This window comes from Pimephales promelas, chromosome 17 (genome assembly GCF_988280905.1).
Source record: "Pimephales promelas chromosome 17, fPimPro1.hap1.1, whole genome shotgun sequence".
In the NCBI taxonomy this organism is placed as follows: domain Eukaryota; kingdom Metazoa; phylum Chordata; class Actinopteri; order Cypriniformes; family Leuciscidae; genus Pimephales; species Pimephales promelas.
This window is the reverse complement of record NC_142785.1, coordinates 24044046-24332403: the sequence shown is the minus strand read 5'-3', so window position 1 is coordinate 24332403 and position 288358 is coordinate 24044046. Positions and strand designations below refer to the sequence as shown.

The 288358-nt window shown below is 37.4% G+C and overlaps 19 protein-coding genes across 36 annotated transcripts in view; 10 read left to right on the top strand and 9 right to left on the bottom strand.

The window, feature by feature from the left end:
* Positions 1-6519, bottom strand: part of slc35f3a (solute carrier family 35 member F3a) — a 9220-nt gene extending 2701 nt beyond the window's left edge. The window contains exons 1-4 of one of the 2 annotated variants that reach the window (XM_039665031.2): positions 6337-6519; positions 5751-5965; positions 2767-3112; positions 1-128 (exon numbers count right to left, since the gene is read on the bottom strand). The exon at positions 1-128 is cut by the window's left edge and continues 86 nt beyond it. In XM_039665031.2, coding sequence (XP_039520965.1) covers positions 1-128; positions 2767-3112; positions 5751-5961 — 685 coding nt within the window. In that variant the 5' untranslated portion in view covers positions 5962-5965; positions 6337-6519. The remainder of the gene's footprint in view (positions 129-2766; positions 3113-5750; positions 5966-6336) is intronic. The other variant, XM_039665030.2, reaches the window with a different exon arrangement.
* A 4806-nt stretch (positions 6520-11325) lies between these two features.
* Positions 11326-15858, bottom strand: kcnk1a (potassium channel, subfamily K, member 1a). Its single transcript, XM_039665028.2, has 3 exons — positions 15243-15858; positions 13675-14070; positions 11326-13052 (listed from the first exon to the last, which is right to left on the bottom strand). Exons 1-3 carry the CDS (start codon positions 15595-15597, stop codon positions 12787-12789), a joined length of 1017 nt encoding a protein of 338 aa, XP_039520962.1. The 5' UTR covers positions 15598-15858; the 3' UTR covers positions 11326-12786.
* Positions 15859-26452: 10594 nt separating this feature from the next.
* Positions 26453-49795, bottom strand: thbs2b (thrombospondin 2b). Of its 5 annotated transcripts, XM_089122228.1 has the most exons (23): positions 49652-49795; positions 49150-49255; positions 48282-48378; positions 48089-48168; positions 43583-43745; positions 42429-42985; positions 42046-42130; positions 37934-38145; positions 36502-36736; positions 35817-35987; positions 35555-35731; positions 33681-33854; positions 33431-33558; positions 32540-32692; positions 32188-32406; positions 31003-31110; positions 30748-30907; positions 30538-30656; positions 30220-30454; positions 28651-28878; positions 28284-28555; positions 28036-28133; positions 27706-27859 (listed from the first exon to the last, which is right to left on the bottom strand). In XM_089122228.1, exons 5-23 carry the CDS (start codon positions 43647-43649, stop codon positions 27706-27708), a joined length of 3552 nt encoding a protein of 1183 aa, XP_088978354.1. In that variant the 5' UTR covers positions 43650-43745; positions 48089-48168; positions 48282-48378; positions 49150-49255; positions 49652-49795. The 5 variants fall into 5 exon arrangements, with proteins under 5 accessions (XP_088978356.1, XP_088978354.1, XP_088978352.1 ...); XM_089122230.1 differs by lacking the exons at positions 49150-49255; positions 49652-49795 and adding an exon at positions 26453-27624 and having other exon boundaries at positions 27720-27859; positions 48282-48601; XM_089122226.1 differs by lacking the exons at positions 49150-49255; positions 49652-49795 and having other exon boundaries at positions 48282-48602.
* A 19360-nt stretch (positions 49796-69155) lies between these two features.
* Positions 69156-86579, bottom strand: nrap (nebulin-related anchoring protein). Of its 2 annotated transcripts, XM_039665024.2 has the most exons (43): positions 84633-86579; positions 84320-84414; positions 84082-84169; positions 82830-82931; positions 82614-82718; positions 82374-82478; positions 82169-82276; positions 81961-82065; positions 81003-81110; positions 80823-80930; positions 80629-80736; positions 80275-80391; positions 79656-79760; positions 79422-79529; positions 79208-79321; positions 78921-79019; positions 78721-78825; positions 78498-78605; positions 78308-78415; positions 77979-78176; positions 77769-77873; positions 77536-77634; positions 77337-77441; positions 77142-77249; positions 76717-77028; positions 76524-76628; positions 75511-75609; positions 75312-75416; positions 75056-75163; positions 74862-74975; positions 74568-74765; positions 74368-74472; positions 74136-74234; positions 73945-74049; positions 73654-73761; positions 73198-73509; positions 72974-73078; positions 72603-72701; positions 72407-72511; positions 71300-71407; positions 70883-71194; positions 70509-70661; positions 69156-69987 (listed from the first exon to the last, which is right to left on the bottom strand). In XM_039665024.2, the coding sequence occupies exons 1-43, from the start codon at positions 84702-84704 to the stop codon at positions 69640-69642; spliced, it is 5583 nt and encodes a 1860-aa protein (XP_039520958.2). In that variant the 5' UTR covers positions 84705-86579; the 3' UTR covers positions 69156-69639. The 2 variants fall into 2 exon arrangements, with proteins under 2 accessions (XP_039520958.2, XP_088978345.1); XM_089122219.1 differs by having other exon boundaries at positions 84320-86579.
* casp7 (caspase 7, apoptosis-related cysteine peptidase) lies at positions 86559-95628 on the top strand. Its single transcript, XM_039665023.2, has 7 exons — positions 86559-86709; positions 87685-87804; positions 89722-89864; positions 90466-90594; positions 91625-91800; positions 92002-92140; positions 93866-95628. The coding sequence occupies exons 1-7, from the start codon at positions 86678-86680 to the stop codon at positions 94090-94092; spliced, it is 966 nt and encodes a 321-aa protein (XP_039520957.2). The 5' UTR covers positions 86559-86677; the 3' UTR covers positions 94093-95628.
* On the bottom strand, positions 94304-106955 carry LOC120474597 (putative E3 ubiquitin-protein ligase TRIML1). The gene is made up of 7 exons (XM_039665017.2): positions 106844-106955; positions 99799-99992; positions 99625-99720; positions 99285-99518; positions 98355-98374; positions 97943-98085; positions 94304-97767 (listed from the first exon to the last, which is right to left on the bottom strand). Exons 2-7 carry the CDS (start codon positions 99817-99819, stop codon positions 97190-97192), a joined length of 1092 nt encoding a protein of 363 aa, XP_039520951.2. The 5' UTR covers positions 99820-99992; positions 106844-106955; the 3' UTR covers positions 94304-97189.
* plekhs1.4 (pleckstrin homology domain containing S1, tandem duplicate 4) lies at positions 101531-105925 on the top strand. Its single transcript, XM_039665022.2, has 9 exons — positions 101531-101601; positions 102209-102242; positions 102323-102417; positions 102508-102623; positions 102990-103124; positions 103848-103923; positions 104038-104094; positions 104537-104636; positions 104725-105925. Exons 2-9 carry the CDS (start codon positions 102236-102238, stop codon positions 104778-104780), a joined length of 642 nt encoding a protein of 213 aa, XP_039520956.2. The 5' UTR covers positions 101531-101601; positions 102209-102235; the 3' UTR covers positions 104781-105925.
* Positions 106034-109273, top strand: LOC120474596 (pleckstrin homology domain-containing family S member 1). Its single transcript, XM_089122223.1, has 12 exons — positions 106034-106239; positions 106656-106753; positions 106862-106980; positions 107060-107212; positions 107442-107520; positions 107759-107878; positions 107955-108043; positions 108169-108225; positions 108357-108452; positions 108662-108754; positions 108864-108996; positions 109077-109273. The coding sequence occupies exons 2-12, from the start codon at positions 106685-106687 to the stop codon at positions 109143-109145; spliced, it is 1077 nt and encodes a 358-aa protein (XP_088978349.1). The 5' UTR covers positions 106034-106239; positions 106656-106684; the 3' UTR covers positions 109146-109273.
* A 2146-nt stretch (positions 109274-111419) lies between these two features.
* Positions 111420-115936, top strand: LOC120474598 (uncharacterized). 3 transcript variants are annotated; one of them, XM_039665020.2, is made up of 13 exons: positions 111420-111546; positions 111802-111838; positions 111945-112042; positions 112151-112269; positions 112349-112501; positions 112729-112807; positions 112981-113154; positions 113231-113319; positions 113425-113481; positions 113898-113972; positions 114090-114185; positions 114723-114813; positions 114951-115936. In XM_039665020.2, exons 2-13 carry the CDS (start codon positions 111817-111819, stop codon positions 114957-114959), a joined length of 1062 nt encoding a protein of 353 aa, XP_039520954.2. In that variant the 5' UTR covers positions 111420-111546; positions 111802-111816; the 3' UTR covers positions 114960-115936. The 3 variants fall into 3 exon arrangements, with proteins under 3 accessions (XP_039520954.2, XP_039520953.2, XP_088978351.1); XM_039665019.2 differs by having other exon boundaries at positions 111942-112042; XM_089122225.1 differs by lacking the exon at positions 111802-111838 and having other exon boundaries at positions 111942-112042.
* Positions 115937-121049: 5113 nt separating this feature from the next.
* On the top strand, positions 121050-125707 carry plekhs1.1 (pleckstrin homology domain containing S1, tandem duplicate 1). Of its 3 annotated transcripts, none has more exons than XM_089122221.1 (14): positions 121050-121122; positions 121697-121732; positions 121842-121945; positions 122023-122138; positions 122223-122375; positions 122466-122511; positions 122713-122790; positions 122894-123007; positions 123109-123146; positions 123502-123588; positions 123696-123779; positions 123967-124056; positions 124947-125079; positions 125189-125707. In XM_089122221.1, exons 2-14 carry the CDS (start codon positions 121714-121716, stop codon positions 125243-125245), a joined length of 1119 nt encoding a protein of 372 aa, XP_088978347.1. In that variant the 5' UTR covers positions 121050-121122; positions 121697-121713; the 3' UTR covers positions 125246-125707. The 3 variants fall into 3 exon arrangements, with proteins under 3 accessions (XP_088978347.1, XP_039520946.2, XP_088978348.1); XM_089122222.1 differs by having other exon boundaries at positions 121070-121122; positions 121700-121732; XM_039665012.2 differs by lacking the exon at positions 123696-123779.
* A 618-nt stretch (positions 125708-126325) lies between these two features.
* Positions 126326-133723, bottom strand: dclre1a (DNA cross-link repair 1A (PSO2 homolog, S. cerevisiae)). Its single transcript, XM_039665009.2, is given in 11 exon segments — positions 126326-126687; positions 126689-126837; positions 127884-128022; positions 128940-129094; positions 129519-129664; positions 129784-129876; positions 129878-129919; positions 130062-130180; positions 131054-131187; positions 131366-132775; positions 133068-133723. Coding segments are annotated over 11 exon segments (2844 nt in total). The 5' UTR covers positions 133462-133723; the 3' UTR covers positions 126326-126624.
* A 171-nt stretch (positions 133724-133894) lies between these two features.
* Positions 133895-150614, top strand: nhlrc2 (NHL repeat containing 2). The gene is made up of 11 exons (XM_039665010.2): positions 133895-134086; positions 134565-134717; positions 138076-138531; positions 139130-139251; positions 139398-139527; positions 142155-142239; positions 142706-142937; positions 145333-145455; positions 146344-146553; positions 146637-146865; positions 149157-150614. Exons 1-11 carry the CDS (start codon positions 133924-133926, stop codon positions 149411-149413), a joined length of 2160 nt encoding a protein of 719 aa, XP_039520944.2. The 5' UTR covers positions 133895-133923; the 3' UTR covers positions 149414-150614.
* Positions 150615-159335: 8721 nt separating this feature from the next.
* adrb1 (adrenoceptor beta 1) lies at positions 159336-163603 on the top strand. Its single transcript, XM_089122220.1, has one exon. The coding sequence runs from the start codon at positions 159377-159379 to the stop codon at positions 160598-160600; it is 1224 nt and encodes a 407-aa protein (XP_088978346.1). The 5' UTR covers positions 159336-159376; the 3' UTR covers positions 160601-163603.
* A 7146-nt stretch (positions 163604-170749) lies between these two features.
* On the bottom strand, positions 170750-197876 carry ccdc186 (coiled-coil domain containing 186). 3 transcript variants are annotated; one of them, XM_089122218.1, is made up of 17 exons: positions 197724-197876; positions 194925-195784; positions 193135-193261; positions 191057-191185; positions 189407-189619; positions 189173-189292; positions 188772-188876; positions 188388-188486; positions 187717-187803; positions 187484-187626; positions 185580-185835; positions 184400-184589; positions 182666-182746; positions 180066-180128; positions 179327-179546; positions 174372-174591; positions 170750-172827 (listed from the first exon to the last, which is right to left on the bottom strand). In XM_089122218.1, the coding sequence occupies exons 2-17, from the start codon at positions 195761-195763 to the stop codon at positions 172744-172746; spliced, it is 2976 nt and encodes a 991-aa protein (XP_088978344.1). In that variant the 5' UTR covers positions 195764-195784; positions 197724-197876; the 3' UTR covers positions 170750-172743. The 3 variants fall into 3 exon arrangements, with proteins under 3 accessions (XP_088978344.1, XP_039520937.2, XP_039520938.2); XM_039665003.2 differs by lacking the exon at positions 180066-180128; XM_039665004.2 differs by lacking the exons at positions 170750-172827; positions 174372-174591 and having other exon boundaries at positions 179373-179546; positions 180066-180138.
* A 723-nt stretch (positions 197877-198599) lies between these two features.
* On the bottom strand, positions 198600-203661 carry LOC120474590 (endoplasmic reticulum-Golgi intermediate compartment protein 2). Of its 3 annotated transcripts, XM_039665006.2 has the most exons (14): positions 203227-203658; positions 202118-202242; positions 201916-202024; positions 201748-201794; positions 201558-201625; positions 201440-201480; positions 201242-201343; positions 200294-200389; positions 200150-200205; positions 199816-199917; positions 199613-199710; positions 199373-199535; positions 199048-199133; positions 198600-198948 (listed from the first exon to the last, which is right to left on the bottom strand). In XM_039665006.2, exons 2-14 carry the CDS (start codon positions 202221-202223, stop codon positions 198934-198936), a joined length of 1089 nt encoding a protein of 362 aa, XP_039520940.1. In that variant the 5' UTR covers positions 202224-202242; positions 203227-203658; the 3' UTR covers positions 198600-198933. The 3 variants fall into 3 exon arrangements, with proteins under 3 accessions (XP_039520940.1, XP_039520941.2, XP_088978342.1); XM_039665007.2 differs by lacking the exon at positions 198600-198948 and having other exon boundaries at positions 199030-199133; positions 202118-202247; positions 203227-203661; XM_089122216.1 differs by lacking the exon at positions 198600-198948 and having other exon boundaries at positions 199030-199133; positions 203227-203660.
* A 2934-nt stretch (positions 203662-206595) lies between these two features.
* Positions 206596-220108, top strand: tdrd1 (tudor domain containing 1). Of its 2 annotated transcripts, none has more exons than XM_039665002.2 (26): positions 206596-206716; positions 208532-208698; positions 208797-208849; positions 209070-209154; positions 210380-210494; positions 210599-210662; positions 210745-210828; positions 210902-211087; positions 211269-211412; positions 211923-212091; positions 212227-212313; positions 212438-212614; positions 213642-213749; positions 213899-214069; positions 214182-214433; positions 214521-214649; positions 214728-214835; positions 215774-215944; positions 216030-216377; positions 216499-216615; positions 216744-216860; positions 217425-217592; positions 218558-218932; positions 219155-219229; positions 219632-219669; positions 219773-220108. In XM_039665002.2, exons 2-26 carry the CDS (start codon positions 208548-208550, stop codon positions 219830-219832), a joined length of 3552 nt encoding a protein of 1183 aa, XP_039520936.2. In that variant the 5' UTR covers positions 206596-206716; positions 208532-208547; the 3' UTR covers positions 219833-220108. The 2 variants fall into 2 exon arrangements, with proteins under 2 accessions (XP_039520936.2, XP_039520935.2); XM_039665001.2 differs by lacking the exon at positions 206596-206716 and adding an exon at positions 207385-207486.
* A 412-nt stretch (positions 220109-220520) lies between these two features.
* On the top strand, positions 220521-239763 carry vwa2 (von Willebrand factor A domain containing 2). The gene is made up of 15 exons (XM_039664999.2): positions 220521-220644; positions 221509-221602; positions 224401-224465; positions 227634-227708; positions 228456-228589; positions 229488-229597; positions 230683-230877; positions 232466-232599; positions 232681-232810; positions 233489-233544; positions 233637-233744; positions 235773-236351; positions 237067-237618; positions 237702-237824; positions 238480-239763. The coding sequence occupies exons 3-15, from the start codon at positions 224414-224416 to the stop codon at positions 238617-238619; spliced, it is 2388 nt and encodes a 795-aa protein (XP_039520933.2). The 5' UTR covers positions 220521-220644; positions 221509-221602; positions 224401-224413; the 3' UTR covers positions 238620-239763.
* afap1l2 (actin filament associated protein 1 like 2) lies at positions 239324-284226 on the bottom strand. 3 transcript variants are annotated; one of them, XM_089122215.1, is made up of 20 exons: positions 284018-284226; positions 264326-264454; positions 261077-261148; positions 260027-260097; positions 253333-253444; positions 252395-252478; positions 250191-250399; positions 249286-249465; positions 249125-249199; positions 248957-249041; positions 247945-248040; positions 247647-247858; positions 245253-245398; positions 244889-245003; positions 244448-244654; positions 243772-244039; positions 242280-242453; positions 241854-242041; positions 240592-240741; positions 239324-240040 (listed from the first exon to the last, which is right to left on the bottom strand). In XM_089122215.1, the coding sequence occupies exons 1-20, from the start codon at positions 284031-284033 to the stop codon at positions 240014-240016; spliced, it is 2616 nt and encodes an 871-aa protein (XP_088978341.1). In that variant the 5' UTR covers positions 284034-284226; the 3' UTR covers positions 239324-240013. The 3 variants fall into 3 exon arrangements, with proteins under 3 accessions (XP_088978341.1, XP_039520932.2, XP_039520931.2); XM_039664998.2 differs by lacking the exon at positions 252395-252478 and having other exon boundaries at positions 242280-242450; positions 284018-284225; XM_039664997.2 differs by lacking the exon at positions 252395-252478 and having other exon boundaries at positions 284018-284224.
* Positions 255785-257501, top strand: LOC120474587 (kelch repeat and BTB domain-containing protein 13). The gene has a single exon (XM_039665000.2). The coding sequence runs from the start codon at positions 255929-255931 to the stop codon at positions 257459-257461; it is 1533 nt and encodes a 510-aa protein (XP_039520934.2). The 5' UTR covers positions 255785-255928; the 3' UTR covers positions 257462-257501.
* Positions 284227-288358: the final 4132 nt, after the last annotated feature.

The following is a 288358-nucleotide window of genomic DNA, read 5'->3' as shown; positions in this document are numbered from 1 at the left end:
CGGGGATTCTGCGAAGGCCTTGCAGGTACAGGTAGCTGGTGAGAGTCCACAGCACTCCAAAAGGAGCCACGCGAGAGAGCAGCATCCTCAGTGACAGCCCGTCATCTCCCAAGAACTGACAACACTCTCTATTGTGAATCCACACACATGTAAATAATCTATCATACCATCATGTATCATTTTACCATTTACAATATAGCATTTTTGTAGCATAGATTGCCAACTGTTTGGGCACACCTGACTGTTCTTGATTGTAAAATTCTAATCACAGCTTTTATCACAGCTAAATTGTAATAATGTAATACTATATTACTGTTTTTACTGTATTTTTCATAAATTAATTCAACACTGGTAAGTATAACTTCTTTCAAAAACATAAAAGAGGGGGGGGGGGTGGCGACTTACTTACAATAGCAAAGAAAATCAAAAAAAAGCCTTTGGATAATGTGTAATATTAATCAAAATAAAGGCAAGGAAAGTAATTTCAGAGATGGAGAAAGTAATTACATTTTTAAGATTACAAAGACTAAAATTTTTTCTCGCACTGAACTACACAATAAGATGTGCACATTCAAAAAGTTTTAATAAATAGATTCTGATTTCATGATGACTTAAAGAAGGACTAGTGGTAAAAACATATCCAATTTAGATTCAAACGAGGGAAACCCTGTTTGTGTTAAAAGTACAATATGTAAGAATTTTGTAATAAAATATCCAAAAATCACTTCAATTATTTCAGAGAAATTACAATTTTAACTAAAGCCTAGTTCACACTACGTGATTTTAAGCCCGATTTAAGCCCGATTTGCAAATCGTTGAGTCGCCGACAAGTCAGGGTGTTATCGCGTGCAAATCGCGGGCGATTAGCGGACGATTAACGCTCGCCAATCCGTTAGTGTGAAAGAGCCAACAACGCATTAAAGACAGCTCGCAGACACCTCGCAGACAGGTCACCGAGCTCAGAAAAATATCTAGCATGCTAGATATCTCGAGCAGTCGCGCGACTCAATCTCAGTGATGTCATGAGTACAGCCAATCATAGCAACGCATGGGTTGAGGACACCAGGTAAATCTTACTTTTGCTTTTTTGCTTTTTTTTTCTCAGAGCAGATCGTCGAGCAAACAGTGTGCAGCACTAGTTTCTGTCTGACGTCCATATTCGCGTGTTGTGTTCTTCTCTGCAGTTTCGCGTCATTTCTGGTTCGTTTTATTGCGTGGTTTTTCGTTACAAAACATGGTTTCTAGACCAGATAGAATTGTGTTGTTGTCAACTCGTTATTTGTTTGATTATTTTCAGGATTTAGACCGTACTATAGTACTGAAACAGCTCTCATTGAGTCACAAATGATATGCTCTTATCATCCGATCGTGGTTGTATCTCTATGTAGTGCGTTGTTAACTCGTGTAGTGAGTTACCTCCTGTTGTGGATCAATCACGTTGTGTTGTGTGGTGTGAACAGCTAAACAACTTGAACACTCATGATTTCACTGAGAGCAAGTCATGTAATGTGAACTGCACAGTTCAGCCCGACATTTTAAAATCATGTAGTGTGAACTAGGCATTAGTGGCCATCCCGGGAAAAAAATCTCGTCTGTCAATGACGCAATATCCGCGCTATCCTCGGTTTCCGTTCATACTGCCATAGTCGTGACGTAACCATGGCAACAGACGTGGACAACTGCATAGTTCGTAACGTTTAGCGGCACGCGGTTCTTGTTTCTTTGAAACATCGACTATGACAAACAGACTTTGGGACAAACAAGGACAACTAAAATGAAGATCAATATCAGCGTGCCGTTTTTGAGATGCCGAGAGCTCCACATGCACGACTAACTTGGACTTGACAGAGCTTCACGAGTCACTTGGCAGCTTTATTAGACAGGTGAGCAAATGTACATAAAACAACTCAATGTTATATAATGTTAGCTCAACATGATGAAAGGTTACAATATGGTCAGTATGTTATTCTAATGTTGATCTAGCTTACTGCTAGTTTCGTATAGCAAACGAACTAACACGTAGAATAACATTATAACTTTCAACACACATTTAAATGCTGTTTAGTGTGATAGTGTAACTTTAGACCAAGTGAGGGAGCGCTGCGTTACCTCACAAGTTTAATTCGTCTAATAAATTGGCCTGTGCACTTGCGGGTGGTTCAGTGGAATTAAATGTCACTATTCCTTTATATCCGCGGGACTTGCGTGTGATATCTTTAGCGTGTCTCTTTAGCAATCGCGACCTGCTTCATACCACTGTAATGTTAAAAAACATGAATGTTTGCACTCATACATTAACATTACTAGATCCATCAGCTTGCCAGCAAGTCCCATCATTCAGCTCATCACTGCGTCATCAACCTACGCCTTTGTTATTGTTGGAAACTGCGCCCTCTTGTAGTGAAAAAAATCTTACATATTGTGCCTTTAAATTACACCTACTTCCAAAAGTGCTGCTTAGTACAAAAGACTTAAACCTTTAGAAAAATCTACTGTGCTGAACTCATAAAAAAAGGACAAAAATGCCATGGGACATTGTTAAGAAAATGAGGTTAAGGTCAAATCTATCTGAGCAGCCTAGCCCAACAGAACTGCAAAGTCAACAGTCACTCTGGTTCTGCAAGCCAAATTGAAGTGTCTGCATAAATCCAAAATATTACACAGCGCAGCACTTTTGCAAAGAGTTCTCATTTTGAAACTCAGTGAAGTTTCGTAGGCCACAGAATCACAAAGATCTACTCACATATGAAACACAACCCGTCTCACCTGAAGCGCTGTTTGGGGCTCTGTCTGTCCTTGCTACAGCACAGGTGACCCAGGTAGTAAAGAGGGAAGATGGCACAGTTCCAAGAGGTAGAGAACCAAGTGAGGGTGAACGGGACATTCAAGCGTCTGATGGTTACTTTGGCCAACTGAGTGCAGCCTGTCCAAGACGCGCAGATGCAGATGACCATTGCGACACCCCACAGTGCTTTGCGCAGGAGGACTGCAGTCGTACACAAACAGCAGCGGAGCCTCTGCAGCCTGTTCACACAACCTGATTTGACTGTTTCTGTAGCCGAATGGCCATCTATCTTCACTTCCGCCTTCTCGCCGCCAGACTGGTCCTCCTCTGCAGACACAGACAGCATAATTGCATAATACAAAGTCATAAGAATAGCCACAGGCATTTAACTGTACTGCCAACTCTGATCTTTCAGCAGTAAACTTTCATGAAGTACTATAGGAGAAATTTGCATGACAAAGCTGATGCTTACAAAGCTTAAACGCAGCAAATAAATGATATATAATAATTTAATTTCTGAACTGTAGTAAGACAACTAGAATTAAGTAATAATTCAACATAAACCTGGAATTTGACAACAGGAATCAAGCAAAGTTTGACGTCGGTAAGAATGGAAGCCTCTAATACTGTTTACTGTAATAAGTAATACTGTGCAATATTTTTACAATTTAAAAACAACTGTTTCCTGTTTTAATCCATTTTAAAATGTATTTTATTTCTGTGATGGCAAAGCTGAATTTTCAGCATCATTACTCCAGTCTTCAGTCCTTTAGAAATCATTCTATGTTGATCTGCTGCTCAAGAAACATTTCTTATTATCAATGTTGAAAACAGTTGAGCTGCTTAAGGATTCTTTGATCAATAAAAAGTTCAAAAGAAAAGCAATGTAATGCATTTGCTGTCAATTTTGATCAATTGAATGCATCTTTGTGGAATATAGTGTGTATATATATATACATATATATATGCAGATTCTGATATATATATATATATATTAAAAAACACATCATACTTAGCACAAACTTTTAAATGGTACAGTATAAGGTTAATAATTGTGAGATATAGAATTGCAGTTGTAAAGTCACTGTGAGATGTGAGATTTGATAAAATTTGTGAGATAAAAATTGTAATTGTAAGAAATAAAGTAAATTTCTTTTTACTCTGGGATTGAAACAGTCCTCTATTTTTGTGTCATAATGTAATTTAACACATAAATTATTATTGACCTGTCCTTGAGCTTTTTTTTTATAAAGACCTGATTAAAACAGATTAAAAAAGATACAAGAACAGATGGCAAGAAGCCATACACAAGATCGTCAAATATTGCTGTCCATTGCACTGAAGATGTAACATTGTTTTTCCTGCTATGCAGAAAACCATGAATTATTTTACAAGGCATATTATTTCTCCTTTGTACCATACTTGTGTCCTCATGGCATGTCAGAAGACATTTAGTATGTACTGTCCAGAACCAGCCAGGTCTAAAGGACAGAACTGTCAGTGCAAGAGGATGAGGAGGCAGACAGACTGTCCCCAAGTAGCAGTCAGTCAACACAACGAATGTGACCCACACCATAGCCACCCCACGGACCAAAGTCTGGGATTGATAATGTGATACGAGTGCCAGCTTGGTTCTGCGCAAGTGCGCATATTGACCCAGGTATTACGAAGTGATATTAAAGTGGTTAAAGATTAAGCTTCTAAATCCAATAATTTAAAAACTCAGTATATCGACTATCTGAACATCAAAATATGCTGAACTGCCGGCTATAGTTTTTTAAAGATAGTCTCAGTTTATGCTCTCAGGGGGGTTTAGATGTCTCAACTGCTTAAGGGTACATTAAGGAGCTACTGTGGTAAGTTTCAATATGTACATGCAGGAGAGGCTTGAGTTAAGTAACTGCACAACAAAGACATGACAGTGTATAGGTTGTAACTAAAACTACTAAAGACATAATTTCAGTTAATTTGCCATGGCAACATTTTTAATTTCATTTAGTTTAACTTAAATAACTAAAAATTCATAAAAAACTATATAGACATACAGTAAATATATATAAAAAAGACAAAAACACACAAAGTTTTTTTTTTTTTTTTTCCCCAAATCTAAATAAAATTGCTATGTCAGTGGAGGAATTTAAATGAGAATTGAGAGAGACCTCGACTGGCCCTGATGACTCAGCAAATCTGGGCTCTGACTCTGGGTTCCCATCTAGAATCAGTGCCAGAGCTCTGCACATCATAACTCCAGCTACAGTGTATATCTACATCATAACTCCAGCTATATATATATATAATATTGACATTTAGAAAGTAATAGAAAAAAGTTGTCTACAGATGATTCAGCTGTTTTTCAAATGGGTCATAGATTTTGTTGCTTGTGCGTGGGGTTGCAGAGGAGCTCAGAAAGATGCAGGGGTGTGAAGTTGGACTCTGATTGATGTGTTTGTTTACAGCTCACCTCTCGTGAAAAAAAAATCATCTATCAAACTATTAGACTGAACAAACAGCTGAAAAGCAAAAAGAAACAGTCCTCGCTTGAACCTTTAATAAGCCACCTTTAAACTTTTAAGTATTACTACACACTACTTTTAAGCTACTATAATGCATGTAAAAATCAAATAATGCAATACAATGAAATACATCACGTGTAATATGATTTTTTAGTTTATGAATTATATAGTACACTCAGAGTTCTACAAAACTCCCTATTGTATATGCCGAGTGAAACAGCCTATCCAACAAGTAAAATGTAGGGAAGGACTTGATTTTTGGGCAGGACTTGAAGTTATGTCAGTGAATTACATAATAATGAAGTGCACAAACAAATCAAAATATTGGAATATTCTGTAAAAAAGAATAGTCTATTTTGAGTTCATGGAGAATCTAACGTATATAATATTTATTTCATTGTTTACCTTTACCATAAACACAAGTAGGCTATACATCAAGTGTAGGCTACTACCTCTGAGAGATGCGTTCCAGGGCACATAGCCATAGTAACCAGTGATCCTCAGAATCCGCTCTTCAATGGATGCGTTGTTGATGTACTCGACCGATCTCGATGACTTCAATTCTTCATTTAGTTCTTCATCAATGACGAGTGATTTCAGCTGTCTGATCTCAGGACTGATATCTGACAATCGGCGCGGACTCATGTCTGAAGGCTTTATCATTCCCCTGAAGTTAAAGAAGAGACATCAGAAGAACACGGTGGATCTCAGCGGAAATATAGAGCTTAGAAGAAACAACCTGCATGTACACAACGCCAACACTGCGAATTAGAGGCACGACACAAACGCAATACGACAAAATGCTGTCAATCGATGAAACTACAAAACTGCCAGAGTCAGAACTTGCAGTTGCGCTGAACCACTGTCTTAAACAGACAATAGTGTAAACTTGTTTATGGTAGCCTATAGTTATCGCTGCAAGCTAGACGAATGCATTTAAAGGACTAACGTTATGCATTTAAATTCAATAAGCAGTTCGTGCGCACGCGTTCATTTTGAAGCCTCTCATATTTATTAGCCAAGAAATGTTCAACTCACTCTGACACTGAGAAGTTCTGTTTCTTTCGGCACTCTGGTTATCCCATTTTAAGAAGTATTTAATGAATCAAGCCTTTAGTAATCGTGACTGTTCAAAATGAAATGCGTTGGGCTGGAGCTTCTCTGCCGTGTGAAGACACGACCACCTGTGAACGCAGTGCGCCTGCGCGGACACAAATTCTGATACCCAGTAAATGATGAGCTTCCAATCCAAGCAATGGATGCTTCATCTTCTATGGACGATTTTACCCATGCGAACCACCAATACAACATCTTAAAACACACTTTTCAGACTATAAAATGTAATTGTAGGCTACTATAATTTATTTAATTTGGTCACAAACAATGTCTAATAGTGTATGTGCACAAATCATAGGAAAATTGTGTCATTTTTATTTTATTTTATTTTATTTAAATCACAAGCATTCGGTGGTGGAAATTTATTTTATAATAAAATGTAATATTTCATAATAAAAATAAAGGCTACTTTCATAGAACTTAGAAGTATGCATAGTATTATTTACACACAAATAGCCTATATAGGCTGCATTATTTGCAAAACCCTTATAACTGCTGTCTGTCTGTCTCTATAGGTCTGAGACCAGAGGTGGACAAAGTACTTCCTTACTTGAGTGAAAGTACAGAAGTACTTGCTTTTAAAAGTACTTATATCAAAAGTAAAAAGTAAATGTTTGCATTGTTTTATTATTGTGGCATTGTTGTAATACAGTATACCGTATGCCTCTGAAGCAACCTGAATGTTAGAATATTTTAAAACCTAGAAATTAAACGACTGAACAACAGCCATAATCATCTTTTTTTATTATTATTTAACACTCTTACCACCCCAACAAAAGAAGTAGTGGAGTAAAAAGGACAATATTTGTCTTTCAAAAAATAAATGATTTCCAGGAAAAAATATACAAATAAAGAACAGATACTGTAGTGTACGTACTCAAAGTAAAGTGTATACTCAAAGTAAATGTAAATGTACTTTGTTACTGTCCACCGCTGCTTTGTACACAATAATTTCCACATCCTTGTTGTGTTGCACATGTGATGCACGTTAAATTTAGCTGAAGCAGTGTATTTTCTAATAGGTGAACAGCTACATTGCAGCAAACACAGCAGCCCAGCGCAGCCCATCTGCCTGGCACAGCAGAGAAGCTGTGCATGGCAGGGGGAAAGAAGGAAACTGGCCGAGATGAGGAAGGAAGAGGATCTTGGAGGTTGGTAAGCTACCCATGAAGACAACATTGCAGACAAAGCCTGTTTTTTTTGTTGTCGGTTTTTTTTCCCCCAGATAAAGTTTTAGACTGATCCCACGCACATAACATACATGCTCAAATATGCATTTTACATTCCAGAAGATATGTAAGTGTCCTGACCATGCAAAACTCAATAACACCAGGGTGTAATGCATTCTGACTGGTTATTTCAGCCCGTTCTCATCCCAAAGCGCCATATAAGACGCTTTTGCAAAAGCGTAAATATCCAACGCACATGGCACCCTTTAACGTGAAATGAGACGTAGATATATTTGGGCAGAAGGCGCCCCCTAGTGGTCTAACCCTTACCCTACACCATACCTAAACTTAACCATTAACCGAAGCGTCTCATTAGACGTTAAAGGGTGCCATGTGCGTTGGATATTTACGCTTTTGCAAAAGCGTCCTATATGGCGCTTTGGGATGGTTATTTTGTTTTGTGCGTTACAAACACATTCAGAGTAAATCTATGAGATTTTTTTGACCTGCATTTTATTGTCCTCCAAATAAAAATCTTAAACTTAAAGAAATGTGCATATAACAGCAATATCTCATTATCAAGCCACACAATTTAAGAACTCAGTCATTGTGGAATGGAGTTGCATGGTAAAGTTTGATGCAAAGTTCAATCTTTCACATCTATAAAAAAATAAAATAAATGAGCAATTATAACCTGATGCAGACCGTAGGAAACATGTTAGTTTTCACATATACATTATATGTTAGTTCATTATCAAAGTTCCACATTTACTTTTTCACTAATTTATGGCATAGGCTAATTATTGCTGTTGTTGTAGCACTTTACAATAAAGTCTCATCTGCTAAAGTTAATACATTATCTAACTAACCATAATGCTTAAAATAACTATGAGTATATCATTTTTAAATAATTCATCTTTGTAAACAGTTCAAATCTAATTGTTTATAGTTCAGAGTGCCATAACAACTTTTGATTTTAAAAACACATTAGTAAATGTTGAAACCATAATATCATTGACTAAGATTAATAAATGCTGTAGAAGTATTGTTCACTGCTCATGTTAAAAAATATAATTAATGTTAACCATTGACAACTTATTGTAAAGTGTTACCAGTTATTTCTGCAAGTTTAACAAAGACAAATAACCAATTTTATATTTCACATGAACAAAATTGCAACAAAAACCTGTGAATTTGTTTTAAAATGTTAAAGCCAGATTTCTAAATTAAATAGCAGAGGAAAGAAAAGCAAGACTTTAAGACAGTAGTTTGAGGATTACAAGATCTATGCTGGTTATCAAAGCAGTCTTAAAAAACACCTTAAAATCATCATAATGCCATTTGGTCATTAAAACTCAGATTAGCTTTCCAGCACTTAATCAAATGTAAAAGTTTTACCTGCCTTTTTGAGAACATAATTGCACACAGGTTGCTGAAGTCTGCTCCACTTTCTGCATTGTGCTGGCACATCATGTGTGGGGATCTTTTCCCTGCAGTGTGGCAGCTTCACAGTCCACAGCCAGGTTTTGAAAGATGGCTAGCAGTGGGGGTGTGAGCCACGGTGTGTTTGTGTGTGTGTGTGTGAAGGGGAGTTAATTGTTGGCACCTATCGATCGGAAGATCCGTCTCCACCTCCTCAGTCAGACCTGTGCTTAGCTAAGCAAAAACTTCTGACAGCGCCATCGATACCCTCCAGACACCTTCCGTTGGAGAACGCCGTGGAGAGAAGCCACTGCATATGCTTAACTACAGATTAAACTTGGCACACACTGTAGCGAGACCACATCTAATGAAGTAGAATGGCTTGAGTAAACACAAGCCATGGGAGAGAACTATCAAAGCGCTGGTGGAGATCATTCACATTTATCAAGGACAAACCAAAGGCAAAGTTGAAAGGAGACATTTATAAATAAATAACAACTGCAGTATCCAATAGGTTGTCCTCTTCAAGGAGAACAGAAGGGATGCCACCTGAGGCGAGATGTTTTTTTTTCCGAAGTGAAGATAAAATTAAACTCTTGGGGTAAGATGGTTCCCCCATGATTTGGTGCAGAAGGCCCGGAGAGTTGCATGTTGTTACTAGTGTTATTATTTTTAATTTAATATTTATTGTAATTCATGGGGTTATATTCAGCAATTCCATAAGTTAAATGTACATTTTATTTAATTATTTTCCATAATAAATTATTCACATTAATATTGAGATACTTTTACTGTTTGTCAACAAATGACTATTGTGCCTATTTTTTCTCCTTAAGAATTTTAGAAGAAATAATACATATTAAAGGTGCTATATGTATTTTTTAGCGGCCTCTATCGGTGATGTTTCAGATTGCAACCAATTTTTTTTTTGAACACAAGAGCGAGCACTCATGGTACACGGCCACACTGAGACTTTTAAAACACCGGAGAAAGCATCACACAACATGTTGGAAACTCATGTAAACTCCCACTGCAATGGTACAATAATACACTACTATCAGCTTGACGTTGAACTAATGCTCCATGCTCGTACCATGAAAACGTTATGCTCGTACCATGAGAACATTTGTGGTGTTATCTAACATAAGGCATTTCACTAACTATTCTTCTATCTGATCCGATGGATTTCGCAGGAAAATACGACTCAAAGACATAGAAATTGGCCAGCCTTCAGAAATTGGCCAGGTTTAACATAGAAATTGGCCAGCCTTCAGAGGTAATAGCAAAACCCGACAAGTGGATCATTGTAATGTGTGATTACAACCCCTTCACACACAGGCAATAAAAAAGGATTCATTTTAGAAGAAAAGTTGCGTATAGCGCCTTTAAGTCAGTATAGTAAATGAAGCATTACTGAGCTCTGAGGTATGGGGGAAAAATAATATTGTCATTTGAATGGTAATAGTGAATAAACAAAAACAAAACAACAGATACTAACAAGAAATCATTCTGAATACCATATATACATACACTATAAAAAAAAAAGTTATAAAAAGAAAGCTTGTTTAAGGCAACCAGCTGCAGGACATTTTTGAGTAACTTAGGGTGATTAGTTGTACAAACTTTTTCATGTTAAATAGTTGAATAAACTTTAAAAACAGAATTTGTTAAACAAAATTTAAGTTGGATTTTTTACAGTATATATATATATATAAATATATATATATACACACACACACACAGTTTTCCCATGATAAGAAGTCCCATGATATTTACCTTTGGGGAACCCCCTGAAATATAAACTCCTATATCACCTATACAAGCAAAATACATAGTCAAACTCACCATTCTCAACAATATCTTATGCTGTGATGATAATGAGTGCAACATTCAGGTGAATGTCTATGGGAACTCAAGAAGGGCACTAGTTTCACATGCTTTAAGCAGAAGACAACTTATTGAAATATGTCCTTGTTAAGTTTAACAAGGTGAGCGCAGCTGCGGGGCCTTGTTAACATGACCTCGGCTCAATTTCAGCACCGCAATTACAGGATGGCATCAAATTCACTTTCAAACAGCAGAGTAAATATCTCTTTTAACAGCATGGGGCAGGCATCCTGATAGACTGTTAACAGACCTTACAGCTGCTCGGGTCCACAAAGCACCCCCACTCAGCAAGGTTTTAACACACAAAATGATAGTTATAGTAAACTCCGAGAGGTGCAGGAGATTATTTTTAATATGTGTCCTGCAAGTTCTGTTGTGTATGTACTGTACAGCATCTTGCTATTTGCTGAAGAATGGACACAATACAATCACATGATCTGTTACCAGTTTATTCTGTTTTGATAAAGTGCGACTTGAAGCATACATTAAATGCACAACTTTTTAAGGCATGTGAAATAAAATAAAAAAAACTGAAAACTGTCAATTAATAATAAAATTAGATTTATTTGTTTCAGCATTATACCCAGTCACTCAGAAGAGCATTTTGATGCACTGATGTGACTTCTGTTTTTTGCTTAAAATACAACACCAATGGCACTACAGCACCCTTAGGAGGTGGACAATGCCTACTGCAACAAACAGAACTGCTTCAGAGGAGCCAACATCACTTAAGGCAAAAAACACAATAATCCCTTCAGTAGATAAATTAATTATACAGCTTTTTGATTGTCTTGTGCCTCTACTAAAATATATATTTGAAATTCCCTTTAAGCATTATGGAATGTCTAAAAAAAAAAAAAAGTCACCAGGGACCTGCCCCTGTCTAAAAATCTTTTGAGAAAAAAACAAAACACTAGGCATACACTTGCAGACTCTGAATAGGCTTCAGGCAGGAATACACTACACAACCTTTACACTAAATGACTGAGGATCAAACACTACCAGACTTTCAAGTTATGAACACAACAAAATTAGTGCACATTATTGCTGCCAAATGAAAACAATGGTTTGATAACATGTTTGACGGAATGCTTGAATGGAATCATAAGTTAAAAAAAAAAAAAAAATCGGAGTCTGTGACTGTATTACACTACGTGATTTTCTGCTAAATCTGTCCTGAAAACCGCCTGAAAATGGTATGAAAAAAAATGTTAATGCATTTATGGTTCCCTAAAGAACCTTTTAATGGTCATTTCATAAAAGAACCATTTTTCTTAGTGGCATTTTAAAAATCTAGAGAACCTTTTCCCACCAAATAAACTTTTGTGCAATGTTAAAGGTTCTTCGTGGAACTATCAATGCCAATAGAAAACCTTTATTTTTAAGAGTGTGGCACTGACTTGTTCAGACTGCAATCAGGGCAAGAATGTGTACAAAAGATGTGTGCTATATTCCAGTCTAAAGCAATTCTTCAAATTAGAATAGCCAGAAAACATGATTACATCTGTAAACCTATAATACAAGATATGGACTATATCCCTTTTCAGTTACCTAACAAGAACCGGAATACGTACAGCTAGTCTATGACCACTTACCAGTTAACTATTTATTTTCAGATGTAATGAACTGAGTTATCTGTCACACACACACACATGCGCGTGCGCACCTTGGTCACACACATTTTTCAGTTCAGTAGCTGCATGAAGAATATCTGATATTATGATATTATGAACTATTCTACAATCCTTTTCCACAGCACTGTAACTTACCTTTAGTCGGTGTTTCAAGTATTCATATCTATGGTACGTTTTAGCCAACTTAACAGCAGAGAACACTAACAATACATTTATGCTCTTAATGGAGGTGCTTCAGAAACATTGACGTGTCGGATGCCTCATTGGTCCATTGGTCCATTAGAAGTAGGAGTAGGAGAGGTGGAGACAATGTCATCAGGAAACAGATCAGTCTTATCCTCTCTAAATGAGGATGCCGGGTCAGACACAGAAGCAAAGGAGAGGTGATCGTGATCCACGATGTTAAGCTGGTCCTCTGTTTTTTGTTTCTTTAGGTAGAAGACCTTCCTGAGCTTCTTCAGCTGCGGAAGTTCACAGAAGGTTTCCAGAACCACCAACATCGCGATCAAGCCCAATATCAGATAGACTGTATAGGAGAAAGACAGATTGTGTTAAAGAGAGATGTATAATGACCCTTGATATATCTCTTTAGCAAATAAGATAAAGTCCAAAGTTAAAGTTCTGATAAATGTTTCATTGTCCCTAGCACATGCACTTCCATTCAAATGTTACAGGTAAGTATGATATTGTTTATGGAAAGAAATTAATACTTTTATTCAGCAAGAAAACATTAAATTGATCTAAAGTGACCGTAAATACTTCTACATTGCTACAAAAATATTCTATTGCTTTCAACATTGATAATAAAAAAAAACATTTCACAATGATTTCTGAAGGATCGTGTGACACTAAATACTGGAGTAATGATTCTAAAAATTCAGCTTAGCCATCCCAGGAATAAATTGCATTTTGAAATATATTAAAAGAATCATTTTAAATGTAATAATTTTTCCCAATATTACTGTTTTACTGTATTTTTGATCAAATAAATGCAGCCTTGGTGAACATAAGAGACTTTTAAGAAAACATTCCTGATCCCAATCTTTTGAACGGTAGTGCATGTGTCAATGTAAGAAAGTAAAATCCAAATGAAATGCACAATATATGTCTCTGTACATCAATAAGGATTCAAAAGACTATGCACTTACAGGTAATGCCCAATTTATAGAGTTCTCTGAACCTCTGGTGGTAGCCCTCTCCTGGCACATAATCACCCAAGCCAATAGTACTAAGAGAGATGAAGCAGAAATAGAAGGACTCTAGGAAATTCCACTCCTCTTCCAGTACTGAGAAGATGATGGCAGGTATAAGGAAGAAGCAGGAGACTGTAATAATGGCCAGTAGGGCAGCGTGCAGGCTGGCCAGCAGAGATTTGGACATGCCCCATCGCCGGTGCAGGTGCTCCACAGGCCTGCGGGTACTGAACTCCATGATCCTCTGGACCACCGCAGTCAGGAACAGTAGGGTAAATGGGATTCCCACCACTGAGTAAATGATGCAGAAGGCCTTACCCCCATCCGACAGAGGAACGGTGTGGCCATATCCTGGAAAGAAAACATGAAGCTCTTTGAAAAGATATGTTGTACATTAAGACAATTTAGCATTTTACACAATTGAACCAATTAATTTGTGTATTAAACATCATCTTAATGACATAAAGAAAAGTCACCAGGAATGTCAAGGCTGTTTCCTTTTGTAGTACTTAAATACTGCAGGATTAACTTACATAATCCTTGGAAACACTACACACACTGCATGCTTATCCTTCAGACAACCTTCAAATTCAAATTGCCCACAGATCATCCACATTAAATTACAAAACCACTAGGGCTCCACAGGGACTGCAAATATACGAGTTTTCACTTGCTGTATGTAAGAGTATCCTAGTAATAAATACAATAAAATCTCTACAAATTGACCTGTGAGGATGGTCATTTACAACAGAAGGGTTCAAAAGTGGTCCCAAATAAAGTATTAGTTTTTCTATTTATTGCTACTTTTATACTAATGTTTAATAAAGCATCTTGAGCAGCCCTGATGTTTAAGGTACTGTTTAGTAACTCAATCAATTGCCAATTGCATGACACTTCAGGTCATTTGAAATGATAAAGCCCATTAGAAACAGTGAAATAACAACCATGTTTTTTTTTTCTACAACAATTATGTTTTTATCTCATGTTATTAATTGAACTTAATTATCTTTTGCAACGTGTTTATTTCTGTGTAAAACTTTTGCCAACTAGTTTAGTAAGCAAAAAAAAAAAAAAAAAAAAGTGAGAGATAATTGTCTTATTATGCGTTGGGAACTACCAAATTAATATAGCAAATGTTAACAATCATGGCCAGGCCCATAAAGCTTTGTTGACTTTTGACTATTTATGGAGGGAGGGAACCCATACCGGGATATCTCTTTTCTAGATACATGCAATCAATGCATGCATATTTTAGTATTTATAAAAAATATTATTGTAAATGTTGGGCTGTTTAACAAGACCATACACTCTTGTCAGACAACACAGGCGTAAGTTATAATGCTTTTATCGCAGATCAGAGAGGACTGGTCGACCTTATGAAATGACATCACTGGCCTCTTTTCTGTCAATGTGAATAATAGTAAAGAATGAACTCAGATTATCAGAAGTCTCTCATGTAAATCAACTGTGTTAAGATACACAAACACACAAATCCTATGTTGTCAAGAGAATGTCTAGCTCACCTGTCGTGGAAAGCACAGTGCTGGCAAAGAAGAGTGCAGATGTGAAATCCCAGTTCCAGCTAATGGAGGCATTATTGAGAACCGACACACCGTAATTACTCGCCTCCAACGCTTTAGCCAGAAACTCCTCAAGTCTTTCATCGGACAGACATTCATTGTCATCTAGAAACTGCTGCTTCACGGCCCGAAGCTCCTGTCGAAGCTTTTCTTCATACGGCAGTTCAACCGCGGAAAACACTAAAGCCCCCAATATCAGATACACCACATATGCCAGCACCAACACCACAAAATACCACGTAGACTTGTAACCTTCTATGACACGCACACACGAACCTCCCGATAAACACTGAAGCATTGTCCCCGCGGCAAAATAGATGAGATAATTAAAACAGGTAACGTTAACTTAGTCCAGTCCAACAACAGAAATAGGCCTACACTAGTTTCATACAAAGAAATAAACTCTTACAGCTGTCTTTGAGTTATAATTTCCTGTTTGTATCTTGCCGGTGTCGCGGAGCTGATGTGACTGACGATCAGTAGCCGCGTTTACTAATCGTACTATGGCGAAGGGTTTTTGTTAATATTCATGAATCTAAAATTCGCCCGTAGAAGGTAACTGTCCATGAAGGTAACAACGCAACGTCAGCATCACTTAATTAATATTTATAGATAAGTCTTCGCCATTAGACGGTTGCAACGGGCGTCAGCGTTACCTAGTTAATATTCATAAGATGGCCTTTGCCGTAGTAGATTTACGTCAGGCTCATGACGTCTTGTTCATCCGCGTGTCACCTTGCGCATTATTCATCACATTTATCAAGGCTGGGCGCACCCAGTAAGGTAAACCTGAGGAATTTGCCTTTGTATTACATAAGTAATTTACAACACAGACAACATAAGACAAAACAAGACTACAAAAAAAAAAAAAAAAAAAAAAAAAAAAAAAAACCTCAACCTGCTTCTCACACTCTTGTGGGCTTCTACCAACATAGTTTCAGTAGTTAGTAGTTTCATTACAGAATCTCATCATCATAAATCATCAACATAGAGCCACGTAACAGCAAAATGTCCTTAAGTGAATCTCAACCAAGGAAAAATAAATAAAAAAAATCAAAAACAAACAGGTTATTTTAAGATAAGAGAATAGGCATAACCTAAAACGATTGAAAGAAGTAATAGATCTCAAAGAAACAGGAAGATTATTCCAGTCAGAAGGGGCTTTATACAGAAATGACCTACGTCCAGCTACACTAACAGTTTTTGGAATTTATAAGAGTGAGAGTTAAGCTGTTTAATTATAGATAATTGAAAGTCCGGTTTGAGTCCGCATCTGCTCAAAGACATGCTAATAGGGGCATCATTTAGCCTACAGTTTCTGTAAGGCAGGCCTACCTGCTAGAACAGGTTTGGCCAGGTGGTGATTGGATGAACCTTGACCAAAGTTTTGAAAAGTGACTTCAAACAAAGGTGTTGCTGGACCTTCGTATGTCTCCACGTGTTTCTATAGCCCATTGAAAGGCTTTTGTAGGCTACCAATGGTTCTGTAAAGCCAACATTCTTGTCTGGTTTCTGTGAAGGGCAGTTATGAGGTGGAGTGTCTGTTAAGTTCAGTGACCTTTCCAGTCTATCATCTGATCAATGAATGTAAATTAAGCCGGACTATGAAAGCGTTATGATAGTAAAAGTGGCCCGCCCATCAACTGAACTTTTTCATGTCTCTTGAATATCTCACACAAAAGAACAATTCAATCACAAACATGACCAGAGGATGAATGTCTGTCATTGAATAATGACTTATTTTAGGTGTTTTCATCACAAAAAGCTATTTTAGTTCTTTTTAGCACTTAAGCACATAGAATGTATAGCACAGAAGCTGTATGAACCTTCTTTACAAACATTTTATATTGCTTTTTTCCGTGGAGTTCGACAGCCTCTGTCCTCATTCACGTCAAAAACTCCACTTCTTTGTTCCAGAAGAAGTTATGCAAGGTTGGAATGACATGATGATAGAATTTTCTTTTCTTTTTTTGTGCACTCTTTGAAACATTTCTTCATTTCAAAACAGGACTCCACCTTGCGTGGCAGCATTACACATCAGGAGATTCATATCTCAATAAACCGGTCTGTGCACATTCAACTAAAAGGCCTACATCTGAAATCATCAGACTGCTCACGTTGACAAGTTTATCATATGACACTGTAAAACAATAAGGGAAAAGTAGGCTACAATGAGAAGAATTAAGCCAATCACAAACTCTCTCAAACAATGCTCTTGTGATGATTTTAGTGCCTGTTTTCGTGAGTGGCTGGACAGCTTGACGTGGCAGCAGTATTCCTACGCTTGCCATTCTGCAGTATTGCTACATCATTGGATGACTACACTTCATTCTTGGTATTGAACAGAAGTCAAACTGAGAGCTTCCTTTTTATATTCTGTTCTGCTCCTTTGGGTTATTTCTGGATGATCGAGTGAAATGTGAGACCTCAGGCCAGACCAGAGAGCCAGTAGTCAAGGTTGTTGCTTTCACACAGGCACTGTGATCAATGTCATTTTCTGTGATATGTTAAAACTAATCTACTACAATTATTGACAATAACTGACAATTAATATAAAACTATGTTATTCTTGTGAAAATAATCACCAGATATTCATTCATAAAATAACATTCCCAGAATGTTGCAGGAAGGTAATTTTTAAATAACCAAAAAATAACTTGAAGGCCTAGAACGTTCGATTATGGCTATTTTTAGGCTATTATTTTGCAACCATTTGCAACCAACGTTCCCAGAACGTTGCAGGGTAGTTGTTTTTAAACAATGGAACACATTCCACCATAAAACCACCATATAAAATAAAATAAAATAAAACAAAACCACCATAAATCTAGCAGCATTACCTAGCTACTTCCTATGACAAGACCCCTGTTCCAAGATGGCGGCGGTTTTGACGCATGCTTAGGACCCCAACGTGACGTCTAGTGTATATGATCCTCATACACCTTCAGAAGGCCATATTCAGATTATTGGATGACCAACTGTGGGTCTTTCCCACAATGTTCTTGCTCCTTTTAATGGCCACTAGAGGGTGCTGTGACTCCAAAAATGTCTAAAAAGTGTTTAAATCCTGATCTGGTTATTCTCCCTACCATGTTTTTGAAAGCATAACAAACTCTGTCCCTCACCTTAGCACGTATATTTGCGTTCCTCTACTGTGAGTGAAAAAAATATATGTTTACAATGCCACATCTGTAGAGTTATAGTTTTTCAAAGTGTGTCTAGAACACTGTCAACTTTACACCTGGGTATAATTTATCGTTCCTGTTTCATGGCCCACAGACCTTTGATGTTCCTCTGTCTACTGTACTCCTCCGCCTGCTGTGGTAAGTGTTACTTTAAACGCTTGTGATTTCCATGTTTAGCTAGGCTACTTTAAATGCAGAGGAAGTTGTTTTTTATGCGTTTTGAATTGTTTTATGAGGCTACCATTAGGTTATCACCTACTGTTTAAAGCCATTTTCACCATGTTATCCAGGTTATTTCCATTACTCACTTGTGCCTTAATCATATTTTTCAGACCTCGTAAAAACCAGTGACATTTCTTACGTCAAAAGGAGGACACAGAATGAAGATTAATCGGTGGCTTTCTCGACACTTCTGTTGATCTACACCTGTGCGCATAAAGGAACAGCAGAAAAGCATAAATGCTTCAAAGCATTCCAACTTGGTTTTAGTGCTTCACAGAAAGGCCCTTTTCTTCCAGTTGCTGGCTGAAAAGAAAGACAGATGAAATGTCAGTGCGCACATAGGGATTAAATGTCCTATTTGTTGAAAACAAGAACTTTCTGAAAATCCAGCATTAGGTTACTTCATAAATCAAACGAGATCACCTAACCTTGTCTTTAGTCTATCATTTGTCTCTTACGTGGCATAGACTGCTCATATAATTCGCTGGTATAGCCTCTGAGACAGGAAGTGAACACATGCAGAGCTCTCCATCCAAAGTCAACATTCTGTCTCAATGGTTGGCATTTGTGTTTGTGCCTTCTGTTATGTTTTTTTCCATCCCTGGGCTGTTGACCAGTTCCCAGGCTTATGTTGCAATAGTGCTGGAATTAAGATCTAGACCAATCTGACAGCTGATCTTGGTTTGTGACGCACAAGCACTCTGACGCCATGTGCCCCGCAGGCAGGATGCTAGCTAGCGGGTGATTTAGCCGCTATGTTTTCAGTTGTACTTTTTGGGGCACTTCATTGATTGGGGCCACATGCTGCATATACGTGCATATGTTTCAGGTTGAGTGCAGGGGAAGCTTCCTGGCTCAACAACTTCTGCGGTTCACTTTGGACATGTAGGCTGTAGTCGGGACACAGAAAATGCATCTGGAAAAGACATCCCACCCGGTCCACTCCACAGGGGCTCTTACACCAGGTCTAGTTCATGAAGAGCTGGGGTGAGCACGCCGCATTCTGTTCACTCCTTTGAGAATAAAGCCTGCATTACCTCCTCTGATTTATATCGCCCTTTTTTATGGCCACTGGCAGAAAACTCACTGGCATTCTTGGATGCACTTCTGCAGTTAATGTTAGAAAAATGAGAAAGAATGAGAAAGTATAATTTATAACCGCTTTATACCTCAGACGACTAAGATAAGTCCTTCAAATCTATCCATCCATCCACCCATTATGTCTATATGAAAACGTTTTCATGGATTGGCTCATTTGAATGTGAATCGCCTTCACTGGTTTATTCACTAAACGGAATAAGTTCATTCGAGTCATTGTTCATTGACTGGTCTTCATAGGTCATAAAGTAGAAATAGAATAGAAATAAGTGTTTTCTTGCCATTAATCTTACATTAATTCAGACAGCAAATTTGTGGAAATTACAACTTATTTCTATTGAGTAGGTCAAAAGTGTTGGTGTAGATTTTGCACTGGAAATTTCATACTGGAAATGACTATTATTACTAGTGTCTGACTACTGGGTTTTAAAAATGTCAGAGGAACATAAAAAATGTAAGAAAAAATAAATAAGGCTGGAGTTTCTTTTTTTAAACGACAGCACCCCACAGAGATTTTTGCCCGTGAAGTTAATAACTCTTAACATTTTGAGAGTCTGCTTGTAAAGCATTTCTAATTTAATCTGCCACCTTCCTTCATGACCTCAACACCATTTTTGGTGTTTTGAGTGCAGAGTTAATCAGCTTCACTTCACAGACAGATGACTGGCTTGGTACGCAGAAATGTGAAAGTGGCTGGTGTTTGAAATGTGCTGAACTTCCTCCATGAGCTCATTTTATGGCCAGAATGTGGAAAAGTTAATGTCCTCTTAATCTACCCTGAACCATACATCATCAATTTGCCATGCCTCTGTACGACAACTGAAAAGATGCGTCTGTAATATGCTCTGAAATGAATACTTTGTCTTGTGGTCCCTCTATTTTCGAAACACTGAAACTGGCACCTTTGCCGCATTAATTCATCTTTATTTGCCTGCCAATAGTGAAGTCAGACCGGTGTCTTTGATTAACTTGTTTGCACTGACATGAAACGCATTTAAAATGAGCGTTACCTTTGTAGATGACTTATACCTTTATGTGAATGAATGAAACAGACGGGTTTTTCCATGTGGTTCCCTAATGAGCTGAGAAGTTCTTTGGAACAAGCTGTTTTAAACTCCCTTGGTCCTAAAAAAAAAAAAAAAGAAAAAAGATGAAAAAGGGAACGGATTGTATTTTGACAGAATCTTGATGAAGGATAGTGTTGTTTAGATGTAAGCATAAGAAAGCAATTTTGCCGACCTTTGGATTAAAGTAAAACGACAACTTGAACTTCTTGAACCCGCTTCTAGTTCTATATCTTGCTGAAAGAATGAGTCTGTCAGTAAAGTATGATTAAGGTTATTAATGATGGCCGGTTTCTCATGCTTTTTGTGAAGATGTTTAGATAAAATGATTTAGTTTAGACGTTTCTGGGCCAGGAGATTTGTTTAACCGGCAAAGCTGTTGTGATATGTCCAAACGTTTGAAATGACCCCGGACCTATTGCACTAATATGAGTAAGCCAATGTAATTAAGCATGTATATAACCATAGAGTTTGATTAGTGAGAGCTCAGTTACTGTTGTGAGATCAGTTCCTCTTGCTGTCTACAAAACAAGGTGTTGTTTTTGGCCACAACATGAGTATTTATTAGATGAATCGATACATTCACATAGCAGAACATGTGTGAAATCTCTAATATCTGCCAATTTTATGACAACCTATTATTATTTTAATAAATGATCTCCATAGCTGAGCTTATGGGATAGTTCACCCAAAAAATGTTGTGAAAAATGTCTCTACACTTTTTTGTCTATACAATTAAAGGAGAAATCTGGTGCAAAATGAACCTTTGGTCTAATAAAACATTGGTACCTACTAGTCAACCCTTTCCTGAGATTTGTTTTCATGATCGATGTTTTATCTCTAAAAACTGTTTAGCATTAATGCTAGTACTGAAGGCATTTACTAGTAAAAAGAAATCGCTAGTTTATACCACTAACAAGGCTCAAAATAGCCCCACACTACCACAGTAACATAATGAGGGTCCCTGCATGCAAAACGAAGCATTGAGAACTTTGTAGCTTAAGTGTACAGACCGTTTAATAAGAAGATATTTTATAGGCCTAAAGACAGTTCACTTAAGGTATACAGGCGGCGCCATCTTTGGAAAAAAGTCTCGACAAGTCAAATCACGAACGACGTGCTGAGTGAGCTGAACTGTATGAAGTTCAGTGAACGGCTTTCGGGGATCGACTTATCGAGACTATTTTCTAAGATGGCTCCTGTCTGTATACACGAAGTGAACTGGGGTCCAAAACACAACAAAGTAAAAACACTATTGAAAATATGCTTCTATTATGTTCCACAGAAGAAAGTCATACAGTTTGAAACTATACATGAGGGTGAACAAATGAGGGAACAAACAAATGAAGGAATTGTGAGCCTCTGTTGTGTTCTTTTGAGGAAAACTTGTTAACATTTTAGCATTTTGTGTTCATTAGTTTGTTCATTGCCCAAATACTGAGGTCACTAAAAACAGCTGGGTGGTCCACATTACATCACTGTATTGTCTTTTGCCTTATGTAATCACTGCATCTTTAATGTGGTCACTGCAGATTATAGAAGTTTGTACACCCTAAACTTTGCCCCCAATTTCAATAAAATATATTTTCCCCATCTTGCCGCATATGGCAGGCTTGTGTTTCTGAAAGAGGAATTATAAAAAACATGAAATGGAAAATGTTTTCTTATCTGCTTGATTATATGCGATATTCTCCCAAAACAGGATGCAAGAATAATATTCTAAAAGGTGAACTTTCCAAGTCATTTTGGGTCTTGAGAGGAAATGCACTACTCAGATGACTGTAATGTTCAAAAACAGCACTGGACCGCTCTATTCACCATGACCCATTAGTCTTCCGCACTTTACTCCTGCTGGAACAAGAACGACAACAGTAGAGAAAATAATTTCAAAAGCATACTGATGTGATGAAAGAGCTCTCATTGTTCTTTCTGCGCGCTTATGATCTGAAACTATATTTTTCTGTCAGTATGACTATATGGATTTTAGGAAATTGTTGTGCTGCAGTTGACCTTCTCATTTGCATTTGACTCATCCTAGTATACTGAACATTTGAACTAAACTCTTACTGACTTTAAACTTTTGAACAGTAGACTGTTTGTGTGCGTTTATGTAAAGTATACCGTACAATTTTCATTATTATCCCTGTATATGAATACATATTTAAGTCACATTTAATAGAGATTTTCCCTACTGTGCTATTTTGTCTAAAAAGAGGAAACTATTTCTGGCCAGCCTTGTTTAATAAATCTCATTTACTTTATAAGAGAATAGTTAATGGACCTTGACACAGTGTTGTTGTTCAAATCAGTAAAGAACACTGTGGTCCTGCAATACCTCAAGTGTTTTATTTTATTACCTACATTTTTCAATCATGCAAAATATCACAAAAGCTTTCATTTTTAATGGTGCTTTCCAGAAACAGAGACTAAATAACTTCTTAGAAGCTTCCTCTGAGATCTCTCTCTTCCTCTCTCTCAGTTTTGTGTCTGTCCCTGGAACAAGAACTACATCTGATATCTTCTCAGGAGACACACTGCTCTGCTTCTTCCACATGAAAATTACAGCAGAAGCATAAGCTTCATAATGCTGCTTGTGTGATTGGGTTTGCAGTGTACCGTGAGCACAGCTGGATTTGTTTATAGACCTACTAAATAACGGTAACACAACATCCAAGCATTAGAGAGCATCTAGGATGTACAAGGATGCCACATTTCATGATGTTCTCTATGTCTAAAATCATCTGCTTTCAAGAACAACAGACTCCCGCACATGAAAGATATCAGAATCCGCTTCAAATCCTCCACATGCGTTTATGTCGGTTAGCAAAAATGTGTTTTCCTGTTGCTATGTGGCCGGATCATTAGATTTAACACAGAACTTCCCCTTAATTATGCCCTAATTGCACAGTTGTGTCAGCTTGCATGCACACAAAAACAGCATCTGAAAGCAGTGAAATATGGGCACTATTTCAGAGACAAGAATTACAAGAGGACAGCATGCCGCCTTAATTCTACCAAGTACTATTTTCCCCTAAATTCTCCAAAGAGAGCCTAGAGGATCACCAGATGGAAGAACATATTACCAAAAATGGACATGCTAGAACATTTGGAATGATTTCTAGCAGTCCATGCCTTTATTTACAAGAATGAATTAAACCACAAATAATTATTTATTAATTGTTAAGAATTCAAGATATTTTTTATGTTGCAGTGGCAACTTCTTAACAGCATGGATGTTTATATATAGAATCATGCAAAAATATTGTTTTTGGTGCCTAATGCCATTGCAGAAATTAACTACACATTCAGCTGATTCATTTATTCTGTGAGCAAAACTGTCTGATGAAATGGAATTGCTGAGAAAATGCAATTGGCCTTGTGTAAGATTTATGTATTTGAATTGCATAACATTTCGATCCATAAACTAATATGGATCTGACAACCACATAAACTAATACAGGGTTAGTTCACCCAAAAATGAAAATTCTGTCAGTAATTACTCACCCTCATGTCAGTAATTACTTACCCTCATGTTGTTCCAACCCCGTAACACTTTCGTTCATCTTCGGAACACAAATGATGATATTTTTGATTAAATCTGATGAATCACTCCTGCATAGGCTTCTAAAGGGATAGAAATTGGCCAAAAGTAATAAAAGACATTGTTAAAATAGTCCGAGTGATACAGTGGCTCAATATTAAGTTTATCAAGCGACGAGAATACTTTTTGTACACAAAAATACAAACAGAAATAACGACCGAAGTGACGTACAACCCGGAAGCTTTGCGTAGTTTCACTACGTGAAATCTCACGGCCCACAGAGAAGGAAATGAATAGTTGAACAAAGTCGTTATTTTTGTTTATTTTTTGCGCACAAAAAGTATTCTCGTCGCTTGATTAACTTAAAGGGATAGTTCACCCAAAAATCCCTCACCCTCATGTTGTTCCAACCCCGTAAGACCTTCGTTCATCTTCAAAACACAAATTAAGATATTTTTGATTAAATCTGAGAGCTGGATCACTCCTGCATTCTAGTCCATAGGCTTCTTGAGGAATTGAAATTTGCTGGCCTCGAAAAGTTATTAAAGACATCTACAGTGGCACAATCTTAACTTTATCAAATGACAAGAACACTTTTTGTGCGCAAAAAACAACAAAAATAACGACTTTATTTCAACTATTCATTTACTTTTCTCTCTGCCTCGAGTCAGGTTACTAGTTTTAGTGTAAGCTTCTGTTATTGTACATCACACGTATCACACACATGACCAGCGTCAGACAATAGTGAGCCTACGCGTGACGTAGCTCTACGCTATCACACTACGTTAACTGACTAGAGGCCCAAAGAGAAGGAAGTGAATAGTTGAAAAAAAGTTGTTATTTTTGTTTGTTTTGCGCACAAAAACTGTTCTCGTCGCTTTATTTTAACGATGTCTTCAATAACTTTTCGTGGCCGGCAAGTTTCAATTCCTCAATAAGCCTATGTAATAGTATGCAGGAGTGATCCAGCTCTCAGATTTTTTCTAAAATATCTTAATTTGTGTTCTGAAGATGAACGAAGGTCTTACGGGGTTGGAACAACATGAGGGTGAGTAAATACTGACAGAATTTTCATTTTTGGGTGAACTATCCCTTTAATGAGATGCATATTTGTCATCATCAGTCAATCCAAGTTTGTTTTTATATATGAAGAGTTCAGATGCAAAAGCCTCTAAGTGCCATTTGAAATTTTCTTCTAGAATGATCATTTTTATCAAGCTTGTATATTTAAGTTCAGTGATTTCACTTAAATGGCAATGGTAATTACCTATTAATTGTTATTTAAGTGAAATTACTGAACTTAAATATACAAGTTTGATAAAAATCATAATTAAAGAAGAAATTTTCAAATGGCATTTAGAGGCTTTTGCATCTGAACTCTTCATATCATAAATAATAATTGAATATTGCTTGTACCAAAGCTAACCAAATTTTCATGCCTTTTAACTGAATAAATGTTTTTTTCACTGATTTATGCTGATTCAAAGCAATTTGAATATTTTTATTTAAAAAATATGATTATTTTGCAAACTTTGAGCATATGCAAACTATGCAAATCTTACCCATTTCATTTATGTATGACAGACAAAAATGCATCATGTTTATTACTTTCTTTTAGGGCTGTCAAACGATTAATCGCGATTAATCGCATCCAAAATAAAAGTTTGTGTTTACATAATATATGTGTGTGTACTGTGTATAATTACACACGTACATATTTAAGAAAAAAATATAGTTAAATATAATATCAATTATATATAAATATAAATACACAGTATATACATGCAAATATTTCTTAAATATATACATGCATGTGTGTGTATTTGTATATAAAATAATTATACTCAGTACACACACATATATTATGTAAACACAAACTTTTATTTTGGATGCGATTAATTGTTTCACAGCCCTACTTTCTTTATGTAATCCAATTGGATGGAGATGCTATGTGCAATTCAAATACATAAATCATAATTTAAGGCCTAAATATTTTGTATGCACTCCATGTAGTATAAAACAGAATTTATTAGACTATAATGATGGTTTGTGTATATAATTTTATTGACAAAATGTGATTTCATCAAATATTTGCATGAAAATGCATATGAGTGAGAAAATATTAAAAACAACTGTTTGTTAGTTAATACAAACACGATAAACACGTGATTAGCAGCAAGCCTGTAGTCGAATCTTGAATCTAGCATCTGATGAAGTGCTTCTTGTTGCGCAGTGAATGAAACGACGGTAAATGAAACAAGTTAATTGATTTAAAGCATGTACTTGAGAGGCATAACATATTCCCTTATCAGCTCATTTTAAAAAAGAAAAACGTTTATATCAAATCTCTCATTGGCATTTCCTGAATGGCGCTTATCATTATTTAACTGGAGAGTTACTGAGATCACAATCCTGGTTTGTCACCATTATGAGAGCAAAGAAAGTCTCTGCTGCTGGGGTCACTGAAGACACGTTTTAAGCGATGGTTATTTTCACGCAGCCTCTGTAGTTTAATAAAAAGAAATGTGAAACCACCCGATACTTCTGAAATGTTCAGGAATATTACATTGCTGTTCCTCTTGTCACATTCACTTCATGTAGATACAGTAATGGCAAATGACGGAGCCTTACTGACATGAATGCAATTCGATAACATATGCAAAACATCTTTTTAAACCTCATTTGTAAAAAGTTGTCAATGTAAACAAATAAATAAGTATTTACAATTTGTCAGCAAGGGATACAACACAAAAGGAATGTTAAGTAATAACCAGGAAAAAAGACAAATAAGTTACAGTAGATAATAGAAAATGTCTGAATATAATACATCTCCCCTAAACGGTTGCAACAAACACAAAAAGCACAAAAATCTCCATAAGAATGACTAGAAAGACATATAAAAGAATAAATGATATGAAATGAAAAACTATAAACCCTAAAACACTCAGAGCCTTGGGTTTATATTCAAGATGGCAGGACTCATTGTAGCATTACAAATATTATTTGTGCAACAATTAACTGAGGATTCTAAAGCAATGCTGACCAAATATTTGTCTCCTTTCATACTTGTCCAGCGGAAGTTATATTCACCTCTTGAAGGAACCTCGATTGCATGTATGTCTCAATTTCTCGATTACATCGATCCGGTTTTGCTTTGACAAAAAAAAAAGTCCATGACAGGAGACAGAATATGTATTCCAGTCACAATCAATTATCTGCAAAAAGAAAGAAAATTCTGATGAGTAAAGAACGATCACAGGATATTGGAAAGTTTTTTTTTTCATCTGTAAAAGAAGTTATATTTGTTCACCTCTGCATTCATATTTGAGGTCAGAGAAGAAGACGGCCTCCTGGGAGAAAACGAATAACCCGAGTCTTCCTCCTGCAAACGTCTTGTCATAAATGGGACCTGAGTCTGCCATGATCTGCTTGCCTTCATACACAACAACCCTGGAGAAAATGTATTTTATAAACATTATAAAATAATAACTTATAAATATATTTTTTATACATTATATACAGTAGATAATTGGATTGAAATAAGTGTATACATTATATTATATTATAATGTGCGTAGGAATACTTGAGTGCAGCTGACTAAAACAAGATACAGTGTAAGTCTCTACCTAATGAAGCCAGTCTTCGGTCTGTGGATGAGATGCCAGCGGTACGCATTATAGTCTTTCCAACCGATATTCTTCGGGTCATGCCACAGAGTGCGCACCTAAATAATGGATTGTAAAGCCATTCATCATTTTAAGCACCAAGACCGACAGCACTACTTTGAAATGGGGATTTATTGGACAGTTTATTGTTAGTAATGGCACAAAAAGAGAAATCTGTCAGGTCTAATAAAAGTGTAGAGAGCGTTCACCTGTTGCTTGGTGTTGCCTGTGTGCCATAATGCATTGCGTAGATTTTCCCCAGTGCCTGTGGTGGAGTTGACCACCTTAAGAGAGACACCAGAGATGCCAAACGCCTTTGACGGCTTTTCTTCCCAATACGTCTGCGTGATCTGTTTCCACATTACCACGTAAAAACGTCGACTAGACTGGTATCCAAACACAAAACCCGCATAGTCATCATCCCTGTCTGTATTCACATAGAAGGTCCCGCTGAAATCCACAGCGCTGAACTCATCAAAGCCTGCCGTTATTGTGCAGAAAGATCAGGATCCAAGATCAATATTGGAACGTTTGACCTTTTTATGAATGTAAATGTTTGCATTACAGCTCACTTACCCACTGCAATGCCAGGGTCGGAGTTGGCAGTCTGCACAAGCTCTTTGCCCTGGTTTCTGACCACCCAGTTGGGATCAATCTGCGTGGTTCCCTTGGGGTCGAGGTGAACCATTTGAAACTTCCGGAAGTCTGTGATACTGATGGCGCTGTTTTCCGGGCACGCGTCGAAGATATCCGGGACATTGTCGTTATCAAAGTCATTCTCGCAGGTGTCACCACGACCATCACCTGGGAGAGAATATAAGAACCACTAAACTGAAATGCTTGCCCTGCACATGGGGATTTAAAGTAGGTTAAAACAGACAAATAATGGTGACACTTTAGTTTAGGGTCCAATTTTCATTAACCGGTTACTTAATAGCATGAATATTGACTGTTCATTAATACTTATAAAGCATTAATGCCTTATTCTGCATTCTACATCCCTAATTCTAAACTCCAATTAATTGGAGTTTATTGTGGCAAAAGTAATAGTTAATAGGTAATTAATAGGTAATGAGAATTGGACCCTAATCTAAAGTGTGACCCAAATAATTAATTACAAACAAATCATTATGAGCTTATGAGACCATTTGAGGCCATATAAACTCCTTGTGCTAAGAATATCAATATAAGCACTTCATTAAAAGCCACTGACCTAGAAAATTCAAATCTAAGCTTCAAAACATTCAATCATTTGATCTGCAAACTACTGGCATCACAGTGCAATCCTAGCCAAGAGGTACTTTTCCTTTTGGAAAACTTGAACAATGGCTTTTCCCAAAGCTTTTGGATTGTCTCTGTAAGCCAACAAAACCTCAAAGATCTCCAATCTCCCCGTAGACCGTGACAGCTTCAAGCTAGCACTTGGAGTTCAGAGAGCCGCTGAAATGAACACCGTTTGGAATGCCAAGGCAAATTTCACCCCACTTAAAGTTCAAATCCACTTTATAAAAGAAAACCCAAGCAGTAAGCATGGCTTGACAACAGAGAACTTATTCCACCATTATACCATTTAGGCTTAACGTCAAGCTGCGTGTATGTGTGTCTAAAATACCTCATAAAACACAAAGAGACGCGGACTACTGCAACTCTTCGGCATGTCTGATGCCAGCGAGAAATTTACGCATTTCTTATCTCCCTGCTTTTCATGGCTTGTCTTTGATTTTCTTTTTATGGGACAGATTCTTGGACGACCCTCATAGGAAATATGAACAACGTCCAAAACAACAGACGCTCGCATGACACGAAAATTTAATGCAGGATTGTGTTTTGAGACAAACAGGTGCAAGAAGCCCGGAGGAAAATTCTGGATGTTGTTTATCGGTTATCTCCATTCTCTGATAATCTGCAGAACAAATGTTCACATGATGCTTCAGAGCCAAAGCCATATATCAATAATTAGACACATTATTTCCATACATTCCTTACTCAGGAGTGAAATGGTTAGAGATTAAAAAAACAATACTTTTTATTGGCCAATAACTGACATGGTGTTCATTTATCATGCTGATAAATAATTGATCAGTATTTCAGTGGTTCAAAATAAGGTGTGTCTATTTTAATGTAGCATGTTCAATAGTGTTTTACCATCAGAGTCCAGTTGGTCCTTGTTGGGAACTAGTCTGCAGTTATCACGGTCATCAGGAATGCCATCGTTATCGTCGTCAAAATCACAAGCATCTCCTTTCCCATCTCCGTCGTGGTCGGCTTGGTTAGCATTGGCTATGTAGGGGCAGTTATCCATGTTATTCTGATGGCCATCTTCATCTATGTCTTGATTGTTATCACACTGGTCTCCAATTAGATCATTATCTACATCCGTCTGCAAACACAAAATTGTAACATTATTTTATAAAATGAATAAAGATTTTTGAAAGCAGTCAGTCTCCATTTTTTTCTCCAGACCTGTTGTGGGTTGTGGACTAAGGGGCAGTTGTCACACTGGTCTCCGACACCATCGATATCTGTGTCTTTCTGGTCTGTGTTGTAAATGAGAGGGCAGTTGTCTCGCTCGTTTAGAATCTCTATGTGCAGAAATAAGAAAAGGATATGTGATTCACACATTTGTGGCAATCTGAAAAGAGTCTATAAAAGGCAGATCAAAGCTTTTTGTACCATCTCCATCCATATCAATAGAACAGGCATCTCCTTCCCCATTGTTGTCAGTGTCGGTCTGAGCTGGGTTGTGTTCATACGGGCAGTTATCACAACGGTCTCCAACGTCATCCTTATCGTAATCATACTGCCTGGGATTATACATCAGGGGGCAGTTGTCCTAGAAGAAGTATATCATATAGGCCTACATGTGTCAATATGAATAGTCCAGATATGAGAAGTTCATAAGCATCACAAGTACTAAATCCGCCTCACCCTTTCATCTACAATTTCATCGTTATCATCATCTTTATCACAAGCATCTCCTTGCCCATCATTGTCAAAGTCCTCCTGACCAGAGTTGGGTAGAGTCGGGCAGTTGTCCTGCAGAGAATAAAGCTTAAAGTTAATTGCAGAAACATATCAGTGAAAGCAAAAGTAATGGATATTGATCTGGAAGAACATAATGACTCAATTCAAGAAAAGACTGCTAAACTCTGACACATCGCCAAATGAGCATAAGAGACTTATCAAAAATCTAACCGAACCCAAAATTTTGAATGGTGTGTGTATATATATATATATATATATATATATATATATTAGCTTATTATAAATAATATATATGTATAATGATAATATTAACCAGTATTCATTTAAGTTACTTTTGAGTCTTAGCTGTCACACTACTGCTTCGCTTACTGAATGTGTGCGATGTGAACAGGTCTTACACCCGAAACCATCTGACACTAATAGTTACTCATATCAAATAAGCCACATCAATCACCCACATACAGTACTAAGAATTTCAAGCTTCTTCCGCTATGAGGTCTCAATTTTTTATTCTGTGGATTACCAATATTTTCCTTTATTTGTTATGTGTGGACATATTTTATCCTTTATTGCTTTCTCGCTTGGCTCCCTTTGCTTCCCAGGCTTCAGATCTATGATGTCTTGCAGATTCTGGTCCTGGTTTTTCTCTACGGTGTATCATGACATAATCAAGCAATTATCCATCACAGGAGAAGAATGATGTAATTATTACTTTTGCTCTCACTCCCTTTGGCAAAACATTTCACCACAAAGACATTTAAGGGATATAAAATATTCGATTCCAAAAGGCACAATAGACAGTAAACACTGGGCCAAATCAAACCATTCCTCTAGTCTAGTTCATGGTCACTGGCCCCCTGCCTGACTTGATGCCATTGTCCTGTGGGATTTATTAAGGTGAAACGATATTTCTTTCCATTTTATATTCCTTAGAAGCGATTTCATAGCAGTCAACAACTAAACCTTAGGGTCTGGCTTGCATTAAATTAAACAAAAAACATTGAATCTGCTTTATTATAAGCATTCTTCATAAGTCTTCAATGTATTATACAAATATTTGCTTTAATTGACGTCTGGTCCAAAATGGAGGACAAGCCACTGGTAAATCATTTTTTAGTTATTTAGTACCTTTTTGCAATGGTAGGTGGCATTTGCTCCACACGCAAGATCCTGGTTGGGCCATCCATCCAGATCAAAGTCCTCTCCACAGATGATTCCGTCTCCAGCATAACCAATACGGCACTCACATTTATACATCGGGTTGTTAACGTGGCTAAGGAAGATGCATTCAGAATACTTGTGGCAACTGTGGCTGTTGTCCTTACAGGGGTTGTAGGGTTCACACACCTATTTATGAGGGTGGAAGACATACTGAAGACTTAATGATTGTGATATTATCCAGAGACGGGGTATCGGCTATGAGGATGGACATAAATTAGCCACCTGGTAAATGGTATGTGAGGTGATGTCTATGGCTGACCTGTTTGTTGATTTTAGCTGACTCCACTCCCATGCCGTAGGGCTGAGTCCCTTTGTAACGTAGGGGGCAGGGGAGGCAGTGGAATCCAGGGTCTGTATTCACACATTGCTGTTGGCCACCCACCTTATGACATAGATCTGAAACCATATCACACTGCGCACCACAGAACGCAAAGGAAGTGAAAAGAGAGAGAGAGAGAAGGATCAGTATTGTCAGATTATACTAACACACTACAGGTTCTTGCCCGTGCAAAACTCATTGCTATGCTCCACGGCATTGCTAAACTGTTGTGAGTGATTTTTAATGCATTGCTTTGGACATATCATTTCACATCACTTAAGTTGGCTGTTGTCACATTGACCAACAGAAACCTTTTTGGTTTGAAAGGAACTTCTATGTTACCTGAACTTCATATATTGATTTTTTTTACCCCCTGCAAAATTCAACCAAAATTTAGCTTCTTGGTTGCTAGAAAATTGGTAGGCATTTTTCATGTTAAAAATACTGAGCCCCTAGTCTCTGTGATGTTCTGGTCTCTAGGTATGGCTTTGGTTCCTTCCTCCATGTAAAATATGTGTAATGTTTCTACAGTTTCCAGTAATTCTTCTCACATGTTGCTGGTACTCAAACCGGTACTCAATGTTCTTTCACTATTCCTGGCATTCATTTAAAAATTGTGTGAGCTTATTTTGTCCATTAAATCGAAATATCTGAAAAACCCTATAAAATTTACCATAGACCCTCCCCTCAAAGAAATCAGGACAGAAGTGGTTGAAAGTGGACAGATGGGTTAAAATACCAGGTGTAAAGGGGTGTGTGTCTCCCTCGTTTACTTGTGATCCGATCTTCCAAAACGCATCTTAATACCAGGTGTAAGTTGGCTTTGTTTACCTCATTGACATCTTCACAAGACGTTCCATTGCCACGGTAGCCATTTGGGCAGGGCCCACACTCCCAAGACCCATCAGAAGCTGTGCTACACTCAACCCCAGAGAAGCAAGGGTTCGAAAGACAGCCATCTGTGAAATCAACACAGTTACTGTACTTCATGTCTGTCTCTAATGCTAAGGAAAGCGATTTTAGGAGTCTGAAAAGTACAGGCACTTTAAAGGCAATATTTTCCAACATTTGTTTTTCTTACCAATTGGACACTCCTGTCGGTTGCATACTTCATTTTCAATGGAGTCTCCAAGACACTTCCTTCCCCCATGCTGCTGTTCGGGGCTGTTACACTCTCTAACACGACTCTTCAGACCCCCTCCACATGTAGCAGAACACAATGCCCAGGGAGACCATGGACCCCAGCCACCATCAACTAAATGGAGAAACAGGCCCAACATGGAGTGACATTTCCATCTATAAGGCTACATTCATACTGCAGGTAAATGTGGCCCAATTTTTGTTTGCTCACTTTGCTCACTTTTTTTCTCATGACAGTTATACACAAACCATATCTTCATTTGTGCCACTTCCATATGTGGTCCTAAATCCAATACAGGTTAGATTGCAACGCGAATTCATGCGACTTTTACGTCACTCTAGAGCAACATTCGACACATTTTTGCGATCATGGGAATGACTTAAAAGATTGAACATACCCGAAGTAGTTGCGAAAGGTAGTCAGTGGAAGGACAGTGATGTGTCAGAGCCAAAGTATTACAGCGACAGCTCATATAAGCAAACACGAGCGCTTATATCAAAAACTCTGCTCTTTTTTTCGCATCCTCCTCTTTGTTTTTACATTTACAGGCTCGCAGATATCCCAACCCAAAAGTTTGATTCAAAAATCTGTCTGTAGTCATTCAGTGACATCTATAGCATCTGTTTTGTGACCTCAAATGGTTTCTTTACACTGGTTGCCTGTAAAATTCTGAATTGAGTTTGAGGTTCTGTAGATGGTTTTTAAATCATTGCATGGTACTGCTCCAAAATATTTTATCATATCAAAGTACAAGAAATATGAGATCTTCCAGTCAGATGATTTTTCATGTTCCTAAAACTAGATTAAAATCAAAGTTTGATAGGGTCTTCTCTGTGGCCGCTACACACTTATGGACCAATGCACATTGAATCTTCCCCATATGTGGATGCTTTTAAGTGTAGTTTGAAGTCTTATATTTTTAGTTTGGCTTTTAAATCTGATTAGAGTGAACAGGATATCATTTTTTTTCAGGAAACCACTTTGGTCAACGGCAGTTGTTTACAATTTGCATTGCATAGTAAATGTTTATGTTATTGCATATTGTAAAGCAGGCTGTTTTTAATGTGACAAAAGTCCATCTGCTTGTTATTCAGTTTTGTTTTGTATTAAACTGGCTGTTATTTAGTTTTATTGTGCCATTGATCAGCTCATGTAATTTTAAGATATTGTAGTGCAGACTTCAAAGTACTGATATTGGATGTGATGTAATGAAACTAATAAATAAATACAATTTTACATATGAATTCACTTGGATTTTATTTTGGACCCCATGTTATGTTATGTAACACCTCCAAAATAACATAATCTGTGTCCCATTCCCTGCTAATGTGGAAATAACACATAAATGCCCAGAACAAGCAGGGACAATGCATAATAGCTCTCCCTCCTCTGTTACTGCTGTTCACTGAAAATAAAAGTTAGCCCAGATCCAGCTCCTATGCATTCAATAGCTCTGATCTCAGGGTGTTCCCAGGCATCTGCTGTGTCTCTGAGGTGAATCTCATTCATTGGTCATGTCATAAGCATCTTTTCCATAATCCACTGATGAACAAATTGTCCTAATCTGTGTAGCGTCCCTGCTCTAATGATAATATAAGCCATGGAAAGACTGACATCATCCTCTCTATGTTTTCCAGTTAAGATCTGAACAGCAGGGTGGATGAGATGGTTTCTATATGATCTCAATTTGGGGGTTGAGCTTTAAATTTTGTAGGGTTGTTTAACAGCGTTACATTTTTGAAATGCTGCTAACACATTTGACATGTAATTTAATGATGGTTCATTAAATATGTGAACTCTATTTGTTTACTCACTTGGACAGGGGTCTGCGTGGCAGCTCTGTGTCTCTCGCCCGTCACCTTCACAGTCTTTGCCACCTCTTTGTGGAACAGGAGCATTGCAGTGACGGATACGTGTGATCAGTCCCTCCCCACATGTCACTGAGCAGGACGACCAGGGAGACCATAAGCTCCAGCCACCATCCTGACGAACTGCGAGTTCAAAACAATGTTACTATTAGCGTGGTACAATGACCCAGTACAAGCTATCACACATACACAGTGCTTTAATTCGTACCTCTGCGGTCACATTTTCCCAAACTGCACTTGCGTGTCTGAATCGAGGGTCCAGAACATGTATTGCTTGTGTCATCACAAGAGCGCCCCCTCTGTTGAGTGCCGCTCCCACACGTGACTGTGCACTGAGTCCACTCTGACCACGGAGACCAGCCGTCCTCACTGTCCATTGCTAGATAAAGATTTATACAATCATAAGAAAATGTAAAAATGCAATCTACATGTTTTATGTGTAACGGACGTAGGCCAGTAAGAGCAGTGTTTGTAAACCTCACTCCCCTAGCCTCAAGAGGCACGTCTTTAGCGCCTCCCACGCCAGAGACCCTGGTTCGAGCGAGTAAAATAGGACCGGTTACAAATGATTTATGAGTCTATAAAAACTACCATTTAAATGTTTGTGGTCAGAAGTCTCTTATGCACACCAAGACTATATTTATTTGAGCACAAATACAGTAAAACAGTAATATTGTGAATTATTATTACAATTTATTACAATTGTTTCTATTTGATTACTTTTTCTGGACTTTATTCATGTGATGGCAAAGATGAATTTTTTTGAAAAATAATATGAAAACATATTATTTATATATGTTTATATTATTTTATTTTAGTTGAAATTATTTTCATTTAATCATTGTTAGTAGTACTGGTTGTACTGTATGTCTTGTGTTTGTGTGTGCACTTACGAAGGCACACTGGACAGCATTCGCCATCGATGAAGGATGGATTGGCACATGCCACAGGAGGACATGTGATCTGACGACAAACAACTTTTCCTTCTTGGCAGGTACATTTAGTGCAACTATCCACAATCCAGTCCTCTTTGTCCTCAAACATACGGCCATCTTGCCAACACATACTCTGCTCCGAGGGATTCTGCATCTTACTCAGTGCTTCCTTCATTGCTGTGTTTTCTTCTGTCTAATAAAAAAAAAATCTGTTTGAAATGAACTGAATCACACAACTGTCCATCTCCATACTGCAATGAGACGTAATTCAGGCTTTTCACACATTCAAACACAAAAAGCAGTCACTATAACTATACATTTTAATGCATTGAAAATTTGAGATGTTTTCCAATAGAAACCGACTAACACACAGTGATTTACAGAGCTCACATTCCTCCCACAGTTATGCGAGTATACCAAGTTATGCTCCAACTATTGCATTCATGTGCCCACAAACATAACTGCCCTCGCTGCAGTGAGCTCAGGTTTTTATAAACGTCTGACTAAATCAGTTAACATCAACAATATGATATGCTATATCAGCATGTTAGATCATAGAGGCAAGGGAAAATTCGGAAACACTTTACTTGAAGGGGTGTGCATAAGACTAACATGAAACCTTCATATAATCATGACATGGCATATGTTATGAATATGAAGGAGGTTTTATGTATGTTTATGACAACTGTCAATGTGTCATTTATGACATTTTTAATGCAAATATGACATTGTTTGAGATGTCTTTGTTATGACATCTCAGTGTATTTGTCTTGACAACTTGACATTAGTAAGAAAACACAACCTGACATAAACATGACAGATTAATTATCAAACTTAAGAAACCACCTAGCTTTATGGGCTAACATTACATTAAACTGTCAGGTGGATGGTTTTGACATTGGCTGTCATGAAGCCATTATAACTTTCAAAAAAAAAAATTCAATTAGTACCACTGTAGTTGAGGTCACGAAAAATATTCATGACACAGTTATAATGGCCTCATGACAGCCAATGTCAAAACCAACCACATGACAGTTTAACTAACAGTAAGTCAAGTTGTCATGACAAAGACACTGACAGGTTATGATGTATTGGTTTATGTCAAGGTGTCATAACAAATACATCTCAAACAATGTCATATTTGCATTCAAAATGTAATTATTGAGCGAAAGACACTTAATGGCGGTTGTCATAAACATGCATAAACCCTACTTCATATTCAAGGCATATGTCATTTCAAGGTTATGAAGGTCTCATGTCAGTCTTATGCACACCCCTTCAAGTAAAGTGTTACTGAAACTTCTCTTTTCTAAATGACAGCAGTTATAGGTGCCTAATTTTTTGGGCCTGATAAGGTGTAGCATAAGATTTGCACTCGGTTCTGTCTCACCACTTTCTGCAGACCATCTATGAGGTTGCTAACGACAACTCTGAGACCCTTGAGCTCCTGGAAGAGGTTGGCCAGTTCTTCACAGGAACGTTCACACATCATTTCTGAAGAGCTGGTTGCTGGAACATCTGCATTCTGGCCAATCACGTTGGAGGCAATTGAAGATGGAACCTCCACCTCCTCTGTGCTCTCACTGACTACATTCGCCTCCACTGGGAAAAGACAGAAGAAATGCTAATTAGATTAACATAAATTCTGATGTGCTGGTTCAAAAGACATGGGACAACTATTAGATAGAGACCACATGCTGTTCATACACACATTAAAAACACTAATATCACATTGCACTATATTCAAAGTCTGACAAATCGGTATTTTATGTCATTATACATTCTCAAATAATTTTTCAGTGGTTTATCTTCTCTTTACAAAAGACAGCTGTGCGAAGAAGGTAATGTTGTATATTACATATTGTAGTTACACTATACCATTCAAAGGTTTTGGTTAAGATTTGTTTTTGTTTTTTCTGACAGTAAATTGACAAAAAAAACATTGACAAAAAAACAAAATTTCTTGAGCACTAAATCCGAATATTAGATTGATTCCTGAGGCATCGTTTGACACTGAAAACTGGAGTAATGGCTGCTTTAATATCACAGGTAAATTACATTAAAAATAAAACAGTTATTTTAAATTGTTAAATAATAATTGATCATATTTCAAAACATTAGTCTTTTTACTGTATTTTTGGTCACATAAATGCAGTCTTGGAGAGTACAAGAGACTTCATACAAACTCTAAACTTTTTATACACTGAAAGAAAATTGCATTTGTTTTTGGTCAGCCAAAACTTCCAAACTGGTAGCTCTACCCTTAAATCACAAAACTGGTTGTTGTTTCGGGTTGGTTGAAAATGCTCAAACAAACACAGCTATGTTTTGATTGAGCCACAGAGCCACAGTGTTTACACTTTCCAAAGTAATCATGGCTTACTTATACTTGTCTTAGTATTATAATGTTGAAAATTTTCACACTTCACTTTTAAGGCAAGTACAAGGACAGAGAATGCAGACATTTGGTATCTCACAGCGTGACGACTAAACCTGTTTGCAATAAAGCCTCTTTATACACGACACTCAGGCGCTTGCAGATTGTAATAGGAAGCCAAATTAAACCATTTCATGGGCTCCTGTGATGTTACACACATGTAACCGCAAGCAAACTATTTCTAGGCACACAGACCTATCTCAGCAATTCTAGATTGCCATTTATAGAAGCACAATTTTTGAAGTTATTTTTATACAATATTAAAGTATGGGTGGGGCAGCAGTGTGCGTTACCCCAATAAACTATTATTTTTAAAAAAAGGTCTAACATGAAACAGAACTTACTTTCTAGATCACACGCTTGTAAATATCTTCAGTTGATCCCTTTGATATTGCCAGATAACAAAGAAATGAAGATTAATACAGCAGAATTAAAGATAGCTGCATAATTTTTTACATATATGACACATACACTCAAGGATTATTAGGAACACCACACTAATACTGTGTTTGACCCCCTTTTGCCTTCAGAACTGCCTTAATTCTACGTGGCATTGATTCAACAAGGTGCTGAAAGCGTTCTTTAGAGATGTTGGCCCATATTGATAGGATAGCATCTTGCAGTTGATGGAGATTTGTGGGATGCACATCCAGGGCACAAAGCTCCCATTCCACCACATCCCAAAGATGCTCTATTGGGTTGAGATCTGGTGACTGTGGGGGCCATTTTAGGACAGTGAACTCATTGCCATCTTCAAGAAACCAATTTGAAATGGTTCAAGCTTTGTAACATGGTGCATTATCCTGCTGGAAGTAGCCATCAGAGGATGGGTACATGGTGGCCATAAAGGGATGAACATGGTCAGAAACAATGCTCAGGTAGGCTGTGACATTTAAACGATGCCCAATTGGCACTAAAAGTGTGCCAAGAAAACATCCCCTACACCATTACACCATCACCACCAGCCTACACAGTGGTAACAAGGCATGATGGATCCATGTTCTCATTCTGTTTACGCCAATTCTGACTCTACCATCTGAATGTCTCAACAGAAATCGAGAACTCTTGCAAATTGTAGCCTCTTTTTCCTATTTTTAGTGGAGATGAGTGGTACCCGGTGGGGTCTTCTGCTGTTGTAGCCCATCCATCTCAAGGTGGTGCATGTTGTGGCTTCACAAATGCTTTGCTGCATACCTCGGTTGTAACGAGTGTTTATTTCAGTCAAAGTTGCTCTTCTAGCTTAAATCAGTCGGCCCATTCTCCTCTGACCTCTAGCATCAACAAGGCATTTTCGCCCACAGGACTGCCGCATACTGGATGTTTTTCCCTTTTTACACCATTCTTTGTAAACCATAGAAATGGTTGTGTGTGAAAATCTCAGTAACTGAGCAGATTGTGAAATACTCAGACCGGCCCGTCTGGCACCAACAACCATGCCACGCTCAAAATTGCTTAAATCACCTTTCTTTCCCATTCTGACTTCACTTTGGAGCTCAGGAGATTGTCTTGACCAGGACCACACTCCTAAATAGATTGAAGCAACTGCCATGCGATTGGTTGATTAGATAATTGCATTAATGCGAAATTGAACAGGTGTTCTAATAATCCTTTAGGTGAGTGTAGATGATCAGACTGTGTATTTGTTAAAAATTCTCCAGAACTTCCTTATGTGAATATACACTCTTATAAAGCAGGTTTATAAGTTTTTGCACTCTTTTAGGGGTGAAGAGACACTAGGTGTTGCTTCTAATCACAAACCGAAAACTAGGGATGCCCTGGTGGGAAAGCTTTAGAGCATTGGAGAGTGGTGGCTTTGCACTAAGACGGGAGTGAAGAGACACCAGGCCTCTAAGTCATGGATGGTGTAATTATACACTTGTGTAAAGCAGGTGTATAAGTGTATAAGAGTTGCACTCCATTGAAGGGGTGAAAAAAGCTGAAGCCGTCAAAGGTGTATAAGTCGCTCTTCATTAGCGGTGAAGAGACGTTGAAGTCGTCAAAGTCGTTTACACACTCCCTTAGGAGTGAAGAGACACTAAAGCCGTGTTGCTACTAGTGTAAAATCACAAAAGGACTCAGACTCTTCCATTTAGATAGGGATGCCCCGAGTTTAGTCATTTGTATTCTCTGCTTATTATTTTTATTTCTTATGCATTTTTTATTTATTTATTTAATATTTAATTATTTTATGCATTTTAATTGTAACTGTTGTGATTATTTTAAAAAAAAATTTATGTAAAGCACTTTGAATAACCATTGTGTATGGTATGCTATATAAATAAACTTGCCTTGCCTTGCCTTGAAGCCAGGACTGTTTTTCTGTATCTGTAGAACCCATTTAATCCTCAAGTGGCTAAAAGTGTGTTTCTCTCTCTCTCTCTCTCTCTCTCTCTCTCTCTCCATCTTTCTTTTTGTGTGTTTGTGTCTGTGTGACAGTGTGAACTTTAACTGTTCTTCTTTCATGGTCTTATGACCTACTGACCCATCTATCTGACCCAACACATGGTCCCATGCTTCTAACGAGGCAAATTCATTTAAATACAAGCTAAAGGTGAGATATATGCAATACTAGTACATTTAAAAAAAAAAAAAGTTGATGTGCTCTGATACATAAAGTCAGACCCAATTGATTGATGGCCGATTTTGACAAAAACAAGCGTGTAATGCATGCATATTATGGCAATTCCAAGCTAATAATTCCTTCAATCAGGCTGGTTGGTCCTAGTTAGTTTGAGTGTGCACATGCAGGTCTTCACAGACGTTAACCCCTCCAAGTATGTTTATTTATAAAGCTAACTGTCTGGAGCCCAAAACCTTCCCCTGAGCGACGGATGTCAAAAGCCTAGAACCCATTCTTTCCAAAGCCACCATTCGGCTGAAACAAAAATTAAAACAAAATATTCCATCAAAAACAGACATCATTACTGAGCAAATCCCATCCTGTCTGTGAGTTATGTATTCAGTACAGCAGTTCCCATTAAACAGGAACTTCATCTTGATCCCACAAATCTTTTTTGGCTGGCTAAAAGTGTTAAAAAATGTTAAGACTCACAAGCCCCTCCTACCTGGGTTTCCAAGATCACATCCCCTGCTCTCCAGAATGTCCTCAAGTGGGGTGTCAAAGATAAAACGTACATTCTGCAGCAAACCCTGAAAGAAACAACAGCTGCTGTCAGGCTTGCTTTGCCAATTTCCAACCGTTCACATATATCTCCCAGGACTGGGAAGTTGGGTTGGATTTACAGAACACAGGAGGATCAGCTGTAATTTATTACTCACTTTCCAGCCACTTGCTTGGCTTGCTCTGCAACTACTAAATCTGACTAAATTGCATTACAATAAGCAAAAATGTATTAGTTAAATATTCTTGTTCTCCTGTAGATTATGTCCTATATGTATTCTACTTGCATGCACTTTACATTTCTCAATAATGTGACATCAAACATACCCTAAAATGGCTTTCTCGGGTGGACCCTTTGGCCACAAACATGTGGCCACCTGTGGCGCTCAGATGTTCATAGAAAGGTTCATCGAGAATGAAGCTATCAATGAGTCCACAACCAATGTACAACGTTGCCATCTCTCCATGCACATAGAGTGTTACGTTCTTCCATTGTGAATCCGAGAGGTCTACATCCTCAAAAGAGATTACGTTGCGTGAGCCATCAGCCCACCAGTACACCAAATCTAGAGTGTTGGTTCGGCCATCCGAAACGACCTCAAACTGCCTGCGCTCGCCAGGGCCTTCCAGTGCAAGAATGGTGCCACGGGATGTGCGGTCCTGGCGCAGAGTGGCTGTCAGAATAAAGCCTTCATTGTTTTGTATTTGCAAAAGAAGTTTTTGTAGCGATGAGGAGCTGACAGAAGGGAGCTGGTCGAAACGGATGAAGCGGTATGCTGGAGCATCGCTGTCCAGACCCTTGAAAAGCTTCACACCAATAGTCTTGCGTGTGATCCCACTGGTTTCAAACAAGTCAAAAACTGTCTCATCTTCAAGTTGCTCATCTAAAAAGGGGTACATGTTTTGCTATTACTGTTAAACATAACAGGGTCTATGGACATAACATTAAAATGATGCAAAAAGGTGTTTAAACATGGTGTAAGAATTGAAATGATGACTGGTTACAAGGGAATAAACAAACAAATCCCCTCTTGTTGGTAAATTTGAACCTAATATGTCCAAAAGTTCATAGACAAGTTATCGGTCAACACCTTGATCCAGACACGCCATCATTTTAAATCTTACAGAGGACATCCTTGGCCATTTGTTGTGTAGATAATAATGAAATAATTGTTACACTAACATGAAAGTACACTCTAAAAAATGCTGGGTTATTTTAACCCAATTTTGGGTAAAATATGGACAAACCCAGCCATTGGGTTACATTTTTAAATGACATTTTTTACCCAATGGCTGGGTTTGTCCATATTTTACCCAAAATTGGGTTAAAACAACCCAGCATTTTTTAGAGTGTAAAAAAAGACAATGCAACAACAACAATGCAAAGATTTAAAGATATATATTGGGGTCTAACAATACACAAATTCATTACATTAAAAGATAATATTCAGACAGAATATAGAAAAATCCCACAGAATTACCTTGAGATTTTACAAAGGTGAACAGAAGCAAAAGGGCCAAAATTCGGAGACATCTTCGGAGAATCATTCTTCTAGGATCACAATCCTTACCGAATATTGTTCACGTTAATTAAATGACCTGCCCCACAGTGGTTCTACTCGGCTGAAAATCGGGATACCTCACCTAGAATTAAAAGCACATTATTAGACATATACCCAAATATCCAGTAAATTTCAAGCCGCACAACTTTATTTTCTTTATTTTATTTCTTTAGGGGACAGAGACAATGTACAAAATACATTAATCTTACGAAAAGATTTTTTGTACCAGTAGCAAATGCTACTGCAACTGAAACGAGCGTCTCTCTCTCTCTCTCTCTCTCTCTCTCTCTCTCTCTATATATATATATATATGAGAGCAAATATATATATGAGAGCAAAAAAGAGCACATACTTTTAAGAACCCCCATAAACTTCCCGTAAAGCAGTAATAATAGAATTGACAGACTTACCGGAACCAAAGAAGAATGTAAAATTTTTGTAAAAAACTGTCTAAACTAACCAAAAAAAAAAAGAAAAAAAAGTTTAAGTTCTATGCACAAGACGAAAATAACTATCCGTCCTAATCCTCTGTCAGTTCCACAATGGTAAACCCACGATATGATCAAAAATTCATTGCGTAAACACCTGGAGATGCCACGGGTCCCCAAGCGCAAAGTTTAAAATTCGCGCACGAACCGTGTTACACGGTTCACAGAGAAATGCAGTCAATCATGAGGTGTTACTGAATGTCTCTATGTTCCAAAGCTGATGCGTGATAAATCCAGATGATAACGAACTCACGGGCTCCCCTCCTCATAACTGATCTCTCTTGAATTTTATCATGAGGGGCTCGCATATTTGGTTTCAAAGGGGAGGGTTTGGGCTGGCTGGAGGCGGGTTGCACTGGGCTGGAGAGGTTTGGGTTGTTGCTGTGACAGCACGTCATGACAGTTTTCATTAGCTAATGCAGTTGTGAATCGTGCCTGCGGCTGTTGGGGTTGGGGTGAAGACCTAAAATTGTGTGCATTGGTATGTGAGAAGGCTAAGAATATTTTTTTTATGTGAATATAAATTGTAATTTATTTATGTCGTGGCAAAGATGAATTTTCAGCATTATTACTCCAGTGTTCAGTGTCACATGATCCTAATTTGCTGCTCAAGAAACATTTCTTATTATCATCAATGTTGAACACATTTGTGCTGCTTTGTATTTTTGTGGAAACCGTGATACAATTTTTTACATATAAAGAGTAAAAAAAACCACATAAAATCTGTAAATCTTTTGTAACATTATAAATTTCTTTACTATAACGCATCCTTGTTGAAAAGTATTAATTTATCCTTTTTTTTAAAGAATGTTTTGGACTCCAAACATTTCGGACAGTAGTGTGTGTGTATACTTATATATACATTCTGTAACTCTAGCTCAATATTAAAAGACAGACAGACAGATAGATGGATATATGAGCTGACAGCACATTACAACGTGGCATTTACCTTTTAAGATGTATGACTTTAATTTGACCTCTTCTGAGTGGGAACATTTTACAAAAGCACATGAGGTGGACATACAGCAGATAAGTTTACAATATGCCCTAGGTGAGAAAAAAAAATAGTGTTCTGGTAAAATCTGGCCTCAGCAGGGGCCTAAAAGAATGACATCATTATACATTTCACTACTATATGCTGGAAATAACAATGTATCCTTTTTATTTCGAAATAAGAAACTATCCCCATGAGTTCTGCCCTCTTTAAAGTTTGTGATTAGAGTGAGATGAATAATAATTCTTCCTTCCTAGTGTCCATGGAATCTAAATTACAGTTCCAGATTTGTCAAACTGTTTCTAATGCTGTTTTGCCAAGATGTGAGTCTTGAGAAAGGTTCCACATTAATTACATAATGCACACAGAACAAGGACGCCTGCCAAACCACATGCATCATCTGATCATGAGATTACCTTTTTATGTGTATAAGTCAGTTTTGCTCTTAAAAGGCAACTTAAAAGGCAACATTCAAATAATTTTATAATGGCCTCTTTAAATGAATTATAGAACTATCACTTTGATGTAGACGAAAGGGCATGTCTTTTCAAATACATTTCTGTTTAATAATCAAATCCTGATGACCCTGGGAGAGACTTCATACCTAACAATCATACATTGGACAGAAAGGACATTCAGACCACTTGACTGTTCCAATGGGGAACTAATTAACATGTTTCCATGTTCAAAGAAATCTTCAAGAGAATCATCAATCATTTCCATCAATAAACATTGTTTTTTGTTGCCTTTGACCAACTTGTACAGATAATAAATGATGGTATTGTTAGAAACATAAACACTGTCTGGGAAACTGTGTACTTTTAAACCGATGAGTGGAATAAAGAAAGCATTAAACTGATGGACATAACATACTGCAAATACTAAAAAACATATCTCATGGTTTCTGTATTGATGTATCATTTAAAATAAATATTAACAGTATAATGGTTCAATATTCCCAAATAAACAATGCCTTAAACCATTACACTTTATCTATTCAAAGTTATCAAACACACTTAAGTAACTCCAGTTTCAGTCAAAATGTACAGCAAAGCCTCTGATCCTTCTTACGTCACAGATAACACAAAGCATTCATATATCTGTCATTAAAATGGAACATTTAGCTAATGACTTCCAGACCGACATTGCACTCTATGAGCTAACAATGAGAGAATGCTAGACGAAGTCTGCCGAATTCCTATTTTATTTCAACCATTTTACATCTTAGACCCTGGGGAAATCGTTTTTATTGTTATAATATATTATTTTCTGTTTCTCTCACATTGTTACCAATTTATTTTTATGTTTCTTTCCGCTTGGGCAATTTACACCGTTTCCAATCTTGTAAAAGTCCGAAATTGGTATGTGTAATTCAATTTTGTTTCAGTAATGCAATGTGAAAGAAGCACCAAATATCATGGGTTATGTGAGATCAGTTCTTCAGAGTAAATTCTTCTGAAACGTTAGTTTCTGAATGATTAAACTTAATGTTTTTGTTTCCTCTGAAGAAAGAAAACGTAGACTCAAGGCATCATCCATCCATTACTGCACTACAGACTAATAAGTATTTCATTATTTTTAGTCTCCAGTTTCACAGTCTGATTCCCTTGTTCAAACTCTGTGACAGGCAACATAAATCAGGTTTGGGGAATATTTCTTTGTTAGGAAAAGAGAGGTGATGTCATTGGATCAGTCATTAAAATAAATCTGATTTCTCCTGTGAAGCAGAAAAGCGTGGCCTGTGGTGGTTCATTTAGATTTAGACTTTTCTAAATTCTGCAGATTTGATGCTTAAAAACACTGCAATTCAAATATAATTGTGCATTCATTAGCTACAGAGGGACATATCTAACCTATAACCCTTAAACATAACTTAACTAAAATTAGCTTTTTAACTAACTGAATTTGCTCATACAATTATCCAAACTTCTCATTCATTTTGTCATGTTTCTAAATGTTCAATTTTAGCTTTCAAATATTTATTTCAAGGTTTAAATAGGTTTTGAAACATTTTATGTGGTCTGAGACTTTTGGACCCCATTGCATAACCACTGAGACAGCAGAGGAAATGGATGAACAGTGGCAGGGGCATTAATTTCATTTTTCAAAGGTGATTGACCGACTGCATTGTATCATTTTTTTGTTTTACTTACTGTGTGTATGCATTCCTGCCCTTGCCCTTGGGCTCTTAAAATAGTTTCATAAAAGTGGTTCACTGGTTCAAGGTTCAGTTGGTTTATAACACTTGCCTCTGGCTGCTTACTTGGCTTGTGTCTCAATTTTGAGGCTTCAGTAATGGGTAACTGTATGTATTGGTTTCATTTAAAGATATCGAAACAACCCAGCATTTTTTTTAGAGCGTCACTTCAAATCACATCTAAAAACCTTCAATGAGGTCATGTTTGTTTATGCAAGTAATGTAGCCAGACATTGTTTCATGATGATAAGATCACATTTCTGATAGCAAATGGGGTAACTAAAAGTCATTCTGTTATCAGGGGCTTCATTTGTCAAAGATCTCACAGAGGAACTTTAACCTGAAAACCCCAGCCAAACATTTAATCTCTCCAGACAAACTTGATTTTACTTGAGATGACTGATTTAATTTAGATGAAATAAAAGCTAGGTTTTGCCCATGAATTACACAACGTTCCTTCCATCGGCAGCCTCAGATCCAAGAATAAACCCATGGAGCAAGACACAGTTTAGAGTTTATTCTGCACTGTGGCCGTACTGAGGCTTTATTCCTCTTCTCAGAGATGAAATAGATCCCCATAACTTCCCTCAGAGTGTGTTCGGGATCCTTCACAAAACAATAACACAAGTTCACAAGAGAATTTCACCAGGAATTGTTCCCTCCCCTCTGCGGGGACTGTCTGATTTTAGTTAATTGGAACTAACCAAACCCAGATGCTACTTTTTCAAATTGGTAGTGGAACTCACACATGAACCTGACAGAAGACTCTCACGGACCCTTGTCTTCAAGACCCAACACTGGTTTCTCTGTGGAGAATGTGGGCAACCTGAGGAATATAGAGCTGAGCTGCTCACGTGTACAACTTGCTCCTTTCACATGCATTTCAACTTAACCATAAAAGAGATAGTTCACCCTAAAATTCTGTCTTCGTTTACTCACTCTCACATTGGCGTTTTCATAAGCTCTTCGGTTTGTTCTTCTGGCCCCTCTCTGCAAAACATATTGAGTCAGGCACATAGGAGGCTTCCATGTGTGACTGTGATGAGAAAAAAAACACAAATATCCACTTAATCATGGCTGTAGCACATTATCACTCCATTTCTTGAGGTCTTTGAAACCGATAAAAGAGGAAAACCAGTGAGAGGTTGGTTTGCCAGGCTTTAACAGCTGATTTGTCACACAGAAAAGGGTTCCAGTGCTGAGAATCAAGGAATTGAGCTCCATATCCAGATGTGAATTCAGCCTCACACAGAGGTAGAGGAACATTCCTGTGGAGAGGCACTGGAGATGGTGAGTCATGGCTCTTACACCCTGACGCACCCAAATGACTATCCGCGATATAGGCACGTTCAAAGAGTGGAAAACGGCAGCACAGTTTTTGATCCTCCTGTCAGAGGTTATTGGTACAACAGGTCATACATTTAAACTTACGTCAGGTGATTGAACGCATCTAGCCTGAACATATAAGGGTAGATAAATAGACAAGCTTTAATATTCCATTCATGTCTTAACTGTCTGTTGCTTTGCCGTCTAGAGTACATGTCTGCTCAGGCCAAACATGAGATCAGTCTCCATTTCCGATAATCAGCACCAGCTTCCTATGGTGATACGCAAGTCTCTGCAGACCAGCATATTTTGAGTGACAGCTCTCTCTCCCTCTAGGGGTCCACCACAAATAAATGAGATCAGAGGCCCTGCTCCACGGTTTATTCCACAAATGGGCCCCAGTGAAACTCTTTAACAGTTACCCAGCAAGCTGTGAAGGTTTGCATGAACACAATGGTGAGAGACATGTCTATATCCTTACCAGGATTCTTCTAATGGCATATCACACTGTTATGTATTCTCCAGCCATTCTCTTTCATCCAGACAAAAGGCTCTGTGGCAGAAAAGCTTCTAGGCTCTGCTGAATTCTGTGGAATAGATTTTCAACGTGACAATGTGTTAAATGAGGCTGAAAAGCAAAATTAAATTAGGCTTAGTTATGTTGTACATTTTCTTTTGATGAAACAATTCCTATAACCCAAACCAGTGTCCAAATTGTAATACTTGCTGAACTCAGGCTAAACCTTTCCCCAGTATCTCCAATATTTTTCCTCCCCAATAAGAAAAAAAAAAGTGGAAAAACTCTCCCAAACACGGGGGACGGGGGGGTTAAGAGGGAAGGCATGTCAAAAATGTATTTAAAGGCACTATATGTAGGGTTTTTGTATTAAAATATCAAAAAAAAAAAAACACTTGCACAGTATCATATATTTCGTTCAATTGTGTACTTTCTTCAAAGAATTTGTAAAATCAGAGAAATATACCATTTTACTAGCCCCCGTCTTGTCGCCTGTCAATGATGTAATATTTGCAGTATCCTTGGTTTCCGCTTGTACTGACATAGTAACCATGGCAACAGACCTTGACAACTGCGCAACATCTTGCAGCATGCTGTTGTTTCTTCAAACATTATGGACCATGGCAAGCAGACTTTGGGACAAAAGGAGAAATAAATTGAGGATCAGTATCAGCGTAGCGTTTTCAAGATGCTGAGAGCTTCGCCACAAACTTCAACTTCACAGCTCTTACACAATGTTATATAGCTCAACATGATGAAATGTTAGTATATCATCAGTATGATCATCAGTATGATATTCTAATGTAGATCTAGCTTACTGCTAGTCTCATACAGCCAACAAACTAACACATAGAATAACATTATAATATTCAATAACAGTTTAATATGATAGTGTAGACTACTGTGAGTAAAACAGCGCTGCATTACCTTATAATTTGAATTTGTCAAATAAACTGACCTGTGTGAGTAGTAATTCAGCACAAGCAGGTAGTTCGGTAGAATGAAATATCCTCATTCCTCTATATCCCCCGGGACACGCCTGTGGTGCTGATATCAGATATTGATATATGATATTTTCTCATTAGCAATCGCGCCCTGCTTTATACAATTAAAAAACATAAATGCTTTCTCTCATCCACAAACATTGTTAGATCCAACGGCATGATGACAAGTACTATATTTCCCTCCGCTCATTCACTGCGTCATCAATCAACGTCTTTGTTATTGTTAGAGGTTAGAGCTTTGTTTGCAGAGGTTGGCGACCCCTAGCGGTGAAAAAATACACATTGTGCCTTTAATATTAGTAAATAAAGTATGAAAAATAATTAGAATATATTAATAATATGATTTTTTTAAAGATCCAATATTGGAAAAGTCCAATAGATCAATTAATATGAATGAAGATAAATTATGTATCAGTGATCCAATGCGCTTTTTTTAATTTATCTTTTAGGAAATATGACATACTTAAGTGCTTTGGCAAACCCTGCATTGTCCAAAATATCTAATAAATGAAGCTCAAGGGCCAGCGTAGAACTTTGTGAGCTTCACACATTCCAACACCTCAGAAATTCGCATAGCATAGTAAGACGATGCAGCTCAGGGGATGCGTTTGTGAAGGTTTTCTCTCTTCTCCTGGATGTTGTGTCTAGACCGTCTCCTTTGCATTCCTAATTGGAACATGGCCGGGACCTGCTTTTCTGCCTTGTGGACTGTTTAATAGCCATCATAAAACCATCAGCACTCTGTATGCAAGTTCTGTATTCTAGTCTAAACCATCGAAGGCAGCCGAAAAAGAATTTGTTTTTTATTTCTCTTTCTCATACTTTTTGAAAATCATAAAAAAAGCACCTAAATCTATGAAGTGATTGTTGTAAAACATTCTGCCAAACTTTTCAAATTGTTCAGCCACCGAGAGTTCTTTTGGGTATTGTTAGCTTGCACAAACTGTTACAAACAGATTTACAAGCCCAGAAATACTCTAAGCTCATATATTCACAAATAATCAGGGCCCTGCAGGTCCAAATATCAAACAGTTTTTGCCAATATTTGATGCCATTTACTACCTGCATGAAGAGTTCAGTCTTTGGGTCAAGCTGTACTGGTTAAAACTAGCTCATGGAGCACATCATAAATCTGGGATGGTGAGAATCTCCTTTTATGAGAGGCAGACAGAGAGTTTGTACGTAAGAGCGGGAAGCCAAGTTTCACTCTTCAATTCCAGTTATATAATCACGATATTCGCAGGTCTGAGCCATGAAGTATGAAAGATGTACGACCTACAGGCTTTTCCTTTTATCTCTTAAGCTGTAAATGTCCAAGGAGAATCCTGGAAGAAGCATGGGTGTTTATTAGGTCATAGGTCATTGTCTTCATTGTCAATACTTTTTAACTATCCGTTACTTCTACATCTTGTTAACATCATCTTGACTGGTCTATCAGTTTTGTTTCTCTAAAAAACTAAATTAAGGGCTATGACCGACACATTTCTCACAATTTTTACATAATCCATTTATAACAATGTCTTCCATGTTTCATTTATCTAAATAAAACACTAAGCAATCCAAACCAACCCTAAATGCTACAGTACAAATGAATTTAGGCATCACATTTGAATGTACAGTATGATAATGGATATTTTTTTAAAATTTGAGCATCAGATGAGCATTAGACGACCTCAAAAATAATCAAAATGGGGAAAAAAAATGGAAATAAACATTATATTTAAAAGAAGAAAAAAAGCATGGCATTTAGCGCAAAGTAATCCATGGTCCATACAGGCAGCTTCCACTGACATCTGTTTGGATTCTAGGAAGAGTTTATACTGGATAAACATTTATTTAGCTTGGCTTGCTTTTAAATTGAGCTTCAGTCCCAAGGGGGGCGGCAGCCGTGTCGGCACGTTCACCACTGTCCCCTTATGATTAGAATGTCTCATGCTCTGTGGGACGAAATCAACAACCCAATTTCAGCGTAAAAAAAAAAAAAAAAAAAAAAAAAAAAACTTCTTTGAAATTCCCCCTGTCATGATCCCCTGGTTTTCATGAATGTGCCCTCAAATCAAAAATAGCTTAATTCGTTCAAAAACTGATGTAAGTTTTGTGTGGTTAGAGGAGGAAGATTCAAGTCTGTAATCATGCTTAAGTCCAGAATACTCTACAGCAGGACACAAAGATGGATTTTTCCAGCTGTCTGACAGGCGGACAGGTTTAAGAGGCAAGATGGAGATACACGCCTGCTACTTTGCCCCAGATCCAGTGACTCAGGGAAAGCCCTGGAGAGAACTCCCAAGGCTGTGGTGAGGTCCACCAGTAGAATATGATTACTTTAACATGCTGGGAGTCCCTACCCCCTCTTGAAAAGCACTTTGTCCAGTACAGGAGAGGAAACAAGACAGCAAAACCCTGTCAGGCATTGGTGACTCAGGAGAAACTAACAACTTTTTCTTCTGCCTTGCTCAATATTGTTTTATGTTTTCTAAAGCTCTACTTTATTAAATAAAACAGTTCAATACTTAAGAGATATCCATCTCTTACTGTTTATTTTAGGCTACGTTTACACGGAAACGATTCTGAAGAGAAAACGCAAAAGTGGCGTTGCGTTATCACTTGTTATTCTGCGTTTAGACGAGCGTTTTGGGTGGGAAATCCCTGTGCATATGGTGACGCAAAAGTGTGTGAAATGCAATGTAGTATGCACTCCAGCCGGCTAGGTGGCAATGTGGAACACTGTCTGCGCGCCTGCGTACAACCTTCACTGTCAAGCAGACTTTTTGCGTTTTTACCCTTTACCCAGGAACGCGATGGTGGAGCATTTTTAAGATTTCCACTCTGGAGGGTGGTTTCACTTTTTTGCATTTTTAAGCCCCAAAAACGCCGTTGCCATGTAGACGAAAAGCACATCCGATAAAATATTTTTATTTGTGTTGACAAAGCATATAAATTAAGGATCATTTTTGGCTTTAATATCTTGAGAAAAGATGACTTTACCTCTAGTGGACAACATAACTACACAAGCTATAAAAAAAATAAAAAAAATCAGTCAAAGATGCTCAATATTTATTCTTGGAAGTTTTGAACCTGATGCAGCAAAAAAGTAGCAAAAAAGTCAGGGCACAAGCACCAGCTTTCTGCTACAAATGCACGAATGAATCGTGTACACATCTGTAAGACGTTACTGTCTGCGGATATAAACAACAGGAAATATTATCTTTATAGGGACGGCCTTTGAGTATGGGAGCTTAAGACAACAAATAAAAAAACATTAGAGGTCCTTCCGTTCTCCAGGACCTTTGGGTCAGATCACCACGCAGGATTGCTACTTATTCTGATCCTGTGAGGTCATCATACAGGACTTTGTTCATCATGCCAAACTCCATCCAAACAGTACAGGAGACAGGCCTTGAGATAAAATATAAGCCCGCTGTGGAATCCGAGAGTTCCAAAAGCAGCCTTGGAAAGTTCCAGCTTTCCCTTTAAAGGGGGGGTTGACTGCTTTTTTTCTTTGCATGATTGTGTTTATGGGGTGCAATATAACATGTATTCGTGGTTTTTCGTTTTTAAAAAGTCTTATTTTTCATAAAACTGATGAAGAGAGTCAAACAGAAACTCACCACACACGGCTCTTAAAGGAGCATTTCACCCATTGCAACATTAATCTTTATTGAAAGTGGATCATATATGTAGTCGAAATGTAAAAGAATTTTTTAATTTGGTGCCCTCTTGACCGAGAAAAGACAGAAAATAACCAAAGGGCGCATATGTATAGACTACGGGTCCCAGAATGCCCCGCGTTGTACAGCTCCACAAGCCACACCCTCTGATCCGGAACCGCGCAAACAGAGAATTCTCGGATGTTTTAAGCAAGGTACGAAGAACGAGCCCCAGGTCATTCACTCCAAACTACCTAGATGTAAACAAACCAGCATGGTGGACCTTATGGGGCTCACGCACATTTGTAATAAGTTCTAACACCAAAGGTGCTTACTCCTTGTTTATTTGTGGGAAACTGAGGAGGAAAAATAGCGCATGAGGCAAGATACGGTGTTAAACCTTTTATTTTACTTCATTTGTATATTTGGAAATGTATGGTGTTAATTTATCCTTGCACTCAATGGACTGAAAACTAGTTAACGTTATATTGTCCTAAAGTGTATTCTCACCGAGTACCGCCTGCAGAAACACTGCATCCGTAGGGGCTGTCATTGTAGTTTTGTATATGTTCGTGGGCTATGTGACGTCAGAACTCGTAACTGGGAGTACATTGGTCTAGTACGAGTTCACGGGTGGAAAGTCACGGGTTTGACTGCCGTTCCAGTGCACTTTCACAAGTATAAGGTTGGAAAAACACGAGTTACAGGTTGCCTGGAACGCGGCATTAGTGACGTACAATAATCTAGCTGTAGTCTCAATTGAGTCGTTTTTGTAGGCAATATAGACAAATCCGGCGAAACTACCGGAAGTAAGTGGGGCGCCATTACTGAGCTGTTGCTGGGTAGCGTTGCGCCATTGCCTCCTATTGTTTTAGTTGCAACTTGCGTCCACTGGAATAAACAGCCCGCGATTTACGACTGTCACTAACGTTACAACGTTATCCCTTGTATAATATCGAGTGGGTAAACAGTTTCCGTTATAAATTGTTTCAATGGTGGCAGTAAAATTTCAATTTTGAAGAGAAAACACTGTGAATACCCCGGGTCGACTGCCCCTGTCTGGTGCCGAACGGTTTACAGATTTCCTGGGCGAGTACAAGACGCGGACATTCGCGTATAATAACAATTATTTAATGACATAAGTAAAAAATATATAATAAATATGTGATATAGTGATCAGCAAAATCTCCTCTCTTGCTATTTTTTCTATTCAATTAACATGCTATGGTCATTAAATGGCTTTCCTGAGCTAAATGTAACGTTATGTGACATAATTGTTTTCCTGCTGTTATATTGACCTCTTTCCATGGTTTAAAAACACTAATTGGTCGATATTGTGTATACTTTCTAGCTGTAACGTTACCTTACCCTTGCCTGTTGCAATGTGAAAATTAGATAAATATTGGACACAAATGAAAAACATGAATTTGTTTATTTGATTTCATTCATTTATTTATTTATTGTTGCCAAATGGACAGATCTTTTTATAGTTTCCTCGTTAGCAAACGTTAGCTTGCTTGCCAAGCTATTTTCATAAATAACGTTAATCTGTAAGATCGTTTGTACCTTCATCTGTGACTGGAGGCCACTGCAGTCACAGATCAAACCAACAAGTCATTCTGCCTGGCTGTAGCTGTCATCGAGGGTGAGTTCGCGTTATCACCGAGGTTTGTTTACATACCGGTGCATATGTCTATATGCCTGTGTAACAGCTCAGTAATGGCGTCGCCACAAGATGGCAGCCTACACAGAACGCTCGTCGGATTCGTCTATCCACAAGTTCCGAGGGGCGCTCATGTAAAAAATAAAGTGGGCGAAACTTCCGGTGAGGCGGCGGAAGTAGCATTCCAATGGTATTTTGTGTGTTTTGCGAAGAGGCTAGCTGTTTTTCGGAGAATTATTTTACTATTTAAAGTCGCCAATCTTTATGAGAGATGTCGTTACGGAGCTCAGGGACAACATGCGCTGTTCGCGGTTGTATGTATAACCGGACTAAACTAATTCAGTGGCTTAAACGTGATTGTTTTGAACGTAAGCTGAAAACGAAATCACAGTGATCCTACCAACGACTGAAGTTTCCATCAACCTCCCAAAAGACAACGAATCATCCTGTGTACATTTGTTTAAAATCTTAATATTCTATAAACTCTATCAGCATGTGTTTGGCTGTTCACTACTGATGTTACACCTAAACTCAGGATCAAAGCCTGTGTTGACAGAATACCAAATGTGCCAGTTAATGTATTCAAGTAGCACATTCATTTATAATTTTGAATAAACTCCAAAGCACAATGACTAGTGTGTATTTTTTATTTTAATTGTTTGTCAGCTCGCACAACTGTCTGTCAACATGCCTTGATCAGTATTAATTATTAATAATGTTATTATAATACTCCCAATCAACTACTGCGGAGGGTAAAGGCACTGTTATTTCACCCATTTTAATTTCGTTGAGGTTGTGTTCCCACATCGTTAGCTAGTTTGGATCGCTATAACTTGAATGACTATCAACTGTTGAATGAACGAGTGTCAAGCATGTCAAGTAGCGCTTTGTTTACTTCAAACCGGAAGTCGCGCCCACTTTTGACGCAAGGCCTCACGGGGCGTAGGAAACTTGTGGATACTTCCTGATTTTTAAAAGGCGATAGCTCTGCTTACACTGAACTTTCAGCGCTGTAACTTTGCAGATACATGCATCATGCATCAACAGCAACATTACACACTATTTAAAATGAAAAAAGTGAAATCGCAGTCAACCCCCCCCCCCCCCCTACCCCACCCCCTCTCCCTCTCCCTCGTCCGCCATTTCACAACATAACACTCTTAATCACGGTTAAAACTTCACTTTTCTTAACGTCTCAGGCACGAACTACGGCTCTATGAGAATACAATACTGTTATGTATTTACCAGTAGATAAGGTTATTGTCAGCTTACCTGTATAAACCACAATAAAATGCAATGTTCAAACAAGGAGCACATTTCTCTGCACTTTCGCGCTTCATCTCGTGCTGGACTTCTACGCTGCTAGCTAGTCAGACAGCCACTCATACGCTGTGCAACTCCCGGGTGCCCCCTGCTGGCGACTCCGAGTCTCACCAAATTGAACACAATGCAATAAAGTAATACAAGTAACTAACAATAACATTAACAGTTCGAAATTTAAAGGGGGGGGGGGGGGTGCATTGATATCTGTCCCGTTTTGTCTGTCCCGTTTTATATTTGATATCTGTCCCGTTTTATATTCTACACTGCATCATATTTTGGTGAAATGGAAGAAATGTGGACAGACAACCTAAAGCTCCTTAGACGTTCGTTGTGTCTCAACTGTGTTCTCTCAAGGGAAGGATAAATCTCGACGACTGGATGATTTGATTTTCGAGAAGCTGGAAGAAAAATACTAGATGTCCCGATACTGTTTTGCACCTGTGGAAGTCAAAACTGTGCGTCATGTTTTCCAGACAGAAATAAATTCATTTCTCTTTAGCCGACTTCAGATGCTTATTGCCAGAGAAACACACATGCACATAATCACTCACACACTGTTCTGAAACATTTAGATGGTACAAACCAAATAAACTCCATGGCATGTTTAGACTAGACAGTCACTTGAAGGAATCTCAAGACAAAATAAATAAATAATTAAAACACTGTTATGATGACCCAAGCATATGTTTAAATAAACTATATCAATATGTATGCATTTTGGAATTCCAAACTGAAAGGTAACTGGCTGTTACTTAAGGAGAAATCAATCTGTTATGGGAGATGAATGAAATCACCTTTTACTGGTGAGTCTGGGCCCCTGAAATCATCCAAAGCTGCAATTAACGTTGTTGCTGCCATAAAGTTTTCACTCCGCCCACCCCCGCCTTCTCTCGGGCCACTGTCTCCCTGTTTGCACACGGGAAGATTTATATCTATTTGTTTTGTCCAACATTTTAAGATGAAAACAGTTACGTCTCTATCAATCACCACTGCTGCTGTTGAAGAATCCAGATGAGTATTTTTTTCTGGCCTTACTTTGGGGAGAAGAGAAATTTTCCATATGATATTGAATTAAAAAAAAAAGAAGGGGGGATGCTGGAGTGTGAGAGAAAGGGACGAGGAATCATCCGCAGTCTTCAGAGAGTTCAGACGAAACCAGATGTTGAGACATTTTTCTACCAGACAGAGCATCACCAGGATCACCACAGGTGTTTTCCATTTTGGCTCCCTTGAATACAGCATCATCCTGGAGTTGACACTAGGATAACATATCACAAACAGGGACATCCATCTGTCATTGCAAGCTCTGAAACCACAGAAGAAGTGAATGCTGCTAACAAGGCTAATAGGTTAGTAAGGGAGAAATATTGAGGGGATTATTTGTAATGGCTGTAAATACAACAGAGCAGACTCCTTCCTTACTCTTTCCATCAGTTCTGTCAACATGGTTTGCTTTTGTCTTGTCAAATAGAGTCCAAAAGCCATCTCAGACATTCTTCGAAATAACCATTCAGGGTAGCAGTAGCTGCGAACATCTGTGGTCAGGAAACCAGCATCTCCACAACTGCTATTTTAAAAGCCCTGATATGGAAACAGTGAGCAATAATGATTTTCCTCTAGAGCAATTGTGTTGTGAAATATGAAGACAACTAAAAAGGAATTGGGCCAATACGAGCTCCCTTTATAACTTCGAATTAGCCTGTCAGTGTCTTGTGGAACTCATGGAGATCGTCTTTCTTGGTTTGGCAGCTCACATAGTGAGATCAAGCCATACGCATATATAATTGTCAAAGTTCGCAAAAAAAAAAAAAAAAAAAAAATTGGGTGAAAGATTAAATAGTGAGAGAACAGTGGATCTCATTAACTAATAATAACTGCATACAAATTGTGTGGGGGAAAAATTTGAAAAAAGAAAACACAATGGTTTGGATACTCATTATAAATCCAACTATCCCAAAACCACTCATCACATTTTTTCAATTCAAATCATGTTTGTTATACTTAAATCCCAGTATAAAACAGCAAACTTTTGCATAGTAATTTGATTTAATAGGGTTCGGGCATCTGTTCCGGATGCCTCCTGGACGCCTCCCCGGGGAGGTGTTCCGGGCACGTCCCACTGGGCGGAGGCCCCGGGGAAGACCTAGGACACGCTGTAGAGACTATGTCTCCCGGCTGGCCTAGAGCCACCGCGACCCGGCCCCGGATGAAGCGGAAGAAGATGGATGGATGGATGGATGGATGGATGGATGGATAGGGTATTTAGGTTGGGGTAGTCGCATAACTGTCATGGCGCTGCTCTGAATAAGGTCTATAAGGTCTGTGAGGGTACTGTGTTTTCAATGGCATCCGCTGTAAAAGCAGCATAAAGCTCCGAGATCACGTGTAATTTTCCGTAGCTCATATTGTCTGGGGGGTTTTGTCTACTGAAATTTCTCAGAAAGATATTTTTGCAGTTTCATCAGTTTTCAATCCACATCACAGCATCACTTTCATTCCTGTTAAAAAGAAAGATGGTGCAGCTGTGAACAAGCTCTATACTGGACATTCACCGTTTCTTTGACAGTTTTGCTTATTTTTCGTCTCATGCACGAGTGCCGCGTTTTTAAGAAGCGCACATCAGTTTTGGTGAACGGAAGCTCAAGCATATTTGCTTGACTTGTGACTGCGAGAACCAATGAGTGTGTTACTCAGCACGTTTGAGCTTCAGTCAAGCATGTTCGTTAGAGCTTTTATGTTCGCTAATCAATGTTTACATTTGATAACAATCTTATATTCAATCTGTTTATAACTTAGTGATTGTGTCTCTTTGAAAAATTTGGACTAAACCGCTCAATTCATATATGGATTAGTTTAACAATCTCTTATTCACGTTTTAATCAAAGTGGTAGTTGTGTAGCTGTCAACGGAAGGACAGAAATCGCTCAGATTTTATTAGAAATATCTTCCTTTATTTTTTGAAGATAAATGAAAATCTGGTTTGAAATAAACGATTACAGAATTTTCATTTTTGGGTGAACTTACCTTTTAAGTGAGCACTTGCTTCCATAGTCAAGAATTTATTACCAGGGCAAATGAAAATGACCTACATATGCATCAGGACTTTAAAACCTGTATATCAAAGAGTTTGATTTGGCTTGGCTCACCCAGACTCTGAAGGGGATCACATCACTCAAGAATCTGGCTTTGTAATTATTGTCATAGCATGCATGGCTAAGGTGCTGGCATTCCAGCCCTGGCTGAGGACAAACTCTCTCGGTATCATTAATGAATAAAACATACACCACATTTCATTGAGGGGAATGAAGAATCATTACAGCTGAACAGAGTTGAATTCACCGCAATACGAATCCCCTGGAAACCAAACGCAAGCATGACATATGCCTTAACACATGCTAAACAGATAACTTTGTCAAATTGTCACACTGGATATTTTTACAAATTAGTTTAAGTGAAGCACTGTAAAACATGTCTTGCACAACTGCATTAAAGAACCACTGCTTCGGGATATTTTTGCATTTTCTATTCCATGGTTCTCTGTCAGTCTTTCATATCTCACTCAGTTAGTCTACATTAAAATTGCCTGATCTATCCACAGTCACACTGGTTATCTGGAAATAATCAGACAGACAGAGGAAAACACTCTCATTTAGAACATCAAACCATCTTTGAATGGCTACAGGCAAACAGGACAAGAAAGGAAATATTATGATTTGAGACTTTTCAGTTCATATTTCTTGTTTGAGTAATGCAACGTGGGTAGTCTTGCAGTAACATAGCTGCCTCATGGTGCCAATTTATGATGTGCAGTCTTTGGGGAAAAAATGAGGGGCTGTCAAAACATTTGAAAACTTGTATGGGGTCAAAGGCCATTAGTGCTTTCATCCAATCAGAAGAACCTTCAGATTTAAACAAACAGTTAAGGCTATAAAAGTAACAAATTATCTGTAATCATTTACATTGTTGTTTTTGCTGTTGTTTTACTTTTAACTCACCAGACCACGTGTTCTACTCAAAAGCATCATGAGGAAAGTTAAGTTGATTGTAGAGACCATTGGTGGAAATGGTGACTATGATCCACTTGGGAAATGCAGCCCTGGTCCTACCATTGAAAACGTGCTTTCTAAATATAAGCTTTGGAGATAAACATAGGCCTATGTCTGTGTTTAAAGAAGAACTCTTCAGAATAACCCCTTATTGAAAGCGAGGGTGAGCTGGCTAATTGGCATTTTGCAGATGCGTGTAATAGCAGGGTGAGTTTGGGGCACTGACCACAGCTCTGTTTCAGAGGTACTAATCATAAACTAAGACTGAAAGGAAAAAGTAAGGAACTTTTATTAGCTGTAATAAAATATTTTTCAAACAAATAGCCAAGAGCCACTTTTGTGCCAGAGGTGTATCAATTTCATGAGCAAATACGTCAAAATCAATTTTGTCCTTTTATATTAACAGATAATGGAAGGAAATCATTGTCAAGATACTGCAAACACATGCAGGGCATACACGTTGTTAGCATGACATGGGTGATATCTTAGCTAGCAAAAAATATGTTCCAAGAATGCTTTGCTAATGTTCCTATTAAGTTATGAAAATGTTATTTTCGAATGTTCTCTGAATAAATGTGTTGTGGTGTTCTCTCAAATCTTTCAGCTGTATTAACAATTTAACATTGGGAAATGAGTGAATGCAACCAGAGAAAGATAACTGTAGAAATGAAGGAAATGAGTGAAAGTCTATTAAGAAGTAGGCCTATACCCCACCTCTTTATTATTGTATGTTTTTGACAAAATGGCACTCAAACATATAAATAAATTTTAACTTGGGTTTTATGAGTAAACAAGGCATATGTGATTGTGAATAGTACAGATAACTGGATTTTTACAATTAAGACAATAAGTAAAGTTAACTAAAAAGTATTAGGTAGAACAACTGTTCAGTGGAGCGCAACTACCTGTATAGTGCTGTGCTCTTCCGTTAAAAATAACACTTTATATATTTTGAAATGAAATCTTCTTGTTGCAAAAATGTTGTCCTAATATGAGCATGTTGTGGAGCCTCTTTAAAAAGCACTTGAATTTATCAAAGACGTATGGGGAACACTGTGAGGTATAAAAGGATATGAGGTTATACCGAATTGATGCATGGTATTAAGGTTCTGCTATCAGGCAATGTGAGTTCAGCTAAGGACACTGTGTCAGGCTAATGAATATAATTTAGTCATCTGACAGAGACTACAGTCCAAGGTGATTCTGCCGAGGAAACATGGAAGGTTTCATGATGTTTCAAACATACTGCCAGTTGCTAAAGAATGTGCTGATGCTGCAGTCCAAACCTAAAATCATTTTCCAGTACCATCTGTTGACAGAGACCGTCTTCTCTCTGAATGTTTTCCTTTTCATCTGTTCCAGTTTGAATAATTCGTAATGTTTTATTTAACGTGCATTTTAAATTCTTTTGTTTTGTTCACCACAATTAAGGTAAATATGGAAACATCATTCTATCTTCCACTGGGAAAACATTTTCCAGTTTAGATACATTTGTCCAGGAAAATAGATTACTTCTACAGATGGAATTCTGAATTGCTCCCAAAATAAACCTTAAAGGGGTCATATAATGGTACATGCACTTTTACAAGTTGATTGTACTGAAATGTGTGTTGGCTTGGCCGTGGCTACACAACCATCATATGATAAAAATCCATCCAGTGTTTTTGTTTTAATCTTCTTATATATTCGCCGTTCGATTTTGTGACGTCACGCGGTCGGACGCCCCTCCAACGATTGTTGATTGACAGTAGCGTTTCGACACATCCCCGCCCTGAGCGAGCTGTCATCATCATAGTCCGCCATTGTTGATACGCTGGAGCAGAATGCCGTCTAAGCGATTGTGGTGTTCTGTTCTTGGGTGTAATAACGAACAGTCATTTTGATGTTCCTATATCCAAACCACTGAAGACACAGTGGCTAAGTTTTGTTTTCGAAGGAAATATTCCCCACGAGCAATGCCAATGCGTTCATGTTTGCGCAAATCATTTCTTAACAGACTGCTTTATAAACAAGGGTCAAAATGACATCATGACTTTTGCGTAAACATACACGCCACTTTCGAGTCAAGTGGCGTGTTATCTCTACGCATTTTGAGCTATCCGCGTGTATCTGCGTGTATGTCTACGCCATTAACGTCCAAGTGATTCTGCGTGTCTGTACACGCGTCCAACATGACATCATGACTTTTGCATAAACATACACACCACTTTCGAGTCAAGTGGCGTGTTATCTTTACCTATTTTGAGCTATCCGCGTGTATCCGCGTGCATGCGTGCATGTCTACGCCATTAACGTCCGAGTGATTCCACGTGTCTGTACACGCCGTCAAATGTCCACGCAAAACGAAGAAAAATGTAGATCTACATCTGGGGAGCCAACATGACATCATGACTTTGACATGACAACCACAGTTAGCAAACCACCAAAAAGTTTTTCATGACAATGACTGTAACATCAATCTGTCAACGAACTTACGTATACATCAGTAAACACATAACGTTAGCGTTCTTATCTCACTACTCTACCCTGCCAGTACATACAAAAATAGATCAAAGTGACATTACGTTAACCAACCAGTCCGAAATGCCCTTCAAATTGATATGGTTGCACAGATGTGTCCTCAGAGACTCCCGCTGCCATTCTTTCTCCAAAATATACCCTCAACTGTTGTCAAGGGCAAGGCAACACTCCTCTTGCATTGTGTTCTTTCTCTTCTTCTTCTGTGATTTTTATTGGCAGTTTGCAAGCTATGTGCATTACCACCATCTACTGGAATAGGTGTGATACGTGCATTGTGTCAAAACCACTGATCTATATAATCATGATTATGATTATTGGGGTAGGGTGAGCGAGGCTCATTATCATTTAAAGGCATATGCACTGAAATGGCGTGCTGAGCTTTTGACCATGCAGTAAAATTTCTTACAATACAAATGGTGTACTTCAGGAGTCAGGTGTTTTACTAATGAGAATTTTTTATAAAAGTATATTACAAAGTTTTCATTTAGACCCTAAAGATTACTAACTTGTACAAAAATGGCATATGACCCCTTTAAACTTTGTGCTAGAACTAAAGTAAACCGTTCTGCAAAACAAATCGTCTGGTTAGATGAGGTCATATTTGTGAGCTAATAATTGGCATATCATTTTAATAAGGATACAAATTATGGCCAAATTTCACCCTCAAACTCTGAATCAAATCTATGAATATACAGCAGAGGTCTGTTTTACTAGACTGTGAGGAGGTCGTAAAAGCATAGCCATTTAACAAAAGATGTGTCAAAAGCTCAACTAGTGTGGCAAAAAAAATATTCTGGTTTTGAAATTGCCTAGTTAATTATCTGATCATAAAGCTCTTTTGAATTACATCAATTGGAAACATTCCTCAAAATTCACAAAATGTGATTTTTGGACTCATTTTAGTCAAAATAACTCATAAGCCAAGATCACATTAGCTTAAGCTTGGGTAAATTGCAGTCATTCCTTCTGAATGTTAATTACATGGCTCTCTGGAATACTTGATTAGGTAAGTCACACCATCCAGCAGTCTGATATTTCCTATTAAGATGGAGTCTCATTAGTGAAATGTAGGCAAATTCTCAATAACAGCTCACATAGAAGTCACTTTCTAGCCAAGCAGGTTTCTCAAGCCCATTGCGAAATTGGAAATCTTTCACCCTTCACTCCTTTTGTCTAATTAGACTGATTGTTCTGTACATTGTAGTGGACTACTTTTTTTCTTAGATGAGGCTTTATAGTGTGTTCTATTTGTCTCTGGAAGTGTGTTCCCAGTTGGAACTTTTTACTGGAATCAAGTCGGAGCTGTGACTGGGAAACTCGGGGGAAGTGCAAAACCCTGACTTCAGAATACAATATGGCTGTTCAGCAAATAAACCGTAGTGAACCTTCTTAGTCTTTCAACCTGTGTAATGGAACATGGTGGACATTGTTCTCAGCTACATCCCTCTTCTGAGGTAAATGGAACGCAGCTTTAGTGTACAGTAGGCTACACTTGTAAAATAATTTCAACTCAAATAAAAATTTAATGTCCACATATTAGATTTATTATGGTGCGTAGTCATGTAATAAACAGGAAAATGTTCAGTCAGCATGTCATTATTGCAGAATAAACCCCTTCAATTCATTATTCCTTACTTAATTAATGATTGCTGCTCAAGGTTACGTGACTTTATGTAAACCCTTGTACATAGCATTGAACACAGTATGGAAAAACTTACCAGTTTGGGATATCTTTTTTCCACAGCGTTCTCTGCCAAGCCTAATGCTTCTTATTACCTCATGAGAGAATGCAATTCACCAAACCAAGCTATAACTGGACCCCAGGGGGACTCGCAAATTTATTGAAGAAAGAAGTGGTTTCTGAGCCAAAAGAAATAACTCAGCAATTAGGTCCTATTTTTTGTTTATTTTGGGAAGTGACCCCAGCAAGCAATGTGAATGAGTGGGATTACCTTGGATTTGCACCATCTCCTGCTTTGAAAAAAGTCCATTTAATACAGCAACTTTAAACAAAGATGAAGTTTATCAGCAAATTCACAGTGAAAAATGGAAATAATACTTTGGTTTGGTTTTATGGCTCCAGTACGCCTGTTTCCCTCTCTGCAGGATTCCACAGTGGTTCTGTGAACCTGCACGTCACAAACGGAGAGCTTGGGCATTGCGGTAAGGCAGGAGCGAAAACAGGCAGCCATCAAATTAGCTTTAAATGTCATGTCATGGAACCATGATACAAAAGTGAAGTATGTTACACGTTTTATTTGTGCACATGATTAACAGCCAATACAACGGTTGGTTTTCCAATGGAACCGTGTCCAGTAAAAACTCATAAGAAAACCTCACTCTGCTGGGAATCCCAGAGGTCTGTCATAGCAACCGTTCTCGTGCATCCTGTTCTCATTTTCACACTTAGGTCACCCTGCCCTGGCACCTCGAGGCAAATCCTTGGCTCTTCCATGCTTTTATTTATTCTGTCCCTCTTGCCAAAGACCATAGAGGAAACGTGAGAGAAAGAGAGATAGAATGGGAGATCTTTAATGCATTACATATGGGACATAAGGAAGAGCCATCCACGTATCCACACAAAAGGGATGGTGGATCAATTACTGTTTGTAAGTTTAGCTACATCACTTTATGGTCCTTGATGTCTCACGTGACAGTAAATGAGTGGCGCTCAGCTGCTTTTGACCAAGGTTTGCCTAACACATTGGCAAAATTGATTATTATAAAAAAAAATCCTTAAAGGTACGATAGGCAATGTTTTTAATTAACACTTTTTGTTATAGACCATTTCACAAGATGTAAACAACACTGGTCCAGAAGCACTTCCTGTTTCAGTTTTTTAACACTACATAAAAGCTGGGATAAAATACAACCAACAGAACATTTAAAACTGAATCAAAAAGTTAAACAAACATCTTTAAGATGTTTTCTTTACATGTGAAATAAAGAAAACAGTTACAAACTGAAACAGGAAGTGCTTCTGGACCAGTGTTGTTTACATCTTGTGAAATGGTCTATAGGCCTGCAGGTTGAAACTCTTCACATCCTGATAGCAATCAGAAGTGGTCTAAATATTAAAATTTTGACATATATCTTCTGTGGAAGTCTCAGGACCAAAAAAAAAATGTTCGTCCAATCATTGCATTCGGTCCAAATTATAGGATGCCCTATCTGCCTGTCAACGTATTTATTTCCATACCTCCGCGCATCCTGCTAATAGTTTCATGAGCCCCTTTCACACAGCGCGTTGATCCCGGGAAATTGCCAGAACGCCTTCTGTGTGAACGCAAACACGACCCAGGATTGATACCGGCATCGATGCCGGGTTGGGGACCTAGTAACATTGCCGGAATCAGTCGGAACGCTCGCTGTGTGAACAAAAACCAGTACCAATGCCGTAAGTGGTGTGTCATAGTGATGATGCTCGTGCCATTGTGACTCTGTTGCTTTTTGAAGAAAGTTTGTGTTCGTCATCAACAAAGAAATGACGAACAAATGTTTGCAAACTGGAACGATGCAGAGACCAGTCGCTCCTCACTATCCGTGCTGAAGTTGAGATCGTTCTCCAGATTTGTGAAACGGTATACGCATGTACGTGTACATGTTTTTGACGCGTACGTTACACGTCTCATCCTGACGTCATGTGTCTTTCTGGGATCTTTACGGGTTGTGTGTGAACGCACTCACAGATCTCACTGATCTCACTCACAAATCACTGGCAGTGTGAATGAACTGAAATCAAACAATCCCGGGACAAATGCCGGGTCACATTATCCGTGTATTGTCACGGATAAAGTGTGAAAGGGGCTATGGTTACTGCAATTTACCGCAAGTTAAGAAACCTGCTAACATGTTAGCATTAGCCTCATTTGGCTTTGGTAAAAACCAAGTGACAGATGAATGTACAGAAAAATATTGTAGAATATATCAACAAAAAATGGGTTGCGTTTTCTCCATACATTTTGCTATCCTAACTATTTTTCCCCACGAGTCAAGACCCTAGATCAGACCAGTGGCCCATTTTTGGGTCACAACCCACCAGTTGAGAACCCCTTCTGTAAATATCCCTGGTGTTGCATTACAGTTACTCAGACAGAGAGCATGTGTTCATTTTTCCATCTACGGATCTAATTCTGACAGTTTGCGTTGCAGCACAGAAGACTCAGGAATGTCCTTATTTTCCATGTGGAAAGGCCGACTCATGAAAGCCAATACTCCAGTGGAATACAACTCATTAAGTCCGGCTTTTTTATACAAGCCATGTGGCACTATTTAAACGGACAGGGTTCACTTAAAACTGGACAGAACTGACTGGCCACCATGTCACGTTCATGTTCATGTGTGTCCACTGGTCCCCCCTCACTAGCTGTAGAAAGTACACAGTGCACAGTATTTTCTTTTCAAAATTAACTTGAAGGTACACTTGAAATTTACAACATGTGTAAACTATACCCAAAGGGTTAGGCAGTGTTTCCTAAGATCTTTGGAACATTCATGTTCTTTGCAAAAGCAAACTAAAGACAGAGCCAAGTGGCTTATGCTCTTGGGTTGCCCTGGTTATGTTATGAATTTAGCATTGATCTCCATCACGAAAGATCATAAAACTTCTGTTTCAACTAGCTGCAGATCAAGGCCTTAATGTCAGAGAAATGCCAGAAACGTCAGTGCACATCTGCCTTTGTGAGCCAAGAGTGAGTCAAGATAATGCCAACCTTTTTCAATCAGGTTTGCATTAGCGAAATACCAACAGTGAAATCACACTTTCACTGTTGGCAATACAAAAGCAATACAAATTCACTCTTAAAGGTCCATTGAGACACGTAAAGAAACTTGGGTGACAAGGGGTTTGCTGGACACCAAATTAAACGGGGTGGAATGATGACTGCACACATTCAGTAGATGATTTTACTACCACTTTGACCACAAACCCACTGACTCACTGGCAGTTCTTGTCTCTATAGGAAAAGTGGTCACATTACTCAAAGCTTTCTTTGGAGATGTCAGGCTCTCCTCTTACCTCAACAGTGAACTTTGTCTGAGGGGATGCTGCTTTTTCTTTTCTTTTTGCTTTTTTATGACATTTCTGCTTTTATATACATGCAAAATATACACTAATTTTCATAATTAGTTATCCTTTGTGTCTATCCTATTACCACTTTTAGAAAGATGTATTTAGAAAACCCAGCTGTTCTAATCCTATATTGTATGACTAATCTCTATTGCTTGAAGTTAAAGTAAACATGCATCATGGATTTACCAGAAATCTGTTTTTATTCCATATGCTGTAATGCAGCATTTGAAGCGAATAGACCTATTTTTTTTCTTTTGTGTTTTTGTACCGATTCCCATTACCAATTCCTATAGTCCAATGCCCAGAACTCATGTGTTCTCATGGACTAACCATCACCAGTTCCTTCACAACAGTTGTTCAGCATCTCTGCTTTAGGCATTATGGGTCAACACTTGCATGGGAAAAGCAAGAAAATAAAGATGATTTATTTGCTTAAACTGATTTTCATTATGTCCCAGCAATATCAGCGAGGCCCCGCTGAGCAGTTCCTCCAAACTACCAGGAGGAATACTGCTATTTTACAGCTTTTACAGTGATCCATCCATCCATCCATCCATCTATCAATCTATCATTAAACAGAGAAGTATTTCTGAAACAAAAGTTTATAGCAAGACTATCAACTATCAACACTATAAAACTGTCTATGACTGCCCTCTAGTGCTCATGATTGTTAAAAAGGTGAGATGTTTTATAAAGGACATTTGAAACAAAACCGTTTATTATTTTCATCATCATGTGTCATAATTCACACTTAAAATGTTTTCTTTCTCATAAAGCGCAACTTGATAGACCCACAATATATCCAACATCTCAAACATAACGTATTACTTGCTATCAAATCCACCAGAGGAACATGGATCTTACTCTTAAACAGTGTGAGGGCACTTCTCCAAAATCACGCTCACCCTTATTCTATACATACATTGTCCAATGTCCATGTCCATACATGCAGTTTTGTTTGATATATTTTCATAACAATAACTACAATCACCTTCATTAAACCATAGTTAAAACCACGTTAAAACTTCAACCACCTTCAAGTTCACTTTTCACGTATAGCTTTCATCTAAATATCCCTCATTCAAGGATCAATTAAAAATACAATCAGAGAACACCAGGATCTACATGATGCTCATAAATTAGATTAAAAAAAAAAAGTAGGGAAGACAAAAATGACAGATTACATTGTTACTGACTTTGCAGCAGCCTGATCTGTGATGGCCCGGTTTTCACTCGTCTGTCTAGCGGTGGACTCATCAGCATGAGACTGGCTCATAATGGATTGTTTCTTGGAGGACTGGTTGGTGATAGACTGACTTGAGGTTGAATGGGAAGCAACAGACTGTGACGTGATGGATTTTGTGGTTTTGGCTTGCTTGAATGTGGTGTGAATGGTTTTTTTCCTCTTGACGTGGAGGATCTCCATAGCATCAGGATTGACTCCTGGCTGCTGGAACTCTTTTGTGGTCTCCGTCTGCTCCGTGGTGGATTGCTGCTGCTCCTGGAACTCCTGCTGTCTCTGGAGCATCTGAGACAGAAGAAAATGATAAAATGCATAATGGAGAGAGGAAATAGAGTCGGTAATGTGGTAAAAATTTTAAAAGCATGACAATTGCTCTGCTCCAAAACCTAGTGTGTTGCCATTTGAAGGCGCACTCCTGATTTGATATGATTTAATATATCTCCAAAGATACCTTGTTTTAGCCAAATTCTAAAGTTGCACTACAACTTTAAATTGAATAAAATACTAAATGTGTCAAAAAATATATATTATGTACAATATTTGTGTTTTTAATCTTAAAGTACTATTAGGTTAGCAACATGCTAGCATCCTAACTCTATTGAAATCAATTCACACAGTCACATCATCAGTGCTATTTGTTTAGCTTGTGGAGCTGCTCCCTAAGTAGTGTTCCAAAACAATCACTTATGAGGTTTCATGATGCTTAGGATGCTAACAATGCAGCTCACCAGGGTTTGAAACAGAGCAAATGATCCTATTCAGATATCTTCAGATAAGTAAAATTGTGGTGTAGAGTTCTGTCTCACCATTAAATGCTGATACTGGGCGATAGCCTCATCGGTGGTCACTCCTTCAGCAAGGCCCAGTTCTGCAGCACGGCGGGCCATTTCTACTTTATGCGAGCCTGGTGGGGTCCAGCCCACACCTTTAATCCAGTTCAGATCTGATTTGTAGTTGACCTGCAACCACAGAGTCAGGACCATTAAGGATAAAAGAACAATTCATTTGTCAAAATAATGTCTTCTGAGAAACTTTTGGCAAATATTGCTACCAAGTCACTGCAAGGTCATATTTTCAAATGCATAGTGTCTCATGTCAACCACAAGTCATCAGAGAGAGGCATTAGCACACAATGGCATCAATACAGTTCTTCACAACATTTAATAATCCCAAAACTCACATCGCTCTGCAGTTGATAGGCTTGTTTAGCATGTTTGACGTTGAGCTGATTAGAATCACAGGTGTAGTCATGGAGATGCTGGCGATAGTTGACATTGCTGAGCTGAGCCTGGCTCTTCTTAGCATGCTGGAAATCAGGCTGGTCGACATGGATCTTAAACTGAGAGCGTGTCTCCTGGGACTGCTTCTTGTACGCGTTGTTGCTTTGGAGTTTCCCTACAGCCAATGAGTGTTTCATCTTGGGGTCATCTTCAACGCTGAGGAGGCCCACCTGATGGCCCTTCTCTTTGACAAATGCCTCCTTATAGCGGAACTGAGAAGCAATGGTACAATTATGTCAAATTTAAATTCTTAAGTTGGGTTTTACTTAATGAAATAGTACACTATTTGGCAGATAAACATTTTGATTATAACTTACATCACTAGCAATTTCTCTAGATGCCTTGGCTGTTTGAAAAGGAATGGCGTCCAACCTCAAGTCATAACCTGCAGACCTCACCTGCTCACCTGATGTTTTATACACTTTCTGTAAAGTGAAAGAGAAAAAAAGATTATTGTAATCTCATGCTCACACGGCTGCATTTATTTTATCAAAAGTACAGTAAAAAGGTGATTTTGTGAAATTAAATTACAATTTAAAACTGTTTTCTATTTTAATATATTTTAAAATGTAAATTATTCCTGTGGTGACGAAAAGCTGAATTTTCAGCATCAACTCGAGTATTCAGTGTCACATGATTCTTCAGAAATCAGTCTAATAAGCTGATTTGCTGCTCAAGAAAAAGTTATTATTATTATTTTTATTATTATCTATGTTGAAAACAGTCACAAAATAATTATTTTTAAAAAATAAAAGGGTTACAATAAGGTTTATTAGTTAACATTAGTTAATGTATTTACTAACATGCACTAACCATGAGCAATACATTTGTTAATGCATTTGTTCATCTTTGTTAATGTTAGTTCATGAAAATACAGCTGTTCATTGTTTGTTCATGTTAGTTCACGGTGCATTAACTAATGTTAACAAGATTTTAATCAATTATTAGTAATTTTTTAAAATAACATTAACAAAGATTAACAAATGCTGTATATGTGCTATTCATTATTAGTTCATATTAACTAATGTAGTTAACTAATGTTAAGTAACGAACCTTACTGTAAAGTGTTACCAATAAAAGCTGTTATTTTGAACTTTCTATTCATAAAAAATAATCTTGGTTTCCACAAAAATATTATGCAGCAAAAACAGTTTTTAACATTGATAATAATAATAATAATAATAATAAACGTTTCTTGAGCACCAAATCAGCATATTAGAATGATTTCTGATGGACTGTGTGACACTGAAGACTGGAGTAATGATGCTGAAAATTCAGCATTGCCATCATGAGAATAAATTATATTTAAAAATATATTAAAACAGAAAAAATATTCAAATATTTCACAATAATACTGTTTTGATCAAATAAATGCAGCCTTGGTGAGCCTTAGAGACCTCTCGTAAGTGACCCGAAACACTTACATCGCTAATTTGCTGAGCGTTGATCTTTGCTCTGATGAAGTCGGGATGATCAGAGTGTAATGTGTATTTGTGCATAGAATCAGAGTCTCCAGACTTGTACATCCTCTGAAACAGTATAAAAGTCATATTATTCACTTCACCTAAAACAATCACTGCCTATACACACACTGAAATAAGCATGCTGGATGAAGCTTACCTCACTACACTGCATGTAGCTGTTCTTTGCATGGATGATATCTGGTGAATCAGCAATTTGAGTGAACTTCAGACTGTCAGGATGTTGACGGTACTTCTTCTACAGAGGGTAACGATGAAGAAAAGCATTTATTATTAATCGTGATTTTATCAAAGCATGCTGGTAAAATTAAGAATATAAACATGAAACTCCACTCGCAACCTATTTTATTTCGGTTTTCATTTCTATACTATGTGTGAAGCAGGGTATTCAAAAGAAAAAATAATTGAAAAGTGGGTGTTCCATACCAGAATTCACCATAAGACCAGGGAATTGCTTTAAGAACGTAAATAAGGTCATTTGATTTCATGTTGAATTGAAGTGCAACTTACATCACTAATGAGCTCTCCGGCTTTCTTTGCAGACTCCATCTGAGGTGCGCCTACTGAATCCCAGGCCACTCCCTTCATGAAGTTCAGATCTGATTTGTATACATTCTTTGAAAAAGACAAAGCAGATGAAATTTGAATGATTGTATTGAGATGCTTTGCCCTGTCACTCTTTTATGGTATGAATCCAAAACTCCAAAATCTTTATTTGCCTTACTCATTCTCACCTGGCTCTGCAGGTCATATGCCTTTTTGGCCCACTGCACCTTTATATCATCAGGTAGAACTGTGTAAGAGTGGATGTGAGTCTTGTAATCCTGGTCGCTGGCTAAGGCCTGGGCTTTCTTGGCTTGAACCAAGTTCACCATGTCCAGAGGCAGCTGATACTGGCCGCTGGTGGACAAGGCATCTTTGCGATAATGCTGGTCACTGTGCAAACGACCCATCTCCATGCAGTGCATGAGGTTCGAGTCCTCCATAAGGCTCCGAGCTCCGATGTGCTTGCCCTTCTCCAATAAATGGCTGTGCTTGTATTGAACCTATTGAGGAGGTGAATATGTTCAACTGGATGTCGGTGTACATTTTGAATATGCTGTTTAACACAAACTTGGCAGCATGATTGCTCGTTTATCAGAGCTGTTTTTGCCCATAAATGTGTGTAAATTTAGAGAGGGTAATCTTACATCACTAGCAATGCTGGTGGAGGCTTTTGCAGCCTGGAAGGGGATATCCTTCATGGTGAGTTTATAACCCTGAGCTCTTAGCACATTCCATGACTCCTTGTATTTAACCTGAAATAAAACAGAAAATGTTCAAACTTTTGTCTTTTTTTTATCTTAAACACAAGTTCGTTTGAATAAATTCCTCTTTAGAATATCTTTAAAATGAGCTATCAACTTCGGTTAAGAATAGTGGATTTTTATGATGTAGCATTATCCATAAACACAAAAATAGACTTGGAAGGCTCATCTTACATCACTGAAGTTAGCAGCGTTAATCTTGGCCTGGGTGATTTCAGGTCGCTCAGCAGTAATGGTGTAGTTGTGCTTGAAGTTCTCTCCCTTTTCTTTGTACAAGCGCTAAATAATATCAGACCACAAGACATTATAATCCCTCTATCACTGCAAATCACAAAACACAGAGACAATATTGCATGACCTCCTACCTCATTATTGATCTTGCTACTGGTCTTAGCGTGCACAATATCCGGAGAATCCGTGACAGATGTGTGTTTAAAAGAGTAGGGTTGCTGGCGATACTTTTTCTGTTAGGCAACAAAAATAAATAGATTTATTATAAGAAATCATTAAAAAAATCTTAATGAGCCCAAACTTTTGAACAGCAGTGCAGATGACCATGTTGGATCAAAGTGTTGAATTTTAAATAGCCATTCATACCTCACTGATTAGATCTGTGGCCCGTTTGGATCCTTCAATCTGTAAGGCACCGGTGCCAATCCAGGCCGCACCACGAAGGTAGTTCAGATCAGAGCGGTAGAGTTTCTGTTGTATAAACACAGTATGTTCAAGAGCGCTCTACTTTCAGAGGCATTCTTTGGAGCAATGAGTATTGGTAACCATACTGATTAAGACGTTACCTCACTCTGCAGTTCATATGCTCTCTTGGCAGCCTGCACTTTAAGGTCATCGGGCAGTGTTGTGTACTTGTGTAATGTAAGTCTGTAGTCCTGATCACTGATCAGAGACTGAGCATTCTTAGCATGGAGCACGTCTAACATATCCATTGGTAGATGGAACTGAGAATGCAACTTGGAAGAGTCTTTTTTGTATTTGAGCTAAGGATAGAGAAAGTTGATCAATTGCTTGAGCATGACCTCTCAAACTCACAATTATGCTACTTCATTCAGTTGTATCCTTGCTGGAATACTCACATCACTTTGTATATTTGTGGCATGCACAGAGTGAGCAATGTTTATGTCATCCTGTAGTCCCTTTAGCCCAATCATCTTCCCTTTTGTCTTCTCAAACTGTGCCTTGTACTTTTGCTGGAGGTAAACATTTTATAAAGTTAGATAAACGGACAACAGAAACTGTAGTTCATCCCTATTGTGTACAAAATACTCACATCACTGAGGATTTCTGCAGACGATTTGGCTGATTGGAATGGAATAGCATCCAAGCGCAACTTGTAGCCACCATCTCTAATCTTTGTCCAGGACTCTTTGTAACGTGACTATGTAAAAAAAAAGAATTCTGTATTTTACACTTAAAGCCCTGTTTTAAGATTGTTTCTGAAATTTGGACACATTGCAGCTTCAATTGTTCATGATTTTTTAACAGCAACTGAAACAGAAACAGCAGTGTGTGTAATTGATTCTCACCTCACTGATGTTCATGGCATTGATCTTAGCCTGCACATGCTCTGGAATATCTCCAATCAATGTGTACTTGTGCATCTCATTCTCTCCTTTCTTTCTGTATAATCTCTGTTGACATGAAGATCACATACATGATCTCTTTTAACAATTGTCACAGTATCCAATTCATAAATTCAAATACTGATTCATAGAAAAGACGTACATCAAGAACCAGTTTGCTGCTGATTTTGGCCTGGACCATCTCTGGTGTATCCTCCACGCTGGTGTACTTCAGAGCACTCACATTCTGTCTGTATTTTTTCTGGAACAAAACACAGGTCATGGCAAAGATTTATATTGACTTTCAGTGCTAGGAGATAAATGTGTTTTAAATTTACTGTCAGAAATGTCTCTTGGGTGTACAGCCCTCAAGGTCTTTCATTTCAAGGACGTTTTGCTTCAGTCATTTCATAATAACACATTTAAGTGTTAACCCATAAGCATCTGCTTTTTTGTCTTAGCTTGAGTTCCACATCTATACTCAAAGTAAGTGCATCTTATAATATTCATGGAGGAGCCGAACAGCATCACTTAAAATTACGTTTCACTGCTGGACATTTTTCAGTCTTAAAACCTTCAGGTTATTCCAAGTTTAAAATTTAACAAAAAATATTCTTTAGTAAATTAGTATATAAAACAACTCTTCTTTAGCAAAATACTCAACTGTATTAGTTGAATCCTTATATTTAATATAGTTCTCAGCCATGTTCAAGATATATTCTTTGCTAAATATAACCATCCATTAACCTATTGCTTAAGCTATTTGCTATGCAAGCATTACATAACTATTCTCCATGTGGTACTCTACTTTCCATTTTTAGGAGAGTCCTGCAGATGACCTAAGAATCTAGTGACTCTCTTAAGTTATATGAATTTAAGATCTGAAAGAAGAAAAACTGAAGAGTTCAGATGCAAAAGCCTCTAAGTGCCATTTGAAATTTTCTTCTAGAATGATCATTTTTATCAAGCTTGTAAATTTAAGTTCAGTAATTTCACTTAAATTGCAATGATAATTACCTATTAATTGTTATTTAAGTGAAATAACTGAACTTAAATATACAAGTTTGATAAAAATCATCAGTAAAGAAGAAAATTTCAAATGGCATTTAGAAGCTTTTGCATCTGAACTCTTCAACTATTACATTTTTGTTCATGCGAGGCTGATCTGTATAGTACCTCGCTGGCTAAATCTGTAGCTTTTCTGGCCTGTTGTATATCAAGTGATCCAGTGGTCTCCCATCCTACCCCTTTCATCCAGTTCAGGTCCGAGCGATACTTTTTCTGTGAAGAAAACAAAGTTTTGTTGCATTTAGCTTTACAAGTCATTGGTTTTACAAGCCATTCAATTGAGGCTCAACTGGGCTCTTACATCACTCTGTTGGCCATATGCTTTCTTGGCCCATTCTAGTTTCATATCATTGGGCAGGAGGGTGTATTTGTGTAAGAAGGTTTTGTAGTTTTGTTCAGTGGCCAGTTCCTGGGCTTTCTTGGCATGGGTGAGGGTCATCATATCGAGTAAGGAACTGTATTTTGTCTTGGTGTCTTCATACTCTTTCTTGTAGTTGAGGTCACTTTGGAGTTTGGTGGCCTGGGCTGAATGGGCCATCTGAGAATCACCTGACACAGTCTTCACACCAATCATCTTCCCTTTTGTCATCTCATATTCTTGCTTGTACTTCACCTACATAAATGGAATATGGGGAGATTAGATTATAAGTCACGATACTTAAGATTCCAGTGTCTAGTTAAGTGCCAAGTGAGCCATGTGTATCAATAGAGTGTTTGGTCACTCACATCACTGGCGAGATCTCTTGTTGTTTTGGCTGCGAGAATGGAAAGTGTGTCCAGGCCAAGCTCAAAACCCTTCTCTCTCTGCTCTTCCCAAATACTCTTGTATGTTTTCTGAAAATTACCAACGTAACATTGATTAAAAGCAGACGGTGGGTTGTTAGCCAACCTAAGTACAGGTTCAAGTGATTAATTTCATACCCCACTGAGAAGCTTTGCATTAGCTTTGGCTTGCTTGAAGAGAGGCTCATCTTTGCTTATAGTGTACTGGTGCATTGTTTGCTCAGTTCCCGCCTTGTATGTCAGCTGAGGATGAGAAAACATCAACCAATCTCAGATAGGACTCCAGTTAAATGTCCACTGAGGAGATAAATATACAATCAGATTGATCTTATCTTACGCCACTCTGTAGTTCCTGGCTCTTCTTGGCATGTATGATGGAAGGAGTGTCTGCCACTTGTGTGAACTTCACACCATCCACCTTCTGGCGATAATTTTTCTGTATAGAGGTGAAAAAATGCAGCAGAATAAATTTAACAAGATGGCTTTTTACTGTTAAAAAGCCTAGGGAAATACTTGTGACTGGCTATGCGAGTCTAATCGGTATGGAATACACATTTTGTAATCACCAACCTCACTGAGTAGTTCTCCTGCCTTCTTGGCTTGTTCCACATCCAGGCAGCCATCAGCTTCCCATCCGACTCCTTTCATCCAGGTCAGGTCTGATCGGTACTGGTTCTAAAAGAGCCAAAACAAATATCCATTTAGTACGCATAAATGAATGCCCATTACCTGTATCATTCTACTCTGGTCTTGCATATAGACATCCTTTCGTCTTCTTACATCACTCTGCAGTTGGTAAGCTTTCTTTGCCTGCTGCACTTTCATGTCATCAGGCAGGACGGTGTAATCGTGTAACTTCGTCCTGTAGTCCAAATCACTCGCCAGGGCCTGAGCCTTTTTAGCATGACTCAGATTCACCATGTCCAAAGGAAGGTGGAACTTGGATTGAGTCTCCTTAGAATCCTTTTTATAAGCGACCTATAGCACAGACATTTGATTGTTTTTTTTTTTTTGTTTTGTTTAGGCTATATTATTTGAAAAATCTTACATTGAGCATTCATGTTAATGGGAAAAATACAGTTTTGTTTAACTTGGCTACTCAGACTTACGTGACTGCTAAGCTTGGCCACCTGAAGGGAGTGCAGTGTTTTAGAGTCACTCACATCCATTCCAATGGCTTTGTCTTTGTTCTTCATATATGACTCCTTATACTTGATCTGTACGGCCCACGAAATCAAATAAATCCAAGAAAACAAATTTGAATGTTTTACATTTAAACATTGAACATTTGATTCTTACATCACTAGCCAGGTCTCGAGAGGCTTTGGCAGCTTTGAGTGTCAGAGTATCCAGCCCGATATCACACGCTTTGGATTTGTTCTTCTCCCAGTTTTCTTTGTATTTGATCTGTGAACGTGCAGATAGAAAGTGCTTAGAAATGCAGTCAACACTGGTAAACTATTTATATATGGATGACAAACAATGTGCCAAAGCTCTGGAATGTGTGTAGGCATAGCCTTACATCACTGACAAGTTCTGCATTGGCTTTTGCCTTCTTAAGTTCTGGTGTATCTTGAGATGATGTATACTGTGTCTTCGTCTTCTCATAGTTGGCTTTGTAGTTCAGCTTTAATGAGAGAGAGATTATATGTGAGGCTTACTGTAGATATGTTATATTAAACTTAACTTAAACACTCAATGAAAAGGACAATTGGTGCTTACATTGCTAAGCTGATGAGCATTGATTCTGGCTTGCACAATTTCAGGAGTGTCCGCAACCTGGCTGAATTTCAGCTTGTCGATATGTTGTCTGTAGTTTTTCTGAGTGGGAGAAAAAGGACATCCATTTAGATTAGCTTGCATGTTTACGAGCGTAAAGAAGATCATTTGTACGGCTAACACAGCACTGTTCAAGCAATTAAGGTTGGCATTGTTACTGAATGACAAATTCTATACACTCTAATACAAGAGGTTTAAGTTTATGGCAGCAACAACAATGACAGACTTACATCTTTGAGCGGCTCCAGTTTTTTCTGGGACTGATAGGATGGGGTGATGGTGGCTGGATAGTTGTACTCACCCTGTACATTCTTCTCCTGCTCATATTCTGATTTGTAGGAAATCTGAAATCAAATGGTATTAGAGAATGTAAGCACACTGCTCTATGCCTGGTAATTTCTTAAAAAACTGGAGAGATATTATGTTCAGAAAAAAAATTCTTACATCACTGGCAAGCTTTCTGACGTTCATGGCATGCATGGTCTGTTTGTCAATGCCACCCCCCTCATAGTGCCCCTTCATGTGATTGGTGTAATTCTCTTTGTATTTATTCTGCAAACACAGAGTGAATGAGCTTGCATATGACTGCACAAAAGTGCCCAGCACAGCAACACCTTAAATATAGAATAAGCAGTCATTCTTTGGGTATAGCAGTCACATCATTGATGAGGCACTCACATCACTGGTATACTTGGCGATCTTTGACACATTCTTGAACTGTGGCGTCTCACAGTAGTTGATGCTGTGGCCTTTTGTGTTCTCAAGGTCCTTCTTATATTCAACCTGTATAATGGGAGGATGTCTGGGTCACACGGGCAATTTTAAGTCTCTATCACAGAAAACCATGTGCCCTTTTGACATTTGCTTGTAAATCAAGATAGGATGGTATCATCAGGCATACACTGTGGCATGCAGAAAAATCTACTGGTCGAGTGAGAGGGTCAAAATAGAATGATGATGTGGCCCCTGGGCTTGCGTGTTCTCTTTGTTTATATCTGTGGGTGGCTGGGCTCAGTAGGAGGGCTCATGGGATGTGGGGAATGCAGGTGTGGAGACGCTATGTCTGGCTAAGCCGATGACAGATGAGTTCACTGATCCTCTCTTTCTCTTTTAGCACTTGTGCATCGTAAAGTGCCCCAGGAGGCCATGTTACAATTCTACATCTAACTAATCAAGACTGTTTCTAAACATTTAACTGGAGATAGTAAATGTCTATTCAAATTAGAATGCCCTCTATCTATTCTCCTGTTCCTCTTCTCAACATTAGGCAATGGACCAAGGGCATAAGTCGCCTCACCTCGCTCATTAGCTTGTTGATCTTGCGTGCACTCATCAGAGTCAGGTTGTCCTCAGTGTTTAAAGTGTGGTATGCAGAAGATCCCTTCATCTTCTTCAAATCCTTCTTGTATTTCAGCTGCAGGTTAAAAATGGAGAGAGAGGGGTAAGGAGGGTGTTGAACACAACAATACCAGAAAGAGCTCAATCTACTCTACAGGAAGCCTGTATTCATCTGTCAGAATGTATTCCTGTGACATGGGAGAACATACAGTACACAATCAGTCATTTAGACAGGCAGAAAGTCTAAATATGTTATTTTGATGCCTCAATAGTGACATACATGACAGACCACTTCAGGGGTGGTGATACTCACATCACTGGCCATGTCATGGGCTCTCTTGGCCATCTGGTATCCAGGGGTAATCATAGCGGGGAAGCTGCCCTTGCCCTTTTGCTGTTCATAATCCTCAGTATAGGCATGCTAAAGGAATTAAAGACGTTTAGTATAACCATGTGCAATGATGTAACCACATAGGATACTGTATGTGCAAAAGAGCATTGAATCACCTGACTGAAGTGTTCTGCGTTCTCTCTCGCCAAAGCAAACTCCGCAGCCCCGGCTTCAGTGCTGGCCTTGCCCTTAATCTCCTGCTCATATTTCTGTTGATATTTCACCTGCACGAAAACAACACTGATTTTACATCTATCACGCACATGCAGCATGTAATCGCACATTTGGAAACTTACTTTGCTGGCCATCTCGCCTGCTTTTTTGGCCACCTGGTATCCAGGAGTGAAGTGGGCAGGAAAACTGCCTTTGCCCCTCTGCTGTTCATAGTCTTCAGTGTAGACATACTGTTTTCATGGAAGGAGATGCAAAATGAGGATATATGAAGAGTATAGCGTATGAAGAGTATAGACACAACTCGGAAGTTAGCGGCGCATGGGTTCCCTCGATCGAAAAGCTATGCATTTTCCCCATAGACTTTTGGAAAATCGCAAAAAACAAGATCTGTGTTTAACTTTTTTTGGAAATAGGCTCATTTTACAACTCCCCCAAAGTTAAACAGTTGAGTTTTATTTTACCGTTTTCGAATCCATTCAGCCGATTTTCTGATATTTAAGAGAATATCAGTGACCAGACAGTTTCTGGTCTCATTGACTTCCATAGTAGGAAAAAAATATACTATGGAAGTCAATGAGACCAGAAACTATCTGGTTACTGATATTCTTCTAAACATCAAAAAACCGGCTGAATGGATTCGAAAACGGTAAAACTCAACTGTTTAACTCTGGGGGAGTTGTAAAATGAGCCAATTTCCAAAAAAAGTGTAGTATCCCTTAAACAAAGAGTTGTGACCCTTACACGTTTTGTCTATCATGATAATCTTTACAAGTTAATCCACAATTTATCAATTTGAATCCTATATAAAGTTTTTTAAAAACACGAGCAGACACAATGAAGTTAAAAAAAACACAAAGCAGGTTATAACTGTGTGTTCTATACTATGTTATAGATAAAAATGTGAAAATATTTAGAGGCTTTGTTCACCACAGACCTTATTTCAGGCGATGTAGGAAAAACCCATTCAAAAATCCCATAGACTTTAGAGCGAGAAAACCAGGAGTGCTAAAATGCTAACTCACTTCTGTGATGTCGTAACTCTATTCAGCCACAAATATTTTCAAGATTCTATTCACTTACATCACTGACGATCTTCCCTTGATTTTTAGCTAAAAGTACGTCAGGAGTATCCGTCACAGCGGTGTACTTTGATACTCGTTCTTCATGGCCTTTCTTATACTCCAACTAAATAAATAAAAACAAGGAATAATAAACTCATACTGGACCTGGTTGGAAAGAAACAGCAGTTGTTGTTTTTTTTTTTTTGCAACAGACTCGTTTTGCTTACATTGCTTGCCAGTGTATTGGCTTTCTTTGCCATTTCATATCCTGGAGTGATCATGGCTGGAAAACTGCCCTTTCCTTTAGATTGTTCATATTCTTCTGTGTATTTCACCTGTAAACCAACAAAACACATCACAGGCAAGACACAATTTGTGTAATACCTAATTATCACATAAACAGGGCTAAGATTTGAAACAATTTGTCCTTACATCACTAGCCAATGAGACTCCAGTCTTGGCATGTATCATCTCAGGTGTGTCTGCTACAGAGGTAAACTGCGTCACACGCGCTTCATGGCCTCGTTTGTATTCCACCTGCAGCCCAAATTACCATGTCAGGTCATTTTTCTTTTTAATACATCATCATTATTTATCCATTTATTGAAGCAGGATGATAACAAGAACATTTTTAAAAGCATTTGCCCTTTATGCCTGAATCAGATCACTCACGTCACTAATGGTCTTCTGAGCCTGGGTCACACGTACAATTTCCTGGCTGGTAACGCTGCCTGAGTAAAATGACTGTTGGCCCACAAATTCAGTTTGGTAACCTTGCTGCTTTTAAGAAAGATTAGAAATCAGTCATATGTTGAAGTCCATGTCTAAACTTAAACTTAATGGATTTCTGTTCCTACAGTCTATATTTTTTATCAGGGAGTTACTCACCTGACTGGCAAGCTGGGCCACACGAGCTTGCTCGATTTCTTTGGATCTCATGTCATAGTGAAAAGTGGACATAAAACGTTCCCCTTCTTCTCTATATCTATTCTAAAAAAACAGAGGGACATAATCATGAAGCTGTCAGTGAGCTTCCTATAAGCACAAGCAAAGTCATGTTCAAAGATATGCAATGTCAGTGGGTCTAGTTGTCTTTTGATCATTTGCCACCACAATATACATGTGAAATGGAAGTATGGTGGTTTGCAATTTGTCCCTCTGAATACCACCATCGCAGAGTTCAGTGACAGACAGGGGCAGCTGGGGATCTCACAGAGAGAGATATAGAAAAAGAGAGGGAGGGAAAGGACGCCAGATAGGAAGAGAGGTGGGCTATGTTCATGTGGTACAAATTTAAACACCAAATACATAAAGAAGGCCAGAGAAGAGTATCATGTCACACTACAGAAATAACTGGAGAGATGCAGTTCTCATTCCAATCCTGTAGAGTCACCAGGGCCTTTGAGCTCTCCTAAAAACAACACTTTAACCCAACTTATATAGGGGGTATTACGAGCAAAATGACCCATATTCAAATCTTTAAATACATTTTGCTTGCAAATCAATGTAAGACAGTATACACTGACCGCCACTAGTTCTAATTAAGGAAGCTGAACCACTAAAATTCAGTCTAAAAAGCTGAATTGTAAAGTTTCTCTGAATCTGTATGATTGTTTAAAATAACATTTTCATTTATTGATCATTTATTTTATTTAAAAACTTTGCACATACTCGTGTTGCAAAGCCAAAGTCAAGTATTTTTAAAGTCTCCATAAGTAAACTAATAAAATAATTTCAATTTAAATCATATTACAATATTTAAATGCATTATAATGTAGCCAACTGGTCATTATCGCAAAATAAATAACCATTATTTTTTGATAAAGATCAACTGACTGTACATTATGCCTTACTTAATATTTAATATGTTCTTTATGGAAATACACCTCAATGCCAATAAGGCATTGCCTTATTTTTTTCACACTTGTGAATTTTACGCTTATACTCCCTCAAATAATGTTACAGAAAAACAAAATATGACTTTAATTTTTACATAATTCCTAATTTTTATAACCTTAGCTTTTCTCTGTAAGGTGTAATTTGTTTCTTTACAATAGAAATGTGTCAGATGTACAGTATTTGCGATTTAAATCAAGTTTGGTTGTGTTTTGTGTTGTCTGTGATGTAAACAAAGCCTCACCTCACTGGCTGCCACAGACTGCTTCTTGGCATTGATGTTGACTGGGGTCTCATAAACACTTGTAAAAGTGTTGTTCTTTGGATTATGCCTATTATATATGAGAGACAATTAATTATATATTCAACACATGAAAGGAACAAATTTAGCAAATGATGCCTTCAGCCATGACACAAAGAAAAATAATGCAGACTTATTGAAACACTGAATAAATGAGATTCGAGCAAAAAATTACACTTACACTTTGCAGTATGGCCTTTTCTGATGGCTCACAAAATTATTGGCAGTCAGAACCATTTTACAGTCCTCACAGTGAAAACATGACTTGTGCCAATTCTGAAAGAGAAAAGAGGGACATTTCATGCAGAGCGTGAGAAAATGAAAAGAACTGAATACAATTCCTCCTTCTGAAAATCTGTCCAATTTTAATTGGTCCAACGTAGTCTTGCTCACACCATAGAAAACATGGATAGACTTAACTTTAAAATACATTATCTCATTATAATGATCTATGGACTATCGTTTTAATTGAGACACACGTGGTAAAGCCTTACCTGACCGATAAGATTGATCTTCTCCGCTGGGTACACCACAAACCCGCACCTGGCACACTTTTGAACATTCATAATTGTATCCAATTAAGATGGCAACTCCAGAGAAATATAAAAACAACTTGTACAAACAGTCAGTACAGGAAAGCAAGGCTTCCCAGACAGTCCCTTGTTCCCACTTGAGTCTCAGTCTCTGTCCTGTGTTAAACTTAGATGTGCTCTCTGACAGAGACCCTGTCTACATGTCAGTGGGTGCAGACTGAGTTCCGCCCCTCTTTAGCTGTTGCCAGTCAGCTGACTGGTTGACCAGCTGTCAGTTACATTGAGAGATGTCACTGAATTGTGATCACGGTGTTGTTCTCTTTGAGTACATTAGTCAGAGCCTTCAGACATGCTCTAAATAGGTGAATGAAGTCACGGCTAGATTGGCCATTGCACATGATATGAATGCCTTATAGTTTCTAGAAGCATATCATGGCTTTCCGTCATTTTCTCAAATAAGATTTAATTGTTCATGCTGTTATATACAACATAACTTTAAGATATCGTGATTAAGTCATTCTCAAAATATGGTGACATGATGTCCACTGACAGTCATTACAAATATTTAAAATATAACAGAAATCCTGTATAAAAAGCATCCTTCTATAATTTTATGAAATAATATAAAATGTTTGACTCTAGAGTACATCATTTTGCATATTTCTACTCCCCTGAGATTTACAGTTTTACATTTTTTACTAATTTTGTTTTTCTTATAGGTTAATTACTGCAAATCCGAACAAAATTAACAATATAAGTAACTCTTAAAAGTTATAATATAAATTAGAATGTCTGTTCTTATCTCATGTCATTGGTGTTATAAATGTTAAAAAAGTATTCTGTAAATACAAAAAGTTATTTCCAAAATCAAATGTCAGAAGATGAAACCGTGCACATTTATTAATCATTATGGGATAAACAGCTATTTATTTACTTTAAATTGAATTTAATGGGGATACTTATTGAATTTGTATTTCTAAATAAAATAAACAAATAAGTCAAGTTGTCCCTAATGAATAGAAGGTCAATAGTGTCATAGCCCTGTTAGTAAATAACTTTTATGTTAAATTATTAAATGTAAATTAGCCATTAAATTAACTATGCAACTGTAACCTTTGTAGCACATTTGCATATTAAATGTGAGAATATTATTTATTTATTTTTTTTAAATAAAAAGGAAAACATACTTCAATGCCATGTTCAGACCTATTGGCCTAGACCAGTTGGCATTTAATGAAAAAGCTATGGGAGGGAATGCCATAACAAGACACAGCCCTGGGCGCATATATATTTCTTTATGAATTCATCGCCATATAAACGTAAGCGCATTTGTATATTTCTTTATGAGTTCATCGACATAAACGTAAGCCTAAATGTAGCCTATTCAAAAGTTTCCCCTTGTTTAGTCTTTTGACATTGTGGGCCCTTTGTTGGACGAAATGCATGATGGGATACGCGAAGCCTCGAATACCGCTTCGGGGTCATGTTCGGGGTGTGGGTTTAGTCTACACTGCACTTTGGCATTTTTAAGACATTTGACAGGCTTGCGCAATTAATTACTTACTGTAGTAGCGTGCACGCGCTCTCAAGTGTAGGATAGGGCAGCAGTTCAAGGAGGTGTACGTGGAAGTTCATCGCCATGGTTCCCTCGTCAGCTTCGATCTCCCTATAAACATTGGGTTTTGACAAAAACATAAATAACACCTGCTCACACGTTGTTATTATTATAATTATTGGAATGTATAAAATACATTTAAATCCATAAATAAATACTGTTTATGTCTGACTATCATGTTTCAGTTGTTTGAATTATATTCTATTGAATTATATTCTACAGGAAGTAATGAGCACAATAGTTGTCACTTCATCTGGGACTGTTTCTTTAAATACATCAGACACACTCAAGAGTCTCAGACTGGAAGTGGAAGCTCGGTATGCATTTGGAAGTACCCTAGTTTCATTTTCTCAGTGTAACGTTTGTGTCTTTGGACTTATTTGGGAGAACAATGAGCAAAACAGAGGCTGGTCCGACAGAAATGTAAGTTTCGAGAGTAACGATAGAAACGTTAGTAATGTTATGAAAACATTAAGCTGCTGAAACATATTGTTTATGGACTTAGCTACTGTTACTGTAAGTCAAATTCTGCATTTAATTAATATTAAGCACTGCAGTATTACGAAATAAAAATGTATAGGCTATTTATAGGTTTGTAAACTAATTAGGTTTGTTCTGCTATTTAAATGTTAAACATTCGAATCACTTTAGAAAGACGTCAAGTCAACTTGTCTCGACGTAAACGCGACAAGTTTGTCATCGGAAAGTTTAAGTGAGAACTTTATAGCTAGTAAAAGTGTTAGCTGTAGAAGAACAGGTTAAATATATCACGTAAATGACTAAAACTATATTAGCATCGATAATTGCTGAAGTAATTGTATTACAGTAGCCTAGTATATGCCCGGCCTGTGGTTGTTAACGCGGTGAACCTGTGACTACACGTCATAGCTCATCCGCTCCAACAATAACTCATACATACATAATGGTTTTATTTATCCTCTGAGCCATAAATAAAAGATTTTTAAAGATTTTTTTTTAAATTAGACATCCAGTTGAGATAACACCACAAAGTGAAAGTGAAAGTGAATTTACTGAGTATTAGAAAAATAATATTAGCTATAGCTACTGTTTGAAAGGGACTAAATAAATTTACTATATAAACAGTTGTACAGTTATCTACTTGTTAAATCTTGGTGAATAATAGATCTTCAAACAGATTAAGAACTTTTATTTTAATGTCCATGGTAGACAATATCGAGTAGGCTACCCTGATATATTTTTTGTTGTTGCTGGAAATTACAGTGGAAAATCATTGTAGGGAAAAGGTGACAACATGTCAAAATAATTATCAGTATAACTTGTTGATAACCACAGTTTCAGCCTGTCAGGAATTCCACATGGTTAGCCTACTTTATTTCCCCAAAGTTACTGATCAGTAAGCTTTCATTCTTGCTCCAGAATGGATAAAGAAACCCCTGCTGCTGAGAGTAAGGTGACGGAGGAGGACCAAGAGAAGAATGGAGGAGGAGATGTGGCAGATGCGAAACCTGACCGCAGAGGGAGATTTATCCTTTTTGGGTGAGATTGTGTTTTCTGTAATCAATCCAATCATCCATCCATCTGTCCATTTGTCTGTCTGTCTGTCCATCCATCATCCATTAATTTATGAAATGTGCAGATACTAACTATGACTATTGACCAAACTATTGACCAAACCTGGCTGTTTTTTATTTGAGAAAAACATTTGTGATCACTGATGACCAATATTAAAAAAGTTGAAAGCAGTGTTCTGGTGTTAAAGGTCATGTCATACACTAGGTGGCGCCACAGTCCTCTTTGTAAATGACATGGCTACTGTAACTCTTGCATCATATTGGCAATATTTGAATGTGGGTTGAGATGTTCATAATAATGTTTCATTGCTTTTCAATATGAAAGAACCTGCATATTAGAATTATACCAGTCTACTTTCTTTGTGAATAAACATATTCATTTATGTAAAGAGACTGTACATTTGATGGCACTTTCGAGTTTTCTTGCTCTGAGTAACAGCCCTAATATGTAAGTGTGATAGTATGTTTGTCAGTAGAGGTGTGCTGATGTCCTGCATGACCTTGGTCGATGGGTTTGAATAGCCCTTTCGAAAGCTCTGGGGATTGGCGTGTGTGCTGACTCAGGTAGCGTGCGCCGTCCCTGCCCAGCGGAGCCACCACTCCACTCTTTATAGAGTATAGAGCATGCCAGGACCCTAGCACAGACCACACCGCACAACAAGGAAAAAATCCACCCAAAAGTTTGGGCCAAATTCAGTAGATCTAGAAGGAAGAGAAGAACTTTTCAATGCAGAGTGGCGTACCATTTAATGAAGAGCCCAGGTAGGAGAACCGTCAAATGGTATATGAGGTAGGGTTTAGTTGGAGTGGGGTGGGGGGTGTCCCACATCACATGGGAGACCTGTGATTCACTCCACTGTTCTTGTGTGCTAGAGAGTGTGTATAGGCATGAACCCATTGTTGTGGTTGGGTAACATGATGACTTCTGGAATACTGGCACATATTGTACATCCAGTGGCCACTGTGGCCTTCTAATCTGGACGGATTCTTTGGAAATTTGACAAGGGAGAAATGAGATGTTTGTGACAATTTTGCTTCAGGCATGTGGAATATTATTTCTTTGGGACACCATGCAGCTAATATTATGATCGATAAAGGGATTTAATTGTCTTCATGATATCCTGGTTAGCTGCCAAATCCTATTCTCTGATGGGCGTGGGTTGTATTTTCCTTGAGGTTGGATTGAGCTTTTTTTAAAATTATTTTGATGTGTACCTACTAATGTCTCTTATATTACACTTTATTTTAAGGTGTCTTTGTTACACTGTGATTTTACAGAGTAGTGAGTAATATTAAGTAACTATATGTACTTACTATAGGGTAAGGGTTTGGTTTAGGGTTAGTTGCATGTAATTATACATAATTTATAGTTATTAATATAGTTACTATATGTAACAATGACACCGTAAATAAAGTGTAACCATATGTGTGTATCTGTATATATGTAAGCAATAAGGTACGAGAGGCTGTGCAACCCCTTCAGCCGTTACTTATTCACGATACAGCACTTGCCTTTTATAAAACGGTTGCCACACAATATTGAATTGAAAAAAACCCAATGTATTAGTTCAACTTTCTTGAAGTAAAATCACTAAAAGCCGTTCTTCCGCTAGAAAAAATAGTCCCTGAACGTGAACAGCAACAATGCATGAAAGCTCAAATAAAAACAACATTGCGCAGCGAACCGATCAATAGAACCGTTGGGTGAAGCGGTCATAGCCGTGTTTTATCGTGAATAAAGCATAGCTCTTGTCTTGACCAATCAGAATCAAGGATTCGAACTAACCGTTTTATAAAAAAGCAATAAGGTAAGTTTTATAAATAAATATATAGAATGATGGTCCTGTAATAGATTGGTTAACTGTCCATCTCTGTCTCTCAGTAAGAAGAAGGATGGGAAGTTGCAATCTACTGAAAGCCATTTCAGGATTGTTTCACCAACATTCCAGTATAAGATGAGCCACCAGAGCCGGAGCATTGGCAAGTGCATCATCATCAACAACAAGAACTTTGATGATAAGACAGGTGAGTCTTCATCTGCATGACTTTTTGTGTTGAACAATCAATATTAAATTGCTTATTGCTTTAATTGGCACATCCAGCAAAAAAACACCTGAATATATTGCTTATAATACATACTGAACTGTTTTAATTATTATGAGCCTCTACCTAAAAGTTAATATCCTGTTCATTATTGGTAAACAAAAATAAAACAAAAATGAATGCCATCATTCTGCATTGATTTTTGTCAATTATATCAATGATATGAAGTTTTTTATTTTTCTGAAAACATTTAACAACAAATGATTTGTTAAAAAATGAGATGTAAAATTAAAAAAAATCAGATTTGCTCCCCTTATATTGTTGCAAAAGTAAACAAACAAATTACTTTTATTATAAAGTAAAAAATATTAGGATACTAAAGAACGACAATGAGTCAAAAAAGAAAATCTACTTAGTACACAATTAAACTTGTTAATAATAACTATAGTTTCTGTACAAACACTACAGGCATTAGTGACTGTCTTTAAAAGATTTACAAGAAAATAAAACTGTTGAATGTAGGTAGTTACTAGATCGATGCTCAGTTACATTAATGGCGCTAACTTTATGCTCTGTGTTTAAGGGATGAATGTACGCAATGGCACAGATCGGGATGCTGGAGAGCTGTTCAAGTGCTTTAGAAGCTTGGGTTTTGAAGTTTGCATCTACAATGACCAGACCTGTAAGAATATGGAGCGTCTACTTAAAGAAGGTGAGTGGCCAAAATATTCATCTTTACCCCTGACCATTAAAATGTCACATCCGGTTTACAAATTAGGCTTACATAATTCTACTGGGATTATATTACAAACATGAAATATAAGAACACATGTATGTGAGTATTATATGTCAGTAAGATCCAGAAAAGTATTTAAAACTGGTTGGGCTGCCTGATTGCTGGAAAATTGCATAATGGCATATGTTATTTTGATTGTTGTTTGTGTAAAGTTTTGTTCCAAAACCCATTGAGCTGCCTCACAGTCACCTGACTGATTACAAAAGCACCTGCTTTCTAATGCACTATAACCATCATGAAACCACATAAATGACCGTTTTGGGTTGGTCTACATATGTTGTTAAGTGTTAGTGTGTCTCTTAGCTAATTACATCAGAGGTATACATTATAATATATATATACAATTATTAGCTAATATAATCAGTTTTAATGACACCAATGGAACAATTCAGTATTGAATCAGCTGCCCTCTAATGTGTAGTGGCCCAAATTACCCCCTGCTGTTGGCAAACTCACAGTTTGTCTACATTAAGATAAATTAAAGCGTAGCGTCAGTTCTGGCAGGTCACATTAGTCAAGCTTGCATCAGTGACTCTCAGCTGATACACGTTTACCTATGGGAATTTGATGCCTATCACAGTATTATCAGCACCTATCGCGTTTCTCAGAAGCTAATTTCTCCTCTATCTCCAGCTCCTCCTCTCGTCCAGTCAGTATGGCATTCTGATTCCCCTTGAATCAGTATAAAATCTCGAATTATGTTGTACTTCAAAATCTTGAATTAATGATATCTGCAAAACATTCATGTTGGTGCTGTTCTGTTTACCCTATTGCTGCTCTCCTTGCTTTTATCCATGCTCTTATCTTATCCATCCAACCATACCGCCAAACCTAACTGTATCCTGATTGTCAATCGTATTTGACGATAGTGGTCCTGACAGAACTAAAGTTTAACAAAACAGTTTTTTTTTTCTTCTCTCACATATTTTGTCTGTATGTATTTCAGTCTCAGAAGAGGACCACAGCGACAGGTCCTGCTTCGCCTGCATCTTGCTGAGCCACGGCGAGGAGGGCATGATTTACGGCACGGATGGAGCCATTCCCATCAAGAGCATGACCTCGCTCTTCAAAGGAGACATGTGCAAGAGCCTCGTGGGCAAGCCAAAGCTCTTTTTCATCCAGGTAAGAGGAGCAGGGCTACAGGAGGATTTGGGGAAGAGAAAGGATGATGAGGAAGAAGTGAAGGAGGAGAAATTGGAGCAACTCCAGACAACGGTGTCTATTGTTTTAATGCTATTTCAGTCCCACCATACCCGGAGTGAACCTGTTTTTTGAAGTGCACTCTAGGCAGATATTGACATGGCCGTGTGTTTTCACCGGCAGGCTTGTCGGGGTTCAGAATTTGATGATGGCATACAGACTGACTCAGGGCCGTCCAATGACACGATAGAGACAGATGCCAATCCAAGACACAAGATTCCGGTAGAGGCAGACTTCCTGTTCGCATATTCAACTGTGCCAGGTAATTTTTCTTCTCTTTGTCATGGAATGCAGGATGTTTTGTCTCAGAGGGTACCATGAAAAAAATGGCAAGAAAATTTCTTCTTTTTAGTGACTCAAAAATATATAGTATGAGCAAAGATTACTTTTATGATTCAATCAAAAAGAATCACAAACGAAGGAGTTGATAAATATATAAACATATAATGTTACAAACGATTCCTGATCTTTTTAACTGTCTCTGTTTCCACAAAAGTAATAATCGGCACAACCGTTTTTAACTTTGATAATAGTAAAAAAAAAATGTTTCTTGAGTGCCAAATCAGCATCAGAATGATTTCTGAAGGATCATGGGACGCTGAATCCTGGGGAAGTGGTTGCTTGAAATTCAAGTACATAAAAATATGACTTTTTTTTTTTTTTCAAATAAATGCATCCATAATGAGCATAAGAGGCTTCTTTCATAAAAAAACAACAACTTTTGAACAGAAGTGTATATTTGTACAAGTGTGTTTCATATTTAAAGGTGCAGTGTGGGATTTTTAGCGACATCTAGCGGTTCGGTTGCGAGTTTGCACCAGGTTTGCAATAAGGGCTCAGCCCACTGCTCACCCCTCCCTTTCGAAGAAGCTACAGTTGCTAAAACGGCTGAGAAAGGAGTGTGTAAGACAAGAGTGTGTAACATTGTCATTGTTTCTGTACCACAGTCTATTATAAACCACATCATGGATAAAGTTTTACCAAGCCATAGTCAGGTGAGGATCAAGGGTCTTAATATATAATATAATATAATAAAATAAAATATAATATAATATAATAATAGTAATCAGCTGATTGCCTCAAAACGTAACCAGCAGCACATTTCTCCCAACATAGCAAACAAACCCATAATACGGCGAAGGAGGAGAACCACATGAAACTATCCAGCTATATATGTTTTCTAACGGGGTAGTAAAAGTTTAGCTGGCTAATATGAGGTGTTACTGTGGACAGTACTGAACTGGGTAAAGCGTAGCCTTGTTTATACTCGACACGTCCGCATGAGCCCAAATATGCAAGCGGCAAAAATGACATGATTGTAACAGCCCGCGCCTCCGCATCCCATAGACACCATTTACTACACACAATAGGCTTTTTTCTCTGATTTTGAAAACTCTTCGCGATCGTCTTAGATCTCTTACAAGATCGACGGGTTAGTGATTCCCGTAACATATTGTTTTGAGGTCAATGACATGAGTACTAATAAGCTGTCTCACGAACGCAACAGCACATTTATCCCCACATAACAAACCCATAACACAGCGAGGGAGAACTAAGTTGCATGAAACAATCCCAACTACATATTTTACACCACTCACAAGGGAAAAGTCACTACTCACGGTGTTTATGGCTAGCTTCCAGTTTTCTGCTGCTTCTCTTCCAAGGTAGTGATGAAACATGATTCCTGCGGTTATGGAGATAGAAATGTCTCATTCTAAGATAATAAAAACATTACGGTTCATTAAGTTCTTTATACACCACTGAAAACATAGTTATGGATGTCATATTGCAATTCTGTTAATAGATACTCAACTTTTTTACACATTGCACCTTTAAGCGAAATTGATATTAAAACAGAAATATATGACAATTGAATCAATTTGAATCAAGTCAAGAGGTTGTGAATCTAAAAATCTCAATCTGATTAGATACCCATCCCTGGGTACATCCTGTTGGTTTTAACATTCTTCCACATTTGTTCTCACAGGTTACTACTCCTGGAGGAATCCAGGGCGAGGGTCCTGGTTTGTCCAGGCCCTCTGTAACGTTCTTGATGAGTTTGGCAAGCAACTTGAGATCATGCAGATCCTCACACGGGTCAACTACAAGGTGGCCACCAGCTTCGAGTCCTGGTCAGAGGACCCTCGTTTTAGCGAGAAGAAACAGATACCTTGTGTGGTGTCCATGTTGACTAAAGAGCTCTACTTCAACTGATCGGAGTCGACCATCTTCACATGCTGTGCTCCGTCTGCCTTTTCTCAGCACACAAGGACATTATAGTAGAACACTTTTAATTTGTTATCTTTTAGCAGTAAATATTAACAGAATTGTTATCCTTTTTTGTCATTGATCCGCCATAAGGAGGGAAACCTCAGTCTAATACTTGAGCAAAATATTTTTACGGTGCACATTTTTGGATGGCAGGCAGCAAAGACACATCAGGTGTACAAAGACTGACCACTGACTGAATTCACTCGACCAAGTGGTCACAACATTCAAGGATAATCCCAGATGGAAGTTTGTGTGTGAAAGCAATTTTTACCTGTTATGCTGTGCATCCAGACACGGAAAAGGTCTTCCTCTGTGCTACTTCCTGTTCCAGTTCACTGCCTTCTCAGTGCATGTTCTATTTCAACTTCCTCAGAGTATTCCAGAAAACAGTGATGTCATGTATGATCTTTGTCAACTGGCAGTGTAAAATATCCATGTTGCTTTGCCAACTTTGAAAGTTTGCTGCCCTTTTTAACCTACAAGATACAACTCTTTTTGGATATGAATGAAAAAATCTTTGTTAAAAATGTATATATGGTGCTTGAAAAAGACACGCCATATCACAAACAAAAAAAAATTGCTGTTGTTCTGTTTTATATTTATAAGTAGAAAAACTATAACTCTATTTATAAATGACCATTTGTAGCATTTCAGTTTGGTTTGGTTTGGTTTGGTTATTCCAGAATGCTCTTCAAAGGGGGTCAGAGAAAGAGCATGTATGGAAATGGAGTGACAAATAGTGAAGTAATGCTGACACCTGACTGGTTTTAGAAGCTATTCATTTATCCCTCGCTGGTTAGTTTGCATTCACTGTAAAAAACTAAATCAGATCTTCATGCATCCCATGTATTTTGAGCACACTGTAGCTTTAAAGTCTTCATGCAGTATTTACTGATGTTTTGTACCGAATCCGTCGATAATCTACAGAGGCAGCTATTGAATTACTGGTGACCATTTTAACCATTTATCATCCATCTGACCTAACGTGCTGTTTGAACCTGGATGGAAGGTTCTGATGTGTTCAGAGCTTGTCTTTGATTTCGTCCTACATTTTTTTTTTCTTCCTTTTGGTTCTTCCTGTATTCTCATTCTCAGTTATTGATTGTTCATTCAGATCACACACTAAATCTGCCAGCCTGTGCAAGCAACCAGAAAGGCCTTCTTTTCTTTATGCATGGATTATTAGTGAAGTGCTCAAACTATATTAAAGGAAATGTCAGCTCCACGTTTTGAAATGGAAAACGATTTTTATTTAGAAATTTATACCACATCGATTTTAAATTTAAATGCTTTACTGTGGTAATAGGAATGTTTATAAAAAATACTTGATATTTTTGGCACAAGTGCTCTGATTTTTATTTAATGTTTTTACATTGTGTCAACATTACATTGTATAAAGTGGGGTTGATTTTTGTTTAAATTACTTCAAATGAATGCCTTTGTAAGCCTAATTTTATTGTATTAAAAAACTTTATTGAACTCTTGTCATTTTTTTTATTAATACTTCTAGGCTATGCACTACTCTTAAATTCCCCCTGTGATGAAAATCAAGTATTTTGTCCAGTGATTTTTTAAGACAGTCTAAAAAAAAAATGCAGTTTGAAATCGCTTGTGTTACTTACGTCACAAACTACCTTGTAACCAATCACGTCATCATGTGATGTGACCACATTTACTAAATGAGACAAGGATGTAGAGTTACATTAAGTTATTTTAAGGTGTGACTGATTCTTTTATCAAATATCTCCTTTTGGTGAGTTAAGGTATAAAATGATTGACAGGGGGACGTTTAGAAGTTTTGGGTAAGATGTTTTTGAAACATGTCTTATGTTCACCAAGGATGCATTTATTTGGGAAAAAATACAATACTAAAAACAGTTATACAGGAAAATATCATTACAATTTAAAATAACTTTTTTCTACTTATATATATTATCCTCTCTGCCAATCTGCCTCTACAGCACGATTTCACTATCCAGCTAGATTCTTCCTCAATCACCCCATCAAGGTCAGTTATCGCAAGGTCAGTCTACTCCAAGATTTCTCACTCAGAAATCTTGGAGTAATCTTTGACGATCAGCTGACCTTCACAGACCACATTACAAAGACAGTTAGATCATGCAGGTTTGCTATGCACAACATCAGGACAATCAGGCCTTTCCTAACTGAGCAGGCGACACAGCTTCTTGTCCAGGCCCTGGTCATTTCTAGGCTTGATTACTGCAATGCTCTTCTGGCTGGACTTCCATCATGTGCAACTAAACCTCTACAAATGATCCAGAATGCTCGTCTGGTCTTCTATGAGCCCAAAAGGGCCTACGTCACTCCTCTGTTCATCCCTGTACTGGCTACCACTCACATCAAGTTCAAGGTATTGACACTTGCCTACATATTGACCACAGGATCAGCTCCCTCCTACTTCCACTCATTACTACAAGTCTACATCCCAACCAGAAGCCTACGATCAGTCGCAAGTAGGTTTAGGTGTGGGGTAGGGTAGGGTAGTCTCATATTAACGCTAAAGGATTTATGATGCCTTGGGTTCGCGTGTTATATTAACGATAAAGTGTGCCATGTGCGTAGTATTTCACCGTTTTGTCATATAGCGTCACGTATATGACGCTAAAGGATGAGAATGGGCTGAAATGTAAATGTATTTGCGCTGCAAAACACTTTATATTATTTTCGGGACGAAAGAACAGCATTTATTTGATCTTGTGAAAAATTATGTCTTTACCTTTGGTAAATGTAATGTCTCCTTGCTGAATCAATATATATATATATATATATATATATGACCCCAAATGTTTGAATGGTAATTTAACTTGGGGAAAACATAGTGACATGTAAACTCATATTTTCCCATTTATACTGTACGGTAAAATAATACAAAAAAAGGGCGCCGATGATTTTATACGTTCTAGCAATAATCAAATGAGGAACAAGACAAAGCTAAGGAACATTTTCCGACTGAATCTACACTTAAAAACAACCTCTTTCACATAAATGAACTCAGTCCCAAACCTTCATTGGTTGTCTATCACAAGGTGGGGGAGGATTTCGAGGCATCGCAAATCAGCAGCGGTTTACTATTTGTCCCCTGGTTCTCATGGCCAGGACATACAGCCTGGTAGAGTGTGTCTGTGAAGGTTCCTGCACAAAAACTGTACAAGGGCGTCATGGTGTCTGCCCCCAAGAAACAAATCAAACCTCCCTCTGAGCTGGAGAAGATGCCAATGCTCTGGAAGGTTCTCCCACTTACATGGGTTAGCTCATGGGAAACGCCATTGTGCCAGGCTGTGTAGTCGCCATTGAAATACTCAACACACCATGACGTTGGGCCCCGTCCCAACCAGCAGTCCTCCTCTCGGCCCTTCCTGGGGATTTTAGAGTAAGTGAGGCCTAGTTCCCAGTATGTCTTTCCAGCAACCTGCACTTCCCAGTAGTTGCGAACATCCGTGAAGCTCTTTCGGCTAATCACATTCAGGGTGGTGTCAAATCGAGAGGGATTTTCAGATACTTCCTGCCAGGTATCAGTGTAAGAGACTGAGTCACCCTCAGGGGAAACAATCAGTTTTGGGTGAGCAGAGTCAGGATCCAGAACAACATCTTGGGCATCTGAAAAATGGAAAAATAAGACTCTATAAATAGAAACAAATTCTCTGAGGTGCTAGGTACAGGTTTAGCAGGGGTTAGAAAGATTTAAAAAAAAAACTTTGAAGGAATGTTTGCTTTAGCTGTACATACTAAAGGCACTAGAGTAATTCCCATGTGAAAATGTTAAGATCCTCACAGCTTTGGAAGAGTTTCTTGGTGACAGGAACCTGGGAACGTATGAACAGTAGCAGGTTGATGGTTAAGCAGAGCAGCTGTTCACTCTTAAATTCATCCATCTGTATTAACTCTGGATCGGTCAGCTTCAGAGTCTCCATTATTCTATAAACAAGGAAGAATATGTGCAGAAAAATGAACATGCCAGACAAGAAGGAAGTGTTGTGCAGAAAATTCAGATTGCATGCTTGATTTAATGCTTGGCCCATTTCCGTCCGACAGATTTCTCAAAACAAGAAAAAGTAAAAAAATTCCAGTAACTTTAGAGTGTTGCATACTTATTGCTTATACTAGCTTAAATTTACTTATACTAGCTTAAATTTCCACAATGTGCAAGCTAGAAACCAAATTCCCAAAACTGCAACATTACTTACCTTTCTTCCACCTCTGACATCTGTAAGTAAGAAAGAGGTGGAGATATGAGGGTTGAAAAGGTAAGCTATTTGTAGAACATTCACACTGCAGATGCCTTCATTTATCAATGGAGCAGCACTTTAATCCAAAGCAATTGGCAAAGCAATTGTGCTACAACTTTTTTTTATAAAAAAGTAAAAATATAAATAACAATCTTTCATTCTAAAGACTGATCAGAAATCATGAAATCAATTAATTGATTTTAATTTAATTAAAGTAATTATTGAATTCTACTGATGGCACTACAGTTCTTAATGAGTATGAAAATAATCTATAATTTTGTGGAAAATTCAATTAATCTCTAAAATAGTTTCATAATAGTAAAATAAGTACCTTTTAGTTTTATAATACTCCTTAAGTATAAACATTTTTAATTCTCCAAACTTGACATATTGTTCCCTTATACTTACAGTCGTACGCTGTAAAAAAAATGTTCATGATTTGTAACCACAACATTTTTTCTTTTGTCAAATCAACTTAAATAATTAATGTGGTTCAGATAACATAATATTTTGAGTTTCTGATGATAAAATCAATCTCCTTCATTGTATTAACTAAATTTTTCCATTTGAATGAACTTAAAATTAAGGCAACCAGGTTACTTCATTTTTTTAAGTTAAACCAACAATATTTTTTTCACAGAGTACATGCAAGTATTTTATAGGTAAACTATAATTACAGAATGTTACACTGTAAATTCCTTTTAATTACAATACTTTCCGGGCTGTAATCTAAAGCGTTACCGGAAAAAATACATACTTTCAACGCTGCCTTTATATTTGATGAATTGCATTTGGTGGTCCTATATATAAAATATTTTTGAAATATTTGGTTACTACCTCAGCTATATAGTATTTCCACCAAAAAATGTGCTACAACAGAAAACGCACCTTCTCTTGAGCCAGATGTTGATCTTTCTCCATCTGTGCAGATAGTTCAGCGAGCTGCTGATCGATTTCCAGCGTGAGGCGGTAGCACTTCTCAATGCTGTCCTCAACAGTTCTCTCCATGCCCTCCGTCTCAAGATCCAACTGACTTAGTGTAATTCTAAGATCCTCATCCAAAACCCTCTTCATGTCATCATATTTTTGCTTAATCTTCTTTTTTAGAGTTGCAGTCTTGCTCTGTGGAATAATAAAAGATACTCAAGATACAACAAACCCGACTGCCATATCCAAAGCTTTGCATTTATCGTACTTACAGACGTTAATGGAAGTATCAGCAACTTACATTGAAGTCAGATTGTTTTGACGACAGCTTCTTCATTCGGAAAGCCAGAATGTCTCTTTGTCTCTTCAGGAGCCCCTGATGTTTTATTGGGGTGTCCTTGAATGTGACATTTCAAAAGTCAAAATCAAGTTGAAAATATCCATCATAATGAATAGAAATGAGCTGAAGATTTACCTGGGTTTGTGTCTTCATCATTGACTTCTCAACTCCAATCAACCAGTTCTTCACTTAATAGGTTTGGTTTTCTTTCCAGTCTTGTTGTCCACTGGCAAACGACTAGCCTAAGCCCCAAACTTTGAGCTTTATACTGTACGGTTAGGATGCCAAGAATAGGGGAGGGGTGATGGTCCATCTGTTGTTCCTGTGCCCTGGGAAGTATTCGCATTGTACAACTGTGGTCTGTAAATCTGGCTAAAGGACTGAAGGAGCTGTACTAGGCCTACTGTAGTCTGAATACATTGTGCCCAAAAGAGAAGGGAAGCAGCACTTCTAGCCAAACAAAACATCTATTTATATCACCGTTTCAACAAGTGTTGATGCATGTGTCGCAACAACTAATATTTAGATGTTTAAATCAGGGTGTCCAGTTTAAGGGAAAACTTAACAAGGTTGCTCTTACTGAATCTACAGATACGTTGTAGTTGTAAGTTATAAGTTTTGCATGTTTTACGTTTGCGTGTCGCAACTGGGTCAAATTCTAAATAGTTCAGAAGCACTTATGGAGCAGGTAGCACTAAGTATAGGCTTCAGCCATGACCCTGTTAGCATTTGTAATGACTGATGAATTGCGTATGAGCAGGAATGTTTGGATCGAGGCCTGTGCCAAGCCACCTGCAGCTGCCAATTTCCAGTCACAACTGGCCAATTTCCAGTCACAGTCCCATCAAATGACTATTCAGCCACACACCATTGGATGAGTAGGCGTGCATGGGAACTGACGTGGGTTGGCGATGACTCTTTGATTGAGAACCTTTTAAGTATGGCTGGAAATTAGGGCAGGGGTTTTTACACAGTGTAAGGTAAGGTGTCAGGTTATCATCACCAAGTTTTTTGAAGTTGACTTCTGGAATGTAGAAGAACAATGTTTGTCTGGATTTCACCTTTGCATAAATCATAGAAATATGCTGAAACTGATAGATGTGTTAAACGACACTGTGACCGCACAACAGTACAAGTGTACTTTTCCATCTGCGCTCCGTCTGAGATGAAATGGAAAAACAACAACCTACAGTTATCGCTTACATAAAAAAATACCACATTTTGTATTTTTATGTGAAATCATTTGAGGTAATTTCCTTGGTATTTTATTTCAGAGTAAAAATACTGTCAAAAGTATTTACCAAACACGACAAAATACGTGTTTGGTAATTACTAATTTTCTTCAATACAATGTAATAGTGTTAAAGACCAGAGATTAAGAGCAAATTCATATGCATATGCACATTGTGAGTTAGGTGGAGATTTTTTGTGAGTTCACCTGTGCGTACAAATACAAAATAATCCACACAATTATTAATGAATGAGATCCTAAGGCTCTGTTTGTTTGAAAATCCAGACTATCTCCAGACATCAACTTTATGTAAGTTCAGGGCGGGGCTATCTGTTTTTTTGACCAATGGCAGACGGGAGGTGTTCGGGAAATATATAAGTGGTGGGAGAAGTGACTTCACCTTCAATGTCAGACTGTAAGTCTGGTAATAACATGCAATCTGCACCAATAATGTATATTGCAGAGATAACACATAGTCACACTATTTGAATAGTGAGTACATAAAGTGAGTTTAAACATGACAATAGTGGTTTCTTGTAGACAACTTCTTGCTGCTTTCTATTTGTTGTCCAAGCACAAAACTAAATATGTTTAAATCACCGCCTTCCTTGTGACATCACTTCTAAGGATTCACACCTTGGCATAAACTTCCTCATATTATTTTAATCACATGTTGTGTTCTCACAGACAGGGAGCGTCTATCTCAGGTACAGAAATTGTTTCGTTTTTCTGTCATATAAAATATTACAATCATAATTTTGATTGCTACAGCAGAAGAGGTCAAGCTAAGAAATTGTGTTGTCTGATTTACATAATTTAAGGTAGCATCAATGATAGTGAGCTAAATCAAAATTATTTATTAATATACTACCTGAACAAATATTTCAAACAAAACTATATTTAGGTCAGGAATAGTGTGTGTCCTGGTAAACTCTACTTTATGGGGATAAAAATGTCCCCACAAAGAGGGCAATATTGAAAATCCAAAAACAGCTTATAAATCATACAAAGTGATGTTTTTTTTTTTTTGAAAATGTAAAAATGCAGAAAGTTTTCTTTGCTGGTTTGGGGATTGGGTTAGCGTACGGGGATAGAGTATACAGTTTGTACAGTATACAAATCATTATGTCTAAGGAAAGTCCCCACACAAAACACTTGTGGATGTGGCTTTGGAGGCCAGGTCCTACTGTAACAGTTTAAATGTCCCATTAAAGAACATCTAGAATTTCAAACATTTGGCAGTTGAAATCATTCATCATGCTGAATATGCTAAAGTAACAACAGCTTGTTCTCTTCCTATGCTTATACTCACAGCATTCTATTACTCACCACAACGGTACAATGGCAGGTATGTCCTTTTAAATGTCTCTGATGGACATTATTGTCATAACATAAGGCATATTTTTGATACATGATTCGTCTCTGCAGATAAAACCTATGCATTTTACATACATGGTGCAGAGGAGCAAATTTGTTCTGGATATCTTTACAAATCTCCCCCAGAGAATCTGTTCAAGTCTCAGGTATGTTTCTCTAAAGGAGCAGAACAGGTTCTGTTGAGCATTAATGGGAGACTCCCTTTGTCAATTTCTCTCATGCTGTATTTTTTACAGAAATCGTGGAAACGGAGGTTTTTTGTTCTTCTAAAGTACAGTAACAACATATTCCAGCTTAAGTACTATAAAAATGAAGAAAAGAACAAACCACTTGGAGACATTGACTTGTCTAAGTACGTTCAATAATTGTATGTCACCCCCCCCCCCCAAACACACAAACAACCTGTCTGTCAACCATCCAGAGTACCTTAGCAACATTGTATCTTATCTAACATCATACACTGTAAAAAAAAATGATGTTTAAAAAAGTTATGACGACATATGATTTTACGTTGCTTCATCTCACCAAAAAATGTTAAGCAATTTTCAACTTTCAATTTAAATTTTAAGATGAGTTTAATGTAATTTAAGTTGAAATGACAGAACCATCCAAGTTGATTGTACTTAATATAGTTTGTCTTGACAAACGTTCTTTAAACAATCACTATTGGACAGTAAGGCTGCAGAAGAGAACATCTGTTTTTCTGCCTTTCCTGCAGGATCACATTCATGTTCTTAAAGCCCGAGATGGATAATAAGTGGAACTGGATTCAAAACCATTTCAGATGTTCTCCTTCGTGTGTATTGTTTATTAGAGTACCGGAAAGAGACTTCTTCCTTATCGGAGAAAACAGGTTTGTCCTGAATGTTTTTGCTTTGTTCAATGGCAGTGATTTATTGTTGTTTTTTGTCATAAATTGAGTGAAAATATCTATTGTAATACTTTAGTTTACAGTCCAATTCTAACTATGAACTAGTTGTTTATAAGCATGCATATTAGGATTATTGGCTGTTTATTAGCACGTAAAAAGCACATATTAATGTCTGAATCTGCGTGACTAAATTCTACAACCCTAACCCAATTTCTAAACTTAACAACTACCCAGCCCAAGGCGTCACCTAACTGACGCCTTGGGAAGCATTTTGACCATGCTTCAATATCTGACGCTTTAGGTAACCCTACCCCCAGGGTTTGGGTAACCCTACCCCCACCCCAGACCTAAACCTACCCGCGTCATCTAACTGACGCTAAAGGGCGCCTAAAGCGTCAAATATTGAAGCATGGTCAAAAGGTGACGCCTTGGGGTGAGAATGCGTTGAACTACCTTACTAACTACTATTAATAAGCAGTAATTGGGAGTTTATTGAGGCAAATGTCGTAGTTAATAGATAGTTAATAGTGAGAATCGGACCCTAACCTAAAGCGTGACCATATAACGTGCCTGATACTTTATGATAAATATAGAGATGACTTTTACAGAAACATATTACTTTTTGTCATTTCTATACATAATCATGATATGATCCGACTATTTTAAAATAGTCTCTGAATGATGCAATATAACATATTTGTGCAGTTGGGAGATGGAAAAATGGTTCACTGCTTTATTTGACATCTTAAATAATCGTCCACACAGACTGTTGGATCCCAAGGTAATGTTTTTTACTTTTCTGACTTGAAAATGCATGCATTTCATACATAATTGTGCATGGTCTGCAAAAAAAATGTCTTAGTAGAATAATTTGAATTAAACATCTGTCACGCAGTCATTTGGGTCGAAGAGACACATCTGGGAACTTCCACAGTCAGAAAACGACGAGCAGGTATATTAGCACATAGAAAGGGGTGTCTGCTAAAAATAGGTCTGGTTTGTGGCCAACTGGTATTTTAGGTTTTATGATCCTTAATGATAATAATAAGTCTTTAGAACTTATGGCAAAGTTTCCCAAGTATTTTTTTAGACTAATTATTTGATCACCTAAGGAGAGTGGCACATAAGTTTCAAAAAATGTGAATCAAGATAAGAATGAGAGGTCACCATAATCAGTCTATCTGGCTCTCATTTCTTCAACCCATACTGATTATATCAAACAAGCTTGGGAAACAAAACAAATTTGCTAATTTTAGAAGAAAAAAAATGCTTCTTGTACTGGGATTTATTCAATCCTTTGCTTTGAGTTCACTCCACTTATTCTGATTATTAATGTACTTAGTTTGCAGCTGTTCAGTATCTAATGATATCATCATATATTGTGTTAATGACAGACAGTTGAGTGGGGTCATGAAACATGTGTTACACATGAGCCGCCATCACATGTGACCCATGAGCCCATCTATGATTCTCCTGCAAAATTCAAAAGTAAAGGTATATGCATGCAAACAACACAAGCGGAAATACAAACATATGATCACAAGTATATTAATAGTTTCACTCTTTTTTTTGCCCGAGACAGAATTGAGAACAGAAAGAAACTGCGAAGATAACGACACAGATGAATTGACAGAATGAGTGCAGAAATGTACTCGTGCAGGCTTCATTCTAAACTCCAGCTTCTTTAACTGTTGTTACTGAGTGCTAATTGTTACAACAGTCTGGAAACAAGACTGAATTTAAGATATATTTGTTGTTTTATTTTCACAGTTCAAGTAGTATGTTGAATGTAAGGTTGAACAGGATTCTTATATGCTAATTCATATTTCGTTTCACTGACTTGCACTAATCCAAAGCAAAAGGAATGTTTATACAGTAGCTTTGCATTGGGAACACTTGATATTCATCTCATTTCGTCGATAATGAGACGAATTGCACAAGTTGCATTAATTTACCAAAAATAAAATAAATATGATTAAAGCAAATGACCAAAAGTCAATTATATTAGAACAATGCAGCTTATTATTATTATTTTTTTTAAATATCAGAATGCTTCAGTATAAAGAAAATGATGCAGCTACTGTGTAAATATAGGCTAATAAATGTATATTTAAATATTTTGTTTCAAACAATGTTTCAGTTAGGCCTATATGAAGTTATAATATTACAAATTGTTTCAATACTAATGCATGGTCTTATAAACATTCACCTTGATGTGAAATGTACAGAAAATAAAATCTATAATCTGTTTTAACATGCACACATTTGATTAAAACTATGTTGTGTGTGATATCAAAGTCAATATTTTTCAATATTCAAATGTAAAAGATTTCAGGTATTAATTTTCTTTCATTTAATTTTCTTTCATACCCTGAAATATCCGTTTTTTTTTGTTACTCTGCAAACTCAGTGTATTGCTTTTCTTTAATTCTGTTTTTGTCTTGTACTACGCAGCCTTTTGAAGGTTTCTTATGATAAAAACTTTATACTATATGTTCAATTTATTCCTCAAAATCAATGTTTCCATATATGCTGAAATCATACATTTTCTGAGTAGCTAGTCTTAGTTATGCTGTGACTGATGCTAGATAATTTGTTAATGTTCATTCAAATAGTTAGAAATGTCATGCCATGTTTGCCATTTCTGTTTGTAATATATATAGTTGAATATATATCAGGGCGGGCGGCAGTGGCTCAGTGGTTCATGTGGGTTGTCTAAAAAAACTGAAAGATTGGTGGTTCAATCCAGCAAACAATAAACGGAAAGTGCCTGTTTCAGTGAATATTTGTACTTATTTCTAGTCACAGCTTACTGTAAGTGCATCAGAAACTACATTTGTTTTTGTAGTTTCAAGTTTCCCACAATTCATCAAAGCCATTATGAATACCTAGTTTTTCCTGGAAATTTCTGGACTAATGACCGATACAATCAAAAGGGAGTGACCTTAAACCTGAGATTACATATGACCAGAAACTCCTCCTGTTACCAGCATTACTCTCTGAAAGAAACAAAAGGCCTTAAGCTTCCTCTTAATCTGCCATCATAACACACACGTTGAGAGCTTTTCAGAGGACACTATTTTTACAGAGACACAAGGTAGGACAATAATATTATAGAAAATGGCTACTGTTATGAGGATTCTGCTTTGTGATGCTTGTAAAGAAATAATGCTATTAATAACTAATAAAATAATACTATTCATAACATATTATGAATGAAATATGATGGAGGGTTAATTTCCATAGCATTTTAATTAGTCTTCTCTGAATAGTTTTGTTTTACCAAATCCTAAATGTTGTTTCCATCTGATTGTATCTGAAGTCTGTGCTTAGAGTAAATTTATTTCACATCTATTTTAGCAACAGCGTGAGCAAGTCCAATAAAAATAAAAGTCTAAAATCATTTAGTAAGATGTTATATAACCAAGAAAGACAATTTAATGACAAATTAAATTGAGTGTTAAGCTATCTATGTGTTTAATGTTAATCGGTTTATTCACGTTTCTGCAACAGCAACTGCAAAGTTTTACAAAGAACCAGCAATGCTGGAGGAAGTGTACACTGGATACCTGCACAAGTCCCCTGGTCAACCGGCCTTATTAAAAACCTTTGTACGTCTCATATTGCATTTCAAGTTCAAATTTAAATATCTGCAGTCTGTCAAAGACAGTTTTTATGTTCATGAAACTTAACAGTTTTACCTGGTATATCTGCCACAGAAATCCTGGAAACGCCGTTTCTTTGTGCTCTCCAAGACGGACGAAGACGACTACCATCTGACATATTACACAAACAACGAAAAGAGAGACAAACCTGTGGGAGAGATAAACCTTTCTAAGTAAGTAATAAACTATCACACTTAAAAAAATAAAAACAATATTCTCGCACTATAATGAGAAAGTCTTACTGTTTTAAAGGATCACCTTGATGTTTACTGGCCTAGAGACACATCCGATGCGGGACTGGATTCAGAAACACTTCAAGTGTCCTCCATCCTCTGTGCTGTTCTTGAGGGTGGAAGACGACACACACACACACAGCAGAGACTATTTTCTTATTGGAGAAAACAGGTTTGCAACCATCATTTTGACCATATCTCGCATTGCCGTCACGCACAGTTCCATGAAAGCCAGCAAAAAATAATAATACAAGTCTTCATGAAGTGACTTGGTTTAGAAGAGCAGTAATCATTATACTTCTAAAATAAGTTTTGTTTAAACTTTTAATTTTTATTTCAAAACAACTGATGATGTTTTTTCACCCAAAACATTAGTGGTAAATGTTTTCTGGTATTTTCAGTGATGATGTGGATGGTTGGTGCAAAGCCCTGATTACCCCGAAATCAAATAAACGGAGACATACATTTAACACCATTGAGGTAAACATTAAAATATTTCTCTCTATTCTCTCTCTCTCTATCTTTACACACATGTAACGTATACAGTATATAAACTACCAGTCAAAATATTATTAAAAATTCATATCATTTATTTATTTTCAAGCATTTAAGCATAAGTGTTTTGACCAGTGTTTTAACATCTTAAGAAACCAAAAATCTAAGGGTGTCAAAACTTTTGAGAGGTTGTGCATGCTCACATACTTATCTTTTTCCACAGGACAGCAGATTTGGATCAGATTTAGAGAAGTGTCCAGAACCAAAGTTTGAAGATCAGTCTGATGACCAATATCAATATGTTACCAAGTTCAGCGAGCCTCCAGTACCAGTAGCGCACAAGGTTTTACACATTTACATGTTTCTACACATATGCACACTACTTCCATATGACAAAAACTCAAACTTCAATTTGACAGATTTCAGTTAACGAGGATAAAGATGAGAAGGACAGGAAACAGGATGAATCTCCAGAAAACAGAAATGAATACATGTTCATGGCATCAGTGTAGGTGTTTTAGAGAACTTCTCAACTTAACTAGCATAGTGAAATGTAGGCTACTCTGTTGATAAAATAACATTTTTTGAGAGATTTAATTGAATTGTTCATTTTCTGGGGTCTTTCCTGATAAGGCAAATGGCGTTGGAAGATGTCCAACAGGAGACGGACACTGAATGCATACAGACAAAGTAATTTTGAAGTCTTCTATTCACCTCTTGACATTGCACTATTGTCATCATGGCGGCTTTGAACTGTGTTTTTCTGCTGAATATGTCTAAATGATGTCATTGCTGTTTCACTTTCTTACCTTTTTCCTTAGAATGAGTGCAGATGAGAGACATTCTCTGCCTCGTCTCCTCAACTCCAATGGGAACTGTGCCTCTACAGAGAAGGTCGAGGCGCCTTTAAACAAGAGGTGATTAAACAATAAGTGCATTGTATCAAATGACTTGTTTAATTGTTAGTACACCATAGTGAATACACTTAATATAAAGTGGAACCAACGAAACAATTATTTCAATTTCTTAGTTTCCTTGCTATTTGATTCTCAGCTATGTTTAGCACTAGGTTGTGAAAAAATGTGGCATCTGTTTAATATTGTCAATGCATATTTCTATTCTGTAGTGAAATGCACACACATGTTGAGAAGGAGATCTGCGTTAGTCAAAACAGTCTGAAAAACAGCCTGATCTTGAAACAGGAAGAAGGCAAACCATGGTACCACTCACATTGATACATTATTAGTTACAGTTGTATCCGAATAGAGAAAACTTACGTTGTATTATGTTTCTCATTGTTCTTTGTCTCTCATCCTTTTCCTCTCCAGTGTGTCTGATTGTCGGCAGATTCAGGATTCACATCTATTCCATAAGGGGGATCAAATCCTGGCCTTCAATGACCTGCTAACAGACACAGTAGAAGAGATACAGACATACCTAAGAAGACTAAGCAAGGACAAGGTAAGATAATGATTGCATTTGATGTTTTTCCATCACTAAATTCAGAGATCTATAAATAATGTAACTGAAATTATCTGCAGGTGAAACTCACTATTCGGCGGTTTCCAGGATCCCAGCCTCTGCACTCTGAACCCTTCACATCCCACTGAGGATATGAAACAAAATCGAGTTATTAGAAATATTGTGCACACCTAGTTTCAGATCGAAGGATCTGTTGGAAATTAAAGCTTGTTCATTTGAGTCTAATCATACATGAATGAATGTGAATTGTTTTATTCACCGACATCAAAATACCACTGAGTGAAAGAAATTGATAACATTTAGAGTGTATATGTACATAAAACTGTACGAGTGGTAGAAAGATTCAGTCAAGTATTTTTACAATTATGAAGGTTAACTCACTGTGAAAAATGTTCTAAACTGTTCATGTATTTCAACCTCTTTAAAGCTACACTTTTTACATTTCTAACAGTATGAGATATTTTATATACTGTGTATATACAACTTTACTGTCGTTGTGTATTTCCTTTTGAAAAGCATGCAATCAATGATGTATTGCTCCAAATCATTATACATTGATTTAAATGTTTCAGTCACTCTTTAGATTTATAATTACTGAAGATGTAGACTACCTAATTTATTGATTAATTATTCTCTACAAAAGCATTTGCACATTGTTACACTGTGAATTGTTATTAAAATTTCATAACTCTTAACCCTTGATTGTGTGTGATTGTCACTTAAACTAGGGATTTAAATATTAGAGCTCAGAGAAACAAGGGATAATCAATGAATTTGAATGAAGAGTTGCATATATACACAACTTTATTGTGCATTGTGTTGAAAACCTTTTTCTTCTAAAGTGTAGGAACTCAGAAGCGAAGACCAGGAGACTTGGTTGTATCTTTTAAGCAGGATTCTTTTGCATCGCTGTAGTTTGCGTCATCCAAAAATCTTAGCCAAGTCTAACTAAAGCAGTATACATTTTAGTTGATATAACTTTCAAGGGGGAGGGGTTACACAAAGGTGGAGACACTGAAACAAAAGCATGCAGATGAGGCATAGGATTCAGCTTGTTACTGGAAATTCCCCAGCCCTGATCTCATCGGCATAGCAGTTATTCAGAGCCTTGAGAGGCTAATCCAATCAGCCTGGCTAGTTTTCTCAAAACGTAACATTATCACGGAGACAAAGCAAAGGGTAGGAGTCTCAGTAATCTGACTCATTTAACTTACAATAGAGAGACCAGGACTAGCAAGATTCTCATGCTTAACAGGTGATGTCATCATCATCATCATCATAACCTTAAAATGTAAAACACAATGTACATAACTTTCTCAGTTTATATTCTATTGTATTGGAACCTAATTAAACATTTTGATAAATTTGTAATCCTACGATTGCAAAGTAAAATAAAGATTTTTGTAAGATATTTAGCCTTTCGATTCTTAAGGTTTCTTATGTTAAAAGTTTTGCTTACTGTAAAATGTTCCAATTTGTCCTCAAAATCAATTGATCTGTATCGGTGCATTCAAATGCAAGATGGGATAAATCAGTGCCAGGTCGGAGATTTGCATGTATTTTTATGCCAAGAATAAGCAAAGTGCAACAATGAAAAGCACCCCTTTCCTTACGTATATACACTAATCAATGATACAATAAAGTTCAATCTTTACATTCTCAGGGACCCTTGACCCAGACTTTTTTTATTATAAAAAGAAATCTAGATTATCAAGTTCTTCAGTAGTTGTGGAACTCGAGAAAATCAGCTGTCAAGGCTATCTTATTCACTTTAATCATCGATTAATATATATATATATATATATATATATATATATATATATATATATATATATACCAGCATGTCTATGGGAAACCGGGAGCTTCTAACCACAAAAATCACTATATTCTGCTATATATGAAGAGTTCAGATGCAAAAGCCTCTAAGTGCCATTTGAAATTTTCTTCTAAAATGATCATTTTTATCAAGCTTGTATATTTAAGTTCAGTAATTTCACTTAAATGGCAATGAAGATTACCTATTAATTGTCATTTAAGTGAAATTACTTTACTTAAATATACAAGCTTGATAAAAATGGTCATTTTAGAAGAAAATTTCAAATGGCACTTAGAGGCTTTTGCATCTGAACTCTTCATATATATAATGGGTTAGGGTTATTCTGCACTATATATAATGGAAAAATTTGTCAGGTTTCAGTGTATATTTGTACATATTTCAGTTATATTTTCCTGCATATGCTCAGAGAAGCTACTTTTTTGTAGTATAACGTTTTCCAGTATACCACAAAGCCTTTATGATCGTCTTGTTTGTCTAGTAATTTCCCCAAACAAATAACTGACATAATCAATAGGGAGGAACCTTGAAACCTGAGCTTAAATATGACCAGAAACTCCTCCTGCTAGCAGCATAACTGGAACTGGAGCATAAAGGAACAAAAGGCATTGAGCTTCCTCCTAGTCTGCCATCATAACACACGTTGAGAGAGCTGAATAACTTTTCAGAGGACACTATTTTTACCGAGACACAAGGTAAGACAATAATATTATAGAATGTCGCTACTGATATGATAATTCTAAAGAAATAATGCTGATACTATTCATTATGAATGAAATATGGATGATGCATTTCCATTGCATTTTTTTTATTTTTGTGGTGACATTTCACTGAATATATATATATATATATATATATATATTACAAAATCAAATGTTTTTTTTAAATACGATTGTATCTGATGTCAGTGCTTACAGTAAAACAACTTAAACATTTCACATCTATTTTAGCACAAAAGCTACGGCATGAACATGTTCAAAAATAAAAGTAAGTTTAATACCTCATGATAAATGTTATAATCAAGAAAGCCTACCACTCAATTTAATTTGTCATTATGTATGTTTAATCCGTATTATTCACGTTTCTGCAGCAGCAACTGCAAAGTTTTACAAAGAACCAGCAATGCTGGAGGAAGTGTACACTGGATACCTGCACAAGTCCCCTGGTCAACCGGCCTTATTAAAAACCTTTGTACGTCTCATATTGCATTTCAAGTTGAAATTTAAATATCTGCAGTCTGTCAAAGACAGTTTTTATGTTCATGAAACTTAACAGTTTTACCTGGTATATCTGCCACAGAAATCCTGGAAACGCCGTTTCTTTGTGCTCTCCAAGACGGGCGAAGACGACTACCATCTGACATATTACACAAACAACGAAAAGAGAGACAAACCTGTGGGAGAGATAAACCTTTCTAAGTAAGTAATACACTATCACACTTAAAAAAATAAAAACAATATTCTCACACTATAATGAGAAAGTCTTACTGTTTTAAAGGATCACCTTGATGTTTACTGGCCTAGAGACACATCCGATGCGGGACTGGATTCAGAAACACTTCAAGTGTCCTCCATCCTCTGTGCTGTTCTTGAGGGTGGAAGACGACACACACACACACAGCAGAGACTATTTTCTTATTGGAGAAAACAGGTTTGCAACCATCATTTTGACCATATCTCGCATTGCCGTCACGCATAGTTCCATGAAAGCCAGCAAAAAATAATAATACAAGTCTTCATGAAGTGACTTGGTTTAGAAGAGCAGTAATCATTATACTTCTAAAATAAGTTGTTTAAACTTTTAATTTTTATTTCAAAACAACTGATGATGTTTTTTCAGCCAAAACATTAGTGGTAAATGTTTTCTGGTATTTTCAGTGATGATGTGGATGGTTGGTGCAAAGCCCTGAATACCGCAAAATCAAATAAACAAAGACATACATTTAACACCATTGAGGTAAACATTAAAATATTTCTCTCTAATCGCTCTCTTTTAATTATATTGTAAATTCTTTGTAATTTGTAATATTATTATAACTTCATACAATTACTTTTAACATCCTAAGAAACAAAAAAATCTAAGTGTGTGAAAACTTTTGAGGGGTTGCTCATCGTTTTTTTTCCCCTCAGGACAACAGAAGTAGATCAACATCTGCACCTCTGAACGGTTCAGAACAAAAGGTTGAAGGTCTGTCTGATGAAAGATGGTCAGCACCTGAATTAATGTTATCTCCTCCACCAACCCCAGGCCATTATGACTATCCTCGCAAGTTCAGCGAACCTCCAGTACCAGTAGAGCTCAAGGTTTTACAAATTTACATTTGCTTCTTTGCAATGTTTTTAAACTTCCATATGACAAAAACTCACTTCAATTCGACAGATTTCAGTTAACGAGGATAAAGATGAGAAGGACGGGAAACAGGATGAAGCTCCAGAGGACAACAATGAATACATGGTCATGGCATCAGTGTAGGTGTTTTCCCCTTAACTGGCATAGTGAAATGTGAAATGTACTCTGTTGATAAAATGCAATTGTCTGAGACATTTAATTAAATTGTGGTCTTTCCTGATTAGGCAAATGGCGTTGGAAGATGTCCAACAGGAGACGGACACTGCATGCATACAGACAAAGTAATTTTGAAGTCTTCTATTCACCTCATGACATTGCACTATTGTGTTAGTTGCACAAGATACAGTTAACTCAGTGCGTGTTGCCGTCTGACACATTGTTCATTCCCCTGAGGCTCAGATGCTACACATAGATGTAATTCTTTGTTTATTGAAAGACTACAAAACAACTCTTATCTTAGCATTGTTGAACATTCTGTTTTGTTGTTTGGAAATGTCTTGCTCATCGTGGATGAATGCTAAGTTTTAGCATTGTTTTAGACTCTTGATACTAGAGAGAAGCAATCATCTCTAACTAGAACGATTAAACAACTATCGTTCTATCATTGTTTGAGCCTTGTTCAACACTAAATTATCTTTAAACCTTTAGTTTAAAATACATTGTTAATAATTTTTTATTATTATTTTGTCTTTTTCAGCACTTCCATTAATGGCCACGAGTCTTCTGTGTGCAATGGTGCCGTCAACCATGATACGGACGATGATAATAAACGGTACATTTTGACTTTAATGCAGTTTTGCTGTCATCATGGCGGCTTTGAACTGTGTTTTTCTGCTGAATATGTCTGAATGATGTCATTGTTATTTCACTTTCTTACCTTTTTCCTTAGAATGAGTGCAGATGAGAGACATTCTCTGCCTCATCTCCTCAACTCCAATGGGAACTGTGCCTCTACAGAGAAGGTCGAGGCGCCTTTAAACAAGAGGTAATTTTTATCATTTCAGTTCACACTTCTCACCCATTAGTCCATTAATTAGTCCCATTAGACGCCTAAAATAAACCCACTTTATATTAGGCGTCTTTAAAAACGTACATCAAAAAATATTAATAGTTGCGTACAGTGTGCTTTTTATGTTCATGCTGTATTGCAAAACACTCTTGCTAAGGTGGGATACGGGTAAGGTTAGGGACAGGTTTGGTCATATGGATAGGCTTAAAAGTGGTTTGAGGTGTAAGAGAAGGGTCAACACTATCATTGTAATTTGTTATTTGTTATATTCAGTTGTAATTACATGCAGATTTTTTTTACAATGTACTTACACAATAAGTGCATCGTTTCAAATGATTTGTTTAAATGTAAGTACTGTACATCATAGTTAAAGACGCTTAATATAAAGTGGGACCAAGGAAACAATTTCTATATATTTTTTTTTGCCATTTGATTTTCAGCTATATTTAGCACTAAGGTTGTGAAAAATGTGGCATCTGCTTGAGTATCATCAATGTAAATTTCTAATTGTAGTGAAATACGAACACATGTTGAGAAGAAGATCTGCGTTCGTCAAAACAGTCTGAAAAAACCTGATCTTGAAACAGGAAGAAGCCAAATCATGGTACCACTCTCATTTATAAATAATTAGTTATTACAGTTGTATCCGAATAGAGAAAACTTGAACATGAGTACAAAAGAAGAACTTACATTGTATTATGTTTCTCATTGTTCTTTGTCTCTGATCCTTTTCCTCTCCAGTGTGTCTGATTGTCGGCAAATCTAGGATTCACATCTATTCCATAAGGGGGATCAAATCCTGGCCTTCGATGACCTGCTAACAGACACAGAAATACAGATATATAAGCAAGTCACTAAATTCAGAGATCTATAATTATAAGTATAAATACTATTGTATGTACATAAAACTGTATAAGTTGTAGTGGGTATTAGTCCTGTCTCCTCTCTACCAGTAAGCTGGTGTGTGGTGGGCATTCTGGTGCAATATGGCTGCCGTCGCGTAATGCAGCACATTGGTGGTGTTTGAGGAGATTACCCCTTTGTAAAGCGCTTTGAGTACCCAGAAAAGTGCTATATAAATTTAAAGAATTATGTTTGATTATGTCAAGAACAAGAGTCAAGTATTACATTATAACAAGTATGAACTGAAGGTGGTAAAAACTGGAACTGAATCGTGGTAAAAAAAAATGTTCATGTATTTTAACCTCTTTAAAGCTGCACTTTTTTCCCCTTAATGGAACATGGGGGTGGAAAAAATATGAGATGGGAGGAAAAGTAAGTAAATGCTATTGCGCTTCCTCCTCAAAACACTTTAGTGTTCCCTGGAGAAACTTTGCATTTGCTCACACATCTTACAGTATGTGTTCTTTGTAAGCAAACGCAAAGTTTCTCGGGGGAACACAAAACAATTGCCAGCGAACTCAATAGCATTGACAATAATGTTTACTCCTATCTCCCTTTTTTCTTCATGTCCCTTTAAAGGCTCCGCACTTTTTATAATTCTAACAGTATGAGATACTTTATATACTGTGTATATACAACTTTACTGTCATTGTGTATTTCATTTTGAAAAGCATGTAATCAATGATGTCTTGCTCCAAATCATTATACATTGATTTAAATGTTTTAGTCACAATTTATGGATTACTGAAAAAGTAGCCTATATAGCTGTACTGTACCAGCATGTATTTGCACATTGTTACGCTGTGAAATGTTATTAAACTTTTATAATTCTTAACATTGTGTGTTTATTAAAAACTATCGATTAAATGAATAGAGGAGGTTACAATTGGTATAATCAATGGATTTTAATGATCAGTTGGATGTGTGTATTGTGCATGTCAAAGTAAAAGTAATAAAGATTGTTGTATTTAATAGATTAACTGAATTAATTTCTAAACATGAATGCACACAGCAACTGGTATCTGAAGCGTTCATATGAGCGCTCTTCACGAGTGAAGGGGGTGGATTGGAATCCACTGCTGCTTCATGAGTCTCTAAATATCAAAAATGACTTCTCTAGGCTTGTGAGATTTTACTTTGTAATAGAAGTTACCAGTGTGATTACTGAATTGCTTCATTGTATTCTTTAATGTCTGTATTTGATATCTGAATCCAGTAACTGCTCGTTTAGCCCGGCTTCCAGAAATGAAATAGGGACTTGTTTTGTGTTTGAAAAAGGTCTTCAACATGTTAAAACATATAGGGGTCAATAGAGTGCCCGAAGCGATGGCGTCACTTTGTAGGACAAAATGGGTATGGATTCCCTCGATCGAAAAACAATGCATTTTCCCCATAGACTTTTGGAAAAATAAGAAAAATACTCATAATAAAATCCCCAGCAATGATGTTGACTTATGAATTTGCACATGGTTTGTCTTAAAGCATATTTTAAAAACCATAGACATATAAACAACATTTAAAGCTTGATTTTCACCACAGGTGGGCTTTAAAAGATTGGCCTATACAACTACCAATGTGGGGTCAAAATATTGTTTGTTCCTACTAAAAATCAAACATGGCTCATGGGTAAATCCGATATTATAAAATAATGTTAAGTGAATCCTGTTGAATATGGTAATCTTTTATGATATTTAGTACTTATAATGTGGTATGTTATAAGTACTATATCTAATAACTATAACTATGAGTTTATTCATGTGTATGACTGATAGTATCCACAACCAAATTCTTATTACATTAACTCAGTGAATGAAACATGATAAACAGAACTCAGATGTTGTTGTTTGATTCTCTGAGGGACTTTAAAAAAAAAAAGAAAAAAAAAAAGCATCTAACAAGAAACTCCTCCTACTCTTCAAATCACAGCCAAGAACAGAGATCTGTAGCTCTATCGTAAACTTTCATCATGCATTTTCACTGTCTCGGAGTAAAACCAGTTTTTTCACATCCTGTAACAAGCATATGCATTTTAAAGTGCTGAAAGTGACATAACTCAATAATTAGCATTGCATAAATCATACTGTAGGTGTTTTTAATTTCTGCAGCAATTTAATGCTTTTCTAATTTTATAGTATCTATAAAGACAAAAGATTTTTCAGTATTGAAATATAAAGACAGACACAAACACAAATACCCTGGCAGAGCCCCCGGGGCTGTCACAATCCCCACTAGATTAGTCATGCATTATCTGGTGGTTTTGACAACCAAAACAAATGATAGGATGTGGTTGCTTGAGACTGGCAGAGGGACATTTTACCTGAGTGAATAACCAGAATTTCCACCTTCTCCATCCAGGCCAGGGACAAAACACGTCCAGATCTGCACTACTATCATGAAATGATCACGCAGCAGAGGACACCTGCTATAGCAACACACATATAACATCCTGGATGAGTAAAGGTAAACAAAACAGGAATGTTGTTAGAAACCAATTAATAACGGGTTCGATACTGAAAAGTCACTGAACCGGAGACACTATTTCTGTGTCAGAACACAATACCCATTTAAACAGGCATAGGATCAATTAAATGTTTCATACTCTATGATGGACCCACCCAAATGACACCCATGCAGAGAAATTAACAAATAAAAATGAATTATAAACAATTGTGATTGTGTTTTTCCATTAAGGATACGTCACTGGAATGCAGTAAAATTCATCCAATAAGATTAACTGGAAACACAATAGAGAATATTATAATAATTTACATATTGCATGCATATAAATGTACAATTTAGAGAGAATTTGAAGTTGCACCATTTATTCATCTATGGGGTTTCTTAGAACATGCCTTGATCTGTATATGACATAGTGCCGTAATGGGTCTGCAGAAACCTTTTCCATCGCAGAAAATGACAGGTTGTTTCCTCATTGAAGAAAGCAGGTTTGTCAGGGAATCTATGGCTCACATCCAAGAAACTTTACTGGAAGACAAAGAAAAAAAAAAAAGAAAAAAAAACATTCTGTATTATGCAAATTTAACACCAAGTTAAATAATCAAAATGCATGCAAGTTGCACAATTTTGTAATGTGATTAGATTTGCTGCTGATGCATTTAGGTGAAACAAGAACTATTGCATTATATTTCATGTTAAAATGACCCCTCTTCAAGATACTTTTCTAGCAAAGCAGTTTTTCATTACAAATAACTATAGACCAGTAGTTTTATCAAAGGCATTTTTCTGGTAGGTGGATAGTTCAACGCCTTTCTCAAATCTCAAATCAATGGGCTGAAAAATGCTTCTAAATACAGCATCACCTATTTCCTTCCGGGCATGATTTAAAAACAACTTGTGAGAACCGATTGTTTATCCATAGAAATAAACTGTGGTAGTAAAATACACAAGTCTTGAAGAATATAAAGATATTGCTAATGACACTTTTTTTTTTCAACATTAATTTTACATTTAGTTGTAGTCACAGGATTCCTCTAAAACAGAGTTTTCTTCTAGATGAAACCATATTGGCCAATGGCTTTACTGATACATTAATTCTAAAGATCAAATGAATATCATACACTGACTACTGGAAATCATGTAATACTACACAAAGGTTTGAGGTTAGTAAGATTTTTTTTTTTTTTTAAAGAAAGTACTATTTTTATTAAGCAAGGATTTATTAATGTGATGAAAAGTGACAATGTAGAAGTTTGCTACAAAAAATGATATTCATTTTCCATTAATCAGAAAATCAGAAAAATGTTTCCACAAAAATATTAAGCAGCAAATCAGCATATTAGAATTATTTCTGAAAGATCATGAAACACTGAAAACTGGAGTAATGGATGCAGAGAATTAAGCTTTGCCATCACAGGAATAAATAACAATTTAAAATATATTAAAATAGAATACAGTCATTTTAAATTGTAAAAACCTTCCAACCAAGATTTCTTTTTACATTTGGTAGTGTGTATTTCTGGAGCCAAGATTTGATAATGCAAAAAGGTGTGTCCTTATTCTCACATATTGTTCCCATCAGTTTTGTCAGAATGTTTTTTTGTACAACACAGATACAACTGATTACCAGTCACCACACACCCACAAAACATTTTTCAACACTTTTTTGTGCATATTTGCAAATTTCCTTACATATATATATATATATATATATATATATATATATATATATTTTATTATTATTATTTTTAAATAATGTTTTAGTCTAATATTGTAACCATAATTTGACTTCAGTAAAAAAAAAAATTGCATGAACAAAACATTTCCTTTTATTAGCTTATCGCTTATCAAAACTGTGTTGTTACTCTATCTATCTATAAAGACGATTTAGCATAGGAGGAGTGCTGTCATCTTTTACCTGATGACTGATATCTAGTGGGTTTTTTTTTCTTCTTTATCTCGTGTGGAAAATTTGAATTGATGTAAACAAACGCCCAAAAATGCACACACACAATATGCTTCATTGAGTTAGAATGTTACGTTAACACCATGTCTACAAAGGACACGAGCGGGGTGAATCGACGCAACAATGCAACCAATTATAATTAATGATGCGGTCTACACTGGATGTGGTGCGGCACAGCACAGCACGACAACAAATTACCATCAGTAAACTGATACCTCATGACGTATATTCCAAGCACATATGATACTTCTGCTTTGTCGCGTCCAGTGTGGACAGCTTTTAGATGTTGCAACACAACGTGTCAACTGTCACCTCCAGTGAAGTAGACATGGTGCTAGTTAGATTTCTAAACAAATGCTAAGAAATTTCTAAGGGTTTTCTTAACACATGGTGTTTGATGCAACTGGCTGCAATTGACTATTGCCTCAAAACTTTTGTTGTCACAAGAACTAAGATGGGAGATCTCAGATTGCAAATTTCTGGGTTACTGCATATGTCTCTGAGATAAATGGGAATGTCAACAGATAGCTCAAATTAGGTGTTATACTGTAGGTCTCCAGGGTGTCTACAGCGAATAGGCCTCTCTAGTGGTGATTTCTGAAACTGCACTGATTCAGTTCAAGAACTGTGAAAAGTTCAGTGATTATGGACTGAGTTCAATTCACCTACATTGGGGAGAACAAAAATTCGATACACTGCCGATTTTGCAGGTTTTCCTACTTACTATGTAGAAGTCTGTCATTTTTTTCATAGGTACTCTTCAAATGTAAATCTAAAACAAAAATCCAGAAAATCACATTGTATGATTTTTAATTAATTCATTTGCATTGCATTGATTTTTAATGAACACAGTGCATCAGAGATTTTGGCTCACTCCTCCATATAGACCTTATACAGATCCTTCAGGTTTCAGGACTGTCGCTGGGCAATACAGACTTTCAGCCCCCTCCAAAGATTGTCTATTGGGTTCAGGTCTGGAGACTGGCTAGGCCACTCCAGGACCTTGAGATGCTTCTTACGGAGCCACACCTTAGTTACCCTAGATGTGTGTTTTGGGTCGTTGTCATGCTGGAAGAGCCAGCCACAACCCATCTTCAATGCTCTTACTGAGGGAAGGAGGTTATTGGCCAAGATTTTGCGATACATGGCCCCATCCATGGGTAATCATATGTAAATGTATTACATTTCCAGTAAGTATTATCTATATATATATGACATCTTCTAATTCTATCATAAATTACCAACAACAAGGTCATGCGTGCACCTTTATCAAGGAAGCTGATTTTTCTAGATGCTTGGAGATTTGCATTTGGAAGGAATTCCATAAATAACTACAGCCATTAAGGAAAAGAAAATCACCCCGCATCGCTTTTGGTCATTACCAGTAATAACCTGCTAGTTTCCATAAAAAAAATTCCGTACACCTAAAAATAAAATGCTTTCAATAAAGGGAGGACTCTTTGGTGACATAACTAGAAACTCCTCCTTCGAAGACATAAGTAGTTTGACAAAATCATACATGCATTCTGAAAACAGGACAGCGGCAAGGAGGACACTGTTTTAATTGCAACACATACAGTAGTTAAGGTAATGTAATGTATTCATTGCAGGTCTACTGATCTTATGACTGCCTGGTTTTATTTGAGTACATAAAGAAATGATGGCTACACAGTACTGCTTACAATAGGTGCAGCTTTGAAGAATTACACTGAAAAGCACTCAGTATAAAAATTGTGTCATCATTATCCTCATGTTCTTTTAAACCTGTATTAATTTTTTCTTCTGCAGAACACAAAAGAAAAATTTTTGAAGAGTGTTTCAATTGTTTTTGTACAAAACAACATTAGACCCACTGAATCTCATTGTATGGACTGTTTTTTCCAAAAGATCTCCTTTTGTATTCCACAAAAATACAGCATATAAGTTTGTAAGGACGTGAGGGTGATTAAACAACAATATTTTAGTTTTAGTGGGTGAACTGTCCCTTTAAGGACTGGTGTAAAGGTCATAGTTTTTTACTTTATGAATGCAATTGTGTAAAATAGCTACCGCACTGTGGATTTTTCTATATTGTAAATTCTCAAGCATTATTTATTGCTTAACAATTGTCTGATGCGTGTGAGGAAGACATCACTCACAACACATATCATGTCTGTTTTAGCAGTCAACATCATCCAAATGTCAAGACGTAAATCAGGTATATCTGAAATTTATTTTGAACAAAATAGAATGACTGGAACCAGAATGGCATTGAAAAGATGCCAACATTTTTCTAATTGTCTGGTTGATCACATGTACTCTTCTAGAAAAAGATTCCAGTACTTCCTGTCACAATGAAGCAGCTGAGGCAGATGAAGTATACTCAGGTTACCTGTGCAAGTCCCCTCCTTCTAGTCTAATCAAAAATAAGGTATAATATTTAGATTTCCTAAACACAAATATCAGCAGTTTACATCTCTGTATGTCAAGTTTCATTGTCCATTGCAGAAAGCATGGAAACGTCGCTTCTTTGTGCTTTCAAAGAAAAAAGACAGCAGCCATGAGCTAAAATACTACAAAACCACTGAGAGAGACAGTCATATCAAATCGATAGTGGTTTCCACGTAAGAAAAAATCTGCTGGATGTTTTTGAAATGAGTAAAAATGATTAATATTATGCAATTATATAATTCGTTTCTTTTATGTAGCATCACGAAGCTGTATATGCGTCCTGAATCGCATTCAACTTTTGAATGGATCTGCAAAAACTTCGGGTGCTCTTCATCATCTGTGCTCTTTATGAAAGCAGAAGATCCAAAAGAGAAAGCCCAAAGAGAATATATATTCATTGGAGACACCAGGTTTGCTGTGACTATCATTGTTTTACCATAAAGGCCAGTAAATAAAGTCTAGTAGTTGTAGTGCTGTTATATGTGCTCTGTTGTTTTCAGTGAGGAGGTGGAGAGATGGTTCAATGCTTTATCTGGGATTTTGAAGGTTAGACATTCTACTTTTTGCCTAATATGAAAAGCTGTAATAATCAGTATGCCCTCTTTGAAAAAAATGAAACCATATTTTTTTATTCAAATTATATATTCAATATTTTACTTTTTTTAATATATAGCAGTTTCATATATTTTTATCATTTAAGTAAGTCTTAATCAATGTAATTTGATGATTTTCAAATTGTGTTAATAGAATATCAAATCGCAAACTGAACCTCAGATCAAGGCAAAATCCAACTCTAGTGACCAAAACCTCCGTGACACTGACAAGGTAACTCATCAGCATTGCGTTCACATAGTTGTATGTGTCTGGAATTCAATCCACATAACTCATGTCAGCATTTTTTCTGATTGTTACCTCTTCTTAACTGCAGACTAAAGTTGATAGTCGACCCCAACTGCCTCCAAAGAAGTCAGCATCTAAAGTTGTTACCACTCAGTATGGTCCATGTAGCCAACCACCCAAGAACAGTCCATCTGCAACACAGGTATTGTATAGTTAAACCAATAAAAACAGGCTCTCACCCACTTACATCATGATTCATTCCAACTTCCAAAAAACCCACATACCTTTGTTTTATGTATTCAGGTGTATACAGAGATGAACAAAGAGGAAATGTCATCAAGGTATGACAAACTTATTCTAGATTTAAACTTACTTTACCTCTCTTTAAGTTGTTAAACAGTGACTGTTGTTCCTCAGGTAAAAATAACAAAAATTAATTTGTGTCCTTCTTGAATAAGCATGAGGTGGTCTAATAGAGCAATTTGTCTTTGATTTGCTGCTCATTTGATTTCCATATTTTAAAATAGTTAATGTTTGTGGTAATCAAGAGTCATTTTGCAAACTCTTTTATGTACTCTGCATGTAGATGAGTTCTCTGATTTTACAAACGCACAGGCTGTAGTGTGCTGTAATGTTTAACTGGCTGCTGATCGGTGCTGCAAATAATAAATGATAATTATTTGCTTCTCTCTCAAGGCAGAGCGTGACTTCATCTGAAGGCAGTCTGTTGGATTGTGTCACAAAAGCCTTGAATTCTTTGACACAGCAAACTGAGTCAGACAGGTACAAAACCCCCTAGAGGATACAATCTGAAGCTTAGTGCAAAACTATGTTCTTTTAATGTAACTTTCTGCACCACCATAATGGGTTATCAATCAATGTCATCCTAGAATTTGTGCAAGAAACCAGACCAATAACTCTGAAAACTCTTGCTGTGACTTCAATGAAAACTGTGCCTCCACTAAGCTAAACTGGTCAGTTCCAGACAAGAGTATATTTCTAGTACTATCTAAAATAATTTATCTTAGTGAGAAGAGCAATTCAATGGAAAACAACTGTTTGAAAATATCTGAAAACTGCAGAAATTAGTTCACAATCAACTTTGCTTATGAAATTGTGGTGGAATCAACTTACATTTTGACTATGTTTTCCATTCCTCAGTGAAACGCACACCATTGTCGAGAAGGAAATCTGCGTAAGTCATCGTGAGCTGAAGAACTTGATCTTTACAGAGGAGGAGGGCAAGCCATGGTACAATTCTCAATGATAAATTAGGAAAAGTCATTGCTTCAAAAAATTTCAGCTAAGTTCATGCAAGTTTGCTTGGATGTTTGTAACAACAACAATTAGCCTATACAATACATTATATTATATTGTATATTGTATCATATTCTATACAATTACATTACATTATATTTTATATTAGGGCTGGGCATTGTATTGTATCTTTAAACACTGAACTGTTTGTCCCACCATATTAATTCATGCTAAAACAGTATTTATAGTTTAAAGGGTTAGTTCACCCAAAAATGAAAATTCTGTCAGTATTTACTCACCCTCATGTTGTTCCAAGCCTCTATGTGTTTATTTGTTCTGATGAACACAAAGGAAGATATTTGGAAGAATGTTTTAATCAAACAGATCTCATTCCCCATTGACTACCATTTTCCTACTATGGTAGTCAATGGGGAATGAGATCTGTTTGATTAAAACATTCTTCAAAATATCTTCCTTTGTGTATAGCAGAACAAATAAACACATAGAGGTTTGGAACAACAAGAGGGTGAGTAAATACTGACAGAATTTTCATTTTTGGGTGAACTAACCCTTTAAATTTCGTTAAAACTGACAGACTTGGAAAGCTGAGACTTTGCTTCATATAAAAAAAAAAAAATAACAAAGCTTATCTTGATTTATTGGATGAGGTGTGCTACAATGTCCCATTCATTTGTCAACTGAAAACAGCATAGACTGAAAAGATCAATCCTTGGGATTTAAGAAATCGAATCAATTCTTCAAAATGAGAATTGATTAAATCTAGACATAATTTATCCAGCCCTACTATCCGTCTATACACCTCTATATGTGCATGTATGTGTGAAATACTTCTTATATATGCTGTTTTCCTCCACATCTCGCAGTGTGTCTGAGTGTCAGCAGATTCAGGACTCATGTCCGTTCCAGAAGGGGGATCAGATCCTGGCTGTCAATGACCTGTTGACAGACACAGTGGAGGAGATGCACAGATATCTAAAAAGACTTAGCAAAGATGAGGTAGTCAAGAGTCAGAGTACAAGAATGTTTTTGTAATAATCAGGGCAACAATATAACTATAGTTTAATTTTTTTTTTTTTGTCTTGTTTGTTTTTCGCTCCCCATCCAGGTAAAATTGACCATCCGACGGCTCTCTCTCCATTCCTCTCCATCTGAACCCTGCTGAGAACCAAAACTAAACGATCTAATCTCATAGCACGTTGTTTATCTTCTTCATCTGATTTTCAGGCACCAACTGTTCTCTCATTAAGTTTCTCGTGCATTTTTTTTCTCAGTGAGTAACTAGCAGCACTGAGCTGGAGATCAGTTCACACCAAAATGCGCTGATAAATCTGTTTTATCATAATATAACTTCTAGACTCGCTTGTGGAGACTTCTAAAACTATACTTCACTGGAATTTATGATTTGTTAGTGCCATATAAAACAGACTGAAAGCTTTTCACACAACCCAGGTCGTCAGGTTGTAAAATACAGGTTGTCAAAAGTAAAACAAGTAGCTTGTTTTCCTGTGTAGCCTACACAAAGGCTTTCTGAGTTCATGTTCTACTAAATCTTACTAAAGAGGAAAAACCTGTTATACTTGTATAGAATAGGGAAAGATGAATAAAAAAGACAAACTTTCTTCTATAGTAGCAGTAAAAAATGCTGGGATTACAGAAATGTTGAACAGTATTTTGATGCTATTTTTAACTGCCTGTGAATCTGCAGTGTGTTCTGTAACCACATGGTGGCAAACTGACACAAACTGAATTATTTTAAAACCTACATTTTGTGATTCTTATATCTTGAATGGGCTTTATGCACTTGTTTCCTGTCTGCCATTATTAGCCAAATTGATTAATTCAGGTGTGTCTGATTATTATTGGCGTGACTACTGAGGTCAGGCACACCTGAATTAATCAATTTGGCCAATAATGGCAGACAGGAAACAAGGAGGAAGTAGTGCAGCTGTGCATAAACCCATTCTGATTGGTTTGCTAAATAATGAGTTTTTTATAAACTGCAGCAGCATCGAAGCTTGTTTGTAATAAACCCAAATGTATTGTTTTAACTGAAATGAGAAACAAAAGAAACTACTGACTACCTGCTAAAGAACTGTTGATTACATGTGTTGAAATGTATTACTTTTCTTACAGGAAATGTTATCTTGTATGTGCAGTATAAAAGTATAAAATATAGTATAAGTATAAAATAAAAATATGCAATTCAGAGAACAAAATCATTAGTACAAGTGTGAAACAAGAGTAAAGTGAATAGAAATTATTTATTTCCTTTAGAAACTTTGAGTTTAAAAAAATCCTCCTAAAATAGGAGGGCATATGTGGTCCATTCCAGCAGTAGCCACTGGCAAGGTAAAAACAGGCAAGGGAGCCAAATAGTAAAAATGAAACACTATTAACCGTTGTGCAACCAGCACTTAAATGGCAGGTTAAAGTCCCTTCTTTTCAAATGTGAGAAGGCAGCCCAAAACACTCAGAGGTCCAATCAAAAAAAGCACCATCTGACTGTTTGGTCAAAGGTTTGATTGTGGATGTCAGTTTACTTTATTGCCTTGTTCCACAGCTTGAGCTTCTCAGGGCTCATGGTGTCGAGCTAAGGTTTCTTGTTTTCAGTCTGCCACTCATAGAAGAAGCCCTCCATGGCTTTCCTGCTCTTCCAGCTGCCCACATTCACCGTGGGGATGATCTTTTTCGGCTGCAGCCACTGCACAAAACGTTTCAGCTCTAGATAACTGCTGTGCTCGCTGTAGGGAATACCTGGAATAGATAAGTATAGAGTAGTAAAGTATTTTTCAATATCTTTCAGATGATGGGAAAACCTATTTATAAAAAAATAGGTTTTTGTCATTGTCAAAAGTCTGTGAACCAACAATGATTTCTGCTGCTTACGCAGAGTCATATTCTAACCTTTTGTACCATTATTTTACAAATAAAAAAATCTTTGTGTAAAGACCTGAAATACTGTAACAAGCACAAATTCCCATTAATTCCCACGTTGGATGTCTCAGGTTCCAGCGGAGCTTGTGAAATGAGATGCATCTAGCGCTTGAGGCAGCACCTGGTTCGGCTGAAAGATCGCTGATATTCTGAAATTAAAACCCTGGGCTTGCAAAATCTGACATCTTGAGTTTTTCTCTGGGTCAAATCACATCTGCTGATTCACTTAATACAAGGCATGCTGTTTTTAGCCTGAAACAACATTCAGCATTACCTACAACTGCTGTAAGGGTGAAAATAAATACATACAATGTAATTACATTCCACATACAAAGCCATAGGTTTAATCTCGTCAGTTAGTGGAACATAATGACACGGCTATGTTGCGTCTACTGAAAATCAGTTTAATAGAAAACAATCCTTTTAATATCTTATTAAGGAAAGGATGGTGTGTGACACATCAATAAAATATAACGTGATTTCTGCATACATTTCTCTTTGTTTTTTGTAAAGGCCTACAACTAAGCAAAATGGAGCAAACCTATTAAACTACCATTAAACTGTCAAATGGAGTAAAATGATGTGTTCTTTAATTGCTTTGTCAAATGCCTTATTTCCATTTTGAATTAAAAGGATGACAAAAATACACACTTATTTTGCCTAGGGCACTTCAAGTCACTAGACAAACAGGAGGAAAAGTTGGGTTTTTTTTTTTTCCTCTTATAAAATAAAAATGCAAATATGGTATTACAGAAACACCTTCTGTTGTACATTCACTTCCCTAACTGCACTTAAACACTTACTATAACGACTAGGATAAATACAATAATTTTTATTAAATCCTTTATAAATAGACTGACACATACCATAGATACTGATGTTCCCTTGGGTCTGTGGTTGAATGTCTTCCACTCTCACTGTTTGGTTGAAGGTCCAGCCTGTGGGTTTGAAGGCCACTAGCTGGTCATACTTCCTGGAAAACTTATTCAAGTGTGTCCGCAGGTTCTGTACAGTCAAGAAAGGACGGGTGTGAAAACATGAAAGGAAAAAACAAAAATAAAATAAAAAATAATATAAACATATCATATAAACATATAGATTGTTTGGGATAAAGTTCCCTGTATTGGGAAAACTCTCCACAAACTCTTAATTGCAAGTTATAAAGTCTCAATTCTGATGGATAGAAGTCAGCTCCTAATTCTGACATTTTCTTACAATTGCGAGTTAATATTTCAAAATTCCGACTTTAACTCACAATTGTGAGTTTATATCTCACATAGATGTGCTAGAAAAAAAAAAAGTTAGAAGTGTGAGAGTGTCACATTTACCTTTTTATTTAGTTTTAGAAGCAAGCTTACATAGCACGTGCTGCCATGAAAAAGTTACAGGGTAATCAAAGTCAAATGATGCCAAATTGCAGCTTCTTTCTTTCTTTCAATTTACATAATTACTTTTCAATGTTGCTGCAAAAGGAAATTTTGTGCAATCTACAATTAACCTTGCCATGCAATTTTTCCTCTACATTGGCATGTGTGAGAAAAGTGGAGTATAATGGTTTAGTGCACATCATAGACTAATCTTTATTATCTGCAACAGTCTCATTAGAATTAACTTTCAGACTCATTCAGTGCTACCGCCGGTGCCAGAACTGCTGCGTTGGCACTTGGTCTCTGTAATTACAATCCTAATTTTTTCCTCTTACATTAGCATAAACTCGCTGTCAAGGAAAATTTACGATAACACTGAACTCTGCATGAATTTTAAACTCCAAATTGAATAAGTAAACATAGCCTCATTGATTGTGTTTAGCATAATCAGCTCTTTTTATAAGCTTATGATCTCAAACAGCAAAAATTGCATTTCATAATTTGTAACTGACATATGAGAAACAAATCGAAGAAGGTTTTAATATAGTTACTCACTTTAAAATTGAGCTGCATCATAGGTAGCACATGCACCTGGGCCGCCTGCCAGTCTGTAGTGATGCGCCGGCCAATCTCCTCGGACTCCAGGCAGCACATGGTGTTATACTTATCCTTGGACAAGCATACTTTAGAGCCTAACACTTCCGATACAGCTAGAAGAACAGGTGGGACAGGGACAGGTAAAAAATGTTATCTCTATATACACAAGGAATTAAAATCAACCCATTTAGATTTGGAAAGCAGTAAATAAGTAAGACAGTCAAAAGAGATTTCATATTACTGGTGAACGGAGATAACACTACTGTGTGATCAGTGTTTTAAAGTAAATGGGCATAGGACATTAATCATGGATGCATCTTGTAAAATGAATAGCAAGCCAGTCAGACAAACTGCTGATCGGGAACATTTCAAAGTTAAGTAAGGACAGCATTTGCAAACTATTTTTGTTTTTATGAGTGTCATTCATGATAGTCACAGTTTATAGAAAGGCGAACAATCTGTCCTTTCAAGAGTGGATAAAGAAGCACAAGGTCTACAAAAGGGCAGGGCAAAGCAGGACAACATATTGTCACTCACCTAGAAAGACCTTCTCTTTCCCAACTGAGTAGGTGCCACACACCACAAGTGTACGAGGGTTCAGTGTGACCTGTTCAAAAGCTATGTTTACAGCAAAGGTGATGACTTCCTGTTGAGTGGGAAATGTATATTCTGGACTGCAATACCTACAAAAGATTAAAAAAACTGTAAACCTATTAATATCAGTCTCAGTTGATGTGATCAAAAGCGGACAAGAGAAACAGAAAGCAGAACAGAAAAGTAGCTTTGTTAGTAGGGAACTCACGTAGTGTCCAGATAGAGGGTCTGTATCCTGAGACCCTGCAGCTCTGGGTAACGCTCCATGGACGGATCAGCCCGGAAGTCACCGGTGTGGAGTACCTTCTGGCAGCACAAATAGCAACATGGCTGCCCCAGGACAGCTGGGGGGAGAAACAGTTATAGTAATTAAGGTCTTACTCTGTTACTCTGTATGAACAGTCCAAACAATAATAAAGCTACGAAAGCAAAAAAATAAAAAATAAAATTGGTTTCAAACATTCATTAGTTAGAAGATACACTCACTGATTAGCATCCAGGAGAGTGACCTTCACTCCTTGTACTATACACTCTGTGTTCATTGGGAGAACATGAACAAAACGTTCATCCACCTTCAGCTTAGTCTTCACAAGGTTACCAGTTACCTGTAATGATTAACACAAATTTGTCATGAAAACACCCTGACATTATCATAGAGGGAAAAAAAAACTGAAAAACATTTTTCAACAATTCCATGCCGTTTCGCTTTCCGCATTTTCCCAAGTGCCCTTATAGTGGTAATGAAGGTTTCTAGTTCCATTTTCCACCCGTGTCCTAACCCTTAGAATTAGACATTGATTGACATAAATTTGACGTTTTATGCTAATGTATTGACAATTCTGATATAAAAACCACAACATTTCTGGAGCTTAAAGGGATAGTTCACCCAACAATAAAAATTCTAAAACCATGTACTCCCTCTCAGGTTGATCAAAATTGTATGAAATTAAAAAGGGAGATTTTAATTTTGAATGTTAGAGTATTTCTACACAGAAAATTCATAAGTAAAACTTGTCTTTTTTTAAATAGCAAGGGAAATTCAGTTTTTATGATTTTTAAAGGAGTAGTTCACTTTTCAAAAAACTTTTGCTGATAATTTACTCACCTCCATGTCATCCAAGATGTCCATGTCTTTCTTTCTTCAGTCGAAAAGAAATTAAGGTTTTTGATGAAAACATTACAGGATTTTTCTCCATATAATGGACTTCAATGGGAACCAAAAGGTTCAAGGTCCAAAAGACATTTTCAGTACAAAATTTCCAGTACTTTTGGACCTTGAACCGTTTGGTTCACACTGAAGTGCATTATATGGAGAAAAATGCTGGAATGTTTTCATCAAAAACATTAATTTCTTTTCGACTGAAGAAAGAATGACATGGACATCTTGGATGACATGGGGGTGAGTAAATTATCAGCAAAAGTTTTTTTCAAAAGTGAACTACTCCTTTAAAGTGATGAAATGAGGCAGGGAGACATACTTTGTTACAATAGATGGGTAAGACAGAGTTTTTCTTCAAGCCACCATAGTGGTCCGAGTGGAAGTGAGTGAGAAAGTAGGCTGTGATGCCTTCAACAGTCCCATACTGAAAAGCATCCACAGCAAATCCAGTTCCTGAACAGAGAAATATCATATTATAGTCTCCAAAGTACAATCAACTAAAACATTGTCCCTCAAGCATGAATAAATTCACACACATAAACTGGTACATTAAAATTCTGGCACAGCTTATAAGACATGAAGTAGAAGTGCTTATGTAACAAAAACAAAAGCCTTAAAGCGATTCACAAACCAGGAATTTTCTTGTAGAACGGACAGCGCTTGGGCTCCTCGGGATCTCCATCTGTCGCTTTTCCTCTGTTCCATTTCTTCCACCGCTCTGCCCTCCCTCCTCTGTTCCCTTCTGTTTGCATGGGCCTAGTCATACCATCTTCAGCAGCAGGCGAGACACTGGACGCTTCAGATGGTGCTTTGGTCTTCCTACGCCGTCTACCCTGGTGCCTAGCGTCTTCCCCCTGAGCTTCTGAAATCCTCGCTTTCCTCGGCCCTTGCTGATCGGCCTCCCTGACCGTTGCATTCACTTCCTCCTCAGCCTTTTTTTCACTCAATGGCTTCAGGCCAAAAAACACTCCAATGTCTGTTTGCTTTAATCCAGAGGGACCTGTTTTATTCTGAGTCCTCCTAGAAGCCATAGACAGTGTTTTCTGAGTTATGGATATGTCTGTTTGGGTGGAAGACAATTCCTGGTTTATGAAAGTGGCGTTAACTTCTTCATAAGGTGAAGCCAAACTGTTGACACATGCAGGTTTAGATATACGATCCCGAAGATGCTCTAATACCAAACTTTGGGGTGACTGTAACACAGAGTTTGGACCTTCATTGTTTGATGTGGCATGTTTTCCCATTGATTGAGCTCTCTGCTTAAAATCAGAAACACCTGTGGAACTGGAAATGGTCAGGTGATTATCAGGTGCTAACGATGTCTGCAGTTTCTCACAGTCTAATACGTTTTTGTCAGATCCATGTTCCCTGTTCCCAGTCTCATATTGGCCCAGCATACCAAAGAACAGATCATCATCTTCATCGCTGAACAGTTTAAGAGAATCATCATCAACTTTTTTTACATCTTCCTGCAATGCAGTACTGTGAAACAGTCTCTCTTTCTTGTTTTTTTGCATCCTGTGCTCCTCATCCACATCTTGAAGTTCGGAGAGTGGAGAGTAGGAGATATAATCATCATCATTATTACATTCAAAGAGCTCATCTTTAATCTTATTAGTCTGTGTCTGAACAGCACTGTGAACACAATGTGCTTTGACTGGGGATGGAATTGCCATGCTCGACTCCTGCGATGAATTCTGGGACTGAGATCTTTTGATGGAAGGAGACCAGCCTTTCTTTTTCTTAATGTCTTCTGTGTTAGGAGAGCGCAAAAGTAGCAGAGCGTTGCTCTGGGTGGGAGTTCCATTTGGCACATCACCGGAGGATGAGTTTTGGCTGGATGAAGCAATTGTATTTAAAGCACTGTACACTGAGCTCTCTGTACCATTTGTGGGAGAAACATTATTATGTGACTTCAAGCTGAAGTCTGAGATGCCTTGAACCGTGCAGTTGTGCGCTCGACTCTGAGCGAGCAGAGAGTGGTTGTGCCTCTTGTAATGATTGGGAATAGAGGACGTACATTGAAGGCCATCTGGACATTCTGTAACATTATAAGGGAGAATTATATTATTATTTTTTTATTCTTAAATATTATACATATTCTCACAAACATTGAACATTAAGGTTTTAAAATTTCACACAGCCAATTTATGGATAATTTTAATAATGATGAAGTTCTCAAACCTTAGGATCAATGAATTTTCATGTTTTTAAATTAAAATAACACAAATTATGCAACAATTTATATTAGTGCTTTCAAATCGATGAATCACATCTAACATGTATATATGTATGTAAATATACAATGTATATATGTATGTGTGTGACATTACCTTTACAATTGTCAACAGGGGTATCTAAGCATTCTGTAACATGCCATTGTTGAGACTGAACCACCAAAAGGGAAAATGGCATTTGACAGACAGGACAGAAGCCTCTCGATTGAGTGTCTGTATCCTGAACATCCTGAGAAAGTGTCCCACCATGATTTACGTCCACAGATTCTGAGCTTACAGTGTAAATGGGAGCAGTAACGTTATTGCTATTCTGGTCTAAATCAGTGTGTGTTTCAGCACTGATTGTTTTTTGCCCTGATGTCCCCGGGTTGCTATCCTTTCTCCTCTTGGTCCCACGTTCCCTTGATATCTGTGATTTGCAGCTTCGTTTTTTAGTCTTCTTAAGAGGTTTATAATTCCAGATGTCATTCTCAGAGCCGCTCTGTGACATTTGTAAACATTAAAAGATTCTAACGTTACTCGTTTGTTTTGTTTAACACGGTTGTTTTGTAACATCACATTCATGGTCTACTAATGCAAAAAAGTAGACCGCTCAAGAAAGACCGAAGAAAGAAATTCAGCCCAAAATAAAAAGCCAACAGAAAAGCGAATTTAACAAAAACCGTTCATATTAGATAAGAAATAAAACCGACCACTATCTTCCGTCATTACACTTACCGCGCCAATGTTGAAGGCATTTATTTTCCCATTGATGTTCGCATTTTCTATATTGCATAACCTCTCCGGCAATCCCATAAGGCATCCAGGACCTTTATTTAATAAACCCATTATTGTTAGTAGTTTGACGAATATATTTACTGCTCTCAAAACAAGTTTGTCACGGATATAGTTGAGATATGTTTGTCGAAAGTGCCGAGCATAAACTCTAGGTTGTTATTGTTGTGGGAGAGTCATGGCGTCTTACAGTAAGCTGACAGATATTTTCTCCATTCAGAGCCAGCTAGATTGTGCCTTAGAGGACGCGACAACTCAACAAGAGAAGGAAAATCTCGTACATCAGTATTTGCACAATATAGACGAGAAGGAAGATTTAATTATACCGGATTTTGAAGATGGTAAGCGTGTAAATGAACTCAGTGGTGATGACATGAGTGGTGATGACACTTACAGTACCGGTATTTGTATCTTATGGGAGTGGATTTAAAACAGCCCAGTCATAGATCGATCGATTTGTGGTGTTAGATAAATGACTGTCATCATGGAACATGACAAGCAATTACAAATTGCTGTTGTCTGCTGTTTGTTCTGTGTAAAATTGTATTGAATCAACAGTGAGTGGTAAAGCTGTAGCAGCAAGTGATCTAATGCATATCTGATAAGAGATCCGAGATATATAATAGTGATCACCCATAGGTTTGTAACTAGGGCCCTTAGTAATTTTCCAAAGAGGTCTTACAATGACTTAATTGTTTAAAAAATATAATTATTTTGACAGTTTCTGTTTATAATCTATTATATTGTTAGGAGGACCGCTGGATCTAAAACTCACATTTTAAAAAAAAAATCTCTAACCATTCCATTGTTATTCTGCAGGACTGGAATGGTTGAACACAGATAGGCCGCTGTCACTGAGGAAGGAACTGTCAGGCAAAGTGGTGGTGCTTGACTTCTTCACCTACTGCTGCATAAACTGCATGCACATACTTCCTGATTTACACCATTTGGAGCAGAGTTACTCCATAGAAGGTATACACACAGAGCTGTTAGGCATAGGGGCTTAACTCTGGCATGAATGTGATCGAGGGTGTTTGTGATGGAGTCTGTTTGTTGACAAATGAAAGACAAAAAGAGTGTAAAATTAAATATGACATCTATCCTGACTCCAATGGTCATTATGCTGTATCATTAGGTAAACAAAAAGCATGTTACAAGATAGCCAGTCAATAGCCAATCAATATAAATGTTTCTTGGCTGTTTTACTTTGGACCTTACACATATCCTATAGTAGATTGTGCCTAGGGTTCACTGGGATAGAAGTCAGAGCCTTTTAAGTTTGATAACTATTTTATTCTGGTCCAGCAACACATTGTCATTATCTCTTAACTGTATCAGATATGAGACTTAAAATATCCAGAGAGCAGGTCGAGGGCAGGGAGTTTCACATAGATACACCATCATACTGGCCTGTGGCTTATTATAGCAGCTCTGCGTCCAGTGCTATCAGCTCCAGCTGTCAGTAGCCCATCGGTAGCCGCTTCTGTGGGATCATCCGGGGCAACTGGCCGGGCAGCCGTCAGCCCACTCACTGGCATATCTCACACATACCTCATCTTGGCACTTCTTTTGGTACATTCTGTTACCGCTGTTCTGTTACAGAAGCAGAACATGCCCCTTCACCCCTCCTCCTAGTTTCTCATTAATTATTAGTGTTAATCACTGATTATATCATAGAGCAGTGGCCTTTTATTATTACACAGTGCCTTTGTTTTTACTACTGCTATTCTGGTTCTGGGAGGTTATCAATAAATCAGTTCAGATTTGTTCTCGCCCTGCCATTATTTTAAAAGGCACTATCGCAAAAATGCATTTTATTTTCAGCAACATATTTTATATGCGTCAGGAGAACATATTTATAATTTTCATTTAACATAAAATTTCTGAAAAAGATTGGATGCGAGTTGTTAGGAGAGCAGTGGCTTTCTCCTTGCAACTCTGCCCTGGACTCATGAACATTTAACATCGGCCAACGTGAGATAGGCCTTTTGTTGCTTAGAAGTTACCCTGGATCCTTTGTGACGTCTCAGACTATTACATATCTTGAGTGTTCTTTGTTGGTTGGCCACTTCTAGGGAGGGTAGCAATTGTCTTGTATTTCCTCCATTTGTACACAATCTGTCTGAATGTGGATTTGTGAGATCCAAACTGTTTAGAGTTGGTTTTCCCATGATACACGTCCACAAACATATGTTGTGAAGGTCAGTCTTTAATACATCCCTGTAAACAGGGCACACAATGACAGTTGTTTGATTGGGATCTCTTTGTCTACTTTTAGGACGTCATATTTATGTAGAAATATAGAACATTGAAAAAGGTTCATACATTTTTAGTGTGTTTGTGTGTGTATTAACGTAATGAATATTCTTCTAATGTTCTCAAGACCTACAAATGCATCCATTATCAACAATTTTAAGTCATAATGACAACACAGGAATGGTTTGATGGAGCAAACAACAGTCAGAACTGAACTCACTCACACCGAAATCGAGCAATACTTGTTTCTGAGACCTGCATATTTTCCATAGTTTACACTTGTTTCTCACTCTCATACTTATCATACATAAGTAGAAGTGCTGTTCATACAATCCATTTACTTCCATTGTAAAAAAAATGATCACATTTCAACTAAGCTTGGTATATAAATGCATGTATAGGCAGAGGGGAAGAAGGCTAAAAGCATACTGAAATGGGACACTCGTCCCCCGTGCGTGTGTTTCCCGCCTCGATGCTGAGCCTTTGAATTTTAATCTTCTAATGGAAGGCGGAAACCCGAATTTAAAAACCACCATCCGTCTGCTTCAATCTTGAATGGTGGCATTGCATAGCCCAGGGACACAGAATGGAGGAATGTCACTTCCAGTGACAAGGCGGAGAAGTTCCGCTGACATTTTTGTTAAATTAGACAGTCAAGCGGATCACAGACTATAGTGCAGTGCAGGAGACTGGAACAAACAGAGAAACGGAACGCAGTGGTTATAATGGGATGCCTGGGGGCTGCATGAGCTCTCAATCAAGACCCCCGTGTTTTCCTTGATTGGTTTTTAACATTCTGCATGCAGTAGCCCATGTTAGGATGTGTACCTCTGGGATTCTGATACTCTCATTTCTTTAAAGGGGCCTACATTTTCTTCACTTTTTTTGTAGCATTTAATCTTCTAAAGTCCACTTATTATAACTAGTCAAGGTTTCTTGCACCAAAGGTTTTGACCTTTAAAGGTTTGACCTTTTAAAGGTCTGGCTCACCCATAAATAAATATTGTCATCAGTTACTCACCCTCATGTTCAATATGAAATGTGTGTATTTATATATATCAAATAATTATACACAGTGCACCCACATATATTATGTAAACACAAACTTTTATTTTGGATGCGATTAATCAGGATTAATCGTTTGACAGCCCTAGTTATAATTACTTGTCACTAGAACGTACCCCGTTCTGTATACAATGTTAAACTGCAAGTTTTTGCTACTTTATCAAGGCTTCTATAAGTAAATTACCTATGTTATGGCTGGCTAACCTCTTTGCATATCACTTTGCATAACAAGGACCCTCCCAAATTATGTTGCCAATATTATGCTTTTTTTTAATGATATTATTTCTGCTTAGTTTCCTTCGGGAGAGTGGATGTGAGGGAGTTTTACAATGTGATTGTTACAGTATGTCTAGTACATTGAGGTAAAATCTGATAGACTTTTGTTTTTCTTTTACTGAACGTTTTTAAAAGGGCGGAAATGTGACTCATAAAGAGTGAAGTTTAGTACTGTTGAAAATATGCAAGCGCTGACACTCAGACAAAAGATGCTTCTTTTTGATTTTCTGTGTTCAAGGGCTCGAATAAAACGTGTCAGAAGCACACGCCAACGCAACATGCTTCCACGCATTGTTTGATGAGATAAGAATGAACAGCTTTGTGTAACCTGAATAGATTTACTTTGAATGATCAAAAAAAAAAGTGTCCAATTAGGCAAAAAATAAATTTAAATGGATAAATTAAAGACATTTTCCTTTTGATGTAGGTCCAGACGGATTTATTAAACAGATTAGACGTTTATTCTTTCTATATTCCATCCTCTATAAAAAAAGACCATTTAGAATAACTTTGAACCCTAAATGTACCTCAGGGCGTTGTAATAAAAAGTATTCAAAGGTCACCTGTTTTATTTATATGAAAAATGCATAATGAAGTGCATGCATATTTTTTATAATAAATACAATATTCCATAAAAAGATTTAGATTTTCTAATTTGTGAGCTCCTTCTATTCAGCATCAAGCCCTCTATAAATGCTCTATATTGCATTTCTCTTTTTTTCCATCTCCGCAGAAGGTCTGGTCGTCGTAGGTGTGCACTCGGCTAAATTCCCCAATGAGAAAATCCTACAGAACATACGCAGTGCGGTGTTGAGATATGACATCACTCACCCCGTAGTGAACGACAGCGATGCTCGTCTATGGCAGGAGCTGGAGGTGTCCTGCTGGCCCACACTGGTGCTACTGGGACCCAGGGGAAACCTGCTTTTCTCACTGGTGGGTGAAGGTCATCGAGAACGGCTCTTCCTTTTCACTGCTGCTGCCCTTAAGCACTACAGAGAACAAGGGCTGCTCAAGGACCACGGTGTGGGAATCAGTCTTTATAGAGACTCCCTACCTCCCTCCATCCTCTCTTTCCCTGGGAAAATAGCCATGGACCCCAGTAGCAAGCGGTTGGCTATTGCCGACACGGGACACCACAGGGTTTTGGTGGTCTCCAGTACTGGGCAGGTGCTGCACTCTGTAGGGGGTAAGACCTGGTAATGCACACTTTTTGAGTTACCAAATTCAGCAAAAAAAATGACGGTAAAGACTTTTACATTGTTTTGATTTCTGAAGGATCATGTGACACTAAAGATTCACCTTTGCCATCACAGGAATAAATGACATTTTAAATTATATTACTTCTTTCAAAAACATGAAAGTGCATATGATATATGAATACATTACTTAAATTAATACACACATAGTGTCTTTTGATTAATAAAAATAGTAATTTGATTTAGTAATTAGTGATTTTACATTTTACGTGATTTTATAAATAAATTCCCATGCATAATCTTGTTAATGATTTATATTAAAGCAAAATTCTGAATGTCTTTGCTGTAAAAAGGACATTCTCTGTTGCAGTTTGGTGTAAAATAATGTGCAAATGGCATCCCGTGTTAATTTAATGTCAAACGCAATTCTATTGCCGTAAATATTGGATGGTTTCATAATATATGGGGCAGTTGGCAATGGCAGCCCTATTTTTGAGTATAGAAAGGCTATTTTTCTCCATGGTGAATCTTTTTAGGCTATTTTAGTCTGTAGTACTTTTAGACTGGTTTTTCTTTGCCTTTTTTTAGGTCCTTCAAGTGGAAGACGAGATGGAAATTTGTCTGAGGCACAGTTCAGCTCCCCACAAGGGGTGTTCATAAAGGGGGACACGGTCTACGTGGCTGACTCTGAGAACCACCTTATTAGAAAGGTAAATCAGCAGAATCAGGTCAAGCTAGTTCTGCTGGCATCTCCAACCCAAATTCACTCTGATTGGTGCTTGGGAAAAAGGCGTCATGATAGTGCTTGTGTCTGTTCTCAATAGAATTTGTCTTTTTTTGTCGTCTTCTTCTCCAGATCAACCTTTCAGAAGGAAAAGTCTCGACCTTAGCCGGCATTGGCGTGCAAGGCACAGATAAAAAAGGCGGAGCACTGGGACCACAACAGCCAATCAGCTCTCCCTGGGATGTTACCCTTGGCAACACAGGTACTTCTCCTGTTTAGAATAAGGGTCACTTTGTGTTTGTTTTTTTTCTACCTTGCTCATAAAATGTAATCTGCGTTTTTGTTATTCTGCCGGGAGCATTTTATACGTCCCTTTTTCTCCCTCTCACATATTCTTCACATCTTCTCTCTATCTGTCTGGTCCATCTTGGAATCTTTAATCAGGTTGTTCTCAGAAGTCTTCGCTTTGTAGATACCACACTCGCCTTTGATTTTCACAAGTGTGTATGGCGAGGGGTGCAAAAAGATCTTTGTTCTGCTAAAATTGCCTCTTTTTGTTTGGCTGCAGCCCTGAAGTAAATTGTGTGGTGTGTCGGTTGCTAACCAGAGACACAGAGCTTAATGTTGTGGTGTTGCCTGAGTTAAACCCACAACACCAAATAAAAAGAAAAGATATGATCAGAAAGCACTCATGTGGCTGTGGTTTCGATAAATGGTGCCTCTAACAAACAGATTGCCTCTTTTTGTTTTGCAGTAATATTTTTATGCAGAGCAAGATGTCCCACAGGTCTAGAAAATTTAATTTCACATGCTTCTGAAACATTATTTTACATTGAAGCCATTATTAAATCACGCTGCATTATTCAGTCATATCGTTCCATTAAGCTGCTAAAGAAATGGATTTGATTAGCATTAGCTGACCAAGAGACGTTTAAAGTGGTCTTTGTGTTGTGTGCCTGATTTAGTCAGTGTGTGTTTGGAGCACATTCATCGAGTCCCCGCTGTGTATTAGGTCCGTTCCCTGAACACTTGGCTGTTTTCTTGCAGGTTCTTCTACTGAAAAAACAAGATATTGTTGTATGTGCCTATCACTTTTCCTTTCCTTTTTCTTTCTTATGTCATTTAATGCAGCAATACATTTAAATGTTTTTTTTTTTAATCTAAAGTGGTCATAAAATAAATGTTCCTCTTTTGAATAAAAGCTTTCTCCCGTTCAAAAGACTATTTAATAACTAAGCTGCAAGTGCTCTTCGTTCCAGATCGTTGACGTCAGAAAGTTGATCAAATCAATATATGGTCGCCTACATTTACACATCAGCATCACACTATGGTCAGAAACTGGCACTGGCAGGGACAAGAGACAAGAGTTAGGATATATAACATTTTTCATAAACAAACCAGAAGATGATATTACTCTGGTTGGCATAAAACTAACAAAGATTACATGACTCTCAGTGTAAAAAAAAAAAAAAAAAAGATCCTTGCAGTGGCAAATCTTGTGTAACCAATATGTCCCCTCAGGTCAGATGTGTTCGAAGACTTACAGATGTTTTGGTGGAAGAGTAGGGTAATATTAACAACCTCCTCTTTGTTCGATCAAATAGTTGTTATCCTATTTCTGTTCATCAAATGTCTGTTTATGTTTATATTTGCCACTTCATATTATTTCCTTAACCATCTTGCTAAATAAGTCTGGTTTGCATTTGACCGTTTCACTAAGTTTCCTCCTTGTAATTTTGAAATCCTGCAGCACGTCTTTTTCATTCATCAGATTTAATCCACTTTTTCTATCCATCTCTGATCCCTTTGAAAATCCAGCATGAGAAGGAGAGTTCTGGTCCCTTCCTCTCCATATCAATCCTTTTCAATTTCTCTGTCCCTCACTGTTTCTTTCCCTCTGCCTCACTCTTTCATGAATGCGTGTAGTTAGGCTCCAGCCCAGCAAAGAAATTGTCCCTGATAAGCGCAGTACCATTAGAGGTCTATTGTTAGTCACAAGTACAGAGCCCTTCATTTCTGATTCCTCTAAGAGAAAATGCATTGCAATGCTCTCAAGTATTAGTGCCCCTCCTCCAAATTCTTAAACTGATTTCAAATTTCAATTTATTGGTACAGGTCACTCTGTGCTTTTCTATTTCCAGTGCTCTAAATCATTTCGGTACTTTGTCTTTTTCCACGAATAAGACGAAAATAGGGGCATTTTTTTTTTTCTTTTTCCACAAAGGTTCAGTAAAATGAGGCACGCATGTTGGACAAAATGTCACCTTATGTATTTTTATTTTTACTTTAATTAATGATTAGTAATCGTATAGCTTATTTATTTACTTTTAACATAACTAAATACAATTAACAACAAATATTTATTATAAATTATTTATAATATTGCAATAAAAAATAAAGAAATGTTCCGTAATCAATTTTAGACTTCTTTATCAACAGTTATTAAGTTCAATTAAAATATTGCATAATATGATGTAATACTTTTTCACAGTCTAAATAGTTTTCTATTTCGCCACATATTATGGAATTGTTCCATTTATTGCTTTAAAAGGTGTAACGGGACACATTTGTGAGGTAGTTGGTGGAGTCTATCCCCTATATCAGACACTATTATTACTTTATATAGATATATGCACTCATTTACAATTCAAAATCACCATGCATGCATTGATGAGAGCTTATGAATTGGTCTTTATTGAGCCCAAAAGGATCAAATGTGAATGCAAAGTTTGTGAGTGTTGAGATTGAGATCTTGTTTACCCGTGTTTCAATTCATACACATTAAACTAAGAATTTGTTCTGTTATGTTTAGCAGGATAATCAACATCAATATACTGTAGAAAACGTAAGATATTTACTCTTTGATACCGTGTGTTTGTCTTCATGCAGGTGGTGATATATTGTGGATAGCCATGGCAGGAACGCATCAGATCTGGGCTCTCTTCCTGGAGGACGGGAAGCTTCCCAAAGGGAGGTGAGCTCTTCTCCCTGTGTACTCCTCATGTCAGTTCTGTACAGACAAGGAAACATTCATGTAAAGAGGCCACGGGACAGCCCAAGTGATGTCATTTTCTGGGCAGCCACACAGTTCCCTGTTGGCGGAAATCGTTCAGATCGTCCTGATGCAAAGCGAACCCTTAACTTTGTGTGCTGTTCGCTAGTGTAACATTTAGTTTTAGAGTCGTTGTGAGAACTGATAACAGTTTTATCTCAGATAAAGAACATGTGTGGGGGAAACTACTTTATTAAATATAGTGATTTTGTTTGAAGACTTTTTGGCAACATTTGTTTTTGCTCTTACATGCTATCAACTCCCTAATTTGTCTATTTTATCACAATTTCGGCTTTTCTTTTGGAGTTGGACAGAATTAAGAGCTAAGTAACTGTTCCATGTAATCAGTCTAATCAGACTTCTCCATCTTTATCTAATGCCTTTCCAGCGACAGCAAAAAAGGGACATGTGTGTGCTTTGCGGGCAGTGGGAATGAGGAGAACAGAAATAACTCGTACCCTCATAAAGCGGGACTGGCCCAGCCGTCAGGCCTTGCTCTTGCCCCAACAGAGCCCTGGGAGTGTCTCTTCATCGCAGACAGTGAGAGCAGCACCATTCGTAGCCTTTCGTTGAAGGACGGAGCAGTCAAACATGTGGTGGGGGGAGAGAGAGACCCTATGGTAAGCCCTACCTGCCATGTTTCCAGGTCAACTGTCTAACATGTTAAAGTGTTCCTCATCCATGTTTTATCCACCAAATTTAAAAGTTTTTCCCTTGAAAAAAACGTATTCATTCCTTAAAATAGCTTGTCTAGTATATGCGGTTCTATGATTATGCAAATTAGCCCCGCCTCCATTCACTCAAACCAGCTCAGAGATCCAATCGTTGATGATCACACGTTGACGTGATTGGTTAAAAGGTAGTTTGTGATGTCACAAACACCAGCGATTTCATTCAAACTGCTTTTTTGAGACTGCAGTTTTAAGGTGAAAATACCACATAGACATATAAACAACAATAAAAGCTTGATTTTCACCACAGGGGACTTTAATATATTCAAGTGATTTTAATAATATTAATACTAAATTATAGCTAGTAGAAATCGATGTTATTGTAGTATTGTTTATAAAGTATTATAGAGTTAATTAATAATTTTAATTTTAATAAAACTTTTATTTTTATATTTTCGGTTGTTTTAATTTTAGTTTAGGTTTCAATAATTTCGTTTTATACTTTTGTCAATTTGATTAGCTTTTGCTTTAATTTTTTTTATATTTCAGTTTTAACTTTAGTAACTTTAGTGCTTTAACTTCAACTTATTTAAGATAGATATCATCTACCATATATCATTTTCATTAATATTTATATTACATTTAACCCAACAACCATCAATACTATGGTTGTTGGTTTGATACTACAAGTAGAACCTGTACACATTTTTGGTTGTTATGTTAAACAGTTTGTTTACATGTAGATTAAAGCTTATAAACCTTCTTTTTTTATAAAGTTTTAAATCTATTAAGTTTAAAACTTTTATCTATTTACAAGTTATAACTTCTTCATACATTATTTTTCTTTTGTGGAACAATGCAAAAGCTGCCGGGTTGATGCAATGACTTTTAAAACAATCAGATACAAAGAAAGAAGTTTAAAGATGTTGAACTCTTTGGTCAAGCAGACCTTTATTTCTTCTGATCGGTATCAGATCATTTCTTAATCCTTCTGAGCAATCTGTCTAAAGCACATGCTTTAAAAGGGAAGGAGGGTGTTTTTATCCAGTTCACTTTAGAAAAATCACACCACATGGAGAGAGTTGAATTTTTATGGGGTCATTATTATCAGTTGATTGCAAGTCTCATTTGCATACATAAACCAGTTTTTTGAACAAGTTTGTTTGGCACTGCAAGATCCCGACGCTTGCTGTAATGCAGGAACATGTTTTATAAATAAAGTCGTGGAGCAGTTTTTATCACTTAAAGCTGCAGTCCGCAGTTTTTCCTCTTTGTCGCCATCTCTGTTTGAAATCTGCAATTGCAGTTATTTGCGGAATTCTTAACATTACGCTAGTGCACAGCGTGGATGAACACAATGTTTCAGGAGAGTGACAGTCACTGTGCCGGTGTGGATACTGGTGTTCCGAATCACATATTTGGAAGTATGACGAACATAATAATTTGATCAACTTTTCGGAAGTATGACCAACATAATAATTTTCACTGGAAAATGTTATCTGAACAAGTAAGAAACATCCACTTTTGTTCTGATTCTGACATTGCAGTAAATCCCACTGCTTAAATCTAAAAATCGCTCATCATATCACGCAAAACTTTGCAAATTATACTTTGTTCTCAAATTGTTAATGTAACAACGTCAGTATTGCGTGTCTACATTTAATGTCCTTCCGATATGTATGCTTGTTTTCGCATGGGTCTGGTTGCAGTCTCTTTTTTTCTGAAGCCACTCATTTTACAGCGGGTGAATCTGTTGTCACTGGTGATTGTCGTTTGAAACTTTCTGGATCCGACATCGAATTGATAAGTTTAATTATATCAAGTGATGTGAGAAAAGACTATAAATCTCCACCTCCAACATCCTCTCACGCACTATAGCCTGCTAGCCGAGACTCTTCTTTATGTGTACAGATGTGACGTAATGACGCAAAGACATGCTCAAATCTCCCGCGGAAATCTGTAAAAATCTGGAAAAATGTATTTTGTATAATTTTTAACCCCCAAAAAAGCTACGAACTGCAGCTTTAATGAACCTAAGCGATTTGAATGAGAAACTATTTCTTGGAGCAGTTGACATTTTTCAGATCTGTTAGATTTCCTTTGAGTTTGTCAGAGAATGAGAACGGATTGGGTTTCGCCATATTTGGTCACTGGATTAATGAGCTTTTTCTTTCCCCTTGTGATGTTCAGTGACTTATTTTGTGTATTAGACCACCACAGCGCTGTGATTGAGTAAATATACAGAAATGATAATTTATAGGTTTTTGTAATGTTGTTCTCATGGGTAAGCAGCCAAGAAATGACGCATGGCCCTTTAAAATCGTGTTTTCTTTATGTTGAGCAGAACCTGTTTGCATTTGGGGACGTTGATGGAAAGGGCATAGATGCGAAACTGCAACATCCATTAGGAGTGTCCTGGAATGAGGACAGCAGCCTCCTCTATGTCGCAGATTCTTACAATCACAAGGTCAGTCTTTCTGCACCGGACACACAAACCCATATACAGTATGTGTGTGTGTATATTTAATGTATAGGTAACTGGAAATTCTGTCATTATTTGCTCACCCTCATGTCGTTCCAAACCCTTAAGACTTTCGTTCATCTTGGGAACACAAATGAAGATCTTTTTAATGAAATTTGAGAGATTTCTATCTCATTATTGACAGCCTAAGTAACTACCTGTCAGCTAGTTGCTACTAAAGCTACTAAAAAGGTAGTAAAGACATGATTAAAATAATCCATGTGACTCCAGTGGTTTAACCTTAGTGTTATGAACGTGTGTTACTCTGTTGCAGCATAATATTTTGTAAATAAAGTCATTTTTCCATTAAACCACTGGAGTCACATGGATTACTTTTAGGATGTCTTTACTACCTTTCTGGGCCTTGAAAGTGGTAGTTGCGTAGACTGTCAATAGAGTGACCGAAAGGTCTCAGATTTCATTAAAAAGACATTTGTGTTCTGAAGATATACAAAAGTCTTACTGGTTTGGAACATCAATGACAATTTCAATTTTTGAGTAAACTAAACCTATAACTATTCAGGATTTATTTGCATAAATTAATTAAACTATAGTGCAGTGGACCCAATATATATTCAAGCAGCATTTTAAAAAAGGAACATTATTTCATTAAATAAAACATCAAAATAAATCTCATTGGTTTTAATGAAATACAGCTTGAACTTTTTAAACAAAAAAAAGGAAATTATTTTGTGTGCATCATCCCTGATTTCTGAGTGGAATCTTGCCACTTGCAGAACATGTTGTACAATGCATGTCATAAAATGTTGCAAGTTTTTAAATGGGCAAACACCTAGTTAAACTACCAATGGTCAAAGAGCTTCTCTGCTGCAGATCAAAGTGGTGGATCCAAAGACTAAGCAGTGCAGATTGCTGGCAGGCACAGGGAAGGCTGGGAATGGGATTGGCCCAGGCTTTCTGGAGTCCAGCTTCAACGAACCCGGAGGCCTATGTGTGGGTGAGGGAGGAAAGTTGCTGTATGTGGCAGACACCAACAACCATCACATCAAAGTCCTTGACCTGGAGACCAAAACGGTCTCTTTGGTGAGTTCCCATATGTGGGTTGTCATTTGACAATTGTTCTTCTTAGCAATTGTCTCATTGTTTTCTCTAATTCTTTGCACCAGTTTCCCATTGTAGGGAAACCAGAGGTTGATGCTATCCTCACAACTGCTACAAGCAACACCCCTGTTGTCAAAAGGATTCCCAAGCTTCCCAAATCAGCCCCAGTTCTTACCATGCCATCAATCACAGTCTCTTCAGGGCAGTCAGTCACTCTTTTGCTGAAATTGGCGCTACCGACTGGGACTAAGCTGACCGAAGAAGCACCTAGTTTCTGGAGCCTTTCTGCAGAAGGTACAAAATACGTCTGCATGATATTGGAAAAAATAGATATATTTAATTTTTCTGCAATATGAAAAAGTACAGAAATACAGGTTGCCAGCAAATAAACAGGTACACTCCCCCTTACACGACCCCATTTTTAACAAACAATTAAAAAAAAAAAGTGAATTGGCGGCCTAAAAAAACAAACTGCAAGTTTCAAAGTGCAAGTATTTCAATACGGTGATGTCATGCGCATGCATATTGTGTGTTTAGTCTATAAGTGTGTATTGTTTCTTTACAAAGTGACATTGCCAACTACTAAGTTACTCTGACAGCATAATACAGGGTTTTAAACCATTTTGCAGATCCATATGAATGGGGATCATTTTGACAGCGTTGTCGTCTGTACAAAGGAAACTTTTCCGTTTTTAGTACATCGCTGACATGTAAACGTACCCTCAGAGAAAAAGCACTAAATGTTCATTTGCATGTGTGTAGCTCACAGTCAATGAACCAAGCCCTTCTGAGACTGAGACTTTATCATGTATTTACTTAATTAAATCGCACCCCATATCACAATATATGTATATTTTTCGGTACATTGTGTAGCTCTAGTACAAAATCAAATTTATCGAAAAAAAGAGCATCTTTAATAGCTATCGATTTCAATCCCTAGCCATGAATATTTTGTAAAACGCATTTATTTACATGTGGTTTTCGCACCTTGTATATTATTCCTCTAGGAGGGCATTTCCGTGGAGTGAGCTGTAGGGTTTTGTTTGCTGGATTGCTGTGTTCACACATTTTCAACAGGCTTCAGGGACCAGCTGGCCATACCGGGAGACAATCCAAGGATAAATAAACAATTCCTCTATGCATCCCAACACACGGTCAACCCTTCATTCTATCTCACCCATCGTATCGCTCTCTTCCTCTTTTTTTAGCATCATCATTTCTGCCTCACTCTCAGTCCGTCTGCTGCAACATTTGTCTTTTCTCTCAGTTCTTCTTCACAAAAACATCAATCCCTTCTGAACGCACATCTTCTACGATTGATAATCATCTCAGTCACCAGAGACGACTATTGCTCATCACTCTGGTTGTTTGTCTCCGCTCTGCACCAGAACGTTTTGCCATCCAATAAACAAGCAGCTAATTAGTTTACGAAAGTGGTCGTTGTTGAAGTGACAAAAAGTCCCGGGGGGCGACGCCGCATAATTAGAACAAAAAAACCCATCAGGACCCCAAAAAAAGCCTGACTGTCTGTGGGCGTGCAATTCTCAGAAGCTGTAATAGTTCTGTCTGACTTTGATTGTCTGTAATTATGCACCACATTATCGTGAGTGCTTGTTTGTGGTTGGCTTCACGTGTGTATTAGTTAGCAGTGTTAATAGTTTTGTGTGTTATATGTAAATACATATGCGAATTGAATTCTTGTTTTCTAGGAAAAATATTAGCATTATGTAAATAGTTATATCAGCAGGGTCAGAAATTAATGGAGACTGGGGAAAGTGCCATCAAGGGTAACAAAAATTGACTGATTAAATTGATCAAAAGAAACAGACATTTATAACGACACAAACGACAACAAAGAATCCTGAAAACAATGTATCACGGTTTCCACAAAAAAACATTGATAATAATGATAAATGCTTCTTGAGCACCAAATTAGCATATGAGACTGATTTCTGAATGATCATGTGACACTGAAGACATGAGTAATGAGTAACTTAAATTTTAATATAATGTATTTAAAAATGGTTATAATTCACAATATTGCTGTTTTACTGAATTTCTGATCAAATAACTGCGGAACAGACTTCTTTTAAAACATCAAACAAAGTTACCAATCCCAAACTTTTAAATGGCAGTGCATATTTTTTATATTTTTAAGAAAAATGGACATACAATATACAATGTATGTGATTATTATCTGCACCTGCAGGTGGCCGATATTGCAGCTCAGTTCCGTGGGTCTTTGTTCACGTCCTCTCCTGTTTTAGCTCTCACTGGGGATCATTTGATTGGACGCTGTCCTAATTCTATCTGGCACTTGTCCGGGTAGCCTGCCCTTGATTCAAGGCCAGTGACACACACCTGGTATACTGTATGCTGCAATGCAGAACCATTAACTAAAGGAATTTCCTTTGGAAAGGAATGCATTCTGAAAGTCCCTATCAATTGCCTGAGAAATATTAAATTGCCTTGGCAGGTGTATATGTGTTATTTGACACCCAAACAAATGGTATTTCAGGAGCCAATTCCTTTCAAACAAACATCAGCCAGAAATGTCAAACGTTAAATGTTGTTTTCCTCTGCAGGTAATGAGTGGTTACTGGAAGGGCAAGCTGTGACGGGGAGCATCGGTGATCTCTCTGAACCCATCTCGATCGTCTCATCCATCCCAGCGACCCCCGCATCCCCAGACCCAACGCTGAGGCTTGACGCCTGGGTATACTACTGCCTGTCTAATGGCGGGGCTTGTATGATGAAGGTAGTGTCCTTCAGACAACCTCTTCTGATCGGTTCCACATCCCAGGAAGGTTCTGTTACTGTGACGCTCAACCATGCCTTTTAAAACAGGCATTTACACAGTTCTTTAAAGGGATAATTCAACCAAAAATGAAAACCCTCATGCCGTTCCAAACCTGCATGACTTTATTTCCTCCTCCTGTGGAATACTTTTTTTTTTCTTTTTTTTTCTCTACACATTAAAAGTCAATGGGGTCCATTGTTTTGTTTTTTGTTTTTTCCAAAAGAACGACATGAGGGTGAGTGAATGATTTTTAGGTGAATATCCCATTAACATTCTAATCACTTCCTGTGGCTAACACATACTGTAGTAATCAGACCTCACACAGGCTTGTCATCACGCTAATGATGGATCGCAAGTGTTAATTGCCGAGTCAGGATCTGACTGTTAAATCTTGACAAAATATTATTCAAAGTGCCTCTCTCTCATCAGCAATATAGCTTATGGTACTGCTAGGGACGTTTCACATGATTAAGCTTGTGTAATGCCTTTGTTTAATAGCCTGATATCTTTATCGGCCATCTTTATTCATCTTCAACTCAGTCACATGCTCTCACACAGTAATATTCAACATGACGCAGTGTAGTGTAAAAATGTAGCCTGTCAGCTGCTCTGACATCCCTTCATGGTTGGTCTGGCTGAAGATATTATTATTATTACTACCTTTTTTCCCACACTTTTTTTTTCTTTTTATTAGCCATATCATACTGTAAGGAAGTCTTAAACGAGCAGTCAGACTTAACGCTATTTTTATTGGTATTATTTATTGTTTACCAGCAATGAGCAATACACTTATAAGAATATATATGAAGAATTATGTACGCTGACATTAATTTCAATGTTCAGTCTTTTGCTAAATGGAATCATGAGGCATTTACATCTAGCCTACATATTAATGTTTATTGAAATAATAGTCTCAGTGCTGTTAAGCATTAACAATGAAACTGCAATGTATTCATAAAGCTGGCTACATCATAGACATGTGCTTGCAGATCATGCACTTGGAGCGTGCGAGCGTGAATCAGACCAGGTGATTCTTCTTGACTTTTTCACAAATGGCCTCTAAAATTGTCTTGTTTCTGTTTGTGCTTGCTTTTCCTGTGGTAGTTCCTGCCCATGAATTATTTAATATAAATAAAATGCATCTTTCTCCCTTCTGAGGGCAGCTCTTTTATACCACCTCCAAATTCTGCACTTTAATGGATTAATTGGATGCAGTGGTCTAATAAAGTTTATTTTCCCAGCATTTTGTGTTCAGTGTTTTAATATACTCTTCACTATACACGCAAGGACCAATGCATTCATTGTGAATGACAATAGACCATCTGTTCCTGCAGAGATGTTTCATGGTACATTTTCACAAATTTCACATTTTTACAATAGTTTATGCTACTGTTCATCGTTAATTCATTTGTCAAATATACATTAATTTAACAATTCATAGAAAACAAATTATTCTCAAAAATGTTTTAATGTAAAAGTAGTTTAGGGTTGATAAGGTTTTTGAGAGTCTATTTTATATATAAATTATATGTATATTTTTTTCTTGTGATGACAAAGCTGAATTTTCAGCATCATTACTCCAGTGTTTAGTCGCATGATCCTTCAGAAACCTCTCCGATATGATTTGATGGTCAAAAAACTTTTCTTATTATAAATGGTGATTTTTTTTTTGCAAACCATGTTTAAAAGTATATATATATATATATATAGCTTCTTTTTTATGACCTATTGTTTCGCTAGATAGACCCTCTTCCTCTTCAAAGTCCTTTGAAACTGCATCGATTTGGACTTCAAAACATTGGTTGCCATTATTCGAAGAAAAATCCAGAAATGTTTTCCTCAAAAAACGTTTTTTCTCTTCCACTGAGGAAAGAAAGACATGGATATCTTGGATGGCATTAGGGTGAGTAAATTATTAGGAAATTCTCATTTTGAGGTTGACTAATCCTTTAAAGCGTTAATATTTCAGTAATGGTCCACACCCGCATGCATACACCTGATAACCATGTGCTCCATTCACTGGAGTGTTTGGCAGTCTGAAACCAGTATTGCCACCACGCTCCATTTCCTTGGTTTAATGTTCTCAGCAATTACAAATAAAGCTGAGCTGTGAAAATATATGCTTTGTGCTGTTGAATGTGATCCTCGTAATCTCTCAGCAAACACTGAACCCTATCAAAATGTTCATTTCCACTCACAGGAATCCCCCAGAGAATTCTGCAGCGCCCATTACGACGCAACAGGCCAATATTTAACCAGAAATCACATTACGAATCAGAGCCCGAGTCCATATAGGATTAACAGAAGCGTAAATAAGAAATAGAACATTAGAATTGAACAGGCAGTCAATCAGGCAGCTGCTTTTTGACACATCTGCCTTTATCACAACAGCTCCCAGCTGCAGTGAAAGATCATTTGCATACTTAGTGCAGCAGATTAGAAAAAAAATCGCTCACTTTTGATATAGAAGCATGAAATTTGGCATAGATACTCTCTATGGGCCACTATTTTGGAAAAAGGCGTAACTTGACATTACACACATCAATGTAAGAATTTATGTTTTGTTTTTTAAAGACATTCTTCACAAAGTTGATGGGAGGGGGAAAGCCAACAGTACTGAAACAATCTGGAGAATGCCATGGGTGATTGAGAGAGGCAACAAAAATCTGGTGATTGTTGGTTGACAAGTTTGTAAAACGCCCATATAAGTATTTCAGGTCCAGTTTTGATTCCACTATTGACCCTGGTTGACTTGCTTCAGTTATTTTTACGTTTGAAAGCACACACCAAATGTGGTTAGCTCATGTAAAAACTTACACATTTTCTCTGGCCATTAAGTTGGCAACACAATCCGGAAGTGCTGGTGATAAACAGGAGGGATGCTGGGAAATGGAGATTTTGACTAGATGACTGGACCGTTGAATGGTAAGGTACATACCGGTAGTCCAGTTCATAGTAAAAGTGAATAGTGTGTAGTTGCCTGAAGTATAAAATCATTGGTTACCCACAAGCCAATCAGAACTCAATCACCTCTCTCTCCAACTTAAACAACACCTCCATTCAAAATGTTTCTTCTTGTTCGGATTTCAGTTTGCAAATGCCGGGAATATTCTCCACAACAGAGCGAATTGTATCCCGTATCCAGCCCGTTCTCAAATGTACGTTTACATTTGCCGCAGTGTCTCTTCAAACACCATCTCTCACTCCATTCATACTCAGTCATTCCCATTGGCCAACATTATTGTGACTGCTTCAGCAGGTTGTGCTCTAAATGCAGAACTTATAATTTTAGATGTGGAATGCCACAAGGTCTGATCAGGTCAACACAACTAATCACTATTGAGAAGTGTCAGTGATTATAAGGTTTAGTTTAGCGCTGTTGTTGTAAACCCCTTTTCTTTATTCTTGTTTTAAAGACTGAATATTTTAGAATAATAGGCCAGCCACTTGTAATTTCTCAAATGCATTTAGTCATTTGTTTGTCTAATTTTTATATCATTTTTGTTTTTGCTCATGAGCTGCTTTAAGAAGAAATTTGGAGATCTCTGCATGTTCTTGAATTCATGGCCAACACCATTTCTATCTCATTATCCCAGTTTTGGCAGCATTTGTGATTTCATAATTTTGGCTTTATGAGTTATACATTTGTCTTCTATCAATCCCTAGACAATCACCAAAAGAAGATGGAGCATGCAGTATCATTGTTTTAATAATAATTTTTTGGCATTTTGTGTCTTTCTTTTTCTTTGCCAGAGAACAAATCTATCATGCTTTTAGCCCTATATTTTTTGGAATATATATAACCCTCACTATACCAAATCCAGCCCCAGTTTAACTATTTGGTAACCTAAGGACTCACTTCTCTCTGTCAATGGACTTTCTTTTTCTTATAGAACTGGACTTGTAAAGCAGAGAGGGTTAGTTTAGCAGAGAATATAAAGAATTTATATTAGACCAGTGAAAAATCAAGACAAATAAAGTTAATATAGTAATTAACCAAATTTGAAGCAGTCTCTCTAGAGTGATCATTGGAGTTGCCACACCTGTGGTGCCCATAAGGGAAGAATGTCAGTCAGTTCTTCTGTTTTTAGATCATCCGTCTGTTGAAGCTTCTTGGCTGTCGTCGCTCAGCATGTGTCGTCAGCCGATGATGTCACTCAAAGGCCTTGTGTTGGAGACTGAAATATAGGCTCTGTTGTTTCTCTGCCTCTTCTCAGTTTGGGTGTTTGAAAGATCCTACACTTTTGCACCACAAGATTGTCTCTTTTTTCCTCAGGAAAAGTCTCAAGTGACATTTTTTTTTCCAGCATTAATTTCGCTGAGGTTTCAGAAAGTGATCAAGTTCGGAATGGGAGCTGAAAGCCCATCACCCACTTCTTGTTCTTCTTTCTGCAGTCTTGTCTTCTCTCTGTCGTATCTTTGCCCTTTGCCCTCTTGCTTCCATTCGACATTGTCATTGAAGCCGTCTGAAATTTGAACTCTCAGAGATGAGCATGAATCAAATCAAACTTTTATAAATAGTTCCTATTGTGCCTGAGCTATTAGCCTCTTTATATAAATTCCACTTTTTAACCATCTTTTCACTAGTTCTTTAATATATAAAACCTCACGGGTTGACAACAGCAGTTCTTCCATTCTATTTTTAGTAAAGCAAGTTCTTCATTGCAGGAAAAAGCAAAAAAAAAAAAAACTGAACCTGAAATATCTCTGAGACATCTTTCAAAATGTCTTATACTGTACATGCTCTCACATTAGGGTTAGTTGAACTAACTTTTCATGAAAATTCCACCAGATGTTGAGTTAACTGCCATCTAAATGCATCTGCAATGAAGTGGCGGGGAAATAGCCAAAAGTTAATGGAGCTATGTCTGTCTGGGGGAAAACGCTATACACTTCTAAAGCTCTAACCATTGAATAACGCACTTCGTAGTGAACACATTGGACTTTCAGCTGCAGTCATGTTTATGTTTGCATACATGAAGCTCATAGAATGAAGAACATGTTATCTGAGGTTAACAGCCCGAGATCAGAGCGTGCTGTTTGTCAGATAATGACCCTTTGAACTTTCCATCCATTTGGAAGAGGGGAAGATCTGTGATATTTGCCAGGAGTGTAAATGTATAGAAAGCATGAAACATATGAAGTGTGAATCATATGCACTGAGATGTGAAGTAAAATCATACAGTCTCCCTCAAGGGTTTATTAATGGATGAAACCAGCAGGCTGTAAAAGACGCAAAATCCATAATGCAAGATTTAAAGGGTTAATTCTGTCGTCGTTTACTCGCCCTCATGTCATTTCAAACCTGTAAGACTTTCATTCATCTTTGAAAAATAAACAAAGATATTTTTAATGAGATCTGGGAGATTTCTTTTCCTCCTTTGCATTGACAGTCCATGCAACTGCTTCAGAAAGTTTATAAAGAGATCATAAAACTGGCTTAGTCTGAATTTTCTGAAGAGACACGATCGCTTTATACACAGAACAGATTTAATTTAGGCTTTTATTCACACATCATATTCATCAACGCACACATCAGTTATGGTAAACAGAAGCTCAAGCATAAATACACAGGACGAAGAAAAGGGCTAACGACAAGGCAACAGGTGAATGGGGCGAATCAATGAAACACACAGGAAAATAGGTCAAAGGAACAGCAACGGAACACAATGAAAACTAAACGGCTGTCAACACCGGTTTCAATTAAAAACGTTTTATGCGTTTTGGATGCCTGAAAATGCAAACTTTTGAAATCGGGTTTCAAAGTGCAAGTTTTTGGTGTAAACAGCAAAAACGCGAATCTCTGAAAACGATGACGTCATGCACATGCATATTACGTGTTCGATCTATAGCGTTTCATCGCCATCTAAAGGTCATGTAGTAGAATACAGCATTTTTAATCGTTTTCACGGGTCCTTGTGAATAGGGATCGTTTTGACTGGTTTCATCTGTAAGACGGAAAACTCAAAGCTAAATCCTCTCAGTTTTAAGCATAATGATGTTGTGTAAACATACCCTAAGACATAACCCTGATAACTAACGATGTTTTTTTCTTGTGTGTTAAAGCATGCAAGTTTGAGCTTCTGTTGATGTGATCAATGTTTATATGTGAATAAAAGCCTTCACTTTGTTCAATTCAATCTTTCATATCAAATAAAGTGATTGTGTCTCTTCAAAAAAATTGGTCTAAACTGCTCAATTCATATGGATTAGTTTTATGATCTCTTTATGAACTGTTTAAAGCGTCAAAGTGGTAGTTGCGTCAACACAGTCTCATAAGATGCATGAAGATCTGTACCACGAATGGCATTTCTCGTGGCATTTATTCGCCAAAAATGTTTTTTGCGTGCTTATGCTACGCACTAAAAAACCCTGGGATACACTCTAAAAAATGCTGGGTTGTTTTAACCCAATTTTGGGTCAAATATGGTCAAACTCAAACATTGGGTTAAAAATGTAATTTAAAAAAGTAACCAATTGGCTGGGTTTGTCCATATTTGACCCAAAATTGGGTTAAAACAACCCATCATTTTTTAGAGTGTAGGTTTAGGGGGGGAGGGAGGGGGGAATTTCGTGCGTATTATACGCCAAAAAGTGCGTATCATACACTCTTAGAAGAAAAGGTTCTATATAGAACCTCAAAAGCTACGTATTTGGAACCCCTAAAAGGTTCTATACACTCTTAAAAAAAGGGTTCCACTGGGTTCTATATAGAACCCTGGGGTTCCATACTTGGCCAATAGAACCTTTTACCAAAAAAAATGGTTCTATAGAACCATTTTGGAGTTCCATATTTGAAGCGGGGGATGGAACCGAATTCTGGTTCTAAATAGAACCATTTCTTCTAAGAGTGTATGCACGCAAAAAACGCATACCATATACACGCAAAAACTGTTTTTGCCGTATAAATGCCACGAGAAATGACACGGGCTTGTTGTGTGGACAGTCAAAGGGAAATCATTTTTTTTAGACTAAAATATTTGAAGGTGAATGAAAGTCTGTTGGGTTTGGTCTTTTCAAAGCCACAACAAATTTGTTTCTGAAGGTCAGAAGATGAAAGTCTTTTTTTTTTTGGTTCAGGTGTTTGGTTAAATATATCTTCTATCCAGTATTAATATTCTGAAGACATTCGCCATGACTCAAAAACCATGCTCTGTGAATTTTAATAAAATGGCATGAAACTAAAGATGATTGGACTGCTGTGAATAGAAAGTTACCTGGGTTTCTCTTACATAATTGTCACAGTACTTTACATAAGACTGTGTGGTTTTAATCCTTTCGTTTTGATAATACTGAGAAGAATGTTCATTTTACATGCTATATTAGCACTGGGCTTGCATGGGCTGCTTTAAATTCAGAATATCTTTTATTAGCTGCACTGTGGTTATGGATTAAGATTTGTTCTGGCATGCAGAAAGTCATTACAAAGATTAAATTGGCATAAATTGTGAGCTTGTGACTCTATGAAGATTCTTAAATTATATAGCATTCATATTATGTACAAACCTCTTGAATTGTACTTTTAAACTAGAAGTTTTTGCTTTGAATCAGTCTGGCAAATTCTTCCAACGTATTTTTTATTAAATGAACTCAGAGAAGCTATTGAATCAACATACTGTGACACACTTACTGAACCACAAGTTCCAAGTCAAAGCATCATTTACCTCATCAGTGGCGTAGGTTTGATTTTGAAATTAGTGGGGAAGGGTACATCAATTTATAAATATATTTTACGTTTTGATCGAAATTATTGCTAGGGATATATCAGTGACACTGGATATTGGTAGGGATATTCTACGCCCCTGCCTCAGTCATGTCTTTGTATGTGTTATACTCATTTTTAAATTTTACCAAAAGCCTTATGAAATTGATAAGTAGCCTACTTTTTAATGTAATAGTATAATAAGGAACATGTTAACTAGAAGAAGAAAAAACGGTAATACTAAGGTCCCATGAGTTTGCGTAATAACATTAAACACATGCCAAGATTGATTCATCTTTAATTAACGTTAGTATTTTCATTGTTAGATCAGGTTAGCTAATGCAGTTAAACTAATGTTCACAAATGTTACAAAGAAAACCAGCCTGTTTTCCCCACATATTTCTCTCTAAAAAGTAACAAATATTGATAAACCCCTTGAGAAGCATCATCTTGTTTTCAAGGTGGTCCTAATACACAAACGTTTTTGGTGGGATTATACCAGGGTGGGTCCTGAAAAACATTTGGGAACACAAGGCTTATAGGATAATGCATCCCTATATTTCTTTCTTTCATTGCTCAGACTGTTCTTATGACTATTTGCCTTCTAATTTAGCCTGGGAAAACCCAGACAACTTCCGGCAAATTTCGATTAGCTCTGAAAGTTAGTTTCAACTGAGAAGGGTCTGGTTTTAACCAAGCTACTTCTAATTTTGAATCATCTATAATTTTGCAGTTATCACTTGTTAAACTGCATTACCCACAATTCCAATGCCTGCTCTAATGCCTGGATAAATGTCTCATTTTGCACTGGTAAGAATGGGATTTATGCTACATTGCATAACATAATAGACATTATTATATGCATCCCGTACCATGTAACCATTCAACTTGACTTGCTTTTTGTTGCTTAGAAAAGGTGAGATCATTTCGTTCACAAGAGTCCCAGGACTTTATCTGATAGATCAAACAATGACAAAAGGGTTGAAAGTGTGGAGGAGCCTGCCCCACACGTTGGCTAAGGTAATAAAAAAAGAAATAGTCAGAGTGCTGTTCTACAATGCTGGAATGTAGATGAGAACGAGAGATAAATTGTGTAGCAGCAGCATTAGTCTAATGTGCCTGTCTGTGTCCCGGCTAAGGAGGTGCAATTATGATCTTATCTAGTAACAGCTTCCTACTGCTAGAAAAACATATCTCACCATAGCCGATTCATTTTCATAAGGAAAGCAAGTGACCCACGGTTGGCTCTTTATAGCTTGGCTGGTGGTGATTTGTCCAGGAAAGTGCTGGGGCACATGGAACAAACTGAATTGAGCATTGTGAAGTTTGCAAACAAGCACCAAATCTGTCCAGGGGCCCTGCAATTGCCTAATGCTGTCAGGTAGTGTTACATATACTACTTTCCAGATGTTTGTGAAGTTGGCACTGATGTTTACATGATCTTACATGAAGTAAAAAGTATTTCACTTAAAAATATTTTACTTAAAAGTTTTATAGCTTTATAAGGCACTAGGCAATGCAGTATCAGTCAATGTGTTGTACATAACCACACATGCATGACTCTTAACATAACATAGGCTATTAACAGTAGAGAAATGTATGCAATTTGTATAATTTTACGGTTACAAATTCAAAAGCTCATGAGTTCCGTCACACAGAGATAAAAGATTCAGATCATTCAACAAAATTATTGTCCTCAAGCCTCAAAGCGTTACTGTAGTTTTGTAGCTCATGATGACTAGGTAAATGTAAGATTTTGGATAGAATATACTTCATAAGGCACCAGAATGAAACATATTAAAATGTTCAATCATGTGTTTATGCCAGTCCCAGCCAGCCACAAGAATATAACTCCTATATAGTGATTGATTTTAATAGAAACGGTTTTAAAAAAAAGAAAATGTAAACAGTAAAAGCTAACTGGAAGTCACCATACCATACTGTAAAAAAGACAATATTTTCAATGTTTTTTTTGGTTTTGTTTTTTGTTTTGTTTTTTTGGTAAAATGCATGAAAATGTATATTCATTGTAATGAGGCAATATGTATGCCAAATATTTAAATACGACGGTAACATATTAATGGGGTACTTCATTCTTGAAATTACCATGTAAAAGCGCAGCAACAGTACAATGTCCGCACTTGGGTGAGACCAAGAAGTTCTTAATATGTGGTGCTTGAGGGACAATTTAAAGACGCGGCGCCATTGGCTGTGTAGCCTATGACGTGACCGTTGTTTAGTTGTCGCTCTGCCTGTTCTTTGAGAGCGCGCGTGTGTGCGCTGGGCTGGAGACCAGAGCGCGGATGGAAGCGCTCCACACAGGACCTGAAGTTCTGAATGAGCGCGCTTCATTTCTCCACACCATGGGAGACGGTTTACCGTCTGTAAACTACAGCAATGACTCTAAACGCACCCCGGATAACTTATCAGAACAGTGGCTCGTGGGCATGGGAATCATCATGGGTCTGGTAGTAATTGTCATTGTAGTGGGGAATATACTGGTTATAGTCGCCATAGCGCGGAATCAGAGGCTCCAGACGCTCACCAATGTTTTCATAGTGTCTCTGGCGTGCGCAGACCTTATCATGGGGTTACTGGTGGTGCCATTTGGCGCAGACTTGGAGGTCAGAGGATCTTGGATGTATGGATCGTTCTTCTGTGAATTCTGGATATCTCTTGATGTACTTTGCGTCACGGCGAGCATCGAGACCCTGTGCGTAATTGCAATTGACAGGTACATCGCCATCACCTCTCCATTTCGCTATCAAAGCCTTTTAACGAAAGCACGAGCCAAGGTGGTGGTGTGTGCAGTTTGGGCTATATCAGCTCTTGTGTCATTTCCACCCATCCTAATGCACTGGTCCCGGGACACCGTGGATACATCATGCTATAACGAACCCGAGTGCTGTGACTTCATCACCAACCGTGAATATGCCATCTCATCCTCCGTTATATCGTTTTACATCCCTTTAATAGTCATGATATTCGTCTATGCCAGGGTATACAGAGAAGCCAAACAACAACTGAAAAAAATTAACAAATGTGAGGGAAGATTCTACAACAATGGTACTAATTGCAAACCTAACCGAAAACGAACCACCAAGATCCTGGCTTTAAAAGAGCAGAAGGCGTTGAAAACGTTGGGAATAATCATGGGAACATTCACTCTCTGCTGGCTGCCGTTCTTCATCGTTAACGTGGTGCGGGTGTTTGGCAAAGAGGTGGTGAAAAAGGAACTCTTCGTATTTTTGAACTGGCTTGGGTACGTCAACTCCGCCTTTAATCCCATCATATACTGTCGGAGTCCCGACTTTAGGAAAGCCTTTAAGAGGCTGTTGTGTTGTCCGAGGCAGGCGGACCGCAGGTTGCACGTGAGCTCGTGCGATCTGTCGCGCTGCACCGGGGGCTTTGTGAACTCAATGGAGCAGAGCATGCTCGGGACCTGGTCGGACTGTAACGGCACGGACAGCCGCGACTGCAGTCTAGAGAGGAACGGAAGGGTGTCCCATTCAGAGTCTCAGCTGTAAAAGTACATCTGCGAATATCAAGTCAATATTGCACGAGCTGTTTGTTCGATTGGAAATCAGGTTATAGCCTACTGGTGCGCTAGTGATATGTGAGTGTGATTGTTTCAGTGAACGTTTCAGACAAATTCGAAAATATTTCCACAAAAAAAAGCTTTGAAGTTATGTTCCCTAATCTTTTAAAGGGATAGTTCACTTTGAAAATTATTTTTTGATATGTTTTAGCTTACCTCTAGTGCATCCAAGATGTAGGTGTCTTTGTTTCCACAGTATTTTCAATTTTGATATTTTTAGGTCAAACCCTTTGTGTCTATGAATTGAGGTCTATGGGGTCCACCTCAAAGAGCATGCACAGAGAAGTCCAAATTAAACATGATTCAATGACTCGCCTAAGACACCAAACGAGCGGTTTGTGTGAGAAAACGAACAGTATTTATATCATTTTTACCTCTTGTAACCATGCTCTTTGAGGTGGACCCCATAGACCTCCATTATATGACTGATAGACATGAACGGTTTGACCGAAAAATATCAAAATTTAAAATACTGTGGAAACAAAGACACCTACATCTTGGATGCACTTGAGGCAAGCTAAAACATATAAAAAATTAATTTCAAAGTGAACTATCCCTTTAATAAAAATATCTTCTCTTGCAACAATATCTCTTCACTGATAACGTGTTTGCTGGCGTGAGGGTGGGACAACCTGTCAGCAAACCAAAATGATCCAATGACCCAATCAACTCTGATGGACAAAATCAAGTCATGGCCTACATTTTTTTTTCTCAGTTAAGAAGCACTTTGATCCACTACAGAACATGGAAACTTCCATCAATGCCAACTTTACATTTTCACCAGGCAACGCACAAACTAAATGGATGAATCAGAGCATCCCCTTCCCTCACTCAAATTTCTGTAATAAATCTACTCCAGCTCCATTCCGGGTTTTATTCCTGTGCCGAGTGAACATGGATCAATAGAAAATGCGCAATCACTCCATGTCCAGTCCGACTGGCTCCTCCATGAACACGGGTAAGCGGGGTGATACAGACAAACAGTGGGCCTATTTTTTTTTTTTTTTACAGTCTATGGTTTAGGCTGTATAAGGTAGTAGACGAAATTTAACAACAACGACAATCATTAACCTATTTAGCTAAATTTAGCACATGTATTTGGAGTGCCCATCGAAGCAACTGTGTCTCCTCTGCAAAAGTTTAAAATGAAAAGATGTTTTATTTCTGACACAGTTGTAACCGGTGGGAAACTTGCTCAGTTTGTCACTAAGAAGTTACAAAAAAAGATTTCTATGGATAGATTTCTATTTTCTTTGCTTTATTTATTTTAACAATGTGAATCAATCAGTTAGGTCTATTCAAAACCAGTTTCATTTTGACAAGAGTATTCCAATAAATTAATGATAGACTCATTAAATATATTTAGCAGGGGGCGAAATGAAATTAAACAGCTCTGTTCATGTGACTGTTTAAACCAGCTGATTAAAAATGATCACATTAAATAATTACATTAAGTCTATTGAGAACTCTTTGGAAAACACAACATCTTTTTAGACCCTTCAAACTCAAAAGTAATGCAAGTCACATGATAATGTGGGATTCATAATTCAATTATAAAAGCTGAAATCTTTTCAAATACAAACTGTGCAGTATTTTGCAGTGACTAAATGGCAGTTTGGTCAGGCTAAGGCAGTGATGTTTTGTTTAGCTCTGAAATGGAGTAGTGAAACTGTTTTTTATTCTTCATAGTAATGTCAGGCATTGAGCCTTTACATTGTTTCTTGAAATGTTTTATTCATGAACATCAAAACAACATCTTGTTTTACCTCATACCTGTATAATGTGCAAATTGTACGAGGAAGTTGTTTATATTAAACAAATTGTCAAAATGTACAGTATTTATTTGATGCATTGTACAGAAAAAGCGTGGCAATGTGATAAAATAATGTTACTTGTGATTTACCTGCACCTTATTTGTGTCAAATGTGAGCTGGGGCAATGAGTTTCTTGCATTTTCCATTCATTTAACATTTCAACCAGTTATATATGTTACTATAGACTCATTTATTTGTAAAGATGCGCACACATGTTTTGGCAAGTTTTGTTATGAATATATTTCTCAAACTTCATGTTTTTACAGAAATAATGTATGTGCCATTGCCTCAGGTGAAGTATTGTACAAGAGTTATAAATTATGTTGAAGTAAAGCTGGCTAGCATACAATAAAATGTGATATTGTAAAAAGGCACGTTGCTTTTGTAATTACTTTATTCATTTTATGGGATTTCTGAGATCTTTTGGGATTTCAGAATATTGTTTGTTAATTTATTTGTTTTTCAAGGCAAAATGTACTTAAATTAGGGATGAGTTATATGTCTATAGGAGATCTTTAACTATTTTACACAGCTGAGATTTACCCATGGTCTGCAGTTGGTTGAAAGTAAAAAAAAATAAAAAATAAAACAGTCAAAAGGCCTCCAATTAGATCTTGCCTTAAATATTTATGTGCTGACCTCATTTAGTTTGCAGCACTTGCATCACTTTTGGGTTTTCCACCATCTCAGACTGCATTGGACTGTAAAAATAACACAACACAACGTAATTTCATTTCACACGTGCAAACTAACAGAACACTCAAGAAGCACTCTTAGAACCCCAATAAACCCTATATTTGTGTGTATGATTGTGTGTAGCAGTGCAGGGTGTGTGTCTCTTGGTTTTTAAGATTCACATCACAATGTGAACACAAAGCATTAGGAAATTCTCCTAATGGAATAATTTTCTGCATCAGTGTTAGCAAAGGTATCATGGAAATTAAAAATTTCTGCAGGTGAACTTCCCATAATCAAACATTCATGAATGTTTTTTTGCATTTATGGACAATATGATGCAATAACGTGGTAAATTGTTTCTTTCTGGTCGTGTATTGTTCTACTAATATATTATAGTTTATTGTGATGTCGACTGAATAATAAAAAGCAGTTTACCTTGTTTGGCTGCTTATCATTTTATTCTTTCTAGGAAAATCTGACATAAACGTATGCCAAATGCATTGTGCTTTGAAAAACAAGCATTTAAGAATACATTTGATGAAATGAACAGCACACAGCTGTGAGTTCACAAGAGGTTGGATGGTTTAAAATGCATTACTCGGAGCAGTGTCCCCCGAGCCCTCTCAGATCTAAAACTGCCATGCCCGCATCGCTTCGGCTAATGAACCTTATTTAAATGCGATTACCCGTGCTAATACAACACAACAACAACACTGCCCGCATCATGAATATGCTCTTGGCTGCATGTCACCTTGTTATTAAAAACAATTTGTTTGCCAGGAATTTGTATCCGGACAGACGTGACAGATGAGGGCCCTTGCGTTGAAACAAATGGAGCACGTGTGATTGCCTTTGGTGTCTTTATCAGCGTCGGATATCTTTCATTAATCAGAAAGCTTGTAGTTTATCATTCTACCTGATGACTCTGACGTAATGACTGCTTTATTTGCTTGGAGGCTCATGTGCCGGTGCGCTCAAAATCAAGTGAATTGCACTGAACCCTAAGTAGAAAAGATTAGCTCACTGTGGTCAGTGAATGGTACATTTGCTTACTTCAAATACGTTAAGTGTCTATTAATAGCGGCTGGTGGGCAAGTTCAAAACGTTTTCTGAGCTTTGACAGCCATTACGCATCTTTAGTTCACGTAAGGGCCACTTGGTCTGAATCTTTGAACACGTTGTTTTATGTCAGCCAATGGCTTCCAATAGCACATCGTGGAGATAAAACGCTCTCATGTTTTTCCCTCTCACGTTGGCCAACAGCTCACACGGTTAATTGTAAAACGTTACTGGCTTATGAGGTGTTGAGAGAACGGCATCCACTTATATATACCTGTGCATGCCTTCCACATTCCAGTGTTGTAGTTTCCATTTAACGGCTTGTCTGAAGGGCGCATTTGGACCATTCTCCACGCTCACACATACTAAACTTTTGAGGTCGTGATAAAAGTTATGACAATCTTGTTTATGGGACAAGATGAAATTTGTCCCAAACATTCAGAAAAAAATGTGCATCATGACAGCAATTAAACGATTTCACTTAACACATAGGCTACTGTTGAAGAAAAATAAAGCCGCAAGGAAACAACTCAAAAGGGCCACAGTGTGTTTCGTTGCAAAGATAAAGTTTATTGCACAATATTCACAAGGATCAGATGGGGTAATCAGAACTGAAGAGAGAAAACAAATAAAATTATAACTGTTACAGACAACAGGGTTTCCAATTCTATCCAATGGAAATTGCTCTGAAAGTGTGCGCACTCACAAGTTCACCAAACACAAATTCACTCATCAAACAACCACTACAATCTATTCCCCAAACCTTAACAGAGTGTGAGTGTGCAGAAAGTTTCAGAGAAATTTTCATTGGATAGGATTGGGAACCCTGTTGTCTGTAAAGGTTATAATTTTGTTTTCTCTCTTTGGCAGTTCTGATGACCCCATGTGATCCTTGTGAATTTTGTGCAATAAACTTTATCTTTGCAACGAAACACACTGTGGTTGTGGCCCTTTTGAGTTCTTTTCATCTCTTGTGAAATGACTGGGTTACACAAATATAGCTTAACTGATTAAAAATATTCTATTCATCAGGAATAGCCAATGCTATCTCACAACCTATTCGTACAAATTTATACGATTTGTCTAATCCCACGTGATGGGTAGGTCAGGGGTAGGTCGAATTCATACGAATTCGCCAACTCATAAAATTCGTACAAATTGCCATGAGATCAGGTAGTAATAGCGAAAACTGTGTGAAAACAAATAGTGAAAACTGAACACCGTAAACTGACACTAAAAAAATAGTTGATGCCTTACATTTTGAAGTGCAATCAACTTGGATGTTTAAGTAATTTCAATTTAAATTGAATTTAAAGGTTGAATCTTGTATAAATGATAAAAAAGTGCATGCCTTAATGAATCCGCAATGGTTTCGTGGTACAAGTAGGAAATCTCTAAAAATTCCCAGCTTACAAGTTATGATTAAACGCTCTACGAAGAGGACGTGAATGCTTTATTTATGCATGTTGAAATCTAGGCTAATTGCGACATGTTGTGTGTCACAGACCTGTGGTGGAAGGATGATGTGTTTTTGTAGGCCAAAACTCAGAAACGAGTATTTTAGCACCCGTTAGCATTTTCCAATATTCATCGTCCTGACCTCAATGAGTTTAAGGCTAAATGCTTGAATATGGTGTGTGTGGTAGGCCTAAACACAAACTCAAGGTATTCTCTATGATATAAAATACATCAGAATCACAATCCCTCTTGTGATTTTTTTAAAAGCTTTTACGTGTCTTGTAAAGGGCAGTTGCTTGCAAGTGGCTAAAAGGGACTGCAGATGACATCGAACGTCATCAACCGAACAGGAAAACTCAAAGCCAACTCTTGTCTGCTTTCACAGCCTCGATGTGTATATAATCGTGGTCATGCAAATTATTTTTTTGATTTTATTAAATGATTGAATGAACAGTAACAACAAGTGTTCATGCAAATTATTATAACACACGCAAGCTCTGGTGATGGCGTCAGATCACGGCATATTTTGTTCATATAATGAGCTTTTGAGTTTTTCGCCTTTATTAATGCAGATTAATTCTTTTATCAAAATTAATAAAAGTTGTGTTCATTTGTTAAGATTATCATGTTGAACGAAATGTGCTTTTGTTGGAAATCACATGGACCTTATTTTCTGCAATAATCCAAAACCAATGGAAACGTACTGGGTTTTTGATGACTATAGTAGCCTACTTCGTCTGAATGAGGGGTAACGTTAAATTCCTTCTATCATTTAGCTGCTGTGTTTTCTGATGCTTTCTAAACGTAAGTTATCATATTATTATTAATAAAAAAATTTAGTGGTAAGATTAGACCGTAGTCATTTATCTTGTCAGTGTGCTTGTTTTAACAAGAGAAATAGTGGACTTTCATTAATAACACAACATAGTTAACTTAACGTTACATACCACTGCATATGAAGACGTTTTTTTGCAGGTTCGTTGTCGTCTTTTTCAACTCGCTCGCTCTGGCTCGAACATGTAAAGGCTTGATGGACAAGTCTTCCGTTGTTGACATTTTGTTAACGAGTGAATAAAAATGTTGAAGCTATAGTATATAATCGTATATCTCTAGTCAAACTACAATAATGGCCGAACGGGGGGAGTTAAACGTTGAACCGAGTGTGAACTCAGCGACCTGGAGAGGGGGCGGGGAAAAACCCAACTCTTTTTTATTTAAAGGGGCCGCTTCAAAACAACTTGCTCACAAAAGCACATCAGAAAAGGGGTAGAAAAGGGGTCTGTGGAGCTATAATAATGAGGAATTCAGACCAAAGAATTGCAGTTATGCTTTACATAGACCACAAATGTATGATTTATAAGTAAAAATGAATGATTTAAAAGCATGATATGTACCCTAACATTCTCTTCAAGTTCAATTGTCACAACTGTTTGCTGGAACATCAGCGCTCTGTTGCATGTCTGCTCACCCAAAACTTTGAATTCATGCTTCAAAATGTATTATATCAGTAAATTGGCAAATGCCTCCAAAATAAAAAAAATGTTTGTGTCATCGTGTGAGCCACACTTGTCAAAATATGTTGATGGTTTTTTTTTCACCATGGAAATTTTGTTAATTTTTGTCCTACTTTTTTGTTGACTGACTGCTTTCTAAATTATACAAGAATCCCAGTTCTGTCTATACTGAATGCTCTTGCATATCACACTGAGCTTTGATTTCAACAGTAGGAAAACAAAATTACTGGAAAAATTAATACTGACAGGACATTAATGTCTTTATTTTAACAGTAGGACGAAAAATTACTAGGAAAAGTCAATATTGAATGTAAATGAATGTATTTATACAGCACATTTATTTGTTTAGAAATGTGTTGTAAACTGATCATTGGTTGCTTGTTCATTTTTACACATACATCTTACTTGATTGGTAAGATTGTGATTCATATTTCATTACAATGGCAGGCCATTTGATAAATCAGACATTAAAAACATTCAATGTCATATAGATATTTATGGAATATAAAGCCTATGCATGTCCAACAGATTTTGAATGGATAATTTTGCATGTGGAGGCTCAGAAGTTGTGAAGAGTTTGACAATTTCACTGAGAAGTAACTCATCAGTTTTGATCTGCTATGTGCACAATATGATATTGTGCAACTTGTAGATAACTATTTTGCACATGCCAAAACACATGTAAATAAGAAATTAAAATCTGATGTGAAAAACAAACTAACTGTTCAGAAACGTTGTTTTGAGAGGAAGCGATTGAGAAAAACTGTAATATATAAAATTTTTGAAATGTACTTTAACATATTTTTTGTTGTTGTTGACTAAAATTAGATGCAGTTCAAAATGGCGAGACATGAAGAAATATTTACTAAATTAAAAACACGTTTTCAGTTAAGACTGATTAAGAAATTAGTAAAATATGAACAACGCCTCTCAATTGGTCATTGTGAAACATGATGATATTTTTTTTTTCTTCTTCTTTTTTTTTTTTTTTTTACTAGTTTATTAAATACTGGAAAGGCTAGCTAGGCTATTTCAAAAAATAAGAATTTGAATCTAATTATATTAACGTAGGCTATAGAGATATATGCAATACATGTGGCCAGACAATCTTACATTCCTCCATTTACTCACGGCAAGACCTCCCAGTTAGTCAAAAGCATTGACTGAGGCTTATGAATTCTCTGGAGGTCTACAAGGTTGATATGAGTGTCGGAGCACGTTATCTCGAAGTGCTAAAAATAAGTGCTGAGCGGAGTTCACGCAGTGGCTCTTTGCCATGTACAGGATGTTTCAACCTGCCATCTCTCGTCACATTTATAGCAGACTCTGAAATGCCACACACAGGTGAGATGAATTTAAAACAAGCAAGTGTCCATTTTTTTTTTTAAAGGAAAGACATGTGTTAACAGTTTTGAAAGTTGTATAAAACATGTAGGATGGTTCTTCCGATGGCAAAAAGCTTTTGTGCATTTCATATTTCACAGAGCTTGTTTGATAAACACATTCGGCCATTTCTGTAAATATGTCTATAATTAGTGCAGGCCGAAGCTAACAGGAAATGCACCACCTAAATTACTTTTCATAAGTGTGTTTCAGTACTGAATGTCCTGTGACAGTTTGCCTAAAAATATCAGTTTCTTGTGGGGAATGCAAAGTGCATTTGAATAAGTAGGCTAGTTTATATTGTTATTATTATGTGTCATACAATTCTAAGAGCTTTCCTTTATGTTGACCTGCTCAATATCAGCACTGTGTTGTTGATGTGTCTGTGTGTTTTGTGGGAAAGAAATGGTAAATGGTAAATGGACTGCATTTATATAGCGCCTTCATAGACCTAATGGCCACCAAAGCGCTTTACATTTGCCTCACATTCACCCATTCACACACACATTCATACACCGACGGCGGTGTCAGCCATGCAAGGCGCCAGCCAGCTCGTCGGGAGCAGCTGGGGTTAGGTGTCTTGCTCACGGACACCTCGACACTTGGTCAGGTGGAACCGAGGATTGAACCACCAACCTCTTGGTTCGTAGACAATCCACATGAACCACTGAGCCACTGCCGCCCACAATCCAAAGAATCCATACAGAAACTTCTGGTTTTGGACATCACCTCATACGGTCACATAATGTTACTTAAAGCAATACAGGGGGGACACGTGGTTTATTGTGCTCTCTCACACACAAAATGAGTGACCAGTGACCCATAAGTCACCTTGTAAGTCAGTAAAAAGGGGCAGAAACTCTGATAGGGCTGCAGACCGCAGGGAAAATGCAAGATTAAATGGAGTAATAAAACGCAACTAACCATTTAATCTTGAATAGTTATGGTGGAAAAAATAAATAGGCTTATTATAGGGAGGTGAGAAAAAAAAACCTCCCAGCTCATTCAATGTTGATAAGCACAAACAAAGAACATAACCTTTAGGACATTTTGTCTTAATAAAAAACTATAAATTATATAATTTATAAAAAAAATACTTATATAGCCTATTGTATGCAAATGTGTGTGTGTGTGTGTGTATATATACACTCACCTGAAGGATTATTAGGAACAATATACTAATACTGTGTTCGACCCCCTTTCGCTCCAGTTCCACCACATCCCAAATATGCTCTATTGGGTTGAGATCTGGTGACCGTGGGGGCCATTTTAGTACAGTGAACTCATTGTCATGTTCAAGAAACCAATTTGAAATGATTCAAGCTTTGTGACATGGTGCATTATCCTGCTGGAAGTAGCCATCAGAGGATGGGTACATGGTGGCCATTAAGGGATGGACATGGTCAGAAACAATGCTTAGGTAGGCCGTGACATTTAAACAATGCCCAATTGGCACTAAGGGGCCTAAAGTGTGCCAAGAAAACATCCCCCACACCATTACACCTCCACCACCAGCCTGCACAGTGGTAACAAGGCGTGATGAATCCATGTTCTCATTCTGTTTACGCCAAATTCTGACTCTACCATCTGAATGTCTCAACAGAAATTGAGACTCATCAGACCAGGAGAACAATTTTCCAGTCTTCAACTGTCCAATTTTGGTGAGCTCTTGCAAATTGTAGCCTCTTTTTCCTATTTGTAGTGGAGATGAGTGGTACCCGGTGGGGTCTTCTGCTGTTGTAGCCCATCCGCCTCAAGGTTGTGCGTGTTGTGGCTTCACAAATGCTTTGCTTCATACCTCGGTTGTAACGAGTGGTTATTTCAGTCAAAGTTGCTCTTCAATCAGCTTGAATCAGTCGGCCCATTCTCCTCTGACCTCTAGCATCAACAAGACATTTTTGCCCACAGGACTGCCGCATACTGGATGTTTTTCCCTTTTCACACCATTCTTTGCGTGAAAATCCCAGTAACTGAGCAGATTGTGAAATACTCAGACCAACCCGTCTGGCACCAACAACCATGGCACGCTCAAAATTGCTTAAATCACCTTTCTTTCCCATTCTGACATTCAAAAGCAACTGCAATGGGATTGGTTGATTAGATTATTGCATTAATGAGAAATTGAACAGGTGTTCCTAATAATCCTTTGGGTGAATTGAATCATAGACTTGATTATAATTTTTTCATTTTAATCCCCTTTAAACGCCATATATACAGAACAGAAGACTCCAGAAGTTTAAAAACATTGGACCATTGTACAATATATCTACAAGTTTATAATCACAGTTTCACTCACTATACAATCAAGCAGAGGACAGGTTACAGACCACAAACAGAATAAACACATAATTTTTTTCCTTTTCAATTTCAATTCACCATTCACAAACATACATACTTCAAGAGATCTTTCTTCTATTTTGAGACATTAAATAAATTATGAATGTAAAGTACACTGACAAATTATCAACAGATTAGTGAGTCTTCATTTCGCCATTAAGGGCTGTGTGTAAATGCTTGTTTTTCTGATAGCATTGCATAATTTCCTTCATCCTGCGTTTTCCGGAATGTGAGCAATGTGTTTAGGATTTGGGAGAACTGAAAGCTACAATACAGGCTCTCGAGTTGGAACAGCTGATATGACCTTGACAAGCTTATATCGCAGTGAGCCGTGTTATTATAAACCCTTTATCACAGTGTATGGCATGATTTTACTTTCAATAGTGACTCAAGCGGGAGAAAACCCAGTGAGAATGGCACTAAAATGGTTGGTAAACTGGCTGAGACCTGCCAATCAATGCATGTCTGTCTTTTACAAGCTCTACAGGTGAAAGTGAAAAATCCATCAGCTGAATCCCGATGGTGCAATTCCTCATCATGCACCCCTGAAAGAAGGGACGGAGTCGAAATCAGAACAGCGAAGCCTACAGCAGTCGCAATTCATGGGTAGGAATGGATTCAGCTCTGCATGATATTGCATACCATATGGTTACATCACCACGGAATTGGATGTTAACGGGATATTTTTCAGGAGTCTTAGATGGGACGCTGGCCAGGGTGATTATGGCTCAGTCAAACAAACAAAAAGGGGGTTAAAATTGCACTTTTGCCCTTAATATTTACAATGTCTCCATTTCATGGGGATGTTACTCTCAAAAGTAGCTCTGCAACGTCATAGAAAGAAAAGAAAAAAAAGATGGAACATAAAACAGTTACAAGCTTGTTTTAACAAAAAAAACATACAAGCCGAGGTATAAGGGGGGGAAGAAGATGGGAGGAAAAATAACAACATTTAATTACAACTTAATCCAGATAAAACAAACTGATAATAAAAATGCAAGCTCCCTTAAGACTAGCCCAAGATGGATCAACCTTTCTAAGATGAAGTTAATCATTCTGAATAATGTTTTTAACTTCATAATGAGACAGAGCAAGAACTGTACTTTTTGGCATGGGCCTTCTCGCCTAAGTGCTTTATGAGAGATAACGCTATCCGGGCGTAGCGGTAACCTAGCAGCAGCGCGAACGGGGAATGTTGCCCACTCTCTTGGGTCAGAGCGTGTGGGATTACATACAAGGGTCCTTTTCATTACATAATACATTCATTAATTGGCACGTTTGCATGAGGGGGAAATGAGAGCGAGGAGGAGCAGCCATTAACCTGCGACGTCGTGAATAGAGGAAAAGCCTCTGAAAGCCTCTAAAGAGCTGCACAATCCGCAGGTCTCCATTAGTCCAGCGCATTTTGTTCTTCAAAAAGAGCGTGGGGTCACATTTATTCGAATATTCACTCATCTACCCAACTTCACACATCGGGTCGTTGGATATAGTACTGCAATTCTGCTCTGAACCAGATGAACTTGACTCATCAAGGCACAGGTGAGCCGGCTACATCACAGAGGACGGTGAAGAGAGGAACGTTGGATGTTGGGCACGATGTGAAGAAGAAAAGTGAGCACAGACTCTTGGTAACCTCTGTGCTTTTCATTCATTTGTCACACGAGTATCTCTGGCGCAGTTCAGTCTTCACCACAAACTGTGTTTCCAGTGTATGTTTCAGACTGATCTTGTCTGATCAAATGAGAACTGTTTTGTCCTCAAGCGTTTTGTGTCGGGCTCAGTTGAACAGTGTGTGCTGTTTACTGTAACAGCCATCTCTTCAGCTGACTTCACTTCCTTCCGGCTGTATCATCCGGCACCCTTTGCTGCTTGATTAGTCGTTCGATCTCCGAACCCAGCGTCTGGAGATTTTCCTGTAGAGAGAGAAACAAATCAGAGTGCTGTGAGGACTACTGCTATTATTTACATTGCCATTCAGTTTATTCATATGCAAGCGGAGCAAAAAGCCTGTAAGCTTGGATAACCAGGCAATTCCAGGCTGTTTTGCTTTGAAACTGTCTGATTTCCTGCTCATCTCACGATAAGACCGTAATCCTGCCATTGTGCCTTGAATGGAGCTCTGCGTTCCCCTTGTGCCCTGTCCTCATAACATACTTGATTAATTTCTCTGATCTCCCAGCTGATGTGCTTCCTCATAGAGGACAGCTGCTAGCCCTGCTGTGACCTGGATGTGGCTCCATAACCAAGAACTGGTCACTGTGAGCATGGAAATTTGCCCACTTACTCAACGGTCATCCATCACTACCAAATTTGCTTTTCTTCTGATAGCCATCACCAGGAATCCAGTTACACAGAAGCTTAGTTTAAAAATAGTAATTACATCAGCGGATGTCATTGTGGAACTCAACACTAACATCGATATACCAACACCTAGTTTGGCTATATATGGTCACACTATTGCAATTGCAAAACAAATGCAATCTGTAAAAAGTTGAGTTTAAAGGGATACTCCACTTTTTTTTTTGGAAATAGGCTCATTTTACCACTCCCCCAGAGTTAAACAGTTGAGTTTTACCATTTTCGAATCCATTCAGCCGATTTTCTGATATTTAGAAGAATATCAGTAACCAAACAGTTTCTGGTCAATGAGACCAGAAACTGTCTGGTTTCTGATATTCTTTTAAATATCAGAAAATTGGCTGAATACGTTCAAAAACGGTAAAACTCAACTGTTTAACTCTGAGGGAGTGGTAAAATGAGCCTATTTCCAAAAAAAAAGTGGAGTATCCCTTTAAAACGAATAGAGACCCAATTAAAAATTGCTGGATGAGTAGTCAATTCCCATTTATTTATAGTATACAGATTGTTTCAAAGCAGTTGTGATGGTGGCAGTTCTTCTATTTTACCACAAGATGCGTCATATATAGCCAACCGCTCTGCAATTTGACAGGGATGTGGGGCACGAGCAGGAAAGAGACCATCTCTTTTTAAAATCTTCATGTTTTCTTCGGATGTTCCAAAGCAACTGACACAAAGCGTAATTTTTTTTTTTTTCACAAAATGTGTTTTGGCGTACCACCGCCGGGCTACTGTTGTTGCGTTTGTCAAATTTACTGACGCAGCCTAATTGATGAGTGCAGTTTTCTCTTATAGGTGTTGATGTACAATATATGCACTGAGTTTGGTGACTGAAGGTTGGTGGCTGTATGTCAATGTCAATGGGTTACCCCTGTCAGTGTTGACGTTGGTCGCCACTGATCAGAGATCAATGTTCAATCAGCGTTTGCCAGGTAGTGGAATGTCTGAAAAGTGACATTCTGTAATCTGATGATTGGTTGGTGGCCATTAGTGCAGTGTGAATTGGCCTTAACAGACAAGCTACAAAAGTCCCTTTTTGATTTCATGGGGTCTTTAATGGGCTTGGGTGTCTGTCACTACTGTGGATGGTGGCTCATACCTTCAGTGTGATGTTTTTGAGCAGGGTGTCCTCCAACACAGCCTGGAGTTTTCGGTTGATTTCCAGCGAGAGGTCGAGAGTGAGGCCGCTGTCGGCGGGGTGGGAGGTGTACAGCGAGGCCATGATGCCACCCCTCCGGATCAAGTGAGCTTTGTTTAAGTCTGAGGCTTCTGAAGACAGAGCTCCAGTCTCTTCTCTGAGCACGTAACTTTGGATAATCCTGCAGGAAACACAACGTTTTTCACAGCAATTTTAAGTGTCAATGAAACCTCAAGCCACAAGCCTCAGTGAGAAAGTAAAAGGTGAAAAACCTGGGGACAGAGGAGGAAAAGACCCCATTACCCATATCTACATCATCAGTGTCTCTCTCTCTTTCACTCTGGATGATATATGCGTTTCACAAATAACAGATTAGAAGACTTTGCACAGCTAAATCTCAGCCGGACTGTCTCATAAGATTTATTTAATGTGACACTCATTTCCTTAAAATAGCTCTTCATGTCATTTTCTCTTTTGCAGGAGTACTTTGGGGGAAAAAAATCCATAAGCCGGTTATAATTAGTAAATGAATTTAGTGTTCATCTAAGAGTACATAAAGGACAAGCTTATTGGTTTTGATGTCAGGCTTAAAGGCTTTCTGGCTAAAGGCATTTCATGAAATAAAGTTTAAAAAAAAAAAAGGTTCTCAATTAATTAAATTAAAATGGCAATAGCAGTATGGCCTTGCGTAAAAAAAAAACTTAGCGAGGGTAGACCATGTAATGTTACCTGAATGAAAACAAGGTTCAGGGAGATAAAGGAAAAACTATACACCACAGTACAGAAAAGAAATTACAGAATTATTTGGATTTGGGATCATATATAAAATAGAATCTTTTCTAACATTATGAATGTCTTTACTGTAACTTTTGTAAGGATTTAACTCATCCTTGATGAATAAAAGTGTTGATTGCTTTTATTTATTTCGCCCGAAAATAAAATCAAAATTCTTACTGACACCTAACTTTCTATTTTATTCAAAGAATCCTGAAACAAAAATGTAAAAACAGTTTTCAACATTGATAATAATCATAAATGTTTCTTGAGCATTACATGATACTTCAGAAATCATTCTAATATGATCATGTGACACTGAAGACTGGAGTAATGATGCTGAAAATTCAGCTTTGATCACAGGAATAAATTACACTTCAGAAACCAGTTGTTTTAAATTGTAATAATATTTAACAATATTACTGTTTTTGTTGGTATTTTTAATCAAATAAATGCAGCCTTGGTGAGCAGAAGAGACTTCTTTTAAAAACATTAAAAATCTTACAGATCTAAAACTTTTGACCAGTAGTTTATATCCAAAATTTCAATCCTTAATTAATGTAATATTATCTTTTATTTTGTACTGAGACCCAGAAAGAGACATGAGAAATGTTTTAGAGATCTTAAAAAAAAAAACCCTCAATTCAGTTTTAATTGCTTCAATTTTAAATCACAGTGGCGAGCAGATGGAAATCATAAGTAATTCCCATTTCCCTCACTATTGTTTTGTTAAATAAAAAATGGAGAAGGAAAAAAAAAACTAGTTTTCTTTAAAGGATGATGTTGTGATGTACATTTAGTCCTTGCAAGAGAGTTCTTCCTTCACGACCACTATTTAAAATCTATTTTCTCTGCAATGACGCACAGCCCGAATAAAAGGCAGAATTCGATTCTAATGGTTTCTTCAGAGCACTGCTCGAGACAAAGACATTAGAGGATGTAAGACTAAACGTCTCTAAAGGTAAAAAAAACTATACAAGTGCTTTCTGAATTGATGAATTCACTCTCATTTCACTGTCTGAATCTGAAATGAACAAACTAGGGCATCTATACCAAACCAACATTTAAAACAGGGATTTTTTTTGTACCCTGATAAAATATTACAAAGAATTTAATTACCAGAGTGACAGGAAAGAAACTAGGGGAAATGCTTTGGAAAAAAAAAAAGTGTCTGTGATGTGCTGATTCTACAAAATCAAACAAAAAAACAGATACTATACGTAGTCGTACACATAGATGCACACACCACAGAAAGAACAAATAAAAACGAACAACTTACCTCTCACTAATATGCAACTCCATAAGGTTAGTATTTAACAAAACGAAACAAAAGGAAATTAAAAAGCTGCCCTTAGCTTAACATTTTGAATGCACATACAGACACATGTAATTGCAATTCATTATAACCTTTTTTCTAGTGGCAATCCTACAACAGTTCAGTAGCATGTAATCCACTTTACTGCCATTCTGACTTTTATAATACAGAACAGTGGAGAACTGACAGTAAATTGAAGAAAAGAGAGAAAGAATTGGATCGGAGAATTGGACCCAGGCTGGACAACAGCTGTACCACAGCTCTGAGACCATTCTGAATTTTGATTCGCAGACCAATTTGTTGGAAACAGATGACAGTTTTAGCTAAAGCGCAGTAGCATGGCCTAATTCTCATTGCCTAGAGGCTGAAAGAGCAAAAGATAGGCAGCAGGAACATCAGAAGAGTATAGAAAATGTGAATCTTTATGTTTATTTTATGAGGATTGTGAATTTCTAGCACTACAACTGAACCATGACAAAAGATGAGAGCTCGTATCAATGATCATATCAAATCAAAGATAAATCTAGACAGCATATTCCCGTTTCAATCAAGACAAATGGGTCAAAAATACCCAAATCACTCACCAGCCTTTCCAGTCAGATTGCATTTCATACATTAAAATCTTGAACTGCATTATTAAATTTGCCTGTGTAAAACTCACCACCACAATGTTGGTGTTCGTTCACCTGACAATATTGCCATGTTTTTCAATGTCCCAATGATATTCTGGTCCTTTGACACTGCTGGAGTCCCCAGGGAGGCAACGTCAAACCGAGGGGTTCAGAGTCTGAACATTCAATCATTTTTTCACACAAGTTTCATCATCCACTGGACAAATATCTAAAAAAGTAATAGCAAACCTCTCCACACCAAGCCATATGATTTGTCCATGCTAAAATGTAATCCTTAAAGAAATAGTAAAGAAATAGAAAAATCTGACATGATTTACTCACCCTCAAGTTGTTTCAAACCTCTATGAATTTATTTCTTCTGTTGATCTTTAAGATATATTAAAGAATGTCAGTAAGCAAACAGTTGATGGACCCCATTGACTTCCATAGAATTTTTTTTTTCCTACTATGGAAGTAAATAGGGTACATCAACTGTCTGGTTACTGACATTCTTCAAAATATCTTCTTTTTTGTTCAGCAGAAGAAAGAAATTCATACAGGTTTGAAACAACTTGAGGGTGAGTAAATCATGACATCATTTTCATTTTGAAGTGAACTATTTCTTTAAGGTTAGAGGTTTGTTGAAATGTAGCAAGCACTACTAAATATAGTAATAATTTATGCACCAATCCAATAAAAATGAATGCAAGTCCAACAGCACTTGGTATCAATTCCAGAACACAGCAATTTCATCTAACCGTCCTTGACGAGTGGCACAATGAGAATACTTAGGTTAAACCCCTTTGATAAATATGGTAATAGGTCATCTAGGTGTGGTCAAGCTCTAAAACCAAGGAGACGTTATTAAATCAATTGCGGTTTTATGGTATAATCAATTTCCACTGAGCCTTGAATGATATAACGGCCTGATCTAACCTTTCCGTATGTCAAAGAATCACTCGAACGGCAACAGTCGATAAACACTGGGAAACATTCCACCGCTTGGCAAACTTGGACTTGTGGAGGAAGCTCAGCTGCACGTAATGGCTAAAGATCAGCTAAGGAGGCTAAATTAAGCCTGACCTCAATGGGATGCGTCTTTGATTAGAACTAATGAATGTGGGTTAGTGCAGGTGGATTGACTAAAGGCCTATCATTATTCAAAAGTGATGGAAAATGGACATAGATGGCATTTGGGTCCAGGGTGGTGGCAGCAGCCCAACTTGTATCCTTCTGCGGCATGTTGAATTATTTATCTCATTCAAAGTCTGATCACGAAAACAAGGCATTCTCGTTCTCTGAGCGCATTCACTTTGTTTTGCAAAAAGATTTTTTTTTTGTTCTGTGGTGGAAATGTGCACCGGCAACCTGAATCCTCATGTATAGGGGTGCATATGAATATGTATCAGGCATCATTAGCAACCTCGGTGACGCATCGTTCCCGCAAGAACTGACAGCTATAAATATCACTGCCAAGACCTCTCTGTCTCTCTGGTTTGCTCAGTGCGTGCGTGTGTGTGTGTGTGTGTGTGTGTGTGTGTGTGTGTGTGTGTGTGAAAGAAAGAAAAAAAATGTATGCCAGATCCCCTTTTGCAATGGAAGTCAGATACAAGACACAAGCCTAGGTCAGGAAGCCAAAGACAAATAAACAAAAGGGGAAAAAAACAACAAAACGAAAATAGGCAGAAAAACAAGAGAAAGAGAGGATGCAAAAGAGGGACAATGACCAGCCAAATCTGACCAGATGGAAAGGAAGGGCGGCAGTGAAAAATTCTCTACACCAAAAGCTCAGGGCTATTCTACAGTGGAATCAAAAATATTTGGACACTTAAAACTGCCTGAATATCACAGTGTTAGATATTTAACACACAACATGGCCAAACCTGTTAATTAGAGCATATATTTGGCCATTTCAGTCAATTTGGTGAGGACAAATTTATGCTGGTCATTTAAAATAAATATACCATATGGTTTTCATATTTTATCAGACATTCATAGATTTTTCATTGTGGCTGAAGTGTCCAAATGTTTTTTTGGAGCCATTGTTTTCATTGTTCTACATTATTATTTTTCTCATTGCTTCTCTTTAGTGTCCTTCCTGACAACTTTGTATAAACTAATGTCAATAGAAACTAGACAGCTCATTTGTAATGGTCAAAATAAGTTTTTCTCCATTGTCTTTCATCTTCCATTCTGTCTTTTTCACTTTCACTCACTTTGTCTTTTTCCTGATCTCCTCCACCAGTTGTTTGATGTGGTCCTCCATGAATTCAATCTTTTCATTCTTACGAGCATGTGCTTTCTGCAGCCGGACGATACGCTCCACCAGCACAGCTTTGTCCACTTCAGGAAAGCTGTCCACCACTACCACAGATGAACCGGACTGATTCTCCGGAGAGCGATCATCCATACTGCTACCCCGTGCGTTTAGAGAGCCTGAAAGTGAGAGATTCAAAGCATTGTGAAGTAGTAATCACACAATACAACAATACACAACACAGGAAGGAAACTTAGTACTATAATTATAGGAAAACTCTGGATTCAAAACAAGTTAAGCTTTATCTGCAAATGCTGCTGGTAATGTCGATCACCTCAAATTCATTTTGACACATTCCTTTTTAAAATCGCAGGTTACAGTAACACACTTACAGGAAAGTAAACCAGGTCAGCATTCCAGAGGGTTTAAAAGAAGAAATGTGAAGATCAGTTTTGTGTTAAAGCATGTACGTGATTTATTTAGAAAAGATTGAATAAAAGTTCACTTATCCACTGTTAGTGTGTTACTGTACTGATATTTTACTTTCTGGTTTCTCTTTCGTAAAATGAGGTTGATGTGACCTAATCTGTATTGAACCAGAAAAATTACACACACACACACACATATTTTTTGTTTTTGTTACGCTCACCAAAGCTACATGAATACAGTAAAAACAACTTTTCTATTTTAATATCCACCTTTTTCCTGAGTAAACGATGAGTGCTGCCATGAGGAATTCCAACTTCCGTTTAGATGGTGTCCTGTTCCGGTCTCCATAGGAACACATTGTCAAAACGGGGTAAAAAGAGCGGCTGAATTAACTAAACAGAAACTTTTTGAACATTACTAAAAAAATAAAAATGTGCGTAGGGTTAAGCTGTGCTGTAGTTGGCGCTACATAACAGCAATAAACTGAAGAAATTCTTGGGAAGTATGTGTTTTGAGCACCAGCGAAACTGAAATGAATGTCTGTAAACAGTACATGTCAAGAGAAAATGAGCAAGGCTTGCGGCCCTTACGTTAAAATACTACCCAAAGAGGGTATATGTGCTTATTCATTTTGATTTGATGACAAAATCCCACGAACTTCAGTAGGAACATGTAGGATGTATGTTGTTTTCGGACAGTTTTGCGTCATCTACGCACTCATTAAACTTTGTTGAGTTAAGGCACTGACAAAAGACAGCCATTGCTGTAGAGTCACAGTGGAGCCATGTGCTTTTTAAACTCTTTTCATAAGTTTAACATTACATTATCAGCTCGGAAAATACGCTAATTTTACAGCATCATTCCAGTACGAGTCAGACGAGACTTTTACGTTCAGAAAAAGGTGGATACATGAACCTTCATAATAACATATTTATTCATAGTTAGCTCTTTCAAGAATATAATACGTTAAAAGACCCTATTTCATGTGTTGATTATGAATTTTAATGGATTATGCTCTTTAAATGTGCAGACATGAATATGTATAATAACTCTGCTTTAGGGCTACCCCGAATAAAGATTTTTCTAGTCGACTAATGGTCGTTCATTTAAACCATTAGTTTAACCCACTACATCTTAAAATATTAATTTAATTACTAGTAATATAGGCCTAATATGTCTATTCAGCACTCAAGCATTCAAAATAAATAAAGCTTGCTGCAAAGCACCGGCAAATTATGAATGCGTCAGGACAAAATAGCAAAAATGACGGAATACTTTAAAGGGATACTCCACGCAAAAATGAAAATTCTGTCATCATTTACTCATCCTAAAGTTGTTGCAAACCAGTTTCTTTCTTCTATTGAACACAAAGGAAGGTATTTTGAAGAACGATTGGCACCAAACAGTTGTTTGGCAACATTGACATCCATAGTAGAAAAATAAATACCATGGGAGGTCAATGATGCCAATCGTTCTTCAAAATACCTTCCTTTGTGTTCAGCAGATGAAAGAAACTCAAACAGGTTTGCAACAACTTGAGGGTGAGTAAATGATGACAGAATTTTCATTTTTGGGTGGAGTATCCCTTTAAGTTGTTACACTATTTATCTAGGTTATCTTAAGAGCGAGCAGCCATATAAAGTTGCTACTTGCATGTTTTAAATGATAAGCCACATTTGGATGGATGGATGATAGGCGAACGCTTCGATTTCCTTCACCACATACTGTAATTACCACAAGGACCTGGTGTTAAAGGGTTAGTTCACCCAAAAATGAAAATTCTGTCAGTATTTACTCACCCTCATGTTGTTCCAACCCCGTAAGACCTTCGTTCATCTTCGGAACACAAATTAAGATATTTAAGATATTAAGATCGCTCCTGCATACAGTCCATAGGCTTCTTGAGGGACTGGCTCTTGCTGTCCCCGAAAAGTCATTAAAGACATCGTTAAAATAGTCCAAGTGACTACAGGGGCTCAATCTTAAGTTTATCAAACGACGAGAACACTTTTGTGCGCAAAAAAAACAACAGAAATAACGACTTTATTTCAACTATTCGTTTATTTCTCCATGGGCCTGTAGTCAGTTAACGTAGTGTGATTGCGTAGAGCTACGTCACACGTAGGCTCACTATTGGCCGACGCTGGTCATGTGTGTGTGATGCGTGTGACATACAATAACAGAAGCTTACGCTATTAAACTAGTAACCTGACTTGCGCAGAGGGAGAAATAAACGAATAGTTGAAATAAAGTCGTTATTTTTGTTGTTTTTTTGCGCACAAAAGTGTTCTCGTCGTTTGATAAACTTAAGATTGAGCCCCTGTAGTCACTTGGACTATTTTAACGATGTCTTTAATGACTTTTCGGGGACAGCAAGAGCCAGTCCCTCAAGAAGCCTACGGACTGTATGCAGGAGCGATCTTAATATCTTAAATATCTTAATTTGTGTTCCGAAGATGAACGAAGGTCTTACGGGGTTGGAACAACATGAGGGTGAGTAAATACTGACAAAATTTTCATTTTTGGGTGAACTAACCCTTTAACAATGTCCCTCAAGGACTGAGTGACTTCACCACTTCCTTTTTTTTCTGCGACCGACTAATCATATTTTGGTTGACTAAGCCTCTTCCAGTCGACTAACATTTAGTAGACTATTAGCGGGCAGCCCTACTTAGCCTACAACTATTTAAGTGGATTAAGGCTATTGTGATTAAGAAAGAGCCCTATGAGCAAGAGGGTGAACAAGGCATTATGAATACTTTTATAATGCATTATATATTGGCCACAATTAAAGCGTTACCAAAATAGGGCATTTAGGGAAAGTGTGTGTCACTCTCAACATCTTTAACAAAGTGTTAAATGGATGTACCTGAGGAACTGGAGCGGCTGCCCATACTGCTGCCTTCTCGATCACATCCTCCATTCTCCACCTGATCCAGCTTCTTACGAGCTACACAAAGGCACAAACACACAATGAGTTCTCTCATTCTCTTACAGTGATGAACACACACTCCTGGCAGAGACCGACACCTCAGTATCAGTAATGAGCCGATGACTGAGTGCTTGTACCGCTCAGTGCCTCTTTCTAGTGCTGCACCTGCTGAGGGGGGTTATGACTAACCATAAAACTCCCACCCGCTTGGCACATCTACCGTCCATCAAATATGTAGAATTTAAGTTTCATTTTTAAAATGCAGACCTTGAGAAAGTTTTTGAAGATCACGGGGACCCAATTGGGAGAAGGAAAAAAATAGATTTGTTTAAAAATACCATCATACTGTACGCCTCCTCCGACACTAAAAGAGAGTCCCAAGGTGCACGTTCTTCTCCCTTGCCCTCCCCTCCTCGTCTCTCCTCTCAAAGAAGAGATGCTGTGAAAACATGATGCTTGTGCCCTAACCTAGGCTTTCCTGCGGCTAAAGGCAGGCACAAATACATAAACTCAATCTGTCTGCAATGAACGTCAGTCTGCCCCACCGGGAGCGTCAATATGCCTTGATAATTACTAACAGTGCCTGTGGGCTCCTGGGAGCATGGAGAAGTAACTCACTGAGAGCCTATTAAAATAACACATCGAATTCTAGTTAAGACATCTACACACAGAGGAGAAAAACAATATGAGAGGGGAACGATATATAGCCCCTTTTCAGAATTGTGTTATGATTTGTTAATTTTTTTTCTTTCATTATGTATTAAAAACATTGGCATCAGTGGTTCTTAACCAGGGGGCCAAATATGCATTGTGGGGTTGTTCTGATAGGATAGACCGCAAAGGGAAAAAAACAATACTGAGCAAAACTAAACTTACAATTGTGCATATCAAGGATAGAAAAAATAAATAAGCTTTTTAAAGGAAGGGGAATGCTTCTCATATTGACGTCAAAGGCCATGTGTCCAATTCTATGGTATTTTGGCAAAAGTGTGCTTGGTACAAGCGAGCCAAATTAAGAAGATGCCAGCTTGGACCTGTTGTGTGACATGTCCTCATCCTCAAAAAACATAAACAAAACTATGCAACAGACCAAGACTACATTAAATATGAACTTTAACACATTTATGTGTTAAATGATCATGCATTTAAATAGTTTATCATATTACTGTATTTATGAAGTTCATTCTGATATTAACAAATTACAGGTTTTTTTTTTATTATTATTTAAGGTGATTTTGTACAATAAAGATATTTGATCATTTTGGTGGCAAGCGTTTGATGCTTTCATGCGATGTCACATCCTTATAGGTTCCCCACTTAGATGGCAAACCAAGGCTTTCCACCATTCCCCGACAGTTATTTTTATCAGGTTTGTACTAACCTGAGAAAATTCAGTTTACACATGATTGATGATTATGGCTTACAGATATAAAAATCTTTTCACAATATTCTAATATTGAATTTGGGGTTTTCATAAACTGTAAGCCATAATCATCAAAATCACAACAAATAAAGGCTTGAAATATCTCACTTGGCATGTACTGAGTCTATATAATATTTTATTTTCACCATTTAAGTTGAATTACTGAAATTACCATATTCAAATTTTTCGGGTTTCACCTGTATGTAAATGAAAAATAAAAAAGGACATTCATTAATTGAGCTGCTAACCCTGCGTGAGCTGCTTGGTGAGGTCTTTGATGTTGGCCGTCTGTTTTCTCTTCTGAGTGACCAGTTCGTCTCGTAACTCCTCCACGCGTGTCTTTAGTTGTGACGTCTCCGTCTGCAATGACATTCTCTCCGTCTGCAACGCCAAAACTTCCTCTTGTCTCTTTTGCACCTCTATCTTCAACCTTTCAGTCTAAAAAAAAAAAAACAGACAAACTGAATAATGCCAAAGTCTAAATGATTAAAAGTTGTGTACGTGTCTTTTGGAGTTGCTAAAAATAAACTGGCCATTCAATACCATGATGTTTGATGTAACTAACCAAAAATAGCAGTTATGTAACAATATCCTGGCTATGTTCAATAATAGTGTAGGTTTTCCAGTAACAAACAATCAAGCTGATTTGTTTTATTGGAATGGTTCGTTTTAATATACGAGATCATTACCATTTAATTAGTCTCATCACTCAGTAGTGTTCTTTTTACTGCACCTTTTGTGTAGCTAATAAATATTCAATTAAATTTTGTTGTTTAGAAATTATTTTTTTTACTTCAGATACAAAAAAATTGCATTTTTATAATATATTGCATTGTTTAAAATTGTGTTCAAGTTTTATGCTCAATGTTTGTGCTTTACCAATTAAAGGTGCAGTAACCGATTTCTGAGAAACACTGTTGAAATTTGAAATCAACCATAAAAAAAACCCTCCCTTCACTGCTCTTCCTCCAAAAACGCAAACACGCAATGCAAGAGTGGATGTCTCCATCATAGCTGAAGTGAAGCAAAATAATACTTCACAAAAAAATAAAGTGAAGATGGCGAAAGAAAGACAATGAAGAACAAAAAAAAAAATAACACAATACACAATATATACAAGATATGGTCGCCAGCAGCACACTAGCTCCAGACAAAAAAAAAAAAAAAGATTCCTATAGCTAATATTACAATACCATATCTTGGTTTCTCAGAAATCGCTTACAGCACCTTTAAGATCCTTAAAGTTTGTGAACCAAAAAAATAGATTTAGTGAAAATATTTGAGTATAAAAAAATGATTTTTAAAAGTAGTGCCTTTGAGGGTGAGTTTACGGTCATTTAACTACTTTTAATAACAGGTAGCTAGTTATTTGGCATTATACGGTTTCTAAAAAATCTCACTACACTGATATACATGCAATCGTCTTACCATTTCAGAGAGGGATCTCTCTGTCTCCTCTAGTTTGCTGTGCAGCTCTCTGGAGTCATTGTTCAATCTGTCCAGCTGGGCCTGTAAGCTGTTGTTCTCAGACTGGAGCTGAGCATTTTTACTGGTGAGTTTCTCAGTAAAGCCCAGTAGCTCTGCCTCTCTCGTCCTGCTGCCTTCAATGTCCCTCTGCAGGTCAGTTATCTGAGAGTTCAGATTCTCCACCTCCTCCCGCAAGGATGCAATTTCCTGATCATCCCTGAGAAAGACACACACACATCAGACACGAAGACCAACACATGTACAGACCGTGCTATTTAAGAGTTTTGCACCCTTGACTAGTTTAGGCATAAAGGTGTACCAGCGTTCATGACTGAGTAGACTATAAAAGTACCGGACTGAAGGGTCTAAATGAATGTACTTTGCATTCCCATTCTTGGGAATACAAAGAACTCATCTGCAGATCAGAGTTTTAAAATACCCTCAAAATAAGAATTAGCTAATACAGCTGACTGACACGTTTATGTGCCCACCAGAAGAGAAACGGGAGCAGGCCCTGTGAGGCGGCCACAGAAGTTTGAATTATTTCGTCAGTGCAGCAGGGGCCCGTGTGATCACGCTACTGTGGATTCACATCCACCTGCAGTTCCTGCATCAACAGGACACCAACTGCTGGGAGATCACTCAAGGTCAGGGCACAGTACTGATGCTTCATGTTCAATAGAGGCATAACAAAATGAACAGTCTAAGGATCAGGGAGTCGGATGCAAATGCTATTCAATCATGCAAATACGAATAAAGTCTGTAGTGTTGGCTTGACTATTATAGACCTTAATGAGAGTAGAACACATTTCGTATATAGACGTGAACAAAAACGAGGCTGAGGAAAGGGAGTTGGTATGGTGTATTGGATTCTATATTTTCAGTTTTCTTTTTAATTTATGTTTTAGTATTTTTGTGTGCTTTTGTCTTGATCATTTTTTTATATTTCTTTTTTTCCCCATTTAATTTATTTTTATTTCAGTTTTAGTATGTCTAGCCTACCGAGCTGAGGATCTGAATCAGGTGTGTTAAATAAGGGAGACATACACAATATGCAGAGCAGTGGGTCACGAGGACTGGAGTTGAGAACCCCTGGTTTAAGTCATTTTAAAATCAGTCCCCTGAGCAACATTTGTAATCTTTGCATTTTTTTAAGTCTTTATCTTTAACATTTTTATTTTATTTCATTTCTGCTTTATTTCAAGTTTAGTTTTTAGTTTAGTTAGCAAGACTAGGGTAATCTTAGCAAGACTAGGGTAATCTACTTAATATGTTATATAGTTGTCTTTGTTTTTCATTGTATTAATGATTTTTCTTTTTTTTTTAAACAAGGCTTTATAACATGGTTTTAATTCTTTATTTAGTATAATAAATTAACAATGGACAATTAATAATATTTTATAAATCTTAAATGATAAATTCAACAAGCGAGTATACCTAATTAATTATATAAATTATTTTTAATTTATATATATATATATATATATATATATATATATATATTTATTTATATGTAGTATAAATATACAACATTTATAAATAAACAATAGCCTAGGTTAATAAATGCAGTAAAGAGTGTTCATTGATTACAATTTGTTAATTTAATTTGCATTAATACTACATTTTTTAAATAGTTATAATGATTGTTTGAATAGAAAATTATGTTTACTTTGCATTGAAACTGGTATAAGTAATTGTAAAACATAACTGGTAAATGAGTCCTGAATATCAGATCTGAAAAGCAAATTGGAATAGGGTGCAGTGCGGTGCATACAAAGTTTAGGCTCGATGAGCTTGTAGTCGAGTAAATAATACACATAATATAGTAGTTAGTGGTAGGAGGCTATTGGCATGAGTGTTCAGACCTCTGGTGCTGCTCCTCTAGTCTAGTGATGGCAGAAAGTTTTTCCCTCTGGTTCTGGATCTCAGCCTTCTGTCTGTTAATGATCTCTCTGTATTTGCAGAGTTCATCTTCCCAGCGGGGCCGTTCATCCTCCAGACACTTAACCTGAGGGCCAGAGAGAGAGTGCCAAAGCATAAGATTAATGTATTTTTATAGTATCATTTCAAAGAGTTATTTTTAGAAATGAGTTTCCACCTTGGTCCGGAGGGTGGTCAGTTCATCCATGCCTTCCTTAAAAGTCCTCTTGAGATCCTCCAACTCCTTAATCTTGGCCTTGTGCATCTGCCAATCAAACAAACTGACCATGAAAAACCCCTCTTTCGAACATCCAGCCATTGTTCATTATTGTAATCACAATCAGCAGAGGACGCCTGCTAGGCAACACTGTTAATAATGCTAATGAGAACGCAAACGCAGGCACTATTTCTTGCACAGGGGTGACTCATTGATAAGGGAGCACACACTCTCATTGTCGGCCTCGGGTACTAATGACGCTTGGAGAATGGAGGCTCATTTACTCATAAATGCATTTAAAAGCAGGTGGCAAAGTGCCATACGGCCCAAGTGGGATATCTCAGAAAAGCAGTGGCAGAACAGCTAAAAGAAGCGAACCAAAGAAAAGATATATGAGGTGTAACAACATGAACAAACACTCATCCCCAAAAGCTGTAAATTAGACTTGATGGGGCCTTTGTGCCCTAGTGAAGCACATTACTCAAATATGAAATTTATATCATTATCGCTTGTTGTAAATATACAGCTCCTATAGTCAAGACTGTACTGATATCAATCAAACTGTCTGAATTTGTGCTCTTAAAATGAATTATACTGAAGGCAATCGGAGTGTAAATTAAGTGAAGCTGCACCTCTAGATGGTCTGTCTGCTCTTGTTTTTGCTTCTCCAGCTCTCCTTTGGTCTCTCGTAGTTTTGCATCCAATTCATTTGACTTAATCTCCTCAGATTCCTGCAGGAGTCAGAAAGGGAGGAATGAAGTTTTTAACAAGCCACAGAAATTGCAAATTAGCTTATATCCCCCTAAATGAAGATAAGCCACACAAATTATGTTGAGCGGAGGACTAAAGCAACCATTTTTTAATAATTTGTAGCAGAATACACTGCTTGAAATGCACATCTCCAACTCATTATAGATAACGGACAAAAGACTTTTGCAGTCTACATGCAGGGCAAATGTTTGTATATGGTTCCCTCTAGTGGGCAAAACTGATCTCATGTCATAAGAAAAAACTACCTGGTACGTGCGGATCATGTCCTGGCAGTTTTTGCGAATCTGTTCAGTCTCTTCTTTTGCTTGAGTGAGCTTGGCGGTGGTTTCTCTTAACCGGTCCTTTGTTTCCTGTTATTGAAGAGACATCACAATAAAGTGAAATCAGCAATAGAGTGTTGTTAATTTTTTAACTAAAATGAAAACTAAAATAATTTTCGGTAAATCAAGCTAAAATATAATAAAATATAAATATTAGATGAAACAACTTTTTTAGTAAGCCGAAGGAAAACTCATAACTATCAACACTTAACTAACTATCGATTCTGTTTACATTATAATTAATTACACTGGAATCGTTGGAATCACTTTCAGAGCAATTTTTACTTGAACCTTAAGTCCTTCTTTTACAATGTTCGTTGTTTTACCTTGTGAGCATCCGTTTCAGTCTTCAATTTGTTCTGAGCCCACTTTACTTTGATGACATGAGAATTGATTTCTTCCTTGACTTTCTCCAGTTCACGGGAAAGTCTCGTCACCTCATTCTCCTACAGAAGCGTAATCAAAGACAAACACTCCTGAGAACATATACATAATCAATGCATACTGTAGATTCACACACCACATTAAGCATCAAAATAAACTATTTCTTAATGTATGACCTTGGCATCATAGAGCTGCTGCAGGCGGCCTTTTTCCTGGGCCAGCGTGTTTCCTCGTCTGGCCTGCTTGTCTACTTCCGTTGTGGCCTCCCGTAGCTTCTTCTCCAGCTGTTCCTTCTCCCTCCGCAAGTCCAGCGCTTCCTTTTCACCTCGAACATACTTCATCACCATTGTCTCCTTCTCCTGACGAGCCTCCTCACATTTCTTATTGGCCTAGGATGAGCAAAACATACATGTAAACAACACATGAACATGCTCTGTTTATGGATCATGTGAGATCTGTTCCCCGCACAAATATTAGTGACCGATATATTGCCATGACCGGCATTTCAGACGATATTTGGCATCCTAGTTATTGGCATCGGCCGAGAAGTTTTTCTGTTTGGCCAATGTGTCCTATTTTGACAGCATGTGGGACTGACAGCATGTCAGCGCGAGTGTCAGATCTCCCATTCTCCTCCTTCATTAGTTTGCTGTCTCTTTTTATCAGTTCTGTTAAATTATTAGACAGAGCTGTAAAAGAAAGTAATCAGATTTACCAGATTAATGAGTGCACTGGTTACATCGTTTACTTCCTTTTTATTCATAATTCATTTTAACAGTTTGATATTTGTGAAGAATACTGTAACAGGATAAAATCTATTCATTTTACAGATTTATTATTTAACAAGTTCTATGATAAATTTTCTGTTTCTAAAGTTCTATTTATTTCCAATATAGTAAAAATGATATACAATTGTCATGCATGTTTTTACGATCTATGAATGTATCAGATTTATAATCAGACATCTCTCTAAGATATTGGCATCAGCATCAGCCATAAAAAAAATAAAAATAAAAAATAGGGCCGTCAAACAATTAATCACGATTAATCGCATCCAAAATAAAAGTTTGTGTTTACATAATATATGTGGGTACACTGTGTATACTTATTTTATATATATAAATACACACACATGCTTGTATATATTTAAGAGATATTTTCATGTATATACTGTATATATATTTATGTATAATTTATATTATATATAAATATAAATATTTTACATATAAATAATATTTTTTTCATATACATGCATGTGTGTGTGTATTTATATATACAAAATAATTATACACAGTGCACCCACATATATTATGTAAACACAAACTTTTATTTTGAATGCGTTTGACAGCCCTAATAAAAAATCAATACTGGTCGACCACTACCAAATATACACTAACTATGAAAACTTCTATGATTTATCATAGTTGATGTTTCAGTCAGTGAAAGAGCAAAAGAGAGGCCCTCACACTTAACTGAGTTTACATGAGAGAGAGGAGCTGTTTGAACAAGTCCTGCCAAACCAAACACAACTCTCTTTCTATATTTTGTGCAAATTTTGTATGACGTTAGTTCTCAATATCTGAATGCTGGACATCACATTTAGCTGCTGTTGAGTGGGATTATAAAAGGAGGACAAATACAAATGTAAATTAACAAAACGCACAGCAAACCTCCTTCAGTTTGTACAAACATGATATCACTGTATGACTGTTGTGATTACATTTTAAAGATGCTTAGAGACAGACAACTGTATATATATATATTTAAGAGGGTTCTTATGCAGAAAGGGATTTGTTTGGACTGTGTCCATGGCGATGACCTCTCACCTGTTCAAGCCTATAGGCAATATCCCTCTGCATCTGCTGGATGGCATTCTTAGCAGCCTGATCCTGGTGAACCAGTTTGTCTCTAGAGTCTTTTAGTTCCTTCATTAGTTCCTCCACCCGGCTTTCAAACTGGTAAAACAAGAGAGACAATCAGTTAAAATGTCATGACTGCAGAAACCATAAACATATTCATCATGACAACAACAGAGGCAGCACTGACAGACAGTAGACGGGTCACAGTTTACACGGCCAGTGAGTGCAATATGACTAAATATAGGCTACACTGGTGGTCAAAAATTTTAAATCATGAAGAGATCCTTCAAAAATCATTCTAATATGCTGATTTGGTGCTCAAAAACCTTTCTTGTAATCAATATTTCCACAAAAATACTAAGCAGCAAAATCTGTTTTCAACATTGATACTAATAAAATGTATTATTAATGATTGATCACAAATAACAATTGATAATCTAGCACTAAATTAGCAAATTATAATTATTCTGAAGGATCATGTGTCTGAAAACTAGGGTAATGATGCTGAAAATTCAGCTTCATCATCACAGGAAAAAACAAAAAGATAACCGCAAAGAAAACGGTTATTTGAAAATGCAATAATATTTCACAACATTACTGTATGTTTGATCAAACAAATGTTAGCCTTAAATTGAGCAGAAGAGACTTCTTTTTAAAAACTAAAAAATATAGAAACTATTGCAAGATTTTAACCATCAGTGTACCTACGTAACATAGCATCTTCATTTAAATGTCAAGTTCTGGACTGCTTATGAAAATATTTTCAAATTAATATTGGAATAAGTGACTGAAAGGCTCCATTCAGAGTTTCGAAAAATAAATGCTTCTCTTTCTGACAACCACATGTTAAGTTTTCACAGTGCTGCTATTGACTGAAAAGTAAAGAGACAGGCACGATTTCATTCAGAGGAAGCGATTGTCTGTGCGCCTATGTGGAGAAACCATGACAACAAAACACGGACAATAGTTTCACGTCATTACTGCAACACTTAATTACGGCTTCTCGACCTGTCCCCTCCAGGCCGCTCTGTTTGATTTGTGTTATTACCCACGATGACAGGGGGCTGTTTCAGATCAAACTGAACTACAGACTCTCTTAGCCTGGAGTCTCTCTCAAACAAACCCGCTTTTCCAGTATCAGATGAAAGATCTTCAGCAAACAAGTGTTCTCTAATCACTAATCAGTGCAAACGGGAAAGTCATGGTTGTCCATCCAGATCATGAAGATAATATAACGCCATTCAGCACAACATACCTAAAATCTGGAAAAGCTGGAAACGAAATTGCAATGTGAGTGCATGGATATACACTACAGTTTAAACATTTCGATTTATTTTTAAAGAAATCAATACTTTAATTTAGCAAGGGTGCATTAAATTGATCTAAAGAGACAGTAAAGACATTTGTAACATTACAAAAGTGTGCCATTTCAAATAAAAGCTGTTCTTTTGAACTTTCTATCCATCCAAGAATCCTGAAAAAACTATCACAATTTACATAAAAATATTAAGCAACAAGTGTTATCAACATTGATAATAATAAATGTTGCTTGAGCACCAAATCAGCATTATTTCTAGAGGATCATGTGACACTAAAGACTGGAGTAATAATGCTTAAATTTAGCTTTGCCATCATTAAATGAATAAATTCAATTTAAATAGAAAATAGTTTAATAACGCCAGCTGCCTTCTCACTCTCTTCTCCCTGACGGCAAAGTGACACACACCCGCCTCCCATTAAAATAATGCTTGTATTGTGTATAATTTTACTAATTCCAGCAGGTTTCACGCTCACACCAACTCACACTGATCTATTTTAAGTGGAGCACAATAACCGCCTCTCAAACAGCTTGTGAGTTGCAAGAAACCAAATGAGTGACTTAGTTACTGCATTTAAACAAAATTATGTCAAAATGCCCGTCTTGGCGAGTTTTCAGCTAGTCTTCAAACCCAAATCTTCAATAGTTGCACAGTTTATCCAAAAAAAAACAAAAAACAAATAAAGACAGACACAACACACACACAAAACAATATGGTTGCCATTACCTTCTTAATAGTGCAATGATGCTGTTTCTCCGTCTCTATCCTCTTCTTCAGCTCATCCCTCATGTTGTCTTTCTCAGAGCAGATGCCCAGAATCAGCTCCTGATGTTTCTTATTCTCATCAAGCAACCTGAAAAACAGTTACCAGCTGTCACTACCAATGTTAGCACATTGTAATACACTGGAGCTTCTGCAGTGTAAAATAATGCTCTTTCTGTTGTGTCCGTCTGTAATTTGCTTGTTGTCAGTGTGAAGCATATTTTTACAAGCTAAACTGGTGATCTAAACATCTAAACATATAAGTATCAGGCGCCATGTGTCATAATGTAGAAAACAGGTGTCCAAGAGCGTCACCGATCAGACAATATTAACAGCAGGTCGGGCAAGGAAAAGCTATGGAGTGGTTCCAATATGAGAGTCAGCCAGATGCCCTTGAAAAAATTAATAAAGGCAAAACAGGAGGGGGTTTTAGAGCAGAAAAGCTCAGGTTGACCACATCATAAAATATCAATAGCAGCACCAAAACAAAATAAATCATAGCTGTGAGCTTGCAATGTGAACTAAATGTCATAAGTTACACAGGCAATGACTCGTGAAATAAAACAAAGACAATTCTAATGCATGGTCTTCACTGGCTGGATGCAAAAGCATTTTTGCCAGGCTACACCGACAATAAATACGCCTAGTCTCAGGCTAAAATGCATGTTTGAGCTGTCTTACCTGAAAGCAACTTGCACCTAAAATATGTCATTCACAGTGCCACTGTTTTGTTTCAAGAAATGCATGCCGGTAATGTTTTTTTTTTTTTCTAAAGCATGTTTATAAAAGCTCATGCAATGCCCAAACTGAACAAAGGTCTAATGCTAGCTTAGGCTCAAGTAGTATGATTTTTTAGCAAATTAAGTCAGTTCTTTCAATTAATTGGTCAAAAAGACTCACAGAATAATCATTGCTTTGAATCATTCACACAAGACATAAATTAATAACTGTATAATAACTTACCTGTTTAACAATATCCAAAAAACATCAGTTTTAAAAGACCTATATTGTTATAAAATATGATAAGTATTACTAATTATTATTATTATATTAATAATAAGTCTATATATATAATCTATTAGTACTAGGGCAGTCAAATAATTAATCGCGATTAATCGCATCCAAAATAAAAGTTTGTGTTTACATAATATATGTGGGTGCACTGTGTATTATTTTATATATATATATATATATATATATATATATATATACACACACATGCTTAGAAAAAAAATATTATTTATACATAAAATATTTAAATATAATATAAAATATATATAAATCTATATGCAGTATATACATAATAAAATTTCTTAGATATATACAAGGATGTGTGTGTATTTATATATATATATATATTATATTTTATATATATATTTTAATTATTTTATATATATATATATATATATATATATATATATATAAAATAATTATACACAGTGCACCCACATATTAAGTAAACAGAAACTTTTATTTTGGATGCGATTAATCGCAATTAATCATTTGACAGCCCTAATTAGTACATATATGCATTATATGAAATACAATTGCTGCAGATGTCTTTAAATATATATATAAGATATATATAAAACATATATATGAAAGATAGTGATGAACATGAAGAGTAATTTTCATGCAGGTAAGAAAGGCAAATTAAAGTAACGATTTACAATCTCATGCTGCTATAAATCTTATCACCAGCAGACTATAACCTCCAGTGAGCTGATTGACATAGCTATTAATCAACAACCTACCTCTTGATGGCTTTCTCTTGTTGGGAGTACTTGTACTGTACACACTTCTCAAACAAAGCCATGGAGTTCTGGTCCTTCTGTAGTCCATTGGAAGGATGTCCCTTTTGGAGGCCCTCTGACTGACTGTTCAACAGCTCATCTTCCAGCTCATCCAGTAGAGACTCCTGAGACAAAGAGCGTTGGATCTCAGACATCAGCTTCCTGCTGCAGTCCGTGTCATATGGGTTCATGTTGGAGTTGGATTGTGAGTTAAGGGGTACTGAAACAACATCTGGCAGTTCCTCACCCTGACCAGCTGGTGTAGAAGTCAAAGGAGGTCCGTTAAGTTCTGTTGGCCCATTAAATGCATCAAACTCTGTGGATGAAAAATCATCTGTCCCATTCAGAACAGATGGAGAAGATTCCTCTACCTCATTCTGAGTCCCACTGTCTGATTCTGGAACCACCCCTGCTGGTTCCTCAATGCCAGAACATCCGAGTTCTCCATCAAAAACAGCGGGAAGTGATTCTACAACACTGTCGTGGACAGCTATTGGTGTCCTGGCATCATCAATGGAGGCTGTTCCACTGTCACAGCTAGTGTTCCCATCACCCTGTGCTTGTCCTCCAGATCCATCCTCTGGCTGAACCTCTGTGTGACCTCCTCTGTCCACACTACCTGGAAGAGTACCATCCAGCTCAAGACTGTCCAGCTCAGTGTCTTCATCCTGTTCTTTTAAAACAGGTTCACCCTCATTGCTGAGGACATAGGTTGACCCATCCGGAACCATGTTGACCTCTGAACTTTGTGAGGGGTCAGAGACAGGGGTCAGTTCACTCTGACAATCCAACTGCTCCATGATCTCCTTCAGCAACTGGCACTGGAAAACAAACCACACACAAGTGACTCACATGCATGTGAAACTCAAAACAAAGCACCTGCCTAATAAAAAGATGACTTTTATGATCAACATAAAACATCTTTATAAAGGGATCACCAAGTCAAATAAAGCAGACAGATTAATATGACTATTTTACATTATCAGATTTCCGATTGGATGTTTTCTTGTGCAAAAAGTCTCAGTCGTCACACCTGCTGTCATGATACTGCCATTAATAGTATCTCCCAAACCAACACATTTCCATGATTGAGGTGTGGTCCTTTATTTCAAAATAAGGACACGGCTCTCCTTCTACCCGGAGGCAGTTTTGTAATGGCAGTATTGTGAAACTAAGATGGCCCGCCTTTCTCACGCCCAATTTGCCTGATACGTCATTGTATTAGAAATTAGTGGCTTCCTGCATTCCCAGCTAAATGCCTATACATGACACTGGAACGCACAAAAGAAAATACTTGGCATTGAGGAAAAAAGTCACACTAAATGAGTGAAACCGGGGCAGAAACCCATCCAGTAGGATAATACTCCAGTAGGAGAGAATGGACCTTAACCCAAACACCTTGAGCCCACATAAGGTTTCTTTTTTAATCTTGTCTTGCAGGTAACAACGACTCTACCATTTCTTTGAAAAAAAAAAAAAAAAAAAAAAAACATTATATTTTTGTAGGGCCGTTTAAAACGCTGCTTTCTCTCATTTTTTAACTTTGAATTTCTCTTAGCTTTTTTAACTCTGGGAATGCTTCTTCAGTTGGGAAATGCAATAAGGCTAGACCGATTTTGAACCGTCAAAACCATTTCGATAGTCTGTCAGTTTTCAGTATTGGTAGGCTAAATGACGGAAAATACTATAACCTACATTACAAAATGTATTACCATAAAATATACCCAAAAGCTTTGTTAGTGGATCATACACAATTTCTGTTTGAGAGACAAGACTTTCTAGGACATGATGTGCAATTGCCAATAACTCAACTTAAACTTTAACTTTAAAAGGTCACCAGCTTCTCATGCCTCTCTTCAAGCAAACATTGTTTACTGTCAACTAGCACGAAACTGAAATGTTTGATATTTCAAACTCAGTGAACATACTTTAAAAAGTTGTTAAATGTTTGATAAACGACTTCAAATACACGTTTTAGTCAGAGCTTTCAGTAGAAAAAACATTTTGACCCACATTGAAAAGTTAAGCAATTTCCAGCCCATGTTAACTTCCCTCTTTCTTATCAGTGTTTGAAATGTCTTTGTTTCTTTATCTTCAGTCTCACAGATCATCATATTATTGCATTTCTTCTGTAATTCTACAGGGGAGGATGGACAGTGCTCTGCTACCCACACAACCAGACACATTTGCTCACACCAAACAAGTTATTTTATCTATAAACCCCATTAAAAGAGGAATAATTTGTAAACAAAAACAGTAATGATGATTATGTTGTTAATTTTGACAGATACTGCTGTTTCCACACAGTTGCAGTTAGCTTTAGCACGCAGGCTAACCTTTCCAAATATATCACATTCTACGTGTTAATCAGAAAACACCTGCTTTGTCCAAGCGAATCAAAAGAGATACGGTATTAATGTAATTAATTAGTGAATGGTCAATTATTTAAACACCTACAATACAAAAATACACACATGTAAAATGTGAATTGTGTGTGCTAATCTAGACCTTCATACATAACATTCTCAGGCTGACCATATGAGTTTTAACCGCTATATATAACTATAACAAGAAATTTAGCTTGCTATAATGATATGACAAGAGTGTATTTATTAATTTTGTAGATTATAAGTATATAACAATAGTATATCATCCAGCTGCCACTGAGTTCACCCAATGATTTAGCTTTCAAGCTAATTATATGAACATCCGCTTTTGCGGTTCGGATCTGGATATGTTGGGTTATAATATGTGACTTACCGGTTATGTTAAATCCATTTAAAATGCCATACACCAGCTGTAGTGATAAATAGTGAGAGTCAAGCCCGTGTAAGTGATCTCCTCCCGAGGTGACACATCAACAATATGGCCCCTGCACTGATAGCGAAAAATTGCGAACACCGAGATGGCCAGCAGGCAGTTACCTAGAACGCATGATCAAATCCCGCCAACAGGGGGAGCCAAGTCGCCCACATTACTTTTCTGAAGAGTTTCTGAAAGACCACATGAATTTAATTAATTATTTCAATTAATTAAAGTTAAAATACTTATATTGGTAAGACATGTACTGTCAAAAAATGTAAATACGCGTTCTGGCTTTATGTTCTAGTTGTAATCTAAACCAAACGGTAAAGATCGGAAGTCTGTCGCCTTTTGCCATGGTTTAAAGGCTCCCTCCTCTTACTTTGTTTTTGTTGTTGATGTAGCGTAGTGTTTATTAAATTTGAGGGTATTTATAAAGTATTTATATATCTATATATAACTATAACTGATATTTTATAATATTAGACCAATAATAATTATGATAATGCATAGACAAAGTTAACAGCGCATTGTTTTGGGCAGGATGTGCAATATTTTTTGGAATATAATTGGATTTTTGTCCAATTAATAAAATAAATAATGATCAAATTGAGTTATCAGTTTATATGACAAATGTTGCAGCCATAATAACTTCTGAGTATACTGCATAAAATAAGTAGCCTACATCTAATTTTGGTGTCTTTTAAAATGTATTATGTATATTGACCACCTTCATAAAGTTAACAGGGTGACAGTTCTACAGTTTAATTTGACATTAAAAGGCGTATGCTTAAAGTCATGAAACTACAAGGTGCTTCTTTGAAAGAGATTTTAATTCTGACATGTGTAATGTAACATATCCATGCACTTTTAATTTATTACTTAGCATACACAAAATCATGGTAGAGTTGGCATTTTTAGATTGTCTGACAAACATTAGAAAGTAATTAACAATGGGAGATTTTAACTTGACTTTGTCCACTTATTGAAAGAATGATTATGAAATTATGAAAAAAATAAAAGTATATAAACATATGAAATTGCATTTGGGTGGAGGCCTCTATAAAATAATCTGTGTTAGTTTTTGCTATCCACGGCTGACGTATGCTTCTCATTTGTCGCTTTGGATAAAGGCCTCCATCGAATACTGTAAATGTTCCAGGCTGTCCTAATCAGTGAGAACCTTGAAAAACACAGAACTCAATTAGTCAGTTCAGTTGTACTTTGTCCTACTTTTTCAAGAGAGAGTCATGCATCGTGACTTCTAAATGTAGTGGCTCACCTCCTTGGTGACCTCCTGATTTGCACCAAGTTTAAAACGACAGCAGATGATGTCAACAAAATACCCAATCAATCTGTGAAGCAGGTCTGTGTGAAGAAGAAGAAACGTCTATGAATATTTGGCTATGATTTGTCATGCTGCTGCTGCTCATGTTCACAAAAGTCTTTGCATACTCACATTAATAATACATTTTGTGAACTTGCTAATATGTTGGATAAACGACTTAACAATAAAAAATAAAATATACAACTTGCCTTAAACAATAAAAACATTTATTGTAACTGATTTAAACTTATATTTAGATTGTATAGTGTGTAAAAGTTACCTGAAGTTGAAAAGATTCCCCCAATGATGCCACACAATCTCACAAGAAACACAGAGAGAGGCATATGCTCCTCGCTCACGCTCACCATTAATGGACTCAGTTTATACTTAACAAAGATCCCAAATACACCATGGCTGCCTTTCTCCTGGATTACAACCCTCTCCTGTATGACAAGGCAACATGATCAACAGCAACACACACTTTCACAAAGATACACATGCATGCACAGGGTACACATACCCTTTCTGTAACAGAAAACTGGTGCATGTCCACTGAAACATTTGATGTGTGCAGCTTGGTGGGAACAACTGTGATAAAATACTGAAACAGCATATTTTCTGAAAACACAGATTAAAAACACATCTGCTGCTGTACTGCATGTAGAAAGTAATTATTTACATATGTTTACATTTATTTGCATACATCATAAGAAAAAGACCTACGCTCAAATGCAATTTTTTCTGTGCCATCAAGGGGATTGATGTGTCCAGGAACATCGTTTCCAAAAGACAAATGATCAATTCGATGTGAGAAGTTATATACAGCTGGAAAAAAATTAAAGATAATTGTGAATATAGGGATTGCAAAGTGTGAGCCCTCCATCTAGAGGATATCTAAAGAATTACATGATTTTTCAATTTGAATGTACTGAAATTTCTTTAAAAGTTGACAACCACATAATTGAAATAAAGACTGTTTAGAAATGGCACAATATTTCTCTAAAACAATTACAATGATATTTTGATGAGTAGGTAGGCTAATAGTAAGTAAACGTACCTTCATTTTTTAATAATGAAGCAAAATGGGCATGACCTCTGATAGTTTCAATTGGTCTGATGATTACATATCAACAAATAATTTAATGTAGAAGACATATTTATAAAAGCACCAGTATTTCTGTTGCTAAAAGTGTATACTTACTTGCCTAGTGTGATATGGAAGTTCCCTGCTACTTTACTCACATAGATTTGTCCATGTATCCTACATGCATTCTGGGGTTCGGATTCAGAATCATTTCTGTGCAAAGAAAATTAATTAATTGTTTGTAAGGGAAAAGCTTTCGTTCCATCGTGTTAAATTAAATGAATAAAATATAATGTAATATATTTCTGTTATGTGGGTTTAAATAATACCACGGTTGTTTACCAAAAATATCATTGCATCATGGACTTTATTGCATCATCACTGGACTTAGAGGTAAAGTTCACTTTGAAATTAATTTTTGGTATGTTTTAGCTTACCTCAAAGACATTCAAGATGTAGGTGTCTTTGTTTCCACAGTGGTTTCAATTTTGATTTTTCTCTTCGTATATCAGTCATACATAATGGAGGTCTATGGTCACCACCTCAAAGAGCATGCACAGAGAAGTCCAAATTAAACATGATTTAATGACTCAAAAATGTAAGTACACATTGATGGCCCAAGACACGAAACGAGCGGTTTGAAAATTAACAGTATTCGTTTTTACCTCTTTTAACCACAGCCACGTCCAAGTGATCTGAGGGCGTGTGTGCTTTGTGGCAGTGGTTACAAGAGGTAAAAACGATATAAATACATTTCGTTTTCTTACACAAACCACTCATTTCGTGTCCTAGGCCATCAATGTGTATTATATTTACGAGTCATTAAATCATGTTTAATTTGGACTTCTCTGTGCATGCTATTTGAGGTGGTGACCATAGACCTCCATTATATGACTGATAGACATGAACGGTGTGACCTAAAAATATCAAAATTGAAACTACTGTGGAAACAAAGACACCTACATCTTGGATGCCCTTGAGGTAACCTAAAACATACCAAAAATTATTTTCAAAGTGAACAATCCCTTTAATATTTTTGCAATTAATTAAACAGATATAGCCTACCCTGGAACTGGGTCAGAAAAGTATCCTTTCAACGCTGATTTAAAGAGTACGTCTTGAAGTGAACGCTCCTCCCTCAGATTGTTTTGAATCTGCTGTAAAATCCTTAGATACAATAATCAGAGATGAAGATTTATAATCCACACACATCTGGACAACTGTGCAAGTGATAACTGACAAACAAACAGTAGGCCTACGTACTGATACCACATTTGTCTCTTTGGAGAGGGCTCGAAGCTAACCTGAAAAACGAAATCACAAAACAGTTATTAACAGCTAATGAAATCTGAAATGCAGTGGATGGTTTGCAGTTACTTACAGGATCATATTTCAGTTCCTTTGACGCAATGACATTGCCAGCAATATCCAACACATCTGCACCCACCTCTAGACACGAATATGGTTTTAAAATCTTATCCGTGAGATTCGTTGATTGATTCAGAATAATGAATACAGTCTGGCCATAAAATATTTTGAAATATAACTCTAGTGCAGACAGATTCACTTACTTTCACATTTCATGGCAACTGTGATGTCAATTTTTATCTTCAATTTACTGCCAAAAATCAAAAACAGCAACAAAACAAAGTTAGGTCAGGTCCTATAATTTCTTTAAATGTGTTTTAGAAAAATCTCAATAAATATATAACTGTAAACACGCAAAAAAAAATACACACCTGGTAAAATCTGTGTCTACTTTATATTCATATTTCATCCATGTGTCCTGGTACACAAGATACTCTGATATGGCCAGAAGTGCCATGAGGATGAAAACAATCAGAGACACTGGAGAAGACAACCAAGAAGTCTTAATCAGAAACAGGTAATATTACAGGTAACAACTACTGTAATATTCAAACAGCAAATGTCAAAATTCACCTGTGCCTCCAAAAGCTGATGTTACAACACAGCTCTCTGGAACCTTGGGAAAGGCATCTATATCTTTCACTATATCGATAGTATTTCTTCTGCTCAGTCTTCTCATTGTAGTAATGTCAGTAGTCCTGTACTTGCAAAAACATGATGAAAAGGATAAGAGTTTAACTAAGGTATCACCATACTTCCCAAGGTGATTTGTGACAGTACATTAAGACAATAGTTTTTTTGTACAAGTTTTCTAAAATTCTATAGCCCGATTTCACAGATGGGGCTTAGATTAGGATTAGGCCTTAGTTCAATTTTAAGTTGATTTTATACACGCGCCTTAGAAAGAAAAAAAAAACCCAAACAAACAAACATTACTGCCGTGCATTTTTAGACAAAATGGCACTGGCATTTTAAGATACGTCAGTGAAAGTTGGTTTCTGGTAAAACAGCTCAGTAAAACAGTAAAACATATTTTAGGATTAGTTTTAAGCCTCGTCTGTGAACTGGGCATTCATTTTAATAAGCAAATGAGGCATTATCCAATTAAATATGCACTCATTTATTACAATTTCCAAAACAGAAATCTCAATATTATTGGATTAAGTCAAGTTTAAAATTCTTGCTTTATTTTATTGACATGAGTTAAAGACAGAAAAATCATTTTAATAACGTGTTATATGTTAGATTCCTCTGTATAATCATACAGAATAGCCTATAAATATGACACAACTGGAAAATTTGGTGTATGTAAGTGCTACTGACTTCTGCCTCAGTGCATGAGAAAAAAATAAATTCGATAAAACAACCTAAAGATCTATTGTAACTGAAATTTTGTAATTGACAGACCAGGCTTAAGCCTCAGACTAAATGCATGTTTGAGCGGTTTTAACTAAAAGTTTATAAAAACTATGCCCTGTCTGTGAAACTGGGTCTTAGTGCCTGTCTTTCCAACTTATTGCACAAAAGCAAACAGCTTGGCTTACTGTAAATATGATCATTCTTCCTGTTCACAACTGAAATAACTGTGATATTTAACTCCATTTCAGCACAATCTCTAAAAATAAAACTGACATTATAAGTCACAACAAGACTGATCCAAATGTAGATTAAATATGTCTTACCTTTTCCCCAAACACCTTTAAAACCAGGCTTTAAACACTTTCCAGTGGGACCGTCCATTTACTTCCATTCAAATATGCTGTTTTGCAACCACTGCCACATAGTGGAACAGCTGGTTTTACCAGCTAAACAAAAAAGCACATGGTTTCCGCAGCACAAAAGTGGAGTGACAGAACTGAAATACCTTGGCCTGATACATCCCTGGTTATGTTATTATGCTGTGTAAACTGGGTTTGTCATATCATGGTAAGCTTTAACCAGTTGGCAATTCATTTATGGTATGTTCTTTTGACAAAATAAATAAATATTGTATTCACAAGCACACATGCTTTAATCACAAACATAACACATGGGAGAACCACAGAAAAAACTAAACACAACCACATCCAACATAAGCCATAACAAAGAACCAAGGGAAATAAAGGCTTAATACACACAGTTCCTGGAGGGCCACAACCCTGCAGAGTTTAACTTAAACCCTAATTAAACACACCTGATCAGCTAATCAAGTCCTTCAGGCCCATTTGAAAACTGCAAGTGTGTGTGTTAAAGCAGGGCTCTGGGGCTCGTTCTTCGTACGTCGCTAACTCAGTTAGCTGGATTTGATTGTTGGCGATTTGCCATGATCTTGGATCGTTTGGTTCTTCGACGCTCATCCTGGACTTGCTGTCATAGCAACAGGTCCGTCAGCTTGAACCTGCTCGCGAGCAGGCTTATTTCATGTAAACAGGATTAGATCGCGGCTGATACGGGAAGTCCTTCAGCGCAGCGCGATAGTGTAGCTTAATTTCTGAGATTTATTTTTGTTTTCTCGTGAAACGATCGTCGTGAGGGTGTCGTTTAAATACATTATTATTTTGTTGGAAATGCACATTAATGTTCGATTCGATATCGGGCTTCAACAACAGCACAAAATGTTTGCATTGCCCTAAAATTATTTGCGAGTGGCTTCCTTTACATTATTGGAGATGCGGAGAACTTGATAAGCTTTCTGTCGTGCCATTCACAAAGTAGTGCTCTTAGTTTTTTTTTTTTGCCAACTTAGGGTATATTATAATTTTTAATGAAGATAATGCAATCATGATGACCATGTCGATTATGACTTACAGTCCCTCAGGCTTAACTTACGTGATTGGTGCCATACACTGTATACACACATGTTCCCATCAAGGCCTCAATGAAGGGATTTTGTGAGCAGAAAGGGGGCTTATACAGTGCAGCCAAATTACTATTACAATTTTTAATATTCCAGATTTGGAATATTATATCACTTTTTTTAAAAGGCATTTGACTGAGTAAAATCTTTTAGATGGTGTGTGACCATGTTATATCACAATCAGTGTGAAAGCAAAATGGCCAGGATCTGTGCATGACTCAAGAATTTTAAGAGATTCACATTTATGAACATTATTTGAACATGGTAAGGAAAATTATAAAAATCAAACTCACGGTATTACATACACTTATGCTGAGAACTGCATTTTTGCATTAAACAGGTGATTACAACAGGATCCTGCATGGAGACAGGTGTTTCATGACCCCATTCCCTGACCCAAACCCCAGACCAGTTACAATGCAGCTCTAGGACAAGGGCACACAATGACATGAGCTTTGGCCAATAAAGGGAAGATTTCAATGTCTAAAAAACCTGAGGGTTGCACCTGACAGGGCCTGTGACATTGCATGTGCCATATTACACAACACTGCCAACATCAGAAAAAAAAAAAAAAGTTTAATTAAGCCTAAAATAAAAGACAATACAAATTTGCAAAACTCTGTTTGCTTAGAGTTTTATTTCAATAGTTCTTTGTAAAGAAAAGCCAGTTATTCAGTCATCTTTTTAAAAGATATTATGCAAGGTCAGCAATAGTACTCTGTGTGATTTTACTCTGAAGTTTATTTTGAAGCAACTCTATTTCTAGTGCAATTTTTTCTTAGTCAAGTTCTGTTTCTCCCCCTGATTTTTGTTTTTTCAAAATACTCTATTTTCTGTTGAAGACTCATATAGGGAACAAATGCAACAAATAAAAAGCAAAAGTTGTCTACACTGCCCACCCCTGTATCACTGCTGTGTGCAGACTCTTCTGTAGGCCTTTCTGTACATGTGGACTTCTGTCAGAATGAAATAATAGGCACAAGTAGAAATCAATTAAAGCCATCAATTAAATTAAAGTACTTCCTCCAAAGGACAGTCATCTGAGAATTTTTCTTCACTCTCCAGTGCAATGTGATTGATAACTCATGGCAAAATATTTTTTACATTAACATAAGTTTATCAGTTTTTACTTTCACAAGACAAAGCAATTTATCATTACTCAAGATTTAACAGTTGAAATGACTAAACCAGACATTTGGATTATAGGTCTACTTCATTTAATGCAGCAACACATTATTTCACAGTGTACAAAGATAATTTAAATCTCATTTCCCAGTAATGAAGGTGTTGCTGCTACTGGTCCCTGATGTGGGTCTGGAAGAGCTGAACCCAGGGATGCCCTTCACAACAGGGCAATTCACATTCAACCCAAGGGTCAGCTCTTCTGCCAGGGTCAGGAGCATCATTATTATTTTTTTCTCAGCATTTTTCCTGTTTGCTTTTATAAACAGACAATCATTTATTTAACAGTGCCTTTTTAAAAGAGACTAGTAGGCCTATAAGGCCTTAAATTACCATTAGGTAGAATATTTTTGTACTTCACTTTCACCATGTTCATTATTATAGTGTGGTGATGACTCGACATTACAATGAACAAAGTAATTATGAAATTATGAAAATAAAAATAAAATAATAATAAGCTATTAAAACATCTAACATGGCCACCACAAACGCATTTAATTTGTCTTCTAGTTTTGCCAGCACTCTCTCCTGGCTTTTGCACACTTTGAGGTGTTCCTGGCGTTTTAATTAAAGACTGAAATTCGGCACCTTGCATTAAAAGCGCTTGCTCTGCTTGGGAGAAAAACTGGGCGTGTTCTTTGGCCATGCTGAACAGCCAATAGCAGCGCTGCTGATCACTGGTTCTGCTATCGATACATGTCCCCTTTTAAACCAACGCGAGAACGCGCAGTTATCTCAGATAACTCAATCCAGCGATACTAATCATAAACAACAGGTGTGTTCGAAGAACCCAATTAGCCGGATCATGATTAGCACGATGATATCATCTTAGATGACCTCATTTGATCTCGGATGTTTTAAGCAACGTACGAAGAACGAGCCCCTGGTTGGAACTAATCTCTGTAGGGCTGTGGCCCTGAGTTTGACACCCCTGAGCTAAATGAAACAGGTGAAACTAATCAGTAAATAAACTGTCACACACTATGGGCTGCATTTAAAAAAAATAGGCACCTGACTTGTTGACTTGCTGCCTTATAGCCAACAACTCTGCTTTTAGCTTTTGCGCATGAAAGTACCTCACAAAACTGATTTTGGGCAGACTTCTGAGGCAGCGTAATGATTTAATGATCTACAGCAAAACAGAGAGAGCTTTGGTGAGAACTAAGCAAATATTTAATTACTACAGTAGTAATTTCTCTCTAAAAATGACATCAGAAGTGGAAGTCATTGGTCAAAAACATTTACACACAAATTGGTCAGGAACCATAACTTTTCTGACACCATCTTTATTTTTCGTGATGAACTGCCTGTCACTAATGGAACACTGGGATATCAAAGAAAGTGACCGATACATTTTCTGCTTCCTTCAAAAATCGATCAGATGAAGTTATTTCAGTAGACAGGAAGTGAAGCTACAGTATTGGATTGGGATATGCCTTGACGCTTTCCTAACTTGGAATGAGTTATCCAAAGGCAGCATGTTGAAGTTATAAGAAACAGTGAAGGGGGAGAAGAACACCAAAACAGACTCTTTACAGCATTCAATCTTTATGTATTTTTTTAAATTTATTTTTTTATAGAATTTATTTTAATTTATTTTAGAGATTTTCGTTTTAAAATGTATGCACATTTAAATTGAACTTTTACTTTGAATTTCATTCTAATGGATTTACTTTATCTTAATCCACCATGTATAGCCTATTACTGTAACTGTTTTGTTTCTCGTGTCTATATCTGAAAATTGTAATGTAGATTTTGCCTTTAAATAAAGCAACACTACAAAATATGTTACGGTGCATTAATTTTATAGTTTATGTAAGAGGAAGGCTCCTCAATCACGTGAAGTTCTTAGGTCGCAGAGGTCGTTCAATTGCGCATGCGCACACATTTCCTAAAGCAGCACGAGGTCGAGGTGGTGTCAAGGGTAAGAACATCTCCATCTTTTATCTCTGCAATAAAACATTCGGGAAAGTTTAGTATTTCAATTTAATTTACACTTATCAAGTTTTCTAGGTAACTTAAGGGCAAGGGTAACTTGAATAGAAAACTTGCAATGTCGATTAATCTAGCAGGCCACGTGTAACCTTAAATCTGCGTCATTCTCAGTATCAATACTGACATTATTACATTTTTCATTACACTGGGTTTTGTAGTAATATAACATTAGTTCAGATAACTTTTATAGAAAAGGAAAGCATATCAGCATGTATTCAAGGCGTGAACTAACTTTTTGCACATCTGCTGCTAATGCACGGGCACAACACTTTTTTTATTTGTTTTTGCAAAAATGGGCAGTTCCGACACCAACATTTTAGATACCAGTGACAATTCACAATGTTTAGTTACAGAAATGTAAAATAACAGCGCATTGTTGTCTACACTGTATGAATTAACGTATTAATCGGTATACAATTTACAAGGCAAGTCAATAGCAGTTCGTGAAATACTTTTTGGGGCGAATATTTGCCACTTCATGAGCAAATACTGATGCTTTTTCCTTTTGTGTCGTTAACTGTCTTTGACTATGCTTACGCCGATAAGTTAATTAACGTTACTCGACATCACGGGGTTTTTGAAGCCCAAGAAGTGAAAAACGCTTAGTTCAATATTCGCGTGCTGTCTGAGATGCGTCACTGGCCTGTCAACTGTCCCCCTCGTTCATGTTCTCAGTCACAACATTGGATGACTACAATTCATTATAAATATTAACTTACAGGCCAACTGGTAATTGGCCCTCCACGTTCATTAAACCTTTGTCCGTTATCTTGCTTCATATACCTATCTGAAGCTGTAATTAAACACACCTGAACCGAATAGTGAACGTCTCTGGGTTCACTTGAAAATGACAGACAATTGTATTGTAGCAGATTGAGCGAGGAATAGGATTGACTACCCTATCTTCTCATACACACAGACATGCACACAAATTCATAATACTGACTAATAGTGTATATTATTTTACCTCACAGTGAAACCAAGGGAAGAATGAATCGATCTTTTACTCAGACTTTGGCGAGACCCAATCTCCCTCTGAGGAGACCTGCGACTGGACCGGGTTCACTTGGTCCTAGAGGACCAGCACCAGTAATTCAGGAGCACGCTCAAGAACATCTTCTAGCAAGTGATGTTCTAGATGGTATTGGTTAATTGTTTTTAAGCATTTTGTCATTGACTCTTTTGGGGGGGGGGGGGGGGAGAAACAATCTTGATCACTTTCTGTTTCTATTTCTTTAGATTCTAAAAGTGATGCTGTCAGAAAGGAGAGTGTGATTTCTGCAAAAAACAATGTATGTGATAATGCCTCTATATATGATTAAATGTGTATCTTTTCAAAATTATTATGTTTTTTAAGTCATACTATTCTTAATATGCTAACATTTGGTTGTTTAGCTATGTAGATATATTTGTAATATTTTTTTCCTCTTGAGACTTTAACCAGAGATCAGACAGCTTTGATAGATTTCTGCTGTAGTATCAATATTTAAAGCGTTTAACTGTTTTCCACAGTGTGGAGAGTTCTTGTCTCCCCCACAGACAGCAGGCTCCATGCTGGGCCCACTGGTAAAGTTGTGCAATTACTGCAGTCACCAGGGTAGGTTACTTTGCTTGATTTCAGTCAGTGTTCAACTTGCTTGCTTTTATTTTTAGGGCTGGTCCAAATACCTTTTTTGAGCTTTGAAGCTTCGGTAGTAATGAACATTGAATATTTGAAGCTTTGGATTCTCTATTTATTCGTCTGTCCGTTTGCATTTTGATTATTTTGAAAACCGTTCATCCAAACAACTTCACAAGGAAGTACAATGTCATATTTGTTGCAATATAGATAGGTAGGCGAGACGCAATCCGTTCAGAATTAATACACTTTTAATAAACTACAGAACAGCGCGAGCGGGAAGCGATTTGCCTCACGCGAGCAGAGTTCCGAGAACGGACACTGCAAAATACACACACACGCACACGCACACACACACACACAGAGGTCTGTTAAAGGAGAACTCTGGCACAAAATGAGCCTTTGGTCTAATAAAACTTTGGTACCTAGTTAACCGTTCTCTGAGATTTTGTTTTCATGATAATCAAATGTAAAGAGTTTAATCTCTAAAAACTGTTTAGTGTATAACGCTAGTATATGGAGGCATTTAATAAGTAAAAAATCGCTAGTTAATACCACTAACAAGGCTCAAAATAGCCCCACACTAACACATTAACATAATGAGGGTCCCTGCATGCAAAATGAAGCATTGAGAACTTTGTAAGTGTTTAGACCGTTTAATAAGAAGATACTTTATAAAGAGTCCACTTCGATAAGAACTTAATATAATATCAATATAAAGGCTTAATATATTTTAAATGGATGAGTTGTAAACCCCCCCCCCCCCCCCTTACAGTTGTCATGAAGGGCAAAATTAGTGACCAAAACTACTATTTGCCGTCAGGCTGTAAACGTGTTTTTTTTTCTGCTGTGAAGTTAGGCATTTTAACATGAGGGAGATACAGATTTGACTCACTTTTGCAGTTAGCCTCAAGCGGCCACTCGATGAATTGCAGTTTAATTGCAGTTTTTCCGTGTTGGTTTTAAGAGAGAGATGGGGAAGTTGCTGCTTTGTTGGACCATTTCTTTGGAAATTTAATTTTAGGCGTTTTCATAACCAGATAACGCTGCGTAAATGTTGTGGCATAATTGATTTTTGATGTGTGTGTGTGGTGCTACGCTTACCATTTCAAGATGAAATGACTGATAGTATGTTGCAAACATGTCTCTGATCAGCAGAATGAGTTGGTCATTTACTAGTGAAATTTCTTATTCCCTATTTTAGGAAACTTCAGGTGTACTCGTTGTAAAAAAACTTGCTACTGTTCTGTAGCTTGTCAGAGTCAGGATTGGAAAGCTCATCGACATGTCTGCAAGCCTAGTATCCCAGAAGCTACCAGGTACTAGATGTTCTCTGTTTATCAGTGTTATTTGCGTATTGGTTTCAAAGGTCAATGCGAAAATCTTTTTTCAATTATTTGATCATTTATTTATTTTTTTTCAGTGAGAAAATTAAGGAATCCACAGCTATGCCATCTGGAAATGGACTTGGTTGCCTTCAAGCTAAGGTACTCATAGTTGTAATGGGAACTTGCACTTGCAGTGGTTAGTTATTCCATGTAATTCCTTCAAAAAATTCTTCATTTACAGGAGATCTGTGTTGAGCTAAAGCCAAAGAGAATTTATCGTCGTGATTTGCGGAAGAACAATGTTTCCAAAGGAGCTGAGATACAGGTACTTTTCAGTAGGCCTATATTGCTTTATTCTTTATAGACTCTCTGCCTCACATAGCATCTTTTTTTTTCAGGGTACAGTGATTGACCTGAGGAACCCTGGGATGTTCTACATCCACCTACAGTCAATCGAGATGATGGAGTCCCTGAAAAACATCACTGCAGAGCTCCAGAAGGCTTATAGCACTTCATTTGCACTTAATCCTGAATACAAGCCTGAAATTGGGGAGCTCTGTGCTGTTAAATTTTTACTTGATCGGGTGAGGCACATAGTTACATTTTAATCAAAGTTGTCAGAGAACCAGAGTGATTAGTTTTTATTGAAATATGCATCAATGTCTTAAATCAGTGCAGTGTGTAGCTGGTCAAGTTTGTTTCATCTTAAAGCATTGACTAGTGAGTATTGTTGTGCTCAGTTTGTTCTTTTTCATCCTGAATTAGAACTGGTATCGAGCTGAGGTTCAGTCAGTTGATGTGGCCCACAAAACTGCTAGTGTATTTTACATCGACTTTGGGAATGAGGAGAATGTTACACTTGACAACATAAGGCCTCTCTCTGACAATATCGATGCTGCACCACCATTTGTGAGTTACATGTCCATTACATAATATATTATTATAAGTTCCATTTTATTTTTAGTATTATTGTTGCTTCCATATATTTCTGAATGTATGTATATTATATATTGGGGCTGGGAAAAAAATTCCACTAACTATTGTGATTTTTATTTTGTTAAATTCCAGAATCATTATTAATTCATATTAAATTGTTTTTTTTTTAAACCTTGCTTAGATATGCATTTATAATAACGTAATATTGACAGAACGCGAAAGACGGAACTCTGAAGCGTGGAAGTGCAGTGGCACCCAAGTATCATGATTGGATAGATGTTTCGTTCCAGCCCAATTATATATACATATACTCTACACACACACATATATATATATATATATATATAGTAACTGCCAAATAAAATGTCTATTTAAATGTTTGATATCTCTGTTAAGCCACTATGAAATTATACTGCTCAGCTCTTGTTAAATAACAGCAGTTCATCTCATGCTTGTTCCAAAGCTGCTTTGTTGTTTTTACAGGCTTTGCAGTGTTGTGTTGCTGGGGTAAAGCCTGTGACAGGAAGTTGGACAGGCGAATGCACTATTGCTTTTAGGCAGATTATTACTGGAAAGAGCCTCACTTTCACGGTGTTGGACATCATGAATGATGGAGCTTTGCTTGCTGTAGATGTTCCTCTTGGCGCACTTGGTAGGACATACATGGTTCTTTGGAGAGCTTTATTTGAAATGAGGAAGATGTTCAACAAGATGTGTGTGTATATATATATATATATATATATATATACATACTGTATATATTTTATTTATTTTTTTATTGCTACAGGAATGAGCATGAGCACTTTTCTCATAGACCAAGGCTATGCTATAAAGGAGGATGTTGGTGTCAAACCACAGACTGAACACAACATCAGTGAGTTGCTGACTCATCTGTTTTTTTGTTTTTTTTTTGTTGGTTTTTTTATATATATAAATTATTCACTCAATTTTCATGTTATTTTTTTTTTCATCCTGATCTATTCGTATCTTTTCTTTAGATTCATTGCTGAAGGCATCGTTTGAAAATTTCAAGCGCTTGTCTGGAGGAAAGAATGAGAACTCTGAAGCAAGGCCTCCAGAGCCGTTGACTCAAGGAGTGGGTGACACATTCACTGCAGTGGTCACCCACATCCAGTCTCCCTCAGAGATCCTCTGTCAGAAGCTTGAAAATGCCAGTAAGCTTTCTGCAACTTGATTTAAAACACAATTTTACCTCAACTAAACATTTTTCATGGTATTTTTATAACATGACCTTTGGTGCATATACTACTGTTCAAGGTGGTGTTTTTTTTAAAGTCTGCATGAAACGGAAGTTGAGTGTCATTTTTTTCCTTTATGTGACATATATCCGAGTGAAACGGCTTCTGAAATTAGAAAAACATGTAGGGCAGGGCTTGATTTCATCCTTCTGGAATTGATTGGATCGTTGAAGGTTGGGCATTGCAAACAAAATGAAGGCAGATTTGAATATGATTCTCTGAGAGGCGGTGCACCGATATCCGCACCCTCATTGGATCGTTTCATTGGAGGGAAGGGCAGGGCTCCAGACTAACTTTTTTACTAGGAGCGCTGTTGCCCCTGACTGAAAATTTTAGGAGCGCAAGCAGAAGATTTAGGGGCACACCTTAAATCAGCTTGCAATGCAATTATTTAAATTTCCCCCAAAATAACTGTAATACTGACAAATTCTTTAATTATAAATAGACTTAACATTATGATATGCTGTTTTATTTTACGTTCAAAGGACAACAAAAAAAAAATTCTGGTGGCTGACAATAAATCACTAATCTTAATTTAGGGTGTAGATGAAATTAACTTTAGTTATTATCGTTCATAATGTCTTAATATTAATTAATAAAAGTAGTGAAAATATGTGTATGGAGTGAAAATAGCCAATAAACATCCTACTGTTAATGGTATTATTATTATTTTTTGAGTGTTTAAATAAGAGTTTTCCAACATCTTAAAATTTTTCGTTTTAGGACAATCTTTAAAGGATGAACAAAAAATGTGTTGGTAACTCTTAATGATCCCAAACTCTTGAATGGTAGTGTACACTATATATGTGTGTGTGTGTGTGTGGAAAGACATTTTTGCTTTGCTCCTGCAATGTTAGCATCCTCTGTTAAAAATTTCTTCCTTTTTTAAAATATACTGCACTTTCAGTATGTTGATTATCTGATGTTATCTTCATGTATTCAGGTATAATCCAGCAGTTGCAGGTGAATTTAAGGGAGCACTGCTCAAACACTCCGGCCAATGAGATATTCAGACCTGCGCCAGGAACTGTCTGCTGCTCACTGTTCTCTGGTCAGACCTGTGTTGTTTTCTTTACCTTTTGATTCATGTAAAAATGTGTAAAGTGCACTTTCCCAATGGTGAATGGGACTGGGGGAGGTTGAACTAAAAATGCACTTTAAAAGTGGTATCTTCTGAAACCATCTCCTCATGCATTACAGAGGACAACCAGTGGTATAGAGCTAAAGTTCTGGCATATTCCTCTGAGGATTGCGTGTGTGTCGGATACATAGATTTTGGAAACTCTGAGGTAGTTGAGTTAACTCGCCTACGACCAATCAACAAGGATCTGTTGGCTTTAGCAACTCAAGCAATCCCCTGTTCTCTGGCAGGTATAGTGCAATAAATCATTCACTGAATATCTGTAATTGGCTCAGAATATATTGATTTGCATGGGGACATTTTCAGATTGATTTCTTTATTAACATGTTCATATTGTTCCAGGTATAAAGTCTCCAACAGACAACTGGTCAGAGGAGGCCATTTTGATGTTGAAACGTCTGGCCTGCAACCGCTTCATTCGGGTTGAAATTCTGGGTAAGAAGGATGGTAGGGCTTTGGTGTCCATGATCGATGAGACTAGTGACCCTGAGACCAATGTCGCTGACTTGTTGGTTAGCATGGGTTATGCTGCCATTGAGAGTTTGGAGACCGAGAAGAATGTACCAGCTCAGGCATCCTTCCCTGAAATGCCATGTAAGTTCAGAACCTTTTGTAATTCGAGCCATTTCTGATCTTTTTCAAAAGGATAATGCAGGTCAATATCTTTTAACTTTATGCTAGCCCTCAGTCTGCCTGTTGAGAAAATGGAGTGGACTTGTGCTGAACTTCCCAACGATGACCAAAAGGTGGAGCTGGTGATTAGTACTTTGAAGAGCCTGGATGAATTCTACTGTTACAACTACAGTAGCGGTGCGACTGTCATCAGTTTTGTTCTTTCTACACTGTGTGAATCATCATGTTAGTAATTATTTTATTTCTGTTTGGCAGATTCTAACGTCCTGACGGCGCTGTCCTATGAGCTCCAAAAGCATTGTGAATTGGCCAAAGCTCCCTTTACACCAACTGTGGGAGAACCATGTTGTGCTCTCTTCAAAGGTGAGAGCTCTTAAGCTCTTTTTTTTTTCATATTCAAAATTATTTTGAATTAATGAAATAAATTTTATTTACAAGAAGCAGAGTTGACCAACTAACATTTAAGATGCTACATATACACCATTGTTAAAGTTTGGTGTCCATTGGTGATTTGGAATTGTGATTTAATGATTTGGATGGAATTGTAAAGGAACATTTGCTTGCCAAGCTTGGATTTATCAAAATACAGTTTAAAAACTAAAATATTATGAAATATAACCATTTATTGTAATATATTTTTAAAATGTGATTCCTTTATCACATGATCCACCAGAAATCAATCTAATATGCTGATTTGGTGCTCAAACATTTCAATGTTAAAAGCAGCTGATATATATTTTTTTCAGGGTTCTTTGATTGAATATTAAAGGGGTCATTGGATGCCCATTTTCCTCAAGTTGGTATGATTCTTTAGGGCCTTCATGTAAAGTTTGTAACATACTTTGGTTAAAATTCCTCAATGGTTGTGTTGGCAACCTGCCTTGGTGGACAGAATACAAATGGGCTAAGGGCAGAAATATGCTAATACGGGACAGTCCGTCAGCGGTCCAGGGCGGAGCATGAGCAAAATGATATCATATTGCTAAGAAAACCTAAACAACTTGATTGAGAGTTTAGGCTTTTTGAGGATAAAAAGAAAAGGAATGAATGGATTTTATTCACTGTATGATGGTTGTGTCCACACACTGCAAAGATGCATTTAATGCAAACGCCATATAAAAGTGAATTTTGCATCCGATGACCCATTTAAAAAGAATTTTTGAAATCGACATCTTGTGTAACACTGTTAGTCTTTACTGTCACTTTAGATCAGTGTAATGCATCCTAGCTTGAACAGGATTAAGAAACTTTTAAATGGTAATGTAAATCCAATTTTCAATGTTTTTGCTTCCTGTTTGCAGGAGATGGCCAGTGGTACAGAGCCATGGTATTAGAAGTGTGTGGAGAGGGTAAGGCAAGAGTTTATTTTGTGGACTATGGGAACTTCTGTGAGGTGGAGGCAGCAAATCTGAAGGCCATCACCCAGAGTCTGCTCAAGCTGCCTTTCCAAGCAATCCGCTGCTGGCTTGCAGGTATTTTTTTTTTGTGTAGATATAAATTATAAATTTGTTTTGTTGTAAGTGCATTGTACACATGGCCAACAAGCACTGTGTGCAGGTGTCGAACCAGTGGAGGGTCAGTGGAGTAAAGAGGCGATGCACAAGTTTCAGGCTCTTTGTGCCAGTCAGCCACTGAGTGGCAGAGTGCTGTCCATTACTGAGAAGGGTTATGGGATGGAGCTAGAGAGCGCTGGTCAAAACATTTCTGCTGTGCTAATTTCTGAGCACCTGGCTAGACCTTGTGGACCGGTGAAACAGCCTCCACTGCAGCCAACTAAACCCATCAATCAGATTGAGGATCTGCCCACTCTAAAACCCATTGATCAGAATCCACCTGTTAAAGAGCCTTTGAAACTGAACAACAACAGTGGAGCTGCCAGTGCACCAGACGTTTCAACTGCATTTAGTAAGTTAGTATAACTGATGTTAAAAGATGGCTTTATTGTTTTTTTTAAATGCTAGTACTAGTAATATGCAACTCACTTTTATTGTTTACGGTCATTTAAATAATGTTCACTGTCGTTTAGGTGACCCTTTTCCTTTGAATTGGAAGACGTTGGAGCTGCATTGCAGTGACACGTTCCAACCAAGGGTAGCAGCAGTGATCAGCCCAAGTCTCTTTTACATAATGAATCCTGGACAAGGTGTGTACTCGTATTGTAGCATTTAAAGCATAAAGTCTAGCGACTATTATTTTGGTTATATTATTATATATGGTTGTACCATTAGAATGATGCTTCTTTATGTTAAGCTGAATTTGTGTTCCTCCTAGTGAATGCAGAGGGTCTGAATGCCATTATGACTGATGTTGCGAAGTACTGCAGCAAACAGCCAATCCCCAATCAGTGCCACCCTTTACCAGGAGCTGCCTGCTGCGCACAGTTCTCAGGTCAGTTTGACCTTCACCCCTGTGGCTTATCTGGGTGGCAAGGTTTCTATTTCAAATAAATGTTGTTCTTTTAAACTTTTTTTATTTTTTTTTTATTTAAAGAATCCTGAAGAAATGCATCACGGTTTCTACAAAATACATTCAGCACAATGTTTTCAACTTTGATAATAACAAGATGTTTCTTGAGCACCAAATCAGAGTATTAGAATGATTTCTGAAGACTGGATTTATAGCCGCTTTACCAGCAAAGAAATAAATTACTTTTTAAAATGTATTAAGAAAGAAAAGTTATTAAATTCCAGGTCCATATAAAAATGACACCTGTAGTGGAACTGCAGCTTTTAAACCACAGCTGTAAAAGTGTGTGTGTGTGTGCAATAACCCCCTGTATAATTGATTTTAAAATAGTTTTTTTTTTTGTAAATCTCACATTCTATGTCAATGTTAATTTTAAGAGAGCGTTGTTCCTGTAATGTGTTTTTAGTTTCATGTTGTCATGTGGTCGAGCTACTGATATCCCCTTGATGTGTTCTTAAATCAATGAAATTTAACTCTTTTGTTCAGGTGACAAAAACTGGTACAGAGCTGTTGTGTTGGAGGTGACGACCAAACATGCACATATAATTTACGCCGATTATGGGAACATGGAAACAGTCCCTGTCTCCAGTATCCTTCCTATCTCCAAAGAACTTCTCCAGCATCCATTTCAGATCGTCAGGTGTGGACTGGCAGGTAAGACTTTCACTTGTCTGAATATGCACAAATCATTGCTGATGTTAAAACCCTTGTTAGGCTGGAAGGGTGTGATGTAGATTTCAGAATCAGTTTTTTTTTTTTCCCCAAATTTTTTTTCTCAAATAATCAAACATGCACAATCGTGTCACATAACACACTTCAAGATGTTAAGATTGTCTTGTTTTTTTCATTCCCAGTCTCCTTGTAGACTTGTTTCTCATTGCCTATTATGAAAGTACTGATGTAATCCTAGTCATAATCCTGATTTAAAATCCTATTTAAATGTTTATCATCGTGACGACCCCAATGTGTCTGCTAACAGATTGAGAGGTTTAAGATTAGATCTGAAAACGTCTCAACATACACTTTAACAGGTAATCTGTGCCAAATATCAGAACGGACTAGTGATGCTCATTTCGGTTAATTTTCCTAATGAAATTTTCCCGATTTCATCCAGTCCTTCCAGTTGCATAGTTCGCCGATGCTAGGCTACCACTAGTCAACGGTAACTGCTAGCCTGTCATTATAAACAGTTTTACCCACTCCACAATACACCAAAAGCAAATAAGCTATAACGCCAGGCTATCGATTTAAATGTCTATTGAGAGAATAATAAAATCAAAGTACTCTTGTACTTCAACGATCGCATTACATTTACAGGAACTAGTTTCTCAGCAGCGGCGGAATTTTACTTTACTCCGGTTAGTAGTACTGGGCCGAAAAATAAACACTGAACCCAAGCACACCACAGTCGGTAGTGTAACTACCTGTACTATCTCTCTCTTGGTTGCCTAGGTAACTTAATATTTGACTTAATATTATAAAACTTAACTGTTTAACTGATATTAATCGGTCAATTTACTTAACTTTTTTTCTCGCTCTAATTGATAAATTGGGGATAAATTGGCCTATAACTTTTGAAGAGCCATGATTGTATTTTTTTATTTTTTTTCCCTCCACAGGTAAAGAGCACTTTCCTACAGTGTGGCCCACTGAAGTTTTGGAACTCTTTGGGATTCAGTTGAGTGGGGGCGTCCTTGCAAATCTGCAGGGCTTTGATGGGACCTCCAACCTGCTAACCCTTACCCAGCAGTCAGGTCAAGGTGACAGAGATATTAATTCCATCATCTTTGGAGCTCTGCAGAAAGGACAGAGCGAGGCTAACTCAAAGCTGCCTTCCATTGTCAATGAGGAGAAAAAGGATCTAGATAAGAGCCAGACACAACCTGTCAGCTCAAACAAGACTGCAGATAAAACTCAATCTGCAGGTATGGAGAAACATGACCTGAAAGATCAAGCCCCGCCTTTAAGTACCAGCCACAGGCTTGAGGAACCAGGTGAGGAACATTGAGCAGAATTCATGTTGGCAAAACTAAGTATTAATGTAGGTGTTTACTGGGCTTGCGCAATAATTGGTCCAGGATATGTAGCAATGAAATTCTGGTGCACAGGTGCTGTTCCACCTGGTGTTCTCAGCTGTAACTCAAAGGTGTTATTTAAAAGGAGCCTTGTCATCATATCCAGTGAAACAGGTTTCAAACATTTATGTCTAATTTCAGAAAACATGCCCAAGACTACGGCTGTAGTGGAATGCACTGAGGCACAAGACATTACAAGCTCAGAGGGCAGCACTGGTGGGTATTAGCGTTTCTGAGACTGATAACTTGCAAAGGATTGTAAACATGTTGACAATGACATTTGTAATCAGTAAGGACAAGTCACACCGCACTGATAGATTTTGAAACACTTTGTTGGGTTTTGTCGGATCAGTGTGTTCGGCCTCTGGTGTTGGTTGGCACCTGTTTGAGTTGTGACATGCAGCACTGTAATTCTGGTGATTTTTTTTTCCATGTTGGTCGTGTCCGTCAGTGCATTGTGAATTGGCCTTGACAGTCAGATATTGAGTAGTTTAGCCTAGTGCACAGCTGCTGATTTTTTTTTAAGCGGCAACCTGTCTGTAGTTTTATGAGCTTTAAAATATAAATGTTCTAATTAACCAAATTAAACATCTTTTTGAAATATGTCTTTCTTTCTAGCTCCTCAATCATGCTGTTGTCTTGAGTTGAAGCAAAAGGTTTGGAAAGCTGCAATTACTTTTTTTTTAGGTTATGCATAGTTTTACTTAATATTTAAATGGCTTATTCTATTGATTTATTTAATTATTTTTCCCTCTTCAGGTTGACCATATTGAGAAATTGATTCTGCTCCTCGTCAAACAAGCTGGTGGAACCAAATAGTGACTTAAGATCTTCATTGTCTAGTAGCTTTTATCTTTAGAGAAGTGTGAAAATATTTTATTTTTGTTTTATTGAACTAATATTGTTGCTATTGTTTTATAGCCTATATAATGTTTGTGATTTTATTTAAGCCAAGAGAGAATGTAACTAATCGTGAATAATGCAGCATTGTCATTCAGTTTTCCAGTTCCACATTGTCAGTTTTGTTTTTCTATGGCCAGTTTTGTTCGTTTGTGTGTGCCAGTTTGATTAAAAAAGTATTTAAGTTTGTTTGGAGCCATTTGTTTTTTTCCGTCTCCTTTATAGAGTATGTACCAACTGTTTTTAATTAGTTTTGTGAGCCTTTTAAGTGGGTTTGTCTTTGTAAAAACTTTCTCACAAAGATTTATTGTTATTTTTCACATCTAAACTAGACTTTTTTTTCTGTGGCACATAACATGTTAATGAGACATAAAGCCTCTGTCACATTTCACTTCACTGAGAAACACGCTATACGGGAATGAAAGTCTCATGTCACTCAAAAGAAAGATGTACTGGTTTGAAACATGAGAATTTTCATTGTGGGATGAACAATTCGTCAATTCCTTACTTAATCCTTTTTTTTTTTTTTTGAGAATGACATGAAAAAAGGTAGCACTTTTAATAACTTTGTCTCAGGGGTATTTTTGGTCTTGGTTTGATGAGAGGTTTAGAGTAATTTGAATTGAGCATGAAGTCAGTGCGGAAGTAGAAGAGCAGAGCACCCTCTGTTCAACACGACATGAACTGGAGAAACTGACACTTCAGTACCTGCGGGACAACAGGACGGAGAGGTGAGACTCATTGTGAATAAGAACTATTACGAGATTTTAACGTGGCTAATTTTAAATAGAAATGTTTGAAGTTGTCGTTTAGCTGAAGTTATACGAAATTAAACTCAAAATGGTCGGTGATGCGGTGCTAGAACTTGAACCTTGACTGGAGTAATTTCAAGGTCTTGCTCTTTCTCAAGAATATCTTCATGGATAGTAGTGTCAATAAAATTGTTTAACATCGTAATTTTGTTACATGCTTGGACAATATATTGAACATTTGTTGGCTTAATTTTATCTTCACTAAATCGTCCTCGTTACCAAAATGAAAACACAGAATATGTTACGTTACAACTTAATACTTAATATGTTAAGTTACAACAAATATATTTATTTCTTCTAGGAAACAACATTGTGCGGAATGGAATGAATGAAATGTTTTATTTAAAAAAAATTTGGGAAAGTGAACTCATTTTGCAGAATACAAACAGGCATTTAATTAGATTTATACTAACTTCCGCATTAAAGAATGTAACAGGCTAATTTTATTAAGTTTATTACAAAATTACGTTCATTATTATCAAGCAAATGCTAAATAGATAGAGTTAACAATGATTAATGCAAAATTAACTGCAATTCTGTAGCGGCTGCATGCGTGACGTCACTGCACAGGACGATACGAAGCAATCTCAAAATAACTAAGAGAATTGATAATTCTAAATGTCTTAAAGTGAAGTTTGCTCATAATTTCCAATGAAAATGGATTGTCACAAATGAGTTTTAATAAGTGAGCCTTAAATAAGGACCTTATTATCAGGCATTTGAGTGCTGTGTCCTTTCATCCTCAGCCTCTCTTCTCATTTACTGTCACTCGTCTGATTACAGGAGAGTCCAGTGCACTGAGCTCAAGTCATTTCCTCCCAGTGGGATCAAGCAGCTGCACACACCTGTCCCGTGTGTCTCTCGTCCACTTACAAGCGTAAGCTCTGCAGTTAAATCAATATCTTTAGTATGTTTAACAATATCATACAACTGTATGAAAGCTGATGTAGTTTCCAACTTTTATTTATTTAATGTTTTATTTGAATTGGGACAGAGACAATAAACATAGATAAAACTGACACCATCCAATGCATGATAGTGCTTGTAGCTAAAGCTAATTTGCTACACCATAGAAGGACTTTTATAAATTACAGTTACAACAGCAAGCAATGAAAGGGGAGAAAGAAAGAAAATTAAAGATTAGTACAAATTTGTTGTTGCTGAATATGTTTTTTTTTTTTTTTTTTTTTAATTATTAAACCTTGCAGCAAATTTTAAATAAATGGTTATCTGAGAGGACAGTCTGAGCAAAATATGTTTTACAACATTAAATGTTGTAAAAAGTGCATTAAAATTATTGCTGGCTTTTGTATTTTAGCATGGAGGTCCCCCGGGGTGAGGCTGATCATATTTTTTGGGGTTTGTGCATCTAAAAGATCAGGTTAGGAATTGTTCATTGATAAAGTAGGAAATAATTAAAGTGAAAGCTTAGACCAGTGAGGAATGTATGAAATTGGGAATAAAGAGGAATTGGGGGAGCAGATCCTCAATGATCTGGCCCTAGACGGCTCCACTTGTTACACAGACCGAGACGGGTTGTTAGTCAAGGTTATCGTATGGCAGGATTGTGAGGTGCTCTTAGAATCTAGATGATTATCATCCTCAAAGAAGGTTTTCTGAAATGGCACCTGAACAAGTGCTGTCTTCTTCCTGCTGTTCATTCATGAGTAGGAAATGCACCTTATCAGGGTAAGATTTTATCAGATTCCCTTCAACGACTGTAGACCGAAAATTTCTGAAGTCTCAGAAAGGGTGCTGTGTGGCTGGATTGTCCAAAAGTCTTTCTCTCAGTTTGCTGGATTTGGTTCTTTACAGAATAGATTCTATCTTTAAGAATGTCAGGTGGCTACGTTTCCTCTCGAGTGGTGCTCTGTGGGTATCTTCAGAAGTCCAATCGTGAGAGACGATGAAAGAGTGACTTCACGGGTCCAAACTGGCTCAACAGTCACTTTATTTCATTCCAAAACTGATAACCACTCTGCCTTTAAACTGCTCTTAACACCTGGAGCCTGACCAATCGGATACAACAGTGCAGACATAAACATTTTGCTTCTGCTCTTTAAATGTCTCTTAAACACATTTGAAGGAAAGATTCTTCTGAATGCACACCAGTATGATTGTCATCTTGGATGAAGATCTGACTACCGGTATATAGACTTGAAATATACTGTTATCTGATTTTTTTTCTTCTTCTCAACCACAAAGACTACGTTTGGGAAGGTTTGTAAAATTGAATCAGCTGTAATGTGTGAGGGTAGGTGTCTTTAAGTGTGTGTTATGGATGTCCTTACAAATGTAAGATGACAATGTTTTTGTGAGAAGTTTCTTATGCTCACCAAGGCTGCATTTATTCGGTCAAAATAAAAAATATTATTTAAAATAACCATCTATTCGAATATGTTTTAAAATGTATTTAATTTTTGTGACGGCAAAGCTGAATTTTCAGCATCAATACTCCAGTCTTCAGTGTCACATGATCCTTCAGAAATCAGTCTAATAATGCTGTTTCGTGCTCAAGAAAATGTATTATTTTTTAAGAATTTTGAATATAGTTGTGCAGTTTAATATTTTTATGGAAATCATAATGTATTTTTTCAGGGTTATTTGATTAATAGAACGTTCAAAAGAACAGCATTTATTTGCATAAATATTGCGTAATTTGGCCAATTTAATGTGTCCTTGCTGAACAACAGTTAAATGAAACAATGTCATCCTGTGGTTAATGCATAATGCATTTAGAAATAAGTAGCTAATTCTAGTAGTCTGAACATGAGCCAGTTCTTGTATTTCCCAGTGTTGGTTTTGGATGTGTGTTGGCTTGACTTTGATTGCAGAGCAGAACGGGTAGGCGTTGAGATTAAATCCAGTGACTCGTGGCGGTGAATAATTCCCCTGTCTGGTGCAGCCAGCTGGCATTTGTCAACATGTTTAATTTAATAATAAAGTTGGGCTCTTAAAGATGTGAACTTTGACCTTAAGCTCTGGGAATGTGGCACAGGAGTATTTTGCGGCTGCAGGGGGACTTCATCTGAGATGAACAGTATCATTCTGTTTTCTCCACACATCACTGGGCTGTCCCTCCTCTTTTCTCAAAACACAGACGGGTAAATGATTAGTCTGATGTGACGACAGTTTGACTGCTGGCTCAGACTTGAGCTTGCCTGTGATCAGGGGGACGACTAGGAACATTGTTTGGGGCCCACTAATGCCTCCTCATTGGGCTCAGGGGAGAGTTGGCCCACCCATATGAATTTTACCATGGGTCCTTTGAATTGTAGTGCAGGGCTTGACTGCTGTCAGTCATTAATGATGCATAAGGGTACAGACTCTCTTTGCAGACTTCATGCTACCCGAGTCCCTCTGCCATTAGTTGGTTGGGTTTGATCACAAACTAGCCCTCAGACAGCCTGGATCTTTCCCATTCCTCGTTCCTAGCTTGTCCAACCAGTGGGGGTCCATACAAAGTAACCTCAAGCCCACCATCTCATGAGTGAAATTCCAAGATATCGTTCTCTCCCGATTTTGTTTTCCCAGATAGTCTCTCTCACTGCTGCTTTTTCTTTGTTAGAATTCTCAAAGCCATGTTTTTTTTAGCCACAGTTACTCAGTAGTTGGCCTCTTCAAAGACTTCCTGCTAGACTTTTTAACTTTTTATTCTTTTTATTCACATTTCAGGGCTGAATGCAATATGTCCTCTAGAAGTCGGCTGCATCTCCTTCTCTTTCTCCTGTTTGGCCAAGGTAAGAGAAAGTGACTAAGCACTTTATTTATTTATTTATTTTTTAGAGATTTAAATACTGTTTGTTGATTTTTAGATGCAAATCTTTCATTGTGCTTTAGAAATGTGTTGTTTGTAACTCAGTATCTGAAAAGAATAATTCATTACAGCCCTCAAGGAATTTCAGCCAGATGTTTATTTTCTCAACAAGTGCGTTAACTTTTACATCATTTGCCAAGAGATCCAAATCTGTTCAAAATATTTACTTTACATATTTGTTATTCTTTATTGGCTGTCCTGCTGATTTGTTGGAGTGTCGAGTTCTGAATTGAGATATCTTACTGTGTTCCTGAAATATTTTCCCATTTTACGTTCCTGAACATATGCCATAAATCTGAGGAGGGATTTAGACTAGTCCTTCAGACCGCTCAAATCAGGCGATAAAATGTCTCTTGGTTCCACAGCCTGTCAGAAGGGATCACCCCAGGGTTTGAGGGGAGATTCATTGTAACCTAGTACAAGTTGACTTGTTCAGAGCCATACATCATTGATGCTGGTCCTCTATTATATGAAAATAACTAGCTCTGACATCCCCTTTCTAGGATTACCAATCCTTTCTTCTTTAGATGTAAAAATGCATAATAGTAGCCTAACATATTCAAACAAAATCATTAAATGGGTCATGAACTGGCTATTACATTTTTTTATATTGTTGTCTGAGGTCAACTTATGAGGTTCGCTTGGTTTTTACATAAAAAACATCAGAAAGAATAATTAATGGGCTATTTTCTACCCTAGTTTTGAGCTTAGCTCTAAAATGCTCGGTTTTTATGGGCGTCTCGCATTGAAGACTTGAAAGTAAACGCCCACTGCTGTGAGTGGATAACAGCTTTGCATATTATAATGAGTTTAACTCTCGATCTGGTTTGTTATCACGAGGTAGGCATCTATGTTATTTACTATGCGTGTAACGCGCAAATCGGTGGGCGGGGCTGAACCGGCCGTGTTGAAGCAGGCATTGATCTTCTTTTGCGGGGGTGGTGTTTTATCCTCTTTGACGTCATAGTTTCCCACTTTGAAAAACGAGTCGTTTTCTGAGGCTGGTGTCAATAAAAGCTTTATTTTATAAATACATAAAATGTAGGTGTTAAATTACTTTGGCTACTATTTTCATAAAGTTTTTACATTTATTTGCAAAGGTTCTGAGGTATCGGTTTGCTCTTTTGGAGTTCTTGTGAGAATCCAGTGATTCTGAATGACACATCGGTATTTATCTTCACTGTCGGTGGAATTAAACCATTAACATTCTGACGCACCCCAACATCTCATCTACTCGGGGCATCCTGCAGGTTTCTTAGGCCGAGGTCTGTTTCCATGGCGATGTGCTGAGACAGCCCTCATCACGATGGCATGAGTGTTAGGGGACAAAAGCACATGATTAAAGTGTGTGATTCTCAAGCGCACTCCACTCCACAGGAGCGTTGCACAGGGTCTTCACTGCCCTGGGCTGTTCTCATGGCCCCTGCCTCTCAATCATTGATTGTATGCATGAGAGAGCATGCTCTGAACCCTGCTCACTCGAGCGGGAAACATAGGCTAGGACAGCCTGACCGTTCTCTTCACGTCCAGTGGGCGTTGCTGGAATGCCGATCGTTCTAAATTATTCCTCTCTGAAAGATGTTTTGGGTGTTCCATACGGAGCTGTGTCTTGGGGTCAGATCAGCTATCTAGGAGTCGTGCTCAAATGACTCATTTGTGCAACCTGTTGTTGACTTTGACAGTGCCTGAGGGAGTACCTTGGTCAGTAACACTAAATACATGTCTAAGTCACATTACACCTGAAATATTTTTTATGACCATTGAGATTTTTTGCATTATGATCAAGACTATAGAGACATCAGAGGTATGAAGAGGTATCAGAAGCCCGAAGAGTAATTCGCCAAGATTTTCCTATGGGTTTTTATATATTTTTTTCTTCAATTCATGAGTAAAATAAGGTCTGTGGAAAACATAACTTGATGATACTCATACTTTACAAACACATACTGAAAACGCGAATTTCGAAACAGTTATGTTTTTATTTTTGAAAACGTATGTTTCTTATAATAAGTAACTGGAAAAGACAGTTGGGGTGTGCAGTGTATGTTGTAGAACATAACGTTAAAGTATCATTAAGTTATGTTTACCACAGGCAATGTTTACGATCATGATGTATTAAAAACTAATTTAAGTAATATATCATAATATTTTTCCCTGTTACAGTGATGGCACTTTTTTTCTGTTAGATTTACAAGGTTTGGTGGTGGTGCTTAATTGTTTTAAAATAGCTTTAACAATCCTAAAAATAGGTTGTTTTTAAAGGAGGAAGGAAACTTTTGCTGATAATTTACTCACCCCAATGTCATCCAAGATATCCATGTCATTCTTTCTTCAGTCGAAAAGAAATTAAGGTTTTTGATGAAAACATTCCAGGATTTTCTACATATAATGGACTTCAATGGGAACCAAACGGTTCAAGGTCCAAAAGACAGTTTCAGTGCAAACTGTTTAAAGGGCTTTAAGCGATTCCAGACGATGAATAAGGGTCTTATCAAGTGAAACAATGACTCATTTAAAAAAAAAAAAAGTTTAAGTTTTATAAGCTCAAATGGTCGCCTTACTCTGTTCTGTGATGCGCGTTCATGACTCTCCTGTTCAAACTCGTTCATCAAAATGAACAAATAATTTTCTTGACATTTGGTTCATTCAACTAATCAGCCTAATCCTTGATAAGACCCTTATTCATCGTCTGGAATCGTTTAAAGCCCTTTGAACAATCTGCAGTTTGTACTGAAACTGTCTTTTGGACCTTGAACCGTTTGGTTCCCATTGAAGTCCATTATATGGAGAAAAATCCTGGAATGTTTTCATCAAAAACCTTTTCTTTTCGACTGAAGAAAGAAAAACATGGACATCTTGGATGACATGGGGGTGAGTAAATTATTAGCAAAGGTTTTTTTTTTAAAAAAAAAAGTGAACTACTCCTTTAAACTATATCATCTTTCTTTTAATTTTTAGGTGAAATATGACCCTTTTGTTATTAGTTTACAAGCTTTCATTTAAAAATTATATTTCTATATTTAAAATGGAACATTTGAAATTGAAATTTTATGCTTATTAACTGCTAACTACAGTATCTCTTTCTTTATAGTTTGGTCAATTTTCTCTGTACAGGAGATGCAAACAGATCTTGAAACCATTATGAAAATCAACGCTGCTGGAGAAAGTGAGTGTTGAATTTTTCTTTCCCAGTCAGAAAATCAGATGCACTCATATTGCAGAGTACCTGTTTAAAAAAAGAATTTATGTCTGTATAAAGAACCACTGATCTAATGCCAATGTGTCTCCATATAAATGTGCAAGGGAGTCAAAAACCTGTGTTTACTTGTAAAGAGAAGGTTTAGTTTCATATTAAAAGTTTCAGTGAATGACTCCACATAGACACAGAAAGCCTGTGAGAGTTTGTGTATTTACTTAGCCATAGTTTAGGGCCAAAATTGCCCCCAGAAGTTAGCTAAATCCTGTCTTTAGAAATTATAAGTAGCATAAAAACAATGCAAGTCTGTGCTATGTGTGCACATTTCTATAGCTAGGTAAATGTGTTTGTGTGCTGGTGCAGACAGCGGCATGCCGTCTCCGTCTAATCACCTTCTTCATGACAGACGGCGGGTTCTAACATGACAGCTACATGGATTATAATTTAGCCGGTTGACTAGCACAAACTTGCTGTAATGTGTTTGTGAGTATTTATCTCTGCTAGAACATGCCAGAGGTGACCTTTGAGCTCCTTAAAAGTGTCAAATATAGGCTAGTGTTTATGTGAACGTGTAAGTGTTGCTGTTTTGCATCACCGCTGTGTTTTTTTTTTAATGTGCAGTTGGGTTAATCAGTCTTGACTTTTTGCGCACTAATTCATTAGTGACCGTTGACTAGCTTAATGGTAAGCGTTGTGTTTTCTTCTGTGTGTGGTCAGTGATGCAGTGCTCTGCAGCAGTGGATATTCTCTTTGTGATGGACAGCTCCTACAGCGTTGGGAAAGGAGGATTCGAACGATCCCGGCACTACATGTTGAAGCTGTCTGAGGCTCTTGATGTCAGCCCAGACAAGGTCAGATTTGCATAGAAATCAATGTCTGATTAAAAGTAACACCCAAAAGTAAATGTCGTTTCATTTACAATGCAGCTCTTGACATAATGAAAGTTTATTGTGATCAATAAATGAAAAATTGTGATCAATAAGTTTATTGTGATTGTGATGTATTCAAGTAACCGTGCTGTAACCAACTGTGACAAGCAAGATTATTAGTGAATAATGACTGATTATAGTGAACAGTTTGTCTTTTTTTGTCACAAAGACATAATTTGGCTTCAGAAGATGTAAAGGAATATAGCATACAAGTCAAATAAACTATCTTTATGGTGCTTATTGTGTTTTGATATATGGCAGCCATTGTCGCTACAAAAAATATCAGAATACAGGATTGGAACGACGTGACATGAAAGCTTGTTTCCACGACGGAAAAGAAAAAATTAAAAAGTTAATTGCAACTTTTATCTCACAATTATGACCTTTTTTCCTTAGCAGTTGCGAGTTTATATCTCACAATATCAGAATTAAAAGATTTAAACTGAAAAGTCAATGGTGAGCTAACTTATTTCTCAAAATTGCACGTTTTTATCTCACAATTATGAGATATATATAAGAAATTAACTCGCAATTGTGAGATATAAAGTAAGAGTTGTGATCATATGAACTCATGAAAAAAAATAAGTCAGAATTGTGAGATATGAACATGCATTTGTGAGGAAAAAAAAGTCTGTAATATTCACTTTTTTTTCCATACGGAAACAAGCTTTCTTAACATTAGGGTAATGACTGAACGTCATTATTGGGTAAACTGTTCTTTTAATTCTTGAATGCAGTCTAATTGTGCCATTATGTTAAATAATTGTTAGTTTCCTTTTCATGTTTATGTTGTTTAAACTGCATTCTCTGTTTTGGGCAGGTGAAAGTTGGCGTGGTTCAGTTTGGTTCCACGCCCAAACTGGAAATCAGTCTAGACTCATACAAGAGCAAGGAGGAGCTGAAGAAAAAGATGAAGAAAATCCACTATAGGTACAGAGATTAGTGTTATTGTGTGTCTATCAGGGCTCAGCACTTCCTGTGTGGAGGATGAGAAATATCTCACTCCATTTTACATCTTTGAAACGTTGTCGACACAGCCATGGGGGTCTTGTGTTTACAATACACTCTCAACATGTGTGTGCATGTGTGTCGGAGTGCGCTGTGTAATGATGGATGACTTTATGAGGTTGAATTAATGTTTTTTGTAGTGAAGGGTTCTGTAATGACTAGTAGCTGAATTACTGTACACTCTGAGCACACAGCTGGCCTAAACCTTATCACCCAGTCAGGACATACCACATCTCCCTAGACAAGCTGTGAAATTACCGTTTCAGATTCCCACTCCATGAAAATGTCACCACTCGTCTGTCTAGCTGAACAACTGTGGGCAAAGATGATGGAGAGAAGCCCAGCTGTGCACATGCCTGTGTCTCCACTGACATTAGTCAATATCCCTGAAGGATGGAGGAGATCATGTATTTCAGCGCTGTATAAAGAAGCATTGTCAATAGTTGACTTATAAAATATAGCTGTTATGCCATTGTTTAAAAAGTTACTTGTGAAACTGTATTTTATATATATAATATATATATAATCATTCTTATATTGTGATTTGGTTGCAATTCCTACATCACTTTCTTAATCAACTGGCCATTTACTCCAATTTATGTATCAAGTGTTCATTTATGAAGTACTGAAAATGTACAGTTTTAACACTGGAAAGAAGACAGATCAACCCAAAGATGAAGATGTAGCCTGTGTGAAGCTGAGAGTGCTGTATCTGGTTTAGATTTCATCATGCAGGGTGCTTTAAGGACACAGTGGACTGAAGGGAACTAAAGGCTTCTGTGTTATCCTAAGACTTCTGAGGGGCCGCTGTAGTTCAATTAATGAGATTAGAGCAGAGGCAGTGAAGGAAGACTCAAAGAAAAACCAGACTGTGCCACTCAGAAACCAAGCAACACGGCTGATAATAAAGTCTGGAATATCACGTCACAGTAGTAATTTTGACATTCTAAACTCTCAGTTTTATGTCTTAATGTGAAATGTTTATAGTAACTCTTTCTCTCCTTTAGAGGTGGAAGCACACAGACAGGTCTGGCTCTGAAGTTCGTTCTGAGGAAGGGGTTTTCCGGCGGACGCAATTCCACAGTGCAACGCATCGTGATCCTCTTATCTGACGGAAAGTCCCAGGGGGCAGTGCAGCTGGCTGCCTCGGAGCTCAAGCTGTCTGGAGTGATTCTGTTTGCCGTGGGGATCCGTTACCCAAGGTAACACACAACATTTCCGCTGGCTTCAATCACGGAATAAAACCTTCACATCTCTAATTACCCGCTTCAACAGAACCACTGGTTCCATGCCCAGGTAATATTCCAACCCCCCATTAAAAAAAAAAGAAATACCAAAAAGCCTATTTTTAGGACCAAGAAGATATTTTTCAATTGTGACATTATTTTCATGACATTTAAGTATCTTCTCACCATATTTAAATTACTCAAATAAGAATCAATATAAAAATATAAAAATCACAAAAAAAATGGTTATGTATTATGGACTTTTCATGAAAATAATGTCACAAAAAACAGTCTTTTTTATATATTTTTTATTTGGGTAAAATATTTTATCACTTTATATTTATTTTTGTGTCCTTAATAATAGTAATAATACACTCCGTAATACACTCTGTCAGCAACATTGTACAGTATTCCATCAGAAAGTAATGTGTAATATACTTTATATATACCATGGCGCTGAGAGATTACCATATTGATGTACCGTAGTATTTTCCTATGCATGGCACTTTAAGGTACGGTGAAGAATGCTATAGGAATTAAAACATTTTTTTAAAGAAATTTCATAAAATGAAAAAGTGATTGTTTTGAAACATTTTTCAGGGACAGGTGTGCTCATATTTGAAATGTGTTCATCTCTATTAGTCAGTGAACTGATGTGCTGCCAGCTCTGACACACTGACAGGTGTGTGTTATTTCACACTAAAAGGCTGCTGAAAGCCTGGATGTGTGGTGTCACTGTTGGTTAGGCTGCTGATAGTGTAATTCCTCTGCTCTCTTTACTTTGAGGCTTTATGGCAGCTTCCAACAGGTGCAGGAAGAGAGAATATTAGTGGATAAACTCACCTTAACTGGCATTTATAACAGCTGGGAGTCTATCAGTGTTGAGTTTGTGTGGATTACTGGGATGTTTGGATGAATGAAACCCCTCAGAGCTCTTGCAGCACCATATGCTCTGTCTGCTCAAAATATATCGGCAGAATTTTATTTCACCATGTGTAATGTAAATCTGGACTTGACTGTGAAATACGCTACTGTTTAAAAGTTCCTCGGCTGAGGTCATCAAGATTTTTTTTTATTTATAAAAATACTTTTATTCAGCAAGTAGGTAATGAAAAGTGACAGTAAATACCTTTATTATGTTACAAATGATTTATATTTAAAATAAACGCTGTTCGTTTGAGCTTTCTATTCTCTCAAAGAATCCTGAAAAACAACATTGATAATACTATGAAAGGTTTTTGAGCACCAAATCAGCATATTAGAAGAACTTCTGAAGGATCATGTGACGCTGAAGACTGGAGTAAACACATTCAAATTGAAAATTTATTTTAAATTGTAATAATATTTCACAATATTTTTTGATCAAATAAATACAGTGAGAGCATAAGACACTTCTTTCCACAACATAAAAAATTATATTTTTTATATATCATGTACGTATAATGTCCCTACTGCCTGGCAGATACCGGTATTAATAAAAAAGGCAGAAAAAAAAGTTCCATTAGGCGAATGTTTATCTCTTTGTTGTTTAGAGCTTTAAAGAAAATTGTCTTTCTCTTGTAAGGTGGGAAGAGCTCCATGAACTTGCGAGCAGCCCATCGGATGCTCATGTGTTCTTCGCGGAGCACTTCAGTGATGCTGTTAATGGAATATTCACCAGCCTCACCACCTCCTCCGTCTGCACTGCCGTTCCTTCAGGTAAAAAAAACTCACCTGTGACTCAATCAACAGCGCCTTTATGAACAGCAAGTGATGTTTCCTGCACTGTGATATCTGCAGGCTGTAAGGTGGAGTCTTACCCATGTGTGCAGAAAACCATGGAGACGGTAAAAGAGCTTCAAGGAAACTTCATGTGCTGGAAAGGGTCCAAGGGATACTCACCATACACATCCCTCTGCCCTCATTACAGGTAAATGACATGGAATGAACAAAACGCATGGATCTTGAGATGCTTTTGGCTATTATAAAGTCTAAAAAACACTTTATTCATTCATAGCTATGGCGAGTCAAAATGACCTTAATGTACTCTCTGTCTCACCATTATACAGTCAAAGAGATGCCTCAGGTCTGTGTTTGTATTGTATCATATTGTGTGTGTTTTTGTCCTTTTGAAGCATCGCAGTCTCACTGAAATTTCATAGCCTGAGGTGAAACATAAAGCAGATCATTAACAGAAATGTATGGAACGAAACTGGTTGTCGAAACCTTGACAATATATATATATATATACAGTATATTATAAATCAGATGCAATTAGTTGATTTGTCAGCACTAATACATAATATAAACATAATAAGGTGTATATATACTGTATATATAAAATAATTATGATTATTATTAACCATTTTGAGGTTTCGTGGACTGAGGTGAAACATAAAGGAGTTCATTAACAGAAATGTGAAACTGGTTTCACATTGTTTTACAGAAACTTTGACCCAAAAATAATATAGCATTATTACTATTAATTTAAGCTCAAATAAACACGGATAATAAATAAATAATAATAATATATTTTATTATTATTAATTTTGAGTGAAACATAAAGGAGTGAAAGTGATGTGTGGAGTGAAAGTGGATTGTTTTACAGGTATAACAAAGTTTACAGGCAGCACCCCGTTGTCTGTCACCGAACTGTCTGTGCAGGTAAGACCCAAGAATAAGACTACTTAATAATGAATATTTATATCCATAATCATCTGAATTTGATTCATAGAAATGATTCTCTCTCCCTTCAGAACCATGTGACTCTCAGCCCTGTCAGAACGGGGGGACGTGTATATCTGAGGGACTGGATAAATACCGCTGCGAGTGTCCCACAGGCTACGGCAGTGACCCCGATTGTGGTGAGTTCACATTCATGTGCCTCTCTTCCCACACTCCTTAGTGAGTAAAGGGCTGTGCCTGTCTCACTGTGTGTATTTTGTTTTGGTCGGTTTGGGTGGATTGTCTGCATGTGTGGGAGTTGTCACAAACAGCTCATGGTTTCACGTTACAGTGGGGGTCAGCTTTCGGGCTAGGTCATTACTGAAATATACCTTGGAGGTCTTATGTTCTTCAGATAAAAGAGATGCTCTAATTATGAGCTAATAATATCACTCTGTTTCCATCTAAATGTGTTGCCTTGTGACATGAAATGCAACCAGCAAATTTATCGTTGGCATTATTGAAATGCATACAATATTGCCAAAGAATCAATGTACACAACAAAAACAGGCTGCTTCCCTGCAGGCGAGGGTGCTTTCGGTATAATTAGGGCCCGGCAGTGTCCGGTTTTATCATTAATTGTTACTGTTCACAACAACATTCACATATATATAACCCGCTTTTTGCCGGTTATATTTTCACGTTATAAACCCGCTTAGGCCGGTGGTGTTGTCATATTCTAATGACCTTGACAGTGTTGGGGTTTATGGGTATGATATGTTGTGATTACTGAAGCATTCTCCTAGACCTGACGGGGTCTGGTCTGGTATATACATAATTATGTGGGTTATGGCTTGTTCTGTATGCTCAAGGATCCTGATTTTCAGTGGCAACCAGTTACTTGGTGCAGTGTTTTACATAGCATTCCCACTGCGTATAGCTACGCAATATGAAGTGACCATTCGAAAGAGAACTTTTTGGTTACTCACGTAACCTCTGAGTTAGGGAACGAAGTATTGCGTAGCCGGTCACACTGTTTTAACTGGATAGTTGTCGCTTCAGTCGTATAAACCTGCTATAATGGCGAATTCAGGGACTTGATGGGCTCATTGGTCGCACATCGAAGAAAAGGAGTTTTCCCACTGCGTATACAGTAGCTAAGCAATACTTCGTTCCCTAACTCAGGGAACTGAGGTTACGTGAGTAACCAAGTAGTTCTCTGATGGCTCTTGGGTAAAAACTGTTCTCAAAACTATTAGTCTGTGATGCAATAGACCTGAAAACCTAACAGAGGGCAACTGGACAAACAGAAGATGTTGATGATGTTTATGTTAGCTGCTCTACTCAGACAACGAGAGCTGAATAAATGTTTTAGTGAGGGTTTTCTACACTGTAAAAAATATTTTCAAGATTTGTTATCACAGCATATTTTCTTTTGTCAAATCAACTTTATAATAATTTATTTAGTTGAGATAACTTATTATTTTGAGTTTCTGATGATTAAATTAATCTCCTTCATTGTATTAACTCACTTTTTCCAGCTCAATCAACTTAAAATTTTAAGGCAACCCAGGTTACTTACTTTTTTAAGTTAAACCAACAATATTTTTGTTTACAGTGCAGTAATCACAACATTTTTTCTTTTGTCAAATCAACTTAAATTATTTATTTAGTTCAGATAACATATAATTTTGAGTTTCTGATGATTAAATCATTCTCCTTCATTGTATTAACTCACTTTTTCCAGTTCAATGAACTTAAAATTTTAAGGCAACCAGGTTACTTACTTTTTTAAGTTAAACCATCAATATTTTTTTACAGTGTAGATGGGGCTGGTATAGTTTCCTAAATAAGATTCCAAGAATCTGTCATCAGCCTCCATGAGTTCCATTGTAACACTGACATAGAATCCTCCGGCCAATCAGAACATGATGACAAGCGCAACCTCCTGCTGTCAGTCAGTGTGAATGACATCACAGGCAGGGGTTAGATCAAATGACCCCACTTAACCTGCAGATTGAAAGATGGATCTTTTTGTTTGTTTATGCTCTCCTTAAATGCATTTTTGTACGTGTTAATGGGTAAAGAAGAGCCTCACATGAGCCTAACTAAAGTCTAAAATAAACACAAGATAATTCAGAAGTGGAATGTTAAGCATGTTCTTTAATCTGAAAATGTAATCTTAAAGTGTCAATCAAAGCGGCTCTTAACCGTCTCTCTTTTTCCAGCTCCAGTTCTGAGTTTCGACTGCTCCCTGGATGTGCTCTTCCTGGTCGAGGGCTCCTCTTCTCTTACACTAGAGGGTTTCTTGCGCTTCAAGTCTTTCTTAAAGCATTTCATGCAGGCTGTACTGAGCTCTGACACCCCTGTAAGGATGGGGTTGGCCCAGTATAGCAGCGACGTGAAAATCGAAGCCAAAATTGGGGAGCACCGAGACCCGGCGAAGCTGATCCAGGCCGTCGAGCGCATGCAGTACCGTGGTGGCCAGGCCAAGGCTGGAAATGCTCTTCGCTACATCACACGCAATGGCTTCCAGAGCGCACCCGTGTTTGCCGATGTTCAGGACGACCTGCCGCGAGTGGTAGTGCTGCTCACGGGGACGCCCTCGGCGGACCCTGTGGTGGAGCCAGCGAAGTATGCACGGGACAGGGAGATCTTCATCATCGGTGTAGCACCAGAAGGGATGAGGGCTGAAATAAACAACATAACAGGAAACCCCCAGCGCACCATCACATACCAGTCACCCGACAGATTGACCTCTAAGATCCCAGAACTGAGAGCCAAAATTTGCAGTGTCGACACCCAGGGTACAGATCTGAACCATTCTTCATTGACACAACTGTAAAGTCCACACGTAGATCGTTGCACCTCAAGGAATAGTTCACCTCTAATAATAGTCAGTCATTATTTCCTTACATTAGTGGACTCTTTTCACAGACTGTGATGATGTGTTTCCAAAGTTATGAAAATTGCGTCTTTTTTTCTATTTCCTCAGCACTAACGAAGATAAAAATGTGAATGGTTATGATAATTCTTCAGTCTTAATCAAAATATACTCCTGACAAAAATTACAAAATAAACATAAACCCTAACAAGATATCAACAATACACTTCCAGAGTCCAAGAATAATCTAAAAAGAGTATGATTGTTTATAATTCATTCATAATCAGTAATGTCTCTCTAGATTGACCTGCTTGAACACTAAATTTAGTAATTGGGAGAACGCAATGGTTTTGTGAGTGAAAGCAATATATATATATATATATATTGCTTTATATATATATATATATATATATATAATTATTATTATATATTATATATATAAAGCAATATATATATATATATATATATATATATATTGCTTTCACTCACAAAACCATTGCGTTCTCACAATAACTAAATTTAGTGTTATGTATTAAATTTAATTATATATTATTATTTTATATATATATATATATATATTTTTTTTTTTATTTGTTTATTTTTTTTACTGTTATACTAATGCCTTTTGTCTTTGTTAGGCTGTCTGGGTCAAGCTTTGGACCTTGTTTTTGTGCTGGACGCCTCCAGTGCTGTAGGCAAGGACAATTTCGTCCACTTTCAAGACTTTGTTCGGAGCACCTCAGTGCAGTTTGACATCAATCGAGATGTGGCTCAGGTGGGACTGGTGGTTTATGGTAGGCGGCCCGTCACGGTCTTTGACCTGGACAAGTACGACTCGGGCTCTGCTGTGCTGAGGGCAGTGGGAGACGCTGCTTTTCTGGGTGGGAAGGCCTCTACAGGTTCAGCCCTGCTCCATGTGCTCTCCCAAAGCCTGACAGTGGGGAAAGGAGCGCGTCCTGGAGTCAACAAGGCTGTGGTGGTGCTGACTAATGGGACAGGTGTGGAGGATGCAGTTGTGCCCGCCCAGAAGATCCGTGATAGTGGAGTGTCAGTGTTTGTGATTGGCATCGGGAGCTTACAGCAAGAGGTCCTCATCCGCATCGCCGGCTCTGAGGACCACATGATCTCTGTACCTTCATATGATGACCTGAAATACTCTGAGGATGTGCTGGTACAGATGGTGTGTGCAGGTACGACAGCACAAATATTCTCCTTTGGAAACATTTATTCATCTATGATGGATTTATATTCTACTGTTACTCGCTTTCTACAGACGTGAAGAAACCTGTTCATCTGTGCAGTCCCAACCCCTGTATGAATGATGGCGTTTGTGTGCTTCTCAATGGCAGCTATCGCTGTGAATGCCGTGGGTGGAAGGGTCCACACTGCGAAACACGTCAGTACCATTAACTACTAATTAGGCTTTTGTACTAGTAATGGATAGTCTCGTTTTCCTGTTGACAAGTATGTATTGTAGGTATTTTTTCACCCTATATTATTATTAATATTTTTAGTCACCTTATTTAGTTTTTTTTTTATTAAAACCTAAGTAAATACACACAATTAATATATATATATATATATATATATATATATATATAAATAACTTTCGAAAAAAACTTCTAAAACTTTAAGTTTATACCATATATATATATATATATATATACAGTATATAAATATAAAAATAGGTATATTTATTCAGTATATCATATATACACTATTTATTTTTCTTACCCCAACTGGGTATTTATATATATTTCCTTTAGAGTAAGAAAAATAATACCAAAATGTAAGACAAATAATTACAAATATGTAAGACAAAAATGTGATTAAGATTTAAGATTTTTTTGCAATGCAAATCTTGGTTATTTAACCCATCTTATAACAAATTAAAACGGATTCACACATCAGCTTATGTTGTCAGAATGTTTTATTCATTTTTCTGTGCCCGCTTGACGGTCATAATTTTGGTGTTTTCAGAATGGACGGTTGACAGGTTATATTTAGGTGTTCTGATTTATGTATTTTTGTGAACTTGTTTTTTTTTTCAGGAAGCAGAGATCCACCAAGCAGAGGAGATCTCCCTAAACCTGCAGGCCTGAGGCGCCGTCAGCACAAGAGTGAAAAAGAGCTGCTGCAGCGCTATAAGGAGCTCCGCAAGAGACATGTGTCCCGAACACAGCACAGATGAACAACGCACACTACACACACAAAGACCCAGCTCAGCAATGGGTTAACATTCATTCTACAATTCACTCTGGTGGTGAACACGCAATCCAGACGACACTCCACAGGTATCTATTTCATGAATTTTGTAAATGCGTTTAGTGCCTTAAAAATTAGGATTTTTTACATTTAGTTAATCTTAACTCTTTCCCTGCCATTAATGGAAATGTCCATCATTTATGACAATGTTTCTCCAATACAGTAGGGGATACTATTACACATCTTCTACGAGATTAAAGAATCAGGCAAAAAGAAGCAGAAACAAGTGATAAAATGTTTTTTGTTTTGTGGAGGCTGTTCATTGCATGCTCGGATATCCATACAACAAAATATTCTTGGGGCCATGAACATTTTGTGAAAATGATCAATTCTGGTGGTGGCTGGCAAATTTTCTTCTTTTTTTTTTTTAAATGCTGGCAGGGAAAGAGTTAAGAGGTTCTGATGCTGTTTGTGTTGATTATTCAGCACTGAAGACCTTTTATGAACATGTTTTCTGTCTGAGATTTGGACTTGCTTGTGATCTGTCATAATGAAAAATCCTTGTGTAACAGAAAGCCTCATGTTAGAGGCTTATGTTTTTGACCATATTTATTTTTTTTTACATATCATTAGTTACAGTGATGCGTTTGTCTATTGTAAAGCTATTAATTATTTTTTTTTTCCAGAACCTTGTCTAACTCAAATACTTTCTATTGTTTTTGGTTCCACCTACTGGGGGGACTGAGTTTTGTTTTCTGCAATTTCAAAGCAGGATACCGTTTGCATGAATAGTTTGCAGAACAAACTTTTATTTGAATAAAAAGTGCATGTTTCAGCTAGCGTACAGTAACAAACCGAAAAACACTGAACGGATATGTTATATATATTCACATCTTGGTTACCAGCATACATGAACCAAGCTACAATGTACCAAATGGCTGATTTAAAGTCTTGAATCTAATATAAATGACAATATAAAAATAGTGGTTCTGAAGCACTCCTAAACTCCTTTTTGGTCTCTTCTCAAGCGTGTGAAACATCCTTCACATACTGTGCACACCACTGGAAGAGTAGTTTCTATCATTCTCCTCCTTTCTCTTACATTAAATGACTCGAATAGATTTAAAATCTATTGTTGTCCAGTGGCGTTTTTTTGGCAGGGAACAGAAAATATTGTCTTGGATCAGCTGCCTGATGTACCCAGTGCAATCTCAGCCTCTGATAGCAGAGAAGCAGGGACGAGTGGAGGGTGATGTATCAGAGGGGCGGAGCCTGCAGGGAATTGGACACACCCTCTTCCCCTCCCTGCCTGAAGCATTTGCCTTAGCAGTCCTTTAAGCTTTGGCTAAAAAGTCTTTTTGCACTCGCTGTTCCCATCTATTAGGTTGTGGATTTTTTCTCCCATTCCTGTAGAAGAAGAATGACATCAGCTCAGGCAATAACAATCAGGAACATATTGTTAAACAAAAATTGAAAATAATGAAAATAAATGTTTATTGAGCAGCAAATCATATTAGAGCGGTTTTTGAAGAATCACATGACTTAAGAAAATTCAGCTTCGCCATCACAGTATACATTACATTTTAAAATACATATTTTTTTATAGTAATGTATATGTATATATATATATATATATATATATATGTTACTTTAATAGCAATATTTCACAACACAATTTTGGAGAGTATAAGAGATTTTTTTTCAAAACATATTTTGATCCCAAACTCACTGTCATTTGCATGCTACTTCACTGTACTTCGAATTAATCCATGGGATTACCATGGTGGTATATGTCCAAAAACCATGGCATTAGAACTTTTCTGTTGTGTACAGTTGCTTTGACTGAGAAATGGTTGTTTTTTTTAATATAAAGTTGTAAGATTGTAAGATTATCAAAAAGTCATCATAAAAAAGCTAAGCTCTCTGTCAGAACTATGGATGCCTGAATGGACTCTGACCTTGGCCTTCTGCAGAACGTTTCCTTTGTTGGGTGCCATGATGGACACGGGTCTGTTCTTCATCGCTGTGGCACAGTTTACAGGTGAATCTCCATTGTTGGTGGGTGTATTTGTATTTGGAGCAGGACTGGCGACAGGTGCCATCTTGGGCTACAAACAAAACAATACAAGTCAGCTCTCGTAGTTCAAATATAGGGTACAAAACAAAACAGAAACACATTGGGATTGAGTTCTTAACTATCCTGAATTGTACCACAATTGTGCTGAAAGTGCTTATGTCTAGGTTTGCAAATCACTTGGTTTTGGAACAGGTCAAGACTTTTTCAGACTGATCTCATGAAATAGCGTGTGTATGACACGCCAATTCGTATTTCCATTTTTGGCGTGCTATCAAGACGCATAATCGCCTTTCAGCGTGTTTATGAACGCCGTTGACTTAACGTTATATAAATATATGACTTACCTCAACCCCGTCCCTAAACCTAACCGTCACTGGGGTTAATGGCATTTATGACTGTTCCCTTACCATCCTAGGAAAGAAAAAGATATGACTTACCTCAACCCCATCCCTAAACTTAACCATCACTGGGGTTAATGGCATTTATGACTGGAGATTTGACTGCGTGTACAGACACGCGGAATGACGCGGGCGTTAATGGCGTAGACATATACGCATACACGCGGATACACGCGGATAGCTCAAAATGCGTAGAGATAACACGCCACCTGGCGCGAAAGTGGCGTATATGTTTACGCAAAAGTCATGATGTCATGTTGACTTTTTAATGTTTTTGAAAGAGGCTTCTTATGCTCACCAGAGCTGCATTTATTTGATCAGAAATGCAGTAAAAACAGTAAAATTGTGAATTATTATTACAATTCTAAATAAATGTCTTCTATGTTAATATCTTTTAAAATGTAATTTATTCATGTAATGGTAAAGCTGAATTTTCAGCAACGTTACTCTAGTCTTCAGTGTCACATGATCTTTGGCGCTCAAGAAACATTTTAAACTTAATCTTTTTCAGGATTCTTTGATTAATAGAAACTGTAAAAGAAGTTTGAAATATAAATATAAATCTTTACAGTCACTTTTCATTAAGTAATGCATTCTTGGTGTAGCTACATTCATTAAAAAACTATAATACATAATTAATTATGTATAATACATAATTAAAAACAACGTTTATTATTACATTCCCCTACACAGAGTGCATGAAAAGAGTCAGACAAAAAATTAATTCTGTTGTCATGAGACTAACCGTTAAAGTTTCCAGTACACTGCTGTCTACCGTGGTGCCCAGTGTAAAAGGTCCAGCTTCCACTTTTCTTAAACTCTCCTTCACCTCCATCAAGCTAAGCTCCACCTCCACTCGTCGACGCTCTGCCTCACGACACGTCTCCTCCATCTGCTTCAGACGAGCCTCCAGAGAGGCCTGCTGGGTGGGGTCTATGAAAGTTATAATCAAAAACATTTTTTTAGCATTTAACATGCACACTGACAGTATCAGCACTAAATAAAAGTATATCAAGTTTTATAAAATTAGCAAACATTAGCAGCATGAAAATAATCCAAAGTTAGAACAACATAAGGGTTGATAAAAAATGACTAAACTATTTTTTTTTTTGTGAACTATTGCTTTAACATGAGTGTTTCCTAACATGACCATTAGGTGTCACTGCAGTACCTTGACAGGAGTTTAGTTCTTCTTTCACCTCTCGTCTATCTTTCCTCAGTGCGGCCAGAATGTTTTTAACCTCCTCCCTCTCTCGCTCCAGCCGGTCTCTATCGTCGGTGTAACGTCTCACGTCGGCCTCCGTCCTGTTCTTCCCAAATTTCACCTCAACCGACCCTGGAGCTGCTAAACAAGAGGAGCATATAGGAGTCATGACCTACATTCACATTCTGCATGTACACTCACCTAAAGGATTATTAAGAACACCTGTTCAATTCATCATTAATGAAATGATCTAATCAACCAATCACATGGCAGTTGCTTCAATGCATTTAGTGGTGTGATCCTGGTCAACACAATCTCCTGAACTCCAACCTGAATTTCAGGATGGGAAAGAAAGGTGATTTGAGCAATTTTGAGCGTGGCATGGTTGTTGGTGCCAGACGGGCCGGTCTGAGTATTTCACAATCTGCTCAGTTACTGGAATTTTCATGTACAACCATTTCTAGGGTTTACAAAAAATGGTGTGAAAAAGGGAAAAACATCCAGTATGTGGCAGTCCTGTGGGCAAAAATGCCTTGTTGATGCTAGAGGTCAGAGGAGAATGGGCCGACTGATTCAAGCTGATAGAAGAGCAACTTTGAATGAAATAAACACTCGTTACAACCGAGGTATGAAGCAAAGCATTTGTGAAGCCACAACACACACAACCTTGAGGCGGATGGGCTACAACAGCAGAAGACCCAACCGGGTACCACTCATCTCCTCTACAAATAGGAAAAGGAGGCTACAATTTGCAAGAGCTCACCAAAATTGGACAGTTGAAGACTGGAAAAATGTTGCCTGGTCTGATGAGTCTCGATTTCGGTTGAGACATTCAGATGGTAGAGTCAGAATTTGGCGTAAACAGAATGAGAACATGGATCCATCACGCCTTGTTACCACTGTGTAGGCTGGTGGTGGTGGTGTAATGGTGTGGGGGATGTTTTCTTGGCACACTTTAGGCCCCTTAGTGCCAATTGGGCCTACCTGAGCATTGTTTCTGACCATGTCCATCCCTTTATGGCCATCATGTACCCATCCTCTGATGGCTACTTCCAACAGGATAATGCACCATGTCACAAAGCTCGAATCATTTCAAATTGGTTACTTGAACACTGTACTAAAATGGCCCCCACAGTCACCAGATCTCAACCCAATAGAGCATCTTTGGGATGTAGTGGAACGGGAGCTTCGTGCTTTGGATGTGCATCCCACAAATCTCCATCAACATCAAGATGCTATCCTATCAATATGGGCCAACATTTCTAAAGAACGCTTTCAGCACCTTGTTGAATCAATGCCACGTAGAATTAAGGCAGTTCTGAAGGCGAAAGGGGGTCAAACACAGTATTAGTATGGTGTTCCTAATAATCCTTTAGATGAGTGTATACTCACTTGCGTGCATGGTTGGGAAAAATCAATAACATTTTTGTAGGTCTGCATTACAGCTGAAGGCTCTCACCTGCTGGAGAGAACTTGAGCCTATCGAGAAGTCTGTCCGCGCTGGCGGCTCTTCCTCTGGAGGTGGGAGGACTCTGGGGCATCTGGGGTAGGGTTTGGGTTTGGTGTGACAAAGAGGCCCTCTTTTGGTTTTGCTGACTAAGGAAACTGATTTTTTGAGGCTGGACGCACAGGTTGGGGGCTGGAGAGGGATCCGCGTCCACTCTTGGGGCTCCAGGTGTAGGGTCCAGGATCTCTGTGCTGCTTGGTAGTGAAGTTTCATATTCAGACTGTTTTAGAAGAGACAAACATTCAGCAAACATTGTGCTACTGTGGCCTTGGTAACACATTAGAATCCAATTTATAATTCTTAGTAAAAAAGAGTTGCGACAAATGTTTTCATCTATATTGTGACATTCATCTGAGTGTAACAGGTTATTGATGAAGAAAGATGTAGGACAGGAACTTGTTTCTAAGCATTGGCTGTTTCTTGTATTTTGAGATGTGGGCTTGCAGGGGTGGAATATAAATGATTAGTGATGTCTTGCAATATCTCATCAGAGTGAAGTCTGTCATTTTAACAGGAAGATCCAGTGTTAAAAAAAGAAACATACATGGATTTTTTCATTTTCAACTAGATCTATGAACATGCATTTAGAAAATAACAAGGGTGAATTTCCATTGCATCTAATCTTAACCTCTTGAGGCTGTAGCTGATCATGTTCTGGAGCAGCTGAGGGACTGAGCTCTGTCTGTACGGTGTTGGACATCTGGGGTGACACACTGCCCGAGCTCGTGTGCAGGAAGGAGCGAACCGGGATCAGATCCAGATAGACTCTCTCCTTCCCGTTCTCTTCAGCGCTTGCTGTTCCCTCCTCGCTGCCATTCTGAACTTCTTGAACCTCCTACATCAGGAGAGAGGAACAGTATCAGAGAGAGATTATTGAATTTGGATGGCCTGCAGGGTTACAAAAACACAACACTGTCACAGCAATGACTTCCTGCCACTCGTATTATTTCTGGCCCACTGCTAAGTGAATCTTCGACTGTCCTGAGTCTATGACTCAGAATAAACACAGCTGCAATAAAGTGGGATGTGTAGATTTATGACAAAATCATTGCAAGTGTGTTTCACTCACCTCCTGTTCATTCTCTGTGGATGCCACATCATCGTATATGTCATCACAGGTATAGGGGTCTGACGGAGGGCTGTCTGTGTATGTGTTGGGCTCTGAGTACCTCCTCTGCATTAAACTGACACAAACACACAAATCAGGCTTAAAAATCTCCAAAAAGCAAACAAATCTATCATAAGATCACAAGTCACATTGGCCACTTTTATGGTACATTTATAGTGATTTTTTGTAATTTTGGATATTCATAGGCCATAGGATATAGTTCAAATTTTCTCCTTTTGTGCACCATAAAAAGAAACCCATGCAGGTTTAGTGTATGTTAATAGTGTATGTTAATTTAACTACTGATGTGCAGGAAGTAACTTACTACATGGATGTCTTGGCAGCGTTGACAATACTGCATATTCTCTCTGAGTTCACATAGTCGTAGGTGAGATCTTCCGGCTCTGTTTTAGTGCCGGTTTGTGACAGTATGAGCCCGAGCCAGTGGCCCATATCAGCGGAGGATTTAGCCTGGAAGGAAAAAGGAGGATATTTAATCATCAATACCCTGCTGAGATATTCAGATACTTTAACAAGCGCAAATAGGAAGTCTGCTATTGACTTCATTCTGGCCTGAAGATGGCAGTCACGTTGAAGTTTATATTGAATCCTCACTATCCCATGCAGTAATTCTGTCCCCTCTGTCTTTGTTTACCGAGATGTGTCTTACTGAAAACTGATGATAAACAACTCAAGAATGAAGGCGGGATAACTTTATGAGCTGTGACCCAAAATAGGTACACAAAGAAATACAAAAATACACTACCATACCATGTGACACTGAAGACTGGAGTGCTGGCTGCTGAAAATCTGTCAACACTGACATCTTACATTGTAATATTTCACAATATTACTGTTTTTACTGCAAATTTTATCAAATAAATACATCTTTGGTATGCATAAGAGACTTCAATTAAAAACATTCAAAATCATACCGCCCCGAACTTTTGAACGAATGGCAAGAGGTTTTAGCTTTTATTCATTTCCAGGATATGAATTCTTGATATTAACAATTACATTTTTCGATGTCAACAATTTAATTGTTAATATCAACAACTGACTAGTTGATATCAACTATTGAATTCTTGATATCAAAAAATGTAAGTGTTGATATCTGTAATTATATTTTCACTAGTGAAATGTCATCATAGGCTGCCATTCAAAATAAATTGTTGATATCAGGAATTGATTTTTTACTAGTAGAAATGTCATTTTTGATATCAATAATTACATTGTTACTAGTAAAAATGTGAATTCCTGATATCAATAATTAAATTGTCACTAGTTGAAATGTCTATTCTTGATATCAACAATTCAATTGGTACTAGTAAAAATTATCATTTTTAATATCTGAAAATTTATTTCTGATATCAATATTATTTCAGATATCCAAAATGGCTTTCTGACTAGTAACAATTAACATAGTCACTAGTAAAAATTTAATTATTGATATCAAAAATGAACATTGTTACTAGTAGCAATTCAATAGTGGATTTCAAGAATAGACATTTCAACTAGTAACAATTTAATTATTGATATCAAAAATAAAGGTTTTTACTAGTAATAATTGTATTTCTGATATGTGAAATTGGAATTTCAACTAGTAAGAAATCAATTCTTGATATCAACAATTGGTTTTGAATGGCAGCTTATGGGGACATTTCACTAGTGAAAATATAATTGTTGATATCAAGAATGACATTTTTGATATCAAGAATGACATTTTTGATAACAAAAAATTTTAATTCTTGATATCAAAAATGTAATTCTTGATATCAAGAATTTAATTGTTGATATCAACAATTAAATTCTTGATATCAAAAAATGTAATTCTTGATATCAAGAATGTAATTGTTGATATCAAGAATTCATATCCTGGAGATGAATAAAAGCTAAAACGGCTTGCCATAGAAGCATAGGCTACATTATTTGTGTAGCATACACTGTAAATACTAGCTGTGAAGATTGCAAAGTTGTAGACACCAGAACTAAATGGAGAGGGAAATTTCACACATCTCAGAAATCTCATTCAGACTAATGGACTGATGCCAAGATACATGGGGGCATCAGACAGTGAGACTGGGAAAAACAGTGGCTCATCATGAGAGTGTAAAGGATTACTAATCTGTGACCTTGGAACTTCCGGTTTTCTGCAGCTTCCTGGTCCAGCTCTAACTGGAACAAATATTTCTTCTGTACAGATCTGTTATACACCACCGATTGCCAACAGTTCATTTTCTGAATGAGTATTGCACAAAAAAATGCAAAGCACTCACAAGCTACAGTACTTGCAGTATAAATAAGAGCACTCGCGAGGAAGAAGCAATCACAGAATTTGCCAAGGTTTGCTAAGGACTTTGGAAGATATTCAGTTTTGTTTGAGATACTTAAGCAAGCTAGAACTGTATATTCTGTTTAATGTCTGTGAAATAGCTCAGTTTAGATGGACAGAAATTCACTAATGCATCTTTATATCACTGACTGTATGATGTTGCTGTGTCATACTTCAATGAGTTTGTTGTTGTGCTATTATAGACTTATTTTCCACAGTCTGTTGTTGTGGTATCATCTCTTTCAGATCTCTAAAATGCATTATGGAAACAAAATGAACCGTGGTTGGATGTCGGTCAGATGATCACTTCCTGTCAGTGGGCAGAACAAGCTGCACAAGTCTTGCTATGCAGGACTTTAGTAATGAACATCATTGATCTCTACTCACTTCTAGGATTGCAAGCTCCTCTCCATCCATTTGGATGCGGAATGAGTACAGGTGTTCAGGGCTGGGGTCTGGCAGAACCATGCACCCCTCGAGAGACAGTGGCTGCTGGGACACTTTGCTCCTGCTTTTGTCAGTGTAGATCCAAAGCTGCCTGTCCTTCACTGAGCACCACCGGCTTCTCCAATGAGCGTTCACCAGGACATTAAGGTAGCCTGGAAAAAGAGTAATAAACATGAACATTTTAGACTGTGAAGGAGTTTTAAAAGCTGGCCAAATAAATTTTGTGATGGTTTGTTACCTGACGGATCCACAGACTTCTCTGGACTTTCCAAAGAGGAAATCTTCTTTTTACCAATGTTCATAAGGTTACTAAACTTGCCGTATTTCTTCTTAACTACAGTTAAAATGACAATTAAAAGGTAAATATTATATATATGATTATACTATATATTATAATCTGGTATTTAAATATTTTGTTCAAAAGTTTGGGGTTATATGATGTTTTAATGTGTATGAAAGAAGTCTCTTATGCTCACCAAGGCGACATTTTATTTATTATTTATTTATTTATTTTTTAAAATTTTTTTTTACATAGTGTATACATTTAAGAATACAAGGAAAACCAGACAATACACCAAGGCGACATTTTGATCAAAAATAAATTAAAGGTAGGAATATTGTGACATATTATTACAATTTAGAACAACTGTTTTCTATTTAACTACTTATTTTAAATTTCATTTATTCCTGTGATGATAAAGCTGAATTTTCAGCTTTAGAGTCACGTGATCCTTCAAAAATCATTCTAATATGCTGATTTGGTCCTGGAGAAAGATTTTTTAATATCAATATTGAAAACAGTTGTGTTGCTTAATTTTTTTTTTTTTTTTTTTTTTTTTTTGTAAACTGCGATACTGTTTTTCAGGAATCAGCATTTATTTGAATTATTTTACATCAGGATAATGTCTTTACTGTCATTTTTGATCAATTGTATGCATAAAATAAATAAATTATTAAAAAAAAAATCTTATTGACCCCAAACTTATGAATGGTATATAGTATAAATCAATGAAGCTTCTACTCTGGAAGTGTGTGTTGAGCCAGCCATGTTTCTGTTGCATGTTTCTTTTAAAAATGAAGTTGTATACACAGTTATTAAAAAATATTATTGACACTAAGCTTACAGCGGTATGGTCGCATACTGATTTGATGTTCATCTTCAACACTACGAGCATCTTCAAGTCACTTCCAGTGTAAAGCTAAAATGAGCAGTGGCATCTAAAAGAAGGGCTGAAACAGTCCACTCTCACCATCTTTGTTTTCCAGGTTCTCTGCGTGACTGTCTGTGCTGCTGCCACTCTCAGATGCCACTGAGTATCTCTCGCTCAGCTCACCCTGGCAGAAAAGGTAGAACTTTTTAGCTTAACCTGACTCAGAGACAAAATTGGGATCAGGGAATAAACGGCAATCTGTTATACCTTAGTACAGATGAGTGTTGGAGAGTCGGTTACATCAGATCCCGCAGTATTTTTCGGACTAATTTCCTGAATAACCTGAAGAAGATGGAACTAGTTACTAGGCTGTAACAAACACTGCTTTACCGGTAATTGTTCATCCATATGGGATGATTGCCCCTCACCTTCAGCCACTGTTCGGCCTGCTCTTTGCTCTGAAGTCCCAGGACAATGGCCTCTCCACCCAGCGGGGTTATTTTCAGCTTGTGTTCTTTCCTTTTCGTTTGCTTCTCTTTGTAGATAACACTGCAGCCAAGCAAACTGATATCCAGCAGAGGAGTCTGATCCTTTGAGCTTTTGTAGCACTGAATGCAGTACCAGCCAGAAAAATCGGATTAATTTTTGGAGGTTTTTACAGCCAAATTTAAGAATGATATATCATTCGTAATAGAACTTCATTAAAATTGTGGATATAGTGGTAAATGTAAACATAAAACTATTGTAGCACAAATAGTAGAGCATGGCGCTAGCAAAACCAAGGTAATTGGTTCGAATCCCAAGAAATGCATGAAGTGATAAAATGTAAACACTGAATGCAATGTAAGTCACTTTAGATAAAGTGTCTGCGATATGCATAATCGTAAAATGTTCAAACCCCCCTTTTTTTTAATTTTTGATGTCAAAATGTGGGATGGAGCTTGGTTTTTATTCACTGGAAAATGACTGATTCATGAACAATTCCATGACTGTTGGATGAAGGAAATAGGAATGTCATTTCAAGTTAAATTTTGACTATAGATTAGAAAAAACATTTTTTGAATAATTTTCAACAATAAATCATACACACGTAGACCAGAAGTGTTCATTAAGAAAATAAATATAGTATATTTTACTTTAGGTTGACTTTAAATGATCTGTTTGAAGGACATTTAAAAAAGTTAAAAGCATATGTTGAAGTAAATTACTACCAGTATTAGTAAGAAATATAAACACTTGATTTCAAACACCCGGATCTGTGTAAACATTCCTATCATAGATCAGCAATGGGTGGGATATGGGTGTCACTGACATAAGCAATGATGTCACCTACCAGGAGACGATGTTCACGAATGACACACAGCTGTTTAGCCCACTGGCCGAGCCACTTCTTCCTCCAGAGGAAGGCACAGATCCGTGCATCCTTCATTAGCTCGATGGATGCCTCAGGAGATGGCCACTGGTGCTGTGCTGTGGACTTGCCCTTCGTCACTTCTTCCTCATCATACGACTCATATGAACTGCTCACTGGCTCTGTATCTTCTGTATATGTGAAACATGAGAAAAATGCGAGTCAATAAAGAAAAAGGAGAGGATAGGGATAATCTAATTGTTCATTCTCATTACCACTGAACTGGAGCAAATGACAGTAAAAACCTAACTCACTGCAAATTCTCCCTGCAAAATCAGATTCGTAAAGAAATAGTTCATTCAGAAAATGACTGTTCTGTTGTTACAGTCCAGAATGATTTGTCTTCCGTGGAAAATAAAGGGAACAACAAGAGGGTTAGAGAATGATGACGAATTTTATAACTGAATTGTATGAGCTTTTTAAACAAAGTTAGTCTAGACGAGTAGGAGAAACAAACAGATTTAGAGTTGTTATTGAAATTATTCAGCGTCCAAAGAAAATCTTTCAGTCTGCAATGAACAGATCAAATAAAAGTAATTGAATAGCTCAACACTACAAATGTTTCAAGTGCAAATGCAACCTTGAATGACTTCTGCAGTCTCAAAATGATTCAACACCCTGAATAGAATCCCTCACAACAGCAACGAATCAAGGGCTTCATTAGTTGCACCAGGTGTGCTTGAGCTAGAACACATGAAATATCTGAACGTGCTATGGGTTTGTTGAGTGTCGCATTTGACTGCACGTTAGACATATGGCTAAGTCAAAAGAATGGTCCAAAAAGTTAAAAGAAGGTATCAACCATCACAAACAAGTGACAGGATACAAAAAGATAGCGAAGGTAATACAGACACCGTTGGGCGCACAGTTCACAAGTTCAAAGTTAAAGGAACAGTGGTTACACTACCTGGAGGGGCAGAAAAAAGAAGCAATCAATGGCTGAAAACAGATTTCTGAGAAGGCAGGTTCAGAAAAACCCTCGAGTGACCGCAAAAGACCTGTAGCAAGACTTGGTGATAACAGGCATGGAGGTTTCAGCTTTCACAGTAAGGCATGTACTAAATGCATATACGGTTTTAATGTCATTATTCCAAGACATACACCACAACTGACCCAAAAGCACAAGAAAAGTCGGCTCCAATTTGCTCAAAATCATATAAATAAGCCACATCAGCGTGTAGAAGGCAAGATATATCTTAGTGCATTTTACTTGTACTAAGTATCAGGAAACCCTAGGAGAAAATGTCATGTCGTCAGCGAGGAAGCTGAAGCTTGCGTCATTGGACCTTCCAACAGAACAATAATCCCAAGCAAATTCCACCAATTGTAAGATTCTACAGTGGCCATCACAGTCACCTGCCTTGAACCCCATAAAAAATATCTTGTGTGATTTGAAAGCGGTGGTTGCAGCAACCAAACCCAATAATATTACTGAACTGGAGGTCATTGCTCATGAGGATTGGGCTAAGATTCCGGAGACATGCTGCCAGAAGTTGGTGTCTGATTTGCAGAGGGTCAACACAGCAAAATTATGTTCTACTAAGTACTAAAAATGTTTTCCATGAAGGGGTTGAACAATTATGAGACTGAAGAAGTCATTAAAAGTTGCATTTTTAATTGAATTTAAGGGGAACCACTTAAAACATTTGTTGTGTTGAGGGAATTCAATTACCTTTGTTTGATTTGTTCAAATTTTTGCCAATAAACCTGATTTGCAATGGGGGTTGAATAATTTTTATTATAACCTTTGATCAGTGTCGTGATATATATTAATAATATTAATATGTTTATCACTGCACATGCACATTAATAAAATGTATTATATTACATTATTGCAATATAATTATCATATTATTTATTATAATTATTACATTTACAGATGTTATATAGTACATACTACATTATATATATATAGAGAGAGAGGGAGGGGCTAAAAAAATGTGAAAGTGCATATGTGCGGCATGCTCTAAAGCCAGCAAGAACGTGCAAAGTCAGCGGCCTCAAGTTTAGATACATTAAACAATGAGGTTTTCTCAGAGCCGTGCACTTCGCCGTAGCCAAAAAAGTTAGAGCGGTTTCTTTGTTTTTCTCTCCTGATGCACATTGAGAGAAACAGAGATAGATACCCCGAGTGATCACAGCATAGACCACAGTGTTTGAAGCTTCTATGCGTTTCCTGCCCCCTGTGATGATGGCAAAGCAACCAAAATCTACAGAAACACAGGAGCACAATAAAAGGGGAAATGCAATAAGGGAGGAAGAGAAAAAAATCAGGTGAGAAGCTACAGATAGTGAAACATTTATGTGGCTGACATGTCACATGAAAGAAACAGGAAGAAGTAAGTGTTTTAAGTGCATTTTGAATGAGAATTGTTTGTTAGAATTGCATAAAATCAATATTACCATCTTGGACTGCACTAAATATTTGTGTCTTGTGGTTGTAATGCTTGAATTGTTTTAGGGCTTATTCACTGTCAGAACGTAATCCTAAACCACGTGGTTTGGCTTGATATCAGCTGCCGAAACAAGTGCCGAAACATCTCAGATTTTGGCCCCGTGCATCCCTTGTGTGTTGATATTACACAGCACAGCTGCATAATAATTCCTCTGTATCCTTTGACCAAAATGAGACGTCATTTTCCGAAGAATATTGTAAATGATTGTCCCCTCGCTGGGCTGAACTTTCCACCTCCAGCCAAATGCCCCATCACTGTTGGCCCCATTTCCTGGGTTCACGGTCAATCTTCCGTCACTGCGTGTCCAGAGCCAGAGGACTGGTTACTGCTGAACAAAGACCTTCACTGTATTCTGAGTTCCCTGCCTGCAGGCTTCTCTGTACCACAGTAAAGCTGTAGATTACAGTGGGACTGAGCTAAAACGGAGCACTCAATGTCCACAGGTTCACTCTCATAGGACAAGAGCGACAATAATAATAATGAGAACTTAGTCACTAATCAGTAACCCAGTCAGGTTAAATAGTGATTTGACATGAACATCAAAGAAAAAATCACCAATAGAAGATAATTTGCATGTAGGGGACCTTTAGGCCCAAATAGAGACGTACCATTGATGCTTATAGGGTCATAGGGTTGTGGATCTTCATAGTAACTTTCAGGCACTAAAGATGCTGGAGCAGGAGCTGGTGGAAGAGGAAAGGGCTCCCTCCCAAGGTTGCACTGAGAAAAAACAGAAAGTTGCGATGTCAACATTCTCATTATTTATCAAATAATAATGCAATTTTGATGTATTTCCAATTAAAAATGGAGTTACAGTTGGGTGCAGTCTCCTGAATGTGAGTTTACAATCAACTGTTCAGAGGTGGAGCAATTAAATATATAACTAAAATAACAATAATAATAAATATTCATTATTGCACTTTTTTAAATAGTATAAAATATAAAAAACTGAAAAAAAATATATAGCCTATATATATTGTCATTGAAAAGTCTCAAAGTCTCCTTTTTAAAATTTTAGCTGCGCATAAAAAACAATTGTCTCACAAATTTTGCGGCATCTACAGCTTTTCAGATTGGAATTTATAGAGACCACCAATGAAACTATATAAAACAATTATCGGCTAATAACAATGGGCAACCAAGATCAGAGCACGATTAAAAAATCACATAGATATGATTTGTTCACAATAAGTACAAATAACCAGAAATGTGTATTAAGAAAAAAATTGTCAATTTCAGAAGGGAATAACAAGACTAAACATCCTTGGTCAGCCAGCATTACCACATGATGCTGGTCAAATAGTTTCCCTAAGTTTTGCTAATTAGCTTTAACGATGCTAGTCCATTAGCTAGACCACCAAAAACCATCATAAACCAGCCTGTTCCAGCATGGAAATCTATCTTTTCAGCAGAGTTAATTAAAATAACGTGCAAAGCACACACAACCACATGCTGCATCTGAGCTGAATATCTCTAATACATTCTCATGTAATGACTCAGATAGATGATGACTCCCCAGATATGAGCCTGACTGGTCAATTCTGCACCTGTCTTTCATGTGGGCTTTTCTCTCTGACCGAAGGGGGATTCTTCCTCGAAACTGATATCTTCCTGACCTCAGCCCTGCTCAGCTACAATAGGAATTCCACACATGTTTGCCTGCAGGAGTAATGGTTTTAAAAGGGTGTGGAGCTAGCTATGAGGTTTCCCAAATCAGCCTGTTCATAACATTACTAAATTCCCCGATGATACCCACAATGCAATGACAGCCCCTGGGCAAACAGAGAACTGATCCTCTCCTCATCACACCAAAAACACACTAATGGACACACAGGGATGATGAGGGTTAGTGGTAGCTTGTGAACCATAAAGTTGAATGATGGCAAGAGGTTACAGACAAGCGGCTGGGAAAATCTCCTTTCGCTTGTATTTTACTTGTACTAAGTGGTTTGATTGAAACCTCCTGCTTGACTTGATGTGCTTGTGCTTCTCAAAAGCAGAAGTGAGGCGAACGGGCAGGCTAATAGCAAGGCATATAAATATAAACAACTGGATGTCAAGGACACAGGATGTCGAACGTAAAAGCTCTGCTGCGATAAGTGATGCAGAGCAAGAGTAAAAGACACATTCAAGTGGGACCAATGGTTAGTGTTTTGGTGGGAAAATAAGAACAGCCTCACACAGGAGGAGGATACGGATTGAACTGTGTAGAAAGTATTGTATTTCTTACATCGACCCCAACATTTCTCACTTCATCCCACCCTCGCTCTTCTAGACTCAACATTAAATCTTTGAAACAGGAAAAAAACTGGGCTGAGTTCTCAGGCATCAGACATGTTTAAAAAGAAAAAGAGGGCATTTCAGGGAAGCGTCAAACTCAGTTTTGCTTCTTCTCCGGCCACTGGCGAGGATCAAGACCATGTCCACGTCCCAGAATAACCGTAACACCAGTGAGATCTGTTTATATGCTGCTAAGTGCTTGTAAAAATCACTGTGAGTAAAAGAAAAATCCTTAAATCTCAGTACTGTACGTTGAGACTGAACTCCACCCCAGGCTTGTTTTCATATTCTAATCCATAAATCATACCATCTTCTGCTTGAAAAGACAAAAGTAAATGTAGTCTATATAGGAAAGATTTCAAGTCTAAGGCATAAATAATGATAAAGCACCAGTCTTTTGGATAAAAAGTAAAAAAATGCAAGTGGGCAAGAGACCAAAAGAACACCCAGAACATGGAAAATCCCCCACTCCCATGCCAAAAATTCAGTCAAGAAAAAAATGTAACTCACCAGGGCCAAAACACTTCTGAGGTAAAGAGGGGTACTGAAGGAAAATAATCTTTTAGCTTTATTTAAAAACAGGAGTGGCTCTCTGAACTGTCATCATTCATGTATTGGTTTCTGAGTCATTACAGACGAAAACACTGCTAAAACTGATAAAAACAAGTCTATTGTGGAAAGAAATTATTTAATTCAATTCCTTAATCAAATCAACTTAAATTAAATTGCATTAATCCAGCATTATATTGGAACATAATTGCTTTCAGGACTAGTGCCGACAATCTTCCACTACTATTTTGAAGTCTGTGGCCTCTTTGCTATTTTAGTGTCGCTATTTTTAGTGCGGCAAGTAGCTGTGAGAGCACACTTCTGTTTACAGGTCAAACCTAAACACAAACACTAACTTGAATGTAGTCTAACTTTATGGTTCTGGGTACGGACAGGCAGGATAGAGGTGTTATGGGGCCTCCCTGCAGTTTGGGTCAGAGCAGAGACGGAAATGAGGAAGAACAAGCAGAAGAGTCAACTGGACTTCTGAGAGTACGGGTAGAAGAGAGCATTTTCACCATAGACAGGGCTGTCCTGGGGCAAAACTGTGAGTATTTCCGTGCTCTCTTCCGCTCTGGGATGAAGGATAGCCAGCTAAACGAGTTCCACCTGCAGGGAGGCCTGAAAGCGAGGGGCTTCCTCATAGCCATGGCGGTTTTCAGAGGTGAGCGCCCTGCTATACAAGACCCAGATGAGATCGTGGAGGCCGCAGAGTGTGCAGCTTTCCTCCAAGTGGACATTCTAGTCGAGCACTTGATAGATCTTCTTGATATCGACAACTGCATTCTTTTGTACCACACGGCCTCGGTGTACGGCTTGTGGAGGTTGTTTCAGAGCGCTGCGGTGTTCATCCGCGATGCTTACACAGACCTGCAAGACATGGTCAAGGCACTCCCAGAGGAGCTGATCTGCTACGTGGAGTCGCTTTCACCAACATCGTATGTCTGTCTAGCGACTCATTCCCCGTCCATGAAACTGCTGCAGGACTGCTACAGGACGGTGTTTTACCTCGATGAAGAACCGGGTACTTGGAAATACCTGACTGATCTGCCAACAGAAGCCAGCACCTCCATGGCCGGGGTGGCCATCGCGGGGAACCGGTTGTATATCGTTGGAGGAGTGCGGGGAGTTAGCAAGGAAACTGTGGACTTGAGCTTCTGTTATGATACAGAAACCAACACTTGGAGTGTGTTTGATGGTCCTCAGCAGTCCAGGTATAACTTTACCCTAGTGGGTCAGGATGGACACTTATATGCCATCGGAGGAGAATTCGACAAAAAGATTATGTCCTCGGTAGAAGCATGTGATGTTTCCACAGGCACGTGGACATTTTGTAAGAACGCGCCTCGTCCTGTGGCTTCGCCGGCTAGCGCTGTAGCCAGGCGTAGGATATTTGTATGTTTCTGGAAGTCTCCAGATACAACAGACATTTATGAATATGCGCCTAAAAATGATGAATGGACGCTGGTCACCACTATGGTCAAGCCTCAGAGTTACGGACACTGCATGGTGGCTCATGGCGACAACCTGTACGTCATGAGGAACGGCCCATGTGATGACTTCCTGCGCTGCCTCATGGACTGCTACAACATCACTACGGGTCAATGGACGGCCATGCCAGGACATTACGTCAATAGCAGGGGTGCCCTCTTCACAGCTATGGTGAGGGGGAACTCTGCGTTCACCGTCAACCGCAATTTGACCCTGGAATATGTCATTTGTGGTGACAAGTGGAAGCCTCGCAGACAGATGACTGGCTTTCCAAAAAGTGGCTCGCTTTGGACCTGCTTACTTAGACTGCCCAAGAACAAAGACACACAGGAGGAACGTGATGCAGAGGAAGCATTGGAGACGAATGCCAATGTGGAATGTGTGGAAGATTTGGTAGAGGCTAATCATCCACCTTAGGGATTGTGGATCAATCCGTTCTTTCATTTGCAATTGTAATTAAAAGTTCCAAAACTGAAAATGCTGTTGTTATTTACTTATCCTTATACCTTTCTTTTTTTCTATTGAGCCCATAGGAAGATATTTTAAATAATACATTGTACTCTATATTCCACACAATGAAAGAAAATGAGGAAATGCAACGTGAGTGGCAGGTACATTTAAAATATTTCTCCTTTTTTGTTCCACAGAAGAAAGAAAGCCAGATTTAGAACACGCGAGAGTGAGTATTAGACGATATGACATTATATATGCATAAGACAGTCTGACAGAAGGTAAATTAATCTAATATTATAAACAATAAATAAACCTTTTTTCAAATAAATTGTCTACTCTATGGCAAATGAGAGAAACACTTATTTAAATGGGGGTGAACACATCTACCGACTCTCATTCCTACACATATGCACACGTGTCCGTGCTCTAACTGCGGTTCTCCAGCCTCTATAAACAGCTCCCCAAACGCTTGTGCAGCTGCTGTTAATCAGACCCAGTACCCCGCAGATGGGTCTGAAGTTCAAAGTCTTCTCACTGGAGAGCTTTAATGCTCTCTCCATCATCCTGTCTGTCTGTATGTCTGACTGACTGCAAACTCCCACAGCAACCTAGGATTGATACAGGCGCTAAAAAGTATTCCTCACATTTTTCTCTTAAAAAAAAATGATGTGATCTTTCAAGGTGATTACTGTTTCTAATCAAGGCCGATTATCAAACTGCAGGACTAGTTATGTGGCTTGTGTGTGGCTTATAAACAAAAACAGAGTATTTTTGAGCGTGGGAAACAGATACATAACAGATATGTGGTGAGTAAAAAGACCCAAATGAAAGTAGACGGCAGATAATAAAAGACATCATGATTACAGTGTCTTGCATTGTAGTAGTTAGTGTGATTAAAAAAGATAGGGCTGTGAGATATAACATAAGACATTATATATGTAGGCTTCATCAAAATGTTTGATACTTTTGATAATATTCAATATACTGTACATCACAATCAGGGCTTGACATCAGTGCCTACGAGCCCGCTAAATGTGGGTGGATTTCAGCAGTGCCGTGTAACATAACTAAATAACTAAAATTTCCAAAAATGTTGTCCAGTGAAAATGCTGAGGTCCAGATGTACGTACATTTGCGAACACGTAAAAAACACGAAATAGCGTCATGGCCAAGACGCAGAAAGCGCTTGATGTGAAACCGGAGTGAGCGTGTTATGTACCAAACCTGCAGTTAATCAGGTAATCAGCGGCCGTTCCCAACCACTGTACCCTAAATTGCGTGTATTTAAATGTTCAACTGGCCTCCTACTCTCACTGGTCATCCTGTCCTGATGCCAATAATTGTAATGTAGCGGGGAGTTTAACAACTGCTGGTATGGAATGTGAACGCTTTGATGTCATCTTTGATTTCCACCAGTAACTGTAATTTTGCGAAGCTGCTTAATTTGTAACGCTTAATGATTTAGTTTTCACTCAACTGAAAAAGTGTGATTCTTATGGCAAAAATCTTCTAGGCTCGTCTCCTTAGCCTGTCTTCGTCTTGCTCGGATTACTGCTGCCATTTCACCAGTAGGTAGTATATTGTATATTGCAGAATTTAGTATATTGCAGAATTTTCGGCGGAAACTAGAGGCGCTTTCACTGGCTTTTTCTTTACATAGCGCGGAATACATAAGTAGGCACAGTTTATGCTTCCCCTTCCATCTCTTTATGTGACACTCCCACTTTCCCCTTGACCATCCCATGAATGTGTAACCCCTTCACCCGGGTCCTACTCGACCCGGGCCTCGAACCCGGGTCTCCAGCATGAGAGTCAGGCGCTCTAACAAGGAGGCTAAAGACTGCAGCCACTAGCATCTGTCGCTAGAGCGCCTATTGAGATCGGGGAGTGAGGTTTACTCGCACAGCAACTACTAGCTGGCCTCCGTTACAAATGCATACGCAGAACACGAAAAGTGCATTTTGCCATTTTCAGTTCCCGCGACAGGCAGTCTGCGCTTTCATCTTGGTGTGTCCTGTTCGCACATATCTCGCCCTGGTTTTAAGCGCACTTGTTGGCGCGAAAGCGTTAGTACATCTGACCTTGAGTGGCTAGTAACTTTGGAAAACCACTAGCCACAGTGGCTTGTGAGCAAAAAAGTTAATGTCAAGCCCAAACCCCCATTATTTCCTCTGCAATGGCTCCTTTCAACCAAACTAACGGCTCCTCTAACAACAATAATAATGCTAATTATTATTATTATTATAACCAAATCTCCTATTCTTAAAACACTGATTATTGAATCATTGAATCACTGAATTTTGACTCAATGAATTGAAACTGCTGAAAATGACTATACAGTCTATTGTCAATACACTATATCGCCCAAGCCTAAAAGTAGATTACATTTAGCATAGCATTTGTCTTACTAACATCTTCAGACACATTAGGTTTGAAATCGAACTGTGTTGGTTGTTGTTGGATATTTTTTTTTTCTTTGTGTGAATGCTTTGTTTAAATGAGGTTGAAATGATGCTGAGGGTCGCTCACTGGTCTAGGAGGCGGCGGCTCTGGTGGGCTCTGGTGTTTTCCTGGTTCTCCATTGGCTTCTGGTCTGTGGTCTGACAAACATATAGATTTTCACACAGAACAACAGTGGCCGTTAATGAATAGATCAGATACATTTCAAAGGGTTCATCATGTGCATCAAAAATAAGCATGTGTATGCAAGCAACAAGTAGACATAATATTTCTGCTGTTCGGCTCGGTTCTGGTATCAATAGTTAGCCTGCGGCAGTCTCTTAGAGCTGTCCCATCAGACATTCCTTCAACTTCCTCTCCAAACGGTAACATCTGGGTTGCTGTAGGAACGCAAGGCAAATACCAAACCCGCACAGCGAGGGCTAAGAGTCACCAAGGAGTCAGGACGCCATCAAGTGATACTTTTTACTGAAATTCAATTCAATTCTCACCACTTACATTTCCCTGTTGGTCTACGTGAGCTTATATGATGTTTCACATTTGTGACTCATTGAGGATAATTTTTATTATGGATTTATCAGGTTGATTTATAAGGTTGTGGACATTTTCACATATGGGCAGGAAATTATGGAATCACATTGTAAAAAGTCGCTCTTCACAACACTGAAACTCAAAGGGTTGCTCCTGATATAAGCCTTTTTAAATTTTGTTTATTTAAATGGTGCCAATGCAGTTTAGTCATGCATGTATCTTCTGGATATGTAGACAACTGCGATGTGAATGTTAAGTCTGGTTTTATTGTTCCTCTCATTCTTTAGTGAAATCTAAACAAAGCAGCTTGGCCTCAGATGGGGGTCTGGCAAAAAGAGCGAGAGGAGGAGAGGAGTTACTGAGAAACAGACAGGAAATGGTGAGGAGTGGGGGATGGGGGGGGGGATCTTAACACTTCAACCATAACCCAATCACCCCTCTAAACATGACACATTCACAGCAGCGCTGTCAAACAGCAAGATAAACCACTGTGATATGTGAGAGACATGTTTGCAGGTTAGGGGATATTTTCATCCTCACACCTGCAAAAGTTATACAAGTTAATTATAGAGAATATAATAGACTCACCTTTGTCTGTTCGGTCTTGGTTTTGACCTGTGACGATGACCTTGTTCATGTAGATGTATTCTTCATCCTCTCCTGCAAAATAACCAATATTAAAGACTGGATTATGGATTTGAACCATAACATTGTTTTGTTTTTTTTTTTGAATAAAAGTTTTTGCTGCAGGAACCCAAAAAGTATTTGGGGACTTTAACACATGAAAAACATTATTTTTTTTAAGAAGTTGCAATTTCATACAAGTTCGTATAATGCGATTAGTAGGAAAGCATATGATTTGTAAAAAACAAACAAAACAAAAAACCTAACCCACCCATAAACATAAGTGTCATTGAGGAATGTGCTAGAATGAGATATTCATACATACAAATCCATACAAACTTAAAATGGTTGTAAAAAAAAAAAATTAAAGGGATAGTTCATCCAAAAATGAAAATTCTGTCATCATTAACTTACCCTAAAGTTCTTCCAAAACATGATGAATTTCTTTTTTCTGCTGAACACAAAAGAAGATTTTTTTGAAGAAAGCTGGTATGTTAACAAATAATGGGAAAAATATATCATCATTTGTGTTCAGCAGAAGAAAGAAATTCATACAGGTTTGGAACAACTTTAGGGTGAGTAAATCATGACAGAATTTACATTTTTGGGTGAACTATTTCTTTAAGTGAGCTTTAGATGATGTCAAAGACAATCATTTTTGTTTTATTTTTTATGGAGAAATGAGTATGTACAATATCCAATAATGACCAATATCAGTAAACGAAGTTTATAGGTTTTAAATGATAAAACAATACATATACTGTTCGAATTGAAGACAAAAAGTAAATTTGCACATTTTATCATTGGTCAAACATTAGTAAAACATGTTTATAGTTAAAGGGACACTCCACCCATTTGCATTAAGCTTTGCATTGTTAGAAACCCAGTTATACTATTGAGTGGTCGTGCAACACTCTCTCTATTACCTGAGACGAGAGAAATCCGCTATTTACCTTTTTCACTTCCTCCCACAATGATGCAAAAATCGTCATTTTAAGTCATTGTAGGAAGAAGTGTAAGAGGGGGGGGGGGGATTTCTGTAAAGACTTCTAGCGCTAGTTCCCACCCTTTCAAACCCGCCCATAGGGGGTTGGACCTAATGGACCTAAACAGACACAGATCAGTGCCAGTACATTTGCTTTCTGCAGTCACCATTCATTGTTTACATGCACACCTTTTGTTTCAATTTGACTGAATTCATTCTGATTGGTGAATCTGAATGTAGTGTTAACGTGAACGCTAAACAAGTGATTGGTTGATGTGCGTTTTAACATAGTTAGGAAATTCCCATTCCTCCGTGACAGATACGAGACCGGTGCGTCTCACAGGTGTCGCTCATCGGTAATCACGCCACCGGCCTCGCACCACTCTCCCGCGGCCCTCACTCGTCCTGCTCGCCACATTAAACACAATAAATGGCGACTTTAGAACGCAAAAGCCGAAACCCGGACATTTTGGGCGATCTCGAAACACATTTTCGGGTAGACTCATCACGGAGACTCACTAGACTTGTTGTTTAACTACTGCGCTCTGTTACCGGTAGGCGTGGCCTCCTAGGGCAGCGAAGCAAGTGCATTCTGGGAGTTGTTGTCTTTCATCCACATAAGCCAAAAATACATTTTCTGGCTTTTCTCAGTCTAGAAAGCTCCAAATTCAAAAATAATTTCACATTTCTTCTACATAAATGACCCATTTTAAATATACATTCATCTTTCCAGAGGTGGAGTATCCCTTTAATGTGATGATCTACACCTGTGGTTTTTCTGCTAGGACACCTGTGCGAACATGAGGAACTTTGCTTATTTATGCAATAAATGTGGGGCCTAAATGTCCAAATACTTTTTAGACCACTGAATGTGAACTTGCAGGAGTAAAGATACTCATTTAACCTTGCCTGGACTTGCCAAAGACTTCTTTGACTTTTCATCCCCCTCCTTCTCGTATTCAATGCTTTTTCAGATTCTGGACGCTTTCATCCCTCACGTATTTTACTGAACATGTAATAGATTTCTGTTATGGAGAAGAACAGTGAGAGTTTTGTCTCACACTTCTCTTGTGTAAGGGTCCAAAGGCATCTCTAGTGCCCCTCCTTCTGTACACATCAAAGGCAGGCCAGTGGGACACATAGAGAGGTCATATTCTATCATAATAAAAGTGCTGATTTAGTCTCAGCCTGTGGGAGATGGATTTACAGCTTGCTTGGCAACAAGATCATTTAAGAATTTTTTGGGGATCTTCGCAATTTTTCAGAAGAACTAAATGAAGCATAAAAGATAAAATGTGGCAATCCACAGGTAACAAAGCTTAGATGTGTTTTTGAAGGGGAAATAAAACCCTGTGATGAAACAAAAACATGTTTCGATGGTACAGTGAAAACAGATTGGGATTTGGAGGATGGAAATGAAAGTTATTTATAAGCTGCTACTAAAAGGAAGTTAGTGTCCCTAGAGGATAAAAACAGCCTTGGAAAATGATACAGCTTGAAGCCAGGGGAGGAAGTGCACAAGCCCGAGACCAGAACATGAAAAGCCTACAGCCATGCTTGTGTGAAGAAAGAAGCAAATGGATGGACCAAAATAACAGGCTCCTTAATAAGACATAACAGAGCAGCTTCTCTAAACAACACATAGGTTTTGTGTTGCTCCCCATGAGAACAATTGTGCTACAAGTGTATGCTGAAATGAATAAATATGTATGAAACGGTCATTTTTGTTGGGCCTTTTTTTTACTGACAAGAGTAAACAGAGAAGGGACATCACAGTCTTTTTCAGGTGGAAAACCTGATTCAACGTAAAACAAAATAAAAATAAATGCGGACACCTCAAATCAGTGGGAAATTGCCAACTAATGTCTGTAAAATCATTATGTAAACTATCATTTAAAAAGAAAAAAGTCATTACTTTTATTAGCAAGGATGCCTTAAATTGATCAAAGAAGGCATGTAATGTTACAAAAGATTTCTAATTCAAATAAATGTTGTTTTTCTATTTCTTCATATTCATCTGTGGTTAACATATATATTAAGAAACACTGCCCTGATAATAATAAGAAATGTTTATTGAGCAGCAAATCAGGATATTAGAATAATTTCTGAAGGATCATGTGACACTGAAGACTGAAGTAATGATGTTGAAAATGCAGCTTTTTTACTGTATGTTTGATCAAATGAATCCAGCCTTGGTTAGTCTAGACATTATACTGTTATGTATGTACCATTGGAAGACTTGTACGATTGCAGCAGCTCATTCACGAGGCCCTTCTGTACTGTGGCATTTCCACTCAGCTTCTCTCCATCCAGGATCTTCAGGAACCTCTGCAGCTGCTCCAACAGCTGTGACAGCACTGCACACACACACACATACACACCAATTAGTTTAAGTAATAAATAACATCATCATGTCAGTGCATTAGATCTCACGTGCTGAACTTTGATTTCGAGTAAATACCACTTATGCTGATTACAAAATAGTTAGTTACAGTAAAAATAATACATTCTTGATAAGTTCAGAATTATCTCCAATCTAGCAACTCAAATGAAGCAGTTTTCAATCAGTTGAAAATTATCAATGCCTGGATAGCACACAAGTGAATCACTTGTGCCTGCCAAGCAGTGCTTCACTAACCTTGAAAGCGATTGCTGTATATTACACACAATAAACCAAGTAGGTTTCCAACTATTTCCTCATTATGTAAAATACTCTAATTGTTTTGCTAATTGTTGATAACATCCATATTATTTAGCCTGTTGTGTTTGTGTGTAGCTAGTTAGCAGCAGCTTAAGTGAAGGATAACGGCATGGGTTGTTGAGAGAGTCAGTGTGGGGTGAATGATGAGGCTTTGTCACTCTACCCACACTGACTCTCCCAACATACCATGACGTATCCTTGTCACTCAACCCACACACCCTCAGGGGTCAGCAGCAAACTAGGCATCCCAGTCTGGACTATGAGAGCCATACTTTGTTTTTCTCCTCTCATGAATCACACTGCCTTACAACAGACATGACCTTAGTGGATACAAGCTCAAAAAAGGAAATGAAACAGAAAATATAGATTCATATGTGCCATTGACATCTCATAAAAACTCCACATAAGGCTATCAAGAAATGGTGCATGCAAAAACAAAAAAACTATCAAACTCCTTTAAACCACATTCCATTCGGTCCAATAAAAATATGCCATTTGTCTTCGTTTTGTGCTATATAAAAGGACAAATGAGTGAGTGCTGGTTGTTAGTTAACTTATTCACAATCACTCTCCTGTTCGTTTAAATATTTGGTCATCATACTTAAAGGGAGACTCCACTTTTTTTTGGAAATAGGCTCATTTTACCACTCCCCCAGAGTTAAACAGTTGAGGTTTACCGTTTTCGAAATCCATTCAGCCGATTTTCTGATATTTAGAAGAATATCAGTTTGGTCTCATTGACTTCCATAGTAGGAAAAAAATATACTATGGAAGTCAATGAGACCAGAAACGGTCTGGTTACTGATATTCTTCTAAACATCAGAAAATCAGCTGAATACATTCGAAAATGGTAAACCCAACTGTTTAACTCTGGGGGAGTGGTAAAATGAGCCTATTTACAAAAAAAGTGGAGTATCCCTTTAAAATTTCGGACTCAAATGACATTTATGTAATGCAACAATGACACGAAGATGAGAGATTACATCTCAAGAATTCACATTTTGAGCAATTATAAATAATTTTAAATAAATAGTAGCATCTTAAAAACTGAAAGTTGTGGTCCAGGATGCTATTTGGTCAACAGAGGATTCCAGCCATGCATGCTACAACAAGTTCCTGAATCAACATCTTTGTTGATCCGGGATCACCTTTTCAATCAACCAATCATATTTGAGGGACAAGATTACAGTTTATGTCAAGTTTAGGCTTAACCATGGATGAAGTACTTAGACATCAGTGTTATTCACCTTTCATTACCCTTTGATTTTAGGGAAAAGTTATGGGTAGGGTTAGTTTAGGGGTAGGTATTGGTAAGTACTACATTTTGGGACAGTTGATCCAGGATCAACAAAATATGTCTTACTCGGCAACATCCATTCACCTAGATGTGTATATCATTGCACAGTACAGCACAGATATATTAACTATTAACTGAAACACTAGGTGCATTTACATGTCAGGGACTACATTATTTATATTGTCATTATATTTTATAAAAAAATAAACAACACACTTGCTGTTTGGAATATATTCGGAAATAAAGAGGTTTCAGGCCCTTGACTATAAAAACCCTTTAGTCCATTTACAGTCCAGCCTCTTGTACCTTCCTGGTTAAATATAAACTTCTCTAGTTTCTAAACTAGTGAGATGACCTATACAACTATTCAACCCATGTTGTTGTTTCTCTTATGGCTTCTACAGTGAGGATGTTTACTTTCCTCTAACTGTGGAACAGTAGTGTTTTTCCCTGCCTTTAGGAAGTATAGGCCCAGTTCAGTTTGGTGATGCAACTCTAGGCAATATCCACAAGCAGTGTCCCTACCAGATGATCTGCTGTTCGGACAATGGATAGGGAAGAATGAATGCCATTAAATAATGAAGATTTTCTGTGAATGTTTCACTGTAAAAAAATATTGTTGGTTTAACTTAAAAAAGTAAGTAACCTGATTGCCTTAAAATTTTAAGTTGATTGAACTGGAAAAAGTGAGTTAATACAATGAAGGAGATTGATTTAATCATCAGAAACTCAAAATAATAAGTTATCTCAACTAAATAAATTATTTAAGTAGATTTGACAAAAGAAAAAGTGTTGTGATAGCAAATCTTGAAAATATATGTTTTACAGTGTTCAGTAACACTGGATTACCAGTGGCAGATAACCAGTTTCTTTTAGCATGCACAATGAGCTGAATAACATTTATTTATAGATTGTTGAAATTTCAAGCGGTGATACTAGTGTTATATGGATCTAAATCTTTACCAACGTTTTTTACACACACACACATATATATTTATACTTAAAAAAAATCACATTACATGAACAGCAAAACAGCTACCAATTAAAAATGGCGAAACATTAATTTAAACTCAAACTGATGCTAAAAACAACAACTGACATGTCCTTTGTCAGAACAATCATTTCCATATATGTCTGTAGCAGATATGTATCTGTTTTTAGCTTTGAAATCGACACCATCAAGATAAGTGTCATACACGTTGCTGCTGCTATAATGATGAAGTTGTCTACTAATATGTTATAGTCTACAAGTATTATTAGTAAGTCAGTGGTAATAGTGACACCTCTGCAATTACTGAGAGTTAGACATGCTTCGAGACATGTTAAGCACAATAGGAAGTCATAGCTTAAGGAGGGCAGGATTTATTTGAAAATTCTTGTCCGCCTCCTCAGAGAGAGATAACATCTATCCATCTATCTCTGCATGAATAAATAGCTCCTGAGAATACCTCCTGTATGAAAGATAAAATCCCAGACAAAGACATCAAACATATTTACAAGTTCACTAGACATAACATGCAAGTGTGTTCAATGTTCATTTTTTCCTCAATTATATTCAATATCTTCTTATATTTAGTTCATTGATAGGTGAATCATCTTTATGAAGATAATTACGTATCCCAAGTTTTAAAAATGTTACTTGATGGCATTACTATTTGTTGGAATGTGTTCATAAAATGTGGTTCTAACACATAACTTTTATTGAAACAGCAAATGTGTGAAGAAACTTAGCAACAACATCAAGTTCACAAGAATTCACAAGAGGTTTTGGTTTTTCACCCACGAAGAATGGCCAACTTTCCAAACACAACAAACAAATCTTAAAGTGGTGTATGTCACTTCCTTTGTTAATTTCCACAGAAAAACAGATATAGGCCCTGTCCCAAATGGCATACTTCCTCAGAGTCTACACTTCGGTGACATCATGTAGTACAGACCTATAAGGCCCTTAGCGCGAGTCCGCGAGGCCGCATTGAGAAGTTTTTTTGAGACAGACTCAATCGTCATGCCGGAAACAGGAAGAAGTTCTGATTGTTGTTGTTGGACAGGAGCTGCGGGTCGATATGCTGCCGATTGTTGTTGTGGTTTTTACTATTTTTGCAAGATGTCTTTTCATGTGGATAAATCATATTTTTCCGGACGCGTTCCTCATGCCTGTGAAAACCTTATCCCTCTCTATAAGGAGCTGAAAAAACTTAAAGGTCATCTCATCAGTCCCTTTGTTAGAAAAAATTCACAAATATCATTAAAAATTACAGTCTTTAGTATCGAAAACAGGATTTATTTGATTGCCCCAAATCTTATGTCCATGTGAACTACACAGCCTGCTTTTACAGTTCTATAATTGTTTATGCCACCTGCATTAGAATCGATGTCATGGTTATGTAAATGATAAATACAGTTGTACATAATAATACATAATGTTCAATTTTAACAAAAAATGAAAATGAGTTTAAGAAAAATGTATTGGTTTCAATATTTATATGAGTCAGTAAAGCCATGACATTCGGTTCTATTTATGTAATGAATCACAATGCGATCGTATTATTTAACGCGCTATTACTATGTTTGAGATATCAACCACTGGTCGATAATGTTTGTATAAACTGTAAGTAACAACTGGTAAAATGTCCGCCTATGTCATAAAAAAACATAATTATACTTAAATATTCTCTTCTCAGCCATGTTTACAGTCCGTGAGCGAAATCTCATCCGTTTTCTGATTGGCATTTCGCAAGGATTCCTGGGTAGTTAAAGTGCATGGAGCCTGCATCTAGGTACAAAGGGGGCGCTGCTGAGCACACTTCAGAGCGTTGAAATGCTAAATGGGACGGCCTACTGACACGTAGACTCAGCGAACACGCGCAATTTAAGTCCACGAGACCCAAAGTCCGCATGAAGTGCACCCATGGGACAGGGCCTAAGTGAGTTTTAAATAGAAAAAGTTAAAAGTTTTATTTCAACAAGACTAAAATTAAATATTTTGTTTTTGTCCATACAATGAACGTTAACCTCCTGAGACCCTGCGTGCACATACGGGGACATCACATTTTTGGTTCTGTGCAGCATAATACTTAATTCTGTGTGACTGGAACATGTTTTTCACAAACGAGGACACTTACACTGCCATCTGGTGGCGTCAGAAGAGAAAAAAAATTAACATAAATAATTTAAAGATGGCAGAGAAAACAGGTCACATGTCACGCAGCCACTCCAGACCAAAACTTCCACAAGGTAAACAATCTAATAACATTTCATTGTTGATTCTTGTTAAGTTATGCATAATAGTGTTGTATGTTTGAAACGGCATGCACATTTGACAAAATTTTGTAAAAATAAAGATTTACCAAGCTGCTAAAGTTGATGTCCCCATATGTGGACATTGGGACTAAGCTTCGTTGAAACTTGCAAAAAAAATGAAAATTTGTAGTTGCATTGAGCTTCGTGGCAGGCTCACACACTCGAGCGCGCGCACACACACACACACTCAACGGGGCGGGGCTTCACTCACGATCGCGCATGCACACATACACACACTTGCTCACTCGCACACACACACACACGCGCGCACTCTCTCTCTCTCTCTCTCGCTCGCTCACTCACTCGCTATCGCTTACACACACATCACACACTCGCGATCGCGCGCACACACACACACATACGCTCTCTCTTGCTCGATATCCACCGTGGTGGAGCTCTGAAAATCAAAAAATACCCTGAAAAAGATGGGCTGATTTTTAGAATTGCGCATCCAATGGTGCACCTCTCCTGGGCACGAATAAAGCCCATGGAGGGTTCAGGGGCAACAGTTACACAGTCTTTCACACCGGTTAAGTGTGATCCACTGTTCCCACAGATAAAAAGAACATTTCTAGTTTGGAGAAGCAGAAATTTTGGAGCATTGCAAAAAAGAAATCAAATTTTCAATTTGTTTTGGATATGTTTTTTTTATGTGGATATTATATATTATTATGGATATTATATTTCATTATTATATTTATTTTGGTTTTCCATATCAATTTTCAGAAGTTATGCATGCAAGAGTAACAATGAAAAATGTTCAGGCACAATGCTCATGCAGTAAAAAAAAATAGATTTGCACTTTTTTACACAATGGTGTATTGATTGTTTTCTGTGCATACAGACAATTTTTTGTTTTTTGTTTTTTCAAAAAGTGCTTCATGTTCAAATATAATATCTGGTTATATGTCTTGCTCCCTCCTAACCCCAAAAAGCTAAGAAATCTAAAAGCACACCAAACCAAAACTCAGGTCTCAAGTAGTTAAGATAGACCCACTGTCCTTGCATGAGGACATCATTTTATGCAAAAACTACTTCCTGTACAAAAACAAATTTTAGTTATTATACTTATTAGGTCCTACTTGTCCCAAATAGCAAGAAAAATTATAAAATGCACACCAGGCAAACTCTCGGGTCTCAGGAGGTTAATGGGGTCCAAAACAACATTGTACACCACTGACCTTCACTGTAACATTACAACACTGAGACCTTTTTTCAATGTATTCTCTTATGTGCTTCACAGAAGAAAGTCATAGAGGCTTGGAACAACATGAGGGTGAATAAAAGATGAAAGAATACAATTTTTTGGATGAACTATCCCTTTATTATTGTCATGTATTCTCTTCCCATGATGCTCAGCTGAGCATTTGTCCAAACATTTTCTTTGCGGTGTGTTTTCAGAGATTGACTTCGATGCCCTTCTCTGGAGGGACCATGGGAATGTGGAGTCAGCTGACTCAGTCTAGTCCAACAAGAGCAGAGTTTCCGTTGGATACAGTTTGGCCCCAAGCCCATTAAACTCTGTAAACGGTGAGAACGAGAATGTTACATCCCTGTAAGCACTAGAACCGCTAACACTTCCTCAGAGTAATGAAACCTGGGTTTGACAGTGACTCTTTAGACTGTCTATCACACGAGTCACCGAATAAAAGGGCAGAGTGTCAGAAAATATGCTCAAAAATTATCAACAATTTCACTTTGAAGGAATTCATGATTGAAGGAATGAGGAAAAGGCCATGATCTGTGCAGAAAAGAGGGGATTTCATTCTGATGTAAAAAAAAAAAACACTTCCTCATTCCAGGACAAACAATGATTGTAAGTAAAGGTGTTTGATGGTGTTTTGTAAACCCTGCACTATTTCTGGACTTTCAGTTTGCAGTCACACAAAGAAATTATATTTGCGAGCAAGTGTTTGATGGAATGAGGAAGACTTCGATAAAATCATCTCACACTGTGTACATTGTCGCTGTGCTTGTTTGTCTTGAGTGGCTATTGAACTGATTTTAGACACATGGTAAATTGTAAGGTTAAGCATCGCTCTTCCCAGAATCAAAACCACAGAGAGTTTAATGTATCAGAGCCGGCATAATAAACAGGAGTTTAAATCGAGTGGACGAGGAGCATTTTGATGCCGCTCTGGCTGCGTTAGTGTCCTAAGTGGTTTGATTTTTACAGGCAATTCCTGTCTGACACTTAAAATACAGCCAGGCTCCAGCTGTGGCTCATATACTTAGCTCAGCTCAAGGCGACGTGTCACAGCACATCATTTATTTGATTCCCGAGTCAAACCCTCAATCTTTCGGCCATGTGGGAGGGCAATCACCGCAGCGATGGCATGTTTTTTGGGTGTTTGTTTTTTTGTATAGAATTCTCTATTCTTGTTTAAAGGGAACAGATGACACTAACCATCCTGAGACTGCAGAAAAGCAGAACAGAAGCACTGATCTTTTATATACCGAAGGAGCACTTCACAAAAAGCACTCAATATGCACGCTCAATATGGATCTGTACTATAGAGTTGCTTGAGATTTTAAAGGGATACTCCACTTTTTTTGGAAATAGGCTCATTTTACCACTCCCCCAGAGTTAAACATTGGGTTTGACCATTTTCGAATGTATTCAGCAGATTTTCTGATATTAAGAAGAATATCAGTAACCAGACAGTTTTTGGTCCCATTGACTTCCATAGTAGGAAAAATATATACTATGGAAGTCAATGAGACCAGAAACTGTCTGGTTACTGATATTCTTCTAAATATCAAAGAATCGGCTGAATACATTCGAAAACGGTAAAACCCAACTGTTTAACTCTGAGGGAGTCGTAAAATGAGCCTATTTCCAAAAAAAGTGGAGTATCCCTTTAAGTAAATGGATTTCAATTAGCTCTTGCTATAAACAAATCTGTACAACATCCGTCTTTAAATATTTCCACCCCTAACTATAACCATGGCACTTTGAACATGCCCCTTTTTGCATGTTAAATGAGAAACTGCACACATGAAAGTTGCAGACTTGTCACGAACGAGATACCTGCCGACTCGAACCCAGACAAAATCAATCATTTGAAAACTATTACGTCTTTTTCTACTGATACTACAGTTTTACATACTCAGCATGAACAGCACAGTCCATGAACTCTGTTAATTGATTATCTTTGCCAGTGAACATAAAATCAAAACAAAACTGCTACATAATCAGAACTGCTTCCGCACAAAAATATACAAGCTTCTTTAAACACCGCCAGAAATAAAGACTCATCGTGTTTAATGAGATATCATAATAGTCTGGCTTCAATTCCTCTCGAACGCAACAACCACAATGAATCTTTACTAAAAACATATAAATACGCGCCCACCCAAATGACATTACTCAGTAAAATTGCATCAATTATATATAATTCTGTACAACTACATAAATTAAAACGTACTGTGTCACGTTTCAGCATAATGCTGATCACACCCATGATCTTAAACATCCATCTATCAGCCAACAACAAGTTGCAGCCACAAGTATATATGACCTAATATATGTCTCGACCCAGGAATGTTGCATTATGGTCTGGCCCTGCAGGCTCCACTTTATACTTTTCAGTTTATTTAGATTAAGCAATCAGGACCACTGGCAACAGAAAATCAGATTGCTCAGAAAATCTGGGTTACAAATTCCATTTCCAACAATTACTCTGGACCATTTATAATCACAATTTTGGAGACAGACCGAGTAATGGATGAGATCTGTAGGGACCTACGGTCAAATGCATTTGACTACTTTAATATTGTATACATTGAGAAGAGCAGAGTAACCAATTTAACCTCTTAGCAACAGTATAAAACTGTGTGTGGGTGCAGCAATGATCACATCATCTATTCTTCTGAAAAACACTGCAATACCTTTGAACATGTCTAAACTGCCTTGGGCCTTGAATCTTATCTCATGGAGATGAAATCAGCACTCTACAGACATTTGCTGTGTCATCTATAGCCTACACCCCGAGTACATAAAACAATGCACACCTCTGTTTTTAATGTTAAAATAAACTTTACTGAATAAAGCAATAACAATAAGATAACAAAAAGATTATTTTTTAACAGTAGCCAAAGACTATACAACTGAAAAGGTTGTAAAACATCATAAATCGATGTTGATTTCCTAAAATGGTTTTCCTTTTGATCCTTTGCCTGTCATGGCAGGATCGGGTCCCGAACACCACCGTGCTGAAGCTCACTAACAGCAGTGACATCTACACCATGTTCCGGAGGAGGCGACACAGTTGGATCGGCCATGTACGTCGTATGCCAGATGAACGTCTCCCAAAATCCATCTTCCACACTGATAAAAATGATTTTGTGGTGAAGTAAATACTACAGAAAAAAAAGGTTAGTTCAGGCAAGAATTTTAAAAAATAAGTAAATTCTATAGTAGAACTCAAGTAAATCGTGTAGAAATGAAAGCGTAAATATCAACATTATAAAATTAAGTAAAATTACTCAACTTTTCTGATACTGGTGTTCCCATCATGCACTGGGCCATGAATAATTAATGAGGTTGATTTTTGACTGTTTTCCAGCCTTATTTACACTATTGTATCATTACTTTTGTTGTTAGGATTAGTAATTTGCCATATTTGACATTTTGACAGTTCATTTTCTGCTTAAAATGACACATTCAAACACAAAAACGACCTATCAAACGTTACCGTCATTGTGTATTGTCTACCAAGTATTGAGGTCTGCATTCACACATACTATATCAACAGTAAAGACATGATGGGACTCACTGCAAGTATTAATTACTTAAACAGTGTGGTGTAATTCAATATTTTGTGGCACTTGTGCTGTAAAAGGCCTTGATTGAATGCTTGAAACTGATGAACATTTGAAGATGTGCAAGTATTTCCAGGCAGATTTTAACTGCATTATTTCTATCACTTCGCCAAATGATTTCCGTTATTTTAAAGGTCCTTAGGAACCAAAATCCAGACAACGACAAAGCAAATAAATATAGTAAACAATGGGATAAAAAAACGACCAATTTTTACATGTTGATGCCACAAAATTATGATTTATTTAGGTCTGTCAAATGATCGCGATTAATCACATCCAAAATAAAAGTTTGTGTTTACATAATATATGTGGGTGCACTGTGTATAATTATTTTGTAAATATATATAAATTGTAGGAGCCATAAGGCTATTAATAATGTTACTTAATGTCATTGTTGTACTGTATGTAACTACTGTCTGCACTCCCTCCTGTGGTAAGGGGAAGGAATTGAACCCCTTTTTGGGGACTTCCTGAAGGTAGCCATCTTAAACAGGAAGTGATGTAGGACAATATAATGTTAAAAATATATTAGAATATGGGAAGAGTGATCAAGGAAAGACATATTTATTTTATTTTCTAAAGAGGACTGGACTGGAAGGAAGAATATGAGTATGAAATGACAAGATCATAACCAGTTGATGGCAGTAATGCAACTTTTTGGATGCCAACTGCCGTAAAACAACAAAGAAGAAGAAGAAGAAGGGCAGAGGGGAAGAGAGACACTACAGCACTGTTTGTTTTGGAGGACAGAGTTTTGTCTTCAAGTTTTCATCTTTTTGTTACAATAAAACTCAAGTCTTGTTAAAACAGATGTAGCGTCAAATACGCTTTCCCTCACGGAAGTGGCTTAAGAAGGAAAGAAGCCACTACATTAAGTCAAACAACTCCCAAGAAGGACATGCAGGCATGTGGCAGGCCCAATCAAGGCCTACATCTGGAATGATCGAGCCATGAGTGACACGTATCGACAGCTTTGAAAGGATTCTGAAATTCATCCAATGCGTGAGTAAACAAGGTTGAACTTATTTCTAAAAGCTGTGGTTGAGAATTTTGGCTTTGATCAAAGCATGGTACAAGAAGGTGATGCTTATCCATACATTGTGGCCTGCTGACTTGATTGTGCTTGTTTGTGTCAAACATGGCTGATGAAATGTCCAAAAATGAAAAGGATGGAGTTGAACAAAGCATTGGATCACTCAGTTCGCGTAGGGGAAAGCTTGGTGTGTGCACACGTAGGATGAATGAAGTAAAGGCATTGCTTGCTGAGGGTTGTGATGTGGAATCAATAAAAAGAAGTGCAGAGATATTTTTTATGTCACTTGAAGAATTCAAGACTGCTCATAGGCTTGTGCAAGAACAACTATCCAATGATATCAGAGAAAATGAGCGCGTTGACTGGTTTGAGCCTAAAATGGCTACTTTATGAGTGAATATGAGTTGTGGAAAAATGTTCAAAAGGATCCACAAACACTCATTGAGCCAAGTGATAGTGACACACGCATGAATATATATTTAAGAAAAAAATGATATTTATATATAATATAAATTATATATAAATCTATATACAATATATACATTAATATATTTCTTAAATATATACATATTATTAGATAATTATATTATCAAAAATGTGTAATCTAATAGATAATGTTACTAACTACAATTTCATGTAATTTGTATTTATTAAGAGACTACAATTTGTGAGTAATTTAACCAGCACTGATGGTGTCATTTCCAAGTGATGATTGAACCATGAAAAGGAGGAGTTATCAACTGAAATGGAGTCAGGTTGTTCTAGGGGAGGGACTGAAAAGAAAGCGGGATTTATTAGCCGAAATGGGAAGTGGTTTCAGAGGTGGAGGAAGTACATTTTCAATAAAAGATTACAGATACCATTTATTACTGGTGAAAAATGAGTCTGTCAACTGATGAGTCACGCACAATGAGAGCAGGAACGTGCATAAAGCAAGCAAAATGATAAGATTTCATGTTGACTTTATGGCACTGTTTTTTAAATAAAAATAACAAAGAAACTAGGGCATAAAACAAACTTTCTCACCCAGCCTCTCCCATTTCTCCTTTCTAACTGTCTACAGACACAAAAGACACTGATTTAAACTTAGAAACCCTCCCCAGTTTTCCACTTTCTCACAAATACTTCTGCTGTGCTACTTAAGTCTTGGCTGTGATTGTAGTTCGACTTATAAATATATCCATAAACTGTGTGTTTTATTTGTTTACATTGTTCATCTTTAACACATGCACAGCATTTTGACTTTGATTGACATTTGCTGCTCAGATGATAATAATGAATTACAGTTTTGGAGCGTCAGTGACAGTTTTGCATGCAGTGTTACTGTATTTCATTTCAATTAAGAAATTGTTTGGCTAAGGAGTGCTTTTTCACACAGTGCTTCTGTGTCTTTAATATTTACATAGGAACATTGTGCAACATTGTGAAAAAGAATGTATGGCAAATGTTTTGAAATCAATCATTAACTCCATTTACATGCATGAACATTGACCAAGTCTTAAAGCAACACTAAGTAGGATTTTTTACCTTAAAATAATGTTTCCAAAATCGCTTCAGTGGTTCATTAAGTCATAAGAGGGTGAAAGGCACTTCTGGATTCGCTTTGCGGCCCTACAACCATGCTATGTAAGATTGCCAGATTGGTCGCATTTCTGTAGTTCTAATGAGACATAAGAAAACTACAAATTTGACTAGCTTTTACGTCAAGCGTTAGCCTTCAATTTTTTTGTTTTTCTTCGTTTCTGATGTCGCAATACATCATACTTTCCTGAAATCATGCAACATACTCTACCTTGTCTGTGGACATCGTTCATTCCAAAGCCCTTGCTGGATAAACAACGAGAGTGTGTGCGTTGAACACTCGGAATACAACGAGAATACGCTGCGGTAGGCTAAATTATTTACGACAGCGGTAATGGACAATTCCGCTTCCAATCTGTAGGACGACGGCAGAGGAAGAGTTACTTGGTGTTGCTTTAAAATTGTCAGGAAAATGGTTTAGTAACAAATCCAGTGATAACCTACAGTAGGCTCACAGGTGTACTACAACTTGAGGGTGAGTGGCCTAATTGATGAGTATCCCTTTAATAATGTTCGAAAAATGAATGAAAAAACAGTGGTTTAAATTCAAACTTTTATATTTGTCTTAAAAAAAAAAGGTCAATAATTATCGATACTGAATTATAGTAAACATTATATGGTGATACATTTTTTACCTATATCGCACAGCCCTAGCATGTATATATGACCTCTCACAACCCACTGGCTGTGGATGTTAGTGTAACTCTCCCAACTGTTGATTGGCTCAATTGGCCAAGCTGCCTCTGACCATTCATTCAGTGAAGGATAAATGAGTGATGACAAGACTGATTGAAGGGACTCAGTCCACTCCACACTGTTTAATCTTCATCTTTTCCTGGCCATCGGAGGGCCATTAATATGGGTCAAATCTAGGGGACTAACTTCAAACCATTTTCTTGCCATTATACTGTCATGAAAGGGGAATATTAGAATGGTGAAATCATATTCAGATAAGACTTCAAACACACAGCACAGCCATCAGCAGTTGGCGTCTACGACTGTCTCACTGTGATTGACAAATTCTGATGCAACAGTACAGTTATTGTGCTGGCTGAACATGCATTCACATAATTTTGAGATTTTGTGCTGCAATAGTCATAACAAGATGTCATCGGCAAAACAAAACAATGTGTTGACTCCATCAGAACTCTCTCAGAAAAGCGTTGAGCAAGAGAGGATCTGAAACACCACTGACTCAATTACAACCAGCTCAAACTGCATTGTTTGGTCAGCTCAGACTTGACAGTCTTAACCCTGCATGGACATTACATCTGACACTTCTGCTAAAAGATAAGCATAGAATTATCAAGCCATCTCGACATCATAACCTCCATGCATGAATTAACCAACCCTAAACACAGATATGGCGATAGCATTGTTGCGCAGATTACACTCTAAGCATGGCCAAATTGAAAGAAGCCAGATTACAATTTAGAGCAGTTTTACCACTCAGTTGAAGCTTGGTGTGTTTGTTTAACTATCAGATCTGTTCTCTGCAAGTCTGTTGAGTGCAATAATGATTGGCCACTTTTTTTCAGCAGTCTTGGGTCCGGAAGTATTTTTCTCCTTCATTTTCTCTATTGGGATTTCAAAAAATTCCTCAGAAAATATTTTGAACCCAACAAGCTTCAAGGTAAATCGCTCCATTTCTTAATTCAATATTAAATAAATAAATAAATAAATAAAATGCATGAACGATTGAACAATAAACGAATAAATTCATGAACAAATGATTAGTAATATAAATAAATAATCAGGCCTCCATTTACATTTACTATAAGGTTTGAAGAGGCAAACAAACACAAGAGGTGCTCAAATGTTTCAGACATTGCACCATAAGCAAGAATAGGCAGGAATTAAAAGAAAATAAAAACATAGAATTGTTTTTTTTTTATGATGATTAAGTTGTTTAAAATTGTATGTTGTCAGGGATTCTTCTCATAAAGCAATGCAAATGATGTAATTGAACAAAACACATGAGTATATCTCAATGGATTTAAAGACATTATAAATAAATATGTACAATATAAGTGGAGGCTGTCTCAGTTACATGATTTTCAAAGCTTCATGGGAGTGGACAGCCTTTGGCGCATTCGTTTACATGGAACAGCAACTATTTTAGATTAGAGGATCCAGCGTTGCCCAATTCATGGTCTACAGAAGATCTTCTCTTAATAACCTCAGAGCTCTTGTAGGTGCGTCTTGAAAGGTTTAAGGATAAAAATGATCCTTCTTGAACCCGACCGATTCGATTCAGGCCAATCCCAAGAAAAGTGCTGAGTCCTGGCTCCTTTTCTCTGTATTTCAGCTCCGAATCTGCTCTTTTCGTTTACTAATAATAAGCATGCTGCTTCCCTGTTGACTCTCTTCAGAAGTGAGCGTAATGAGGGCATGAACTCAAGGACCCGTTCTGAAAAAAAGTGCTGATGTCTCATTCTGGGACGCCTTTGGAGCTGCTTCCAGCGCGCAGGCTGTCTTTATTAAGATGCACGAGACGTCCCTGTGTCTCCAGCAAATTTCTGGAACACTGACACGTTCTGAGCACTGGCCCAGGCAGCGGAGCCCGTGGGTGGGTCCGGAAACATGCTGGTATCATGCCGGACCTCAAGGGTGAGATCTGGTTCCATGAGCTGCCTTTGAAGAGAGAAATCAAGGCGGGAAAGGAGGAAACCGGAGGGGTTTGAAAAGAGAATGGGTTTCAATACTTTGTTCGGGTACTATCTGTTTTAAATGCTTGGTGCTTTGGCTCATTTATTTATTTCTTATGGAAATTCTAGATGCTCTCACCTGTAGGCCTAATCTTTTTTTCTTCAACACACCCTTCTATTGCATCACATAATTTAAATGGGAACAAGAGTTTGAGCTAAGCCTCTTAGTTCAGTTTCACAGGCTCAAATATCCACACAAAAGCATTTCCATGTAAAATGGACACCGAATATGCCAGAATCAACAGTTTTGTGATACTAACAGTGAATTCTGAGGCTCAAAGCACTGTATTCTCCAAAACCACAACTGAAAGCTCTCCTGAACTCAAAAACGTGCACGTTCATGTCATCCACATAGTTATGTGAACCAGTTCTCATCATGTAAACAGCATTACAGTGCTGGTTTCTGCTATGTTATGTTACACACAAACAAAGCATCATATGACAAAGAAAAATGTCACCCACTCAGTGTTTAATTATGCAATACTCCTTAAAATGCCATCTCCCTCCTCCCACTATCCCTTTTTCCTCCCTCTATCTTACTTCCCTCCGTGTATGTCTTATCTCATGAAAACAAAATGAACAAACAGTCTTTACGAGGCATGGCCTCATAGAAGTCTAACCACAATAACTGTAGGCCTGTTCCTGACAGCATATAGGCGTCAAGACAATGCTGTCATTAAACCATCAGTATGCACAAGCGTCTCACCACATTTAATCAAGTCACACGTGCCTGCTAATTAAAGGAATAGTTCATGTAGACCATGTTGTTATGGTGATGTTTACCAGAATGTTGATGCTGTTTTTCCTATACAATGCGAGTGGCTAAAAGAAATATGCCGAAATCTGAGGGTACGTTTACACAACAACGATGTACTAAAAACAGAAAGGTTTTACCTTTTTCCGCATACAGATGATAACATTGTCAAAACAATCATACGGTTCCACGAAAACAACTAAAAAGGCTGTACTATGTCAGGCCAGTAGTTGGCGATGTCACTTTGAAAAGAAACACTACGCGCCTATAGACTGAACATGTAATATGTTTTCACAAATTTTGTTTAAATGGGGAAGATAACAGTATAGTTTTCAAAACCCATTTTCAAAAGCTTGTGTCATAGTCAGAGCAACAATATCACTGGAATGACTCTCAGAACAATAAAACATTGACAGCCAATTAGAATCCACCTGACTGGTACACTGATGGCGCTTTTCCACTACACAGTACCAGCTCGACTCGACTCGGTTCGCCTTTGTTTGGTTTTCCACTGTGTAAAAGTTGTACGTGTTCCTGCTTTCGGGTATTTTTTTTTTTGTACCACCTCCGGCAAGGTTCTGAGCGAGCTAAGGCGATACTAAAATATCACGTGAAAACAATGCCGACTGCTGATTGGTCAGAGAGAATCGTCACCATTCACTGCATCATCATTACACGAGCCAGATGGAGTATCCAGAATAACCCCGCCATTTTTAAATAGTTTGGCCAGAGATAGTTACTAAATTAACTACTATCATTATGCAACATGACATCATGACTTTTGCGTAAACATACACGCCATTTTCGAGTCAAGTGGCGTGTTATCTCTAGCATTTTGAGCTATCCATGTGTATGTCTACGCCATTAACGTCCGAGTGATTCCGCGTGTCTGTACACGCCGTCAAATGTCCGCGCGAAATGAAGCAAAATGTAGATCTACATCTGGGGAGCGATCTCTTTTTTTCCTAGGATGGTAAGGGAACACTCATAAATGCCATTAACCCCAGTGACGGTTAAGTTTAGGGACGGGGTTGAGGTAAGTCATATATTTATATATACAGTAATAACTTTAAGTCAACGGCGTTCATAAACACGCTGAAAAGCGATTATGCGTCTTGATAGCACGCCAAAAATGGAAATACGAATTGGCGTGTCATACACACGCTACTTCATGAGATCAGTCTGTTATTATGGCAACTCGGAAGAATACGCCGTGGTAAAACGAGGAGGTGCAGACTCTCCTTTGTTTGGTGGCTGAAAAGAGGATCCTGCGAGAGATATATAGGGCAACGAGGAACGAAAGGTGTCGCTATGACGACTGGGTACTATTTGTGGCGGTACTGTCTGCAATGGAAAACGGAACGAAAACGAGCTCAGTCGAGCCGAGCTGAGTCGTGTCGAGCTGGTACTGGTAATGGAAAAGCGGCATATATGTAACTTTTTTTGCACTCTAGTGGTTAACAACATTGTGTTTTGTTTTGTTTTGGTTGTGCTTCAGCTCTGCCTGACTGTGCGGATGAATATGGTTATCATACTGCTCATAAAATATTCACTACTAGACTTAAGAGATATAGCCAGTTTAGATGGAAAGGATCTCAAGGTGACTAGCTGAAGATGTTACTGTATCTTTACCCATTAATACTTCCTCTACAATAACCCAAAATTAAATGACATCAAAATGCGGAGGTGACGTATTTATGACTCTACAGGTGAGTAATGTGTATTTTATTGAGCAGATGAATTTTCATAGCTCTCTATCAGAGTTTATTGTAAAGCATTATCTATTATAGATAATGCTTTACAATGAAATCTGATAGAGAGCTACATATGAAAATTCAGCTGCTCAATTAAATACACATTACTCACCTGTTGAGTAATAAAAACGTCATCTCCGCATCACTTTTACAACATTTCAATTTCCTGTTCTGGCCATCTCCAAAAAAAAAAAAAAAAGCCAATCTTGTTTCTCGTATTGTTACAGGTGATCCCAAGAGGTTCGAGATTTAGCTGCTCCATCCCAACCTTTTCACTCGTTGTAACCCACTCACTCCCATACACGTCAAAGCACCGAGAGAACCTTTACTGATATGACGAGACACGCACGGACGAGTGACGCAAGCAATTTCGCGCAAAAACCATCCTGCTCTGTCTATAAACACTTATAATGGGGCTTACCATAGTGAATCTGGGTAAGACAAAACGGTTTTTAAGAAGGGTTGATGGTGCATTGACCCATTCTTTAAATGTAGTTAATTTTGAACAAAATAAAGTTACATAGAATTTAAAGTGTCAGACAACAAATAAGAAACAGCATGTTATCGCCTGTTGCTGTGGATGCTAATATAATTATCATTATAGTTATCTCTCTATAATTATCATGCATTAATGAGAATAAGGATATGACACCACAGTTATAATGGTAATGACACAGTTTCACAAACATTGACAGCCAAAGAACCCATCTGACTTCACTGAGCTCTATGTGAAGCAAATGACAACTGCAGTGTGGGCTTAAAATAAACCAAACCTTGTTGTGTTGGTGTAGATGCTAGTTATTGTTATAGCATTATTTCTGTGAGCGGGCCTTTAGAATAGTCATGTTGAGCAGTTTTATGATGCTTTTTTGGTCATTTTTGGACCTTGGCAGCGCCTTGTCACCATTCATTTTCATTATTTGTAAAAGCACAATGTTAACATCCTGTCTAACTAATTTAATGGTCCATGGAAGAGGGAATGTAATACTGGAAAGACCCGAGGATGATATAACTTTCATTTTTGGGCAAAACTGTCTCTTTAAGATAAATACAAATGCAAAGATGCAAGGATGCTGAATATTAAAGGATCAAATAGTGATATCTCGTACATGGATACATTATAACAAATTAAACTAAAGGTACCAACTGGAATGGTGAAGTGACAAGTTCAGTGCAAATACCAGGAACTCCTGAAGTAGTCCTTAGCTTACTTAACTAATTTAAGTTTACACAGCATATGAAGTGGAAATATGAAGTGAAAGCCTTTGTCTGTTCTGGTACAGATGTTTTTATTATCCAAACCACAGCCTCCATTAACTTTGGTCTATTGCTTCTAATATTTTTGCAAGTCAAGCTAATAGCCACCAAATTATAGCTGACCATTAATGCCTGATGATTGTTGTTATTTTTTAACATTACGCGTTCAAGCTATGCAGAACTGATGACTATTCATTTAGAAAAACTTCCAGACCGAAACATCAGTTTGCACAAAAGCTGCTGTTCCTCCCATACAGAAGAGTCTTATCTCAGTGTAGTCATGAAATATTAGGGCTCTGCATTCCTATGCATATAAAAACTTAAACCACAGGAATCCAAGGAATTCTGGAAGAACAATTGTTGCTACTGGACAGGAGCATCTCTCTAATACATGCTTGTTTATAGATTCATTCAGAACTCTGATAGTCTACTAGAATACCAAAACTGAGAAATAATGCGAGAAACACACAAGAGTGAAAGCACAGAGCAAAATTCAACTTTCACTGGGAACTCAATTTCCTCCTGTTGCATCCCTCTGGAGAGAGATTCTGGAGATTCCCACGATCCGTTATGCCGTATAGGAATGGCAAACATTCCAAAGTTGAAAGTTGTTTACAGCGGGCTGTTTTGGATGTACGGAACTCTTTTGACATGACACCATTCAAACAGACTCCGAGTCCGAGCGATCACTTCTCACAATAGTCCACTTACCTTGGTGCTGATCCATTCTCCACACGTGAAGAAGACTTTCCAGCCTGTCAGCTGTGTTAATATGAAGCAGATGAGTCCAGAGCGGTTTGTGTCAGGTTAACTCGATTCCTCAGGTTGATTCTGAAGTGATGTGATGAGGTTATCCTCTCCTCTGGTCTCTTCTACAGCTCTTTCTTTCAGATGCGCCTCCGCGACTGCCGCGCCTCCTCTGGCGCGTCATCAAACAACACCAAGTCAATTGAGTTGTGCGAAAGAGTTGTGCAATCTTACTAAGATATTATAGGCTACGAATACTATACATATTTAAGTAGCCTAGTGCGTTCAAAGTAGCCTATATGCAATAGCTTAATATGTTAGCCATAATATATTTCAAGCAATAGGCTAGTAGGCTAGTGCTGTTGGATTCCAGGTCTGTTCCCAACTAGAAAAACCTGCGCATTTCTATTGTTTTCTGTGTAAACATGTGATTGCTAGGCGTTTAATTGTTGCTCTCTCATAATAGTAGATAAAAAGAAGAAAAGAAAACAAGGGGGGAAACCTTTAGACCTTTTATTATTTTTTTAATTCCACTTCCCTTCCCAAAAACGGCCTCTCCACAGGTAAGCTTGCGCAGCCATTTATAATTTTAGTGTCTGGCTTCCAGAGTCATTCGTTTTCAGGCATTATTTTTTTTTTATGCTGGTTTGTATCGCAAAAAGTTTCAAAAAGTTTTCACTTTGATCTTCTTTTAGTTATTTCCCTATAAATCAGAAGTCTCTCACATTCACAAAAATCATCTTACTGCCGTGCAGTGTTGACAAAAAAAGTGGATATGCGAAGGCTGTAGGCTTAAGGGATTAGTTAACTTTTTTAAAAAAAAAACTTTTGCTGATAATTTACTCACTCTCATGTCAAAAATAAATAAAAACAGTAAGTTTTATAAGCACAAATGCTCGCCTTGCTCTGTTCTGTGATGCGCGTTCGTGACTCTCTCATTTCCAAATGACTCAAAAAAAAGATTTGTTCATTTTGATGAACGAGTTCGAACAGGAGTCACGAACACGCATCACATAACAGAGCAAGGCAAGCATTTGTGCTTAAAAAACGTAAACTATTTATTTTTGAAATGACCGATCGTTTCGCTAGATAAGACCCTTATTCATCGATCTGGTGTTGTTTAAAGCCCTTTGAAGCTGCACTGAAACTCTCATTTGGACCTTGAACCTTTTTGGTGCCCACTGAAGTCCATAATATGGAGAAAAATCCTGGAACGTTTTCATCAAAACCATAATTTCTTTTCGACTGAAGAAAGAAAGACATGGATATCTTGGATGACATGGGGGTGAGTTAATTATCCGTAAAAGTCTTTTTAAAAGTGAACTACTACTTTAACAGAGATGGCTCTCAAAAACTCTGCGCTTAATGTCTTGGTGTTAGCATATTGCTAAAGCGCTGAAAAAAGGTGAAGCACTTTTTTTGGAATAGACGCGATGGATGGCCTAATAAACATACATTCCACACACAAATGTTTGTTAAAATAGGCCTAGTCCGTTTTTAAATTGATCAGTTTGGCTTTTTTTTTTAACATTGAATTAATTAAGCCTACTCGGCGCAATAATTAGGCTAAAATTTTTTTTATCTGTTAGATATATGCTCTAATATTATCTAAAATATGACCATCCTCAAATGTAAAGGCAGTTCAATATTTTATTTGAAGACCCAGTTTGTAGCTATAATAAATACGATAAACATGTAATATTAAATTTAAAGGGATTTCCAAACTCACCTTAATTTTAGCACAGCTGTCTATGAGGGGTGAGCAGGTTTTATAACTGTTATAACCTGTTCATTGAACTCAAATAAAATATTGAATATTGAACTTATTTGAAACAAAGCAAAGGCACCGTGAATGAATTTTTATTTTAATAGTAGCTAGACGAAGATTTATAAATGCCCGGGGTTTTTGTGTTTTTTTTTTTTTTTTTTTTTTGTGTGTGTAATGTCTGTGATGTTTTGCTGTTTTGTGAGGTTGAAGCTACTTAAATTGCCCTGTAAAGGGACAAATAAAGATTTTACTACTACTACTACATATTCTTCATGTACAAACTGAAGCATAACTAAACAGGTTAAGGGGACAGGTTGGTCTGGACAGATTAGGGGTCCACCACAGCTGTCACAGTGAATTTCAAGTGAAACTAACAGGAACATTTACAACCCAAACAAACTGGTTTGCTGTATAAGGACAATAATCCAGGCCAGTCCATCAGGATCATCAGCATATCTTTGAGTTAATCGGTCAGTGTGTGAGAACCCCTTCCTGTCTGCGAATGGGAGTCACATGCTCTGAGAAGCTGACCCCTCCACCAAACCCCTAGGGGTTGCAAGAACTTTCCATCTCTACACTTCCCTGTCAAGACCTTTTTGTGAACTAGGGGATTATATGCATAAATCATAATTTGTAATATACTGTGTTTGTTTTCTCAGCATTTAAGTAGGCCAGTGGTAGGTAGAACCTTTTAACGTAACACAGTGATGTAGACAGAGCATGATAATTTCCTATATGCAACACACTTATTTATACACTAGCCTACTGATCAGTATAAGATTTAAAGAAAATAATACTTTTATTCAGCAGTGATGCATTAAATTGAAAAAAATATTTTTTAAAGGGCCATAATGCACTTTTCACACGATGTAAAATAAGTCTCTCTTGTCCCCAGATGTGTGGTGAAGTTTTATCTCAAAATAATTTTTTTATAACATACATATTCATATACCATCTTGGCAGTACATCACCGCATCACTCCCGGATAACAGAAAATGGCAGGGCATGGGTCGAGCTAAGCCAAGTAGAGTGCAGTCTGCACAATAGGGTGGGGCGACACATTTGGGCAGGGCAACATGTGGTGCCCCGCCTAAATGTGTCGCCCTGCCCCATCGTCCAGACTGCACTCTGGGGTTCCTCGCCTGTGCCAAGTGTGCAACCGCACAGGGCCTCACTCTAAAGTGACAGCTGACTTGATGATGTAAAGCCAAGCAGTAGTTAAAGTTCATGTTTTTGCCATTAGAAATACTATAATAGTTAAAAGACACAGCTAAAAGCGAGACTTTGTTTGTCGTGACGCTGTATTATTTTGCTGTGTGAGTGTTTTTGTGACAGTGATTCATGCGCATACATGTCAGTCAGTGCCGCCTCTCAAATGGGTCCAACCATAACCATGACACTTGCAGGATTTCATCTGACAGTACTTTTAATTTAAAGGGGTGGTGGTTGGTTATGATTTCACTTTTCTTGATACAAAGCAAGATGGATCGATGCTTTCATGTTGTTTACGACAAATTCTGACCCCATCATCTGAATGTCGCAGAAGAAATCGAGATTCATTAAGCCAGGCATTTTTTTTTTTCCGAATCTATTATTGACCAATTGTGCTGAGGCCGTGTGAACCGTAGTTTTCTGAAGTTTCCTGTTCTTAGCTGACATGAGTGGCACCCGGTGTGATTTTCTGCTGCTGTAGTCCTTCTGCTTCAAGGTTCGATGTGTTGTGCATTCAGAGATGCTCTTCTGCAGACCTCGGTTGTAATGATTGGTTATTTGAGTTAATGTTGCCTTTCTATCAGCTCAACCTGTCTGGCCATTCTCCTCTGACCTCTGGGTTCAACAAGGCATTTTCCACTGATAGAATTGCCGATCACTAGATGTATTCTCTTTTTCATTGTAACCCTAGTGATGGTTGTGTGTGAAAATCCCAGTAGATCATCAGTTTATGAAATTCGCAGACCAGCCTGTCAGGCACCAACAACAATGCCACATTCAAAGTCACTTAAATCATATTTCTTTTATCATATTTTATATCTTATATAGTTTTCCTATATGCCCTTCCTTGCAATTCCATCTGGTGATGCTGATGAAATGACGCATGTTAAGCCCAATTTATACTTCTGTGTCGAACTCATGCCGTAGCTACGCCGTAGGCTCTGTGTAGTGCGCGTACCCTTCGGCGTACATTGACGTGCACCTCTCCAAAAATTTTACCATAAGCGCGGTAAATTGTAAGCGCTGTGATTGGCCAGCTAGAACCGCTCCTCGGGTTTCACATACTGTACATACTCCCTCTGCATAATTGTGCATCAACGCGGACAATGACGCAGAAGTATAAATGAAAACCATAGACAGTATAAGAAGTGGACAGATCCATCCCATTGGAACTCCATTGAAACAAGTGAAGCCAATTTTTAGGGATTTTTTTTTTTTTTTTTTTAGCACTTCCGTTCCTGACGCACAGACTCAAACCGACTCAAACAGAGCTTGATGACGTAGATGTGAAGTGAGCAACCTGTCTGTCTTCTAGTGGCTGTGGC

Excerpts from the sequence above, each read along its gene's own strand:
- kcnk1a (XM_039665028.2), bottom strand. The coding sequence starts at position 15,597 with ATGCTTCAGTGTTTATCGGGAGGTTCGTGTGTGCGTGTCATAGAAGGT. Across the intron at positions 14,071-15,242 it reads CACTGTGCTTTCCACGACAG|GATATGGCCACACCGTTCCT; the intron begins GTGAGCTAGACA and ends TTTTCTTTCCAG. Across the intron at positions 13,053-13,674 it reads CTATAAATTGGGCATTACCT|TCTATCTGATATTGGGCTTG; the intron begins GTAAGTGCATAG and ends TCTCCTATACAG.
- thbs2b (XM_089122228.1), bottom strand. The coding sequence starts at position 43,649 with ATGATTCTCCGAAGATGTCTCCGAATTTTGGCCCTTTTGCTTCTGTTC. Across the intron at positions 33,855-35,554 it reads CCACGCAGACCCCTGTCCAA|TTGATGGTGGCTGGGGTCCA; the intron begins GTGAGTAAACAA and ends TTCTCCATTTAG. Across the intron at positions 30,455-30,537 it reads TAGTCCACAACCCACAACAG|ACGGATGTAGATAATGATCT; the intron begins GTCTGGAGAAAA and ends TTGTGTTTGCAG.
- nrap (XM_089122219.1), bottom strand. The coding sequence starts at position 84,570 with ATGTATTTTAAAGTTAAGTCTATCCATGTTTTCTATGGTGTGAGCAAG. Across the intron at positions 84,170-84,319 it reads AAAAGGCCATACTGCAAAGT|GCATAATCCAAAGAACAACA; the intron begins GTAAGTGTAATT and ends CATATATAATAG. Across the intron at positions 77,029-77,141 it reads CAAGAGATCTCGCCAGTGAT|GTGAAGTACAAGCAAGAATA; the intron begins GTGAGTGACCAA and ends CCATTTATGTAG.
- casp7 (XM_039665023.2), top strand. The coding sequence starts at position 86,678 with ATGAGCAAAACAGAGGCTGGTCCGACAGAAAT. Across the intron at positions 90,595-91,624 it reads GGAGCGTCTACTTAAAGAAG|TCTCAGAAGAGGACCACAGC; the intron begins GTGAGTGGCCAA and ends TATGTATTTCAG. Across the intron at positions 92,141-93,865 it reads CGCATATTCAACTGTGCCAG|GTTACTACTCCTGGAGGAAT; the intron begins GTAATTTTTCTT and ends TTGTTCTCACAG.
- LOC120474597 (XM_039665017.2), bottom strand. The coding sequence starts at position 99,819 with ATGATGAAGACACAAACCCAG. Across the intron at positions 98,375-99,284 it reads AACATCTGGCTCAAGAGAAG|ATGTCAGAGGTGGAAGAAAG; the intron begins GTGCGTTTTCTG and ends TCTTACTTACAG. Across the intron at positions 98,086-98,354 it reads ATGTCAGAGGTGGAAGAAAG|AATAATGGAGACTCTGAAGC; the intron begins GTAAGTAATGTT and ends CCTTGTTTATAG.
- plekhs1.4 (XM_039665022.2), top strand. Across the intron at positions 104,095-104,536 it reads AGTCAGAAAACGACGAGCAG|ACAGTTGAGTGGGGTCATGA; the intron begins GTATATTAGCAC and ends TGTTAATGACAG. Across the intron at positions 104,637-104,724 it reads TGCAAAATTCAAAAGTAAAG|AATTGAGAACAGAAAGAAAC; the intron begins GTATATGCATGC and ends TGCCCGAGACAG.
- LOC120474596 (XM_089122223.1), top strand. The coding sequence starts at position 106,685 with ATGCTGGAGGAAGTGTACACTGGATACCTGCACAAGTCCCCTGGTCAA. Across the intron at positions 106,981-107,059 it reads GGAGAGATAAACCTTTCTAA|GATCACCTTGATGTTTACTG; the intron begins GTAAGTAATAAA and ends ACTGTTTTAAAG. Across the intron at positions 107,879-107,954 it reads CAGTACCAGTAGCGCACAAG|ATTTCAGTTAACGAGGATAA; the intron begins GTTTTACACATT and ends TCAATTTGACAG.
- LOC120474598 (XM_039665019.2), top strand. The coding sequence starts at position 111,817 with ATGAACATGTTCAAAAATAAAA. Across the intron at positions 111,839-111,941 it reads GAACATGTTCAAAAATAAAA|CAGCAACTGCAAAGTTTTAC; the intron begins GTAAGTTTAATA and ends ACGTTTCTGCAG. Across the intron at positions 112,502-112,728 it reads TTTCTTATTGGAGAAAACAG|TGATGATGTGGATGGTTGGT; the intron begins GTTTGCAACCAT and ends TGGTATTTTCAG.
- plekhs1.1 (XM_089122221.1), top strand. Across the intron at positions 123,147-123,501 it reads AAAGAGGAAATGTCATCAAG|GCAGAGCGTGACTTCATCTG; the intron begins GTATGACAAACT and ends TTCTCTCTCAAG. Across the intron at positions 123,780-123,966 it reads GCCTCCACTAAGCTAAACTG|TGAAACGCACACCATTGTCG; the intron begins GTCAGTTCCAGA and ends TCCATTCCTCAG.
- nhlrc2 (XM_039665010.2), top strand. The coding sequence starts at position 133,924 with ATGGCGTCTTACAGTAAGCTGACAGATATTTTCTCCATTCAGAGCCAG. Across the intron at positions 134,087-134,564 it reads TATACCGGATTTTGAAGATG|GACTGGAATGGTTGAACACA; the intron begins GTAAGCGTGTAA and ends GTTATTCTGCAG. Across the intron at positions 139,252-139,397 it reads AGAACCACCTTATTAGAAAG|ATCAACCTTTCAGAAGGAAA; the intron begins GTAAATCAGCAG and ends CTTCTTCTCCAG.
- adrb1 (XM_089122220.1), top strand. The coding sequence starts at position 159,377 with ATGGAAGCGCTCCACACAGGACCTGAAGTTCTGAATGAGCGCGCTTCA.
- ccdc186 (XM_089122218.1), bottom strand. The coding sequence starts at position 195,763 with ATGGAGCAGTTGGATTGTCAGAGTGAACTGACCCCTGTCTCTGACCCC. Across the intron at positions 182,747-184,399 it reads CACCAAGCAGCTCACGCAGG|CTCGTAAGAAGCTGGATCAG; the intron begins GTTAGCAGCTCA and ends GCCTTTGTGTAG. Across the intron at positions 179,547-180,065 it reads ATCGTTTACTCAGGAAAAAG|GCTCTCTAAACGCACGGGGT; the intron begins GTGGATATTAAA and ends TCTCACTTTCAG.
- LOC120474590 (XM_039665007.2), bottom strand. The coding sequence starts at position 202,223 with ATGAGAAGACTGAGCAGAAGAAATACTATCGATATAGTGAAAGATATA. Across the intron at positions 201,481-201,557 it reads AGGAACTGAAATATGATCCT|GTTAGCTTCGAGCCCTCTCC; the intron begins GTAAGTAACTGC and ends TTCGTTTTTCAG. Across the intron at positions 199,918-200,149 it reads TTCATTATTAAAAAATGAAG|CTGTATATAACTTCTCACAT; the intron begins GTACGTTTACTT and ends ATTTTTTTCCAG.
- tdrd1 (XM_039665002.2), top strand. The coding sequence starts at position 208,548 with ATGAATCGATCTTTTACTCAGACTTTGGCGAGACCCAATCTCCCTCTG. Across the intron at positions 209,155-210,379 it reads CAATTACTGCAGTCACCAGG|GAAACTTCAGGTGTACTCGT; the intron begins GTAGGTTACTTT and ends TCCCTATTTTAG. Across the intron at positions 210,495-210,598 it reads AGTATCCCAGAAGCTACCAG|TGAGAAAATTAAGGAATCCA; the intron begins GTACTAGATGTT and ends ATTTTTTTTCAG.
- vwa2 (XM_039664999.2), top strand. The coding sequence starts at position 224,414 with ATGTCCTCTAGAAGTCGGCTGCATCTCCTTCTCTTTCTCCTGTTTGGC. Across the intron at positions 227,709-228,455 it reads AATCAACGCTGCTGGAGAAA|TGATGCAGTGCTCTGCAGCA; the intron begins GTGAGTGTTGAA and ends GTGTGTGGTCAG. Across the intron at positions 230,878-232,465 it reads GTGGGGATCCGTTACCCAAG|GTGGGAAGAGCTCCATGAAC; the intron begins GTAACACACAAC and ends TTCTCTTGTAAG.
- LOC120474587 (XM_039665000.2), top strand. The coding sequence starts at position 255,929 with ATGGTTCTGGGTACGGACAGGCAGGATAGAGGTGTTATGGGGCCTCCC.
- afap1l2 (XM_089122215.1), bottom strand. Across the intron at positions 249,200-249,285 it reads AGGCCGAACAGTGGCTGAAG|GTTATTCAGGAAATTAGTCC; the intron begins GTGAGGGGCAAT and ends CATCTTCTTCAG. Across the intron at positions 244,040-244,447 it reads ATCAGCTACAGCCTCAAGAG|TCTGAATATGAAACTTCACT; the intron begins GTTAAGATTAGA and ends CTTCTAAAACAG.